A 288,358-nucleotide genomic window follows, 5' to 3' on the forward strand; every position below is an offset into this window, starting at 1 on the left:
GATTAGTAGGCACATGTGGCATATGTGGTCGTTGATATAGCAAGTGTTTTCTATTCTAATCAAAAAAGAGGATCAGAAAGAGCTCATGTCCATGTGGAATGGGTGACAATATACCTTCACAGTTTTGACTCAGGACTATATCAACTCCACTGCCTATTTCATAATGTAGTTAAGAGAAACCTGGAATCACTGAACATCCCATGGAACACCTCATTAATCTACCATATCAACAGTGGGCTGGGCTTAGAATCGGCACGACACATGTACTCCAGCGGGTGGGAGACAAAGATTCCAGAGCCTGAAATGTCAGTAAAATATTCAGAAATCCAGTGACCAGAGGTAGCTGGAATATTTCCTCTAAAGTGAAAAACAAATCATTGCCTCTTGCACCTTCCAGCATAAAAAAGCAAGTTCGAGGCATGGGAGGCCTCTTCACGTCCTGAAGGCAGCATATTTCACACCTGGGAATACTGCTTCCAGCAGTTATAGGGAGTGGACTCCTCTGTGGCCAGAACAAAGAATGGGAGAGTGGTGGATGTTTCTGTAAACCAACTGCAGGAGAAAACAAGATTACCTGAAAATGCACCAATGCCACAGGCCATGCCTTCACATTACACTAAATCAAAAGTAGTGATTCTTTGGATTAGGGTATAGGGCACAGACCCTGGGTGTTTAACCCAGCATTGTGACAATCACTCTGACATGCTCCAGTATTTAGAGGGATAATGAGGCTGACTTTGGAAGGCAGGACTATGCTAGGAAATTCAGGACATCTGGCTGAATCACAGCAGGGCACATCTGTGCTAGAATGTCCTTTGCATTTTAGAAAAGATTTTGCTTTTTCTTTAGCCAAGAGAAGAATAGGATAGTTTGCAGATAAAGTCACAAATTGTTCAAGTTCCTTTGCCCTACATATTTCTACTTGGGAAATTACAAGTTTGGGAAATTAGTAATTGAGTTCTGATTAAATGATCAGCATGTCTCTTGACAATAAATAGTTCTACCTCTTCTACACTGAACAAGGTAAGATAACTAATACTTCTGCCCAGTAAAACTGCTTCTATCTTTGCTTTAATTTAAATGGACAAATACAGGTCAAAGCATCAATCCTTCACTGAACTTTTGGCTTTAACACCAGTAGGAAGGGAAGTATTTAGAAAAGGTTGTGGGAGCCCCAAGAGATTGTGGATAAAAAGGATTGGTTAATCTTTTTTTTTTTTTTTTTTTTAATACTTTTAAGTTCTAGGGTACATGTGCACAACGTGCAGGTTTGTTACATATGTATAGATGTGCCATGTTGGTGTGCTGCACCCATTAACTCATTTTAACTCATTTACATTAGGTATATCTCCTAATGCTATCCCTCTGCCCTGTCCCCTCCCCACAATAGACCCTGGTGTGTGATGTTCCCCTTCCTGTATCCAAGTGATCTCATTGTTCAATTCCCACCTATGAGTGAGAACATGCGGTATTTGGTTTTCTGTTCTTGCGATAGTTTGCTGAGGATGATGGTTTCCAGCTGCATCCATGTCCCTGCAAAGGACACAAACTCATCCTTTTTTATGGCTGCATAGTATTCCATGGTGTATATGTGCCACATTTTCTTAATCCAGTCTGTCACTGATGGACATTTGGGTTGATTCCAAGTCTTTGCTATTGTGAATAGTGCCACAATAAACATACGTGTGCATGTGTCTTTATAGCAGCACGACTTATAATCCTTTGGGTATACCCCCAGTAATGGGATGGCTGGATCAAATGGTATTTCTAGTTCTAGATCCCTGAGGAATCGCCACACTGTTTTCCACAATGGTTGAACTAGTTTACAGTCCCATCAACAGTGTAAAAGTGTTCCTATTTCTCCACATCCTCTCCAGTACCTGTTGTTTCCTGATTTTTTTAATGATCGCCATTCTAACTGGTATGAGATGGTATCTCATTGTGGTTTTGATTTGCATTTCTCTGATGGCGAGTGATGATGAGCATTTGTTCATCTGTCTGTTGGCTGTGTGAATGTCTTCTTTTGAGAAGTCTCTGTTCATATCCTTTGCCCACTTTTTGATGGGGTTGTTTTTTTCTTGTAAATTTGATTGAGTTCTTTATAGGTTCTGGATACTAGCCCTTTGTCAGATGAGTAGATTGCAAAAATTTTCTCCCATTCTGTAGGTTACCATCACTCTGATGGTAGTTTCTTTTGCTGTGCAGAAGCTCTTTAGTTTAATTAGATCCCATTTGTCAATTTTGGCTTTTGTTGCCATTACTTTTGGTGTTTCAGACATGAAGTCCTTGTCCATGCCTATGTCCTGAATGGTATTACCTAGGTTTTCTTCTGGAGTTTTTATGGTTTTAGGTCTAACATTTAAGTCTCTAATCCATCTTGAATTAATTTTCGTATAAGGAGTAAGGAAAGGATCCAGTTTCAGCTTTCTACTTATGGCTAGCCAATTTTCCCAGCACCATTTATTAAATAGGGAATCCTTTCCCCATTTCTTGTTTTTGTTAGGTTTGTCAAAGATCAGATGGCTGTAGATGTGTGGTATTATTTCTGAGGACTCTGTTCTGTTCCATTGGTCTATATCTCTGTTTTGGTACCAGTACCATGCTGTTTTGGTTACTATAGCCTTGTAGTATAGTTTGAAGTCAGGTAGCATGATGCCTCCAGCTTTGTTCTTTTGGCTTAGGATTGTCTTGGTAATGCGGGGTCTTTTTTGGTTCCACATGAACTTTAAAGTAGTTTTTTCCAATTCTGTGAAGAAAGTCATTAGTAGCTTAATGGGGATGGCATTGAATCTATAAATTACCTTGGGCAGTATGGCCATTTTCACAATATTGATTCTTCCTATCCATGAGTATGGTATGTTCTTCCATTTATTTGTGTCTTCTTTTATTTCACTGAGCAGTGGTTTGTAGTTCTTCTTGAAGAGGTCCTTTACATCCCTTGTAAGTTGGATTCCTAGGTATTTTATTCTCTTTGAAGCTATTGTGAATGGGAGTTTATTCATGATTTGGCTCTCTCTTTGTCTGTTACTGGTGTATAAGAGTGTTTGTGATTTTTGCACATTGATTTTGTAGGATTGGTTATTCTTAAATACAGAATATGAATCCCCATTTAGAGACATACTAGACCTGAATTTCAAAGGGCCGTTTAATTTTTATTTTTTAGAGGCAGGGTCTCACTTTGTCACCAAGGCTGGGAGGCAGTGGAGAAATCACAGCTCACTGCAGTCTTGACCTCCTGGGTTCAAGTGATCCTTCTGAGTAGCTGGGACTACAGGTATATGCCCCCATACCTGGCTAATGTTTTTCTTTTTTAAAAAAAGATAGGGTCTCACTATATTGCCCAGTGCCCAGGCACACCTTGACTTCCTGGGCTCAAGCGATCCTCCCAAGTAGCTGAGACTACAGGTACATCCCTCCATACCTGGCCAATCCTTTCTTCCTCCTTCTCTCCCTCCCTTCCCTTTTTCTTTTTCTTTTTAGAGACAGGGTCTCACTATATTGCCCAGGCACACCTTAAACTTCTCAGCTCAAGCGATCCTCCTGCCTTGGCCTGCCAAAGTGCTGGGATTACAGGTATCAGCCACCTTGCTTGACTTCAAAGGGTTATTTAAAATGAGATAAAAACTGTTTATTTTTTAGATAATTCACCCTCTAATCTCGAGGGCTTTCTTGCAGAAATTTCAGGTGTAGAACAATTTTTTTTCCATGCATATTGCTGTTTTGGTAGAAACAGAAGTCTAAAGTTGACGTTTTTCCTGGAACCTCTGGAAAAAAGAAACGTACAGGCAAAATGTCTGACTGCATATTGCATATCTAACTGCTCAGACAAATCTCCTCCAACTTTTGACTCTCACTGTTGAATTCTTGCACAAACCATCCATATGTATGGAATGTCTTGCATGGCCATTTCCCATCTATTCAACACACAACTGCAGGGTAAATGCACATGAGAGCAATAACTTAGTGTACCCTGAGAATGACCCTGTATGGCATATGTACCTGAATGTGTTTTCCAAGCTACAGAATCCAAGAGTGGCCAACCTGGAGACTTGTTCCTTGTCTATGAGGAACATCTGAGCCCCTAACCCTTCCTGTGGAACACCAGCCATACAGGGGATTGAGGCCCCAAGTTTGGGTTGAATGAAGGTTGACAGATGAAGGTCATTATACTAAGTGAGATTGTTATATAAATGCCTTTTGCAAGCCGTTGCAGTTCTTCTGCCCAGCCTGCCACTCTCTCCCCAGTATGTAAGCCCTAGTGAAACCTCTTGTCTTGTTTGCTGGCTCCGAGTCTCTTCTTCGGTCTCTTGAACGTGGTGCCATCTCCATTACAGTCAATAGAGGTATGGCACAACACCAAGATACACGTTCCAGGAAGTTTTCTGGATGGATCAGAACATGATAACTCGTTGCTTTGCCTTTATTCCAATGTGGTTTTTTGTTTTTTAAACATTTTTGGGAGGATGCATGTTTATATACTTATTTTACCTTGTGGAAATGTAGCTATGATTCCAGAGTAATCAAGGCTGAGAAAAAGCAAAAGGCTATCTGGGAGTTTCATAATACAATGTGAAGGGGCAAATATTCTCCCTCCCACTGGATGCTTGCAGGAATGGAGAAGACCCACGACAGCTTTGAAGATGTTAGCTATATTTAGTGATTACTGTATTTATATTTAATGCAGTCAGAAGTGGTTACACCAATCATGTGCTAGAGTCAGCTGGGACCAGCTTGCAAGCGCTGATAGTGCACCTCCCTTGTCATGCTGGTAGCTTAAAACTGGCCCTGGTGATATCGGGTACACCACGGAAATCAGCAAATGATGCAAGTCAAGGTTTTTGTTTGTTTGTTTTTGTTTTTAAACATAGCAAGCTCATTTATCAGCACTCTACCTTGTATATTCTTTTTAATTTTCCTTATCTATCTTTAACAGGTTTATGCTTTCTTCTACATTTTTTAACATATAGAGTATATTTATGATACCTATTTTAGTATGTTTGTCTATTAATTCTATCCTCTAGGTCAGAGGCTGGCTAGCCATGGGCCAAATCCAGCCTACAGCCTGTTTTCATATAGTTAATATTTATAAGCTAAGAATGGCTTTATCCTCTTAACGGGTTGTAGAAAACAAACATCGGTAGCCACCAGGGCTGTAGAAAACAAACATCACTAGCCATCAGGAAAATTCAAATAAAAAACACAATGCAATACCACTTTCCACTTATTAGAATGGCTATAATAATAATAAAAAAAACCAGAGATAATAACACATGGTGAGAATGTAAAGAAAGTGGAGCCCCCATTCACTGTTGGTGGGAATATAAAATGGTGCAGCAGCTTAAAACAGTTTGGCAGTTCCTCAAAAAGTTAAACCACAGAGTTGCCATATGATCCCGCATTAGATACCTAAGTATAGATGCAAGAGAAATAAAATATGTGTTTACCCCAAAACTGGTACACAAATGTTCATAGCAGCATTATTCATAATAATTCATAACTATTTCCAAAAAGGGAATGACCCCAAATTCCACCAAGTGATGAGCAGATCAAATGTGATACATATCCATACAAGGGAATACTCTTCAGCAATACAAAGAAATGATGCATGCTACAACATCGATGAACTTTACAAATACTATGTGAAGTAAAAGATGCCAGTCACAAAGAACTACATAGTATCTGATTCCATTTATATAACATGTCAAGAATAGGCAAATCCACAGAGATGGAAAGGAGATTGGTGGTTGCCAGGGACTTGAAGGAGAGGCAGATGACTGATAATGTGCGTGGGTTTCCTTCTGGAGTGATGAAAATATTTTAAAATTGATTGTGTGATGGTTGTACATCTCTGTGAATATACCAAAACCACTGAATGTAACACTTTAAAGAGGTGAATTCTATGGTATCTAAAAAGTAATTTTTTAAAAAAGCAGTCCCTACACTCTGGGATTTCTAAGACCAGTAATGTAACCCCAAAACAAAGTTCAGGAATCTATTATAGATGCCAACTTTTCTTCTTTGGGGGTTGGAGTGGGGGAGGGGGACCAGTAAATGAGAACATTTAATGATCATTAAGCACCAATATAATTTTATAAGAGAAAGGACATTTTAACTCCTAAGGATTAATCAGGAATAAACAATAATTATTTAGGTGGAATAAATGTAGCTTCACTAAAAAATTATTAAGTAATTGTTGTAAGTAATTACAATAAGTAACATCACATTTAAAAAAATTTCCAATGCTCCTTGAAGCATAAAAGCATTTCTACTATTTTAAAAATCTTTTTAAAAAAGGACTAAAGTATAGAAACTTAGTTGCCATAAAATATGTTCTTTAAATTTTAAATTTAAATTTTATAGTCATGTCATTAGGTTAATTTTTACATGTATTTTAATTTATTGATAATAATGTAAATGAAAAATCTTAGTTGATAAAAACTTTATTCAAAACATATAAAGAACCATATAGTTCAAAACTGCAAAAATAAAAGACAATTTCTTGTAACTTAAAAATAAAGTATATATCTAGAAACCACCACATTAACATCTACTATTTATAATACAATCTCTAATTCAAAGCTAATCTTTGTATTTCTGTATTTTGCAAACTTTGAGCTAGAATCTTCCTCCCTATCCAACTACACTGTAATGTAACCCCATTGTTTTAACATTTAACAATACAACTTGGGTATTCTCTAACAAGCAAGAATATATACTATTGATCACTTCTACCCACCAAAATAAAAATAGTTCAAATGACTAGAAACTAATTTTACAAAAAACAAAAACAAAAACAAACAAACAAAAAAAGCAGGTTAGTGAAACATTTCTTTTGAAAACAATGGGTGAATTAGTATTCTGAATTGAGCTAGAGCACATTTCTGCTTGAAGACTCTCCATATTAGGCACTATGCATTTATATAGTACAGAACATTTGCAAAATGCTTTTCACCATTTATTAGGACTCACAACACCTGGGTGCTGGGGAATAGCCGGATTACCTCAGTTTACACAGGGAGAACCAAGGCACACTGTGAGATCTTGCCAGGGCCAGAGTGAGACCTTATTAGCTTCTGACTTCTTGTAAGAAGAGTAAGATATTTCTTTGTGGAGGACATTAATTTGTTTAATGATAGAAGTAAAAGTATATCGGATTTGTTGTGGGAAAATTAGTTTGGGCTCCATAAATAAAAAGTTCAGAGCATGGATAAGGTAGAGATTTCACTGTGAAAAGGGTTAATGAGAAGTTAAAACCAGATATAAGGCTCTTTTCAGACAGATCACTTTTCAGAAATAAAAACAGCAAAATGAGAATAGGGAAAAAAAAATAGCTATAGAGTTTCTCATTTCTAACCCAAGGGGCTTTGATAAAATCACTTTAAAAGAAGGATCTCTCTCTTAAAACAACCCTTAAACATCTTATTTTTCCCCCCTCATTAACCCCTGTGAGGTAGAGAGCACTTACAAGGATGAAGCTAAGAAGTAAAGAAGTTAAGGGTTTAAAACCACATGGATAGTGAATAGGCTGGAGCAGATGTTATGTCTTAAAGCATTGACTTAGAAATAGAAACAGAGGTAGAGAATAAACAGGAACTTTTATGGATGGACAAGTGGGATAATCCAGGGACCTAGTAGCAACACCAGCTACTTAACATTTCTTTTAAAAAGGACTTGGAATTTCAAGTATGCAATGAGGCCTAAAATGACAAACACTTGTCTGGGTATTGAAATGCTCAGCTGAAGGGAATATATGCAATATGTTCTCATAAGATCTTGTGGGAAAAAGCAGAGGCATAAAAGAGCTACAACCTGGACAAGTGCAAACTAATGCATTTAGGACAAACTGCTGTTACCTCTAGTTAAAATATAATGAGCACTGAGCCATCAATAAAGCTTGAGAGAGGAACTTAATTTAGCCTGATCAACATGCTAGGGTAGGTTTTTTAAAAATACCAGTCATTACTGGAAAGGGTATTTAAAACCAAAACAATGGCGCCCATTCACTTGGAAAATCATGTACAACTCTGGTATTCATAGATCTGCTGTGAGTTATTAGGGGAAATTAACTTCTGGAAGAGACATAAAGATAAGAGATATAAAACATCTCTTCATGGCTGACAGACACATCTGTAGTAGGATAGGCCACAGTTCTAAGCCAGCATAGCAAATCTGATGTTCTGGATCTCCAGAGAGCTTTCCCTCAAGGTCTCTAATCAACTTTCACAGTCAAATTCCATACTAGGATAATAAATACAACCAATTTAGGTCATGGTACCAAGGATCCTGCTGGGTCATAGGGCACCTGATTATAGGAACTTTATAAATTGTATTGCTGGGAAAAACCACAAGAGGACAACTGTTTGGTTTCCCATCTTTCACTGCAGCAAAAGAATGATATAGCTCACCTGGGTTTTGTTTATTAAAGATTGTGTGGGATGGCATTTATAATCTAATCATCTTAAGTCCATGAGTGTATCTCCTTGGGTCCAGCTGATATGCCTCTTCTAGAAATCATGTGCTAGTGGCAGCTGTAAACACAGCTACAGAATGGGACCATTTAGGGGACAGTACCCTGCCCATTTTCAACTCGAAAATGTTGTTTTCCATAAATATATGTGGCAACAATATTCAAAATATCTATTCCTCTGAAATTATGGAAGTTAATCCTAAACCTCACAGCTTTTAAGACAACAGAATGTAACTAGTACTTTTTGATGCAGGGAGGCATGTCATTTGATATATATCATAACTTCAGCCCCCAAACACTGACTAGAATATTCTGGGGGAAGGATTAATGGAATTGATTTATTCATAACTAATGGAATGGAGAATGTTTTTATTTGTCAATGGTAGTTTTCTCTCTCCCTGAGGCCCAGAGGGAACTTATATGTCATTGCCCCAATTGAAAACGTATGACAAAATTTTCGATGTTCTTCTGAATTGTTTACGTTCTCTTTTATTTTTAGTCTACTCTGCTTCAAACTTCTACAGTCAAATTAAACCTTGAGTAGAGAAGAATAACAAACATAGAAGAAAAAAACATAGAAGTAACCTAATGTTTCAAGTATTGAGAGAAGGTTGCAGGGGTGGGATTCTCTTGTACATGTGAACTGCAAAATGTTTTTGTGAGCTGCAAATTTTAAGTAGACATTTCTTGCTGTCTTACACATGCACACACATGTGCGCGCACACACACCCTTAAGAAAGAACAGGCTATCTGTCACTAAGGATAAATGCCAGTTCAACTCTATGCAGCAGTGTAGAGTAGTAAAAGAGCTCCACTCCACCCTAGTGTGAAGGTATAATAACCTGTGAAATCTTTAACAAGTTCTGTTATACTTGATATAATTTTTAAAAATTATTTTGGCATATGTTAATCAGTCATAATACTTACTCTGGGGATGCTTGCTTAACATCTGACATATCCTAATTGGGAATACAACTTCAGGGCTGTTAGCATTTGAAAAAAACTCTAGTCACTTCAGACACTACCACAAAAGCTTTATCTGTAGCTTAACACGACTGTTAATAAGTAAATATGTCCAATGATCAAATTAATGGCATTAAAGATATGTGGATTGGCCCAAATATTGTAGGGCACCCTAGCCCTTCCACGAGCAGTATATAAGAATCTGACAAGCCCAGCAGTTTGGGATTTCTAACTTACTCTTTTAGAAGTGAAACTAAGAATTGACTCGGCTGACTGAATCTGCTAGAATATTGCTGTATTCACTTCTAATAACTCTTCCAGGTAGGATAATGTTGGGTTGCACAGAAGGACAGAATTGGGACTTTTTCAAGCTTACAGGACAGGTTGCATGACTGTTCTAGTGCCTGCTTGCTCATAAAAACACATGACAGCACTTGGTCTAAGACCTGATTTCAGTGTAAAGTATCACTTGGTGAGGTTGGGAGACCTATAGCCCTCACACATTTCTATCTACTGAAGGCTACCAAAACAACCTAATAATTGTGAGTGCCCAAACTGGCAAAGGCCAGGTTATAATTTTCTCTAGCGGAGGAAACTCAATACTTTTATAGATATAACAATATTAATCCAGTCATAGTCTACAGTTGAAATAAGCTTGCAAATAGCAGCTTCTAGTTTAACAGGGATGAAAGTCCCTCGTCCTGCTATAAGGTCTGCAAATGACTTCAGAAAGAAGGAAGGTCCTTGTCAGCCAAACACAGGAAGAAGAGAACCACAGAGCTGAGCCATGGGTGGGGACTGTGACATTTCTATTTGATGTTTTTCTATTCTTCTGCCTTTTTGGCTTCTTTCCAGTTGTCCAGCATAGGAGTGTCGCCACTCCTGGGAGTTCAATAAAGGTGAAACACACAGAGCAATGAGCATATTGAACAACTAAATTGAGGGAGAGATGTTAGAGAGAAGTCTGTGCCCACTAAAACTGAGCCAACTGAGATGGAGTGGTTATAATTATTTGGTTGGTTGTCTTTGTAGCTATGGGTAATCTAATGAATATGAGAGTCTGAGCATTTGGATTACCCATAGTAAAGTAAAAAAAAAAAAAAAATGAGCATATGTACTTGCTTTTGTCAATAAACATTTCTTATGGTTTTATTCCATATACTCTCTTATATCTCTGCTTTAAAAATAATGTAAATGTACTCCCCACTCCCCAAAAGCAGATGTGAAAGAAGTAACAGCCAACTGATGCTCAGCATACCCTATGATTGTACAGTAGGGGAGTATGAGCCTGTCTATCCCCACAGGAGCTCCTGGGAAGAGGGCAAAACAGGAGTCTGGTTCTATTCCTTGAGATGATTCATGTAAGGTACTTGCCCTAGAACCCAATCCATATTACATACTCAATAATGTTACTTGCTATTAGTAGTAATTTTTAAAATAAGAGTAAATACTGGTAATAGTAACATGCATTTTCAATTCTAGCTAAAGCCTAAGCAGCTAAGATTCAGATAAAAAGCTTTTCACATGACAATTATTTGTTATAGTGAAAGGAATCTCTCTAACTTGGACTTGGCTATACGTGAATTCAATCAAACTGAATTTTTCATTTTGCCACTTGGTAATCCCTAAAGAAACTACAGTACTCTCAATACTGGCAAGGACCCTGGACGTTTAGGTTCACTATGCAAAGATAATAGAGTAATAGGCATTTGTCAGTTTTTGAAGGAAAATTACAATTCTCCAATTCCCCATCCATTATCATCTTCTTTAACTCTCACAATTCTGAGAGGTTGCAAATGATACCCCAGACAGGTCGTGACTTGCCTGTTTCAATGGCTAGAAAGGGGTGAAGCTGGGAGTACCTTTTCTTCTGATTCTTGGTAAATGGTCTATCTTCCAAACTCCAGGGAATGAGGCTTAAAGGAAGGCTCTACTGTGAATTTTAGACTACTGTGAAAGAGGTCTTAGGAAATCATTTGCAATAGCAGGACGAAGAAACTATCTTGTCCCTTTTAGTAAACAAGTTCATAGGAAAGTAATGGGGAAACCAGTTCATTGTAGTTTTCAGCACATTTCTTAAGTATCTATTATGCACATGTTACACAGAAGCCCAGCCCAGGTAAGAATTTTCTATTAGATGCCCCAAAGAGCATGGACTTCTTATACCATTGCATGTGGTGTGTAAAGAACATGGTGATCTGCTACTGTAGCAACAATGCACACTCCTGGAGCTTGGGCTGCCTACAAAATAGGCAATAAAGGCTGTGCATTTAAGGCAAGCATGCACACCCCCACCAGAAATGCAAAGTTGCAACCATAAGTAGATAAGTGCTCTGGGGATTTATTTCTGTTTCAGAGTGTTTTACTAAACAATTTATGGGAAGAGTATCTAATATCAGCTGCGGATTATATCCCTAAACCCCAATCACTGACCTTTAATAATCTAACTTCCAAATTTAAATGGCATCGTCAAGTAGTCTAGGCTCCAAATTTAGAGATCAACAGGCTACTTTTGGAAGGCAGTTTTTGGTAGAGAGGGCTGGTTGATCAAACCCTTTTAAAACTGCTTTCTATTTAGCCCAGTTTTTAGAGAGAACAGATGGAAGGCACCAGGATAAGCTATTATAGAGCTTATATGACCTGTGTAAAGGGCCAAGAGTTATACCATCTACCAGTATGTTAAAGAAGTATCATAGCTAACACAAAGGCAAGGAAGATAATTGAACTCACTGGCTGCAGGAGAGGTGAGACTACATCCTGAAATTTCTTTTCCATAACTACACTGAGAATTTTAAAAGGTAGACAGTGGGTTCCTCAAAGTATGGAGGGTGCTGAAGACAGGTCACAGGGCTCCTGAGAACCAGTGTTTCCAAATCCCTTTCTCTGGTGCAAATGAAGGCAGCTACTCCCCTGGGTCTATAGAATGCTTTTGTGAAACTAAGTCAACAATTTACTTCCCAGCAGGACCCTACCCTGGAAACCATCCCCAAGGCATTGACATTTTTGAAGCTTTCTAAAGGAGATGATGTACTACCTTATTGTGTCCATAACATCCAGTGTTTATGAAACACTTCCCTGTCAAGCAGAGCTCTGATCACAGCCATCCTCCTATTGGAAAACAAATGCCAGGATTCCTACACTTTCAGTTATACTAACTTAGCGTCGGCCTTCCAAATAATAAAGTTGAATATTTTCTTTGCTACAAAGGGCAGTACACTCCTACTCTGAGTAGCACAGTAGCAATGGGTGTCCTTGGATTTACCCTTTGATCCTTACAGCTACAGACTTTAAAATTGCTCATTACCTAGCTAAAGCATTGAGTTGAAATTTAAGCATCCTTTCTCCCGGAGTTGCTGGTCACTCGGGTAAATGGGGGAGAATATATTTCTGCTGTAGAACTACCGAGATAATTTGATAAAGCATGACAACTAGAAAAAAGAAACAAACACACAAAAAAGAACTAGAGCCAGCACAACATAAATCATAACGTATCTTTGGCATCTCATTAGAAATCTGTGCTAACATTCTCCTCTACCATTGAAGTTTAGGTTGGAAATATACACTACTTTATGTATTTTATTGCTTATGTCACTCTTTCTTAAACACTCTTTGTAGTGTTTTCTATACCTTTGACACACCTCTAATCTTCCAGAACACAAAGTAAGATGCTTTCCTTAAGATGTGAGAGAGGTGATGGACATTCATGTGAAACTGCATTCCTTCCACCTCTGTCTGTAATGACCTCATTGCAATTATTACTGTCAATCTCAGGGATGGAAAGTTGGCAAAGGGAGATGAGAAAACTCAAGACAGACATTTACAGACACTAAAGAGTTGCAGGATACCCCAGTAGACAAGTCATTATATTATTTACTTTTTAGCATCTCTTGACTCTTGGTGACCAGGTAAAGTAGGGGAGAAGGGATAAAAAACACGTCAGTTTAACATACATGCCACATTGAAGTGCCTCTTCTTTTAAGTTTTCTAAATTTTCACCTGGCTTTTAAAAGCAGAAGTTGGTGACTTTCCAGCAGGCTTTTCTGAGGTAGATAAAACATGGATGATAAGTAGTCTGAAGAATGCAGAAGGGAAGGTAAAGACTATGTGGCTGGGATTCGTTTGAAAGAAATTTCAGAAGTGAAAGCTGAGCCTGTCATGTACAATACTAGAGAAAAGAGGAACAAGGTTAAAGGCTGTACAACATTTAAAGAAGGTTTTTAGAATTTAATAGGTGCAAAATAGGCTAATCTAGCTAATAAAGAACAGTATTGTAGGAACAGTGACAGAGCAAAAGAAGAGCCTTTGTTACATACAGCTAGTCAAAAGTAGGCAGAAAACAGAAAGAGATATGTATCCCTCAGGACCTCAGTGTTCAACAAGGAATATATATCATAATAACACAAGGGTTTAAAAGCAACCAACAGGCTTGAAGGTTTCAACTGCCTTTTGTTGCTGTTTTGATGAAGAACAAATTTTGCCTCTTTCCTCAGGCCTCTGTTTGTACACAGGTATTGTAATTGTATTAAGTATGTCAGGGAAATCCAAATCCCAGCTAAAGAATTAGTGGAATAGATTTTGAACTCATTTTTATGCCCATGTGAATTACAGATGAACAGGCTAGCATGCCTGAGACCCAACGAGGTTAATAGTACCAGCTGGGGCCTTTCTTTCTGGAGAATCACTGCAGTTATCACAGGCAGATGCCGTACTGTTAAATGAAAATGCCATTGTAGGCCAAATGTTAGCAGTTAAACACCATCGTCACAGAAACACACAAAGCTATAGTCAAGTTCACAAACACAGCTGGTGGTTAAGGAACCCTTAATGAAGAAAATAAATTTGCTATTGTCTTTACGTCATTCATTAGGACTTCCAATACCCTTAGAGTGGGACTGTTCTATATGAGAGACAGTAAAACAACTATTGGCCTTAGTTTCTCTCCCCAATCTAAGAATAAACATTTGTTATAACGGCCATTGGAAAAAGAGAAAAATCACACATAATGCTCTCGTGGGTCGATGTAGACTCTCTTAGGGTCGTTATTTTGATGATGTTTGCCAGGGCTCCGGTCTTGGTAGCACATCTGATTGTAAAGGGGGTACATCTGCTGAATGCCATCTTCCCCAACTGGATTCTCATCTTCATAGTCAAAACTCCTGCTATTTAGTCCATTCTAAAAATTCAAACATTGCTTACATTAGCAGAGCAGCTGTTTGCATTTTTTCTAGCACTGGTAAAAACAGGCACGAATAGAATTCATTACAGTTTAGTGTCCCTGATTCACTACCCCAAAAACTACTGAATGGCAAGATAAGTTCAACAACTTATATTTTCCAGTCATTTGTTGCTTACATTACCCTGAATAAGAATAGTAGTAGCTCCTAGATACAAAATTGTGACTAATGGAGACTGGGATCAGTTTCACATTTTGAAATTTGGAGTTGCTATCAGTTAAGGTAAACTGGAGAAGAACAGGGTTATAAACCTCAGGAGTCTCTAAAGCAAGGCTCAAGCTTGAAATGAACATACGAGGTATACAGAGAATTAAACCAACCAAACAAAAGAAACCTCGACTCAGCTCTGGGGAACTGGGGAAAGGACACAGAAAAATGAACTGGCATTTGAACATATGCCTGATAAAACTGAAAATAAACTCTGCCAAAAATATCGTCTTGTCTTGACCTTTCCTTCTGGCTTGACCTTGCCACAGCTAGCACTTATAAAATGAACCCCCCATGATGTTCTGTGGTGTCTCTGGTACAGATTCTTCTGCCCGTTATTGGTTTCATAAAACTTGATTACTTCTAAGAGTAAAATTCAAGGACTACCAGATCTTAGCAGAGACACTCCAATAGGGGAAAGATGAATAAAATGAACTTGTATAGAATTAAATGATATTTTAATAAGCATGTTAGCTACCAGCTCCACCTGGGCTGATAACCACAACATGGTTACTTACAGAGTGCTGAAGATTGCCAACTTCTCTTTCTTTGAACTGAGTCTGCAAAGGCAAGTGTTCAGGCTGGAAGAAAACACAAAAAGACATGCACTGTAAAACACATGGCAAACATATCAACCACTAAGATTCCTATTTTTAAAAGAGCCAATCATGTCTTGTTATAAATGTCTACCAACTAAGCAAAATGTTCCACATGAGAGTAAGAAAAGCAACCATATTTTTTAACAGTTTCACTCACTCTCTCCTGGCTCTTGATTTCTAGAAAGAAGAAAATATAGGATTGGGCACAGTGGCTCTTACCTGTAATCCTAGCACTTTGAGAGGCCGAGACAGGTGGATAACTTGAGGCCAGAAGTTTGAAACCAGCCTGATCAACATGTGAAACCCCGTCTCCACTAAAAATACAAAAATTAGTTGGGCGTGGTGGTGCACACCTGTAATCCCAGCTATTTGGGAGGCTGAGGCAGGAGAATTGTTTGAACTGGGGAAGCAGACGTTACAGTGAGCCAAGATCGTGCCACTGCACTCCAGCCTGGGCTACAGAGCAACTGAGACTTGGTCTTAAAAAAAAAGAAAGAGAAAACATAGACAACATCTGCTGCAGAAGTTCTCATGCAAACTGGTTTACATCTTATATGAGGGAGAGGTCACCACAGAAGGTCTCCTGTCTTTTCTCAGTGGAAGAGTCTGATATTTTGAATCAGGTAAAAGTGGTTTGGGGTGGTTAATGAGACATTATTTTTTTGTCTTTATACATAGATTTAAAGGATATATGATCATCCTTTTCTTGCTTGCTACTCTCCCATTCTTATCCCCACCCTCACCCCACATAGATTATAAAGGGAGTTCATTTTCAAACCTCACCCTAGGTAGAATTTTTTTCAGTTTTCCTCAGCTTACAAACACATGACTCACCCTTCAGACTTCAGTTCAAATATCACCTCTTTCACGAAGCCTTGCACAACAGCCTCGAGCAGAGATAGCCACCCTTTTCTGAGCCTTCATAGCATTTATTATCACAATTATAAGTCTACTTGCTTTCCCCTTTTCCAGATAGAGAGTGCTGGCTGAAGTGTTTCACAAGTATTATCTCACCTAATACTTCAACAAGACTAGTATCTTTATTTTACGGATGACTAAAACTGAGGCTTAGTTAAGCAAGTTGTCTCCAGTCACACAACTGGTAAGTGGTAAAGAGTGATTCAAATGTGGCTTTTTCTAATTCCAAATTCTGTATTTTTACATCCCTGCTTTCATTTTAGTGTCAGGAAAATAGATTTTCAGTCAATATAATAAAATAATGCCTGAATCAGATATGCCATATGCAGGCATATCTATCAACAAGCTCTGCATTTCACTATCTTTGCTCATACTGTCCCTTTTGGTTTGGAAGGACAAATTTCTGGGAGTAGAAATTCTACCTAGCCAACATGGGCTGACTAAAGTGATTTTCTTTTTTCACAAGGCTTGTCCACATTCCATCAAAGTTAATCTCTTTACTCCTAGTTTTCCTATTGTTCTTGTTTTTATCTCTATTACAGCACACATCATGACTCTCTTGTTTTATAGTCCCTAATGTTAACTTTCAACTCCAGTAAGTAGTGAGCCTTTCTTAGCCATTGCTAATGGTCTGAATGTTTGTACACTCCCAAAATTCATATGTTGACACCTAATCGCAATGTGAAAGTACTAAAAGGTAAGGGGCCCTTGGGAGGTGAATAGGGTATAAGGGTGGAGCTGTCGTAAATGGGATTAGTGCCCTTATAAGGGATTGAAGAGATCAGAGTTCTCCCCTTCCTTCTTATGAAGTTATAGTGAGAAGACAGCCATCTATCAGGAATAAGGCCCTCATCAGACACTAAATCTGCTGATACCTTGATCTTGGACTTCCCAGCCTCCAGAAATATAAGAAATAAATTTCTGTTGTTTGTTAGCTACCTAGTTTACAGTGTTTTGTTACAGAAGCCTGAACAGACTAACATAGTCATCCTCCTCCATCCCTCTACCTTAGTGTGGGTTTGTGCAATAATAAGAATAGTTCACTAATGAATGTATTGGAATCTAAACTATCATCAATTCTTGATATTTATGTCAAGGTTATCTATGTTACAAATATGTGACATGTTCACTCCTCCTGTAAAAGTCAGCATAATTCTACAGTGCTTCCCACATGATGGGGTGATATTAACCAGTAAACACTAGTAGAAGTCCGGGGCAGGGCCAGTCATGGATGGATGGCCAATCATACAGGGCCCCTGGGGTTTAATACTTTTAATACTTTGCAGTTGCCATCTAAGATTTCTTAATAATTTCACCATTAATTTCTGTTGTAAGTGGTCTAACAAGACAAAAAAGCATGCTTCAGGGACTTGTAGGCTAGGCTCACAGGCATCCCTGCCTCCTGCTGTGTGGTTCTTGGCCACTGCTTCCCCATCTTGCTGCCCTAGGTCCTACGTGGCCTCCCTCTCAGTGTCCCCTCTCCAGTGACTGCTGCTGTCCTCGGCCCAGGCAGGTGCCTGGGCATTGGTTCAGGAGCACATGCCCACAGTCATGGTGCATACGGCAGGTGCCTGGAGGCCATGTCCCAGTGAAGATGAGCCTCTCATTCATCCCCTATCTAGGCACCTAATAATGCCATCTTGACAGCCTTAATTTTTGAACATGGGGACCAACATTTTCATTTTTCACTGTGCCTCAGGAATTATGTAGCAGTCCTGGTCAAAGGAAATTAGACTTGGGAAAAAATACCTTATATTAAAATCAGCATTTTCATTTGTTTCTTTGCCGTTTATTATTCTCCATCCATTAATACAGATAATTAAGAAATGATTTCACATCACTCACTGCTGCATCTAACTTGACAAGAGGTGGTGTAATCAGAAGCTTCTCTGTAAAGGGGGTGGGTGTGAATTTTCTAAGCCATGAAAGAGTTAATCTATATTTTAAAAAGTGGTATTTGGATATCTTTAAAAAATCAAATTACAATCTCATTTCCTCCCACTTCAAGTTTCCCTTTATTACAATAATAAAACCTAAAGACATTTGTGTTGATTCTTAGGACAAGTCAGCAGAAGCCATCATAACCCACTACCTCTTTTACCAGCATGAAGGAACCTCTGACAGACAGGCCACAGTCTGCTCATACCATTTTCTTCAGCAGTCCCTCATGTCTAATAGTGTGACTTAATTTCTAAGTCTGACACTTGTAGAAGGAAAAGGCAATTTAAGTGATGTTCTAAGCAACCTTGGCTTCCAAGAAATAAACAGTAGCTACCAAATGGAGGGCAGCCAAAGATTTCTGGTGGTTGTTTCTATTCCTTAACAGTAGTACATTCATGTTGAAAAGTTAAAAAAAAAAAAAAAAAAAAAAAAGGAAAAGAAATCTTGAACATAGTCTCTGATAACAATATGGTCCTTGCCTATTCCTCGTGGCAGTGTGGGGGAAAGCAGGGGTACAGTCAACACTGAAAGGGAGCATATTCTAGGAACACAGTGTTTATGGCCTCAATAGTTCAAGGGAAGATTTGGTTGGAAGATGTGCTGTTCTATGCTTATATTTAAAATTCCAAATGGTAAATTTAACATGACCGGAAAATAAATGATCATTCACACTTTGCTGGACACCCTGGGTTAAGACCTGTATTTGGTCATTACCTATCAAATGTGGTAACAACTTTCAAGTCTCTGGAAGTCAGTAATGCAGTGTCATAAGTAACAATATAACAAGTATTAATAGTATTTGGGAACTACATAGATAAATGATCTGTCTATTCTGCTCCAATACAAACAGATTTTAAAGAGCCATAGCTTTATGAGTAATAATAACATTGCTGTCTTTTGCTCATGGTAGAAGATTTTTTTTTAAATAGCCAGAAGTGGTGCATTTGACAATCAGGACAAGAAGAGAAAGTTCTCAGGCTTGAACAGGAAAAATTGGTGCCTGGACACTACAAACAATCTTCACTTGCACTGATTGGACAATAAGTGAATGGGTAAGTTCCTTTTCTCTACCCCATATTCTGAATCTTCATCATTAAATCATCATAACTTTTGTAATCTAATATTTAATAAAATTGTGTATGCAGACAAAGACCCAACCCACCCTAGAAAAGGCCCTGAATTAGGAAGTGGGCTATGGAAAGCGTTATGTATCTGTTTCTGCACTGTGTGGCTATCTAATCTCTGATAAAAATTAGCCAGGCACACATCACCACGCCTGGCTAATTTTTTAAATTTATTTTTCGTAGAGACAGGGTATTGCTATATTGCTCAGGCTCATCTCAAACTCCTGGTCTCAAATGATCCTCCCACAGTGTTGGGATTATAGGCATGAGGTATATGCTTAGTTTTTAAGAAACTGCCAAACTGTCTCCCAAAGCATCTATACCATTTTGTATTCCCACCAGTAATGAATGAGAGTCTCAGCTGCTCCTTGTCCTCAACAGGATTTGGTATTTACAAAAAAAAAAAAATTAACAAAATATCTATGTTTGAAAAGTGTCTTAAATAATACTGTATATATATTTGGTGACTAATATATATGTACTGAATAAAACTCTAATATTTTAACTGATGGATACACAGCATATGTTATTCTATTATTCTTGTATCTTTTCCTAGAAAGTCTGGGGCTACTCTAAATCTGTAATACGTATTTCAACTTCTCTTTCATGTATTATCTTACAGCAATTTCTACTGAGTTATAATCCATATTCACTCTCCTGATTTGCTAAAGTCACAGAGGCTTTCATCCCTGGTTTCAAAAGTGTTAACACTAGTTTTTCAGGCTTGTTTTTGACTTTATTTTAAGTTCAGGGGTACATGTGCAGGTTTGTTACATAGGTTAATTGTGTATCATGGGGATCTAATGTACAGATTATTTCATCACCCAGGTAATAGGCATAGTATCCAATAGGTAGGAGTTGATTTTTTATATAATGTGTAAGGAAGGGGTCCAGTTTTGATTTTCTGTATATGGCTAGCCATTTACCCTAGCACCATTTATTGAATACAGAGTCCTTTCCTCATTGCTTGTTTTTTGTTGACTTTGTCAAAGATCAGATGATGTTAGTTGTACAGCTTTATTTTTGGGCTCTCCATTCTGTCATATTAGTCTGTTACCTGTTTTTGTACCAGTACTATGCGGTTTTGGTTACTGTAGCCTTATAATACAGTTTGAAGTTGGATTACATGATGCCTCTAGCTTTGTTCTTTTTGCTTATGATTGTCTTGGCTATTCAAACTCTTTTTTGGTTCCATATGAATTTTAAAACAGTTTTTCCTAATTCTGTGAGAAATTTTAAAGTTCCATGTAAATTTTGTTTTATTTTTTCATTTTACTTTTTGAGATAGTCTTGCTCTTTCACCCAGGATGGAGTACAGAGGCATGATCTCAGCTGACTGCAACCTCCGCCTCCCAGGTTCAAGTGATTCTCGTGTCTCAGCCTCCTGAGTAGCTGGGATTACAAGGGTGTGCCACCATGGCCTGGCTAATTTTTGTAATTTTAGTAAAGATGGGGTTTCACCATGTTAGCCAGGCTGGTCCTGAACTCCTGACTTCAAGTGATCCACCCACCTTGGCTTCCCAAAGTGCTGGGACTACAAATGTGATCCACTGTGACGAGCTACATGTGAATTTTTAAAGTATTTTTTTTTTCCTAATTCTGTGAGAAATGTCATTGGTAGTTTGCTAGGAATAGCATTGAATCTGTAAATTGCTTTGGGCAGTAGGGCCATTTTCACAACACTGATTCTTGCTATCCATAAGCAAGAAATGTTTTTCCATTTGTTTGTGTCATTTGATTTCTTTGAACAGTGTTTTGTAGTTTTTGTTATACAGATCTTTCACCTCCCTGGTTAGCTATATTCCTAGGTATTTTATTCTTTTTGTGGCTATTGTGAATGGGATTGTGTTCTTCATCTGGCACTCAGGTTGTAGGTTCTCGATATAAAGGAATGCTACTGATTTTTGTGCACTGATTTTGCCACCTGAAATTTTGCTGAAGTTGTTTTTCAGATCTAGGAACCTTTGGGCAGAGGCTATCTAGTTTTTAGGCAAAGAAGCATATCATCTGCAAACAGATGGTTTGACTTCCTCTCTATTTGGATGCCTTTTATTTCTTTATCTTGCCTGATTATTCTGGCCAGGCCTTCCAGTACTATGTTGAATAGGAGTGGTGAGACTGAGTATCCTTGTTTTGTACCAGTTCTCAAGGGGAATGCTTCCAGCCTTTGCCTGTTCAGTATGATGTTGGCTGTGAGTTATAATTGTTATAGATGGCTTTTATTATAATATTTTGAAGGACGTTCCTTCAATGCTTAGTTTGTTGAGGGTTTTTAACATGAAGGGATGTTGATTTTCATCAAAAGTCTTTCTTGCATCCATTGGGGTGATCATATGGTTTTGTTTTTAGTTCTGTTTTATGTGATGAATCACATTTACTGAGTTCCATTATATTGAACCAACCTTGCATCCCAGGAATAAAGCCTAATAGGTTGTGGTGGATTAGTTTTTTGATTTCCTGCTGGATTTTGTTTGCTGGTATTTTGTTGAGGATTTTTGCATCTATGTTCATCAAGGATATTGCCTGCAGTTTTCTTTTTTTGTTGTCCCACGTGTGCCAGTGGGGGAGGCGAGGTCTGCCCATGTGCATGCACTGGCAAGGAAGTAGGGGAGTCACGGGGGCATGGGTGTGTCCCGGCAAAGTGGTGCAGGGAGGCTGTGGGTGGGCCGGTGCATGTCAGTGGAGGGCAGTCTGCTGGAGTTCTCCAACAGCTGGGCACAGTCTGCTGGTGAAGGAGCTATGATGCAGTCCTCCAGGAAGCACCCTGGTTGGGTATTCAAAGTTGTGCGGCAGGCATGCACAGCCAGACTGGGAGAGGCCAGAAGAGAGGGGAGCATTCAGATCAGACTAGCCCCATCCCAAGGGCAAGACTGCCCTGCTCTGTCCAGATCCGACAGTCACCCAAAGGCTAAAGTCTCCTAGAGGAGCATGGCAAGCCTTGGGAGATGGGCACCCTTGGCCATACTCCACTGTAGCTATTCTCACACCAAACCCTCTGGTTTCCACACAGGCTGGAGTGCTGCCCCGCCACCTCTTTAAGCAGCTCAAGTGTCTGTGGAGGTTGTGGGTCTCCTCCTGCTAGGATCCCAGAGGTCCAAGGCTCACTCCTCAACTGTTCAGCTCACCCCTTCACCAGGAGTCACTCGGGGTTAGGAAAAAGTTCTGGTGCTCAGCCACCCTGGCCAGAGTTCCCAACTTCCTCCTGCTTCAGCCCAGTCCCAGCGTCCTCCCTCCATCCACTCTCAATTCCTTCCCTCTGAAGATTTTCTAGAGTGTGCTAGTCTTCCCAATGTCCTTGTCTCTCAGCAGCAGATGTTCCTCCTTGCTGCATATAGTTGGCTATCTGGAATCTGGAATCTTATTTGTTATCTTAGTAAACATTTTACCTTCTCTGATCCAACAAATAAACCAGAGCCTCTCCTCTTTCATATGTATTATATTTCATCCTGTTTCCATATAGATAATACTTAAAATCCTACCAGTAGAGCTTTCAGAGTTGTTAAGGCTTATACTCAGCGGTGACAGAACTAAGATTTCAAGTTGCTATTGTCACAGGACATAAAATAACCCTAAACACTCTCTTGGCTCTGGCAGTAAAAAACCTTCAAACTACAGTTCCATTTGGAACCATTGTCCCTGATGCCGAATTTAAGTCTCTTTAATCTTCTATTTTCTTTCATAATTTCATCCCCCAAAGCTCTGTACTTCCTTCCTTAGAACCATACTTCTCTTTTACCCTAACTCACTGCAATTTGTAAACCTTAAACAATACTACTTTTAAAACTCCTACCTTCTCAAACTTTTCCCTAACCCGTTACCTCTAACTGCTATCACCAACTGATATCTACCTCTTCCAGGATTTTCTGAAACCTAGAGAGAGCAGAACTCCTTCTAGCTACCACCTTATAGTCACAACAGCTTTCCCACCAAGGACTTCGGCATCTAGGTTACTCTCTTCTCCATTCTGTTCGGGCCATCATCTTAAAGGACCTCGATGTTCACAAAAATGACTCATCTTATGCCTCCAATTCACTCTTTTTTGGCTCTTCTCCCCACTTCAGCAAATCATTCCCACACCTTCAAGAACTTCCATATCATTTCCTTGTCTTGCAACTCTCTTACTTTTCTTGTCACTGATTCTTTCCTCCTGGCATACAAGCATGTTCGAGCTTCTCCTATCTTAAAAATGAAATGAAACAATAATATCTTTTAAAACGTCAACTTCCTAAATTTTTAACGGCCCCTAACTTACCTCTGAAAACGTCACCTTGACAAGATACTTCAAACTCACCACCTTCCTGTTGAAGGACCATCCATCTTCCTTCAGTTCCTAAGGCTGTGATAAAGATACACTAAGCACCCTCTGTCACACCTCACGTGTAACTGGTCTATTTTCCACTGCTGCCTTCCCAATTCAAGCAGTTTCCCAGCTTCCCTGTCACATCCTTGGGTAATTTCCCACTGCCACTCACTGCATACTAGACATAATTAAATATTTTAATGTGCATTCACTGTTTTTTATGGAGTACCGAGTATATGAAGAATGCATAATGAATATGTTACTTAATTACTTTGATTCTGCCTGAATTCTTGTGTCGTGCCTTAGAAAAAAGGAACAAATTACTATATACTGCTCTCCTATGCCTGTCAAGAAACTCTGAATCCAAGTAATAATACAATATTTTATAATTACCCTTTCCTGTTTAGTTCACTTCTATTTGTGCTTCTGTTAGTCTCCCAATTCTACTGTCGACCAGGGAATTGTGTCTCTTTTTTTTACCCACCCACCAGAACTTTAGATTAATACCTAGGATTCTTGTTGAAATTATTTTTCATTCAACCCTAAACAAAGAGATTTCTGGAATTACTGGATCATGGAAAACCCAGTGATTTTCTCTGCTGAGTCTTTCTTCCATGACCTTCCTACTTCTTCCTTAGGTTTATTTTCTACAATGTGCTCTGTATCTATCTGATGGCATTTTCCCTCTCTTCTGCTTATAACTCCACAAGGCATTGTGAAAGTTTCATTTGATTGATATATCTTGTCCTAATGCTTCTTCCTCATACTGACAAGTGATACATTTTTACTTCTGCTTCCAGTCATGATGGAGAACTAATACCAGACTAATCTTCCTGTCATAAACTAATAGAAAATTGGACAAAATACACAAAACAACAGTTTTCCCAGACACTGGACAACTGAGTTGTATAGGACTGGGATCCCAGATAATGGAAAAATACATACACACAAAATATCCACACACACACGCACATGTGTTATCTTTTGATAACTTTTTTTTTTTTTTTTTTTTTGGTGGCATAAGAAGAGAAAAAATCAAGAAAAGTACAGGATCTTGCTGAACTGCGGAGACGGAGTTTGGCATTCAGGAAAGTTGAAGTGACTGAAATCTGTGGAACAGGGTCCTGAAGAAGAGAAAGACACACACAGAAAAAGTTCCAGAAATCTGCATGAGAGTTCCCTGGCAGGATACTAGGCTGGGCATCCACAGAGCAAAGAATAACTGTTGGAGAAAAAAAATTTGCTAGGGATCTGTTATCTTAACAATTACAGAACTTAATTAGAGTTGAGTGACACTTATGATCCAACCAGCTGAAGTAGAACATCCTCACTGAACTTGTGAGACATCCAGCAGAGACCCAGGTTCACCCCTTAGAATGCTAAAGCAGCTCTAGAAGATAGGTTATTCTAGAACCATCCTAACAAAACTTAAAAACAAGCTTCCAGAAGATCAGGTTGATCTTGAAGTAAATTAACTGATTTCCAGAAATAACTGAATTCTTATTAAGAAATAAGAGCAAAATTCAAACAAATGAAAACACAACATTCATAGTGTCCAGCATCCAATTGAAATGTACTGACCATGATAAAACAAAAAAGTGAGAAAAAATAAGTATATAGAAACTAAACCAGAAATAACATGTCTTAGTCTGTTTTGTGTTGCTATAACAGAATGCCACAGACTGGGTAATTTATAAACAATAGAAGTTTATTTGGCTCATGAAGGCTGGGAAGTTCAATATCAAGGTGCTAGCATCTGGCAAAGGCCTTCATGTTACATCAATCTACAGTGGAAAGCAGAAGGCCAAGCAAGCACACAATGCAGAGAGAAAAGTGGGGCTGCAGTCTCGAGATAACTAACCCACTTCAAAGATAATGGTATTAATCTATTAATGAAGGTAGAAGGTGATTAGATCAACAGTATTACAATGGCAATTAAATTTCAACATGAGTTTTCAAAGCATAACATGACATATGATGGAATTAGCAGACAAAAACTTTAAAATGGCTATTATAAATATGTTTAAGGCTATAAAGGAAAACATGAACAAAACATGAGAGTTGATAACTATAAAAAATAACCAAAAAGAACTTTAGAGCTGGAAAAAAATACAATGTTTGAAATGGAAAAAGTCACTGGATCGCCTTAGTTGCAGAGTAGACACTGCAGAAGAAAAAAATCACTGTACTTCAGGCAGAAACTATCAACAGAAAAGAACAGAGGGCAAAAAAGGCTGAAAATATTGAATACAGCCTTAGTAATCTGTGAGATAATATAAAAAAATCTACCATTTGTGGAATCACAGAAGGAAGGGAAAACTACAATATTCAAAGAACTACCAAAATTTTTCAAATTTTATGAAATATATAAACCTACAGTTCTATGAAGCTCAATGAACCCCAAAAATGGTAAACATAAAGAAAGCCACTCTAACACCTTTCAAAATCTAATTGCTAAAAACTAACAATAAAGAGAAAATCAAAGATGTAGCTAGAGGGAAAAACAAGACATAGTCCAATTAGAGAAATAAAGCATTATCACTGGCTTCTCACTAGGAAAAAGAAAGAGTACAGAAGACAATAAAACTATGATTTTAAAGTGCTAAATGAAAAAAAATTAAAAAACTAGAATTCTATATCCCACAAAATATTCAAAAATAGGCTGGGCATTGTGGCTCATGTCTGTAATCCTAGCACTTTGGGAGGCTGAGGTGGGCAGATCACCTCAGATCAGGAGTTTGAGACTAGCCTGGCCAACATGGTAAAACTCCGTCTCCAATAAAAATACAAAAAAATTAGCCAGGTGTGGTGGCAGGCGCCTGTAATCCCAGCTACTTGAGAGGCTAAGGTCAGAGAATCACTTGAACCTGGGAGGCAGAGGTTGCAGTGAACTGAGACCACACCATTGCACTCCAGCCTGGGAAACAAGAATGAAACTTCGTTTCCAAAAAAAAAAAAAAAATTGTGAAATAAAGAAAAAATTGTTTTATCAGTAGATCTGTACCATAAGAAATGTTATGGAAAAGTTATTCAGGTTGAAGAAAATGGACTTCGAACATAACTTTATCAGTTTGTAGTTTTAAAAAAAAAAGACACATTATGGTTTAAAACAAAAATAGTAATAATGTATTGTCAGGTTTATAACACAGGGAGAAATAAAATGCATAAGATGATAAGTAAAGAAGGAAAGAAATTGAAATGTATATTAAAATTCATCTAATATATATGAAGTAGTATTATGTAATATTAAGGTAGAGATAAGTTAACAATGTGTATGCTAAACTCTAGATAAATCATGATAACAGTAAAAACAAAGTGGTACAGCTAATAATTCAATAGACTAAATAAGGCTTTAAATTAAAAAATACTAAAAATACTAAATCCCTCAGCTAATTTAAAAGAACGCAGAAAAAGGCCAGGCGCAGTGGCTCATGCCTGTAATCCCAGCACTTTGGGAGGCCGAGGCAGGTGGATCACAAAGTCAGGAGATCGAGACCATCCTGGCTAACACGGTGAAACTCCATCTCTACTAAAAATACAAGAAATTAGCTGGGTGTGCTGGCGGGTGCCTGTAGTCCCAGCTACACGGGAGGCTGAGGCAGGAGAATGGCGTGAACCTGGGGGGCGGAGCTTGCAGTGAGCCCAGATCGTGCCACTGCAGTCCAGCCTGGGAGACAGAGTGAGACTCTGTCTCCAAAAAAAAAGAAGGAAAAGTGAAAAAAAGGACAAAGATCCAATGGGACAAGCAGAAGACAAATAATAAGATGATGGACTTAAGTCCAACCACAGCAATAAATAAGTAATAATGGCAATAAACATAAACATAGTAATTTAAGGTAAGGATTTTCAGATTGGTAACAAGGCTATTTACCCAACTACATGTGACCAATATGAAAATTATTGTAAATATGTAAGACATAGACTGGTTAAAAGCAAAGGGATAGAAAAACACACACTATACACAAATCATAAAAAAAAAAGTTTGACAACCAGAGTAGCTATAGTAATATCAAAGTAAAGTAACTTGAGAACAAAGAAAATGACCAGAAATAAAAAAGGATCTTTCATAAATGATAAAAGGATCAGTTCATCAAGAAGACATAACAATCCTAAATGTGTACATATCCAATAAGAGAACTACAAAAATATATGAATAACCGACAGAACTGAAAGGAGAAATGGATATATTCACAAATGTAGTAGAAAATAACATTCCCATCTTAGTTACTATAGAAATGAAAAAGGAAAATCAGTACATATTTATAAGACCTGAACAACACTATCAACCAACTTAAGTGACATAGACTACCACATCCAACAACAGGATAATATACATTATTTTCAGTACACATAGAACATTCACTAAGACAGACCATACACTGGGTTTTAAAAGAAGTCTCAATATACTTAAAAGGTTGAAGTCAAACAGATATATTTTCTAACCATAAAAGAATTAATGAAAAATCAATAATTTAAACATTTGAAAATTACAAAATGTTTGTAAAATAAATATACTTCATTGAGCCAAGAAATAAAAGAGAAAATAGAAAATATTTTCCTGAATAATAGTATCTTAAAAAACTCAAGTTTGCATAATTTCAAACAAAGAAGTGCTCAAAGGAAACTTTATATTTTAAATGCTTGTATTAGAAAAGAAGAAAGGTCTCAAATTAATGATATAAACTTAAGAAACTGAAAAAAGAAGAACAAATTAAATCCAAAGGAAATAGAAAAAAAGTGAAAAATCAATAAACAAGCAAAACAAACACACAAATGTTGGAAAGAATAAAACCAAAAGCTGTGTCTTTGAAAATATTAATAAAATGGGAAAACCCCAGCAAGAAAAACAGAGAAAACACAAATCAATATCAAAACGAAAAAGGTGACATTACTGCTGATCCCATATAAATTAAAAGGATAAAAAAGTGTATTATGAAAAATTTGATGCTAATTAATTTCGACAACCTAGATGAAACAAATATACTGAAAGGCACAATTAAAATCCTTAAACAAAGAAACTCCAGGCCCAGATGATTTCACTAGTAAATTTTACCAAACATCTTAAAGAAGGAATAACACTGCTCTTAAAAATTATTTCAGCAAATGGAGAAAAAGAGAATACTCTGGAACTCCTTTTATGAAATTAACATCACCTGGATACTAAAACCACACAAATATATTACAAAAAAAGGAAAAAAGTTTTTTTTTTCTTCACAACATCCCAAAACTTTAAACCAAAATGGTCCTCAACAGGTGAATGAATATAAAAAATTATGGTATACTCTTAAAATGGAACACTTCTCAGCAAAAAAGAAAGTTTATTCATGCAATAAGATGGGTGAATCTTAAAAACATTATACTGAGCTAAAGAAACTAGATGCAAAAGAACACACTGGGATTCCATTCATGTGAGGTTCTTTAAAAATGGCATAACTAATATATTGAGATAGAAATCCCATCGGTGGTTGCCAGAGATAGGAGGTGTGTGGGATGACGGTGGTGGTAGTGATGATAATGATGATGGTGGAGGGTATACATGAGAAATTTTTCAGGTGATGGAAAAGTTCTTGCTTGGACAATGGTTACACCCATGTATACATTTGCCAAAGCTTATCAAAATGTACACTTAAAATATGGCATGGTATTATGTAAACTCCAACTCAAAGTTTTTTTTAAAAAAACTCTTAACTTGGCCGGGCGCGGTGGCTCAAGCCTGTAATCCCAGCACTTTGGGAGGCCGAGACGGGCGGATCACGAGGTCAGGAGATCGAGACCATCCTGGCTAACATGGTGAAACCCCGTCTCTACTAAAAAAATACAAAAAACTAGCCGGGCGAGGTGGCGGGCGCCTGTAGTCCCAGCTACTCGGGAGGCTGAGGCAGGAGAATGGCATAAACCCGGGAGGCGGAGCTTGCAGTGAGCTGAGATCCGGCCACTGCACTCCAGCCTGGGCAACAGAGCAAGACTCCGTCTCAAAAAAAACAAAAACAAACAAACAAAAAAACCAAAAAAACCCTCTAACTTGTCATTTTATTATAATTACTTCGTTTTAGAGAAACACGGGTAGGGAGATTTAGTAAACTGAGAAGTCATTGACATAGTCTGGAATCTGCTATGATAAAAGTACATATTAAATTCTTAATAAATACTTTATAACAGACTGTCCCTGATGTAGAAGTTTTTCTGTTAAAAAGTATCCAATTGCTTATTTGGATGACTGAGTTTCTAGAGAGATGATTTCTCCACACTAAAGGAGCAGCACATAAACAACTGGTCACCATATATGATTCACAAAATACGGATTCTTCAAGGCATATAGGATATTACACTCGTATCTATGAAGTACCTCTCTAAAAGAATTAATATAATATTATTAAAACTGTGAACCAAAGGTTGATTTCCCTTTTACTTTTTAAAATAGTTATGAGAGAGGTCGACCATGTTTCAGGATCAGCAACTATAAAGATTGTATCCTAATCAGGCAAAATTTACAACAACATTAATTAGGCAGTTGTTTAATGAGATACATAATTGTTACTGTTCTCCAAGATAATTACACACATGGGTATGCTAGTCACATGAATGTCTTAATAATTTAGCAGACCCTTAGTATTCACAGATTCAACATTGCTGGTTAATGTTAAAGCTGACTCATTCATGAGTAAGCTTAAAAGGTTTATGATAGGTAGTAATTTGTAATTTTGTTGAGACATAAATTAGAATCAAGACCTGGAAGGCTTTCAATATGAGGCTAATCATTTAGCTATATCCACCTCTCAAGGTGTTTTTTATTCTCAAATCTTATATATGAGTTTTATAAAAGATAGGGGTATTTAGTAATGTAGGTTTCTCAAAATTCTATGAAGTATTCTCTGTGAATGTCAACGGGGTTGCTGTAGTATTATTAATCAACTTTTTTCTTTTACATTTGAAATTCTGTCTTTGTTATTTTTTAAGTTGATTCTTTGTTCTCTAGTATCTACAATCAGTTGTGATCAATGCAGACTGCCACCACATATTATATGAGTTAAATGTGTAAAGTCTGCCCGGATCTTACTCCCCAAGACTTGAGATTTATTTGCTTATACTTCCTCTATCCCAATGTCTTCTGTCCATGTATTCCATCCCATAAATCCTCTACTGTTAACCCTCTAAGAGAATGACAGATTTCTCCCAAACCACACATGCTGCTATCAAAGCAGGTGCTCAGAAAACACTTATTGAAAAACTATCAACACACAGAAACTGACTCCCACTTTTAGTCAGAGGTCCCCACAGATATCTTGGGTGCTAGATTATGTAGAGAAACCTGCCTGTGCCAGCTGGACTAGAAATCTTGAGGTCTGAATTACCACTTGCAAAGAACAGGGCAGACATAGGTCTGAGATGGTTCATGGGAAGGGAGTGAATGCTGTGAAAAGAGGTTCTAGATCCTTGGGACTTAGACTGAAGGAGAGGTTCTAGCATTAAAGAAAGAAGGCAAGGGAACATGGAAGTTGGCTCAATAATGGCAACATGATTAAAATAGACAAAATTAGGCTCAGCTTAGGAAAAACTACAATTACAACTTATAAGGACTGACAAAAGATTCTTCCCCTACTACCTGCCTTATCCATTAGCTAATACTCCTCTTTAATTTTTTACTATACAATCTCAGGCTAAAAGCTTCAATTGAAAATGTCTCAGAGATTTAACATATCAATATAATTACATTTTCCTGAAAGTATAATATAAACAAGTTTTATTACAGCCAAGACTTATAGCAAGATAAGTACTGTTTAAGATGCTTTGGTTATACTCATAGTCTTACACTATGCCCTTGAGGCAATATCATTGTCCCCATATCACAGATGGAGCAACTGAGGCTTAGAATGATTGAGCAATGGTTCCAAGTACGTACAGCTAAGATTCAAATTCATCTTTATGTAACTCCAAAGTCTGTGCCTTAAACCATCACATAAAACTTCTCATCTTGAGTACATCCAGTCTCTTAATCTGTTTGCAGAAGGGGGCTAAAAAGCGGGAAGACAATGAACATTTGAGAGGGCAGATGGCAGATAAGTGAGGGGAAAGACTAGTGATGCTCAAGACTGGTGAGCTTTGCCACATGCTCTGGTTTATCTTCATCTGTACGAGTCTAAGTTACTTCACCTCCTGCTTGAGCTCCAGCCTCAATCAGAGGAAAACAAAGGCAAGGCTTTTCTCAAGCAGTAATGAGACTCTGAGAGTTTCCCATTCTGCCCCAGCCCAGGGCTGAACACACAGTGGTCATTTGTTGTAGGATAATGCCTTAAAAATTTATTAGGAGGGTATTTCCCCTCTCTTTTTGAGTGTTTGTTTATATTCACAGTGATATAGTGCAGTACCTCAAAATGCAATGTCTTATCCCCTAATTTATAATATTACAATGAGTCAGTTAAAGAAGAAATGACTATAGAAAGTCCTCATGGCAAAGTTTTCAAATATAGGCTACTATCATGAGGTTTATTTGCAAGATAGAAGAATATTGGATATTTTATCCCACAAGGTAGCACTGAATTTTTCTCAAGTCACCAGAGTTATAGCAGCTTTTTTGCTGAAAATGCTGTCTTCACCAAAAGACAGGCAGTGTTTCTTGTTATCACTGGTAAATACATTTCATTACTTCTACTGAGTATACATTCTAGGTTTTAATTTTTCAAAGCGAAATTTGATATGACACATTTTAATGAAATTTCTTATCTTGGTTTATGGTCTTGTTTAATTCTCATATTAAAATACACAAGAAAATGATACTTTACCTAAATTGTAATATATATGCAAAGCAAAGTATCTAATTAAAGCAGATAGATGGTAAAGGTGATGAATTATTTGCAGGCAAATGATACCCAAATATAATTCCAAGATGTTCTTAATTGTAAATCCTAACCATTTATGGGGTACAAATGCAGTTTTCCATAACTAATAAATGCCTACACATTTTAACACCAGAAAACCAGGCTGTCATTTTCACAAGGGGCATTTCTGCTCTTCAATGAGATGCTCTAATGCAGTACCTAATTACCCACTCATACCATTTTATCTCCAAATTTTCCCATAAGGTAAACCTCAGTTTAATCTACACACCCAAACACCCTCAAAGATGGTAGCTGCCTTTTCTGTATCAAGCACACTATTGCCACAAAGCCAACAAGTACAGAAATATTACCTATCATCTTACTACTACATAGTATCTTAAAAAACACATATCTTAAAAGATGTGTTCTCAGAGAAGCTATGCCAAAAATCATTCCATTACTGCCTAGATGTTGTAATGATCAAAATTTTACATGCCAAAATAACAACCAAAATTGAATTCCTCTCTAGAGATCATTAATATGGGCCTTCCCAAATCTCATATTTAATCTAGTATCTAAGTTCCTTCTTGCTTTCATGTCTTCCTTATCTACATGTATAATAAATATCAATTAGAGAAAAATTAGATATATATTTTAAAATAATGAATAAAAAAGGGTATAGATAAATGTGGGCTTCCTTAAAAATGCCACCTTATTTCATATATTAACTAAGTTCTTTTTAAAAACTTAATTTTTATGTCTTTTTGAAATAAGTAATTTCAAAGCTGACTGCTGACCCTTCACTCACAGAACTGGAAAAAGACACTCTGTTAAGATTTTTCATGTAGTTAATAATTTATGCCATTCTTTGCAAAAATGAAAGTAAAAATCAAAACAGAAAAGGCCTCCCAAAATCTTCAATACTGAATGTATTTTAGATCCTAAAACAATAGGCTATATACTAAGTGAAGAATGCCAGTTCCCTTATATTCCTTCTTATCGAAAGATAAGACAATACAGAAATAACTGCCCTTACCAACAATCTATTTTTCCTATTGAGGGTGTAAAAGAAATGTAGAAAATGAAATACAAAAGGGTCTCTATCCATTTACCTAATGGTTACTTTCTATAAGCCTTCTAAGTTATCTCTTGAACATATTTAGTTAATACATGTATTTTTCTTGGGATCTTAATTAATTGAATATTTTTCAACATATTCCCAGAAGAAAAAAAAAGAAAATAAAGGTAACATATATAGTTTGTCCTTCCGAAGGAAAATAACCTAATAATGGTTAAGAAGGTAAAATACAAAGATTAACTGTCTGCTATGGAAAGTTAATATTAACTTTCAGGAACACCAATTTTATAAATATAAAACCCAAAGAATGCAGTTTTATTTGAATTAGAGAAGTAACTGTAGTCTCAATTTGGCATTTCCCCCCAACAGAAACACTAAAGTTTTAAGTGACCTGCACAGAGGCAGCTTGAGCTAGAATCCAGCTTATGACTTCAGGAGAGCCAGGTGCATCAGTGATTAGGATGAAGGCTCACAGCACCAGTGACTTTAAAAGGAAAGTGAAGCAGATGATACAAAAGCTGGAGAATCCTTCCAGTGAAGGTAGGTTGCATGACTAATAAAATGAGTCAAAGATTTTTCTTATGTCTTCAATTCACCCTACAGCATCACTATTTCATTTTCACATAGTGATACTGACTTAGATGCTACTCCATGAGGCAAGAACAGTGAAAACTATTTTCTCTTCATGTACACATAATTCATATGGCCAAATAGAGTTTGGGTATTTTCTATTGGCCCTCAAAACATGCTAATAACTACAAATAACAGGCCATCTACTTAGTGTGGAATTGGTAAATGTCATTGCAAGATGACATTCCTTGACCTGATAGTGAAAGGAGTCACTCTGTTAAGATAGGAGCATTTTCATTGTAACAAATAACTAAATGTAGACTTTTGGAAAAATAGTAGAGGAAATAAATTTTTTAAAAATACCAATGCAAAAAATACTTAACAGTTAAATACTTATCATTTTACCTACTCCCTGAACAAATTGGAATGGCCCCACCCTCTGGGTGACGCTGGCTGGAATTGGTAATACCTAGGGATACCTCCTTGGGAGCCATCAGAGGGTTTTACTGAAGCAGAAGCAGCTCTTCCCTCAGTCCCAGGAAGTTAGTTAAAAGACAACGAGAAATGTCATCATGTTTCCAGTATCTAGTTTGAAATCTGATGAGAATTGTTCTGTGTCTATGAGAACTGAGCTCTACAGAGGTGAATGGACTGAAAATTAATAATCTGATCTTCTGAAATAATCTCATCATAAGTAGGATCTACTTGTAAAAGAATGTATAGGCCCCTGTCCTCCAGGAATTTATAATCTTGTTTCATGTGGCTTGTCATTCAAATGGTTAAACAACAAAGTGAGGCAATTTGAACACAAGTGGGAAGCCTTTCTATGCTTTTACTTGTCTTTATGTCCCATGGTACTGATACAAACAGAAGAAACTGGGTAGAAGAGGGTGGTTGCTTGGCAAAGGTCCCACTCTCAAGCCTGGAGACCAGCGGCCCTAAATGAGGACAGGCATTCCTGTTTTCATGCCCCAAAAGTTGCATTTTGGCCCACCATGCCCACTATTGTACCCATATAAACCTGAACCCCAGGCTCCAGAAGCAGACCAGCAGTCAAGGAGAGGAAGGGACAAGCAGTCGGATGGTGGAACAATGTGGCAGAGAAATAGAGAAGAGGAGCAACACCTGAACACTGAGAGGAGTTTGGCTGGGGATGGTGGAAGAGGAGTTTGGCCACTGGATGGCCAGGCTCCAGGGGAAGATCATCTTCCCACTCCATCCCTGCTGCCAGCTCCCCATCCATCCCACTGATAGCCACCTCCACCACTCAATGAAATCCTGCATTCATCCTTCAAGTCCACACTGATCCACTGAGTCCGTGTGTGACCCAATTCTACCAGGACACTGGACAAGAGTTCAGGATACAGAAAGTTGTCACACTGGCCTTCTGCCCTTGCAGAAAGGCAGAGGGTCCAGTGAGCTGGTTAACACTCAAGCCGTCTGCAGACAGCAGGGCTAAAAGGACACACTGTAACACATGCCCACTTGGGCTCTTGCACCTGTCCGTCTGCATGCTCACCCCACACCCGCTCCCCGCAAACCTCAGTGATTTGAGCAGCAGTGGTGATGGAACAGGCAAGCCACAACCCTGCTGTATGTCCTTGAAAGGGGATCAAAGAACCCCCTGTTTCAGTACCCAGCACACTGTAGACATGTAACTACCTGTTGACCTAATATGATTAAATGGCTAAATCACTACAAGTCTACAGTCTCTCTTCTGAAACTCTTAGGACCAGATGTGTTTTGGAATTCAGAGTTTTTCTGATTTTACAAAAGTTACAGGTATATAGTCCATGCATTTATAAAGCACCTCCAGGAGGATATAGTACAGAACCCTATGATCAAGCACATAAATATATCTGCAGTGGGAAACTGAATGTTCATATTAAGTGAGAAAAATGATTATAAATAACACTGTGAGAATCAGTAGTTCAGCTCAGATTTGAGTGCAAAATGGGTTAGGAAAAACTTGATTTGCTTAGAGATTTTTGAAATTGTAGATCACACACTGAAGACTTATAATACAGACTACAGAAATGACAGGGGTTCAGAGGCTACCACAATCAACATAAGCTATGAAGAGGTAAAGGTTAACCAGTATTAGTGAGGACTCACACTTTATTGGTTGGATGGGAGAACTCACTTGAACATACTGGGAGTACTGGGTTAGGTATGGTGGAGTCACATCACATAGGGCTAGACTCAGAGTCCCAAGCCTCCAGAGCCACCCAGCTCCTAGGTGAAAGCAACACAGTGAGAGCAGGACTTGAGAAACATTAATCTGGATGATGACGACGATGATAATGATGATGATGATAGCTAGGTTCTCAGAGCCCAGGAGAATCCAGGATTTTACTATTAACAATAGGGAGTCAAGAAGGGGAAACAAAACCATGCAAAAAATACCAATGGACTGTAATCAAGTATGCAGAAGCTGCAGGTGTACAAAAAAAAAAAAAAAGGAGACGATATAAGAAAAAATGTAGGCTGTAAACTTTACTAAAGGCTTGTGAGACAAAAGGATATTATTTGTCTATGAAAGGATAGCAGTGTGGATAATAAAAGAGATTATTACTGTACACTGAGTCTAAGAGTGAGGAGGATCATATTCTACCCAGGAAATCACAACACAGATTTTTCAAAACAACAATAGAAGGAGAAAGGAATACAAGCTCAACTGAAGAAAGGAATGTAGTACAGGGGCTGACTACAGGGAGAAGCCATTGTTCTTCAAGAGAGGACAAAGACTGTAAATTCCCTGGGTGGTGACTGGGCAGCTCATATTACAAACCAAATGTGAGGTTCAGGGAGGTGGAGCAGAAGGTGTAAGACTGCCATGAACTGAAACAGATGCGTAAGAGTTTATAAGCCCTGTAGAGGATCTTGACTGAAAAAATCATGTATGATTACAGGTAAAAGATCCAGAAGAGATGAAAGCTGTTCATGTTTTGATAATAAGTTGTAAGAAAATGGGAAGGGCTAAATGTTATCACCTGCAGGAAAAGACCACTGGTCTTGTAAAGCTGTGGAGCAGATGCAGGTTCAGAAATAGATTTTCCTTGTTCACAGAGATGAAGCATCTTGTATTAAAGGGGAGTGGCATGCTCTTGGAATAGGAGTCAAGTTTTCCTAACAGACCCAGAAAGCATAACACATCAAAGAGAATATGCACCATCTATGCATTAAAAGAAAAAGGCACAATTGTTTACTTTTCATGTAGCCCTGTTTCTAAAAGAATATGGCATTTGTATGAAAGTTGCTTGGAGGAAAAAATGGAAAGATCATACTGGATATAAGTGACTTCAAAAGCTGTAAAAAATCTATCACATTTCTTTCACAGCAGCTTGGAATGATTTGCTGCAATCTCATGTTTAGTTCAAAAGACCTGAGGAAACTGGATAATATACAGTAAAACACAAAAGGTTCTCAGAACAACGTGTGCAGGATTTCACAAATAAGTCTAGGTGCTATAAAATGTTTATAGAAAAATGGGGCCTCCAACCAATGTGCATGGTAAATGGCAGATCAAGGAAACAGGTCAATACGAAAAATATCCACCTGATAACAATTTGTGGGTGGAGAATTCTATAATGAGTATTATGTCACCATTAAGCATGAAAGTTTAATTTGTTAGCACGTTCAATAATTCAACTTTAGGACCCACTTTCTTTTTTTTCCCTTCTATTAATAATATCATTTTTGAACACAATACCATCTTACATTTAGTAAGGTTTGAAGAAATGTAAGCTTTTAAAAAATGAGCACATAAAGAAGCTGAGGTAATCCAAAGTTCTGTAAAACAAAATCCAAGATAACTCTGGACACTTTAAATGTGTCAAAGTAGATGGAAATGGTATTATTTTTATTTCTATCCTTCCTCATCCAAGATCTAAGCATGTTTATGTCACCTCATATGTATCTTAACATAGTATCATTAAGCCTTCTGCATCGAAGTGACAAGTGCCCAGAATAATACATGATGTGTGGGTATGCTTGTGTGCACATGCATGAGTGTATGTGGAGCTGGAAGTAGGGGAGTGACGGTGATGAGAGGCACTAAAATGAGGAAGTTAGAAGGAAGAAAGAGGATCATGAAAGGAAGCAGCTGCTACAAACACAAGGGAAAACGATAAGCACTAAGATTACAGGGCTTAAAAAATCTACTTGTAGAACTCACGGAGAAAAGTCTTAAAATATGGCAAGTGTCCATAAGAAAAAAGAGTTGTGACAGTACTAAGTACCCAATTTCTTTATTTTAACATATCATTTTAGTTGAATCTGCATATCGTTCAAAACAAGAAGATGCAGAATATTTAGGTAACTCTTGTTGGCAAAAATGCCTCAATGTTTCCTTATTTTATAAAATGTTGAAAATAATCTACTTCAAGTACTTGGCCACAAATCTGTGTAACAGACGTTTAGCAGGGCAAGTTGGAAAAAGAAGTGAATTGTTCTAAGAAAATATGTGCACTTTACACTGTAAGTTAACTTTTTTCTTAAGCTTACCAGGAGATGACATGTGTATCCTTCAACTGCTTTCCAGAGTTTTTTTTTTTTTTTTTTTTTTTTTTCTTACGAGGTCCCACCCACATGTGCAGTAGGGTCATATAATATCTCTATAAGTAGGTTTCAAATGTCAATATGCACTGGTATATGGAGCTCTGTCCTACAGAGATGTAAATGCACCTGATGTGTTGGGAAAAGGATGGTATATTAAATTGCGGAAGGTGAGCATCTTCTGGGTACAATCCCAGAGGCTGTGGAATAACCTAACTACTAAAGTCTAAGGTTATCCTCAACAACTGATGAATGAGAAGTAGCACACTTGTTCAACCCCTTTCATTGATAAACCTAAAGTGTTAGTGCAAGTAGTCCCTCAGGACTATGGAGAAACAAACGCCCTCCTTTTACACGAGGAAACAGAATTAAGGTGAAAGGATTTCCCCCAAGGGTTCACTCATGATGTAGCTGGGACACAAATCCAAATCCATGCTCCTTGACTGGTGGGCCAGTGATCTTTTCAGTACTTGAAACCCATTGTAGGCTCTTGAGCTAGACTGCATGGGTTCTAATTCTACCTCAGATAGATGGTGGCACTAATGAAGTGATTAACCTTCTGAGCTTCAGTATGCTCATCTTAAATGTGAGGATAATAATGGCATGTGCTTCACAATATTATGAGAATTTCATGAGGTAATGTGTATAAAGAACTTAGAACAATGCCATACATTTAGAAAATGCTAAATATCAGCTTTAATTAGTATTAACATATGTTCTCTTGGTTGGTAGGCAGCAAGGAATAGAAGAACCCAAACTTAGAAGCTGTATATTAAAGAAGGTCTTGGTAAAATTACTTAATCCGTGACAAAGATTCCTTGCTTGGCCAAGCTTGAGTGAGTCTTCTGAACCTTCTCCAAGGCCCATCTGTCCACTTCCTCATAAACTCTGTGTTTTAGCAATCCCTGCTAAGTTAGTTTAGCAAGAATTTCCCACCCTCAATATATGATCATCCCAGATAGCTCATCAGGTGCTTCATCCTCCACTATCTCCCAGGTAATATCTGATCACACTGCCCTGTCTTCAACAGGAATCCTGTTAGGTTGGTTTAGCCAGATATTCCCCTTACCTCCGATGTTTCCTCTTAGTAATTTTTCATCCACTGACCCCCCACTCTGCTCCTTGGTTATAAATGCCCACTTGTATATGCTGTATTCAGAATTAAGCCCAATCTTTCTCCCCTATCGCAAGACTCCCTATATCTATTTCTATGGTCCTGAATAAAGTCTGCCTTACTATGCTTTAATAAAGTATCACTGAATTTTTTTTTTCCTTAATACCCCTTAAAGCCTCAGTTTCCTCACTGATAGAAGGGAGAAAACAGTAATTCCCACCTGAGGGGTTGACTGTAAGAATTAAATGAGACCGTTCATGTAAAGTGCTTGTAACAATGCCTACCATATAAGCAGCGCTCAATAATAGCTATTATTCACAATAGAGTAATTCAATAAAAGCTTTAACGTTTTATCACCAACCTAATTCCATCCTACCCTCACTTACTGTCTCCCTCTACCTTTCACTTTTCTTCTTCATGCCTAATAAAGAAGAACAGAGTTGGAGATTTATGCTTCAACTTAAATATGGCAAGGAAGAATAAAAGTTTAAAGAGCATTTCACTTAATATATAAACAGCCAAATTTATCCAATACATCAGTGGATAAGAGCTCACACTTTGGATAGAGACAAAGGGGGGCACACAAGAACACTTTCAACTGGACAGTATATCACTTAGTAGCATAGCAATGGTTTTGTTAAATGCCAAGCTAGCTAATAACTAAAGAACATACTTTCCTCTCATATGCTATCAGTGGCAGTGTACGTTGGTACAAAGTATAAATTCATTAGCAATAACCATCAAAATTAAAATCCATGTATCCATGAGTTTTCACTTCTAAGGGATTCATCTGATTGGTATGCTTCCATATGCATTAATATTTATATTTGCAATTTCATTACTGCAGCTGAATATAACACGGTTGCCCTAATTCTTAGTTTGAGATTTTAGGCATCTTTCCAGGAGTTAGGAGATAAATAGAATGTACTTGTCGTTGAGTGTTTTAATGGAGAAAGGACATCTTCACATTAGACCGTGGAAATGAATGGAATAATCATCAACAACTTTAAAATGTGCTCTAGTAACTGTGCTTATAATCTATTAATTTTCTATGACAGTGCATTTTACTTATCCTTGAGCATAATTTAACAGGCAAAAATATTTATTGACAATATCCCAATACATTGTATTATGCTTGATGTCAAATTTTGATTTAAGACATCAAGCATCTTGAATATCCAACTGTATTCTCTTTAAAAAAATATTGTGGGGGATAGCATTAGGAGATATACCTAATGTAAATGACGAGTTAATGGGTGCAGCACACCAACATGGCACATGTATACATATGTAACAAACCTGCACGTTGTGCACATGTACTCTAGAACATAAAGTATAATAATAAAAAAAATGTGAATAGTCTTGATATACTAGTATAAACTACATTTGTCCTAGGATTTCCTTTCTTTTTGAATAAAGAAAAGTATATTTGTTTTCTTTTCCCTAATCATTATTCTAGTAATCCAAAAACTTACAGAGCCCCAGTACAAGGTAATATAGGGAGGACTACAGAATTAAGAGCTAAATGATATAGATATTACTCTAATAACTGCAGATCCAACCATCTATTCATCAAGGTACTGAATGCCTAATGTGTGCCAGACATATGCTAAAAGGCAGCAGTAGAGGATTCAAATAACTAAGGCATGCTCCTATCCTCAATTGTGATTAGCTTTGAAAACCTATATTCTTTTGGTAGTCTCTGAACTTTCCTTTGCCCAGAATCTGCTTCTGCAAATTATCCCTATAGCAGCTTGTAAACTGTCCTCCCAAAGCATAAGATCATGTCACTGCCCTTCTCAAACACTTTTGATTGATTAATCCACTCAATAAACATTTGAGCACCAACCATTTGCCAGACACTTTTGTAGATGCTTAAGACAGGGCAGTGTTGACAAAAAATTCCTGTCCTAATGTATTCTAATAGGATATATAATATTCCTAATGTACATACTTGTATATTATTCCTAATGTATTCTAATAGGATAGAAAAACATTTATATATGTGTGTGTGCGTGTATATGTGTGTGTATATACACGCACACACACACATATACATATATTAGTAATAAGTACTAGGGGAAGATATAAAAGGGAAGGGGGTAGGAAGTCTGTGTATGTATGTGTGTATGAACATATCTAGCTTATTCTTGTCTTCCTGCTTCTGCTCACCTATTTACTCTACCTGGGAATGTCTTCTGCTGCTTCTCTGCCTACTAAAATTCTTCCATTTTAAATACTTACTTCAAATTACTGTCTCTCTTTGCAAAGCCTTCGCAGATTCCTAACTAGAATGAATGACTCTATCTTCTCCTCTGTATTACCACAGCTCTTTGTATTTCTAGCATGTTATTTTTTTTCCCCTTATCTGGCTGTTCATCCAAGGTTATTACAAGTTGAGTATTACGAATCTGAATATGTAAAATGCTCCAAAATTCTAAACTTTTCGAGCACTGATGTGACACTCAAAGAAAATGCTTTTTGGAGCGTTTCAGATTTTCAGATTAGGGATGCTCAACTGGTAAGCACAACACAAATATTCTGAAGTCTGAAATAAAAAACCTGAAATCCAAAACACTTCTAGTCCCAAGTGTCATCTGTATGGAGTGCCTAACACAAAGGCTGGTAACTAACATCCAAAAAACAAAACAAAACAAAACAAAAGTGAGTTGTCTAGGATTATAATGCTGTCCTAATCTTCTTGTTGTGAAAAGGGGGCTTTTTCCCAATGACACAGACACTGATGTCTGTGGCCTCTCTGCTCACCCTGGAGCAGATGTGTATATAAAGTTTATACACAGGGAGACACAAAAATACCATCAGCAAAGGAGACCACTCACCTCCAAATGTTCTAACGCCCATTTACCTACCAATCCCCAGCATAATCTCTCATTATATCCCATAACTCACAGAATTATTTTCACCATCTTCATCAACCTACTCTAAGTTGTATCTACAACACACCAGCTTTTATACTCAATATAAAAAATTGAGCTTTTATTGTTTCTTTTTGTGATTATAACAACAAATATAAAGAATAGGTCAGTTTGTAAGAGGAACTCACTTCATCCTTCTATTTATGGCTAGCATAGGCCCTTTTACTCAGGAACAGCTAGTGTCTCATTACAACTCTCAATATTAGAAGAAATTGCATGTTGTTTTAGATAGTAATTACGTACTTAAAAGAGGAAAGGGGGTTAGATAATGTGCTTTCTGAGGTCTCTTACCGCTGAAAATGCTGATTCTAATGCCTTTCTTAAAATAGTACTAACAAACTAGTCTGCTAGTCTTTATTCTTGAACTATTTCCCAGCTGCAGAAATATCTCCAGATGTAGAGTTATCTCTTTAAATATCTTTTGACTCATTGCAAAAATTCACTTCTAATTGACGTTCAATTTTACAAAGTGAATGTGGCTACAAAATGCAAATATCACTTAGCTCAAATGGGTGAATCACCTACATGTACATCTGATTCAGTCATTTATGGGTTCAAATCTACCTACCTACCTACCTACCTATCTTTATTAAATATTATAAACACAATTTACGACTTATATATTATTCCTACATTACATGTATTCACATATACATAGTATATATAGCTTTAGTGATACAAATTCTAAATAGAAAGATTACTAGGGCTTGAGATATAGCCAAAGAGAATGGACCCAAAGCTTTTGATCATTACTGTCAAGTGAGTATCATTCCCCTCAAGATTACCAAAGCCAATATTTACACACATCTAATAATCCACATTCATGCTGCACCCAGGAGTTCTGTCTCTTAAAGGCAGACCTTAATCTAGATTGATCCCAGATCTCAAATTAGATAAACATCAAGTAGGCACAGAAAACAGAATATAAGAAAGTCATTTATCTTGGGCTGATTTCCTAGTCTTAACTACAACTCAGAGAACAGTTAATGTAGTCCCATCTGAGACTTCTGCAGGTTTTACAAAGGAATTAGGTAGATAATTATGAGTTTAGTTTGGGGATTATTCAATTTCCTTGCTGCTCATTGTTTTCTTTGGTTGTGTATCATGTCACAAGAAAGTGGACAGGGATCAAAAAAGGAGCACGGGGGACATAACATTGTTCACTGGCATGTTGTTCCCCTCTTTCTAGGTACTTGAGAGGATTATATAACCCATCCCCCTTGAAGTTATGTGACTTGCTGGAGCCAACAGAATGGGAGAAAGAAAGATAGCACTTGAAGCTTCAAGTATTTAATTGCTGGGGGTCAATTCTCCAGCCTTCCTTTGCCCATTCCAGTGACTATGGCAGTACGTGTTGACATGAAACTGCAACTCTAAATTGGCAAATGTAGAGAAGCTACCCAGGAGCATCACCAAAACTTGCAGCAGACCTCAGGCACGCAGCAACCAACTTGTTGTTTTAAGACCCTGAAATCTGAGGATTGTTGGTTCCTGCAGCATAACCAAGCCTGTCCTGACTGACACAAGAAGTACCCAATTTTGCCACATTTAGCAGCTCAGGAAAACTTTTTTGGAGAATGAGTTTAGGTTACTGGTTTCTGAATTACTGCTGGAATTTAGCTATCTCTCTTTTACTTATGTTATTCATATTTGGCTACAATTCAGACCAGGCAATTTCCCAAATATTGTTCTTGAAATAGAGTATCTTACTCAATAGTAATTCATTATTCTATAACTATAGCCTTCCATTGTGCAACTAATACAAGCTTATGGAATAGTGATGCTCATGCAAAGTAGCCAAGTTGCTTATCTGTGATGGCTTTTTAAATTTTACAGGCATGGTGAAGCATCCAAGTTTGCCCTCTGGGAAAATCAGAACTAAAAAGACTTCCTTTGTGCTCTGTCAATGGCTCATCTGTCAATTCCATACCATACTCAGGCAGTATGGGGCAGTTTCAGTCTTCTCCTTACATTTCCTTAAAAGATTCTGTCTACTCATACATATTCTGGTTCTTTCAGGAAAGCCATTTTGAAGAAATCCATCTCATTCTCTAAGTAGTAAAGATCTAACATGTCATGTGAACAACTTTTGGCTGAAGAATTTCATCAGTTCAGGTACCATAATGTGGACAGCAAAAAGAATGCTTTTAAAAAAGTATCTGCATTCTGATTAAAGTTAAGCTTAGCTGTATTCAATGGTAAAATTTTGACAATAAAAGATGAAACAGGCATGAAATGTTTTGTCATTTCAACATGCTTTTGGCATTAAGTCTAGTGCCTGACTTACATGGTGGTGTGTGCTGAACTGTGTTTTCAAAAAAGTTACGTCTAAGTTCTAATCCTGGGTACCTGTGAATGTGGCCTTATTTAGAAATGGAATTTTTGCCAATGTCATCGAGTTAAAATGAGGACATGCTGATTCGGGTGGACCCTAGTTCAACGACTGGTGTTCTTGTAAGAAAAAGAAAATGTAGTTATAGAGAGGAAGAACACCATGTAAAGATTATACGCCAGTGAATGTCAAGGATTCCCAGCAACCACCGGAACCAAAAGAGAGGCATGGAAAAGATTTCCCCTCAGGGCCTCAGACACCGTGCCAACACCTTGATTTGGGATTTCTGCCTCCAGAATTGTGAGAGAATAAATTTCAGTTGTTTTAAGTCACCCAGTTTTTGGTACTTTGTTAAGGCAGTGGGGAAATATATAACATATGGTAATATATTTCAGTCACAGTATTTGCTAATGGTAGTAACATGAGGAAAGAAACCCCCTTTGAAGGCTGACTATGCAAAACCAGGGCAGGACATGATGGTATACAGCTGACAGAAATAAAGCTGAGAGACTCCACATGGGAGATAGCTTCAACGCAAAGCATCTACATATTTAACAAATACAACTATATTTGAGGAAATTAAATATTTAAATTTGATGTAAATGATATATCTTGATAACTAGACTTTTAAAAAATGACAAATGTATACAAGGTAAAGATTTACAAAAACTGGGTCTTAAAACTATGGTATTTTGCTAACTTTCAAATCTTAATTCTAGTTAAAAATTTCACAAACATTTGATTGTCAATATATCAATTATGAAATACAAATACTTTGCATATTTGGTACTTTTCTTTTGTACTTAAGTTTTCTTTTGGTTTCACAAATAGTAATTCCTGTTTCTTATTTGACTTTTTTGTTTTTCAGATTTACTTTGATAGTATTCCCAGATCGTACTTGTTTCATCTTTTCACTGTGAAATCTTTTCTTGATTCTGAATTCTCCATTTACTTTATAGATCTGATCTATCCATATATAAAAATTAGAAAATCCTCTTTCTCAATATACTATTTATTCAAGTAACTGCAGTCTTGACAATGCACAAAGAAAAAAATCATTGTGACATAAAAAATTAATGTATAACCACCTATAAAATGAATCTTCCCTCTCATAGCCTTCCCTAATTAATTCTTTCCTATTAGCATTAAAATTTTACTTTCAGTCTTTCATTGGTCAGCAGATGTTATGACCATCCACTGATGTATAACAATACAATGCAAATATAAGGTAAATGAATTATAAAGTGACATTATAAACCTTGCAAAGATTTACTGACCTCTATTGATATTTACCCTTCATTTTAGTTTTATATTTGCATGTTTCAAAACATTCTGGATATATGACAACACAGAGGACACAGACTGTATTTTCCAAAACCTGCTACAGCATTATTTCTAGTCACACAGACTTCCCAGAATACTGCCACTCCCCCATTAAGAACTGGAGTTTACATAAAACCTTGCCTTATGAGTGGGCCTTTGTAGTTGCTTCAACTATTAAAGTATGGTGGAAGTGATCCTATGGTAACACAGCTTTCACTTTCCTTTCTCTCTGTGAACATGCACCTCAGGAATCCTGAGCTGCCATGTAAGAAGTCTAGCTACTAGGAAGCTACCATGCTGGAGAGACCATGTAGAAAGACTATAAAGAGAGACCCTTGGGCAGTGGGAGTATAAACTGTTCAGCCCCCATATGTTTGTGTTTTGTTATCCCAGGAACCAAACAAGTGAGTGAGCATTCAGATGACTACAGCCCCAGCCACCATCTGACTGCAACTATGTGAGAAACCCTAAGCTGCCCAGGGCTTCTCACAAAGCACCCTGTCAACTTCAGAATCATGAGAGAGAGTAATAAAATGGCTGCTGTTCATTTAAGCCACTAAATTGAGGTTGTTACATAGCAAAAGAAAGCCAAAAGATTTTTACACATGGAAGTAGAGTGCTGCTGTAACAAAACCTAAAACACGTGGCAACAGCTTTGAGACCAGGCTATGGGCAGATGTTGGAAGGGTCTTAGAAGAGACAGCTAACAGAAGCAGCTTGGTGGTCTTCAAGGAGGCTGTTGGTAAAAGGTTAAAGAAAGATCAGGAAAATGTTACTGGAAGCTGAAAGGGAATCATTACATGGTAGGAGAAAGTTTAACAACACTGTTGGCTGTGGTGCTGTAAACAAAATTATATATATAATGAATCGGTGAATTTATCTGAGATTTCTAGGCAGTTTGATTGCATTAGTCTGTTCTCACACTGCTATAAAGGAAAGCCTGAGACTGCGTACTTTACAAAGGAAAGAGGTTTAATTGACTCACAGTTCCGCATGGCTGGTGAGGCCTTGAGAAACTTACAATCATGGCAGAAAGGGAAGCAAACACATCCTTCTTCACATTAGCAAAAGGGGGAAAAGCCCCTTATAACACCATCAGGTTTCATGAGAACTTATTACCACAAGAACAGCAGCATGGGAAGCCTGCCTCCATGATTCAATTACCTCCCACCAGGTCCTTCCCATGACGTGGGGATTATGGGAACTACAATTCAAGATGAGATTTAGGTGGGGACACTGCCAAACCATATCAATGATATGAGTGCCAAATATTTCCTTTTAACTATGACTGAGTTTTTTTTCAAAGGCAGTGTTTAATTTTCAAGATCTATTTAACTCAGAGGTTAAATCGCAAAGAGTGACCTGCCCTCCCAAGAAAACCCTGCAAGATATTGCCAAATTAGAGAGAGAAACCTTAAGAATCTACATGGAAAGGGATGCTAAGGGGTTGGAATCAGAATGGAAGGATCATAATGTTGACTTAAAATTTGTTTATACAGATCTGCTAAGTTGTGATTCTGGATTCAATGTATTGGAGTGGCTATTAGTGGTAACAGGTTGGCTGGCTGACTGAAATCCAGGCTCAAAGGTGGACTACACTAAATGAAGGTGAAATTCTAGAACTTCCTTGATATACTGTAGAAGAATTCAAATGCTTAAGGAGATAAAATGCTAAGGTGGATTTCTCTTATGTAAGATCTGTTTAATCACCTGTTAACTTTGTCCTCCAGAACAGCAGTGACCAACCTTTTTGGAACGAGGGATGGGTTTCATGGAAGACATTTTTTCCATGGATCAGGGTACAGGGGATGGTTTCGGGATGAAACTGTTCCACAAGGAGCATGCAACCTAGATCCCTTGCATGCACAGTTCGCAATAGTTTGCGCTCCTATGAGAATCTGATGCCACTGCTGATCTGACAGGAGGTGGAGCTCAGGCGGTAATGCTCACTACCCTGCTGCTGTGTGGCCTGGTTCCTAACAAGCCACAGACCAATACTGGTCTGTGGCATGGGGGTTGGGGACCCCTGCTCCAGAGGTCTTGAGAACATTCCCTTCACCAATTCTGTGTGAAATACATTCATGAGGGGAGATCTGGCATCCTTGAGAATTCACTGGTTGCTCTTCTCTGTAGACCCAAGCATGGCAGTGGGTTAAAAAAAATGGCATTTTGCGGTGACAAAGGCCAAGTGGCAGCATTTAACCACCAGAAACAAGGTGGATATGGTGCCAGACTAACAACGTGAGACAGCAATTTCTGTTTGAAACTTTAATTACCTCATTAGTATAATACGCCTTATGTCTCCAGGTTGTGTTTGAAAAGCTTTGGAAGCTCACACATATCTACCATTTCTCCCTGCTCTACTTTTACTCCATACCATCACACTAATTCTTACTTTCAAGATTACTAGAGATATAAATTCATTCTCTAATTCCGTTCCCAAAACTCATCTTCCCTACTCTCCATTCTTTTTTATTTTTTTTGAGACGTAGTCTCGCTCTGTTGCCCAGGCTGGACTGCAGTGGTGCTATCTCAGTTCACTGCAAGCTCTGCCTCCCAGGTTCACGCCATTCTCCTGCCTCAGCCTCCCGAGTCGCTGGGACTACAGGTGCCCACCACCACGTCCGGCTAAGTTTTTGTATTTTTAGTAGAGTCGGGGTTTCACCGTGTTAGCCAGGATGGTCTCGATCTCCTGACCTCCTGATCCTCCTGCCTTGGCCTCCCAAAGTGCCGGGATTATAGGCATTAGCCACTGTGCCCAGCCCCCTAAACTCCATTCTATTTTATTCTCCCTTTAGCTCCAATTTTCCACTAGAAATAATTTTTAAAATTGGAAAATATATGATCATCACTTTGGTTGCAAAAAGAAAAAAAATCTATACAGTGGAAAAATATATAAAGTAAAAAAAAAATCATGTAAAAAAGAGTTAATGTGAAACATGGGTAAAAATAGCAAGATACTAATAACTGATTTTGATAATCCAACTGGGTTTGGCCATTTCCTTTTACTGTTGTTTTGAGTCTTATCACTTTGGTTTCCCATTTTTCACATCAGTTCAGGGCACTAGAAAAATCAAAATTTATGAATCTTGACTGTAAAAAAAAAAAAAAACTGGCAAAAAAGGAACATTAATCTAAAAGAAAGGTTAAATTTAAGAGACAGAAACACAATTAGGTTAACAAAATGAATATATCTGTATGGAAGATGTCTGAATTGACAGGGATTTTAAGATACTAAGATGGTAGCTAGCTGTGAAATATATATACGTACATGCAGAAATGGAAGCAGATAATTTTAACAGAAGTACAGGGATTAGAAAAGGTTATAAATTCATTTGGCACTTATCACCATGGAGTATTCTATTTTGTTCCAGAAACATATTTCATGATGAATATTACATTTCAATGAAATGAAACAGAGGGACCAGTGAGGGGAGATAAAATACATTATATTAGAAATGGTTAAAAATACTGGGAGTACTCAAGCTAGTTTAAATAAAATAGTGACAGCAAGTCAGAGAACTTTAAATATCTGAAAGGCTATCAAACAATTCCTGAAGGATTGTTGCAAGCATTTAATTTTTGTATAAAAAGTGGGCTAAGAAATTTATGTTCTTAATAAATGTAGCTTAAAATGCTTAAGAGATTTTTTAAAATTACAGAGATCATAATCAGGGCTAATTAAGTTGAAAGGAGGGTAGATTTCTAATTTGCTAGCAATTTGGCCTATCAAAAAAGAAATATAATGTCTCATGAGGTAGTAAAATTGTTAACTGAAGTGTTTTCAGTTGAAAGCTAGATGGCGATCTTTTAGGAGTGATGTTGGAGGAAATTTCGCCTTGAGTAGAAGACTGAGCTTTGAGACCTCAAATGGTGTTTCCAACTCCAGGGCAATGACTCATACTTGCCATGTGCTGCCCTGACAACTCTCTCCCTTGTCAAGTTAGGTAACTCATAATATCACATTCCTCACTTAAAAAGAAAAAAAAAAAAAAAAAGAGTACAGTGGATTACTTAATTAATTCCAGTTAGTTCACTATGGAAAACTACCATCAAGGATAGGATTACTCAGTTGTAGAGGACTTTAAAATAAAAATAAACTTGAGTAACTTTTTATGAGCCAAAAACCATACTCATTATAAATCCCTGTATACAAGAACTATAATGGGAGTGGAAGTGAAGGAATATTCCCCCAGAACAATTTTGGTGTTTGGACTTACAATTACATGCAGTATTTTGGGATGTAAGAATAGAAAACAATAAAATATAAACCTACTAGAGCAAAAATAGAAAATAATAAAATTAAGTATAAATTGTTATATAAACTCAGCACGTATAAAAACAGATTTACAAAAGAAACTGGAAGCTATTAATTATAATATCAACAAACAGTTCAGTCAGTCTTAATGTTAGCAAATCTAATGGATGTGCAGTGGCAATTCATTGTGGTTTAACTTGTATTTATCTGGTGACTAGTAATGTTGAGTATTTTTTCATGTGCTTATTGGCCATTAGTACATTTTCTTTGACAAAAAGTCTAAATAAGTCTGCTCATTTTAAAAAACTGGGTTGTCTTCCTATTGAGTTCTAAGACTTCTTCATATATTCTGGAAGAAAGTCTTTTGTCTGATACAAATTTTGTTTGTGTCTGTGGTTTGCCTTTGCTTTCCTAATGGTGTCTTTCAAAGACCTAAAGTTTTTAATTTTAATGAAGTCCAACTTATCACTTTAAGTTTTATGTTTTTATGATCTGGTACAATTAATGTGTGTGTGTGTGTGTGTGTGTGTGTGTGTAAACATGCCACACATGGTTTAACAATTATACATGCAGTTCATTTCTCAATGGGAAATACCCACAGTAAAATTATTCAACTTTGTAACTACCTTTTCTTAAATATAGTCTGCAATTTCTCAGGTTCTACTTAAAAGTAAAGCTACTATTTTACATTATTTTTCTAAAAAGGTATTTGTGGTTTCCTTGGGAATACATGTATCAATAATAAGGCATTTGAAAAGTTTCAGACAAATACATTTACATGCCATTTCTTTTCATAAACAGGACTGATAGTCTATAGAATTACCGCCCGCCAAACATCTGAAATTGAGATTATTACCTTCTGTAAAGTGCCAATGAATTTAAAATATGAATCTTCATAAAGCTAAGCATTTCCTTTTAAAGGCCTTTAACAAATCTCATTCTTCTAAAGTTACTTATGTACAAAAAATACTCCACCGATAGCAAGTTTTATATCTCATCTATATTCATTGTGGTTAAAGCTACTGTAAAGATATCATTCAAAGTGCATTTTAAGCTTCTAGTATCTATGTGAGCTGTCAAACAGTCCTAAGTGTAAAGCAACCAAAATACAATGTTTAATTCACATTTTTAAGAAGAAAATCTTGTTCTTAAAGCAAAAAAAAATTTGAAGTAATTTTTGTCTACGTTGTTTTTTAAATTCAATGATATTTGGATTGGCAACAGTTCTTAAAATGAAACTCGAAAACATGTACAGAATAGTGTTGGTTACTTCTACTGTGTGTGCTTTTATAATAACCCATTAACTAATCAACTGTATAGTTAAATGTTACACTAAGAATCACATGAAGATATCTATGTAGAACATTGGTCTCAAGTAATACCAATGTTACTTTTGAATCTACCATCTGTATTATTTTCCCAGGGGAAAAAAAAGAGTCAAGATGTAGAACTGGAAGGGGCCTTAAAACGTAACTTTATTCCCAATGCAGGAATGCTTCCTATAACCTACAACAATAGACAAAAGCTGAGTCCAATACACAATGTCAGTATTACTGTGCAAAGTATCAGCCCCACTATCAGACAAATCTAATTATTGGAAACGTCATCTTTATGCTGAGTATTCTATTCTACCTTCTTGTGACCTTCACCTTGCGGTTCAAGTTCTGTTTTTTAAAATTATAAAGAAAAACTACACTCCCCCATCAATGGAACAGTAAGAAATCATCATGGAGTTTGGCTCTGTGGAAGAAACAGACAAATTATGCAGTCATACAAATGTTAAATGAACTCAAGCTGGATCTCTTGAAAAACCAGAAGTAGGCCTAAAAGAATTTAATGTATTTTAAGTTCTAAGTTTTTTGTTTGGTTGTCATGGAAACTCATCAAAAAGAATGATCCTGAATATGAATGTGTAACCTATGTATTTTGCTATTAATCAAAGGTAAGGAAAGTAAGTTGTGACATGTTAGTAAATATGAAAATGATTTTAACAGGCCTAATGCGTTTTGAAACATATTTGTAAAGCAGTATCAATGATTCAAACTAAAGTACCACTCCAGATTGGGCCCCTCCCCTAAAACAGTGGGTCTTACTAACTTTTCAATAATAAAATGCTGTTTAGTCTGAATTTCAAGATTTACATTTTAATTTACATGCCCAAAAATACACATATGTTACTGTGGGGCTTATTTCTCAGAATAAGATTCCCAAGTAGCAAGTGATATATATTTAAAAAGATGGAGTTACCAACTGGCTAACTGCTTGCCCTGAACACATTCCCAATCAAGATATATCAATAAATCAAATAATGGGATGTTATTATACAAAAACCTAAGTGGATGAACATCTGGGTTTGAAAATATGTTCCAAGAAACCAGCAAAATAAATTTGGAATCATACCACAACCAGATTTAGCCAGTGGTGAAAACATGTGTGTGGGGAAAGAGAGGTAACTATGTCTATTATCATGCCTAGAAACAGGAATTTGAACTATGGTAGCTTGGTAGCTATGGAAACTTATCTGACAGTTTGCCAAGGCAAACTGGGTTAAAGATTCCCATTCTCATAAAAGAAAATGGAATAATTTGGTGGCTGCAGATAAGGTCAACTCAACCAAGAATAAACTGTGGTCATGACTACTTTCCCCAAAACAAATCCTTTTGAATGTTTTCCCATTTATTCAGTTATTTTTAAACATTTCTTAATTTTTGGCATTTTAAATCTTTCTAAACCAAAACGTATCTTGAATTTAATCTAGTATTTCTAACTTACTTGAAAACTGTAGCCTTTTAAAGAGTTATGGTCTATTTTTTTTTAACCATTGAACTCTTTATAAACATTTAAATTAATTCATTCTAACATGTCTTCTTCAAACTTAAGATGTTTCTAAATAAAAATTTTACTTTAACAAAAGTTTTAATTCTAATTTCATTTTATTTAAGGTATCTGAATAGATTCAAAAACAAAAGTGTGCTAAGTATTCAATAAATTTGTTCTAAGACATTTCCAGAGTACTAGAGAAGTATCTTAGAGAGCTTTAAGTACCAGTGAAGGCTGGTGATTTGAGATAAAAGTCGAAAAGTCATGTTTTCAGTGGAACACTATCACAGGAGTTAATATAACACCATGATTATTTAGCAGCTCAAAGTCAGGCTACATGGACTTAAATACATACTGGCACTAGGACATAAATACGTGAAATCAGGACAATCCTGGACATTCTAGGATATAAGATTACTGTGCTCATATATAAGGAGGGTATCAATAGCCTGAGATAGTCTCCCCATTGGTATTTTCGTGTAAACAGGTAGTAACGGATATTATTAATCTCTAATCCTGGGAAGTAAGGCAAGCACTGAGGTCTCACTGGCATTGCTAATGTCACAATATGAAGATAGCTAACTTGGACAACTCTCCACTTAGGGCAGCCTTAATTTAGCCTAATTTTTATTCTCTCAGAAGTCCATAAATAGACCAATTTTCTATTTTTAACGTATCAAAAGAACTTCAACAAAACCATCTGTTCAGAATAAAATCAACACTAAATGGCCAAATTCAAAGTAAAATTAGATTAATAGTGGTTATGTAAAATTTAATTCACAAATAATATGTCCATTCTCTGACAACAATTTAGTTTCTTTGTTCTGAACATTTATAAATAGTTCAGCTCTCTGTCCAGACTTCTTCGTATTTACAAAGGAACTGCTCCCAATACATAAACATCATGCTTTTATGAAGAAAGCTACTAGGTGCTCTGAAATTGGGAGGAAATTTCATTGTACTTGGCTTACCACATTAAGCTTCAATGGTTCCTTATTTCTGTTTACTCATGAGTCAATCAAGTTTTGATTAAATAAAACGACAACTAACAAAAAATAGGTCCTCCACAGCCCCATTCCAGAGATAAAAGCATAGCACTACATTGTTATCATATAATCTGAACATCATCAAAATTAACATCTTCTTTTAAAAAGTCACTGTTGACTGGGCGCAGTGGCTCACGCCCGCAATCCCAACACTTTGGGAGGCTGAGGTGGGCGGATCACGAGGTCAAGAGATCAAGATTATCCTGGACAACATGGTGAAACCCCGTCTCTACTAAAATACAGAAATTAGCTGGGCCTGCTGGTGTGCGCCTGTAGTCCCAGCTACTTGGGAGGCTGAGGCAGGAGAATCGCTTGAACCCGGGAGCAGGAAGTTGCAGTGAGCCAAGATTGCACCACTGCACTCCAGTCTGGCAACAGAGCAAGACTTGTTTCAAAAAAAAAGAAAAGAAAAGAAAGTCACTGTTAAAGAGAATGACAAGCAAAAGAATGGGAGAAAATATCTGCTAATTATATAGCTGACAAAGGATTTGTATCTAAAATATATAAAGAACTCTCAAAACTCATCAATAAGAAAGTGATCCAATAAAAATGAAAAATCTGAACAGATATTTCACCAAAGAACATAAACTGATGACAAACCAGCAAATGAAAAAATGTTCTACATATTAGTAACTAGGAAAAATGAAAATTTAAACCTAAATAAAACACAACCACACAACTATTAGAATATCTAAAAATTTTAATGTCTGATCATAGTAAGTGTTGGTAAGGGTATGAAGCAACTCACATGGCTGATAGGAACATAAATGGTAAAACCATTTAGGATGACAGTTTGGCATTTTCTTAGAAAGTTAAACACACACTTACCATATGACCCAGTCATTCCACTCCTAGGTGTTTACCCAAGAGAAATGAAAGCATATATTAACACAAAGACTTGTACATAAATGTTCATAGCAACTCTGTAATAGTCCCAAACTGGAAACAAAAATGTCCATCAACAGATAAATATATAAACAAAAATGCAGTATATTATAGCTACGTAAAAGGAATTAACTACTGATCAACATAACATGAATGAATCTCAAAATTGCTATGTAAAGTGAAAGAAGCAAGACCAAAAGAGAGAACAAATTGTATAAAATTTGTGTAAAATTTGAGAATATGTAAACTAATACATGACAGAAAGCAGATCAGTGGTTAGTTTCCAGAGGATATGAAAGAGAAGCTGGTAAAGGACTAGAGGGGGGAGATTACAAAGGGACACTAGGACTTTTGGAAATGATGGATATGTACAGTATTTTCATTGTGGTGATATCTGCCAGGTATATTTGTGTGTGTGCGCAGTATATGTAAAACATATCAAATTTACATTCCTAATATGTGAAGTTTAGTGTGTGTTAATTAACATTTTAATAAAGCTCTTCTTAAAAAAGGAAGAAAGCTGTCACCATAGATGGTGTCCATTCATCACTAAAACGTAAGCTCCATAGACAATTTTTTTCATCTTTTATTAACTACATATTCTCAGTACTGGCACATATTAAATATTCAAGAAATATTTATTTGATAAATGAATGACAAAGGAAAAAAAAACACTACTATGAATCAAAAAGTGTAGATCCCGTATATTCTAGTTTCATTTCAAGCACTACTAAGGTTATAATAAAGGTATGAATATTTCCAAAAGAAACATATGCTAAGTTTAAATAAATCAAAGTAGCATCAGCTTTGTTTTTCTACTGAAATAATTTCACTGCTTAGCATCTTTAATATTTTTATCAAGAATTATACAGCTTCTTTTAAAATAATAATAGCAAATGCACAGTAATTACTGTGTTGTCAGGCACTATTCTAAGGATGTAGCATATATTAGTTTATTAATCCCTATAAACCCTTATAAAACAAGCTTATCTTTTTCTCATTTATAAGACAGATAGCAAAAGCTTTGATATGATGAAGACATCAATCTTTTACACTTCACATGTTACAGCTATATCTCCTTTAAATTAACTTTATGATTCTTGACAAATATTTTTAGATATTTAGATTTTTAATATTTCTTTTTGCTTTGAAGGGCGCTCCCCAACTAAAATTAGTTAATAAATCATTATTTTAACTGAGCTTTGTTGATCACAAAATTTTTTTTCACCTCAGAGCAGAATAAGGACCCAAAATTCTTGCACTACTTGTCTCAATAACTGCCAGTACTTACTAACTGAAGGCAATATGAAAGATGAAAACATTTTTCTACTCAAGGGGAAAACTATGCTAGAAATAATCCTTATTTGAATAATCCACTCGGTCATATACTTTTATATAATTTGGGAAAAAAATATTAACTCTTCTATCATATTCCTCTCTCCCTTCCCTAATCCCAAAGATCATAACTACTGGTAGTGCCTGGAAACATGTTAAAATATTCAGATCCTGGGAGAAAATAAGACCATCAATGATTACTAACAAAAGCAGCCTACCTAAAAATTACTATTGGAAGATGGCAATGATGTATTGGAAAAATGACTTTTAAAAAGATATAATAAAAATACATGAAACTATAAAGAGGAGAAAAGTGAATGGGTTCAAGAAAGGTTTAAATGAAATATGGCCTGATTATAACTGAATACCTGGAGGGACTTATCTCTTGAACTTAAATTCTTAAAACCACAAATTTTAGTAACATTTGAGTTCCAACCATAATTGTTTTGCTTTTCTAAAACTTCTTATAACATAAACCAATGGAGACACATGATTCATCTTACTAAACTGTTTTTGCCACAGATTTGGATACCATGGAGCAATGCACATGAAACAAAATATTTTCACATCTACTTATAAAACGTTTAGAAAACGTTCATCACAATTTTGTCCAATAAATAAATAGACAAAAGAATAACAATTTGCAGGAAAAAATGGCTTTTTAAACACTTGAAAGGATGCAGAAACTCACTAAAAGATTGCAAAATTACAATTATATGTACGTGCCATTCCTATCAGATTAGCAATAATCAAGAGGAATACATATACATACTATTGGTGAGGTTGTGGAGAAACAGGTATTTTTATATATTATTAGTAGAAGTGCAAAATAGTACAGTTCTTATAGAGGATTATTTGGCAATATATATCAAAACTATAAATACATTTACTGTTTGATGTAGCAAGATCAAATTTAAAAATTTACCCTGCAGATACTTGCATACATACAAAAGAGCATAGATACCAGGCTATTCGTTATAGCATTATTGGTTTATTAAAATCTTTTGACATTGCAAACTACGTAATATACACACATTACAATACTATGTAGACATAAAAAAGGTTGAGAATGCTCTCTGCATCTCAATAATAAAAGATCTGCAGTATATTTTAGGAGAAAATGGCAAGATATGTAACAAGGTGTATGTATACATTACTTTTAAACAGGGGGAAAATAAATTAAAATGCACCTGAGTGTGTGTGCGTGTGTGTGTTTTCTTGTCTATGCTTAAAGAAACAGTACGAAGACATAAATTAATAAAAGTGGTTATCTGTAGATGATGGGGGTAGGGTAAATAGGTATGGGAATGAGACCTTAGAAAACAACTCTTTATATTGTTGTGTATGTATTATCTATACACTTCAAAACATGTAACAACATTCTTTCTCTACTAACACTGTCATGAATATTTACAAACATTTACTAAAGAAAGAAATATACTATAGTAAATTATTGGAAAGAAATTCAGTTTTTTCAGATAGTTAACACTGCTGACACACTGACCAGTATGACTAGCTTAACATTCCAGGTCAGCGACTCAGGTATTCAATAGATCTCTATTTTCCTATGCTAAAAGGCTACTTACAGAGGCGGGTAAAGGCACTGCAGAAAAAACAGAAACTACAGAAAATATTAAAAAAATAATATTCACTGAGAAATCTATTACAAAGATAATTGCTAACATTTAAAAATATTTCTATAGTCTGTTTTTCTCTGTTCTTTTACATATATTATATATTGATATCTCATACTTGATACAGTGATATTATGGACACTGACATTAAATATACTGAAATATAGTATCTGTGATACGGATATTATAAATGATGCAGAAATTTTCACAGATTATAAACTGAAGAGGATATAAAAAAGGGCTTGATTCTTTCACCTACTCATTCAAAAACTGTTTATCAGAATACATAAGGTGATGCATATGTTAATTTGCTTGATTTAGTTATTCCACATACATTAAAGCATCGCGTTGCATGTTGTATATCACAAAAATATACAATTTTGATCTGTCAAATTAAAAAAAAATTATCAGGTACTTATATGTGCCAAGCACTGTATTATGCACTAAGATTATGGTACTAAACCACAGTGACATGACCCCTGCCTTCATACCACTTACAATTTACAACAGCAGTTCTCAAATTTTTGGCCCCAGGACCCCTTTACGAACTTTTACATTTTGAGAACCCCAAGCACTTTCATTTATAGGAATAACAGCTATCTATATTTATCATGTTATTCATTTAAACTAAGAGTTTTTAAAAATTTAATTCATTTAAAAAGAATAGGAAACCTATTATAGGTTAATATAAACAGTATCTCCTAAATTTTATAAATCTTTTAATATCTGGGTCAAAAGAGGAAAGTTTGATTTTCATATCTGCTACAGCATTCAGTCTACCATAATATGTTGTTTAGTTGAAGTATATAAAGAAAAATAAAAGCTTCACACAAATACATTAGTTGGAAAAGGGAGACTATTTCAATAGTCTTCAGATAATTAGAAAAATACTTCTGCAATACTAAACTAAAATGCTACAAGTGGTAGTTTCTTAAGGTTAGTTGCTATGTGGAATCTAAAAACATACCAATAAGCTTTTTATATTCTGTGTCATTCATTAAAGTACTTTATGCATATATTACATTTCATCACATAGAAAGCTTACACACACATATACAAATATACATATTGTGTATACATAAACCAAATATCTGTCATGAAAACTGGTATGTGTATTCTTATACGTGAAATACTGTTCATAAAACTGTTTTAGGATTGTTAAAAATTAAACATTTACCAAAAATCATCTGACAGACAACTACTGTGAAAATAGGTATAAGGAGAGAAAAATCTCATGATAGTTCAAGCGATTGAAAAGCTTTTATTAACATGGTATGTCAGCACAAAAATAACTTCAAAAGCCTCATTCCCCGTAATATTGCTGCTAAACTGAAATTCCTATTATCATTCTCAGTAGAGTCAAATAAATATCCATTTCATGGGATCTCCTGGTCATCATTTCTAGAGTAAATGCTACTTTAGGCTGAAACACAGACTATTCTAAAAGATTCATATTTTCATTAAGATTTTTCCATATCAGAAATCCAACTATATTCAAAATATTAGATATGTTTTCCTGAAAATGTTCCCTACATCATTTTACTTGATTTGGAAAATAGTTTTCACAATGTTTTTAATTCTTTCAAATCAAGGCTAAAAAACAGCATTATTCATAGAATGCAGTGTTTTCAAAAATTTTAATGCAAGGAAATTCTATATTAGTCTTCAATTATTTCATATCAGATTTAAAACTGAATGACATAAGGAAACCCCTCATATGTATTCCCCTGAGAAATCACAATATGCAAAGGATAAAAAGGAGAACTGTCATTTGCAGCAAATAGATTATATTCCTAAAAAAACAAAATGAAAAACCATTAGAATGAATCAAAAATTTGATAAAAGAGGCTGCATATAAGATTCATATTTTTAATCAGGCATTTCTATATGCTAATAGCCAATTTAAAAAGTTCACAGGGGGAGGGTGGAGAGAAATCCCAGTGACTATCAAAATACTTAAAATGCCTAAAGTAAACCTAATAGGAATGTGGAAAGCATGTACCAGAAAGAGATTTTATTCCAGCATACACACACACACACACACACACACACACACACACAGACACACCCCACCAGAAACCAGAATAGAGGCTTATCTGGTTTCTAGATGGGAAGAAATGACGTTATCATAAAGTTGTCAATTCTTATTAAATTAATTCAGGAGTTCAATAGAATGTTTATGGAATCTGGGAAGGTAATTCTGAAGCAGACAGAGAAAAGAAAAGTCAAGAAAAATTTTGAAAGCAAGAACAGAGATAAGGGAATTTACTGAATATCAAATCATATTATAAAACAATTATAATTGAAATACCAGTATCCTGGTTTAGGAAGAGAAAGACATAGCAATGTAACAGAATTAAGAGTTCAGAAACAGACCTAATATGTATGAGAATTTACCTTAGGGTAAAAGTGCTCTTGAACCATGCAGAAGTATAGGTAATTGAAAAGTATTTGGACAACTGGTTATCCCATTGGGAAAAAATGGGTCTCTACCTCTTTATTAAGTTTAATAAAGTTTCAGATTAAAATGAAACATAAACCATAAAACTATTAGTTTTCTTTTTTTTTTTTTTTTGAGACAGAGTCTCACTCTGTCTCCCAGGCTGGAGTGCAGTGGCGCAATCTCGGCTCACTGCAAGCTCCGCCTCCCGGGTTCACGCCATTCTCCTGCCTCAGCCTCCCGAGTAGCTGGGACTACAGTTGCCCGCCACCGCACCTGGCTAATTTTTTTGTATTTTTAGTAGAGACGGGGTTTCACCGCGTTAGCCAGGATGGTCTCGATCTCCTGACCTCGTGATCCGCCCGTCTCGGCCTCCCAGAGTGCTGGGATTACAGAAGTGAGCCAAAACTATTAGTTTTCTAAGACTTTTTTCTACACTCTAGTTCAAGGAGAGAGAAGGAAATGTAAGGAAGTAATTTCAGACAACACACAACTTCCAACAAACACAATGAAAGAAATAGATTTTTACTACATATAAACGTAATATTTTCTATATGACACTATACGGTTAAAAAATAAGAGATAAATATAATACAAAAGATTACTATCCATATCAAAGAGTTCCTAAAAAACTAAGAAGCAAAATTCAAAAAGTAACCAAAAATCTGAAAAATGATGCAAAAAGGTAATTTACATAATTATTAATACCTATAGCCAATCGATTATGAAAAGCAGACCAACTTCATCTAGGAATCTACAAAACATTTTAATGAGCTACTTTTTCAGTTATCTAACTGGCAAAAAAACAAACCCAAACCCAAACCCAAACCAAAACGAAAACAAAACACAACAAAAAAACCCAACAGCTCCAGCTAAGAATTTTATGACATTTCACACTGCTTGTCAATTTCATTTATTTGCCAAGAGATGAGACTACACTCTTTATGTGAGAACGAAAGGTCTGAAAAAATGGCACATCTTCACTATCAGGACACCTAACTGTGTAAGATGACAAAGCTAGCACCCACTGACAGTGGGTCCACGTGCCAGGGAATGCTCCTTCCTGCCCCATTCTTGGTCAGTAGACTGACTACACAGTCAGCTAAGGAAGAGAAGCTGAGAACATCTTGGCAGAAACATTCCTTTAGAATTTTTCCACCAAATTAAATCAATGAATGGATGGGCTAATGATTTGCCTTATTCAGGCTGAAGATACAGGACATATTTTAGGAGGAAAGTATTATAAGATATGCCCCCAGACGTTATAAAACCCCAGTACAGGCTTAGAGATCCAATATGTTGTGTTGGTGATAGAGAAAAAGACAAAACAAACATACAAACACAACCACTAAAGTTGAGAATCAAAGAATTCAAATATTCTGATAGTTTACAACTTTCTCAAATAACAAGTACAGCACATTAATCCAGGTATAGAATACAAGATAAAAGCACTGAATCATACTTTCACATGAATTAATGGGAACTGATTCCAAAACAGAATAAAATACTGTACACTCCAAGGAAAAGAAGCCCTTCATGCTACTCAACAGATATTCATTTTCTACTTTTTATTTTACAATAAACTTGTATGTCAATAAAACTGTGTTAACAGTAAGTCTTCAACAAGTATTCAGTGAAAAGCCTAATATAATGTTGATTTGTCTTATCTATACTGGCCATAACAACTTGTTGACAAAATTTGATCTCTTAAATGTTTCAGAGAAATGACTGAGCAAGTTAAAACTTAGGTACTGCTATGTAATCTTTAATGCATAATGACTGAACAACATTTTGAAAGAAATAATATAAATGGCTTAGTATTTTTTTAATTGTATCTCACATTATCTTAAGTGTACTCATGAACACATACCTGATACAGGTCTTTCTGAGGCAAAGGTGGGGATCGTTCTTCATACATAGGAGGTGGTTTATGTGTGGGTGGAAGGTCAATCCTGCATTACAAAGGTTAAAATATGTGATTGTCACATTTAGGAAAAAAAAAAAGAAAAAGAGCAAAAGAAAATCAAGGTTCTCATAAGTTTTGAGAATATTTTCCTCATACTATATAATATTTACACTAGCCTACATGTTTAATTCAGTTCTTAGATTGCCATTAATCTATCAAAGATCAAAAATAAAAGTAAACACTGGTGTTAAAGGTTCCTGTATGTAGAACCAATCATGTTTAAAGAAGGAATTAAAATAGAAGAACTGAAATTAAGTAATTCAGTATACGACATGACTTTAGTGCATGTTTTAATATTTGACTATGTCTATCAACATTTTAGAGTGTCACTACACTTTCCTCCAAAGTGTCGTAATAAGAAATATTTACACTGTATTTTAGAAATACTTCCAAAACTGATTTTCAAAAGCTTTAGTCACAATTACAATATTGTCAGATAATTTTTTCAATCTACAGACCATTATAAATCTTGCCATCTGAAATAAACAAAATAATCATTACATTTTTAGTGAATGCATTTATTTTTTCCAAAGTTGCATATCAGAAAATCAATATTTTCATATATTTTAAATATTGTTTACTTATAACAAATATAGGTTTTAATATACCTTGTAGCTCTCTGCATTTTACAAGATTTTATATAGTCTCATGCTTTTGAAGATCACAGATAACATTTTCAGTACTTGTGCTTAGAAAATCAAAAAGTTAACTATATTAAAGGATAAAGGGAATGAAAACTATAGATCCTGAAGTAATAAATTCTGTGGTCTAATAATGTCTCCATGAACATAAACTAGTATTTTAAATGATTAAAACTTAAGTGATAAATAAAATGGCTACATTAATTTGTTAGCCTACCAGTACATTATGTTTTTGAAATTATAGAAAAGCCAAGATAATCTGGAAATTAAGATTAAGTAACCACATGCTAGTCACTCTTGAAAGATTGAAGGACTCCAGTCCCACAAGTATTATACTGAAAGAGCATTTTTTCATCCTTTGTTTAAATAATTGTTTCTTCTTATCTAACGAAAATCACAGCAAATTTCTAGCTCCAAGGTGCCATAGGCCATTTAGGTGAGAAACCTGAGGCTCACTGAGATAAAGTAACTTACTTGTTCATGGTCATAGTACTAATTTGATCATGACAGAGCTGTAACTGACACACAAGTGTCTTTGATCCAAAGACTACTGCCATAATTGTGCCAAATTAGAGAAGCAAAGACATATACAAAGCATTTATGAAGACAGAACTATCTTATGTCCTAACATAAAAACATTAATAAACCACTTAAGAAATAATGCCATGTGTAAAGAGCTTCACAGTTTATAAAATATTATCTTATTCTACTATCATCTCAACCATGTGAGGCAAGTAGGAAGAGCATTATTCATATTTCTCAGATGAAGCAACAAAGCTGTTGATGGAATTAATAGAACTGAGACAGTGGTCATCTGATTCTACTGCACGGTGCAATTTCTGCCTTACAATTCTATCTCAATGACTAGGACAAAAATATTGCTTATTCTTTAAATAAGATGTATATTTTACAATTCACTAAAAAAAAAGTGTTTTTAAGAAAAAAGTTATAAAACTCAATCTATTTAATAACTTGATAGTTCAAAGTTATATCTATACATAAGACATGCATATACAACCTGAAGAAGCCATTAAAACTTCAAAGATATTTTTATATGTCTTTTGGTTACCACTTCATGAAAGACCTACATTTCTATTCAGAAGGCAGGACCACATAAAGTATTACTATGTTACCCTCTAGAAAGATGTCTAATACACTCTAGGTGAAAAATGTAAAGCTGTTCTGTACCTCTAGCAGTCCCTTGACAATGTTCATTTACCAAGATATAGTTTGAGATATTCTGATGAAACCAGGGTCATCTAACAAAGGCCTAATATTATCCTTACTTCTATCCCTTAATTTCTTTATGAGGAGCTGTAAAGGTAAACATAAGACACATACTGATATGCATAGTTGAACGAAGGCAGAAACAGTTACCTACACTTTGTCAAGATAGGATGGTCTCTTTTTTCGGGGAGTCAGCAGCACAGTCACAAAGATAGCAATGATGAAAAGGGCAAGAACAGCTCCAATTACCGCTCCAGCTACAGCTATGGAAGAGGTCTGCTTAAATGGAACATCTGTAAAGTAACAAAAATTAGGCTTTTCAAATAATCTTAAAATTAATTCTTGAAATTGCATACCTTTTCTACAATATGCAAACTATTTGACTGAAGTATGTTATTCAAGAGCCAGGTTACAGGACTCCAAATTTGATTCATTAGGTTTAGTGGCATTATGCTAAAACCCTTCCTTCTTTCTTTTATTACTTTAATACCTCAACTTAACTTTTTAAAAATTATGTAAGTATCCCCAAACATCATCAGGAGAATATATTCTCGATATGCAAAGAGTATCTGGAGAAGAAGATAGAGAAAAAGATGAAAGTAATTTTAAGTTTGTACTCTAAAAGGTAATTTTAAAAATCAGTATTCTCTAATATAAACGACCAGTAATACAGACATTTAGCATTTTTATTCTCTTAAAATAAACTATTAACAGAATTGAAAAATTTCAGGTGCGAAACAGAAAATATCCCATATCAAAAAAAATTGACATTTGACATTGTAAAATTTGAAAAGTATTTTAAAATGTAAATATTAAAACAGGACTTGCACAAAATTTCCCTTAATTCATGAACATTTAATACAAAGTGCACTAAAAATAGCTTCTCTACTACAACATTAAATAGAAATTCTTACTATCTCCTGGCCATAGACATATGTCATCTCTGAATACCAACTTCTCTTTCCCACATTGCACCACAATTTTGTAAGAAAGGATTTAAAAAACATATTTGGCTGTTAGCATTTCACACTTTTCCCAGAAAATTGAATAACAATTTTATGAACTCCCAAATAACGGAATGTACTAAAACTATTACAAGTACTACATATTTTCAAATGTTAAGTATTAAGGAATATAACAAAACAATCTTTATGTGTATTACTTTGACAATTTCGGCTATATTAAATCCAGTAACTAAATTTTGTGGAGATTCGTGAATTACAAAGTTCCTTCACACATCTGAGTTTGTCTTTCTTACCAACAAAAAAAAGATACTGAGATAACATTCTATAAATAAAGATATTGCAGCTCTGAAGTTAAATAATCTGCCAAGACCATTCAATCAATGAATAGTAGAGAGCAGAGAGAGAAATAAAGTTAGGTTGGAGGAGGGTAGAAGCCTCCACTGTTACCCCTTGTTGGAAGACAAGAATGTTTTTGTTAACATTAATATAGACTAATGAAGAAGTCTCAGCTTTACTTAAATTGACATAATCTTCACATATACTCTTAAATAACTGCAATAATTGTTGTGAACCAGACACAGCAAAGTTACAGAATTAGCACTGTTGGTTTTGAAATATGTTTCACCTACTTACCATGATAGTATTCCCATATAAATACATAAGTATTTTCTAATTCTGTTTTTATTAAAATGTGGGTAACATGGCACTTTAGATTACCAAAAAGAATGTTTTACTTTCTTTCAAATTATAAAAATGTCTTTAGAATACTAACAATCCTGAGTTTATTAATGGCTTATTTTGTTAGACTCATTTTGAGATAAAGATCTTACACCAGTAAGTGCAAGTCACTCATTTCAATAATGTTTCCAATGTATAGATTCTGAAACATTATAACTCAATCATTCATGGTGACCTAATTTGCTAATACCAGCCTAGTTTATCTATTGTTGCTCAATTTTCTAATCTATCTCTATTTGGATATGTACTAGATAAAAAAAAAAAAAAAATTGAAATCCAGTACATCCAAATATCATTCTGCACTTGTAAATGTGAGATTTGGGATGACCTACGGATAATCTCTATTATCATTTTCCCCACCATATAGATTACAGCTTTAACCACTGAACACAGCCATAAAGTAGATGGTCTTACTTAATCCTTAATAATAGGCCAGTTAAAACTATTAAGATTATGCCATTTGACCAAAGTCATACATCTCTAGTCAGTGGCACAAATAAAAAATACTAATTGTCAAGTACGTTATTTACTCCACATCAATTATTCTAAAGGTTTTCCTCTCTTGGAAATTTTTCTTTTGCTAAAGATGACCTATCATGTTTGCCCAACTGTACAGAATTTAAATTTTTGTTCTTATTTTGATGACAAATTTTTTCAAAATTGGTTTTGAAAAGTTCATGTTACTCTTTGAGGCCAAACTGAGATTCTCAATCTAGAGATCATTACAAATTTTTATCAAACTATACATCTCCTCTAAGAAAGTCTTTCATTTAACTTCAGCAATAATCTAAGGTTTGGTAGTGCTGTGTAATAAAACAACATAATGTAGACTTTTAATCTCTTAGTTTCCAACTTTAAATACTATTTTTTAATATATTCAAGTAACACTTGTCTAAATATGTATTATTTCTTAAACATTTTAATTACAATCTATCCAATTTTGTCACACTAGTCTTATAAAATTTTTAGCTCTAGGATTCTGTGAGAGTTGACTGTATCACAACACTTCCTTCTATCTTAATTTGGGCATCTTCATTTCACCTGGTTCCATTCATTCTTTATCATATGTATCCTCTTTCTCCAATACCTCTTCGTAGTATTAGAATAGGCTGGTAGCTGCTGAAATGAGCAAATGGAGGACAGACTAGATATGAATCTATTTCCCAACTAGATAATCTACTTTATTTAGGTCAATTGATTATGCTAAATATGCATATGGGATATTTTTCATGTTTTCTGATTCTAATTGAGGGGAAAAAAAGAGGTAAGTACTTAAGGTGTTAATAATTTAAGGGTATTAACAGTTGATGAAAACTAGTATGAAAGCAAAGGAGGTGCCTGAATCTTTTGCATTCAAGTATTTTGATGAAAATTGATAATTTAGCCCCAACACTGTTTCCCACATATCCCAGACGAAATAAACAAGTATTTTGGCGAAAACTGAGAATTTAGCCTCAACACTGTTTCCCGCATATCTCAGCCCAAATAAACACATACATACTACATAAATTCTGTATTCCAACCAAACCACTACACAGGAAAAAAATTAAGTGATCAAATGTATAAACACAGCATTTTTAAACACTAAGGTAGTTTACTGAGTGAATAACATGAAACATTACCATCAACCTAAGGAGATGTTCTACTAAGAGCAATATATGCTTACAAGAGGCAGAAAACAAGACAAAAATTATAGAATATTTACCATTAAAATACTGGTGCATGCATTGCTAAAAAGAAGACCAGTTTGCTGTTATCACAATAGTAACGGTAACTCGTATTCACTGGAAACTTACCTCCAAAAACAGAAAAAGAGCATTCCCCAACACAAGATTATACTGCCACATCTAATTAAAAGATAGCATGCACATGTCTTCTGGGGAAGATGTTTAAAAATCAACTAGCTACCAACCATAAAAAAATGAATATGGATATACGAAATGATTTACTTTTTGGAAAATAGTACACAAATATTATAGATAATAAAGTGAAGTTTTTAAATCATTCATAAATAATTTTTTAAAGTAAAGCTATTGAAACGTGTACACCTAATTCACATCTAAAAAAACTGAGACATGCCCTATTTTTTCTCTTCAGGCCCTTTGACAAAACTTTAGTGATGGCATCACAGGTTTATGTGTTGGTCTACAAAGTTATCTTCCCACCTTTGATTTGCTCCCATACTATATATTATTGTATTACCAATTTTCCCCCATAAATAATCCCATTCTCCAATTGTAACAGCCCCTTTAATGTTTATCTTCTCAATATGACTTATTAGCTTTTATATCCATCCAAACATTTATGTCTCACTACTTATTTATTTATTTGGATCAGGTCAGTCTCCTCAGCCTCTCAACCAAAAAATTACCCCAAGCACCTAGTATGTGTCAGGCCTTGTGCTAAGTGCCAGGAATGCAGGGATAAATTTTACGTGGTAATAGAGAGCAAAATCCCCCAAAGTAGAGTCAAAGAATCCACAAAATATATATCATCCAGTAAGTATAGAAATATTACCACTTATCTTTAAAAAAGACATTTCATGAAAATAATTGTTTACTAGTATATAATACATGGATTGGCATTGGTTGCTCCCCTTGTCCAAGTATCAGGTGTTTTCCTGTCACACAGAGCACCCACTATATCTATGGGGAAAGTGAAATGGGATAGTTCCAGAACAAAATTAAGTAGACAGCGCTTCACTTGGTTGTTCCTTCATGTCTTGTGACACGATTCATGAGAGCTCAGCAGAGTGAACTAGTGACTTATCTAGATTTAGCCAGTAATCAAACATGTAAAGGAAGAATTGTATGAGTGTCCCATGTGACAGGTAAAAAGCTAAGACACATGGACTCTGTGGAGGTATCAGTGCTAATCTACATGTTATATATTAGAAAGTATTTATTCCTAGTATCATTCCTGCAAATAATTGGCAAAAAAATCCCCACATAACACTAATAATACCGGTACTAATAACTGGCAATACAGATATCTTACTCTTAATACACAAATTTTATCTGTTAGCTACAGTATGAAGTAAAATTTGCATGGCAATCTAACCAGATGTAACAAGTCAACAACAACAACAACAACAACAAAAAAAAAAAAAAAAAAAAAAGATCAAATGCATCAGCAGACCAGTTAAAATATATTTACATTTACTCATTAACAATAAACCTCACCCTCTTACACTAAGCCTATAATGTGCTGAAAGAGTAGCTAATGTGAAGGAGACGTTATTGATTAGCAAGACATTGAACAATCAAATATCTAGGACATAAAGATACACTCTAAAAATAGTGGTTGGGATGAAAACTGTTAACATCCAAACAATGTACTTCTTCCATTTGAATCTATCTGAGGTGGCATTTTAGTTATCACATCTAAAACCCAAGTATCAACATACACTGACCATGATATGAGACCTTTCAATCACTGAATCAAAAGGTATAAAATTGAAAATAAAAAATGCATAAAGAACATTCAATTATGTAGTTTTACCAAAAATGTTTTAGTAATAAAAAAGTTAACTTTTAAAATAAAATGCAATCATACTGTTTCCCCCAAATCTTAGTTTTAGTGAGAAAAAATTAACATGTTAAATATATCATCAGATATCTAAAATTTCCATTTTTGAATATTTTATAATGCATGTAACAAACTGCTGTAGTAGCTCATGTATAATGGGAGTACATACTAATTTTGAGCTGGTACGTACACTTAAAGGAGTTTTCACTCATCTGGAGAAGAGGAGAAATAAAAACTAGAAGAAGATGTGAGGTTATGATAGACGAAGTTGATAGGAAACACCATGACAATTATTCAGACATCTATGATATGGTAAAAGAACAGGGTTAATAGATCTAGGCATTGAGCACCAAATGACAGCTAATATCACACACAAAAAAGTAGGCATTATATGCTTTCTGATGGAAAAACATAGCACCACTTACGTATGATGTAATCTTGCCTTCAAATTAAACCTCAGTCTAACCAAGGCTCTAGATCTCACTACCAATTTACAGTAAACACAGAGGGATGTGTGTGGAATGCAAATGGGACTTTAAACCAGAAAAATTTAGAACAAATGAAGCAGTTTCTTTAAGAAATAAATTGCAAGGGAAAATGGGGTGGGGGGTAAACAGAGTAAAAGATATTTCTATCAATCACCATGAATGGATCATATTTGGAAAACCTGATTAAAACTGCAAAATACATATGATTAGAAATTTGAATGCTCACAATACAATGTTAGGGAATTATTATTAATTTTTGGTATAATAACGATACTGTGGTTTTTAAAATGGTCCTTATCTTTCAGAGCTATATACTGATTTATTTACAGATGAAATAAAACCAGGAGGGATTATATAGGTAGGGGTCTAAATGGAATAAGACTGACCAGGAATTGATGATAACTGAAGCTAGTACATGGAGGTCCATTTCATTATTCTGTCCTATTTTTGTATAATTTTCCATAACAAGAAGTTTTTGTGTTGTTGTTGTTTAGGTTTTCCTTTTTTAAAGAGAGGCCAAGTCACCTAGATCCTACTTTTGGCTTTTAGATAAAACTGTCACTTTACAATTAGGTTTTCCCTGGGATATTTCTCGTAACTGAGACTGTACAACTTGCATTATTATGTCTATGTAGAAATACTATGCATATAAGGAATTGAGGCTCTAAACTATTCTCAAGTTTTGAAGATTACATTATAAAGTTATTGCTCTAAAAGGTCATTGCTCTAAAAGGTCACTTTCAATCAGCTTCATTAGCAACCAGCCAGAAAAAGCAGCAGCTACTAATTAAAAGGCAAATGAAACAAGATATATCCCAAAAATGAATCATGTTTTATCCTTCTAAATTGAAATAAACATAACTGTCACGAAGGTTCAAGAAAATAAATGATACCTAAGGGAATACAAGGCAAAGCTTTTGTAAACAATTTTGGTTTCAAGCTCTTGATAAAAACCTAACACTACTCAAGTCAAAGTGGTCAAGTCAAAGTATATATGTACTTCACAAAAAAGCAGATGACTGGACTATAACAGAAAAAAATATATATATATAAACAGAAAGCATTTTAAAAAAACAGATAAAAGTTGGTTTACTGTGCAAACCCCTCAAAGACTGTTTCATGCATGAATTTTTTTATTGGAATACCAAGAAGGGAACAAAACAATCCAGTCTAACTGTGTATTATCAAAGAAAAACCCTGGTCAAAAATAGTTTAAAAAATACAGTTTAAAAAGCCAGAAATAGGAAACAAAGTGATGCATCACAAGGTGATTATAAACAATTCAAAGCAATGGCATTTCTAATCAAAGTAGCTCACAAAAATAAGTAAAAAAAAAAAAAATGTCAACTTAAGAAATACCTTATAAAGTGTTAATTCCAAATTGAAAGCAATATATAAAATTTGACTTATGCCAAAGTAATAGCAAAAACATCTAAAATGGGTTTTAAGAGCTACAGCTACAGAGATAAGATAATTTATAACTATGGAGAACGTTAATTCATGACTGGGAATTAAATGGTTAATTAAAAATCAAATATTATAGTTAATGCATGCTGGGCTTAATACCTAAGTGATGGGTTGATTTATGTAGTAAACCACCATGGCACGTTACCTGTGTAACAAACCTGCACATGCACCCCTGAACTTAAAAGTGGAAGAAAAAAACCCAACCACCTAAAAACAAAAAACAAAACAAAAAAGGACAAAATCATACAGTGGCCCACACGCCAACTATCCTCGACCTGATATTACAGTCTTGTTTTAGGAAAACAGGTTTCTGATTCCCACAAATCATTTTAATTACACTTTGATAATTAAAATAAACTAGGTTACACACACACACACTTTAACAAATATAATGATCATTATACAAACACACACATACACACATTTAGTAAATATAATGAGGACAAAGAAGGTAACACAGAGCAATGAACTTATTACAGAAATATGCCTCTAAATAACTTTTTAAACTTTTATTTAAAGATTTCTTGCATGGCTACTGGGGCTAACACCTAATACACAGGTTGGTTAAAAAAGAAACAAACAAAAAAACCAAACAAAATAAAAAAACCACCAAACAAAACCAAACCAAAACTTAGCGCTGGTACAAACTAAAACCCAAACCCAAACACAATATACGAAAAATTTGAGAAAGGAGCTGTTTATGAAGGATGCATTTTCTAATTAACAAGTAAACAGGAAAGACAATTCAATCTACAATCTACTCCCCTATTAGAATTAAAAATTCAAATTGGGTACCATTTATTCCTTTCTTATATTTTACATTGATTACTTTCATACATAAACTTACTTGTTCATATACTGTGTTTTAGCAGTATTTATCAAAAACAAACTCAAATCAGATGTCTTCACATTTAAAATGACTACATTTCTTTTTATTTCTGTACTTATACACTGTACTCCTACAGTTCCTTAATGCAAAATATTTAGCCATGGGTTATCTTATAAAACTTTCCTGTATACGGCTATTAGAAGCAACACTTACTACTGAAAAACCTTAATAGTTTCCTTAATATTAGACTTAGCAAATAGAACCCTACTAGGCACATGGTAAAATACTAAATCTTTCAACTCTAAAGCACTTCTCAAATATCACTTTTAAAAGTTAACCCCTAGCCTACTTTAGTTTCAATGTATTTTAATAAAAATGGCAGAAAAAATAAGAGTTGTATTCATCTTCATTATATTATTGAAATATTTTAACCAGTATGAAAGAAAACTCTCAAGTGAATTTACAAAAATGCAAAAACAGTTCAAACCATATGAAAGAAATAAATATAAATATGGCAAAAAATAGTACAAATATATATTTTTTCAAGATAGCAGAACTTTCATATATACCTGTCAAATAGCTATGAATATCACTGGAATTCAAAAACTAATTTAGCAATATGTTTATTTAATGACTATTCATGTTTTCAAACAAGTTTCTATGTACAGTAAATATACATAAAGTTCTAATAAACAACAGTGCAATGCTTCCCAAAGTGTTAAGCACTAGTATCAAGATTCTTCTAACACAGAAACCTTCTAGTTTGCCAAATGATTGGTTTAAGGATACAGAATATGTCAAATACTCACTTGTGGTTTTCCAGGTCACACTCTCCCGCCAAAAAAACACAAAAGAAACAAACAAACAAAAAAACCCACTCACACACACAACCTCAATGTAAAAGGAAGTTCATAACTCGTATTTATATTTTTGAAATATATTTCTTAAAATACATTGCTAAATTCCTTCAGATGTATACTCCAGTTCAGATTTATATAGAATCCTAAATGTGATTATTCTGTTCAGATCCATACAGTATTTCAAACCATTATTTTTAAAAGATGAAATTTTGATTTAAAAAAAAAGTCATAGTTTTTACATCTTTCATGGGAAGAAATTTTAGACCCATCTTTCTTCTGGCCACCTCATCAATGATATTTAAATTAAAAATAAACTTACGTCAATAACAGTGTTTTATCAAAAAGTTTTCTTCCAAAAACTTGTACCTAAAAAGCTGTAGTATTTGTATATAAGTGATTAACCATATTAAAACCCAGACATTTGTAAGAAGATATAAGTGAACTTTATTTACCTGTATCCTTAACCTGATACTATAGTCTTATACTAAGTATTACTTTTGGGAAGAGAAATAAAATAGGTTTCTAATTTCCACAAAATAGTGCTAGTTATAATGAAGAAAACTAGTTTATAATCCTTCAGAATAAGCCTTCCACTATTTGCAAGATACTATGAACATGTTAGAATTTTACCCCCTAAATGTTTTAGATTTGATGAATATTGAGAAAGGGCTGGTTGGGAGGGTTTAAAAAGTACCTACTACTTTGCCTTTTTATTAACAAAATAATATATTTATGATTCTCCTACTAACTTCCACTTCATTGCACTGGCAATGTAGTCACTTTTTCAAATGACTTATCAATAGAAAAACATATCCTTTCAGCTTCAAAATAGTTGTCATTATTATAATTTTGTAAGACTCCACTGTAGAAGCAATTTAATTACCTTACAAACAAAAAGCACATTTAAAGTTTAGGTAACATTTCTTTCTCAAAAGATAAATGATTCAGAAGGAATATACATAATTATGTAATAAACAAAAACAAAAACCTCATGTTTCCAGTTTTAATTGTAAAAACAAAAATCTTAAAATACATACATAAACTTAGGAGGAAAAAGGAGATGAATGCCAATATCCATTAGCAAATGTCACCAACTGATTCTATACTTTAGATTTTTCTAGTTAAATCCAATGTTTCCAAGTTTACTCTAAAATTTTCTTTGTATACATTTACCCGTTTGAACATCAACATTAAATAACTAAAACAAGATGGTCTAGAAAATTCTTTCTATAGATTGTTGGCTGAAATGTCTCATTTCTAAAACTAGTACCTCAGTATTCTGAAATGCTCTCTCTGCATCTTTTCATTTCTATTAGTATGTTTAGGACATAAAGCATTAAAATAAGGCTACTGCTAATGTGCCAAAATCCATGTTCACATGACAATATAAGAATTGTTTTCCAAAAAGGAAAAAAAAAACTAATAATTATCACGTTTGAAAGGCATGTATTTTATTACTCTTGTAGGTATTTTGGACAAAAATATTGACCAGCTAATTATGCTCTTCCACACATCATGTTCACTGAGTTTACTACCACAGTTTTAGTGCAACAAAATATCTTTGAAAAGCCACTCTACAGTAATTATGGCAAGGCTCATTAATATGCAGAGGTAAAGATTTCATTTGTATAGAAACTTAGAAAATAATGTTTGAAAAGGAAAGCCATTCCATCAGGCTAAATATTTTTTGTATATTAAAAAATATATATAAATATTTCTTGAATTAGTTTTATAGTCAATTTTGATGCAGTGTCATTGAGTGGTGATAAATTTTGAGAGGTATATGTTAAACAAACATACTTGAGATTATTGTCTTAGGTAAACATTTAATACACAATGTCAAGGTAGTTCCCTTTTTTAAAAATTTTTGTACCAAATAAGTCATACATTTAATGTTGACATTTCTTCTTACCTGTGTGCCTCACACCAATAAAGTACTCTGCATTAAAATTTAAATCTTGAGACAGTAGTACAGCATTGAAAAAAAATTGTAAAGCAGCTTAGATACACTGAACTCAGATTTTACATTTTCATTTGTCAGATTAGAATATAAAAAGCTTGAAAATCAACTTGAAAAAGCTTATTCTTCCTCAAGAAAAAGTATGAACAATCTGAAAATGATCAACTAGTATGAATGAACATTGTACATAGTTAAGTCACATTCAGTGGTTGCTAAACATACCACTCCCTCCTGGAAATTACGGAACCATCTACATGTGAAACTAAGTCATCTTCATTTTCATCATAATGTTCATCACTGACGAACTTCATTCCCATTTTTAGATCTTCATAATAATCCATTGGTCTTTCAAACCTATTGAGATTTTCTACATTGTTCCACTGAGTTTTTTCAGGCTCCTCTATATAGTCTTTACGTATTAGATTGTTCACTGGATTTTTGTTTTCTTTTTTTACACTATCTGGGTAAGAATCAAGCTCATCTTGTTGAAGAACATCTATTTGTGATTCTTTTTGCATATCTGATGGTGGAATGTAGTTCTTGGCAAAGTAGTCTCCACGAAACGTCCGTCTTCTCCTATAGCAGAATATTCCAGCCAAAACACTTACAAGTACTATGAAGAGAGCCCCACCCACTACACTAGCAATGATCGTGGCAATTGTGTCATCCTTAATTGTTGCCAAAGTTGACAATGGGAAGGGCAATTTTTTAGGTTCTGTTGCTAGATCCTCGATGTCAGCAGTTGAGGGATGCCACTGAATTGTAGGCTGAAGGGTGGTAGTAGTAGGAGGATCTAATGGAAACAGTAAAGACAGAGAAGACACAGAAAGGCAAAGAATGTCAATGCAGGCTGATTCAGCAGCATGTTGACAAGACAGCACAGTTAATGAATATATATTCATAGTAACAATAGTTTTTCATTCTTAATTTGATTAAGATTAGAATGTAGTGGTACTTATCCATTTAAAAAGAAAACAAAACTGACATTTAGTCAGTCACCAATAAAGAGAAAGGAATAAAACCTATGGTGTAAACCTATGTTGTAATTCTTCCATTCCAAGTTTATGAGTGATACTGTACTCTAGAAAAGAGGAACTTATTTTTTTTAAAGAAGAGTATTACTTAAGCGTCCCATTACATAGCCGGTTTAAAAATTACTATAACAAAAAAGTAAATCAAATAATTCAAATGTACATTTTCTTAGCCAGTAGCTCAAGAAAATAAAAAGAATAAAAAAGTTAAAGTTTTTCTCAATATCCATTTTACCTACCAATAATATGGTTTATTTTTATAAGAGCTGAGCATATCTTTGAAAGAATGAAAAACTATAGACTCTTGTTAAGTGGGCATAGTATAAGCTGTTGGTTTAATAATTCTCTCAAAAATATTTTCTTTAAATAAAAAAGCTCAAAATTTTTGGAAGGAGATATATAGTAAATACTATTATTTAGTAATTAAAAAAATAAAAAAGCATATGCTTAAACTTATGTTAGCCTGATAGGCTATTATCAAATGAGACTAATAGACAAAGTAAAAATATGTTATAAAGTAATTAAAATATCATCGCCATGTCTAACACCCTATGAGCAAGTTATCTAAACATTCAGAAATTTAAAAACTTCAACTATATCTGCAAAATTTTATGTCACTACTTTAGGATGGAGTCTCAAAAAGAATAGCTAATATTTTAGAGAGAACATTCTAATAATATTTAAATATTAGATGCCAATGAACCTGTGTATCGACATTAGATAATAGAGTAAATAGCCAGTAATATTAAAAAGCAACTAAACATAAATAGCAAAAATTAAAGACTGGTTAATTATCAATTAAGTAGTATTTATAGGTCATGTAACACAAAACTGTAGAGTTTGAAGAAAGGATAAGTTTAAAAATATTGTTTCCTTCACAGTGAAAGAAATAAATGACCCAAATGGTAATCTCCTATAATTAATTTTTAATGAGTGATACTGATAAAGCTTTAAAAAATGATTGTTAGAAAAATACTAAATCTACATGGGGTAAGTTATTCTAATATTACAAGCTAAAGAAAAATACTTACTGAACAGGTTTCATCACGGAATGCCATATGTATAGAATGTGGTAAAAATTTAGCAAGTACAGTATAAAATTTAATAAGTACAATATAACTAATTTTCTATGAGTTTAAATTTATAATCGGTAACCCTGTCAAGTACTTTCAGATGAATATGAGTTATCAGAGTATATTTAAGTGAATCAAGGAAGTTTTAATTTATGAAAACATTCACTAATGGAACAAATTAAATCTCAAGAAAACAAGTGTAGAATTGAAGGATCATGTCTAGTATAAAAGTAGTAAAGTCTCACATCATTCAACTTCACAGCATTAGAACATTAAAAATATAGACTAAAAATGAAATCATTTGTAAGACAATTCATGTATTTTCTGAGGAAGCAGGAGTACTGGGAAAGTCAACTTTAATGTATTGAATGTCATCCTTATAATGATTCGCAAAGAAAAAAAATTACAATAAAATGGCATCAGCATATTTAAAGTAAAAATCTAATTATTTATAATTTGCTTTTCTGCCAGTAGAGTTTTAAAGTTTTTCATGGTTCTTTATATGCTAGTTTTTTTCAGAACAGTGACTATACTTGAGCTCTCACCAAATAAGACACATTTTTACCAAGTATCCTAAATAATGAAACCCTAACATTTATTACTTCTACTTGCAAATTTCTTTATATGAACACAAATGGTCATCTATTGTCCATTTCACTCAGATTTAACAAAATACAGCTTTGAGAAAAATCTAACCAAAAGGATTATTTTAAAATCTTATTTTTGTTCATGGTTCTAGAAATGTTTCAACCCACCATCCCACTCCTTAATCAATGTTTAAAAAAAAAAACTGAGCCTCACTAGTAATGTCATTCTATGAAAGAAAGGACATTTAGTACTTCATTATTTTGCCTTTTAAGCAATGGAAATATGACAATGCATACAAAATATTTCTTCCGTTTTCTAATTTACAATGAGAGTCACAATTATTATAAGGCAGGATTATTTTTAATCACCATATCATGATGTTAAATCCTTCCCAAAAGCACTCCTCATTTTTCAGTTAGATATTATTTTTCATACTCTTTGCCGACTGTGTGATAAATGAGTATATAATGGACATAATGACTTTCATAGTTCTTCTCACCCAAATGAAGAACTTTAAGTTTCCTTTTCTAATGAATTCTGCCAAACCATAAAACAAGTCATGTAATGCCCCATAAAAGGCATATTTCAGTCTTCTAAGGTATATTTTCAGTGTCATAAAAATTAATTGGCTTATTTTTCTTTTAGACTATCATATGGGTTATTTAAATATATGAAATAAATGCATTTTAAAGTTTAAGGACTGCTAAGTAAGCAAATTCTTAAGTCTGACACTACACTTGGATCCTAACATCAATATGACCTGAAATTCAAGTTTTGCACAGGAATAAGAGTTTTAGACATAGTGGCACTTATTTGACATATCAAAATTTGCTTTTCTAAATTTAAAGAGAAGTAACAGGTGTTAAGGGAAAAATATACATCAAAAGCAAACCAGAAAAACACAATTTCCAGTAGTCAGTAAGTACTAGTCAAAGAGCTACTATACCCCTTGAGAGTATTACTATTATATAATAGAGTACAATTTAATAACTGAGGTTGGATATTGCAATCCTAAATCAAAAACCTCTTATCCAAAAATCTTACATTTATCAATATGGGAAAATGTGTAACAAAATTAAGAACAATTTCCCTCAGAGTTGCTTATTCTGTTCTGAGCAGAACTTTCATCTCTAGTCCTAAGATGCATTTATTTAACATATATTAAAAATAATTTCTCAAATTTTTAAATATCTATTTTAATACTGAGGTAAAATTTTTTTCCTAGAGGACAATGAGTACATGCAACAATGAAAAGGATTAATTGGTCATTTATTTTGTGAATTGTGGCTTCTTACTCTTGTAAAAGCCCACTAAGTTTTACTAAATAATCATTCTGGAAAGGCAGCATTATACCTAGGGCACCTGACATACTTCAAGCAGTTGTTAGATGAGTTAACTAATCTCAGCATAGTATGCTGTATTACAGACTCTGGATAAAAAAGTAAAGTCTAACTATTGATTACTAAAAAAAAAAAATTCTCGGCTGGGCACGGTGGCTTATGCCTGTAATCCCAGCACTTTGGGAGGCCAAGGCAGGTGGATCATGAGGTCAGGAGATTGAAACCATCCTGGCTAACACGGTGAAACCCCGTCTCTACTAAAAATACAAAAAATTAGCCGGGTGTGGTGGTGGGCGCCTGTGGTCCCAGCTACTCGGGAGGCTGAGGCAGGAGAATGGCGTGAACCTGGGAGGGAGAGCTTGCTGTGAGCCGAGATCGCGACACTGCACTCCAGTCTGGGCGACACATGTGTGAGATTCCGTCTCAAAAAAAATAATAAATAAATAAAATAAAAAATTCTCTGCTGGGCACGGTGGCTCACATCTGTAATCCTAGCACAATGGGAGCCTGAGGCCGGTGGATTACCTGAGCTCAGGAGTTTAAGACCAGCCTGGGCAACACAGTGAAACCCCATCTCTACCAAAATACAAAAAATTAGTCGAGCATGGCAGCATGTGCCTGTAGTTCCAGCTACTTGGGAGGCTGAGGCAGGAGAACCGCTTGAATCCGGGAGGCAGAGGTGGCAGTGAGCCAAGATAGCGCCACGGTACTCCAGCCTGGGCAACAGAGCAAGCCTCCATCTCCAAAAAAAAACCCCCCCAAAATTATGTCATATAATGCCACTTCTTCGAAAGTGCTGAAACTGTGATTTTGTTCATATTTACTCAAAATTTGAGTTCCCTTTTTAAGTTACATGAAAGCAGACTCTGGATTTGTAAATTGATTCCTGATTGTTTTATTCTCAAATTTATTCATTCATGCAACAAAACTTTATTGAACACCTATCATATGCTAAACATCATTGTAGATAATGGAAATATGGCAGTAATTAAAGCAGGCTTTATGTTTAGACTTATGTTCTGAGGGTAAAAACAGAGAAGCATATAAAAAACAATAAAATTTACATGGCAATAAGTGCTAAAAAGAAAAAGAAGGGGACCAATAGTAGTAAAGGGGTGAGAAGGGAGGGTATTTTATTTCAAATATAATCATGAAGAAAGACCTCGCTGAAAAAGGTGAAGGTGAAGGCCTTAAGAAATGAGGTAAAGAACTCAGATGATCCCTGGTAAAAGCATTCCAAGCAGTGAAAACAGTTACTGTAAAAGACTCTGAGGTAGGAATGTGCCTGCTATGTTCGAAGAACAGCAAGGAGTCCAGTAGTGACTCATCCAATGAGCAAAACATGTAAGAAATGAAGTTAGAGAGATCATCTGGAAGGAGGGCTTGTATGGAGTCTTGTAAGTCCAACTGTAAGGATTTGGTTTTCATTGTGGGTAAAATGGGAAGCCCATGGAAGGTTTTGAGGAGAGGAGTGACAAGAGCTGACATGTCCTTTAAAAGAACCACCCTAGCTGTTCATTTGCTGAGAAACTGAAGGGGGACAGAGGCAAAGGAGGGAGATTAAATGGTTATTGTAATAGTGAAGTAAGAGTGGCTTATGGCTTAGACTAGTGTGTAGTAGCAGTAGTAGAAGAGTTGAAGAACTGGTAAGATTCTGCATTTAACATAATGGAAGAGCTGGTATTGATTTGTTAATGAACTAACTAGGGTGTGAGAGAAAAAGCAAAATCAAGAATAACTATCAAGGGTTGTATCCTGAACAAATGTGAGGAAAGAAGTACCAGTAACTGAAAGAAGGAAGATGGGTACAGAAATATGTTTGGTATCAAGGAGCAACAGAAACATCAGGACCTCTGTTTTGAATGTGTTAAGTTGTAAATACCTATTAAACTACTACATAGAGTTAATGATCATTAATAGGCAACTGGACACACAAGTCAAGAGTACTTAACACTGAACTCAGAATGATAAAAGAGTATAAATCTAGGATACCATTAATTAAATCAGTACATACAAAAGCATCCAAAATGAGTCTGGATATTTATTAATTTATTTAAAATTTTTTTTTTTTTTTTGAGACAGTTTCGCTCTGTCATGCATGGTATGATCTGGGCTCAGTGCAACCTCTGCCTCCCAGGTTCAAGCGATTCTCCTGCCTTAGACTCCTGAGTAGCTGGGATCACAGGCGCATACCACCTTGCTGGCTAATTTTTGTATTTTCAGTAGAAACAGGTTTTCACCGTGGTGGCCAGGCTGATCTCAAGCTCCTGACCTCAGGTGATCTGCCTGCCTCAGCCTCCCAAAGTGCTGGAATTATAGGTGTGAGCCAACACGCCCAGCCAAGCCTTGATATTTAAATGATTACATAGACATATTGAGTCTAAGGTTTACAAGTAATAACCCACACCAAATTGTACAACAGACACACAAAATAAACAGTCCTTAAGTATATTTTAACTATGCATTTCCCTGGCTTATTCTCTAATTAAAGAGAGAGAGAGTAATATACTAATATGTAACCTCATTCAGATTTCCAGCTAGGCATAGTAGCTCACGCTTGTAATCCCAGCACTTTAGGAGGTAGAGGTGGGCAGATCACTTGAGCTCAGAAGTTCAAGACCAGCCTGGACAACATAGAGAGACCACCCCCGTCTCTACAAAAAATACAAAAATTAGCTGGGCATAGTGGTGCCCAGCTGAGACCTGTAGTCTCAGCTACTAGAGGCTGAGGTGAAGGACTGCTTGAGCCTGGGAGGCAGAGGTTGCAGTGAGCTGAGATCACACCACTGCACTCACTCCAGTCTGGGCGACAGAGCGAGACCATGTCTCAAAAAAAAAAAAAAATACAGATTTCCACCAAAGCACTGATAATGGCAGAAAGGGCTAGGGATGTATACAGTTCTAAGCTTCTTGCTAGAGTCACGCCAAAAAAAAAAAGTTTGCACCTCTATAATGTGCCAGGCACAATGCTCACTGCTGAGTATACAGTCATGAATAAAGCAAGCACAAACTGCTGAATTGTGAAGATAAATAATAAGCAAGGAAATGAGCTAACAACTAAAAACTGTGGTGAGTGCTGTAAGACAATAACACATTAATACATGGTACTGTTCTTAGACTGATCACACAAGGACGGAGAATATAACACTTAAGGAAGCACAAAATTTCGCCAAAACCTCTAATTTATCTAGTTTTAGATTTGAACAAAGGTAAAACCCTTAACTATTTATTCCATAATTACCACACAAACCTGTGTTTCTTAGGTTCTCTTCCTTTTCCCTCTTAATTTTCCATTTGTTAGACAGGAAGATGGCTACATTCTTGTAATCAGTAAGGAGATGCTCAAAATATTTTATTGAATTTTTATAAATAAGCATTCAATTGATAATTTATTACTTGCAGCCACAACAAGGAAAAGATGTATTTTTAGCTATTTTATGAATGCCAAAATTTATACTCAGCCAAATTAACAAAAATATTCACAGTGACACAAACAGAATGTGAAAAATCTAAGCTATCAGTGGTTGAAGGACAATAAAAAACATCATACATTTTATTTCATTAACACATTTTAAGTAGCATTCCTGTTTCACCTCTTGGTAACACAATATGGTATAGTCCCATATTAAGTGGGAAACAATGTTATTTCACAAGCGAAGTCATCAAATTTAATATTCCATTTTATTAAACAACTGTGTACAAAGTGGCCATCAAAGCAAAAGAAAAAAAAATCACTATTTGTTCTTAAAGATAAAATAATCTAGAAAGTCATACTATGTATTAGAGAAATAGTACTGTTGAACTGAAAAATTAACTATATGTACAGGCATCAAAATGTATATAAACTTGTTGCATAGACACTGACATTTTAATAAGGGATGTCACATTACATACCTATCTCAGGATAGGGTTATTTTATCATATTCCTTTTAGATTATTTGGAAAAATGCCACTCTGAGGAACTGTTATCTTTACAAGTATAAATAATTGCAGCATACTGTTATTATGATTATTCAGAAATATTTTAAATAACCCATTTTGTAAGCAGATAGTAACTTACCTGAAATGTAGATGACTTTTTGGTCACTTCTTTGACCAAGGGAATTGGTCACTTTACAGATATAAACACCAGAATAGTTGAAAGTCAATGGATGGACAAAATGAAGAGTATTGTCTGAAGCCAATAAACCATCAGGCCATTGTCCATCCAACCTAGATTTTAAAATGCATAAAATTATTTTAAATATCTTCAGACTATATTTATTGACAGCTAGTTAAAATGAGACATTATATGTTTGAGATACTAGTCAAAATAAAAAAGCATCTTTTAGACAAAATTCAGTATGAAAGTATAAAAAAAGTAACAAATTTTCATTTTAATAAAGATGAACTAATAAAGGCCATTAAGAACACCCATTCTTCCAAAATAGCAGTCCATGTAAGAGTGGCACTGCCAACATAATAAAACAGCAGAAAAGCAGAGAAAAAATACAATTAAAAAAGTTTTATTCAGAAAACTGGAAGTTAGAAAAACATACTATTAGAAGACATACATACAGTATCAAGTAAATTAAAATTCTCATTGAATCAGAGATCTATTCATGACATATCTACAATTTTCTTCATGCAAAGTCATCCAACTTAAATACATAATGTTTTAGCACCCTCTATAACACATTTATAGAGCATCATTTAATGCTAATGCAAACAGACACTGTGCTCCATCCAAAGATAGTTTCTAAAGCAGCAAAATGGGTCTTCTTATAAAATAATTTCATGTGTAAGGTGGGCATCTGTGACAATAAAAACCAAGACACCATGTGGTATCAATAATAAGTCTTTTAAACAGTATTTACACTAGTTTGGCTAAGAGGTCCTATACCTAGTATACATAGTGCTCTAAATCATGTAGAGTCCCACTATGAGAACTCTAAAGCCATTCACTGTAATGGAACTAAGCACACTGCTAAAAATCACTTTTCTAACCAGAGGATACCAAAAAATAAAAAAATAAAAAAAATAACAAATAAGTGTTTTTAAAGCTTAAGGTGGTTTTTTTTTTGTTGTTGTTTTTGTTTTTTATTAAAGTAAGAGGATAAGGCCGGGCACAGTGGCTCAGACCTGTAATCTCAGCACTTTGGGAGGCTGAGGCAAGCACATCACTTGAGGTCAGGAGTTCGAGACCAGCCTGGCCACCATGGTGAAACCTTGTCTCTAAAAAAATACAAAAATTAGTTCAATATGGTGGTGGGTGCCTGTAATCCCAGCTACTTGGGATGCTGAGGTAGGAGAATCACTTGAACCCAGGAAGGAGAGGTTGCAGTGAGGCAAGATGGCACCACTGCACTCTAGCCTGGGTGACAGAGTGAGACTCTGTCTCAAAAAAAAAAAAAAAAAAGAAGATTAAAAAGTCAAGTAAACCTAGGTCTCAACTACTACAGTTTAGGCTAAGTAGATTTTCAAAAAGTTTATTCACTTATTCCTTCATTCAATTACTAGGAGCCCACTATTTGCCATACTCTGCTTTGCTGGTGGTGCTGAGATATAGAAGTAAATAAAACATAGTCTCTATTTTCAATTATGTAAGTACATAGAAGATTGATAAATTATTACACAGGGAATAAGAACAATAATAAAAATGTGGAAAGAAGCAAATCAACACCAAAGAATAGATAGAATAATTTTGTTTTGCAATCTCGAGTGCAGTGAGTGGTAAAATAATCTGTAAAATCTTTTAGAGTTGATAGTACTTTAATTCAGCACTGAAGGATAAAGATAATATGCTTACATGGCTTAAGAAACAAAAATAAAAGCACCCAACCTTTTCCTTTAGAAGGCTTTGGAAAGAAAATTTTTGCAAGTATTGGCTTTCAAAAGGTAAATTCTTTCTACAAGAATAACAATGAAAATAAATTATATATGTCTTAACAATTACCTTTGTACTTTGGGCTCGAAGTTTTAATCCCTTTAATTCTCTGAGAAATTGTAAAATGACTTAGAGTGAGAAATATCTAAATATCACATTAAACCTACAACAAAAGCATATTCTATGCCCTTGTGTCTAGGTTACATGACTTATATTCATTGTCTGTACCTCACAAAAACTCTACGAAGTAGTTATTGGCAAGGAAATTTAGGGTTAGAGGGGTTAAATGACTTACTCAAAAAAGACATATAGAAGTTAAGACACTGGGATGAGAATCCACAATTCTACAGCTTTTAGAAATATTCTATCAAATAAAAATCTTAACTAATGATTGCTTCCCATTTTTTTAAAATGTAAATGAAAATTTTTCTCTACCTTTAAAATAGTATCTATGCTTAAAGACAACTGATTGACCACATATAGTGCTTCCTAACTCCCATAAAATCCCACCAGAAAGAGAACAGAAATTAAAAAGTTATTAAAAACCTTAGAGGAGAAAACAGGAGGCAGAATTCAACAGACAAGATGTTTCAACAAACTTTCCAAAGACAGAAAATAGATTTAAAAAACAATATATGCCTTAGGTCAGTGTTTCTCAACCCAGGGATGCTTCAAAACATCCTACAATTCACAGGACTGCCCACTACAAAAAATAATTTCGGCCTAAAATATCAATAGTGCCAAAGTTGAAAAGTTGTACTTTAGGGTGAAGGGTTGCCTATGAAAAGCACATGGATGAGAAAGCAGCCAATTTGGTCCAAATAATCAAACAAAAATTTTGGAGTTCAACTCAGTGTACCTCAGAAAACTAGAAGGAGGCCAAGAGCAAGTTAAAAGATACACCACAAAACAACAGATTCCTCCCGACTCTGTACAAATACCAGACATTTATCTCTTGGGCAAAAAAATGGAGGTTAATTCTAGAAATAAACTGAATGGTCACAAAATAAAGACTTCCACTCTTCTATTAGTGATATCTGGAGTCTCCCCAGGAAAATAATCACATCTCTACCTGATCACTCTAAGTGGACTCTAATGAGCAATCCCCACTACAGAGAGAGCATCCACTAAGCATTTTATTTTAATGCTTCACTGTGAAAGACTAAACAACCAACAAGATTAAGAAATATCTACATAATGAAAGACCAAACCAAAAAAAACAAAAGAACTTGGAGGGAAAAGAGACAGTATGTAGAAAGCAGAAAATACTCTCTGGGGAAGAAGTAACACCAGTATCCCTGGGAAGAAACAAGAAAGACACTACACTCATAAAATAAGAAAAGGGTGCTATGAAAACAATGTATTTTTATAGTTGGCGTATTTTCAGTTTATAAGAGCATCTTCTCATTCTCCAAAGAATATTCAATGAGAAGATGCTCCATCTCATGAGAAGATGCTCTTAAAAACTGAAAACAGGCCAAAAATTTTTTTTATATCATTAAGTCAATGGAAAATTTTTTTAAAAATCAAGAAAAACTTCTAGGAAGAATAAGACCATCTGAAAATATAAAAGAAAGGATATTTATTATACAATAAATAGGAGTTCCAAAAAGAACGAACAGGAATAAGAAAGAGGGAAACGACCAAAAAATAAGAAAATTATTCAAGTTGATAGATACATCTGGAGATCAAAATGGGCCCTAAATACTGACAAAATATGAATAAAAACCTTGTTATAACAGTTTGAAATTTCAGAGAAAGAAAATTATGCACATAGTAACTACACAAGTAAAAAGAGGCAAATATTAGCCAATGGGAAAACAAATGGCTATAGACAAGAGAAAACAGAAGTCTGGTATATGTCTTAGCTTTTTGTAACATTTACCTGCCCTAGAGAAGCAAACAGTGATTACTGAGTTTAACTAAAAATCGCTAAAATTTCATTCGGACTATGAAAGGTAGGAATGTGTGTATATGGGTGTGTTTGTAAATGAAGAAGTAGACATAAAATTATAATTATTTATCTAAGAAGTCAACAGACAATATTAAAAACTATTAAGTAGTAGCAGCCTAAGACCTCTGACTGCAACTAACCACAAGAAACTGCTAAAATTGCTTAAGTAGCCTCAAAAGATCAGAACTGAGGGGGTAGGAAGGTGGGGACAGGTAGGGCAGGATAAGACAGAAAATTTAATTAAAATTTTCATTTTCTGCTATTACTATAATTGTGTATTATATAGATAAAAACAACTTTTAATGGGGATTTAAGAAGGTTTCACTTTTAGATAATTTCTCTTTCAAAGTATATAACATTACCTGCTCCACACAGATTTGAAGGGTGGTGGATTTGCATCAGCATTACATTTGAGATTAACACCTTTTCTTCCTACAAACCAATTTCCATCATACCCTGTTACCGAAACTTCAGGAGCATCTATAAAATAAATGCATGACAGGACAGATTATCTTTTGTTAATGATAAATGCAATACATATGATAAAATATTAACACAACAGACAAAGCCTTAAAAGAACAGGAATCATTTTTCCTTAGTCTCAACATGTATAATCAATATGGAAGACACTACTCCATAAATATTGGCTGAACGAATAAAATGAAGAATGAGTACCCCCCAAAATGGCAATTATACCACATACAGTTTGAGTAATTAGAAATGCTAAATGTTAAGGAATATTCATAAACCTATAATCACCAAAAGCAAAATGAAAGAATCCTATTAAGCAAGACGTAGAGATACAGGAACAAAGCAAATATGTTATAGTATTTAATTAAATAAGACATGGCATTTAAGTACCATGTAGTACCAAGTCACCATATAAAACAGTCTTTAAAGAGATATTTAATCTAAAAGGAAATATCTTCTAAGAGATATTAGGTCAATTGCAGAGATTAGATTCCCTATGTTACAATTAATTAATATATTGGGGTCATGTAGAGATGTGACACAGGCTTTCTATGACTACATACTTACAACTGAAGTAAATTAGCTAGGGCCTCAAATGTACTAAAACATAAACTTTTATCCATTTCACGTACCCAAAAGTCTTTTAGCATATGTGCAACATAACTAGTTGAATGAGCAATTATCCATATCTACCAGCAATATAAATATATACTTCCAAACTATTAAGTCCAAACCTATCATTCATTCAACCATCATTCTGTTTGGCTCCTAATGAGTGCCAGGCATGGCACTTAGAAATAATACACTGTTTTGGCCGGGCACGGTGGCTCACGCCTGTAATCCCAGCACTTTGGGAGGCCAAGGCGGGCAAATCATGAGGTCAAGAGATGGAGACCATCCTGGCTAACACAGTGAAACCCTGTCTCTACTGAAAAATACAAAAAAAAAAAAAAACAAATTAGCCGGGCGTGATGGTGGGTGCCTGTAGTCCCAGCTACTCGGGAGGCTGAGGCAGGAGAATGGTGTGAACCTGGGAGGCAGAGCTTGCAGGGAGCCAAGTTCGCACCACTGCACTACACTGTTTTAGGTATTTGGTATACACACAGACTTTATATACATACAATTTATATTCTAATAGTAATAGGGAAGATGACATTTAAAAATACTTAACTAAAACTCCTTATGAGGGTCAGGAAGAAAAAGAATAGGATGCTAAGAGAGAATATAAAAAGAAAGGCCTAATTTAGGTTGGGGATGGGGTTGGAGGTGATAAAAGGCTTCCCCAAGGAAGTGTTAAATTATGTATGATGCAGAGACTCTCTAGCTTTCTGTGAGCTACATAGAAAACTAAGTTAGCAGCATATGATCTGATGAGAAGCTAGAGAGAGACCAGATCAGTATTTACCTCTGCCAGGGAAGACTGTTCTACTGGAAAGCAAAGTTTACAGAAGAGTTGTAAAAAATTGAACTTTTAATAAGGTACAATTATCTTAGAAATTTAAAAAAAGAAACAGCAAAGATTAACAAATATTTTGTAACTTAAAAGTGGTACTAAAAAATGTTGCTGAAAGAACAGTCCAGATATCTGTGAGTTTAAGTTTACAGAAGAGTTGTAAAAAATTGAACTTTTAATAAGGTACAATTATCTTAGAAATTTAAAAAAAGAAACAGCAAAGATTAACAAATATTTTGTAACTTAAAAGTGGTACTAAAAAATGTTGCTGAAAGAACAGTCCAGATATCTGTGAGTTTAGGCATTAAAGTATCCCAAAAGGATACCTCTAAATATTGAGGCATAAATTTGTCATATAAGACAATATTTAAGTTTGTTTACATGTCCTATAGGTCTCCAATTTACAAAAGGAAAAATGTCATGACTATTCTAAGAACATTTTAGGAGTAAGCCAATAAATCAAAACCATATTATACATTAGAAGAAATATTTTATATATCTAAGATTTCATTCAAGCAAACAAAAAACTACAAATTGAAAACATCAGTCATTATTAGACACTGGAAAGGTAAACATATGCATATGCAAAATACATTAACTTCCAATTGGGATGTGAATTTTATGAGACAAGGAAAAAAGTTAAGACTCTGTAAAAGCAAGGTAGGAAAAGGAAAAAGAAAAATTTTAACAGAATTCTCCAGAGAATTAGGAAAAGAAGGTATTAGCATTTAAGAATGCAATGGCAGTAACAGTTTTTGAACGATAGCTTTTCAAGTTAACCCTATAAAGGCTGAAAAAGATCCTGGGAATTAGCTTTAAAAACCATTACACCAAGTGTAATGAATATGTGTAACTTAAAACTCCATGCATGTCATATCAAAAAGCAAATAAGTAGCAACAACAAAAAATAGAATTTCCTCAAAAACACCTAAATTTATAATTTGTACATGGATAGAAGTAAAAGCAGAACCTAAATACTTTTCCTAATGTTGTCTCTAATCTGCCTAATTTTCATTATCTTTGCTATAAACTATCTACAGCCATCACCTTTTCTACTACTTGAAATTTTTAAATTGTATACAAATCACAAAGAATGTATTAAAAACTAAGAAACTTTATTCAAAGGGAAAAGTAGATACAAAAGAATATATAAACACATACACAGGAAAGTATACCTTAACAAAAATACACAAGTAACAAGTGGCTCAGCTTTGAACCTGTATCTACAATGGTTATTATCCAATGATGTATTTAAAATATTGTTTTTTAACCTAAGAAAATTCTTATAACATGATCAATGAGACAAGATTAGAAATAATATTGAAAAATACAGATTTTCAAACTAATTAATATGCATATAGGGAAATCAAAGAAAACAAGGCCAGGTGTGGTGGCTCACGCCTGTAATCCCAGCACTCTGGGAGACCGAGGCGGGAGGATCACAAGGTCAGGAGATGGAGACCACCCTGGCCAACATGGTGAAACCCCATCTGTACTAAAAATACAAAAATTAGCTGGGCATGGTGGTGCACGGTTGTAATCCCAGCTACTTGGGAGGCTGAGGCAGGAGAATCACTTAACCCGGGAGGCAGAAGTTGCAGTGAGCAGAGATCATGCCACTGCACTCCAGCCTGGCGGCAGAGCAAGACTCCATCTCAAAAACAACAACAAGAAAATAGATGGGGGGCATCAGTGAAACTGAGTAACAGCTCAGTTAATTAGAATGCAGAAATTGTTTGTCCTTCAGCATTGTACATTTTGAGGTACAAGTTGCCATAACTCCCTAAGTTGAGCCTAATTTTAAGATCTTAAAAGGAAATGGTTACATTATAATTTTAAGTTGGAGAGCAACTTTAAAGTCATCTGTTCATCTTTACAAAAGTGATTAAAAATGTTTTGGTTAAATGAAATTTCCATGAAAACATAAACAAAATTAAAAGAAAAACAAAAATAAACAAGGACAAGCTATTAAATATTCAAACTAAAAACAGTTTGATAAACATGCTGACAAATATTAAAAAAGCAAATGTTACATTTACTTACACTGTATGTCTAATATGAAAGAGTATCGGATGTCCTTTTCCAAGGCTGGATGTTTTACAACGCAAGTAATTCGCCTTCCTCTAGCGAATCTGGTTGGAAATAGCTTGTACTGGCTGATAATCGTTGCCGTTTCATTTGGAAAAGAAGTTGTAGTGGATTCCATTTCACCAAGATCACCTTCCCAGTCAATATGTGCAACGGGTTTTCCAGTGGCTGCGATACAAATGGCTGCTACTGTTTCATTTCCTCCATCAATTAAAGAATCTGGCCCTTTTATCAGGCTCACAGTGGGTTCAACTGTTTAAATATTTTTTAAAAAATTAGTTACATTCAAACAAGAATATGTTTATATCTTTGCAAGTCACATCTAAACATATTTCACAAGCTTAAGGACAAATGCATATAAAATCTACACACATTTTTTAGGTAATGCCATCGTCAATCACATTCTTGGAAAAACTAAAGATCATAAGCCAGGACAAATGAGACCAAGAATTCATACCACCACTACAAAGATGGCTCTACCTGATAAAGATATATATTCCTTTAGGGAACGATGAATTCTTTCCAACTTAATATATACAAAAAATTTCTGTGAACTAGATCACAATTCCCTTTATGAGATTAAAGGTATTATTTCTCTGCAAGATAAGTTTTATACATATATAAAATATATATAGAGAGAGCTTCATTTTGCAGCAAAAAAATTTTAAAGCAAACACTTTTAAAAATAAGTTATGATTTTGACTTACTGTTAAAATGTTATGAAAAAAAAAAGTTCCTCTGAACATACGCTTTGGAGATGAAATGTTTTTCTTGGCCCAATAAGTGACTCAATAATTTCATTTAAAACACTGCCTTTTGAACTTTCAACCTTTAACTCCTCATATATCCAAAAGAGCCAACTAGGGTTGCTGAATGTGTTCAATTACTTTTATTTACAACATATACTTCAAGGTCATCCTAACATGTACCATCACTAATAGTTAAGTTTATTGGAATGGACATACCACCTATCTTCTTCCAATACAAGAAAGTTCCTCAGCAGGGTAAAGTAACAATGTCAGAACCTCTCAATCTACTCGACCCCCAATATCTCTTATCTTTTCACATTTTCCAGCAATTGTTATGTGCTTCTGTGTAAATTCCTCAGTACTGACTTCATAAATTTTGTGTCCAGTCTTTAGTTTATTGTGTGCATTGAGTTTTTATTTCAATGATTTTTTTTTTCATTTCCAGGATTTCAAGTTGGTTCTTTCAGTACCATCTGTTCTTGATGGTACTGAAAGAACCAAATTTTGTTTCACATTTTACTTTGAAAGCTATTTTTACTTCACATTTTACTCTCATGGATATGATTATTTTCCTTATGTAGTTCCTTTCATAAGATGCATTATTGTAAAATAACAAATGAAAAAGTACATGCAACACATGCAATGAACAATTTTATAGCAAACATCCACATAACCACCACACATCTTAACAAACATTATTACTGGAACCTCATAAGTCCCTCATATTCCTCTACTACACCTTAAAAACCTGCCTGCCTCAATGTGAAACTATTATATTGACTTTGGAGATCAACTGTTTATTTTTCATTATAGTTCTACAACCAACTCATGCAAATCTAAACAACACAGTTTAGCCTGTTTCTGAACTTTTTAAGAATGGAATTGGACCACATGTATTTTTGTACTTTTTCTTTGACTCAACTTTGTGTTCTGGAGATTCATTCATATTGGAACATTTAGCTTTAGCTTATTGTTTTGGAATTCATTTTTTTACTTTTTTATTTTTAGATCATTTGGATTTATACACAATTGTATATATTATTAGTTTTAATTGCTTTATAGTTTATTAATGGACAATGGAGTTCCTGTTTCATCTGAACAATTTTACAAGAAACATTTCCATTCATGTATCTTAGCATATTTGTGCACAAGTATATCCTCAGAATTGCTACTACTTATTTTCAACTTTACCAGATAATTTCAAAAACCTTTCCAAAGTACCAATCTCCTCCCAGTCTTAGCGCTCCTGCTGGTCCACATACTCACCAGTTGATACTGTCATCCAGCTGATATTGTCACAGACTTCTCAATGTTTGCAATCTGATAGGTATGTAATGGTATGCCACTGAGATTTTATGTTTAATATCTCAGATTATGAATGAGGTTGAAGATCTTTTCATATGTTTATGAGTCATTTGGAATCTTTTCTTCTGCAAAATGACTATTATAGTCAGCTGTCTATTTTTTTCTTACTGGTGAATAAAAGTTCTACATAGATCTGAGAAAACAGTCATTTGTGATTATACGTGGTGCAAATACTACATTCCTTAAATTTGGCTCTGCTACTACCTCCATTGAAACTCTAATGTCATCAAAGACCCCTAATCTAAAACTCAACACTTTTATGTCTAGTCTCTTTAACTTTGTCAAATTTGATACTTCAGCACAGCTCTTCCCAATCAGTTGAAAAGAATTAAATCCTAATGTGTTAAAGTATTTGTTGTAAGTAATGAAGTAATTCCTAAGTTATGCATTTAGAATGATACTAGCTACGTGCTGTCCTTAGGAGAAACTAAAAAATAGTCAAAACATTTTCTGTAGGGCTTACTTCTTACTGTGGAAATGGTTGCTAGAGTAACATTTCCTTAAAAACTTTCCTATCTTTTCTTCATATGATATTACTCTGCCTGAGTTCTTCTCATAACTCTCTCTGAGAACTCTTATTTTTTCTAACCTCTTCCTTTAAATAAATAATCAGTCCTGGGCCTGCAATTACTTTTGTATCTCACTTAAAAACTTTTATCTGATAAAGACTACTACCCAGATGATTCTGAACTTTCCTCAATTTTAATACAAGGCTTGACGCCTCAGCTTCTAACTACCTACACCTGGTTATTTCCACCTATAGCTCCTCAAACTCAAACCTAACACCAAAATCATTTTATCCTCCCAATCACCAGCACCTGTTTTTCATTCATATGTGCCCATTTAACTAGCGGTAACATAATTTAATCACAAACTTTCAAAATTTATTACTGTTCAAACTTTCCTTACTTCTTATATCCAATCAGATACAAAATTCTGCTAATTATTCCTCTGAAACAGTTCTTTTCTTCATTCATGTGGCAGAAATTACAAAATTAATTGCAAGTCTTCATGGCCTCATAGCTGAGACATTATGATTTAAGGACCTCTTCATTTCAATTGATCAAAAACACCAGACCCATCTTCCTAATCACAACTGTCATCACATTGCTCTCTAAATCAGGTCAGTTGTGAGTTAGGCATTCCTCTACGTGATGTGATCAAAGCAGTGTTTCTCAAACTTCACTGTGTATATAAGTCACTGGGGAATCTTGCTAAAATGCAGACTATCATTCAATAAGCCTAAGACGGATCTGAAATTCTATATTTTTAACAAGTTCTCAAGTGATGCCAATGCTGCTGGTCCATGAACTACATTTTAAATAGCAACGGTCTGAGAATAGAAGACAAGTGAGAGGCAGCACAACTATTGAATACAAAGTATGAATTTCCAATAATATAGAGCTCAAATTCCCTGTTCTAGCATTCAAGTTACTTTAACGTGGTCCTACTCTATAATTCTAAAATTTAATTCTTATACTTTATGTAAATCCTTTGAACAACGAATAAATTACTTATTCAGTGTTCCACTAACACAGGGCTCTCAACAGGGGGTGATTCCCCACTAACTCCTGCTCCCCTCTTGAAGACACTTGGCAGTGTCTGGAGACATTATGAGTTTAACAACGAGGAATGCTATTGGTATTTACTGGCATAGTGTTTAGAGGCCACAGATGCTGTCTACAACGAATGTACAGCTCACTACAACAAAGAATTCTGGCCCCAAATTTCAACAACACTGGGGTTAAGAAAAATTTCCCTTAATGTATAGTGGTCCCTTAATATTCTGCAGTGGGGTGAGGGTCGGTTCCAGCATCCCTGAGTATAAACAAATCCATGCATACTTAAGTCCTGCAGTTAGCCCTACGGAACCCATGTACAGAAAGTCGGCCCTTCATATATGCAGGTTTCACATCCCACAAATACTCTATTTTCTACTTGCAGTTAGTTGAAAAAACATCCATGTATAAAGGGACCCACACAGCTCTAACCCATGATGTTCAAGGGTGAACTGCATATTGTTTTGTTTTCCCTGCCTTGGTTCACATACTATCACAATCCTAGAATACCATTTTCATATTCTTTCATTTTTGCCTACCCAAAACCTACTCACCACTGACTGACTCAACTACCTCTCCTAAGAAATACTTCTTGACTACCAAGTTCACTAATCCATTCCTATATCCTACTCAAATAACACTGTATGACTGCTATATACTGGAAACTCTTATTGCTTTTAGGGACATAAAATTAAATTTGTAAATGCACAGTTACTCTCCAACACTTGTTTATAGTGCAGAAAACATTTGTAATAGTGTGGTAACTGCTACAATAAAGATATGTTCAACATAACAACGACAGCCAAAAAAGCATCAGATTTGGAGAAAGGGGTCAAGAACGGCTACTAAAAGGATGTGATTTGATGAATAATAGTTACATGGAAGAAAGAAAGGCCAGAAAAAAAGGCAATCCAGGCAGAAAGAGAAACACCCATAAAAACGTAGGTCAAAAGAACTGCAAATAGTTTATGATGATGATAAGACTTGGGTTTTTGAAAAAACAGCAGCAAGGAGTAGAATAAATGAAGCAAGAGAAGTAGGTGTGGGCAAAATAATGACTAATCTTGTAACAAACAGCCTGGATTTTAAGCCAGTAAGTACTGTATTAATTTAGAGGGAACTACTACAATTTAAAGCAAAATGAAAAGTGATTTTATCCCCATGAGCTTGCTCTTTTCACATGCAAGGTCCTTTTTTTTCTTTTTTCTTTTTGAGAGAGTCTCATTCTGTTGCCCAGGCTGGAGTGCAGTGTTGTAATCTTGGCTCACTGCAACTTCTGCCTCCCGGGTACAGGTGATTCTCAAGACCCAGCCATCCGACTAGCTGGGATTACAGGCATGCACTACCATGCCTGGCTAATTTTTGTATTTTTAGTAGAGATGGGGTTTTGCCATGTTGGCCAGGCTGGTCTTGTACTCCTGACCTCAGGTGATTCACCTGCCTCTGCCTCCCAAAGTACTGGGATTACAGGAGTGAGCCATACAGTACTTTATGTTACCTTTTTTACTGACGTCCTGCACGTGAGTTTTCGGATATTCATGCCTTGCCTTCCAATCAGAAAATTTCTCAAAAATATAAATCTCTTAAATGTAAGTTATATGTCCCCACAGCTCTTAGGGCAGTGTCTTAAATATATTAAGCCTCAAATATCTAATTTTATATTAAAATATCTCTCAACATGAAAAAATATATAATAAATTTGGACAAAATTGCTGTCCTGTATTTCGGAGACACTAATATTATGTCCTTAAACATTGGAGCTATTAACTTGTTTGGTTCTCCGGGAAGCAGACACTGTGATGTGAGAAGTATAAAAGGTTTATCAGGGAGTGACAACTGGGAGAAAAGAGAGAAGGAAGATTCAATTGAGTAAATGGAGCTACCAGTACCCTGACAAAGTCTCCATTCAGGCCAATGGGCATATTCCATTAAAGGAGTCCCACTTTGGGTAAAAATCTTCACACTACTATCTTGTTCAATCACTAGCCCCAAGAAGCGCTTACCCTTGGCTACCACTGCCTCACTCAGTCACTGGTCTGAGGTCACTCACAAAAAGAATAGCCCTGAAAACTGAAGTAATCTTAAAGGACCTAACAGCTGGAAGCTGTCAGCTACCCACACTACTAGTAGTTGTCTGAATAAGAATCTAAGCAGCAGATCTTCATGTGAGCAGCTACCAGTTGCTATTGCTCCTCAATTTTCATTTCTATCATTTCAAAAGTACTTATCAGCATTTCCAAATTGGTTTACATTTCACTGCAAGTAGCTTAAGGTTAATGAGCTTTTTCAACATTTTACCATAAACTTTAACAGGTATCATAGGAAATAGTGGAATATCACTATTATGAGTGAAAGCACAATATTCAGATAGTTATGCAAACCTAAAATAGCAGGAATAAAATTTGATATGAAAAATTAAAACATGAGGTTTCAATGGCTCCTAGATGCAAAACTCAATTTTTTAAAAATGAAAAAACTTAAGATGGTAATTTAATTAAAGGCTGAAAATTTGAGGGGAGATAATGAAAATAAAGATGTTACAGAAACTCAGAACTTAGATTATAATTAAAACTCATCACTATCTTTCATAGACACTAGCTAAAACTATGCAGCATTACATAGATAAGTAGGTATATACAGACAAGATTTTATTTAAAGGAAACCTAGAATCATAAATTTTAAGGATCTTGAAAAATCATATTTGAATTATTTTACTTTAAAGTTAAATCAAATTTCAACCATTTTAATTTCTTTAAAATATTTTTATTATAATCTTCACCAGTATCACCAAAATACATAATTCAAGCATACCTACCTAACACAGTTACGGTTGTAGAGGACTGGGCATTTCCAAGCGGGAATGTAACAGCTTTGCAGATGTATTTTCCAGAATCAGAGAATCCTATGTTATGCAGGGTAATTGTTGCATCATTAAGTGAGTAATTTTTAAACAAGACTCTTCCCTGATATTCTCCTTGAACAGAGAATCCATATTGGGGATGGTGAACTGCAACAGTCTGTGAACTTTTGCCATGTATCTTCTCCCATGAAATCTGCGTTATGGTTTCATTTACTTCAATTAAACACTTTAGTGAAACATTCTTTCCCCATACTGCTGTGACATGTGGCTCCACAATAATTGGTCCAGCTAAGGCACCTATGGCGGGAAAAAAAACTATTACAATTCTTAAAATAGAAAAAAGCTGTCAACACTCTCCTCCCTTCCTGACCCCCTCTGTAACTATCTCTAGCTGCACACACACACATGCACTCACATGCACCACACACAAAACTTACAACTAACAAAAAGAAATGAACCAGGTGTTTTCTGGGCTTGATATGAGATTCAAATGTGACTATCAAATAAACTAACAATATGCCAATATGTGTTGCGTGAAAAAAAGCACTAGATGAGGACCAAGTTGACTTCGAAGCATGATCCTTCCCTAGTTAAGCCTTCACATGAGTTCCCAGCGCTGGCTGACACTTTGACTGCAGCCTTGAGAGAGAGACTGAGGTAGAAGATTCAGTTACGTCATGCCTCGATTCCTGGCACACAGAAACTGACAGATAATACATGGATATTGTTTTAAAGCCACTATGTTTTTGGGTAAATTTTTACACGGCAATAGATAACTTATGCATGTAGGATCTCCCAAACCAAATAAAAGACTGAAGTATCTTCTTTGGAGGATCCCTATATCAAGTATCTCTACCGAAAAGTCATTAAAGACAGATCAATTGCCAGAAAATATTAATGAAGAAATGTTTATATAAATGTAAAATAATTTTGTTTTTTCCATTTCAGGGTTAAGAAAAAAAATTTCACAAGCAAAAGTTAAAATGACATCAAACTTCTTCCATATAATACGTATTTCCTTCCCAAAAGCAATAGAGCAAAACTTATAATGTTTTGAGGGAAATAAAACTAACATCCATGACTACTATAGTCAAGCAAGATGCTGCTCATTGACAAGTATATTAGAATATGTATAACAAGTCCTTGGAGGTCTACCACTCACATATGTGCCCTAACAAAATAAAAGAACAAATACACAAACCAAGAAGTAAACCAAAATAAGCACTCAAAAATGGAAATTGTATAAACAATACGTTTAAAAGTTACATCTAATTAATATTTTTAAATGAATACTGAAATGCAGAAGGGTACCACTAGATAATCAAGAAAAATGCATTTAAACATGTTCAAACACATCCAAATGTTTAAAAAAAAAAAACTTCATGCAATATTATTTCCATGAATCTTTTTTAGAGGAAAAAACAAAAAAGTAAATTAGAAGGCAAATTTTATCACCTAAGAGATGACTGAGGATATTACAAAAAGGGACTGACATTGACACTGACTACACTTAACAGCTACAAATTTAAAAGTTTCAGTTTTTTAACCATTGCTTCAAAAAAGTATCAGGCCCTGAAAATTTACTATCATGTTCTATAATGCTAGAGTACAGATAATTACTAAGCTTTTAAAATTAATCCAAGATACATGAAATGTGAAAGTATTCTAATGTATTTTAGCAACCTATCACAAGCTTGGTATTTTACAAACAAATAAAAAAGTAGTCTCACGAATATTAATAAAAAATGTCATTTATTATGAAATAATAGCTCTGTATTTAAGAAAACTACACAGCCGAGTAGGACTATTCTAAGAACAAAAGGACATTTTTAGACTACTCATCACATTAAAAGCTCACACGACTCTCTTATTTGATATTACAAAGGTATTTAATAAAACATTTACTATCTGATTTTAAAAGAAAATCTAACTAAGAAAAGGACTCTGAAGTAGATTCTTTTCAAATCAGTGGCCATTATCAGCACTAAAGAGAAAGAGGCATGGCTATTAAAAAAAGATCAAGACAAGATGGTGCACTATCATTACCATTGTTCAACTGAGACTGGAAATTCAATCCAGTGTAATAAGAAAAAGGAAACGATAAATATTAGGAAGGAACAGAAAGAAATATTATTTGAAAAATCTATTACCTGAAAAATCCAAGAAGATGAAATGAAATGAAAGGCTACTAGAACCAATAATGTGGTTGTTTATAAACATATGCAAAATATATATGAACTATATAATCAGTATGTTATGAAGGGTGACATCTTTACACATTTATTGCAGAAAAGGGTTTAATTTGTAAACATTAATATTTAAAACACTCATGAATAAAACTGTAAAAAACTTATAAACCTGACTTGAAAAAATAGCAGCTATGCCATATTCCTAGGTAGGAAAACTTATTTACATGTCAATTCTCCCCATATTAATACACAAATGCAATACAATTATAGTGAAAACCCTGATAAAAATTTTTTAAAAAACAGGGTAGAAATAACTGCCAAAAATATTTTAAAACACTAACAGACTACTGAAGAGGGAAAATATTAAAGTAAAAATAATAAAAATTTGGTATTAGTAACATAAAATAATTGAAAGTACACAAACAGACCTATATATAATAGGACATGGTATATAACAAAGCTAATATTTTGAGTGGGGAAATATATTAGTCAAGAAATGCCGAAAGAGCATGAGCAAAATACTTGAAAAATACAGACCCCTCTTTTATACTAAACACTGAAAGAAAAAAAAAAAACCCTAGATGGACTGAAGACCTAAAAGTAAAAAATTATTGCCTGTACATATGTATGCAGATAAAACTTTGTGTATTTTGTCAAATAATTACCCTAGAAAGGTAAACTTAACATTACTGAGGACTAAAGAAAGAATTTCTAGTTTTTATCCCCTTCAGATGGAGGTAAAATAACAAGAATTAAAAAATGGAGTAAGAGAAGTTTTGTGGAGTGAATGTTTGTGTCCTCCCTAAAATTCATTCTGAAGCTCTGACCTCAATGGTAGTATTTGGTAGGCCTCTGCCTGATAATCAGGTTTAAATAAAGTCATACAGGTGGGGCTCCCCATGATGGGATTGGTGTCCTTAAAACAAAGAAAGGAGAGCTCACTCTCTCACTTTTTCTAGGCCACATGAGGAAACAGTGAGAAAGTGATTGTCTACAATCCAGGAAGAAGATCCTCATTAAGAACTGGATCTGCTGGCACATGGATCTTGGACTTCCCAACCTCCCCAGCTGTGAGAAATAAATGCTGTTTAAGCTGCCCAGTTTATGGTATTTTGTTACAGCAGCCTGCAATGGTTTGGATGTTTTGTCCCCTCCAAATTTCATGTTGAAATGTGACCTCCCATATTGAAGACGGACCTAATGAGAGGTCACAGGAGTGGAGCCCTCATTAATAGCTTGGTGCTGTCCCTGTGGTAATGAGTTTCCACTCTCTGCGTTCACAGGAGAGGAGATCTGGCTGTTTAAAAGAGGCTGGCACTTCCTGCTTTCTTTTGCTTTATGTAACATGTTCGCTCCCCTTCACCTTCTCCCATGATTCTAAGCTTCCTGAGGCCCTCACCAGAAACAGATGCCAGCACCATGTTTCCTATGCAGCCTGAAGAATGGTGAGCCAAAATAAGCCTGTTTCCTTTAAAATTACCAGTATCAGGTATTCCTTTATAGCAACACAAATGGACTATAATACACACCCCAAGTTGACTAAGACAGGTAGTATGTCTTAGTTATGTTTTAATTAGCCAGAGTTCTGTTGTTGCAAATAAAAGAATCTAATACATTTCCATTCCTGGATGAAATCCAAATGTTAAAAACCACTTCTGAATAAGATTTTCCCCCATGGAATCTTAAAACTGTGGAGAAACAGATTTTCTGTTGTGGTTCTTAAACCAAAGTCCAAATTAGAAAGCCTCACTACTAAGAGACTACCAATCTTTAAGCCTACTAATACTTCCTTCCCTCTACTTTCCCACATGAAACTGAGTTTAACTGGAGAGCAGAAAGGTCCTGGAGAAATGTAAACGTTTATTATTAAAGAGCTAAATTATTTAAAGTAAGTTCATCACTACTGGTAATGTAAGTCTAGAATATAAAGAGGCAAAGGAATAGCAAAGAATTGAATCTTACATATCTAGCAAGACTCCAACCTTGTCATAAGGTGGTCCTGGCTACTGCACACTCCAGACATGAAGGAAAACCATAATAAAATAGGATACTCTGTTTCTACTCTGTCTTCCTGATTTAAAAGTTTAGTTTTGCATCATTAGCTAATTAATTAAATTGAACTTCTTATTTCAGAGAAAGAGACAAACAGCATTTATTCCCCTATCTGTAGCTCCACAAAAACACTACAACCATGAAAACACAACTCTTTGAAGTCTTCATGTGTCTGTGAACAGTCATTCAGTCAGTATTTACAGAGTGCCTGGGAGATACAAAACATTTGTAAATACACACATTCAAGATGTTTGCGACAGAAAAGAAAATGTAATGACGTATATAACTGCTATGGGTTATTAAAAAAATGGGTTATAAAAAAAATGAAGTGAGATCCACATTACAGATCACACTAAAAGTGTTTGAAATGAAAGTACGAATAAAATGGCAACCATTCCCTTTCTTTCTTCCCTGACTCTCAGAAATGAACCAAGAAGTAACAGAAACCGTCACAAACTTTTGAAACTACACTTTTTAAAACTCTGATGCTATCTTTTACCACATTTCACTTCTCAATCTACAGTAATAGCATGCATACTGGACATTTCAATTCCCAGGATCTTTCAAATGTTAAGATCTACATAATGGGTAGGTATATGCAAATATGCTATAAATGAAACATTTATTTTAGTCTGTGTCCAACTACACACCACCTTTGAAAAATCTCTTAAGATATGAATCCTTTCAGAGTCCTCAAAATTTAGAATAATTTAGAGGCAACTAATAAAATATACATTAACAAACTAGCAATGTGATAGCATATAGTTGTCCTCAAAAATTTCAACATCTTCAACAAAACATATTTTGGAAGAATAAAATTTACCACCAGCACATTCAGTAATTAACCTGATTTGTTTTAAACTGATAGGTAAGTCATGTGAACTCTGTAAATAAAACAAAAACGTTTTTCAATAAACTCTCCAAACAATACTCAAACAGAAATAACCATGTAAGAATAAAGCCAAGTGAATTAAATAACATACTTTTTTTTTTTTTTTTTTGGAGACGGAGTCTCGCTCTGTCGCCCAGGCTGGAGTGCAGTGGCCGGATCTCAGCTCACTGCAAGCTCCGCCTCCCGGGTCTACATCATTCTCCTGCCTCAGCCTCCCGAGTAGCTGGGACTATAGGCGCCCGCCACCTCGCCCGGCTACTTTTTTGTATTTTTTAGTAGAGACGGGGTTTCACTGTGTTAGCCAGGATGGTCTCGATCTCCTGACCTCGTGATCCGCCCGTCTCGGCCTCCCAAAGTGCTGGGATTACAGGCTTGAGCCACCGCGCCCGGCCCTAAATAACATACTTAACACTATAAACTGCAAACAAATATTATCAGAGTATGAAAGAATCTCTAACTTCATCTCATGTCATAACTAGAAATAATTCTGGAATTAAAGGTTTCTATGTTCTAAGGAGAAACCTGGGTCACGTGCCAAAAACTGGTTGAGAAAACCAACCATTTCTTCATTCATTCATATGTGTTGGGTGAACACTTTGTGCCAGGCACTGCCCTAAGTGCTGAGCCATTAGAGAGTTTGCATTTTAATGAGGAAACAGACAATTAGCAAGGCAGTAAAAATACAGAGAACAGAGGTGTAAATGTCAAGGATCCATAGTGCATCCTAACATTTAAATTGCATAGCATCAATAAAGCTGTCCAGGGAAGCAGGAAGGGAACCAAGAGGGTATCCTATACATTAAGCGAAGAAAGTACGTAGAGAGTGCTCAATTATTCCAAATGCTGCCAAGAAGTTTAAAAAAAAAAAGCACTAATAAGTAACCACTGAATTTAGCAACTGTTTTGGTGGAGTGGTGAGAATAAAAGCTTGATGTGAAATAGAATAGAGATTGCTCCTTTCAGAAATGAAGGAGTAACAAGATTTATCCTTTTGCCTGAAACAACCATTTCAAGTTAATAGTCAACAGGCAAGAAAGTTCTGATCCCTCAGAGGCAGCAGACAAACTGAAGCACAAGGACAGAGAAACTAAGTAGAGCTAGGCAGTCTTGGAGTGACATCCAAAATCGTACTGAAGATTCTAGCCAGTACAATCAAGCAAGAAAAAGAAATAAATTCCAAATCAAAAAGGAACAAATGAAATGTCTTTATTCACAGAAAACATAATTGTCTTTAGAGAAAATATGATGGAATCTACAATAAAGCCACTATGACAAGGGTGTTCAGCAAGGACAGTAGTAGCCCTTATGCAGGACCTAAGACCAATATATATATATCGATTGTATTTCTATGCATTAGCAGCAGAAAATTAGAAAATAAAAATTGTAAAACATTGCTAGCTAGAATAGCATCAAAAGTAGAAAATAAGGGCTGGGCTGGTGGCAGTGGCTCACACCTGTAATGTGAACACTTTGGGAGGCCGAGGCAGGTAAATCGCTTGAGCTCAGGAATTTGAGACCAGCCTGAGCAACATAGCCAAACCCCATCTCTACAAAAAATACTAAGTTACCAAAGCATGGTGGCTGGGGTACCAGCTATTCAGGAGGCTGAGGTGGGAAGATCGCTTGAGCCTGGGAGGCAGAGGTTGCAATGAGCCAAGATCGTGCAACTGCACTCCAGCCTGGGTGACAGAGCAAGACCCTGCCTCAAAAAAAAAAAAAAAAAAAGAAAAAGAAAAAGAAAAAGAAAAAAAGATGAAATACAGATAAATCTGACCAAAGGTGTGAAAAAACTGTACAGTTAAAACTGTAAAATTTGCTGAGAGAAATTAAAGATTATCTAAAGAAATGGAGAGACATACTGTATTCATGGATCAGAAGATACAACATTATTAACACATTAATTCTCTCTAAATTGATCTACAGATTTAACACAATCAAATTCCCATCTTTATTAGAAAGTGACAAGTTGTTCTAAAATTTATCTAGAAATGCAAGTATCTGTGACCTTAGGTTAGGCACGTATTTCTTACGTATGTCTCTAAAAGCACAATGAGTGGGCTTCATCAAAATAAAAAAAAAATTCTGCTCTTCGACACTTAAACCACTAATTAGGAGAAAATCCTTGCAAAACATGCATCTAGTAATGGACTTATATCTGTTAAGATTCAAAACACATAAAGAACTCCCAAAACTCCACAATAAAGACAAGCCAATAAAACATGAGCTAAAGAGGCCAGGTGCAGTAGCTCATGACTGTAACCCCAGCAACTTTGGGAAGCTATAGCAGGAGGACTGCTTGAGCCCAGGAGTTTGAGACCACCCTGGCCAACATAGTGAGAACCCATCTCTACAAAAAATAAAAAAATGAGCCAAACATGGTGGTGCACGCCTGTAGTCCCAGCTATTCAGGAGTCTGAGATGGAAGAATTGCTTGAGCCTAGAAGGTAAGTCATGCCACTGTAAGCTGCAGTAAGCTGCAGTCATGCCACTGCACTCCAGCCTTGTAGACAGAGCAAGACCCTCTCCCTCAAAAAAAAAAAAAAAAAAAAAAAAAAAAAATCTGAACAGACATCACCGAAGAAGATACATGAACAAGCACATGAAAAGATGATCAACATCATTAAGGAAATGTAAATTAAAACTAAAATAAGGTACTACTACATAGCCATAAGAGTGGACAAAATTAAATGGGCTGACAATAACAAGTTTTGAAGAAAATGTGGATGAATTAGAACGCTCCTACATTGCTGGTTAAACTGCAAAATGGTAAAACCACACTGGAATACACTTAGCAGTCTCTTAAAGTTAAACATACCATATGATCCAGCCATATCATTCCTGTGTCTTTACTCATCAGTAAAAAAAGCATGTGTCCAAAGGTTTGTACACTTGTATACCAATGTTCACAATGGTTTTATTTGTACACCCAAGAAATAGAAACAATCCAAATGTTTATCAAGAGAAGAATGAATATACAAACTGTGGTAAACCCATACAACGAAATATTAGTCAGCAATACAAAGGGACATCCAAAGGGACATCCAACTAGCAATAGCGGCAACTTCCCCAGCTTGATAAAGACCATCTACAAAACAAAACACCCACAGCCAGTATCATACTTAATGTCAAGAAATTAGAATCTTTCCAGTTAAGATTAGAAATAGGCAAGGATTTTCCCCTCACTACTCCTTTTTCAATAGCTTACTAGAAGTTCTTACTAAAGTAGTAAGAAAAGGCAAGTCATAAACGTATACTGATTAGAAAGGAAGAAATAAAACTGTCATTGTTTGTGGGTGATGAAAAAACTCCTGGAGCTAATAATCAATTATAGCGAGGTTACAGAGTGCAAAGTTAATAATAAAAAAAAAAAGTCAATCACTTTGTTATGTACCAGTAACGATCAAGTGGAATTTGAAGTTAAAAACACAGTCCCATTTACATAGCACCCAAAACAATAAAATGCTTAGGTATAAATCTAAGAAAATATGTGTAAGATCTACCTGCAGAAAACTATACAATTCTGAGAAAATAAAATAACTAAATAAATGGAGTGATATTTCATGTTCTTGAATAGGAAGACTCAATATTGTCAAGATGTTAGTTCTTCCCAACTTGATCTACAGATTCAACATTCCAATCAAAATCTCAGCTAGCAACAAACTGATCCTAAAATGTATATGGAGAGACAAAAGACCCGGCATAGTCAACACAATGTTGAAGAACAAAGTCAGAGGACTTACATTATCTGACTTCGAGACTTACCATAAAGTTACTGTGATCAAGACCATGTGGTACTGGCTAAAGAACAGACAGGTCAGTGGAACAGAATAGAGTCCCAAAACAGACTCATATAGTCTTTATATGTTAACTTTGATTTTTAACAAAAGACCAAAGTCAATGTAATAAAGAAAAGATCTTTTCAACAAATGATGCTGGAACAACCAGACATCCACAAACAAATAAATAATTCTAGACACAGATTTTATATCCTTCACAAAAATTAACTTGAAATAGATAATAAACCTAAGTATAAAATGCAAAACTATAAAAACCCTAGAGGACAACAGAGCAAAAAAAACCAGATGACCTTAGATATGACAATAATGTTTTAGATGCAACACCAAAGGCATGATCCATAAAAGAAACTCTTGATAAGCTAGGCTGCTCTGCAAAACACACTATAAAGAGAATAAAAAGACAAGTCATGCTTAAAGTTACTGATCTTGAATTATAGCAGCATCGACCAGCTTTCAGCTGCCTGAGTGGAGGTGTGAAGAAGGCACAGAGCAAGATTTAACCTGGGTTGGACATTTTACCAGGCATGCACAATGTAAAAGAGAAACAGGCAAGGGAGTTGATGGTATAGACAAATAAGTGGTTTTAATGATGGATTATGAACTTTAAGTTGGTCAAGAAGTGGGGGAGGAGGAAGTAGGATGAAAGGGTTATAGAAACCAATATAGCTAACCAATTATTGCAAATGAGGTACTAAGTGGGATGAAGTGGAAAATGGGAGATGATGGGTGGATAGTGGGAAAGTTAATTTCTCTGGGACTCAGTCTTAATGTTTATAAAATGGCTCATCACCTTAAAATTGTACATTCTTGAAAACTGTCAAAAAGCTTTTATATACACCATTTCTACTGATCTCCACATCCAAACCCTTGCCCCTAAAAAATCACCCTGTTAGGCGCAGGTAATTTTTTTTTCCATATGACGGATCAAGAATCAAAAAGGTCAAGCCTTACCCTGGGTCATATAAATAATAAGGGACAGTATCATTTGCCATAGTCCAGAGGATCAAGGGAGACTTTGCTAGATGTGACATTTAAGCTATCCCTTGAAGGCTCATATTTTCATAGGCTGAGAAGACCATTCCATGCTAAGCAAAGATTCAGTATGAGGCCAAAATATGTAAGTACAAATAAGGCTGAAAAGCAAGGCTGAATACAAAATGGGAAAGGACAGTAATCTGAAATGGCACAAAGAACTAGAACTAAAGTCTTGTAATTATTCTCTGGCACATTGCTTAGCATTTTCTAAAACAGTACTGTCTCAGTCACTAGCCACATGTGGCTATTTAAATTTAAATTAAATTAGGTTTTCAGTTATATGCCATATTTCAAGTACTCAATTTCCACAATTAGCTAGTGACAATCATACTGAACAGTATAGCTACATTACATTTGCATCACTGCAGAAAGTTCTAGATAACACAATTCTAGAATAGAAATTCAATAGAAGTCAACTTCCTTTCTAAATAAAGGTTTACAGGTTTCTATGAAGCTAAAAAATTCAGCTTCAAATAATTTTTAAAAGTTTACATTTCTATAATTACTTACACATAACCAATATACTGAATAACAGATACAGAAAATAGCAAATTTCTACAAAAATATTTCATACACATTAATACTAACTATAAAGTTAATCCTACTGTATCATGGTATTTTTAATAATCTTTCAGTAGCAATTTCAAGCTTTTATAAAATGTTCTTTCTAAAATGGGGTTTTCATCATCTATTCTCAAACAATTGCTATGTTTTAATTTCAAATAAGGACAGTATCTTGATTTAACCACGTTAAGTAAGGGTTTTCTTTAGTTGAATTTACTGTATGGGTGAAAGCACAATTTCTTCATATTTTCAGAAGAGAAGCACAAAACTTTATAACAGGAAGAGACCTTAGAAGGTATCTGATATAACCTCATTTTACAGAGATAGTGATCTGCTGTTATTACATGACTAGTTAGTGGCAAAACATAGATAAGCAGCAGCCTCCTGGCTTTCAGCAGTTATCTTCCCAACTCCCTCATGTTAAGCACAATATGAGTAAAACTGAACGTTTTATAGAAAGAAAATCTAGAAGAGCTACTAGTCACGACATTCAAAATCTCAATGATTTTCAAATTACAAAGGTAGAGAGGTATTGCAGTTCTTAAACCAAGCACTATGGCAAGCAAAATGCAGAGGCAGAGTTTTCATAGCAATTATTCAGATTCTACTCTTTTCATTCCCACTTCAACCTGTGAAACTGTTGCAATTTTAAAATACTAATGAATTATTTTCAGAATAATTTTAAAATGTTTTTTAAAAAGTCTTAAAGTTAGTTTAAATTACTATTTAAATATTTAAATGAGTTTTAACCCTAATAAAATATATTCCCAAAAGTATCACAAAAGTTATACTACAGGATGAGTATCCCTTATCTGAAATGCTTAGGACAAGATGTGTTTCAAATTTCGGATTTTTTTTTTTTTAAATTTTGAAATATTTACATATACATGATGAGATATCTTGGGAATAGGACCAAAGCCTAAACACAAAATTCATTTATGGCTGGGTGCGGTGGCTCACTTCTGTAATCCCAACACTTTGGGAGGCTGAGGCGGGTGGATCACGAGGTCAGGAGATCGAGACCATCCTGGCTAACATGGTGAAACTCCATCTCTACTAAAAATACAAAAAAAAATCAGCCGGGCGTGGTGGCAGGCGCCTGTAGTCCTAGCTACTCCGGAGGCTGAGGCAGGAGAATGGTGTGAACCTGGGAGGCGGAGCTTGCTGTGAGCCAGATCGCTCCACTGCACTCCAGCCTGGGCGACTGAGAAAGACTCCGTCTCAGAAAAAACAAACAAACAAACAAAAAATTCATTTATGTTTCATATACACCTTACACATATAGCTTGAAAGTAATTTTACACAGTATTTTTTAAAATTTTGTGCATGAAAGCAAGTTTGTGTGCACTGAACCATCAGAGAACAAAGGTGTCAGCTGTGGAAAGTTTCAAATTTTAGAGCATTTCAAATTTTGTGAACTTGTAAATATATTCTTAGAAGTTGACAATGTAAGGAACTAGCACTTTAAAGACAAAAATCTACCAATTCTCATAAACGATAGCCTTCTATAATGGTCCAGGTAATAATTTGCATACAACATGTCAACCTTCATTAATAATCCAAAAATCTCAAACTTGGTGTTTTAAAGGAAGCACCTCTATACAACTACATATGGCTTATCGTTCAGTAATACACGTACTTCTAAGACCTAAGAATGAGAAAACTGTAGATGAGTAACAGAATGGAATTAAAAAAGCAAGAACTTTGGAGTTGGACTAACCCAGATTCAAGAACAGTGTGACTCTGGGTCCTTGAGCTGTTTTATCACCTATAAAATAGGACTATTATCACCTAATTAACAAGGTCTCAGTAAAATTTAAAAGGAAGCACTCAAACATGGAAATAGGTACTAACTAAACACTAACAGAAGAAGCACTATAATTGTTTGAGTTCCAGTTAAAACTAAAGCCTGATTCAGTAGTGGCACTAATCTACAAGGCTATATGATTTCTGCCCTGCTCCCCTAACCCCAGCAACACTAGCAGCTAAGAGGTAAGCACAGAGAATGTATAGAGCCAGACTAATCCACAGTTAGATTTTGCAAGGCTGGTGTGACTGCAAATTTTTGTTTGAGACACTTAGACACTCCATGACAACTGAAGGTTAAGAAAAAAGAGTGCTAATATAGGTAAAATATAGGATACACAGCACATATTAAGTGTTCAAATATTTATTGAGTTTCACTGACGGAATATAAAGTATTAATACTATGTTCTACAACACAGAAGATGGTATAGCTACAACTTCCAAGAACTGATAATCTAGAAAAGAAAATAAGACATACAAGGCAATGAACAGTATGGCTACAGCGACCACGTAATTTGTTAACCAAGCCAAAATATTGTTTAGAGAAACATTATTAATAATTTTACCACAATAGTTGTAAACCTAGATATTCCAAGGCAAACACGACATATTATCCTTATGAGAGCCTCCTAGATAAGAGTACAAACTTAAAAAGATACTTAGGAAAAGGAATGAGAGAAGTGTGTAGAGTAAGAAAAGCTACATCTAGAAAGTAACATTTTCTTTCAGCTACAACTAAACTAGTGACTCTAATTTTGTCTGGGTAAGCTGTAGGAGATCAGTAGCATTTATGCTGAATGTTAGGTGAGGCGGGATTTTCCAGGCAGGGTAAAGGCACTAAAGGAAAAACAAAAGCAAAGAGACTCGCAGAAACAGAAAAATACAAGGAAAGTTTATGAAAGTCAGAAAAATCCAAGTATCAGTAACAAAATGACCGGAGATAAGGCCAGAAAGGCAAGGTCTTAATTAAGTTTGTTTGCTCAGCCATTTTTTTTTTTTAAACTAACATTTATTTAACAACCTACCTGTATGGGCCAGACATTTATGCTGAGGAAGGACAAAGGAGATGAAGCACGCTCCTCACCTTGGGGAGCTTAAAGTGTAATCAGGAGAAACAGAACATTGGTGGTTGAAAATGCAGGAAGTCAAAAAATTAGCAAGAGTAAATAGGAAAACTGGTCTAACAGTTCTACTGTACTGGAAAAAAAAGAGAGCACAGATGCAGAAAGAGTAATTAGGTGAAATGAACCTGTTATCTTATTTGGAAAAAGGAGTCTCTGAAGATGCAATTAAGTTAAAGATCTCAGGATGAGATGACAGTGGATTATCCAGGTAGATCCCAAATCCAATGACATGTGTCCTTACAGAAAATACACAGAGTGAAGTCAGAGAGATGAGAAGGCCAGGAAAAGACTGGAGTTATGCAGCCACAAGCCAAGGAATGTCTGTAGCCACAGAAGCTGAAAGAAGCATAGAACAAAATCTCCCTTAGAGCCTCTGGAAGGAACACAGCTTGATTTTGAAATAGTATGCATAGCACAAATTACAGACTTCTGCGCTCCAGAACTGTGTGAGAATATATTTAAGTCACTAGTTTATGATAATGTGTTACAGAAGCCCTAGGAAACTAATATGAGAAACTACTGCACTAAATTTGGCATAGTACCCACAACAACAGCAGTGATAACATGAACAAAAACAGGGAAGATGTTCAGACTTGCACTCTGCTCAAAGGTCCTAGAATCAGTGTTAGTTTAGATGTATTTTTTTCTTCTCTGTTCTAAATCCAGATAACTTTACAGATTAAAACCAAAGAAAAGGACAATTATAAACTCAATAGGTTTCACCTTCCTCATCTAGAAAACGAAGAATCTAGACTAGAAAAGTGGTTTTCTAATTGATCTCCATGTTCAATTCTAGTAATGTAACTCAAGGAAGAGGTGGGGGAAAGTACTACACAAGAGAATTTCAAAGCACAAGGCTTACAGCTTCTATCAGAGCAGCTTCACTTTTATACATGTAAAATTTTTATATATGTCTATTAGTCCATTTTCACGCTGCTGATAAAGACATACTCGAGACTGGACAATTTACAAAAGGAAGAGGTTTAATGGAGAACTCACAGTTCCACAGGGCTGGAGAAGCCTCAAAATCAGAGAGGAAGGCAAGGAGTAAAGTCACATCTTACATGGATGGCAGCAGGCATAGAGAGCTTGTGCAAGGAATCTCCCCTTTTTAAAACCATCAGATCTTGTGAGACTTATTCACTACCATGAGAACAGCACAGGAAAGACCTGCCCCCATGATTTAATTACCTCTCACCAGGTCCCTCCCACAACATGTAGGAAATTCAAGATGAGATTTGGGTGAGGACACAGCCAAACCATATCATTCAATGTCTGGCCCCTCCCAAATCTCATGTCCTCCCATTTCGAAACCAATCATGCCTTCCCAACAGTCCCCCAAAGCCTTAACTCATTTCAGAATTAACTCAAGAGTCCACAGTCCAAAGTCTCATTTGAGACAAGGCAAATCCCTTCTGCCTATGAGCCTGTAAAATCAAAAGCAAGTTAGTTACTTCCTAGATACAATGCAGGTACAGCTAATGGATAAATACAGCCATTCCAAATGAAAGATACTGGCCAAAACAAAGGGGCTACAGGCCCCATGCAAGTCCAAAATCCATTGGGGCAGGCAAATCTTTTTAAAGCTCCAAAATGATCTCCTTTGACTATATGTCTCACATTCAGGTCACGATGATACAAGAGATGGGTTCCCATGGTCTTGGGAAGCTCCGCCCCTGTGGCATTGCAGGGTACAGCCTCCCTCGCGGCTTTCACGGGCTGGCATTGAATGTCTGCAGTTTTTCCAAGTGAACAGTGCAAGCTGTCGGTGGATCTACAGTTCTGGGGTCTGAAGGACAGTGGCCCGCTTCTCACAGCTCCACTAGGTGGTATCCCAGTACGGACTCTGTGGGGGAGATCCAACCCCACATTTCCCTTCTGCACTGCCCTAACAGAGATTCTCCGTGAGGGCCCCAACCCAGCAACAAACATTTGCCTGGGCATCCAGGCCTTTCCATACATCTTCTGAAATCTAGGTGGAGGTTCCTAAACCCAAATTCTTGATTTAGGAGGTTCCTAAACCGAAATCTGTGCACCCACAGGCTCAACAACACGTGGAAGCTGCCAAGGCTTGGGGCTTCCACCCTCTGAAGCAACAGCCTGAGCTGTACCTTGGCCACTTTTAGTCATGGCTGGAGCGGCTGGGACACAGGATACTAAGTCCTGGACTGCATATAGCAGAGGGACCCTGGGCCCAGCCCATGAAACCATTTTTCTTCCTAAACCTCCAGGCCTGTGATGGGAGAGAGGGGCTGCTGTAGAGGTCTCTGACATGGCCTGGAGACATTTTCCCCATTATCTTGATGATTAACATTTGGCTCATCATTACTTAAGCAAATGTCTGCAGCCAGCTTGAATTTCTCCTCAGAAAATGGGATTTTCTTGTCTATCATATTGTCAAGCTGCAAATTTTCCAAACTTGCATGGTCTGTTTTCCTTTTAAAACTAAATGCCTTTAATAGCACCCAAGTCACCTCTTGAATGCTTTGCTGCCTAGAAATTTCTTCCACCAGATACTCTAAATCAACTCTCTCAACCTCGAAGTTCCACAAATCTCTAGGGTAGGGGGCAAAATGCTGCCAGAATCTTTGCAGAAACATGACAAGAGTCACCTTTGCTCCAGTTTCCAACAGGTTCCTCATCTCCATCTGAGACCACCTCAGCCTGGATTTTACTGTCCATATCATTATCAGCATTTTGGGCAAAACCATTCAACAAGTCTCTAGGAAGTTTCAAACTTTTCCACATTTTCCTGTCTTCTTCTGAGCCCTCCAAACTGTTTCAACCTCTGCCTGTTACCCAGTTCCAAAGTCACTTCCACATTTTCAGGTATCTTTTCAGTAATGCCCCACTCTACTGACACCAACTTACTGTACTAAGTTTGTTTTCACGGTGCTGATAAAGACATACCCGAGACCGAGCAATTTACAAAGGAAAGAGGCTTAATGGAGAACTCACAGTTCCAGGTGGCCCAGGAAGCCTCACAAATCACAGTGGAAGGCAACAAGGAGCAAATCACATCTTACATGGATGGCTACAGGCATAGAGAGCTTGTGCAGAGAAACTCTCCATTGTAAAACCATCAGATCTCATGAGACTTACTCATTACCACAAGGAGATCACAGGAAAGACCTGACCCCATGATTCAATTACCTCCCATTGGGTCCCTCCCACAACACATGGGAATTCAAGATGAGATTCGGGTCAGTGACTATTGTCTTTTGTGTACTAATGAGTTAACATAGCAAGCATAATGGTTATCCTTGAAAAAAAGCATTCCTGCAAAATTAGCCCTTAACTGGCATTGGTAAACTTAGATTTGGGGAGGGTTTCTACTATTAACTGATGATAGTTCACTCTTCGTTCAAATATGGTTTATGCTGAATAACTACTTTCCTTCTAAGAGTCTGGAATTTGGGTATATGTTAGGCAGGGAGTACCCTCATGATCAGCCCCAAATGAAAACCCTGTTCACTGGGTCACTAGTCTCTAAAGAGTTTCTGTGGTTGGTAACATTTCATAAATGTCACAACTTGTTCCTGAGGGAAGTGAATCCATCTTGTGTGACTCTGGAAAAGGACTGTGGAATCTTGTTCCTGGTTTTTCCACGACTTTGCCTCAGGCCCCACTGCTGACTGTGCTTGGTATCCTTTATATGTCATAAATCATAGCCTTACTTACGACTCTTCTGAGTCCTGTAAGGCCCCAGAGGGTAGTCTTGGTGATCTTTTAACGTATATTTTATGAAAGACAGCATCAAATAACTCCTCATAGCACTGAGGAAAAAGCACAGAAAGGCAAAAAGCAATACAAAAAAGTAAGCCTCCGAATATTAAAAATAGGAGTACCTTAAATATTATCCACTTATATTTCCATTTTCATGTATGCACACAAATTATGATGATTTTTAAAATTATGCCTATGGGTGAAACATTGACAAGTATAAAAGTATAGTAAACATGAAATAAGTCAATACACATAAAATAAAAATTACAAGTGATATAAAATTATTGTTTTGTCTTTTCCTTCCTTTTCTGAAAAGCAACTTTAGGTTCCTTTTTTTTCCATCAACTCCAAGATGAAGATTTCACCCCCAATGTCTCTAAATTAGAAACATAGGTGGTCTGTGTATATGCAAACTTGTTTATTATTCATAGTGGCATGACTGATAGTATGCAACATTTACGACCTATGACTTTTAAGTCAATGAGAACCCTATGTTCCACTAATTTCTTCTGGTATGATGAGGACAGCACCAGAATGAAAACTTACAGAATGGCTATTAGAGCCTTGTAAGAAAAATCTCAGTGACTATTGTCTTTTGTGTACTAATGAGTTAACATAGCAAGCATAATGGCTATCCTTGAAAAAAAGCATTCCTGCAAAATTCCTTGTACGAAATAAAAAGTATAGTAAATATAAAATAAGTCAATATACATAAAATAAAAATTATAAGTGATACAAAAGTATTGTCAGTTTGTTCTGTTGTCTTTTCCTTTCCTTAATAAAATCATAATATCTTTTAATCAATGACAATTTATATCCAATGAAATAAAGTAACTGTCACATTTTGATATCCTAAAGCAGTAGATCAGCATCTACAGAATAAGTGTTTCACATAAGTGACAAGTCAATGCAAGTTATGACACACTAAAAACAGACTAAGAGAGGTTTTAAAACAATTGTTTACATTGTTTTTACATTCCATCCACTATCTAAATATTTAAATGTTTTAGTTACATGAATTAATATGTATAACTCTCAAAGTTTCTAGAAAGGCAATAATATAAACATTTTTTCATTTCATTTGGTTTAAGAGATACATAAGGCCAGGCATGATGGTTCACGCCTGTAATTCCAGCACTTTGGGAGGCAGAGGCAGGCGGATCACCTGAGGTTAGGAGTTCGAGGCCAGCCTGGCTAACATGGTGAAACCCCGTTTCTAATTTAAAAATAATTATCTGGGCGTGGTGGCACGTGCCTGTAATCCCAGTTACTTAGGAGGCTGGGACAAGAGAACCGCTTGAACCTGGAAGGCGAAGGTTGCAGTGAGCCGAGATCACGCCATTGCACTCCAGCTTAGGCAACATTGCGCAACAAGAGCGAAACTCCGTCTCAAAAAAAAAAAAAAAAAATCAAAAAACCACACACATAATACTTAGCTTCTAATCTTGTGCATGAACACCTTTAAAATACGTTCACACTATGGAAATGTGTACATTATCAATGTATTGCCTCTCAGCTCCAAATGCATCCTTCTGTATATGCTAGGTGATAAAATGGAATTCCTTTAAGTATTTCTCCTTTAATGTGAACAGTGTTGCATTGTCTTGGGAGAGGGGACTGAAAAGATATTGCAGGAGGAAGAGTCTGTTAGAACTAATACAACAGTTCATCAGGGGTGAAGGATACAAGATCAATACACAAAATTCAACTGCATTTCTAAAGACTAGGAATAAACAATCCAAAAATGAAATTAAGAAAGCAGTGCCACTGACAATACCAACAAAAGTAAATATGAAAAAAATTCAACAATGTAAAGCTTACACTGAAAATTATGAAACCATGTTAAAATAAATTAAAGAAAGCCTAAATAAATGTAAACTTATCCTATGTTCATGTATCAACAGACTTAATACTGTTAAAATGGCAACAGTCTCCAAATTAATCTACAGATTCAACATACTCTCTTATCCAAATCCTACCTGGCACAATTGCTGAAACTGACAAATTAAACCTGAAATTTATATGGAAACTAAAGAGTCTAGTAATAACCAAACAAACTTGAGAAAACAAAATTGGAGGACGAACACTGCCCAATTTCAGGACTCTCTTCAAAACTACAGTGATTAAAACTGTATGACTGAAACTAATCAAAACTGTGTGACACTAGAATAAGAAGACATATGAATCAACAGAACAGTACTGAGTCCAGAAATAAACCATCACATTTATCATCAATTTATTTTCTAAGAGTACCAAGTCAATTCAATGGGGGAAAGAATAATCTTTTCAACAAATGTTCCTGCAACAACTAGATATCCATATTAAAAAATGATGTTAGACTCTTTCCTTCCACCATACACAAAATTTATTTCAAAATGTATCATAGAGCTGAATATAAGAGGTAAAACTAAAAAACTCACCATCAATCTGACTAGTACTATAATTACTAAAATGTTAAATCTGTAATTAAAAATCCTTCCCTTAAAAATAAAACTACATGCTCAGATGAATCCTGCAAAACAAAGAAAAAAATTATCAATCTTAAACTCTTACACAAGACAAAAAAAAAAAAAAAAAGATGAACACTTCCCAACTTTTTAATGAGTCCAGCATAGCCTTGACACCAAAAGATGGCAAAAAGCATTTAAGAAAGAAAAATTTGAGGCCAATGCAATTCATTAACATAGGTGGAAAAAAAATAAAACAGCAAATAGAATCCAGTGATATAATAAAGGATATATTAATCAAAAACAAACTGAGATTACTCCAGAAACACAATAATGGTTTAATATTTTTATAAATACTAGAGTGTATAAAATATACACCATCAGTAGAGCTGTATAGCAGAAGCATGTTGGGCCCATAGGACGTAATTTACCATATTATTTTAAAAATGGGGAAAAAATCATATCCTCAACTTTAAGATAAAACATTTTATAAAATTAAGGACCCAGTCACGATAAAAATTCTTGGAAAAAATGGGAACAAAAAGAAACTTCCTGCTTTAGTCCATTTTGTGTTGCAATGAAGGAATACCTGAGAATGGGTAATTTATAAAGAAAAAAGGTTTATTTGGCTCACAATTCTGATACCTGAAAAAGTTTAGGACTGGGTATCTGATGAGAGCCTTAGGACACTTTTACTCATGCAGAAGGCAAAGGACAGATGGTGTGTGCAGAGATCACATGGCAAGAGGGGAAGCAACAAAGTTAGAGAGGAGGTGTCAGACTCTTTTTAACAACCAGCTCTTGCAGGAATTAATAAGAGTGAGAACTCACTCATCTCCCTCTACCACCCGAGGGAGGGCATTACTCTATTCATCAGGGGATCTGCCCTGCAACACAAACACCTTCCAACAGACCCTACCTCCAACACTGAGGATCACATTTCAACATGAGGCTTGGCAGAGTCAAACATCCAAAACTATAGTACCTCCCTAACCTGAGAAAAAGGCTTCTTCTGCCAGGCACAGTGGCTCACACCTGTAATCCCAACACTTTGGGAGGCTGAGGCAGGTGGACTGCTTGAGGTCAGGAGTTCAAGACAAGCCTGCCCAACATGGTGAAATGCCGTCTCTACTAAAAACACAAAAATTTGCCGGGCGTGATGGCGGGCGCCTGTAATCCAAGCTACTCAGGAGACTGAGGCAGGAGAATCCCTTGAACCCGGGAGTCGGAAGTTGCAGTGAGCTGGGATAGTGCCATTGCACTCCAGCCTGGGCAACAGAAGATGACTCTGACTCAAAATTAAAAAAAAAAAAAAAATTAAAATTAATTTTAAAAAGGCTGGTTTTTTTTTTTAAATTTTATTTATTATTTTTTTGAGACAGAGTCTGGCTCTGTTGCTCAGGCTAGAGTACAGTGGCACAATCTCCGCTCACTGCAACCTCCACCTCCTGGGCTCAAGTGATTCTCCTGCCTCAGTGTCCCAGGTAGCTGGGATTACAGGTGTGCGCCACCACACTAGGCTAATTTTTGTATTTTTAGTAGAGACGGGATTTCGCCATGTTGGCCAGGCTGGTCTTGAACTCCTGACCTCCAGTGATCCGCGCGACTTGGTCTCCCAAAGTGCTGGGATTACAGGCGTGAGCCACAGCACCCGGCCTGGCGTCTTCTGTTTTTTTAAAACACTACAAAAAAAAAAAAAAAAAAATCATACGTAATTTTGAAATGCTGAACACTTTTACCTCTGAGATTACACATGTTACACATTGTGTAACAATGCTTGTAGTCACCACATTAACATCATACTGGAGGTCCTAGCCACTGCAATAAGGCAAAGGAAAAGAAAAACAATACAATCATTGAAGAGAAACAGGGCTTCATCATCGCAGATGGCATGCTTATATAGACGGAAAATCCAAAAGATTCTACAAAGTATTAGAAATAAGTGAAATTAAGCAAGGTCTCTTTACATAAGGTCACAGTACCAAAATGCACTGCATTTTACATGCCCACAACAGTGAGAAAACATTTTATAAATATTATTTATAATAACATCAAAAAGCCAAATAACTTGAAATAAATCTATAATTAAAATCAGATTAAGTTTAATCTAAAATTTATAGTTATATAAGACTTCTACACACAGAACAAACCAGAAAGTTTCATTTAAGGAAAACTTCAATAAATAGAGAGATAAACTAGGTTCATAGATTGGAAGACTCAGTATTAGAAAGATGCCAAATCTAGCCCCACATTAATCTATATAAATTTAATGAACTCCCACTAAATATCCTGCAGGCTTTTTATGAAAATTAATAAACTGCCACTAAATTTTATGTGGAAAGGAAAAAGGAACAAGACTAAGTACAATAAACCTGAATAGGTGAGCTTACTCCACCCAATATGAGGATCTATTATAAAGCTATAATGAGACATTATGATACTTGTACAAAGATAGAAAAATGGACCACTGGAACAGAGTCCAAAAAAACCCCAGGCATATATGGCTACTTGATTTATTATAAAACCAGCATTGTACAGCAGAGAGTCTTTTCCATAAATGGTGATGGCTGATTACTAAATGGGGGAAAAAATACGAACCCTATCTTATATAATCACAAAAATAAACTTTAGATGTACTACAGTAAAGGTAAATAATAAAGATTCTAGCAGAAAAAAAATTCATGATGGTGTGGTAGAGAAAGATGTCGTAAACAAAAACACAACAAATTGTAAAGAAAAAGACTGGTTTTGACTACACAGATAGATATGAAGGAACTGCTTTTTATTAACAGAAACCATTCTAGAGTAAAATGGCCAGAGTAGAAAACATTTGTAATACATATGATTAATAAAGGGTTCATATTTAGTATATATAAACAATTCCCCCACAAAAAGATGAAAGACAACCTAACTGAATAAAAAGGATAAAGAATGAACAGGCACTTCACAAAAGAGGTTATTCAAATGGCCCATAATCATAAATCTCAATCATCAGGGAATTACAAATTAAAATCATCATCACCATTACATGCTGACCAGAATGATTAAAAGAAAAATACTGATATTACAAAGGACTGGTGAGGATGTGGAGCAACTGAAACTCTCAAACACTATTGGTGGGAGTGTGAATTGTCATAAGCACTATCTGTCTGAAAACTCCAAAATCACCGATTTTCCTCCATTTCTTATATCCGAAAATCATTAAGAAGTATTATTTTACCTTTTAATTATCTCATTTCTAAACCTTTCCCTTCCTTTCTACCATTACAACCCTAATTCAGGCCTCAATAATACCTGTATTTCTTAAATCCTACCTTCCTTATATCAGCCCTCTGTTCTCAAACTTTCAGACATCCTATCACATCATATTCAAAAAGCACTCGGCCTGACTCTATTCTACTTCTTTCCATACATAAACCCAACTGGTTCCCAGAACACATTTTGTTCTTTATCGGCTAGTCTTTCACAGTACCTAGAACAGTCTCTGGTAGACCTAGTGCTCAATTAAGTAATAACAGCCACCAACATAAACTTACTACTGCCTCCACACCATCTTTCAGGTTTCACAAGTTCATATTATGCCAATTCATGCCTTCAATACTGACTCATTTCATTCATTCTTAGTCGATGTCTTATTCCATTTTTCACCACAGGTTCTATCCTAAGTCCCAACATCACTCCACGCTCATTCTAAAAGTTTATCACTTAAATCACTAAAGAACAAAACCTTTTTGTAACTTCCCTCTCACACCTAACTTCCCTCTCACACCTAGAAGTGTCTCAACATCTTCACCTATCATTTTCTCTTCCCTATCTAGTAGAAAGAAGTGTCTTCCATTTCTAATACCAGCCTCTCTCATTTGTGTTTTTAATGTTTCCACTTATCTCTTTTCCTTGACCTTGCCATATCAATGGGCTTCTCCTGCTTCTCTCCCAAAGACACAGAAGTCTCATCATATAATTTTTTTTAAAGAAGTTTTTCAACTTTCTATAGTGGACACTTCTGGACAATATATTTTCTTGGGCTATGGCAACAACAACATCCAGTTTCTATGAGCAGTAATGCCAGTGTCAGAGACAAGGCTATAATATCCACCATCTAGGAGAGAGCAGGTAATGAATGACCTTGACAAACTGACCCTCAATATAGTATCTTAGCTATGGTTCTGGATATAGTTCTAGATAACTACCTTCTTTCAGTTCTTGATTTCCATACCTGAAGCAACCAATATCTTTCAAAAAACTGTCTTTTAACCATGGGATAAGTTTCTGATGTTTGTGAATAAAACCTTGACTGATGTCTTGGCTTGGGCTGCTGTAACAAAATACCATAGACTAGCTGACTTACACTCTTTCTTACAGCTCTGGGGCATAAAAGTCTGAGACAAGGGTGCCAGCATTATCAGGTTCCTGGTGATGGCCCTCTTCCTGGCATGCAGATGCCTGCTTTTCTGCTATATCCTTGTATGATGGAGAGAAACAGCTCTAGTGTCTTCCTCTTCTTATAAGGACACTAATCACATTATGAGGCTCTACCCTTCCGATCTCATCTAAACCTAATTACTTCCCAAAGGCCCTATGCCCCCTAATACCATCATATTGAAGGTTGGGAGCTCAACATACGGATTTGGGGGAGAAGGGGAACACAAACTTTCAGTCCATAACAACTGACACAGTCGTCTTCCCTCACAAATTACTTTTTTCTCTTTCCTTTCTTTCCCAAGAGTTGTCCCTAATCTACTTCTTCACTATCCTGTCATTTCTTAATCCTTTAAGACAGGGGTCTCCAACCCCTGTACGAGTCAGTGGCCTGTCAGGAACTGGACTGCACAGCAGCAAGTGGCTGGTGGGCAAGCAAGTGAAGCTTCATGTGTATTTACCAGCCACTCCCCATCTCTTATCTGTATTTACAACTGCTCCCCATCGCTTGTATTACCGCCTGAGCTCTGCCTCTTCTCAGATCAGCAGCAGCATTAGATTCTCATAGGAACACGAACCCTACTGAGAATTGCACATGTGAGGAATCTAGGTTGTGCACTCCTTACAAGAATCTAACGCCTGATGATCACCTCCAGATGAGACTGTCTAGTTGCAGGAAAACAAGCTCTGGGCTCCCACTGATTCTACATTACAGGGAGCTGTATAATTATTTCATGATATATTACAATGTAATAATAATAAATAAACTACACAATAAATGTAATGCACTTCAATTATCCCAAAACCATCCACTTCCCCTAACCCCAGTCCATGGGAAAATTGCCTTCCACAAAACCAGTCCCTGGTGCCAAAAAAGTTGGGGACTTCTGCTTTGAGATGTGACATTTTTCTCCTAACCACTTTTACTAAAATTACTAAGAGTCACGAATGCCCTCACTTCTACTAAATGTATTCATTTATTTATCAACTAAGATTTTTCCTTGTATAGTATTTTTCTCCTCTCTCCCTCCGATAGCTTATCCAATCAAAATACCTCAATCTAAAAAATATTTCTAGCCCCATCCACTATTCCCTTCCCTCTTTCCACTTTTCTTTCTTCTCCCCTCTCTCTCTTCTGCCTGTGTTCCCTTCTCTCTCTGGAACAGCTTATCCAATGCAAATACCTCAATCCTGCTAATTCCCAGTTTCACAACCTACCTCCTACCCCTCGTGCCTCACCCTCCTATCCCTACCTCTCACAAATTTCCAGCTACAGCTCAAAACTACACCACAAATGCATGTGAAACCTTACTGGATTGACTAATCAATCATCTCATCCTCCTTTCCTAGTTATTCCTAGTTATTCCAAGTTGGTTCATATCTAACTCCTCCTTCCTCACCCACAATGATATCGGAACACCATATCATCTACTTCTCAGACCCAAGCCTCCCTTCAAATCCCTTTGCAAAATTGCCATTTATCTCTGTAATCCTCTCTCTTTCCATGGAACATCACAATGGTTATCACCTTCACTTGTCTGTCATAGCTCCAATATATCTTTTACATTTCTGCCAGAGCTATATAATCTATCAAGTCATGGATGGACTCAACAGTTCCCTGCCTTCAAAAGCTCCTCGTCTTGTCATAGCTCCAATATATCCTTTACATTTCTGCCAGAGCTATACAATCTATCTACCTGCCTTCAAAAGCTCCTCAGTGGTTACTACAGTCTCATCTCCTCAGCAAAGTATTTAAAAATCCATGACTTCCCTCCATAAAGTTCATGCTTGAGTCACGTGGGAACACTAATTCCTTCTAGAGTCCTCATCTCTGTGGTCTTTTTAACTTGGAACACCCTCTTTTTCATTGACCTTCCCTCACAAATGGAAATCTAAGCTATTCCTTCAAGATTCAGCTGGAAAATTAGCTCCTCTAAGTCTTCTTCCATCCCTAAATTGGTCCTCTTTCTATAATCTGACAATACGTTGTTTAAATTTCTAACATAAGACAAGTCATTTTTGTTCACTGTATTGTTTGTTGTATTTACATAGCACTTTATTGCAATTTAATTTCATAGCAATTCTGTGAAGAAAGTATTATTTAGCCAATTTAACAGGGGAGGAAACAGGCAGAGAACTGGGTTTAATACACACACACAAACACACACACACACACACACACACACACACACACACACACACACACACAGAGAAAGACATCTTTCATTCCAATGTCCTGACAATTAAGTTTTACATTTCTTAAGGGCAGAGACTCCAAGGAGCCTAGAAGAGTCCTTTCTATGTAACAGATGCTTTGTAGGGTTGTGGGGTTGTTTTGTTTTTTGTTTTTTTGGTGAGACAGAGTCTTGCCCTACTGTCCAGGATGGAATACAGAGAGGCAAAATCTTAGCTCACTACAGCCTCCACCTTTCGGGCTCAAGCAATCCTCCCACCTTATCCTCCTGAGTAGCTGCTACTACAGGTGGACTCCACCATGCCTGGTTATTTATTTATTTTTTTTGGTAGAGACAAGGTCTCACTATGTTGCCCAGGCTGGTCTCAAAGAATTGGGTTCAAACGATCCTCCTGCCTCAGCCTCTAAGGGATTACAAGTGTGAGCCACCGCACCCAGCCTGCTTTGTGTTTTAAATATGTTTGAAACCACCCTGTTTTTCTGTCTGAACTCTTGAAGACATAGCTCAAAAGTCTCATTTTTAACTCTTCCAGTCCTTACTAATATTTCTGTAAACTATATCATATCACTCGGCATGTTGTTATAAATGTCATTTTATATATAAGCATTTTATATATAAGCCATTAATCGTACTCATGAGTTCATAAGCTTTAGAGGGTCAACATGCCTCATTCCACAGTGGTATCCTTTATACTCCCTAGCACATGGTTGTTGCTCAGTAGTCCCCAATTTATCCCTTGCTCAAATCTCTAAGTCCTTTTTTGTTTGTTTGTTTGTTTTGCATGACAGATATAGATCAACTGTGACTAAACTTTACTTCTACTGTAATAGTAAAAATTACTTAACCCATTCCTGAAATATAAAGCTCATACATAGGTCAGGGAAGTATTACAAGTATCTGATGACAGAAAAATCTAGAGTGACTATTTTAGATGACTGTAGAGGGCAGCAAAGCAACAGTAGTATCCTCAAAGAAAACCATGTATTTTTCTTAGGGAACTGAAATTTGTTTTTATATTTAAAGAGATGCTGTCAGGATTAAAGCTTTTGAAGGAAAAGGGGCTTTTGGGGATGCCAAACACAAATTTCATCAGCTCTACTTATATATTTAAACATTTTTAACTATTAACTATAAATATAATGAAAATATATCAATGCCCAGATCCTTTTACATGAAAAACAAGCTTGATAAACAATGTACACTTTCAAAATAGCCACCATAATTGCTGAGTACTTTAAGAATCTAAAAGTTGAAAATCTTTTCTCATTGAAAACTGCAAACATAATCTATTTCTTAATTTTATTTTCTTAAATACAGAAAAGAACGTCAATAATCTAGATAGTCTTATTTCCTGCTAATTAGTATTACTAATTCTAAACTTGATATGCCTTTTTGTTATTCAAAATCAGTCAACTGTAGGGTCTATATCAGTTTGAAAGAAAAAAATTATAAATCCTTTGGCAGTGTACTAGTATACAACAATGAATAATGCAACACTTTGAAAAAGAACAGACATTCCCTTACTGCTATTTCAATATTTAAGCTCACCCTGCTTTTAATATGAACTAGGCAGAAAAACTGCATCAAGATAATCATATACTTACAACCTCAGAAGTGTTTACAGGAATGGGGAAACTACTACAAAAGCTGACATGAAATACAACTGCATTATTTGCATGTTTCTCAAAGATTGTGTTGGCAGTAATTTTTTACTTCCTTTAAATTTAACAAGCAGAAATGCAGCGTTTTAGAGTGACTGCTGTAGTCATTAACATAAGCAGGCTTATGATTTAGTGAGAAATGCTGCTATCATGTTTTAGCCCTGTGCCCTTAAAGAGAAGTATAGAACTGTTAGCTATATGCCTTCTTCCACTTGACTGTCTTCCAAAAAATTAAAGGAATGGAGAAGCACTTTTTTATTTTGCATTTAAAATAAAGTAGGTAGGGTATCTCTAAGCAGGTTTTAAAAACTAGGCAGTTTATTGTTAGACTCAGTATTAAATTAAATGTATAACCATGAATGATTATCTCTAAATCAAATTAGTAGGGAGTTTGAGTCTATAATGAAAGAACATTTAAACATTTACATATTTTTACTATTAACTACAAATATAATGAAAATATATCAATGCCCAGATCCTTTTACATGAAAAACAAGCTTGATAAACAATGCACAGTTTCGCTGGGCGCGGTGGCTCACGCCTGCAATCCCAGCACTTTGGGAGGCTGAGGCTAGCAGGTCACAAGGTCAGGAGATCGAGACCGTCCTGGCTAACACGGTGAAACCCTATCTCTACTAAAAATACAAAAAATCAGTCGGCTGTGGTGGCAGGCACCTGACACCCAGCTACTCTGGGTGTAGTCCCAGCTACTCTGGAGGCTGACGCGGGAGAATCGCTTGAACCCGGGAGGCAGAGCTTGCAGTGAGCGGAGATCGCGTTACTGCACTCCAGCCTGGGCGACAGAGTAAGACTCTGTCTCAAAAAAAAAAAAAAAAAAAAAAAAAAAAAAAAAAAAAAAGCACAATTTCAAAATAGCCACCATAATTGCTGAGTACTTTAAGAATCTAGCTACAACTAAATTAGAAATCTTATAAATAATCTCCAAAAACTAGGGCCTAAGATTTTCAGTAACAGCAATCATGTCTATCATGAATAATTCACATAATTACTATATTAAATTGATTTTACTACAGTTTACCAATACTAGCATTTCATTAATAATTTTTTCTCCTGAATTGAAGCAACAGAAGAGTCAAGCACACTCCTGACATTCTATATAATGTTCTCAGACACTTAGTTGGAGTCCTAGTCCTGCATAGTTTTATATTACCATACTTCCATTACAAAATAGACTATCTTAAATTCACCCACTTCATTCATGAAACTCAATTCCAGAGTCAGATGTGTCATACATAAAGTACAATACAACTCACAGAAGCTGCTTAAGCTAAACAGGTAAATAATATATAGCTGATTTTGAAATAACAAAGCAGAAGACTACTATTCTCCTAGAAAGTCAATTCTGCAAACATCTCAAATTCAAAATGGGTGAGGCAATGGGAAATAGAACTGAAGAGAGGAAAAATAATTTTTTTAAAAGGACAAATCAGTGGAGAACTATCTCAAATAATATCTTTAAGTCTACCAACTTTTTCTAATTATCAAGAGTACAAATCTCTTTAAGAATATATTCCTATAGTGTGTTCTGCATAACATAACTTCTGTAACATAATATATATTACACCCAAGAATTTGTTAAATGGGATATTTTACTGAAGAATTTCTTAGACCATTAATAAACTAATTCACATGGTAACTTTCCATGACGGGGGGTATATCATTAGCTTTCCCTATTCCCAAATGTATTAAACCAGGGTACTTCTTCCAAAAACCTACCTTCTGAGACAAGGGTTTCACTGTAACACTTTAACAAAGACTGTTCTAAACCTGAAAGCATGAAAAAATGAAAACAGAATTGCATTCTCACTGTATGCAAGAAGTGATGAGGGAGGCCTTCCTGGAGAAAGTCAATCCTAAACCAAGACCTTCAGAATTTGATTAGGTAGGAAGGAAGAGCAACATCATTCTAGGCCTTATGGGTAAAGACCACAAAAGGGCATAATCCACTTTAGAGACAATTAAAGCTTTGGACTTGAACTATCCAAACTGGTAGCCACCAGGAATATCACACTTGACTACGAAGTGCATTATATGTGGCTAGTCCAAACTGAAATGATCTATAAGTATAACATATCTACTGGATTTCAAAAAATTACTATGAAAGAAAATGTAAAATATCTCAATTTTTAATAACAATTGCACGTTGAAATGATATTTTGGTTACACTGTGTCAAATAAAATAAGATTAATTTCATGTATTTCTTCTTTTTTTTAAATGTGGCATCAAGAAAACTTGAAATTACATGGCTTGTATTATATTTCTATTAAAACATGCTGGTTTGGACTACCTTGATTTCGCCATCAAGCTCTTGAAATAAATATGAGTGCCTACTACATGCCAAGCACATGGGAATACAAATAGTGAACAAAACAGTGAAACACATTTCTTTCAGAAGATTGATAATATTTGGTCAAATCATAAATGAAAATGCTATAATAAATAGCACTTGTCGAGAGAAGAATTATCTGATATTGTCTTTCAAAACACAAATGTCCCAACCCTTGGACTCCAAACCTCACCTGTCTTAACAAAAACTGTTGATCTAGTAAGTCCATAGTGGGGCCTGGCCACATTGCTTTGAAAAAGATTCCCTAGTAACTATGATTTTAACTCACACATCCTATCTTTGCAGGCTCTAGCTATTTGAGAATAGCAATTTACAGGCCTACTCCCTTTTTCTGTTATTTTATTTCTTATGATGAAACCTAGGCTGAGAGCCTAAAGGGCCTCTACTCGGTGCAACAGCCAACCTATTTAAAGTAAGAACAAGTTTGATCTTTTTTTTTTTTTATCATTAAAGTTGAAACCAAAGTTTTTTACACATGGCTCACATTCCAGTTTATGAATATCTACTCACAATGCAACAGGTCTTCCCTACTCATCTTATTTAGCAGAAGGAATGGTGGGCAGTCAATAGTCTTGCAAGAAAAACAATCTCCTGGATGCTATACTAAAGAAAACAGGTAAACTTCACAATATAAGTATATAATATCCTTTCTAAAACAACTATAGTACCTGCAATATGGCTGTATCTAGACTCATAGGAAGCAGCCCTCATTAAAATTTGTAATTGGTAAGTTACATTATAGTTAGTAACTCTTTTACGAAAAAACCTTGAAGCTACCCTTAGCAAAGTTTCATAACAGATTTTTTTTTTTTTTGAGATGGAGTCTCGCTCTGTCACCCAGGCTGGAGTACAATAGCACAGTCAGAGTTCACTCCAGCCTCCTCCCCCTGGGGTTCAAGCGATTCACCTGCCTCAGCCTCCCGAGTAGCTGGGATTACAGGGTCCTGCCACCATGCCCAGCTAATTTTTATATTTTTGGTAAAGATGGGGTTTCGCTATGTTGGTCAGGCTGGTCTCAAACTCCTGACCTAAAGTAATCTGTCCTAAAGTAATCAGCCTCCCAAAGTGCTGGGATTACAAGCGTGAGCGACGGCGCCCGACCTCACAACAGATGTTAAATAATTAAACTATATCAGAGTTTATCCTGATAAATAAAAATCATAAATTTTATAAAATTCAGTAAAGAATATAGATTCAACAATTTAAAGACCATTTTAGACAAAAATATATGAAGTAATCAAACATATGACAGATTAATAGTGCTCAGATTTTTGGATGTGTGTGTATGGTACACAAAACTGTCTTTAAAGTTTCATTATTGACTTAAGGGTTACTTGATTTTAACCTACATTTACATATTAATAGTAATTATTAACTGTCTCATCTTTGCAAACCATGTAGTGTTTGTCAATTTTTATGAAGATTTTAATAGATTACAGAATATGTTATAGCAATGTATTATTTACTCACTAATTTTTAATGGTAAAGTTACAGAATGTCAAAATGCTCTCTTTTAACAATGATTGTCATAAAAAGCTTCCCTTCAATAATTTTCAAGTAATTAACAATAACCCATAAGTTTTATCCCTTAACTATACACATACAAAACACACATAAGAATTGCCAAATTACTAAATTGTAAATAGATGTAAGTATAAGTGACACAAACAAGGTAAAATATATATAATACACACAATTGTCCAGCTTTTCCAATTCTTATTTCTGATGTAGATAGCTGCAAGAAAGAAAGATTCCATCTTTTCTGCTTGCTTCTAAATTTGTGTTACTTTCCAAAAATATCTGTTTAGGATGCAGAAAGACTCATACAGGCAATATGTACTACAGAACCCAACTGATACCATCATTAACTTAAAGCAGAAGCAAATTGTGAGTCCCTTCTCCCAACTCCTATCTTCAGTATAATCACTAACATTCTAAGTGACCTTATGGAACTGCCAAATCTTAAAATGCACTGGACATCATTAAGGGAATAGTCAACTAGGTTCCATACAATTATACAATTGAATTAATTTGACTATATTCTAATATTCTGAACACTCATCATCTGTATATTTACATAAATTTAACAAATATTTGAAGATCACTGGGCTAAGACTCAATATAAAGATGTAAAGTACAAATACAGCAAGTCAATTTGAAAACTCAATTATTCAGCACATCGGTGTAGAATTTAAGAATCACTAATACCAGCCCGGTTAGTTTATGCTGTGCAATATAATAAATGCTAACATTTGAGTGTTACTATATTTCATGCACTCTCCTAAGTGTATTATTCTATTCCGTCATTTAATCCTCACAAGATCTCTATCAGCAAGGTAGTAATGTTATCTCTCTTTAAAACAAGAGAAACTTCAAGTTTCCAAGCTTAAATAACTTGTCAATGATTTACAGCTAGAAAGAGAGAGAAAGGGAGGAAGGAAGGGCCTTAAGGACAGGGAGGGAAGGAAGAAGACATCTCAATAAGATCTTTTAAAAGATGATTTTTTTAAAGTGACTGTTTTTTTTTTCATTGTACATTCATAAGTGTTTACCTAATGGGTTAGTTGTCCCGTTTCCGGGCAAATCAAAATACCTCATAAACACCAAACTGTTCTATAATCATGCTTCCTTTAGGTCAATCACAAAGTTATAAGCATCTTGAAGCCAGGACTCTGTCTTATGCGTGTGTTATGTTCCCAAGCCTATCAAGTAGTCAAAGTGCTTTTAAAAGTTCCACATCACATCAGATCTTCTTTTCTGTGCTCTTTTAAACATCCATCTTAACATGAAACTTTGCTGAAAATGGAAAGAGGCGTAGAATCCCAGAGCCAAATGGGACCTTACAAAGGTCAAACAGTCTACCTTGTTATTGATCATGACCATACCCATGCTAATATTCTCTATGTCCCCAAAAAATGTGAGAAGAAAAAGTGAGATAAATCTGATCATCTATGAATTGATTATTGCCATCATAAAGAAATTTAGAATTTCATAATTAAATGACGTTTATCAAGTCAGATGATGATGTAAGCCCAGCACCCTTGACACTTATACCTAGAAATTTCTCAGGCTTAAAAACAAAACAAAACAAAACAAAAAAAACCTGGCAATTTGACAACCTGTAAAATTCTCATTTTAAAAGTTCAGTTCTCCAAATAAGATAATGCACAACCCCAAAACAAAAGGCCAGCAAGTCTGATATAAACATTTTTATAGCTTTCAGAATATCAGATCCACCAATTTTGATGGATATTTTTAACAGTTAAATTAACGCGATAAAGTTAAGGCCACGCTACATATCAAACATATCAAAATATCAAAAATAGCAGCAAAAAAAAAATCTGTATGTGATAAAACAAAGCATTCTCATCAACAGATCATCAGCTATAGTCATCTTTTTCAAGCTTAAAACTCTTTTCAACTCTAAAACTGGCTCCAAGCAAATATTAATTACATGCCAAACCTTGAAAGTAGTACTACGAATGTCATTGTAACTAACAGGAGTTAAATCAACAACTTGTTAAACTTAACAGCTTACTGGAAGAAAATTTTGCTTCCATACCACTAAGCTTCCATAAGTCACAACAACCGTGCCCTATTCAAAGACTGAATTTTAAAATAAAGGTTGATGGAAAAAACTCGTCATAAGGGCTCACAAATTAGGGTGTTATAACACTATTAAGCCAAAAAAGGAAGCTGTTTTAAATGAGTAGCACACAGGAATACAAAACTAGTGTCTACCTCTACAACAAGAAGAGTTGACTCTAAACACTACACCTGCTTTAAAACACAGTCCATTTGCCTACACTGCTTAAGTTTTAACATTAGGCTCTGAATTAAAATATCAAGTCCTTCCAATGCTACATTATTGAGGAGATTTTTAAAAAGTGTTTTCTTCTTCCATGGGAAAACCAATGTGTTCCTTCAAAAGTAATCAACAATTCATTTTCACAACCACTAAGAAATTATCATGTAAATAATTCCTGTATCAGCTATGCATACTACCTGGCTTCAGTCTTCCACAGAGCTTTGCCTAACTAGATCTGCCTCTGTAGAGGTATATTCTCTCAGTCCTTAACACAAACGAAGTCAGGATAGTAAACTCGTAAGGTCCCCTCCAACTATCCTGTCACTCAACTGTAAGCAACATCCCCAATTCTCCTTCATGGAATAGAACAGCACACAAATTCAATCTAGACTCTGGCATCAATTTAAAAAGGTATATAGCATTAAGAACTTTGTCTCGGAATCAAGTATCTGGGGAGTCGGCATACAGAAACAGTGTACAATTAATAACATTCCATTTATCATACTATGTGTAAATTAGATTTCATTACAGTGCTGGAAACGTGGTGGTAAACTGGAAGTGGAAATTCTCAGCCCAGACGGGACACTCAATTCCATCATGCAAACTTTGCTTCCCTCATAAGCAACTACCTTGACTCACCTACCGTGTAATAGGATTCTCCTCCTCCTAAATCACACTATCCAAGAAATTTGCACACATCTCTTTTAACAAATACTAGTAAAACTTCAGTTTACGGTTTCACGAAATACTGAAAACCAATCTTTGAGCAAGCTTAAGCTCTGCCCCTCTACTTTTCTTACCAAGAGCCCTCTAATAATGTCTCGCAGTGTTCTGATACTCCTCTCCCACCAAAGGCTGGTGTCCTTATTTTCCCAAATCACTGCCTTCCATTAATTACCACTTAAGTCCGTTTCTCTTGCATGAAAGGCAGACTTTTTTTTTTTTTTTAGCACGATCCTTAATAAGTAGGCTTCTGGTCTGGCATACCTGGGAACAAAACTCACAGAGACTAACTCCCAAACATGACAGGAAAACAGGAACACAACACGAGGGAAAGGATGGGAAACAGGCGCGTGACTGTTTTGATTAGAACAGCCGGGGCACACAGTCCATGAAATTAGGTATTTAACACGTAAATCTTGTTCCTGGGGGTTGGTAAAATAAGCACGGGCAGTGTGAGAGACGTCCCACAAGCTGGAAGGCAGGGACGAGGCTCAATCTAGAGAGATCCAGAAGCTGCCAGGGCAGAGCCGGGCGCGGGGGCGGGGGGCACAAGACGGAAGAAAACTGGCTGTAGGGGATTCTGCGGCTGGGTGGGCTAAAATGGTGCCTTCTCCAGGGTGGAAGGCCATGAGAAGTGGACCCGGAGGCTTCATTCCGTCGGGCTCTGGTCCCTAGTGTTTCTGGCCTCACAGCTCAAGTTTCACCGGGAAAAAAAGAAAGCGGCAAACGTGCATCCCGGCACCTTAACCCACGAGTCTGCGCTCTCGGCTTCCCACGGAACGAGCGAGGAAGTAACGGTCCCCGGAGCAAACCCGGAGTTCGGAGCGCGAAGCACCATCGCCAACCCTCGGCCATCCGCACGGCGACCCGCGCGGCCGCGGGGGAGGGGAGCGGGCCGCCGGCGCAGCATTCGCTGGCCCGGCCCTTCCAGGGCCTCGCCCCGGGCGCGGCGAAAAGTTTCCAACCAAAGTCCTCGGCACTCGCTCGCACAGCCAACCGCCTCGCTGCCCCGAAGAACGGCTGGCAGAGCCGGCCGCGGCGCCCACACCCTCAGTGGCGGCTCCCTCAGCCCACGCCGGCCGCCGAGGTTCACCTACCACAGAGCCTGGAGAAGAGCAGCAGCGGGAAGAGCAGCAGCAGCAGCGGAGGTGGCGTCGGGGGCTGCAGCAAGAGCCCGGCTCCGAGGAGAGAAGCGGAGGAAAGTTGTGCTTTGCCGCCTCCAGGACACAGCGGGGCCGGCCGCGGAGTCCGCGCCATCCCCCACCCTCCCCCCGGCCCGCTCTCCCGCCCGCCCCCCGGCTCCCCCGGCCCCGGCGCCTCAGGCTCTGGGCGGAGGCTGTGGAAGGTCCGGCGCGCGCGTCCCCAGCTCCCAGCTCTAGCGCCGTCGCTGCCGGCTGACACTCGGCGGAGCGCTGGCGGCTGCCTCGACACCGCCGTCGCCGACGCCACTGCCGAGGCTGAGGCGGGAGCCGCCCGCCGCCGCCGCCACTCCCCTCCCCCCGGCACCCGCCCGCTTCGAACTCCTGGGAACTCGGAACGCACCACCCCGCCCCACGCGAGAGGGGGAAAAGAAGCCGACCCTCAGAGCCGGCACCCGCCTCGCCCGCCCTCCCCGCGCAACTCCAGCTCCCGTCTGATCCCCGGGCGCAAGCCCTGTCTCCTCCCACCCCGCCCTCCTACACATGCTCCTCCCCTTTCAAAAAAAAAAAAAAAACTCTTTTCATCCACTTTGATAACGGGGTTTCTCCCAAAGCAGAGCTTTAAAAGGGACAGGAAAATCTGGAATAGGTTAGTCGGCCCCGCCCCTCGTTCCTGCCTGGTTTCCCCCCTTCCCTGCCTTTCCAATGGTCTCGCCCACTCCACCCCTAGCGGGTCCACCGAGGCCCCGGCGCTGACTGAGGCGAGGGCTGCGGGACAATCACGCTCGGCCCTCGCCTCTCCCGGGTGGCGCTCTCCCTCTGGCGGGGACCTGGGACGAGGAGGGGTGGGGAGGGGAAGGCGGAATGGGGCTGCCCTTCCGTTGCCCATGCTAAAGGTTCCTGTGTAGGAAGCTGGACGCAGCCTGCTGGACTAGTAATCTTCCTCCTCTCTGGGGCGCGGGGGACTGAAGGGAGAGACTTTCTCCTCCTTCCTGTTCCCCGGGACAGCTGTGCTCTCCGAATCCCTCCGTTCTTCCCAGCCCGCTTATCCCCCGCTCGCCAAGGCACGTTTGCACAGGCGTTTTTCCTGCTCTTTTCTGTGGGAGGGCGGCTTGGTAGAACGGCCGGCTGAGCTGGGCGAGGAGAGGGGTCTCAGAAGGTTTGCTTTCTTGCTGTTGCTTCTCACTGGCCGCTGGGCTGTCCACTTTCCGCGCCGGGCGACTGGCAACAGGAGGCCATGGATTTCCCCCAACGAGTGCGTTGGTGTTTTTCCTTGGTTTTGTTTCATTTGCATGTTCGTATGTGTAGTTTTATTTTCTTGCCTGTTTCCCTTTGATCGCAGAGAAGCGACCTCGGGAAGTATTAAACATTTGCCCTTATAAGAAGAGCGTCTGTGGTCCACCATGACCCTCGCTCATCCCAGGTGGCTGCCCGCCCTGCCCTCTCCATCCTCCCGCCTCGCACAGTACCGGCGGCTTGACCTTGGAGCCACTGCCACATCGGTTCCGCGGGGGGGAGTAGGAGGGTGGACAATTTGGACTGTCCGTCGTAGGGCGGCGGATTGTAGGCAGAGGACACCAGTCCGCAGGCCTGACACTATTAATTTTATGTAGGTCCTGTCATCTCCACGAGATAGCCATAAATGTGTTCCAGTAGCAGGAAAGCTGAACAAGGATCAGCCGCCCAGAAATTAGCCTGTCGCAGCTAAACTAATGCATGCTTGCGGCCAAGACCACGCTGTCCTCGGCTTTCAGTCAATAGGGTCTTCCCACCTTCCGCCCGCTGGATTACAAGGCCTTACTCACCTCCAAGGCTACAAGCCATTCTACACCCTGCCCACCTCTTTTTTCTTTCTTAACTTCTGCCTCCCATCCAGTCTCCCAGCGCTCGGTCTAGTGCCTTTTTTCCCTCCAGCCCTTTCCTCTTCCCTCCCTCCCTGTGCCTGTCTGCCTCTGTCGTCCCCTGTAAGCTTGTCTCCTGCAGCCAAGGTTTTCTATCACCTATCCTCAAGATGCATTTATGAATACACCTTGTCCTGCATCGCTCCGGGAGATCCCCTGATGATGATCATAATTGACAAAATGTAGCTATTGTGACATTCCTCAGCTGTGCTGACACCACAGTTTCCCTTGAGAAAATTTCTTTTTCTATATTCTCATTCCCTAAACCTAATTTCACTGCTAAATTTAGACAGCCCACTGCACAGCCACTAGCTAATTATCTGTTTAGATAGCACTTTAACACGTTGTTGAGACTCAGTTAAATGTTAAACAACCAAAATTTTAATATCACTAGCCAATTTCATTCCCCCAGGTTTTCCCTGATGGTTCTGCATCTCCAAGAATTTAGCCAACATTTTAAAAAATACCAAAGGCTCAACTTGGGTGGGGGCCATTGGGCAATTGCTACAGAGACCATAAGGAATTAGCAGGTTTAGTTCTCAAAAAGATGACATGGAGCTTTAACAAATATATTTCCTCCATACTTATGGAAATTGAATAGTGGTCTGCTATGATCTTCTCTGACCTAAAGTGAATAGAGAGCATGGAAGAGCATTATTTATAGATGTTACATAAGCATTAAAAGAGCACCATGCTGGTGTTTTATGTGCATATATGTATTGTGTTCTAATAATAATAATTTGTGTTTATACAGCATCTTCAACTAAAGATGTCAAAGCACAAGCTCACTTCCCACGGAAGGTAGCAATTACTATTATCTCTACTTGACAGCTACAAGAACCTAGGCACAGAGGTTAAGTGCTCTGCAAATACTACCAGCCATATGTGGTGGTTTTCCTGCCAGAACCAAGTTCTTACCTTCCAGTGGACACCATTGACCTCTCAAGATTATTCTTTAAGTTAAAAAGTAATATAAGGTAACTCAAATTTCTATTTTCTATAATAAAAGTGCCCAATCTTAAATTACATTCTCAGATGAATGAATTTTAGACATACCCACCCAGGCTTTCCTGTTGGAAATTTTTACTGGCCACAGAAAAAGATTTTACGTTACATATACAACTCATGTTTTTCAAGGGCAGAAATACTGTGAATTTTTTAAAAACCTTTAACATGAGAGTATTACTGCTTTCTGTGCCATTTTTAGTCCTCTAACTTTATAGATAAGTTCACATTTATTGTTTGAGTAACAAACTGTTTAAGGAATACTTAATTATACTTAACTTATTAATATTTCTGACACCATTGAATAACAAAGTATGCATACATTTTTTTCAGAAAAAAAATTATCTGAACAGAAAGCAACATAATCCTAATGCCAACAATGGTTTCATTGTTTTGGGTTAAGAGTACTGATGGTGTCCATCCTACTTTTGGCTCAAAGATTGTTTGCCAGTTATCAAGGTTCATTAACTCTTAACTAAAAAACAAAGGTTGACATCTTAACAAAGAAGTAATTATGTACAGTGCTGGGCATTTTACATTTACTAACAAAATCCGAGTGAAAGGTTTGAGACTATTATTAGAATTTCATAGCTGACTCTGAAACAAAGGAGGTATTTTTATAGGAGAGGTAAGACATTATATACTTCGGCTAATTCTTCTTAACATCAGCAAATTTTTTATAACCTGCTGTGTGAGGAAGCATAGCTTTTCCTTTAGTAGAAGCGGTGAACAATATTTTGTAGAATATTTGAACTTTGTACTGTATTTGATAATAAGCTTATGTTACCCAGTTAGGATCACAGTTTTTGTAAAGAGAATTATGCAAATAATAAAAAACAAACTGCAGAACCACGGAAAAGTCCATCCACTTGCAAAACGTTCAACAACCTTACTCTTATTAAATTCTAGTCTTTCTTACTGAAGAGATCTTCCCTATATGCTCATGTGATTTTCTCTCTCTTATTTCCTTTGAGTCTTTGATAAAATTTATCATTGAGGCTTTCCAGGACCACATCATATGAAAGAGCTGCCCCCACCCTAATCCCTCTGCCCTTAACTTGCTTTATTTTCTCCATTGCCCTTACCATCTGACATGTCTCTAATTTACTGTCTGTTCCCTTTCACTGGAATGAACATTCCACAAGGGCAAGCAAGTATCTATATTTTCGCTGTTAAAACTCAAGTAGGCCAGGCACGGTGCCTCCTGCCTGAAATCCCACCACTTTGGGAGGCCGAGGCTGGCAGATTGCTTGGGTCCAGGAGTTCAAGACTAGCCTGGGCAACATGGCTGTGTTAGTCTGTCCTCATGCTGCTAATAAAGACATACTCGAGATTGGGTAATTTATAAAGGAAAGAGGTTTAATTGACTCACAGTTCCACATGGCTTGGGAGGCCTTAATCATGGCAGAAGACAAGGAGGAGCAAAGTCACATCTTACATGGTGGCAGGCAAGAGAACATGTCCACGGGGACTCCCCTTTATAAAACCATCAGATCTCATGAGACTTACTCATTATGAGGAGAACAACACAGGAAAGACCTGCCCCCACGATTCAATTACCTTCCACTAGGTCCCTTCTACAACACGTGGGAATTGTGGGAGCTACAATTCAAGATGAGATTTGGGTGGGGACACAGCCAAACCATATCAATAGTAAAACCTCGTCTCTACTAAAAATACAAAAAAAATTAGCTGGGTGTGGTGGCGTGTTCCTATAGTCCCAGCTACTCTGGAGGCTGAGGTGGGAGAATCACTTGAGCCCGGGAGGTCGAGGCTGCAGTAAGCCAAGATCGCATCCCTGTACTGTAGCCTAGGCAGCTGGAGAAAGACCCTGTCCCTGCAAAAAACCAAAACCAAGACAAAACAAAATCAAAACCCCAAGTACCTAGAATAATGTCTGCCATATAGATTCCAAATTGGATGACTAAATGATTATGATGACATACCATACTCAAGTGCATGTCTCATTCAGTAGAGGTTTATACTTCTTGAAGGTTTTGAACATAGGATTGATCGTGTATAGTTTTTTTAAGCTGGAAGGTGGTTACTCTGACCATTGCTTAATACTCTTGATATAATTGTTGTTAGTGCTGTTTATTAAACTATTATCTCTCCACTTCGTATTCATAGTTCTGCCCTGGTTTTGTAAGGCTGGTGCTAGGACTCTGCAAACAATGTATCTCCTTTACCAACTGGCTTCCTGACAGGTTCTATCAATAGAGGTTACTGGAGGAAATGTGGACCCCTGGAGTAGGAGAAAAGGGACTTGCTCCTTTCCATTTGCTTCCTGCTATCAGCATCACCTCAGCAATAATAACCTGTCATCCTGTCTTTAGCTGTTGATTCCAGTCTCCTACTTCTTTTACACTCTTAAGTCCCAGAGTCCTCATGACTCCTCAAAAGTACCAGCCCCAGCTAGGCTGTTTCTACTTCTCAGAGGTCCAAGCCCCAGCTAAGAAGGATGGCTCCTCTAAACTTCTGAGTTCTAATAACACAACCTTTTCCCCTTGTCCTCCTAGAGCTTCCCACAGCTTATATCTGTGGGTCACCACAGTGTTTCCCTTTTTGGTCTGGAGAACCATCCCTCCATCCCTGTGTAACATTTTAATAATATTCCCTTGGTTACATAGTATAGTTTCTGTATTCCTGATTGGACCTCAACTTGTTTTTCAGTGAATATTTCCCCAAAGCTTCCCTTCTAACAGTTACGTTTTGCTAAGATGAACTGCTTAAAATCACAGAGCCAACATCACTCCATCAGTTAATGTAAGTAAAAACAAGGCAAATGAGCAAAATTTATTCTTTCATTGGCAATAATCCAGGTTAGCAGAGATGGGTTGGAAAGAAGTAAATTTGGAGGTAATTATGTTGTCATTTCAGCAATATATACATATGCTTTGTATTTTTGTTGTTGCTCCTCATCCAGGTGATGGTAAAACAAACATAAATTTCTCATTTTAGATGGTTTAGGTGATTTTTAAGTGAACTTTGCACTTGAGAATTATTATGAAATTAAAAACAAAAGGTATATACAATTTGATAGAAGAAATAAGACTTTGTGTTTGATAGGCTACTAGGGTGACTATAGTTTACTATAATCTATCGTGTATTTCAAAATAACTAGAAGAGAATAATTCAAATGTTTCTCGCAGAAAGAAAAAACAAATATTTAAAGTGATGGATATCCCAATTATACTGATTTTATCTTTACAAATTACATGAATGTATTGTCACATGTACCCCCCTCCAAATATGTACATCTATTATGTATCAGTATAAACAAATGAAATTTAAAAAATGAGAAAAGAAAATTTGGACTTTTCTCTTAAACTTATAATAAAAACAAACTTACATTTTACATAACTATCTAAAGCCTAACTCTATTCATAGTATACAACTCCTGTAGAGGTGCTGGTGTTCCAAAAAATATAGTTTGAGAAACTGATATGCAGGCAGAAAGAAGAGCTATACTCTATCGTTATGGTAGGTAGGCTAAATAATAGGTAGCTTTAATAAAGATGATTAAACTACTATGTACTGGAGTCTGTGTTACGTATTGGACATAGAAGACCCCAAGTCCTGACTCCAAATGCTAATGTCAATATTCTTGCACACATTGGAGGGATGTACAGTATGTGAGAGAGCAGAGGAGGACTCTCAGGTCTGCCTAAATGAGACTGGGAATCCTTCACAGCACAGATAACATTTGAACAGTCTTAAAGAATGACTAGAAATTTTACATATGGATGGAGGAAAAGCAGCAGAGTGAATAGGAGAATGATAGATGGAAGATTACAGAGGCATGGCTGAGTGTGATGTGTTCTGTAACCCACAAGCATGCCTGTGCTGCTAGAGAGTACCACACCAAGGGGAATTGGGAGATAAGGTAAAAATGAAGTTAGATGGGTAGGTAGGGATTGTTTGTACCTTGTAAGGGACTTTGGATTTTATCTGGTCGATCATGAGAACAAACGAATTTTGAGTAGGGGAATGACAAGATTCGGTTTGCTAGAAAAGTCAGAGAAAAATGTGAAGACAGATATATTGTCAGGAGATTTGGGAGAATTATAAGCAGGAGTTTAGTAAAAAACTTGTTATAAGGAGCAGAGTGAATGAAGGTCTGAACTTTTATTCATGGATGAAATAAAGTGATAAAGCAGTTGGAAAGGAGAAAATGAATTCAGGGGAATTTTAGTATTTTAAAATAAAATAGTTTATTTCCAGAGTGTGTTCAATATATGGTGTGGCTACCTAGGAGATAATAATCTAGACAACTGAGAGAAGCAAAAAACAAAAGGCATGAGAGCAAAGTGATGAAAAACAACGCTCAAAGAAGGTAATGAAAATATGAGTAGAGGCAGAGAGATACTAGAAGACAGAACATAGAGTAGAAAATAGGGGTGGAAAAAAGAAATGAAAAAGGTTTACAATAATGCAATTATGATTTTATAAATTAATGAGCAAAATTTTGGGCAGATTTTATCATTTACTTCCACTAAATATTGTTCATTGGAGTCTCATGTCTGAGTTAACGAGCTTTATATAATGTCCAGTACAGTTTGTTTTAACATTGTCAATAACCAAAAAATATTTGTTGAAAGGAAGAGAGGAAGAGAGGGAAAAGAAAAGAGTAGATGGTTTTGCTGTTGTATTTAGATTGACCTGAACTAAAGAAGCCTGGTGTCTGTGTAGGTTCAGTACGGTAAAAAGCCACTTCTTCCCGCATGGGTGTTTCAAAAGATCCTGCCCCAATTAATCTCCTAAAGCATTGTTTCTAACTTGTACCCTTTGATATCTAACCCAAAACAGATATTCATGAGACACGCCATGCCCCCCAACCCAGAGAGACACACAGAAGGAGTCTGTATAATGTAATGACAAAATCCCTGGAGCCACATTGCCTGGGTTGCAGTTCAAATCCTCACCTTGTAACCCTGGACAAGTTACTGTCTTACTTTCCTCATGTGAAAATAGGGAAAATGATTGTTTCTTCCTCACCATATTTCAGGATAAAGTTAGTTCATATAATTAGTTTAAAAGGGGCCTAATACATAAAGCCCAAGAAATGTTAGGTGTGGTAGTAGTTTTATTATCAGTAATATTAATATTAGTATTTTATTATACTTCTGAGACAGGGTTTTGCTCTGTCACCCAGGCAGGAGTACAGTGACACCATCACAGCTCACTGTAGCCTCAACTTCCCCAACTCAAGTGATCCTCCCACTTCAGCTTCCCGAGTAGCTAGGACTAGCAGCATGCACCACCATACCTGGCATTTTTTTATTTTTTGCAGAGATGGGGGGGTCTCACTGTGTTACCCAAGCTGTATTAGTATTTTAAACATACATTTAGAAATTGCATATCAATCGTAGCAGCCTGGGAGTGGAATTTTGATTAGGCTTATGTTGCCAACAACCCAATCTCAAAAGCAATTCTGAAAAAGTCTGACTTACATTAACCAGACTGTATTAATTCAGCATCATTCTTTTTTGTTTACAAACCTCTGCAGTTTACCTCGTGAATAACACTCCCCAAGAGGTCTACATTTTAATCCCCCAAACCTGTGAACAATATATGGCAAAAGGAGATTAAGTTTGCAGATAGAATTAAGATTGCTAATCAGCTGACTTTAAAAATAGGGAGATTACCCTAGATTATCCAGTTGGGCACAATGTAATCACAAGGATCCTTAAAAGTCAGAGGAAGGTAAAAGACAAGAGTAAGGGAGATGTGACCACAGAAGAATGGTCAGTAAGAAACAGGTTACTGGCTTTGAAGATAGAGGAAGGGAACAGTGAGGCAAGTAATATGGCAGTATCTAAAAGACTGAAAAGGCAGGCTGGGTGCAGTGCCTCATATCTGTAATCTTAGCATGTTGGGAGGTCAGGGTGGGAGTCCAGGAGCTTGAGACCAGACTGGGCAACATAACAAGACCCTGTCTCTACAAAAAATTTTTAAAAATAGTTGAACATGGTGGTGCACACCTGTGGTCCCAGCTACTCTGGAGGCTGAGGTAGAAAGATCACTTGAGCCTGGGAGGTTGAGGCTGCAGTGAGCTGACATCTCGCCACTGCACCTCAGCTCATCTCGAAAAAAAAAAGAGCAAAGACACATATTCCCCTTAGATCCTTCAGAAAGGAGTACAACCCTGCCCATACCTTGATTTTGGCCGGTGATATCCGTGTTAAGACTCCTAACCAACAGAACTATAAGATAATAAATTTGTGTTGTTGTAAGCCATTGAATCTGTGGTAATATTACAGCAGCAGTAGAAAACTAATCCATCCCCCAATCCCCTTAGCTTAACTTGTTTGACCAACACTCAAGAACCTTAACATAAAACTCAGTTTATTTATTTATTTTATCATTATACTTTAAGTTCTGGGATACATGTACAGAATGTGTATGTTGGTTACGTAGGTATACATGTGCCATGGTGGTTTGCTGCACCCATCAACCTGTCATCTACATTAGGTATTTCTCCTAATGCTATCCTTCCCTGGCCCCCCACAACCTGAGAGGCCCCAGTGTGTTATGGTCCCCTGCCTGTGTCCATATGTTCTCACTGTTCAACTTCCACTCATGAGTGAGAACATGCAGTGTTCAGTTTTCTGTTCCTATGTTAGTTTGCTGAGAATGATGGTTTCCAGCATCATCCATGTCCCTGTAAAGGACATTAACTCATTCTTTTTTATGGCTGCGTAGTATTGTATGGTCTTTATATGCTACATTTTCTTTATCGAGTCTATAATTGATGGGCATTTGGGTTAGTTCCAAGTCTTTGCTATTGTGAATAGTGCTGCAATAAACATACATGTGCATGTGTCTTTGTAGTAGAATGATTTACAATTTTGGGGGTATATAGCCAGTAACAGGATTGCTGGGTCAAATGGTTTTTCTAGTTCTAGATCCTTGAGGAATCGCCACACTGTTTTCCACAACAGTTGTACAAATTTACACTCCCAGCAAGAGAGTAAAGGCATTCCTAGTTCTCCACATCCTCTCCAGCATCTTTTGTTTCCTGACTTTTTAATGATCGCCCTTCTAACAGGCAAGAGATGGCATCCTATTGTGGTTTTGATTTGCATTTCTCTAATGAGCAGTGTTGTTGAGCTTGTTTTCATATGTTTATTGGCTGCATAAATGTCTTCTTTTGAGAAGCATCTGTTCATATCCTTCACCCACTTTTTGATGCTTGTTTGTTTTTTTCTTTTCAATTTGTTTAAGTTCCCAGTAGATTATTGATATTAGCCCTTTGTCAGGTGGATAGATTGCAAAATTTTTCTCCCATTCTGTAGGTTGCCTGTTCAATCTGATGATAGTTTCTATTGCTGTGCAGAACCTCTTTAGTTTGATTAGATCCCATTTGTCAATTTTGGCTTTTGTTGCCATTGCTTTTGGTGTGTTAGTCATGAAGTCTTTGCCCATGCCTATGTCCTGAATGGTATTGCCTAGCTTTTCTTCGAGGGTTTTTATGGTTTTAGGTCTTACGTTTAAATCCTTAACCCATCTTGAGTTAATTTTTGCATATGGTGTAAGGAAGGGGTCCAGTTTTAGTTTTCTGCATATGGCTAGACTGTTTTCCCAACACCATTTATTAAATAGGGAATCCTTTCCCCATTGCTTGTTTTTGTCACATTTGTCAAAGATCAGATGGTTGTAGATGTGTGGTGTTATTTCTGAGGCCTCTGTTACTATTCCATTGGTCTATATTTCTGTTTTGGTACCAGTACCATGCTGTTTTGGTTACTGTAGCCTTGTAATATAGTTTGAAGCCAGGTAGCATGATGACTCCAGTTTTGTTCTTTTTTGCTTAGGATTGTCTTGGCTATATGGGCTCTTTTTGGGTTTAGTATGAAATTTAAAGTAGTTTTTTCTAATTCTGTGAATAAAGTCAATGGTAGCTTGATGGGAATAGCTTTGAATCTATAAATTACTTTGGGCAGTATGGCCATTTTCATAATATTGATTCTTCCTATCCATGAGCATGGAATGTTTTCCCATTTGTTTGTGCCCTCTCTTATATCCTTGAGCAGTGGTTTGTAGTTCTCTTTGAAGAGGTCCTTCATATCCCTTGTAAGTTGTATTCCTAGGTATTTTGTTGTCTTTGTAGCAATTGTGAATGGGAGTTCACTCATGATTTGGCTCTCTATTATTGCTGTATATGAATGCTTGTGATTTTTGCACATTGATTTTGCATCCTGAGACTTTGCTGAAGTTCCTTATTAGCTTAAGGAGTTTTTGGGCTGAGATGATGGGGTTTTCTAAATATACAATCATGTTATCTGCAAACAGAGATAAGTTGACTTCCTCTCTTCCTATATGAATACTCTTTATTTCTTTCTCTTCCCTGATTACCCTGGCCAGAACTTTAAATACTATGTTGAATAGGAGTAGTGAGAGAGGGCATCCTTGTCTTGTGCCAGTTTTCAAAGGGAATGCTTCCAGCTTTTGCCTATTCAGTATGATATTGGCTATGGGTTTGTCGTAAATAGCTCTTATTATTTTGAGGTACAGTCCATCATTAACTAGTTTATTGAGTGTTTTTAGCATGAAGGGTATTGAATTTTATCAAAGGCCTTTTCTGCATCTATTGAGATAATCATGTGTTTTTTGTCATTGGTTCTGTTTATGTGATAGATTATGTTTATTGACTTGCATATGTTGAACCAGCCTTGCATCCCAGGGATGAAGCTGACTTGATCATGGTGGATAAGCTTTAAAATGTCCTGCTGGATTCGGTTTGCCAGTATTTTATTGAGGATTATCGCATCAATGTTCATCAGGGATATTGGCCTGAAATTTTCTTTTTTGGTTGTGTCTCTGCCAGTGTTTGGTATCAGGATGATGCTGGCCTCATAAAATGAGTTAGGGAGGAGTCCCTCTTTTTCTTTTGTCTGGAATAGTTTCAGAAGGAAGTGTATCAGCTCTTCATTTTACCTTTGGTAGAATTCGGCTATGAATCCTTCTGGATTTTTTAGGTTGGGAGGCTATTAAGTACTGCCTCAATTTCAGAACTTGTTATTGGTCTATTTATGGATTCGACTTCTTCCTGATTTAGTCTTGGGAGGGTGTATTTGTCCAGACATTTATCAGTTTCTTCTAGGTTTTCTAGTTTATTAGCATAGAGGTGTTTATAGTATTCTCTGATGGTAGTTTGTATTTCTCTGGGATCCATGGTGATATCCCCTTTATCATTTTTTATTGTATCTATTTGATCGTTCTCTCTTTTCTTCTCTATTATTCTGGGTAGTGTTTTATCTATTTTGTTAATCTTTTAAAAAAAAAAAACTTCTAGATTAATTGATTTTTTTAAAGGGTTTTTCGTGTCTCTATCTCCTTCAGTTCAGCTCTAATCTTAGTTATTTCTTGTCTTCTGCTAGCTTTTGAATTTGTTTGCTCTTGCTTCTCTAGTTCTTATAATTGTGATGTTAGGGTGTCAATTTTAGATCTTTCCTGCCTTCTGATGTGGGCATTTAGTGCTATAAATTTCCCTCTAAACACTGCTTTAGCTGTGTCCCAGAGATTCTGTTACATTGTGTCTTTGTTCTCACTGGTTTCAAAGAACTTATTTATTTCTGCCTTAATTTCATTATTACCCAGTAGTCATTCAGGAGCAGGTCATTCAGTTTCCATGTAATTGTGTGGTTTTGAGTGAGTGTCTTTTTTTTTTTTTTTTCTTTTTTTTTTTGAGACGGAGTCTGGCTCTGTCGCCCAGGCTGGAGTGCAGTGGCCGGATCTCAGCTCACTGCAAGCTCCGCCTCCCGGGTTTACGCCATTCTCCTGCCTCAGCCTCCCGAGTAGCTGAGACTACAAGCGCCCGCCACCTCGCCCGGCTAGTTTTTTGTATTTTTTAGTAGAGACGGGGTTTCACCGTGTTCGCCAGGATGGTCTCGATCTCCTGACCTCGTGATTCGCCCTTCTCGGCCTCCCAAAGTGCTGGGATTACAGGCTTGAGCCACTGCGCCCAGCCTTGAGTGAGTTTCTTAATCCTGAGTTCTAATTTGATTGCACTGTGGTCTGAGAGACTATTATGATTTTCATTATTTTGCATTTGCTGAGGAGTGTTTTACTTCCATTTTTGTGGTTGATTTTAGAACGATTGCTGTGTGATGCTGAGAAAATGTGTATTATGTTGATTTGGGGTGGAGAGTTCTGTAGATGTCTATTAGGTCTGCTTGGTCCAGAGCTGAGTTCAAGTCCTGAAAATCTTTGTTAATTCTCTGTCTCATGAATCTGTCTAATATTGACAGTGGGGTGTTAAATTTCCCACTATTGTCGTATGTGAGTCTAAGTCTCTTTGTAGGTCTCTAAGAACTTGCTTTTTGAATCTATGTTCTCCTATATTGGGTGCATATATATTTAGGATAGTTAGCTCTTTTTGTTGCATTGATCCCTTTACCATTATGTAGTGCCCTTCTTTGTCTTTTTTGATCTATGTTGGTTTAAACTCTGTTTTATCAGAGACTAGGATTGAAACTACTGCTGTTTTTCTTCTTTCCCTTTTCTTGGTAAATATTATTTCATCTCTTTATTTTAACCCTATGTGTGTGTCTCTGCATGTGAGATGGGTCTCCTGAATATAGCACACCAATGGATCTTGACTCTTTATCCAATTTGCCAGTCTGTGCCTTTTATTTAGGCACATATTTAAATGCCTCCAATTTAGCCCATCTGCATTTAAGGTTAATATTGTTATGTGTGAATTTGATCCTGTCATTATGATGCTAGCTGGTTATTTTACTCATTAGTTGATGCAGTTTCTTCATAGTGTGGATGGTCTTTACATTTTGGTTTGTTTATGCATTGGCTGATACCAGTTTTTCCTTTCCATATTTAGTGCTTCCTTTAGGAGCTCTTGTAAGGCAGGCCTGGTGGTGACAAAATCCCTCAGTATTTGCTTGTTTAAAGGATTTTATTTCTCCTTCACTTATGAAGCTTAGTTTGGCTGGATACCAAATTCTGGTTTGAAAATTCTTTTCTTTAAGAATCTTGAATATTGACCCTCACTCTCTTCTGGCTTGTAGTGTTCTGCAGAGAGATCTTCTGTTAGTCTAATAGACTTCCCTTTGTGGGTAACCCGACCTTTCTCTCTGACTGCCTTTTACATTTTTTCCTTCATTTCAACCTTTGTGAATGTGATGATTATGTGTCTTGGGGTTGCTCTTCTTGAGGAGTATCTTTGTGGTGTTCTCTGTATTTCCTGAGTTTAAATGTTGGCCTGTCTTGCTAGGTTGGGGAAGTTCTCCTGGATAATGTCCCGAAGTGTGTTTTCCAAATTGGTTCCATTCTCCCCATCACTTTCAGGTACACCAATCAAACGTAGGTTTGGTCTTTTCACATAATCACATATTTCTTGGAGGCTTTGTTCATTCCTTTTCATTATTTTTTCTCTAATCTTGTCTTCATGGTTTATTTCATTAAGTTGATCATCCATTTCTGATATCCTTTCTTCCACTTGATCGATTCAGCTATTGATACTTGTGTATGCTTCATGAAGTTCTCATGCTGTGTTTTTCAGCTCTATCAGGTCATTTATGTTCTCCTTGAAACTGGTTATTCTAGTTACCAATTTCTCTAACCTTTTATCAAGGTTCTTAGCTTCCTTGCATTGGATTAGAACATGCTCCTTTAGCTCGGAAGAGTTTGTTATTACCCACCTTCTGAAGCCTACTTTTGTCAATTCATCAAACTCATTCTCCATCAAGATTTGTTACCTTGCTGGTGATGATTTGTGATCCTTTGGAAGAGAAGAGGCATTCTGATTTTTGGAATTTCCAGTCTTTTTGCGCTGGTTTTTCCTCATCTTCATGGATTTATTTACCTTTGATCTTTGCTGTTGGTGATCTTCCAATGGAGTTTTTGTGTGGATGCCCTTTTTGTTGATGCTGATGCGATTGCTTTCTGTTAGTTTTCCTTCTAACAGTCAGGCCCCTCTGCTGCAGTTCTGCTGGAGTTTGCTGGGGGTTCACTCCAGACTCTGTTTCCCTGGGTATCACCAGCAGAGGCTACAGAACAGCAAAGATTGATGCCTGCTCCTTCCTCTGGAATCTTCATCTCAGACAGGCACCCACCAGATGCCAGCCAGAGCTCTCCTGCATGAGATGTCTGTCAGCCTCTGTTGGGAGGTGTCCCCCCGTCAGGAGGCACAGGTGTCAGGGACCCACTTAAGGAGTCAGACTGTCCCATAGCAGAGCTCCACTCCTCTCTTCCATGTTGGCAGGCAGGAATATTTAAGTCTACTGAAACTGCACCCACAGCCATCCCTTCCCCCAGGTGCTCTTTCCCAGGGAGATGGGAGTTTTATCTGTAAGTCCCTGACTGGGGCTGCTGCCTTTTTTTCCGAGATGCCCTGCCCAGAGAGGCGGAATCTAGAGAGGCAATCTGGGTACATCGGCTTTGTGGCTCTGTGGTGGGTCCCACCCAGTCTCAACTTCCTGGGGACTTTGTTTCCACTGTAAGAGGAAAACCGCCTACTCAAGTGTCAGTAATGGCAGATGCCGCGCCCCCAACTAAACCTGAGCATCCCAGATCGACTTCAGACTGCTGGGCTGACAGCGAGAATTTCAAGCCAGTGGATCTTAGCTTGCTGGACTCCATGGGAGTGGGAGCTGCTGAGCTAGACTACTTGTTTCCCTGGCTTCAGCCCCCTTTTTAGGGGAGTGAATGATTCTGTCTCACAGGTGTGAGACAGGTGCGCAAGCAGCCATCCAATTTTGGGCTTGAAACCCAGGGCCATTGTGCTGTAGGCACCCGAGGAAATCTCCTGGTCTGTGGATTGCAAAGACTGTGGGGAAAGCGTAGTATCTGGACTGGATAGCACCATCCCTCTTGGCACGCTCTGTTATGGCTACCCTTAGCTAGGGAAGGGAGTTCCCCAACCCTTGCACTTCCCAGATGAGCCAATGCCCCACCCTGCTTCAACTCACCCTCTGTGGGCTGCACCCACTGTCTAACCTGTCCCAGTGAGATGAACCGGGTACCTCAGTTGGATATGCAGAAATCATCCGCCTTCTGTGTTGATCTCACTGGGAGCTGCAGACCAGAGCTTTTCCTATTCGGCCATCTTGCCTGGGAAATCAAAATTCCGTTTATTTCTAACTACCTTATCTAGCTTGCCTCCCTGGGCCCTAGGCCCACTCCATTCCTGAGTAGTCTCTTTGTTTTCCTCATAAGGCCCTTTAGGACCCTGTTCCACGGTAAACAAACATCTCAGTCTACCTTCTCAAACTAAATGAAACATGAATTTTTATCTTAAAATTTACGATCTTCTGCAGCTTTTCTAAAAGAAAGCTTTTGTTTATTCCCCTTTCTTCAACACATGTTGCTTGAAACAGGACTGGGTAATCTACTTCTAGACCATTGTTTGTAGCCCTTCTTCAACAACCCCCCTCCCCCGCCTTTGGACTTCTGTGTCTATTTTTAAAATTCTGCTTCTACTTGAAGTCCTTGACAAAATCATTGTTTTCAATCTCCTGAGAACCTCTGGTCTCAGTAGGAATTTCTCATTTAAGAGTTTTTTCTATCCTAGCCTGCTATTTCCCTACCAATTTATCATCACTGTTAAATTTATTCTTTGTCTTCTAATTTTTGTCTTCTAATACTTATCTCCAAATCCATTACTCGCATTTAGCTTTTCTTCCTTTATATTCAGACTGGACTTCATAGTAAACTTTTCAATAATGTGCTCATCAGCCCTTGTATGCCTTCCTAACCCTCACTAATGGCATTCAGCACTCCTGCCATACCTATCAGAAGTAGCTGCATAAAATCTCAACAAGGTGCCAATTATAATTCCTGATAGTTCATGGTATCAGACTTCTCTTCAGGTTCTCAAAGCTGTGCAAGAATCTATAGTCATCTTTTTGAAGCCTTTGCAGTGACTGCTTCACATTTTTCCCTTTCTCCTCAAGCCTCCTTCCATTTCCTTAGCGCATACACTCTCATTGGATAACACTGCTTCTTATTTCTCTGAGAAAAAAGCATTCCTAGATGAACTACATCAATTGCCTTCTAATGTGTTGGGGTGATCAGACCCAACACCAGGCCGTTGGGGCTACAAAGTCTGACAGAGTCAAAGGAATGAGAAAAGAAAAGTTAAGAGTACATAAGGTGGATCCAGGGGGCCAATGCTGGTATGGAGGCTGCAAAGGCCCTGAGCTCTGGGAGCCCGCATTATTTATTGTTGATCAAAGAAGCAGGTGGTGAGGACCTGTGGATGTGGGGGTAAACAGGTGAGGACGTGAGGACGTGGTGGTAGACAGGTAGTGGTGCATCAAGTGTAGCTGTGATGGTTTAGCATTTTCTTTGATGCTTATGTAATATGCTCTGCTACCTGAGATAATAGAAAACATGTTTATGAGCCTGGGAGAGCAACCAACAAGTCTGTGCATATTCCAGAGGCCACGAGGGGTTTTATGCCCTGAGCCCTGGATTCCATCCAAGCCGGGAGGGATGTTATGCCCTGGGCTTAGATTTGTGATGCGGCAGGGCAGCCTTCCCCGCTTTGGCACAGAGCTTGCTGTTCCAAAGGCCACAGGGGGTTTTAGACCCTGGACTCCAGACATCTTCCAAGATTCTTTTATATTATGACAGACAAGCCAGTCTGTCTTCAGCTTTTCTACCAACACTAATGTAACTTCTCTTGTCACCCTTTCCTCTCTCTCAGCAATAATTTCAAGGTTCGTTGACTGTAACATTATCTCCACCCTCCCCCACAAATCAGAACCTATAAATGATTATAAACAGCTGAAGATGGAAGAGCATAGATACAACTCACCTCTTAAAAATAGATCCAACACTGAATATTAGAATTCCTAAAATCTAATTTCAGAATCAGGAACCCAGCTTCAAAGATAACAGACTGCTGATAGCTCAGCTGCCCTCTTCTACCCTAGAGTCTTTTGTTATGGGAATAAAGAGCCGAAGGAGTTGACCTAATAGATAGAATTAAATTGGAGCACTATCAGCCAGCTTGTCATGGGAATCAGTTCTATTTCTTTCATAATGAAATACTTTAATGCTCAGCTGTTGCCATTCACTATTTGAAAATATCATTATGGCATAAAATGTATGTGAATATTTGGGTAAACAGATTTTGTTGATTTCATATTCCCAGTAGCTGATACCAAGGTATGCCCCCCACCATGTCCAACTAATTTTTTAAATTTTTGTAGAGACAGGGTCTTGCCATGTTGTCCAGGCTGGTGTCTAACTCGTGGACTCCCACCTTAACCTCCCAATGTGCTAAGATTACAGATTTCATTGTTTTTATATTTTGTTGTCTTCAAATCTGTGAAAATCTGTTTTCACAGATTTTGTTGTGTTTCTATAACTAGATGTGCTAGAACCTCAAGATTAGAGGGAATCTTTGCTCTCTAATTTTTTTTTTGGACTCCTTTCCTATCTATTTTCATAACTATCTTCATGGTTACTTAAATTAATGTGAAATACATTAGATTATTGAAAAATATCTAGGCATTCATGCTTCCAATACAATTATATTAGTCAGGGTTTTCCAGAGAGATAGAACCAATAGGATACATAGGTAGGTAAGTAGGTAGGTAAATAGGTAGATATATGATTGCTTTATAGATAAATGGATAGGTACATAATAGATAGATAGATAGATAGATAGATAGATAGATAGATAGATAGGATTTATTAGAAGAATTGGCTCATGTGATTATGGAAGCTGAGAAATCCCACCACAGGCTATCTGCAAGCTGAAGATTTTGGAATGCCAGCATCATGGCTCGGTATAAGTTTAAAAACCTTGGAACCAGGGAAGTGGATGGTGTAATTCTCAGTTTGACGTCAAAGGCCTGAGAACCCAAGGTGGGGTTGCCACTGGTGTAAGTCCTGGAGTCCTTAGGCTGGAGAGCCTGGAGTTCTGATGTTCAAGGACAGAGAAAGGAGAGCATCCAACTTCCAGGAGAGAAACAGGGGAAATCTTTTTCTGTCTTTATTTGTTCTATTGGGCCTCCAGCCAGTTGGATGGTGCCTGCCCACATGGAGGCAGATTTTCTCCACTCTGTCCACTGACTGACAAGCTAGTCTCCTTTGGAAACACCCTCACAAACACACCCAGAAGTATTGCTTTACAAGTTCTGTGGGTATTCCTTAGTCCAGTCAAGTTGACACTTAAAATTAATCATTACAATGAATATGTCACTTTTTGGTAAATTTTTGTATAACATAAGAGAAATCCCTGAGAAACGGACTCTTTTGTCTATGGTAAAATAACCATTCCAAACAGTTTTTGTCGCTGAAGGGATTATTAACAATAAATGAAGGAACTGCCCTTTTGCGTACTCTAATAGAAGATACACTGCATATATTCAGCAAGTATTTATTCCACATCTTCCATGCTCCATCCAGTGGAGTTGTAGCAATGAATAAGGCATATATGTCTTTCATTTCTATGACTTTTCATTTTGGCATGAGTGGTAGATATTAAATGAATATCATCATTTAATTATGTAGTCTCAATTTTATGAATCTTATGAGGAAAGGCACAGGGTACCAGAGGATACATACAGAGGGAACAAAATTAATATGTTGGGGACAAAAATAGCTTTGTTGATGAACTGTTGTTGTTTAGGCTAAGACCCAAAGGATAACCCTATGGAAAGTGTGTGTGTGTGTGTGTGTGTGTGTGTGTGTGTGTGTGTGTGTGTGTGTGTCTTGATAGAGTGGTTTAAAAGCCAAGTTTGGTTAATTTGAAAAATTAGAGTAGGAACATGTGCCTTTTATTTGATCCCCTCTCAATCACAGGAGCTGAAAGCCTTCAAACTACATTTTGTTAAGTCTTTGGTAAACACATTTCATATTAATTTCTGTTACAAGGCAGCAGGAAGGCCGGGCGCGGTGGCTCAAGCCTGTAATCCCAGCACTTTGGGAGGCCGAGACGGGCGGATCACGGGGTCAGGAGATCGAGACCATCCTGGCGAACACGGTGAAACCCCGTCTCTACTAAAAAAAATACAAAAAACTAGCCGGGCGAGGTGGCGGGCACCTGTAGTCCCAGCTACTCGGGAGGCTGAGGCAGGAGAATGGCATAAACCCGGGAGGCGGAGCTTGCAGTGAGCTGAGATCCGGCCACTGCACTCCAGCCTGGGCGACAGAGCGAGACTCCGTCTCCAAAAAAAAAAAAAAAAAAAAAAAAAGGCAGCAGGAATAGGCACAGTGCCTCCAACATGTCAAAGGGAAGTAAAGGCTAGTGGAAGGGGATAACAGCTTCCTGATCTCCAGGTAATATTTCATTCATTGAAATGGTTCTTGGATTGTGTTTTTCCGGCTGTACAGTGACTAATACAGGATAGACTAATGGCATAAGAGCCTAATGAGGTCAAAAGGGACCAGGTAAAGGATATTCTTATGGGTTGGATGAAGTATATTGGATTTCATTGTAACAGCAATGGGAACCCATTGAAAGATTCGCAGTACAGAAGAGAGATCATCAATTTTCCATTTTTAAAAATAGCAATTTGACTGCCATAAAGAGAATGGATTTGGTGAAAATAAGAGTGAATTCAAGAGTGGATATAAGAATTCAAATAAGAAATGATGGTAGTTATATCCAAATGAAAAACTGGAGAAGTTGACAGAGCTGAAAAGAAATGGATAGGACTAGGGGCTTGGTCGGATTTAGGGGGTAAGATGGGAAAAGTGAAGAATGATTCTAAGATTTCTATCATGAGCACTGGGTAGATGATGAGGTAATTCACTGAGATAAGACAATTTTAGGGGCAAATATCATAACTTTGAGTTTGAGTTGCATATGAGATATACAAGCAGATATGCTGAGTATAGTTATATATGCAGATGTAGAACTCCTAACATCAATCTATGCTGGGAAGTAAGTTTAGAAGTCATCAGCAAATTGATTATATTTCCAGCCATGTAAATATATGAGATCTGTTAGGACATGAGCATATTGTGAGAAGAATAAGGTCTAATCCTGAGAAATGGGAATATTTAAATGACATGCTGAAGAAAAGGTAGTGCCAGAAAAAGAAAATGAAAAGTGGCCAGAGGGGAAAAAGGGAAATTAAAATGTGGCGTCATAGAAACAGAGGGACAAGAATATTTCTAGAAAGAGGAAATAAATATGTTGAATACTATGATTGAATGAATACATTGGTAATCTCAGCAGGAGCAAGTAGCAGAAACCAAACAGTTACTAATATAAACAGACACTGAATTTGTTTAAAAGAAGTTAGTTAATTTATTAAATCTCTGAAAGGTGTGGTAAACCACATTAGAGTCCAGCAGTGAGAAACAATGTCCAAAACCATGTTGCAGAAGTAATCAAGAGAAGATACTATTGATGCAGCCAGTGGACACTAGCTGCCACATTTGGCAGCAGGGAGAAGACTTGAACTATTCATTAGACATCACTTTTTACACTGCTGCCATGGTCACTTCTGAAACTCAGTTTCCCTGCAACTTTCACCATCACAAAAGACTTTCTTGAGGGCTGCATTATTCACAAGCCAGTGTACCTGACCTACCTGGTAATGGAAACAGAAGCTAGATTGAAACTAATGGTGGAATAAATGGAAGATGAGAATTTGAGAAGAAAAAGAATACAGTTGACGTTTGAACTATGCAGGAGTTAGGGGTACTGACTCTCTGCACAGTCAAAATTCCACATGTAATTTTTGACTTCCCAAAACTTAACTACTAATAGCCTACTGTTGGGGTACTGATAACATAATTGATTTACACGTATTTTGTATGTTAAATGTATGATATACTTTATTCTTATGAGAAAGTAACCCAGATAAAAGAAAATGTTATTAAGAAAATCAGAAGGAAGAGAAAGTATACTTCCTGTTCATTAAATGGAAGTGGATCATCATAAAGGTCTCCATCCTCATCATTTTCACATTAAGTAGGCTGAGTAGGAGGAGGAAGAGGAAGGGTTGGTCTTGCTGTCTCAAAGTTAGCAGAGGCAGAAGAGAATCCACATATAAGTGAACCCATGGAGTCCAAACCCATGTTGTTCAAGGGTCAATTGTAGATAACTTTTCTAAGACATTTAAAATAAAGGTGAGAGAGCAGTGACTAAAAGTCAGTATGACATCCACAGAGAGTTTTTCAGGATTAGAAAGATCTAGCAAGTAGGGAGAAGCTAATAATATTAGGAAGTCAGAAGGTGTTTTAAGATATGAGATTACCTGAGTAACAAGACAATAATGCTTACTATTACAGTATTGTCTAACGTTATTCTGAGGATACCAAACATAGAAAATGAAAAAAGAATTTTGAGGTTTAAATATGAGAAAGGAAGAGGTTTAGATTATTACGATTTGCAGGTAATATAATTATATTTGTGAAAATCTTAAGACAATTAACTAAATACCTTTTAAGATCAGAATTCAGTAAGGTGACTGACTAAAAAATGTGTATACAGAAATTAGCAGCTCTCATATATTGAAACAACAGCGAGTTGGGAGATCTAATAAAAGACAAAGTCCACTTACAATACCAATAAAAATGATAAAATACCTAGAAATGATTTAACAAGAAATATGTAAAATTTATTTGAAGAAAATTTCAAAATATAAATTACAAAAGTAATAGAAGAAACCATTAGGTTTTTTGTAATCATGGATTACAAAAGGATTTTCCAAGTATGTAACAAAAGCCAGAATCCATCAAAGTAAAACTTTAATAAATCTGATTATAAAAAATTTCCTACATGGCAAAAAAAAAAAAAATACAACACACATTACAAAAGCCATCTTTACATATAAATAATGTCTACAATTCAATTCTCTAAAAATATAACATGAGAAAATAGGAAAAGGATAAGAATAGAGAAAAGGAATCACAAATGGATTTTAAATATTTGAAGAGGCTCAATCTTATAATAGGCCAAATGTTAATTAAAATTATATTATGAAATCAGCAAAACCATTGTGATGGCCTTGTGTTGGATGAGTTTTACTGCTTGTTGGGGCTTAGAAAACAATACCCCAAAATGAAGGCTTCAGGAGTAGCCTCAGAAGCAAAGGTGTTTCTTTGACATTCTCCTATCCTCCTGTCTTTGGCCTTTCATTCTTCCTTGAGGTTAGCCACAGAAACTAGAATCCATCTTTCCCAAGGCAGATCACAGAAACCAGAGCCCCTTTCCCCTAAAACCAGCCATAAAACTTAAAAATATTACTCCAGTTTGCCCCAGTGTCCCCATTTTCTGTGTAAAAATTGGCCATAAAGAAATTATCTGACTTGTCTTGTTTGATTGTAGGTTGTAAGACTTCCATTCCAGAGAGGGTCTTGCCCCATATCTAGAAGGAAGAAATGCATGCTTGAGAGGTCAAGAATCTAGGCAGACAGACCTTACTCGGTTTCCCCATTCAATCTATTAGCATTAGATCATATCCTTTGTGTCCAGTCATATTTCTACATGGCTGTACATACTACATTTAACCTAAGCATAAAAATAGGCAATTTTCCCTGTTTCTTTGAGTATTCATTCTGAAAGCACTCATATACATAAAAGTACAATCAAATAATTTTATGTACCTTTTCTCCTATTAGTCTGCCTCTTAGTGATTTTCAGCAAACCTTCAGAGGGCAAAGGGGAAGGTTTCCCATGGCCCCTACATTCTCATACATTTTTGGTGGGACTGTTATTTGGTTTGATCTCTATGGAGAATAATTTGGCAATATTTATCAAAATTATAATTGTGTTTACCCTTTAGCCAAGTAATCCCACTATTAGGAATTTAACTCGTAAATATATTGTTCAGATATGTGAAATAATGTACAAAAATATTCATTGCAATGTTGCTTATAATAGTAAAAGTTTGGAGACAATGTAAATGTCCATCAGTAGGGTCAGATTAAATAAATTATGCAACATTCATAATTTATATTATGCAATTTAAAAAGAATGAATCAATACTTTGTGAATTAATATTGTGTCTAAGATATATTTTAGGTGAAAAAAGCAAGATATGCCACAGTGTATAAAGTGCGTTGCTTTTTTTTTTAAGCTTGAAAAAAAAAATATTTGTATGGATTTACTTAGGTGTGCATAGAATATCTCTGGTAGGACACTTGCCCCTCAGAGAAGATAGATTACTGGGGCTAGAAATAAAAAAGAAATTTTCTGTCATAATCCCTTTGTAATTTTTGAAATTTTAGACATTTGAATATTTTGCTTACTGAAAACAGTTAAAATTTGAGCAAAAAGCATAAAATTCCTGGAAATATATAAAGGAATAGATGGCAGAGTAGTGGAGACATTGACTTTGCATGTAAGAGGAAACATTTCCTCCATTTTTACAGATCAGAAAGAATATAGGGGAGTTGTAGCATTGATTTGGTGAAGGAAGTTGAAGGGTTAAAGAAATTTTTCACTTGACGCTTTTTTTTTTTTTTTTTTTAGGGAGGATGCAAAGTCATGAAAGTATAAGAGATGAGTAGAAGTTTGAAATAATTATTGTGAATATAGGAGAGTGAGTTGACTATAGGAGTGTAAACTTGCAAGGCAGTATTAAGGCCCAAGTAAAGGTTAGGCATTAGAGATCAAAACTGATTTCTATTTGCTCAGTTGTCTGATATTTCACCATCAACTCTTAGCTGATTGGGGTGAGACAAAAAAGTTAATGAAAATGAGATGTTCACTTTTCTTGCTAAGAGGAAGACTGAAAACAAGATGATCTCTATGAGTAGAATAATACCCTAAAAATGGGTGATTAAGCTGCCAGGAAATGCCACCCTGGTAGGGAAAAGTACCATTTGACTGTTTGCCATCATCTGTCACAAAGAGACAAGAACAAATTTACAAAGATTTGCTTACACAGAAGCAACACAAATCTTATTTGGTTTTCCTAAGTTCTCAGAAGTTTTGTAAGATCCTGACTAGTTTAAGCTCTATCTGTAAAAACTATAAACAAGTTATCAGTTTGCAAACTCCTTTTTACTCATTTGTTACTCATGTTAAATTCAGCATAGTAAGAATCTATTGTGAGAGATTTCTTAAAGGAACTTTAAAAAGAATAATATGCTAAACTGGATTTAAAAAATATTCTACCATTTAAGCCAAACTTAGAAGTAGAACTGTTATATCCTGATTCACACTGATTTATAATTATTACAATGTTTAGTAGAAAGAATGTGTGTATGTGCTGTTCTTGACATATTAACTTAAAAATTGAAGGACATAAAAATAATGAATTATTATTTTTAAGCTTTTCCTCTTGAATATAGCACTCTGTTTCTGTTCACTAGAAATGTCTTTTAAAATACTAATTTTTAAGATTAAAAATAAATGTGATTTCTCAGTAATTTAATCTTCAGATGTATTAAGTGCCTTTTGTTATTTAAAACTCTTAAAATTATATGTGAGAAGATCCAATAGCTTATTTTTATTATGATAACATGGCCTCCTATTGAAATTGAAGGTAATATTCATTTCCCGAAAGTCTGTTTTTGCAAATCCTCTTAGAAAGTTCTTTAAAAAGCTCTTACTTTATTCATATGCTTATGGAGGTAGTTCCCAGTCAGTGCCCAAGCATTGCCACCCACAGTGATATTGAAATAGTAACAATGAAAAGGCTGCTTCTTCAGAGTTCTCATTGAAAAAGGAATTTTCTTTATGCTAGGTGCAGACTGAGAACTTGATTGATAGTCCTTTAGATATTCTTCAGTGATAGGCCAGTAGTTCTGTATGTATTTGTATGGGAGTATAAATTGTACATTCTTACAATACAAAAAATTATGTGGCTTTCCATATAGGTCCAACGGGAAAGTCCCATTGCATTGACTAGGACCCACACTTGTGAAGAATTGTGAAAACATAGAGCATTTTGCAACAAAATATATAATCATGTAAATAGTAAACTAATAATAAACAGTAAACTGATAATAGCAAAATATATTTAAAATTTGTACTGTTACATATCTTCATGGCACACAAAGGTAATGCTATTTTAAAAAATAAAATCAGAAGCTTGAAATGTGTACAGTACTTCTTTTATTGCTTATGAATGCGATTAGGCCAATGTAATTTTTGAATCAGATAATTTTTTGACTTAAATGGGTTCAATCCTCTTCTACTTTATGCACAAGGAAACAGGCTTGTAGAGAAGAAAAGATTTCTTTTCTCACCCATTGCTAGGTTTTCAGCTTAGGGCCCTATTAAAAAAAAGAGGTCAACAAGAGAAAAATCACAAATGTTTATTTACTATAAAGTTAATGCGACATGGGAGACTTCATAAAGAAATGAAGATCTGAAGAACAGGTAAACCTACGTGTATTGTATGCTAGGTTTAATGGAGAAGTGGATAGTCATGAAGAGGTATGATTGGACTAAGTGGATTAGCAAGGCAGGTTTGTACAGATTCTTCTCTGTGTCATTGGGTCTTCACAGACAAGGATGTTTGTTATTTCCAGGAATGGGAATGGTACTTCTAAGATGTGGGTCTTATGACCTTGCTTCAGGGAAGGAGGGTGGGAGAAGGTCAGAGAGTAACTTTCCTGCTTCTGCTATTTTCTCAAATGCCAAGGTGACATATTTTGGGGTAACATGTCCTGAATCCCATCGCTTGCAAGTTTTTGCCTTATTCAGGGACTTCTATCCTCTTTCTTTTGCATTCTTTTTAATGCAATATACTCATGGCAGAAATGCATCTATGAAACTGTGGGTTTCACCTTAGTCAAGTTTGTCTCCACAGGCACGAGTCACAAAGGGCCTCAAAACCATGTTAAAATTTAGGATCTGCTGTTTTGCTTCTGAATGTGAGAGCCTATACTGGATCTCTGAAGAAAACAAAGATGAGATGAGGTTCTGATCCCTTGGACTTCATGAAGTGACGTGACAGAAAGTACGATTGTCTAGCCAACACTTTACTGTGTGAAACCTTCATCTTCTATTCCTGCTGAATCCTGAGGGACAGAGTCAGGGGCCCTCTGACTCACGATTAGGGTCATCAGGGTGATACAACAGCAAGACCATAGGCTTTGGTGTCAGAATACCAAGTTTTGAAGCTCAGTTTCCCCAGTCACTAATTTTCAATGAGCACATACATAATTTGAAATCTGAAAATGGATAATAATGCCTACCTACTTCAAAAATTTGGTTTGAGAATCAAGTGAAATATTAATATATGTGTAAGCATTTTATGAACAAGGAAGCAAGTTATAAATGCATGATCTTGTTAAATTAGTCATCTCACTAGGGATGGTCCAATGTGGGCCTCCTTTGAGGTAGACTGTATTTCATGAATTTATAACAAAATTCTAAAGTTTAACCAAGACAATATCTGGAAAAATTACTTTATCATGTTTTTATGTTTTGTGTCCACTCTGTGGCAATAACAACACAGATGTAAAAGGATTTGAGCCTGTTTATAGTATTAATCAGATTCCCACTCTCATTCATAGTGAGATTTTAAAACCTTTTCTTATACATCTAAAGGAAAATGTGTCTGACCCAGTGTTGTTTTCTTTACCCTGTCACTTTATTTAGTATGCCTCATTAGCATCAAATAATAAGGTATTTTATTTGGGGTCTTCTCTCATGGTATTAGACAATGCAGTTTTGCTAGATGAAATTGGTTTCAATCCTAAAAAGCTTAATATTTCTTTTCTAACAAATAAATGTTTATCCTTTTTTATAACATTCATTTTCCAGATATGTAGACTTGCTCAGAGGTAATATTATATCAGAAGATTTAGGAGAGTAATTTGTCGAGAATATATAGAATCATCCTCAAATATTTTTAAAGTTTTTAATTGTTTTTGCTTTTTTGCCTCCTTTTATTTATACGTAATAATTTACATATTTGTGGGGTACATTTGAGTTTTAAACTCACAGCATGTATAACGATGAAGTCAGGGTATTTGGAGTATTCATCACCTTGAGTGTTTATCATTTTTACATGTTAGTATCATTTAAAGTCCTCTCCTCTAGTTACTTTGAAATATACATAAAATTGTTGCTTAGTCACCCTAGTCTGTTATCAAACATTAGAACTTATTTATCTCATCTAACTGTATATTCGTACCCATAATCAACATCTCTTCATTTCCCCCAGCCTCCCTTCCCAGTTTCTGTTATTGTTCTATTCTAATGTCCACGAGATCAAATATTTTAGCTCCCACCTATGAGTAAGAGCATGCGGTATTTGTCTTTAAGTGCCTGGCTTATTTAACGTAATGACCTTCAGTTCAATACATGTTGCTGCAAATGACATGATCTTATTTTTTTCTATGGCTGAATAATATTTCATTGTATACATATGCCACATTTTCTTTATCCATTTGTCCATTGATGAGCACTTAGGCTGATTCCATATCTTTGCTATTGTGAGTACTGCTATGATAACACACGATGGAGATACCCTTTTGATATACTGATGTCTTTCCCTTTGTGTAGACACCTAGTAGTGGGATTACTGGATAGTATATTAGTTCTATTTTTAGTTTCTTTGAAAACATCTCTGTATTCTTTTCCATCGTGGTTGTACTAATTTACATTTTCACCAACATTGTGTAAGAATTCCCTTTCCTCCACATCCTGTGCCAGTGTCTGATATATTTTGTCTTCTTAATAATCAGCATTCTAAATGGGGTGAGATGATATCTCATTGAGATTTTGATTTGCATTTCCCTGATGATTAGTGATATTGAACATTTTTTCATATACCTGTTGGCCATCCAGATGTTTTCTTTTGAGAAGTGTCTATTCATGTTCTTTGCCCATTTTTAATGGGATTATTATTATTATTTTAACTATTAATATATTTGAGTTCGTTGTATATCCTGGATACCAGTCTCGTGTCAGATAGGTAATTTTCAAATATTTTCTCCCATTTAGGAGGTTAGGGCCAGGCACAATGGCTTATGCCTGTAATCCCAGTGCATTGGGAGTCCATGGTAAGAGGATCACTTGAAGCCTGGAATTTGGGACCAGCCTGGGCAACGTAGCAAGACCCTGTCTCTACAAAAGTAAATAAATAAACTAGTTGGATGTGGTGACACACACCTGTACTCCCAGGTACTTGGGAGGTTGAGACATGAGAATCACTTGAGCCCAGGAATTTGAGGCTGCAGTGATCTATGATTGTGCCACTGCTCTCCAGCCCGGGTGACAGAGGAAGACTCCATCTCTAAACCCAAACAAAAAAAAAGGTGTTTCTTTACTCTGTTCATTATTTCTTTTGCAGTGCAGAAGCGTTTTAGTTTAATGTAGTCCTGTTTGTCATTTTTGTTTTTGTTGCTTGTGCTTTTGAGATCTGAACCATAAAGTCTTTGCCTAAATCAATGTTCTGAAGAGCTTTTCCTGTGTTTTCTCCTAGTAGTTTTATACTTTTGGGTCTTACATTTAAGTCTTCAATCCATCTTGATTGATTTTTACATAAGGAGAGAGACAAAGACCCAGTTTCTTTCTTCCACATATGCTTATCCAGTTATCCCAGCACCATTTATTGAAGAGGGTACCCTTTCCCCAATGTGTATTCTTGGCAGCTTTGTCAAAGATCAGTTGGCTGTAGATATGTGGCTTTCTACCTGGGTTCTGTATTCTGTTCCATTGGTCTATGTGTCTATTTTTATACCAATACCATGCTGTTTTGGTTACTTGTAACATGTTTTGAAGTCAGGAAATGTGATGCTTCCAGCTTTGTTCTTTTGGCTTAGGAATCGTTTTGGCTATTCAGGCTCTTTTTGGGTTCCATACCAATTTTAAAGTTGTTTTTTCCATTACTTTGAAGAATAATGTTGGCATTTGATAGAGATTGCATTGAATATATAGATTGCTTTGAGTAATATGGACATTTTAACCAACAGTCCTCAACCTTTTTGGCACCAGGGACCAGTTTTGTGGAAGACAATTTTTCCACAGACTAGGGTCAGGGGAGGGGGGATGGTTTCAGGATGAAACTGTTCCACCTCAGAACATCAGGCATTAGATTCTCATAAGGAGCACACAACATAGATCCCTTTCATGTGCAGTTCACAATAAGGTTCATGCTCCTGTGACAATCTAAAGCTGCCACTGATCTGACAGAAGATGGAGCTCAGGCGGTAATGCTCGCTCACCTGTGGCTTACCTCCTGCTGTGTGGCCTGGTTCCTAACAGGCCGTGGACCAGTACTAAAAGTTTAGGACCCCTGATTTTAACAATAGTACTTCTTCAAACCATGAGAATGAGATGTCTTTCCATTTGGTCATGTCTTTCTAGTTTCTTTCCTCATTGTTTTGTAGTTTTCCTTGTAGAGATCTTTTAGCTCTGGTTAAATTTATTTCTAGGTATTTCTTTTTCTTTCTTTTTTTTTTTTGTAGCTGTTGTGAATGGGATTATCTTGATTTCTTTTTCAGCTATATTATTATTGGTATGCAGAAATGCTACTGGCTTTTGTATGTTGATTTAGCATCCTGCAACCTTAGTAAACCTGTTTATAAGTTCTGAGAGTTTTTTGAGTCACCTTTTGTTTTTTCTAGCTATATTATGTTGTCTGCAAAGAACAATTTGACTTTTTCTTTTCCAATTTTTGTGCTAGATTTCTATTTCTTTTTCTTCTCTTGTTACTTTAGCTAGGACTTCCAGCACTGTGTTGAATAGGAGTGGTGAAAATGGGCATCCTAGTCTTCTAATTCTAGAGAAAAAGTTTTCAACTTTTTTGATTCGGTATGATGTTAGCTGTGGGGTTGTCACATATGGTCTTTTAAATTTTGAGGTATGGTCCTTTCATGTCCAGTTTATTGAGAGTTTTTTTGTTTTTATCATAAAGGGTGTTGACTATTGTCAAATGACTTGTCTGCATCTATTGAGATGATCATATGGTTTTTGTTCTTCATTCTGTTGTTATGTCACATTTGATTTGCATATGCTGAATCATCCTTGAATCTCTGAAATCACACTGATAATGGTATATTACCTTTTTGATGAGCTGTTGGATTTGGTTGGCTTGCGTTGGTGAAGATTTTGGCATCTGTGTTCATCAGGGATATTAGACTGTAGCTTTCTTCTTTCGTTGTGGTGTCCTTGTTTGATTTTGGTGTCAGCGTAATGCTGGCCTCATAGATGAATTAATGAGAATTCCCTCCTCTTCAGTTTTTTAAAAACACCTTGAGGAGGATTGGTATTAGTTCTTCTTTATACATTTGATATAATTCCTCAGTGAATCAATCCAGTCCTGGGCTTTTATTTGCTGGGAGTTTTTTGTTACTGATTCAATCTTGCTATTCATTATTGGTTGGTTCAGGCTTTCTATTTCATTCTGATTCTATCTTGGTAGGTTGTATGTTTCCAGAAGTTTATCTGTTTCCTCTAGGTTTTCAAGTTTTTTTAATATATAATTGTTCATAATAGTCTGATCTTATGTCTTCTTGTGGCACCAGCTGATTTTGTTTATTTGGGTATTTTCTTGGTAAGTCTAGTTAGTGGTTGATATGGTGTATTAACCTGTTTTCACACTGCTGATAAAGACATACATGAGACTGGGTAATTTATGAAAAAATGTTTCATGGACTCACAGTTCCATGTGGCTGGGGAGCCTTCACAATCATGGTTGAAGGTGAAAGGAACATCTTACATGGCAGCAGGAAAGAGAAAAATGAGAGCCAAGTGAAAGAGGAAACCCCTTGTAAAACTACCAGATCTTGTGAGACTTACTCACTAACACAAGAACAATATGGGGGAAACTGCCCCCATGATTCAATTATCTCCCACCAGGTCCCTCCCACAACACATGGGAATTAAGGGAACTAAAATTCAAGATGAGATTCGGGTGGGGACAGAATCAAACTATATTATTCATCCTCTGACCCCTCCTAAATCTCATGTCCTCACATTTCGAAACCAGTCATGCCTTCCCAACTGTCCCACAAAGTCTTATCTCATTTCAGCATTAGCTCAAAAGTCCACAGTCCAAAGCCGCATCAAGAAAAGGCAAGTCCCTTCCACCTATGAGCCTGTAAAATAAAACACAGGTTAGTTACTTCCTAGATGCAATAGGGGTACAGGCGTTGGATAAATACACTCATTCCAAATGGGGAGAAACTGGCCAAAACAAAGGGACTACAGGCCCCATGCAAGTCCAAAATCCAGCAGGCAATCAAATCTTAAAGCTCCAAAATGATCTTCTTTGACTCCATATCTCACATTCAGGTCATGCTGATGCAAGAGGTGGGCTCCCACAGCCTTGGGCATCTCCACCCCTATGGCTTTGCAGGGTATAACCCCACTCCTAGCTGCTTTCATGAGCTGGTGTTGATTGCCTGTGGCTTTTCCAGGTGCCTGGTGCAGGCTGTCAGTGGATCTTCCACTCTGGAGTCTGAAGGATGGTGGCCATCTTCTCACAGCTCTACTAGGCAGTGCCCCAGTGGGGACTCTGTGTAGAGGCTTGCATCCTACATTTCCTTTCATACTTCACAGCGTTTCTCCATGAGAGCTCCACCTCTGCAGCACACCTCTGCCTGGACATCCAGGTGTTTCCATACATCCTCTGAAATCTAGGTAGAGGTTCCCATGCCTCAATTCTTGACTTCTATGCACCTGGAGACTCAACACCATGTGGAAGCTGCCAAGGCTTGGATCTTGCACCCTTTGGATCCACGGCCCGAGCTGTACCTTGGCCCCTTTTAGCCATAGCTGGAGCAACTGGGATACAGGGCACCAAGTCCCTAGGCTGCACACAGCAGGGGGACCCTGGGCCTGGCCCACAAAACCATTTTTCCTCCTAGGCTCCCAGGCCTGTGATGGGAGGGGCTGCTGGAAAGGTCTCTGACATGCCCTGGAGACATTTTCCCCATTGTCTTGGTGATTAACATTGGGCTCCTTGTTACACAAATTTCTGCAGCAGGCTTGTATTTCTCCCATTCTCTTCTGTTGCATTGTCAGGCTGCAAATTTTCCAAACTTTTATGCTCTGCTTCCTCTTGAACACTTTGCCACTTAGAAATTTCTTCCACCAGATACCCTAAGTTGTCTCCCTCAAGTTCAAAGTTCCACAGATCTCAATTGGGCAAAGGCAAAATACTGCCATTCCTTTTGCTAAAACATAGCAAGAGTCACCTTTACTCCAGTTCCCATCAAATTTCTCATCTCCATCTGAGACCACTTCAGCCTGGGTTTCATTGTCCATATCATTATCAGCATTTTCGTCAAAGCCATTCAACAAATCTTTAGGAAGTTCCAAACTTTCCTACATTTTCCTGTCTTTTTCTGAGCCTTCCAAACTATTTCACCCTTTGCCTGTTACCTATTTCCAAAGTCGTTTCCACATATTTAGGTACTTTTATAGCAGTGCCCCACTCTTTGGTACCAATTTACTGTCCATTTTCATGCTGCTGATAAAGACATACCCAAGACTGGGTAATTTATGAAGAAAAGAAGTAATTTATAAAGAAAAGAGGCTGGGGAGGCTTCACACTCATGGTGGAAGACAAAAGACACCTCTTACATGGTGGCAGGCAAGAGAAAAATGAGAGCCAACTGAAAGGGGAAACCCCTTATAAAACCAGTAGAACTCGTGAGACTTACTAACATGAGAAGAGTATGGGGAAAACCGCCCCCATGATTAAGTTATCTCCCACTAGGTCCTTCCCACAATACATGGGGATTATGGGAACTCCAATTCAAGATGATAGTTGGGTGGGGACACACTCATCCTGAATTGTAGCTCCCATAATCCCCAAGTGTCATGGGAGGGACCCAGTGGGAGGTAATTGAACCATGGGGGTGGTTACCCCTATGCTGATGTTCTCATGATAGTGAGTGGGTTCTCACGAGATCTGATGGTTTTATAAGAGGGTTTTCCCCCTTTTGCTTGACACTTCTTTCTGCCATCATGTGAAAAAGGCTGTGTTTGCTTCCTCTTCTGCCATGATTATAAGTTTCCTTAGACCTCCTCAGCCATGCTGAACTGTGAGTCAATTAAACCTCTTTACTTTATAAATTACCCAGTCTCAGGTATGTCTTTATTAGCAGTGTAAGAACAGACTAATACAGTGGTTTTTCAATTTTGCTTATCTTTTTAAAGAATCGACTTTTCATTTTGTTAATCCTTTATATTATTTTTCAGTATTTCATTTAGTTCTGCTCTGATCTTTTTTCTTTCTTTTCTTTTGTTAATTTTGGGGTTGGTTTGTTCTTAATTTTCTAGTTCCTTGAAGTGTATCATTAGATTATTTGAAATCTGTTTTTTAAACTTAGGGGCTTATTTCTATAAACTTCTTTCTTAGTACTGCTTTTGCTGTGTCCCACATGTTTTGGTATGTTATGTTTCCATTTTCATTTGTTTCAATATTCTTTTTTTGATTTCCGTGTTATTCGTTGACTCAATAGTTGTCAGGAGCAAGTTGTTTAATTTCCATATATTTATATACTTTCCAAAGTTCCTCTTGGTGTTGATTTCTAGTTTTGTTTGATTGTAGTCTGAAAAGATACTTGATAAGATTTTTACATTTGTTGAGACTTATTTTGTAGCCTAACATATGGTGAGTCTTAGAGAATGTTCCATGGGCTGATGTGAAGAATGTGTATTCTGCCATTTTTGGGTCGAACATTCTGTAAATGTCTATTAAACCCATTTGATCTAAAGTCAAGCTTATGTCCAATGTTTCTTTGTTCATTTTCTGTCTAGATGATTCGTCTAAAGCTAAGAGTGGGGTATTGAAGTTTCCCATTATTACTGCATTGCAGTCTGTCTCTCTTTTTAGACTTAATAATATTTGCTTTATGAATCTGTGTGTTCCAGTGTTGGGTGCATATATATTTAGTATTGTTATATCCTCTTGCTGGACTAGTCTCTTTATCATGTAATGACCTTCATTTTCATGGTTTTGTTGTTTGTTTTTGTTTTTTACTGTTTTTGACAGAAAGCCTGTTTTATCTGAAATAAGTGTAGCTACTTCTGCTCACTTTTGGTTTCTGTTTGCATGAAATATCTCTTCATACCTTTACTTTTCATCTCTATGTGTTTTTACAGGTAATGTTCATTTCTTGCAGGCAGCATATAACTGGATGTTTGTTTTTTGAAAATTCATTCATCCAGTCTATGTCTTTTAAGTAGAGAATTTAATAACATTCAGAGTTATTATTGATATGCGAGGATTGTTTTCAGTTATATTTCTGTCATACTATTGTTTTCTGGTTGTTTTTATATTCGTCATTTCTTTTTTTTTCTTTATCAATATTCCTTGTGTTTTGTTGATTTTCTGGGATGGTACCATTTGAGTTTACTGTCTTCGTTGGTTGTTTGTTTCCTTTACCAGTGAGTTTTATAGTTTTGTGTGCTTTCTTGATGGAAACTGTCTTCCTTTTGCTTCAAGGTTTATAACTCCTATGAACATTTCTTGTAAGGTCAGTCTAGTGGTGATGAATTCCCTCAGCATTTGCTTATCTGGAATAGACCACATCTCTCCTTCATTTATGAAGAATGATTTTGCTGGATATAATATACTTGGGTGGCCATTTCTATCTTTCAGCACTTTGAATATATCCTTCCATTCTCTCCTGGCCTATAAGGTATCTGCTGCAAACTCTGTGCTTAATCTGATAGGGGCTTCTTTACATAATGAGACACTTTTCTCTTGGTGCTTTTTGAATGTTCCTTTGTCATTGATTTTAGACAATTTTATTATAATGTGCCATGGAGAAGAACCTTTTTTCATTTTATCTGTTTGTGGATCACTGGGCCTCCTGTATATAGGTATCTAAATATCTTGCTAGACTTGGGAAGTTTTCATCTATTATTTTGTTAAATAGGTTTTCCAACCCTTTCATTCTCTCTTTGCCTGGAGATTCTGATAATTTGTGTATTTGGCTGCTTTGTGGTGGTCTGTATATCATGATGATTGTTATCATTCTTTTTTATTCTTTTTTCTTTTTTTTAGTCTGACTGGGTTATTTTAAAAGACCCATCTTCAAGTTCTGATATGATTTCTTCTGCTTGATCTAGTCTATTGTTGAACTTTTTAAGTATTTTTTTAAATTTTATTGAAGAAGTTCTTCAGTCCCAGAATTTCTGTTTGGTTCTTTTTTATAGTATCTATCTCTTTGGTAAATTTCTCATTTATATTCTTAATTGCTTTTTCTGATTTATTTGCATTGTTTTTCAGAATTCTCTTGTATCTTACTGAACGTTAGTACCATAATTTTGAATTCTTTTTCTAGGATTTCAAGAATTTCTTTTTGATCATGACCTATTACTGGGGAATTATTATATTCTTTTGAAGTTGTCATAGATTCTTAATTTTTCATGTTTCCTCTGTCCTTACTTTGATATCTGCACATCTGCAATAATAGATACTTCTTTCAATTTTTTGGATTGACTCCATAGGGGAGGACTTTTTCCTGAAGGTGTATCAATATTATTGATTGGGTAGGTTCTCTGGCTTTGATTTTGGGTATATGTAGTAGAGTAGTCTCTGTATGGTTTCTTTGTCTATAATCAGTATCAGTGGTATCTGTGATTCCTCAGTGATTTAAGTCGGGGCTATTAATGGAGGCTGTAGTGAAGTTTTGCCAGGGACAGGGGTGCCAGGTGGGCCAGTCTTTAGGCCCCAGTTGTGACAGTGATTGGCTAAGTATGCCTGGCATTAGGCACCATGGTATTGTATGCTGGCCCTGGGGATATTTGGATCAGGCAGGCAGGCAAATTCTTGGACCTCCAGGTGGCTTGCTCACATGCTGGTAGTGGCAGCAGTGGACCAAATGAGTGAGCAGGTTCTTGGATCCCTGAGTAGCTGGCGTGGATTGGGTGATGCCAGTAGAGTGGCACAGTGACCCTCTGGGTCCTGAGCTTTACATGCTGATGTTGGCGGTTGCCATGGTGCAGGATCACCATCCACAGCCTCAGACACACAGCTCTCAAGTTCACTGCTCTTGCAGCAGAAGTGCTGCAGCACCATACAGAGAGGGGAAGTACCCAGTCCTTCTTGTGCAAGCCCAGGCATGAAGGCCACACCATCAGTGGGGGTACAGTCACCACTCATAGCCTCAAACAGACAGTACGCTAATTCACCCACCTCAGCCTTCAGTGGCAGCAGTAGTGGCTGTGCCTATTGTGGTGTACAAAAGAGGAGAAAGGGTTCTGCTCTCTATGGGTGAGCCTGAGCACAGAGGCCACTCCTCTGGTGGGAGGAGCTCTCACTCTCCACTTGCATGGCTGAGCACAGAGTTTGTGCCACAGCTAGGGGTGAGGTCATTTCTCACGGCCACAGAGAGGGAGCTCTCAAGCTCTGAAAAATGTGTATTTTGGTTTCCTTTGTCCCAGGGGCTGCCTTTTTTGTTCAAAATTGTCAGGTACTAGGGACCCTGCAGCACCTTTGGGTCCAGCCAGCACTATGGCACTGTAGCCCTCCAGGTAGATACTGGGAGATGACATTTGGAGCTCCCAGTATGTAGATATATGAGATCTGGGGTTCCCAGGGCAGGATTCAGCCCCATCACTGCTGTGCTCTCACAATGACAGCGTGCTGCAGCTGCTTAGGTCTCTGGGAGGTGAGTGACCCAGTATGAGTTCCCTGTCTGGTGCAGTGATCTCATGTGAAGTCTCCAAATTCTGATAATTTGCCACCCACGCTAGTGGCAGTGTTTGTGTGAATAGAGAAGCTCTCCCATAGTTCAGATCATAGCAGTACGTGGGGGGGATGTGGACAACTAATCTTCTCTCACTTAGTTTTTCTTTGCAATACCAGACCCACCTGGGCTCCCAGCCACTTTGGCCAAGCTGGCCTTTTGCTTCCTTTTACTTCTGTGCTTCAGGTATTTCTCGTGACTTATCTGTTGGACTCCAGTGTTCTCTCCTAGATGCTCTGTTTGTGGTATGATTATCTATTTGTAATTTTGTTTTTGCTTTCTGGAGAGGGAAGATGTTTAAAGTCTCTAGTCAGTTCTTTAAGTAGGATCCTTTTTCAGATATTCATATGTGTCATTACCTCAGAAAATTTTTCCTTGACCTTACGGTCTAAATTAATTACACCTGATTATTTATTCACATAGCAAATGTTTATTTAATTTAATGTGTAACTCACAGGAATATAAGCTTCATTATGACCTTGTCTATTTTGTTGACTACCATATCCATACTCAGCATTTAGCTAATATTATACATTGATGAACTCAACGAATGTTTGTTAAATGAACAAATAATAAAAGCAAATAATTGATAGTGCTCTTAATGAAACATTCCATATTTATTTACATATTTCCCTCTTCCATAAAGTATGGTAGAAAAGAAACATAGAGAAGAAAAGAGAGTAATTTAAAAGGCATTCTTATACTGAGATTTTCCTCTCTTTAAAAGTTCTAAACCTGAAAAGTTGGTCCAGAGGAAGTGGTATCAAGCAGTTCTACAAAATCCAGTTTAATTGTTCAGTGTTTGTAGCAAGATTACGAGTACTTTTTTTTTTTTTTTTTTTTTGCCTATGTATGTAAACAGTAAAGTTTAGAGGGAAAACACAAGGCAAAACAATAAGAGGCATCTGGGACTGGGAAGCAGGTAAAGGAGTGAGTGCTAGGCAATTTTCCCCTGGCCTTCCCTTCCATGAAGAGAAGGCAGACATTGCTGCCATCCTGTCTATTCAGTTCCGTTTGTCTGCTTTGCTCAGGACAAGGGCACATTCTACTTCAAAAAAAAAAAAAAAATGTTTTCCAAAGAAAGGTGATGGTGCTAACTGTGAAACTGATTGATGCTTTCGAAGATTCCTCATACCCTGTCCTTGTAGTGGTAGTTATTATCTTGAAGTAAAAAAAAGTAAATGTATTTGAAGCAATCTTTTCATGATTTTTTTTCTCTTGGAGTACGTGTGTGTGTGTGTAACATTGTGGAGTAAGCGAAGTTAGTAATATTTCAGTAAATTTGATTTCTAATTATATAAACTCTAACTCTGAGTTACTCTCTTAGTTTTATTACATAAACAATCTCAGATATGTGAATCATTAAGGGGATCCTGTTTAAAAAATGATTTCTAGATATTCAAGGAAATTGTACCTCCAATTTCATTTTTTCCCCCAAGACACTGGATTTCCTGTTACATAATACAAACATTTAATACAGTCATGCATCATTTAACCATAGGAATATGTTCTGAGAAACGCATTGTCAGGTGGTTTTGTCATTGTGCAAACAAAGAATATACTTAACGCAAACGTAGCCGGTATAGCCTACTACACACCTAGACTATATGGCATAGCCTGTTGCTCCTACACTACAAACCTGTAAAGCAAGTTACTATACTGTAGGTAATTATAACACAATGGTAAGTATTTGTGTGTCTAAACATATATAAACATAGAAAAGGTACAGTGAAAATGCAGTAAAAAGATAAAAGATGGTACACCTGTATAGGGCTCTTACCATGAATGGAGCTTGTAAGAGTGGACATTGCTCTGGGTGAGTGAGTGACTGGTAAGTGAGTGATAAGTGAATGGTAAAGGCTTAGGACATTGCTGTACACTACTGTAGACTTTAGAAACACTGTACACTTAGCCTACACTACATTTATAAAACATTTTTCTTTATTCAAGAATTAACCTGAGCTTACTGTAACCTTTTAATTTTATATACTTTAAAAATTTTTTCACTTTTGTCTCTTGTAATAATGCTTAGCTTAAAACACAAACATATTACACAACTCTACAAAAGTATTTTCTTCCTTTAATATTTATGAGCTGTTTTCTATTATTATTTTTATTTTTTTACTTTTTAAATTGTTTTGTTAAAAATAACACAAATACACACATTAGCCTAGGCTCACACAGGATCAGGATCATCAATATCACTATCTTCCATCTCCACTTCTTGTCTTACTGGAAGGTCTTCAGGGGTGGTAACATAAATGAAGCTGTTATCTCTTATGATAACAATGCCTTCTGCTGGAATATCTCCTGAAGAACCTGCCTGAGGCTATTTTATGGTTAACATAAAAAAAATAAGTATAAGGAGTACACTCTAAATTAACCATAAAAAGTATAGATAGTAAATTCATAAGCCAGTAGTAGCAATTTATTATCATTATCAAGTATTTTGTGCTGTATATAATTGTATGTGTTATACTTTTATACTACTGGCAGCATAGTAGCTTTGCTTATACCAGCATCCCCATAAAAATGTGAGCAATGTATTTACCTATGACATTATGATGGCTATGATGACTCCAGTGATATGAATTTTTCAACAGTATTATAATCTTACGGGGACATCATCATGTATGTGTTCCTTTATTGACAGAAACTTTGTTTTTCTGCGCATGACTGTACTTGATGTTTGAGATGTACCTTTGTTTCTAAGAATTCCTGCCATATTCTTTGGCTCAGGGAATGACCAGAAAGGTACATGTATCCAAAGGCCTTTTCTCAAGGCAAGACAGCCCACAGTGACTTACTATGCCACTAATCTTCACAATTCAGAGGTACACAGAGAAACTAGAGTCAGAAGCCAGGAACTGCCTGTTGGCCACAGGGCCGCAATTTGGTTCCTGAAGTTTGTTGTTTTTCTCAAAATTGGAAGTACATTGGAAAGGATTCTCCCTTGTAGTATGCAGGATATAAGCTATAGAGTTGAGGTAGGCACAAAATAGAGTAATTTATCAGGCTTCCCACAATTTGTCCCAGACCTGAAAAGCCTGAAAGGAACATGAGATCTTATCGCCCTAATTGAGTGGGTAAGACAGCCATAAAGAAGCTATTTAATTTGTATGAAGAGAATTATCAAAAATTATATTCATGTAAAATAGAAATAGTGGCTCTAACAGCTATTTACTGAATGAGTCCTCTGGAAATAAGCAGAACTTTAAGACTGAGCATTCTTGTCAGTGTGTGTATTTTGCTAATTGAAAACTTTGGGGGAATAGCTGGGTGGAAGGTGAAAAGTTGTAGTCTAGTCTACCTGCAAAACATGAGATCTCATGAGAGCCTTACAATGCCTGCAGTGATATACATGATGACTCTAGGAGTAACTTTTAGCTACAGTCTAATTTCCATAGGTAAGCTGGATCAAATATATTCAATTTCCTTGTTTGCTGTATAGTGAAGAGAAAGAGGACAAAAACAATTGAAGCCAAATACTACCACCTCTTCCCCTACATTTATTTCCTTATACCCACACACAGCTGACTGAAGGAATCTTATAATTTATAAGGGGCTATAGAGATCAGCCCATTTTAATGTGTTTGCTTTTAGTTGATACAGCACGAGTGTATGCAGAACTGAATCAATTGACCTAAGGTAAGATGATGTGAAAAGGAGGATACTGTATAGAACAAGAGAAATGGATTCAAGTCCAAGATCTGTCACTACAGAGCTTGACCAAATTAGCCAATCTCTTTGGGCCTTGGCTTCCTCATCTTAAAATAAAGAATTTGGATTATAGCAATGGCTTTCAAAGAGTTGGGGATGGGTGGAGCTTCCCAGTTGAGACCCATTGAAATTAAATAATTGAATCAATCCTAGAAGTTCTAACACTCCAATATTCTAAACCTGTGGGATAACAAAATCAGGGTGTATATAAGTTTTCATCCACTTCCCTGTGGTTATGCAGCAACTGACTTTAAAAAAACATAATAAAGAAGGAGGAGGAGGAGGAGAAGAAAAAAAGAACTACTTTTGAAGTATCAGTGGAGAGCAAACATGACTGACAAGTCAATCTTCTTGTTTTAATATCATGAAAATGTGATTACATTGTTATGTGAAGGTCATTCAACCCTGGGTTGATTTAATTACTCTGACTGTAATGACCCAAGTGGACTACCATATAATCAGTTTAGCTTTAGAAATAAGTATTTAATTCCTTGGCATTTAAACATTTGGGTTGGTGACAATATGACTAATGTCAGCAGGCTTGTGCATGTATTTTCCAGCCATTCATTATAGAATGAGTGAATATATGTTGTGTATGTTGCAATCTATGTTGTACAAAACCTCTGTAAGGTACAAAGATCAATCTCCTAATAATGCTGATAACCAGCAGGTCACATTTCAGCAGGAGAAAATGCTAAATAATCTGTATCAGTTTCACGATAATTCCCTTTTTAAAATTAAAGGTTTTAAAAAATTTATCACTGATTTCTAAAAATTGATTTTTAAAGCATTCTCACTTTTTTTCCAGAAGCAAAATTTAATATTCACTGTAAATCTGGGTTGGCATTTAGTCTTTTGTGCGTTTTAAAGAAGATGTTTCCAGTGGAGATTCATTGACGGAGCAAACTGGTGATATGATGTTGTAGCCTCACAATAGGTTACTGGTGGATTTTTCCACCAGTATAATTTAACACTAATTAATAGACTTTATTTTTTTGAACAGTTTTATAATTTCAGAAAAACTGAGCAGAAATTTCAGAGTTCCTATTTGTTTTCCCTACCTCCCCAGTTTTTCCCTATTATAAACATCTTGCATGTGTGATACATTTGTTAGAATTAATGAGCCAATACTGATACAGTATCATTATTAACTAAAGTCCATACTTTAAGGTTTACTCTTTGTGTTATTCTACCTATGATTGTAACAAATGTATAATGACTATTCTCTTTTGTTATAACAGATGTAGTAAACTGAATAGATTAAATAGACATTAATTTATAGCAGTAAGAAACTGAGGGATATCTTATGTAATTGACTACTTGCAAAGATTTTCAGCTGCCTACTGGACATTGCCAAATACATGTTTCACTTTACCCATCATGTTTAAAACTCAAATTTATTGTATCTTCCTCTAGGAGAAATTCTCTTTCCAACTCTCTAGTCTGTCAGTGGCACTACTTTGCCTCCAGGCAGAGAAGCACCTGCTTTACATGTTAGGGGCACCATGGCACAATTAGTCCTTATGTGGTTATGAGTGTTAAATTATTTAACTGGTTTTGTCTTTGCCTTCCTATTGCAATCTCAAAACAATAAAATTTAGTGGTAATTAGATTAGATTAAGACCCAGAAAATGTAGATGGTAATCTTAACTTTGATATTAACCAGATGTGAAACGGCAAATACAATCCTTTACAACTTTGAGCTTCAGTTTCCTGTAAAATGGGGGCATGAGATTAAATGATCTCTCAGGCTTTTTCCAGCTCTAATGTAGCAATTTCCCTCTCCTGGTGACTTTTCTTTAACTTTCTCTCCATCTTGCAGCCATCAACCACCTGGTCAGTTTATCCCGTGCCTATGTTAACCTAACCAAATATGTATTAGACTATTTGGAATCAGGCTCTTTCACACTCCAAATTATACATAAACTGGCAGGTTAATTTCCCTGAAACACTATTTTTATCATTGCACACTCATGTTCAAAATATTGAATAGTTTCCTATTACCTGTCATATTAAGCATCAAATATTAATTAGTTTGTTTCTCCTAAGGCAGAAGTTGCAAACTTAAATGCTTACACATGCCAAACAAAGTAAAGTGAAGCCAATTGAGCAGGTCTTGTAGCCAATCAGAGAATATGTCTTCCTGAAAACGAGGTTGCTAAAGCTTGGCTTCCTCAGGTGACTGCCACATGGGAAATTGGACTCAGAAATACCAGCCAGATCTTTCAATAGTTCAAGAGAAAGAAAATTCAGATTTCTTTGAAATATCCCAGTTTTTAAATGTTGACAACTAAATCAATTTTTTCTTTGTGAGTTCATTTTTTGTTGATTATGTCAAAATTGCATCCCAAAGTCAAAATGATATTACCAGTTACATTCACAAAAGTCTTGCTTCCATTTATTTTTACTGTGGTCTGTTTCATCCCTCTTATAAGTAATTTCTTTAATTAGTTTTTGTTTTAACCTCCATCCTATATTTTTGAAAATAAAAACATTGTATATATATACACTCATATTTCCTTCAATTTTTTAAACAATAGCATACTCTAAACACTGTCTGCCCCTTGTTTTTTTCACTTACTACATTCTGGATCCATATTAGGATGGGCAACTATACAGGGTTCCATTATGGGGAGGTACCATTGTTTATACCTATTTTTTATGAACTTCAAGCTAAGAATCAGTTTTATGTTTCTAAATTACTGAAAACAAAATTAAAATAATAATATTTTTAAAAAATGAAAATTAAAAGGCAAATTTCAGTGTTCACAAATAAAGTTATAGTAAAACACAACCATGCTCATTTGTATATTGTCTATTGCTGCTTTTGTGCTACAATGAGAAAGATGAGTAGTTGCAACAGAGACCATATAGACCACAGAACCTAAAATATTTACTATCTGGCCTTTTACTGAGAAATTTTGCCAACTCTGGTTTATTGAGCCCATCTACCATTAATAGATGTTTTGGTTGTTCCAGTTTACTAGAAATAGTAAATAAATAAAGCTTTAAAGTATAGCCTTCAACATAAGTCATTTTGTATTTTTGCTGGTATGTCTTCACAACAGATGCCTAAAATTGGAATTGCTGTGCCAAAGGACAATGCATAGGTAATTACAGTAGAATTTGGCAAATTCCTCTCTGTAGGAATTGTATGACTTTTACTTTCCCACCAGCAGTGTGTGAGAGTACCTGTTTACCCAAGTCTAGCCAATATAACATATTGCCAACTAATTTGTTAATTCAAGTGATTTTAATGCAGTAGAAGATGTCAACAAAATATGTCCAAACACAAGCTACAGTTAGGGATCCACTCATTTGCAGATCTGCAATGTATTATTGGTCAGGTTGTGCTGTGCAAGAGTGTTCAGTTTGGGGGATGCAATGGAGACTGAAAGCCATCCTTCTTTACCTTATTTTGTGTCCAAATACGGGTCTGCTTACATCGCTGGAGGAAAGTGTGCCTTCCTCACAGGTCCAGCCAGAGAGAGTTGCCAATTTTTAGCCTACTCAGTAGGTGTGGCTTTTTGCTGTTTATTGCTACAGGAAGTGGGAGATTGGGGAAGTGAGGCAGCTTCACAATTTCTGACATATATTGTAGGAAGGTCATTCAAATATAGAATTCATTTCACCTACCTATTTATTTTTTCTGCTTTCCCCTAGTATCTATTCTGCAAAGTCACACTATCTTCCACTAACTTAGGTCTAATCTTCCCAGTGGAGTCTTTTTTTTTTTTTTAATTATTTCCATTCCACCTATCCATCTTTTATTTTTGAATTTCTATCATCTTGTCTGTAACTCACAGCCTCTCACTAAACTGATTCATTTTCTTGATTGTTTTATCTCACTACCTTTTTTTTTTGTCTCTTTCTTCTTCCCAAAACCACCTTTCTCACTACCTCCTATACACCTCCCTCTTACATACTAGAGTCTTAGGTATATAGCAGTTGTTTAATACACATAGTGGGTGAGTGAAATGCACCAAATTTTCCAAAAGTGCATCCAGAAAACACTTGGAAATTCCCACTGGATTAAGTTGCTGGAGCAGGGTTTTATGTCTGAATGGGATCCAATGGTCTCTTCGATCTGATTAGCACGAGCTGATGTATTATTAGAAATAAGTGTGAGTTGTGGTTAAGAAGTGAGGTCAGAGCCATCAGGGCAAATGCAGATATCAGGAGATGGATGAGGAATCAGGAGTTGGGGAGTCAGGATGATTTGATGGTGGAATGTGAAGTGCTACAGGAGATCTGTTTCCAGACAGAGAGACAACAATGTGAGCATGCTAGAGTGGTCTCATTGGATTGTGGCAGTGTAGCAAGAAGTCAGGACTGGACTAGTGGGGGTGGGGGTTCAGTAAACTTTTTCTGTTAAGATCTGGATACTAAACGTTTTAGCTTTGCAGGCCATAAGGTCTGTGTTGTAACAATTTAAATGTTGTTGTGTCTCAACAAGCCATAGACAATACGTAAACACGTGAATATGGCTGAGTTATGATGAAACAATTTATGGACACTAAAATTTAAATTTCATAAAATTTTCTCACAAATTTCTTTTTCAGTGATTTAAAAGTGTAGAAACCCGTTTTATCTCAAAAGCTGTATAAAAGCAAGCAGTGGGCCATAGTTTCAATCCCTGGTCGAAAGCACAGTGCTGATCTATTAAGAAGCTGAGTCCTAATTTCTGTCCATGAAACTATATATTAGGATGTTTGAATTGGGTTCTTTTGAAATAATTTTCTTGTATAAAAATTGATATGCTTGGTTATTTTAAAAATAATATTACTATTCCTATTGTTCTAATAACATAATAACAATAGTGGCAATTGTTTGCTGAGTACCTATTATGTGTCTGAAATTACACATACATTAGTTAGTCCTCACAAGAACCCTATGGAATTTGAAGGATTTTGTAATTTATTTGATGCCACACAGCTAGTTAGTAACTAATCCAGGATTCAAACACTGAAACGGAGCATCTGCACAAACTTACGAATGAATATAGAGCTTGAAATTGGGTAAAGGCCTGTCATTTTGATAGCATCACCAGGTGAAACACAAGGCACAAGGCAGATTGTGAATCAAAAATCCAAAAATCTGAAATCTGAAGTGCTTTAAAATCTGAAGCTTTTGAAACACTCAACATGACACTCAAAAGAAATGCTCATTGGAGCATTTTGGATTTTGGATTTTAGATTTTCAGATTTGAGATGCTCAGTTGAATAATGCAAATATTTCAGAATCTGAAAAAAACCTGAAATCCAAATGGTTCTTGTGTGAAGCATTTTGGATAAGGGATACTCAACCTGTTTAGTAAATCACTGTGTTTTCACTGATATTTTACAACTTAAGGCAGATTTAAGTGCTGACTAAAATGCCATTGGTATTTGGTATCCATTGGTATCCATAAAAAGTTTATTAGTTTTGGGGCTGGGTGCGGTGGCTGAAGTCTGTAATCCCAGCACTTTGGGAGACCAAGATGGACAGATCACGAGGTCAGGAGATCGAGACCATCCTGGCTAACATGGTGAAACCCTGTCTCTACTAAAAAAATACAAAAAACTAGCTAGGCATGGTGGCGGGTGCCTGTAGTCCCAGCTACTTGGGAGGCTGAGGCAGGAGAATGGCGTAAACCCGGGAGGCAGAGCTTGCAGTGAGCTGAGATCCGGCCACTGCACTCCAGCCTGGGTGACAGAGTGAGACTCCGTCTCAAAAAAAAAAAAAAAAAGTTTATTAGTTTTGGGTTTTAGATTATGATGTGATTTCAATAATGTGTTACAGCTTCAGTTCTACAAAACTAGTGTTGGGATAGCTCTAAAATATATATTTGAAGTATTTGAAGCTGTGAAATGTCTGTACGGTAGTTATCCATCTGTAAAAGAGGGTACAATGAAGCACACATCAACCTAACACTTTCTATCAATGATACAGGAAAGTATTCCACATATAATAACTTTTTTTACACTTTTATGATTTACATACTGCTAACACATATATTATTTTAACAATAGTGGCAACTGTATATATTATAACAAAAGTGGCAAGTATATATTATATTATATATAAGCCAGCACAATCCATGGTTGGAAGGGAAGATACCATTATCTACCCTTGCTTTAGATTTGGAACTATAGAATTAGAACTATAGAATTGGAACTCCCAGCTTTAGAATTGGAACTATAAGGCTCAGTGAAATGAATTGAGGGACTGAAGATTAAAGAGATGGTCTATAGATCCACATCTTAAAGCAAGGCCAGCTTCACAGGCATATGACCTGTGCAGTTGAGTAGGGCCCTGAACTTAAAAGACCCTTGTGGGCTGGGCACAGTGTCTCAAGCCTGTAATCCCAGCACTTTGGGAGGTGGAGGCAGGTGAATCATGAGGTCAGGAGTTCGAGACCAGCCTGATCAAAATAGTGAAACTCCGTCTCTACTAAAAATACAAAAATTAATTGGGCGTGGTGGTGGGTGCCTGTAATTCCAGCTACTCCGGAGGCTGAGACAGGAGAATCACTTGAACCTAGAAGGCTCAGGGTGCAGTGAGCTAGGATCACACCACTGCACTCCAGCCCGGGTAACAGTGCCAGACTCCATCCATCTCCAAAAATAAAAATAAAAAATAATAATTAAAAAAATAAAGCCCTGTGTTTGGTTTAATACTCTACTGTCAATATTTTGAAATTCCTCATAACTTATTAACAAGGGGCTCCACATCATCATTTTGCATTGGGCTCTGAAGATTATGTAGTCAGTTCTACTTTAAACCAAAATCTTGTTATCATGAGATCTATACCTTTTTTTTTAATTCTCCAAGAGTTATTTTTTTTCTTTCCCTTAAGCTTGTAGTGTATCAAAACATTCTCTAAGAATTCTTACAATGTTTTCATATGGGGGTGCCAAACTAGACCATGGCATGTTTAATCCATTACTTTCTAGTGTATTTATTGTTAGTGATCTATTGTCTTTAAAATTCTCATGGAAAACGATTTTCTACCTAGAATTATATACTTATACAAAGTATGAAGTGTGAAGGTGGAGAGAAGAAAAACATTTTCAGTCAGCAAAGACTCAGAACATTTGCCTCCAGCAATACAGGTAGTAAATCAGGAAATAGGAAGACATGAAATCGAGGAAATTGCTGCTGCAGCCCAGAAGAGTAGTCAAGGGTAGTCCCAGGATACGTACGCAGCAGGTCTGGAGAGCAGCAGGCCCAGATGAAGCAGAAAGTTGAGACAGAAACTTTCCGTGGATAGGGGTGGGGAGAGACGGGACTCATTTTATAAATACTTAATATGATGAGACTACAGGAAAAAAGTAAGAATGACTTTAAGGAATAATATATAGGAATAAAGTGAAATAATTAGGAATTCCAGAAACAAACCGAAAAAGCTGTGTAAGAAATAACTATAGTAAAATTGCTTGGGTGAGGGTCCAACTACTTGACTGCAGTGATATTTATAAAATATAAACACTATCAGGTTACTTAACTAAAAATTATATAACTATATTGGAAGGAATTGGGGAGAGGTTGTGGTTGTGTTGTAAGAGCTAAATCATCACATATTAGAGAAAGACATAAATAGTGTCTAACATTGGTAAATCAAGAATAGCAATATAGGCTGCATGTGATGGCTCACGCCTATAATCCCAGCACTTCGGATGATGTGGTAGGAGGAAGGTTTGAGCCTAGGCTTTGGAGATCAGCCTAGACAACATAGTGGGACTTGGTCTCTGCCAAAAATCAAAAAATTAGCCAGGCTTGGTGGCATGGCTATGTTCTCAGTTACTTGGGAGGCTGAGGTGTGAGAATTGCTTGAGCCTGGGAGGTTGAGGCTATAGGGAGCTGTGATGGTGCCACTGCATTGCAGTCTGAGTAACAGAGCAAGACACTGTCTCACACACACACACACACACACACACACACACACACACACACAATAGCAATATAAACATATTATTTATAAATGCAGAAGCTTGTATTAAAAATAGATTATCTCTAGGGAATAGAATCTGGTGTTGGAGAGATGGAGAAAAAAATGGTTGATATATTCATTATAACTTTTTCAGTACTATTTTATTTTTATAAGCATATATATGCTTTGCTTTTATATAAACATGATTTTAAAAATTCTTTTCAAATGATTCTCAGAGTTCAAAAGTTTTCAGACCTCTTTTCAGTTACCAAAATGAGAATATACAGACTGGCTGTGCTGTAATCTGTTCAGTTTACTTTGATTGATATAGTATAAGCCCCTATTTCTTAAACTAGCCTATGTGGTTTTAGTCTAGGTGTTCGAATTCTTACTTTACTGATGAAGGTGTCTTAAAACTTAATTAGCTAATGCCTATAAAGGAATTTCAGGTACTTGAATAAATGACTTAGTCAATGTTGAAGCTATTTTTTCTAATGAGAAATTTTAAGGTACATTTAGCTATGACTTTTATTTGGCATCAAATGACAAGAAAATATAGAAAACTGAACATTAGAACAACCACTGTGACATTCTATTACAGTCTGTTGCAGTTTTTAAAACTTTAGATATTTTTTAAATCAAAGGAAATTTATTTTATACTTCTTAGAGGTCACCAAAATGAAGGAAGAATAAAATATACAGAGTAAAGTTAAATCAAACTTTAAAAGTAAGAAAAAAGTACCCTCATATCATTACCTGGTATCACATGATGTTAAAGAAAGAGAAAAAGGTTGTGATATAAAAATTTAAATCATATTTGTTGAGCAACTACTATAAGTCAGACCTTGTTGATAGCTTATTTCAAATAGAGCTGACTTTTGAACAATATGGGTTTGAGCTGTGTGGACGTGCTTGTATGTGTTCTTTTTCTCCAACCAAATGCAGACTGAAAATACAGTATTCTCAGATGCAACCCAAGTATATGGAGGACTGACTTTTCATGTACATGGGTTGTAGGGAGTTGACTGTGGGACTTGAGTATGCATGGATTTGGTTATATGGGAATTACTCTGGAACTAACAATCCTCCATATGGATGACTGTACATAATCTCTTCCAATCTATGTCATTTTCATTGTGCAGATAAGGAAATGAACTTCAGAAATTTTAAGTGACTTGTTCAAAATTACGCAGGTAATGCAAATTTATAACGTAGGCCTGTACAATCTAACTCAAAGTTGTACCCAATTCAACATGCTGTGAGGTTTTCTGATAAGGCATGTGAAGCAAAAGTGAAGATAATGAGGGAGATAATATTAACAGGGCACAGTGACAGTTGTTGTGTATTGCTACCAAATTTGAAAGACTTTGAGTTCACAAGTTGGGCCTCAAACTTTCCAACAAACTTGGGTTTAGTTTGGAAAAGTAGAGAATGAGGATAAAAAAAATAATTTAGGGAGATTTAGATGTAGGCTGTTGTTGAGGAACAGGGAAAAGAACTTAAACTTCTAGATTAATGGTTCTCAAAGTGGGGTCCCTGGACTAGTAGCATCAACATTACCTGAAAGCTTATTAGAAATGCAAATTCTTGGACCCCAGTCTAGATCAAGACATGTTTCTCAGACCTTGGTTACATAGGAATTCCATGAGCAGGTAGTTACAAAAATTCCTAGGTCCCACCTTCAGAGATTCTGATTCAGTGGGTGTGAGGTGGGTACTAGAAATCTGTACCTCTAACAAACTTTCAGGTGACGTTGGTGCTGCCATTCTGCAGACCACATTTTTACTTGAATTGTAGATCACCATATCCCATAATAGGTTATCAACTAATCATTGTTCAAAGAGTGAATATATGAATGTGTGAACTTTTCATCAGGACAAGGAATTGGTACAGTGCAGTGGGATAGGTAGAAAGGAGGGTAAGAATGGAAGAACCAGGTAGATAGGCAGAACAGATAGATCAGTCAAAAGGCCTAGTAGTTAGTTTTGTACTTAGAGTGGTTGATGTTTACATCAAGCACTTATGTTAGGAGATGATCTAGAATATTTCTTAGCGGCCCTAGTTTGATTTTATTCATCCTGCATTTATTAGGTCTGAAACATGGCAAGAAAGGGGCTCTTTTTATTAGTGATTGCAGTTACTTTTATCCAAAAGCCCATGAATCATTGGAGGGAAGAAATAGCAAGTAGCAATTAATATTTTAAGTTTTAGCATCCTATTATTATTTTTTCTTCCAAGGCAACTCCTCAAATGGGATGTCTAACTAAGACCCTGTCAACATCCTCTAATCTTTCCCTTTCACATCAGGAGTAAGAAGCAGTGCTTGAGGATATTTAATTTTTTTTAAAAATCAAGTTCCTTAGTGTTAAAAATTCTAAAATAAAGATTTAAAACTTAAGAAAATTAAGTATAAAACATATTTTCATCTAAAAAAACCCACACCTCCTATACCTTTATATCATTTCCAACTTCTTACCCAAATCTGGAAAGAAATGTTGAAGTTACATTTACAGATTCAATTGAACATACTGTGTTTGTTTTCAAGAACAAAGGTTCAGAAATACATTGTGTAGGCTGTTTGTAATTTTAGGGTCATATTTAACAAAAATAAACACCTCCATACAGAATTCAGAAATCCATAGAAAATTATTGTGCTTTGTGGTAATAGGTATAGGGCAACTATTTCATTTCTTGAAGAGAGAGACCAGAACATTCATTGAATTATAGAGTGGGGAGGAAACTTGGGAGACTCAAACCCTGTTCATTCAGACCAGGCGGTAAAATAAAGGGAAAAAATGAAATTTGATTTTGTGTTCTAGATACTAAAAGGTAAACAAAAATACAAACTCTAAGCCTTTGAATTAGAGAGAAGACTGAGGAGGAAAAGACCCACTCTGCTGGAGAAATTTATTTTTCAAGTAGTCAAGGCTATTAGAAATGTCTCTCTCAAATTTTGGCTTATGAATCTATCTTATATTGAGTTTCTCCAGAAACAGACCCTGAGATAAGGATTCAAGTCCAAGTGGTTTACTTGAGAGCTGATCTCAGGAAACACCAGTAGAGAAGTGAGGAAGAGAGATAGAGAAGGGAAGGCAGCCAATAAAGAGTGCATCATCATGCAGGTTACCACTGAGGATAGAAGGAGTTGCATCCTGCTGGAGAGCACTGGAGCCAGTGTAGAACATGTGCCTCAAAAATTCTACCACTAACTCCAACAACCAGTTATTAGTTAAGGGTAGGGTGAGGGGGGTGGGAATTGATTCTCTGGCACTGCTGGTCTGCCATGTGTATCGGCAGAGAGAGTTCCACCCAGGGTCAACTACAGGATTTTTGTGGCTCAGAGCAAAATCAAAATGAGAATGTGAGATCCCTTGTGGAAAAAGGCTTTTGCTATTTTTTCCTCTCTCTCTCTCTCTGTCTGTGTCTCCTCTGTCTCTCACACACACAAAAAACACACACACACACTCACACAGTGTGTGTTTACTCTTCAATGTCGTGCTCCCTCTGGCATGTAGATACATGCAGGGAAAGTGCAGATCCTCATAGTTGGCTGGTCCCTGCCCCATTTTGTCCTGAAATTGGGCACATAGGGCATGCTGAACACATGTGCCTAACCCTGACTCTCATCACAACTTGTGTCCAGTCACCCTCTATGGTAGGAGGGTAGCAGAAGTCACTGGGTCTGGGTAGGGAATAGGCAGGGAAGCAGCAGGAGCAGGGAGTGTGCAGAAGTGGTGGCTCCAAGCCCCTTGTGCAGTTCTGTTGTCCCATTGAACTTCTCTTACAGAATGAAGATTCAAAGATAAACAGTAAGAATTTCAATACAGCAAATGCAGAGAATTAAACCTCAAGCATGTGGTACCCACTTTTGAGTACAGGGCCCTGGGTGGCTGCACTGGTCACACACCATGAAGTTAGCTCTGATTCTGCCAGCTAGATGAGCCCTTTAGCAAAGAGATGAAGATGCTGGTATTTGGAGACTAGAGTGGACCACAATGGTTATAGTCCAAGGGAGTATGGATGGGACGCAAACAGTGTACACTAGAGAGTCAAAGATTTAAACTGTAAAAACCCATTCCTGTAATTAATTTTACTTTTCAAATGAGATCACAGGAAGTTCTTTAACTGATCCTGAATAAAGTTACTCCAACACTTCTGGATGATCTTTCCTTTTGGCTCATTCCCATACATTAGAGACTCTAGTCATATATCTTGCATTAGCAACTGTGGAAACAAGTATGGTTTTCCCAATAAGCTCAATCATGTATTAAATATATTTGTTGAGCTCCTAATATGTACCAGACACTGTGCTATGTACTATAGATACAGTGATGAACAAGACCAAAAAGCTCCCTACTATAATGGTAATTATATTCCAAGTTTCATTGGAGGAATCTGCTACTTGTATCTCGCTGAAATTCTTCCCACATCTAGGAAGTAGTGCTAGTACTTGGAAAGAAAGAGAAGAAATATTGTTATTTCATGTCAATTTCAGACTTTAAGAGTTATTCATGAAAATGCAATAGCTATATTCTTGCCTACCTTGTAAATCCATTTAGAATCCTTGCTAAGCTACAAATTCGTGGAAAGTCCTTCGGGTTAATTTTAGATTTTGTAAAAATAGTTCTTTCTATTCCTTTTCACGGTGACAAGCTCACCGGCATATCATCCAGGATAAACATATAAGCAGAGGTATTTAGAATACTGTGGTTCCTAATTGTCCTAAGGTTGCTCTAAAGAGCAATGCTTTGTAATAAGTCATCTGTACTCCCATCCTAACTCATGGGGTTCCGTTTCTCTTATCGAAGTGAATGAAAGTGGCAACAGTCTTTCCTTTGGTACTTCACCAGTTATGATCTCAAAACTGCTCCTGAATATTTGGATTTTAACTTCTCTTTAGTGCTCCTTTACAACATGAAAGTAGCACTATATTGATGGCTTCCCCCCTTTTCTCTCTTTTTTACTTCATCTTTGGTGTGAAGATTTTAAGAAATAACCACACCAACAAGGCTTTCAGAACTGTGAAAGAAAAATCACATCATGAAACAAAATAATTCTCATTTTGTTCCTTGAAGAAAATGACCATTGTTTCTTATCTCTGAGGTAGTTCTGGGGATGATGGCTGAAATGGCAAGAATAATTGAGAAAAATAGCTGTGTGCATCACAAAGGCCAAAATGCACCTTTTCTATTATACAAATAATCATCAGCTCTTACTGACAGTTGATATGTTCTATTCAGAGAAGAGGCATTTATCATATCTAGGAATCTAGATATGATATGAAAAGCATCTTATCTCTCCTTCACCATATTTGTAGTGATTTAAAATACCATTTGCAGCATGCAGTATGCATACTGTTCACATAGGGATGAAATGTATCTTAGAACATACTTATTTCAAATGATGCTGTTGGTAGACTATACATCTGATTCTAAAAGATCACAAATAGCTTGCAAAAGAAATATTAAAATAAGGGAAATCTCATAGAAGTCAATTTGGTTTTCAGCAGTGTTGAAATATATATTGATGGTGTGTGTATATTTTACTGATAAAACTATTTGGAAAGAAAGCTTTTAGACATTTTAAATGCCATTTTGTGTCACTTTAGAACTTGTATTTTCTATATCATAATACAGAAAAATAATTCCAAAACATTCCACTAGCAAAAAAAAAATGGCAATATTGGAGGCAATTTTCAATTTTTCCTTTATAAAATTTCTAACACCAAAAAAAATATAAGAAATTCTAGATGAGCCACAGCCTATTTCAGTGAAATAAATATTAAATTAACTTTAACATCTGTTTATATGGCTCTTTTACATACTTAGTGCAAAATCTCCAGCTCCAGCCTCCTGCAAACTTGGCCACAGTTATTTCTAAAGGTTCCCCTGGGAAGGTTTTATTACTATTCAAAGTTTTATCAGCTATTATTATATAATGCTTTCCATTTTCTTTATCTACATTTTCTTTATCTCTAATTCTGACCTGTAGCTGAGGGTCTGATGCTGAGGGATTTGTTGTCTACTAGGCTACATGAAGGTGCCCCAAAACAGCTGTCTCTTTTTCCCACAAATGTTCTGCTGGTATCTTGCTCTGATAAGCTGCTATGATAGGAAGGACTCTTATTCTTTCGGGCATTGTTCTCTCCTGCCAATTATTTCCTTCTCCTACTAAGTTCTTAATCAAGTGAGTTGATAGAGTCCTCCAAGAAGTCAAAATTTCTGCTACTAATTAAAAAACTTTTCTCACTCTTGTCATAAGTATATTCTCTGTTAAGCTTTCATACTTTCAGTGCTTAAGTTTGAAATCCTGAGTCATCTTTTATTCCTTCATTTCCTTCACTCCCTACATCTAATCCATAAGTAAGCCCACTTGAATCTACCTTTAAATCTATCCACAATCTGACCAGTTTTCACCCCATCTACCTCTGTCACCTTAATCCAACTCTCCATCACCACTTCTTGCTTGGGTTATTAGAATAGTTTCCTAACTGATGTCTTTGTTTCCAACTTTGCAACTAATACAGCAGCCAGAATGATCATTTAAAAACCTAGTTATAATTCTACTTTAACCACTTTGATGGTTTCTTAGAATGAAATATAAAAGATTTATCTTGTTTTGCACAGCCCTTAGTAATCTGGCTCCTGGTTTCCTAACACCTCTTCTTTACCTCCCCCTCACTCTAATCTTTCCTTCACCATATTTGTAGTGATTTAAAATATCATTTGTAGCATGCACTATGCATACTATACACATAGGGATGAAATGTATCTTAGAATATACTTATTTCAAATGATGCTGTCGGTAGACTACTTTTTTTTTTAAATTTATTTATTATTATTATACTTTAAGTTGTAGGGTACATGTGCATAATGTGCAGGTTTGTTACATATGTATACTTGTGCCATGTTGGTGTGCTGCACCCATCAACTCGTCATTTACATCAGGTATAACTCCCAATGCAATCCCTCCCCCCTCCCTCCTCCCCATGATAGGCCCCGGTGTATGATGTTCCCCTTCCTGAGTCCAAGTGATCTCATTGTTCAGTTCCCACCTATGAGTGAGAACATGCGGTGTTTGGTTTTCTCTTCTTGTGATAGTTTGCTAAGAATGATGGTTTCCAGCTGCATCCATGTCCCTACAAAGGACACAAACTCATCCTTTTTGATGGCTGCATAGTATTCCATGGTGTATATGTGCCACATTTTCTTAATCCAATCTGTCACTGATGGACATTTGGGTTGATTCCAAGTCTTTGCTATTGTGAATAGTGCTGCAATAAACATACATGTGCATGTGTCTTTATAGCAGCATAATTTATAGCCCTTTGGGTATATACCCAGTAATGGGATGGCTGGGTCGTATGGTACATCTAGTTCTAGATCCTTGAGGAATCGCCATACTGTTTTCCATAATGGTTGAACTAGTTTACAATCCCACCAACAGTGTAAAAGTGTTCCTATTTCTCCACATCCTCTCCAGCACCTGTTGTTTCCTGACTTTTCAATGATCGCCATTCTAACTGGTGTGAGATGGTATCTCATTGTGGTTTTGATTTGCATTTCTCTGATGGCCAGTGATGGTGAGCATTTTTTCATGTGTCTGTTGGCTGTATGAATGTCTTCTTTTGAGAAATGTCTGTTCATATCCTTTGCCCACTTTTTGATGGGGTTGTTTGTATTTTTTTTATAAATTTGTTTGAGTTCTTTGTAGGTTCTGGATATTAGCCCTTTGTCAGATGAGTAGATTGCAAAAATTTTCTCCCATTCTGTAGGTTGCCTGTTCCCTCTAATGGTAGTTTCTTTTGCTGTGCAGAAGCTCTTTAGTTTAATGAGATCCCATTTGTCAATTTTGGCTTTTGGTGTTTTAGACATGAAGTCTTTGCCCATGCCTATGTCCTGAATAGTACTACCTAGGTTTTCCTCTAGGATTTTTATGGTATTAGGTCTAACACTTAAGTCTCTAATCCATCTTGAATTAATTTTTGTATAAGGAGTAAGGAAAGGATCCAGTTTCAGCTTTCTACTTATGGCTAGCCAATTTTCCCAGCACCATTTATTAAATAGGGAATCCTTTCCCCATTTCTTGTTTCTCTCAGGTTTGTCAAAGATCAGATGGCTGTAGATGTGTGGTATTATTTCTGAGGACTCTGTTCTGTTCCATTGGTCTATATCTCTGTTTTGGTACCAGTACCATGCTGTTTTGGTACCAGTACCATGCTATTTTTGTTACTGTAGCCTTGTAGTATAGTTTGAAGTCAGGTAGCGTGATGCCTCCAGCTTTGTTCTTTTGACTTAGGATTGTCTTGGAGATGCGGGCTCTTTTTTGGTTCCATATGAACTTTAAAGCAGTTTTTTCCAATTCTGTGAAGAAACTCATTGGTAGCTTGATGGAGATGGCATTGAATCTATAAATTACCTTGGGCAGTATGGCCATTTTCACGATATTGATTCTTCCTATCCATGAGCATGGTATGTTCTTCCATTTGTTTGTGTCCTCTTTTATTTCACTGAGCAGTGGTTTGTAGTTCTCCTTGAAGAGGTCTTTTACATCCCTTGTAAGTTGGATTCCTAGGTATTTTATTCTCTTTGAAGCAATCGTGAATGGAAGTTCATTCCTGATTTGGCTCTGTGTTTGTCTGTTACTGGTGTATAAGAATGCTTGTGATTTTTGCACATTAATTTTGTATCCTGAGACTTTGCTGAAGTTGCTTATCAGCTTAAGGAGATTTTGGGCTGAGACAATGGGGTTTTCTAAATATACAATCATGTCATCTGCAAACAGGGACAATTTGACTTCTTCTTTTCCTAACTGAATACCCTTGATTTCTTTCTCTTGCCTGATTGCCCTAGCCAGAACTTCCAACACTATGTTGAATAGGAGTGGTGAGAGAGGGCATCCCTGTCTTGTGCCAGTTTTCAAAGGGAATTTTTCCAGTTTTTGCCCATTCAGTATGATATTGGCTGTGGGTTTGTCATAAATAGCTCTTATTATTTTGAGGTACGTTCCATCAATACCGAATTTTCTGAGAGTTTTTAGCATGAAGGGCTGTTGAATTTTGTCAAAAGCCTTTTCTGCATCTATTGAGATAATCATGTGGTTCTTGTCTTTGGTTCTGTTTATACGCTGGATTATGTTTATTGATTTGCGAATGTTGAACCGGCCTTGCATCCCAGGGATGAAGCCCACTTGATCATGATGGATAAGCTTTTTGATGTGCTGCTGAATCCGGTTTGCCAGTATTTTATTGAGGATTTTTGCATCGATGTTCATCAGGGATATTGGTCTAAAATTCTCTTTTTTTGTTGTGTCTCTGCCAGGCTTTGGTATCAGGATGATGTTGGCCTCATAAAATGAGTTAGGGAGGATTCCCTCTTTTTCTATTGATTGGAATAGTTTCAGAAGGAATGGTACCAACTCCTCCTTGTACCTCTTGTAGAATTCAGCTGTGAATCCATCTGGTCCTGGACTTTTTTTGGTTGGTAGGCTATTAATTATTGCCTCAATTTTAGAGCCTGCTATTGGTCTATTCAGTGATTCAACTTCTTCCTGGTTTAGTCTTGGAAGAGTGTAAGTGTCCAGGAAATTATCCATTTCTTCTAGATTTTCCAGTTTATTTGCGTAGAGGTGTTTATAGTATTCTCTGATGGTAGTTTGTATTTCTGTGGGGTCGGTGGTGATAACCCCTTTATCATTTTTAATTGCATCGATTTGATTCTTCTCTCTTTTCTTCTTTATTAGTCTTGCTAGTGGTCTGTCAATTTTGTTGATCTTTTCAAAAAACCAACTCCTGGATTCATTGATTTTTTGGAGGGTTTTTTGTGTCTCTATCTCCTTCAGTTCTGCTCTGATCTTAGTTATTTCTTGCCTTCTGCTAGCTTTCGAATGTGTTTGCTCTTGCTTCTCTAGTTCTTTTAATTGCGATGTTAGAGTATCAATTTTAGATCTTTCCTGCTTTCTCTTGTGGGCATTTAGTGCTATAAATTTCCCTCTACACACTGCTTTAAATGTGTCCCAGAGATTCTGGTATGTTGTATCTTTGTTCTCATTGGTTTCAAAGAACATCTTTATTTCTGCCTTCATTTCGTTATGTACCCAGTAGTCATTCAGGAACAGGTTGTTCAGTTTCCATGTAGTTGAGCGGTTTTGATTGAGTTTCTTATTCCTGACTTCTAGTTTGATTGCACTGTGGTCTGAGAGACAGTTTGTTATAATTTCTGTTCTTGTACATTTGCTGAGGAGTGCTTTACTTCCAATTACGTGGTCAATTTTGGAGTAAGTACGATGTGGTGCTGAGAAGAATGTATATTCTGTTGATTTGGGGTGGAGAGTTCTATAGATGTCTATTAGGTCTGCTTGCTGCAGAGATGAGTTCAATTCCTGGATATCCTTGTTAACTTTCTGTCTCGTTGATCTGTCTAATGTTGACAGTGGAGTGTTGAAGTCTCCCATTATTATTGTATGGGAGTCTAAGTCTCTTTGTAAGTCTCTAAGGACTTGCTTTATGAATCTGGGTGCTCCTGTATTGGGTGCATATATATTTAGGATAGTTAGCTCTTCCTGTTGAATTGATCCCTTTACCATTATGTAATGGCCTTCTTTGTCTCTTTTGATCTTTGATGGTTTAAAGTCTGTTTTATCAGAGACTAGTATTGCAACCCCCGCTTTTTTTTGTTCTCCATTTGCTTGGTAAATCTTCCTCCATCCCTTTATTTTGAGCCTATGTATGTCTCTGTGTGTGAGATGGGTCTCCTGAATACAGCAGACTGATGGGTCTTGACTCTTTATCCAGTTTGCCAGTCTGTGTCTTTTAATTGGAGCATTTAGTCCATTTACATTTAAGGTTAAGATTGTTATGTGTGAACTTGATCCTGCCATTATGATATTAACTGGTTATTTTGCTCGTTAGTTGATGCAGTTTCTTCCTAGCCTCGATGGTCTTTACATTTTGGCATGTTTTTGCAATGGCTGGTACCGGTTGTTCCTTTCCATGTTTAGTGCTTCCTTCAGGGTCTCTTGTAAGGCAGGCCTAGTGGTGACAAAATCTCTAAGCATTTGCTTATCTGTAAAGGATTTTATTTCTCCTTCACTTATGAAACTTAGTTTGGCTGGATATGAAATTCTGGGTTTAAAATTCTTTTCTTTAAGAATGTTGAATATTGGCCCCCACTCTCTTCTGGCTTGTAGAGTTTCTGCCGAGAGATCTGCTGTTAGTCTGATGGGCTTCCCTTTGTGGGTAACCCGACCTTTCTCTCTGGCTGCCCTTAAGATTTTTTCCTTCATTTCAACTTTGGTGAATCTGGCAATTATGTGTCTTGGAGTTGCTCTTCTCGAGGAGTATCTTTGTGGCGTTCTCTGTATTTCCTGGATTTGAATGTTGGCCTGCCCTACTAGGTTGGGGAAGTTCTCCTGGATGATATCCTGAAGAGTGTTTTCCAACTTGGTTCCATTTTCCCCCTCACTTTCAGGCACCCCAATCAGACGTAGATTTGGTCTTTTTACATAATCCCATACTTCTTGCAGGCTTTGTTCATTTCTTTTTCTTCTTTTTTCTTTTGGTTTCTCTTCTCGCTTCATTTCATTCATTTGATCCTCAATCGCTGATACTCTTTCTTCCAGTTGATCGAGTCGGTTACTGAAGCTTGTGCATTTGTCACGTATTTCTCGTGTCATGGTTTTCATCTCTTTCATTTCGTTTAGGACCTTCTCTGCATTAATTACACTAGCCATCAATTCTTCCACTTTTTTTTCAAGATTTTTAGTTTCTTCGTGCTGGGTACATAATTCCTCCTTTAGCTCTGAGAAATTTGATGGACTGAAGCCTTCTTCTCTCCTCTCGTCAAAGTCATTCTCCATCCAGCTTTGATCCGTTGCTGGCGATGAGCTGCGCTCCTTTGCCGGGGGAGATGCGCTCTTATTTTTTGAATTTCCAGCTTTTCTGCCCTGCTTTTTCCCCATCTTTGTGGTTTTATCTGCCTCTGGTCTTTGATGATGGTGATGTACTGATGGGGTTTTGGTGTAGGTGTCCTTCCTGTTTGATAGTTTTCCTTCTAACAGTCAGGACCCTCAGCTGTAGGTCTGTTGGAGATTGCTTGAGGTCCACTCCAGACCCTGTTTGCCTGGGTATCAGCAGCAGAGGCTGCAGAAGATAGAATATTTCTGAACAGCGAGTGTACCTGTCTGATTCTTGCTTTGGAAGCTTCCTCTCAGGAGTGTACTCCTGTCTGTGAGGTGTGGGGTGTCAGACTGCCCCTAGTGGGGGATGTCTCCCAGTTAGGCTACTCAGGGGTCAGGGACCCACTTGAGCAGGGAGTCTGTCCCTTCTCAGATCTCAGCCTCCGTGTTGGGAGATCCACTGCTCTCTTCAAAGCTGTCAGACAGAGTCGTTTGCGTCTGCAGAGGTTTCTGCTGCGTTTGTTATTGTTTACTGTGCCCTGTCCCCAGAGGTGGAGTCTACAGAGACAGGCAGGTTTCCTTGAGCTGCTGTGAGCTCCACCCAGTTCGAGCTTTCCAGCAGCTTTGTTTACCTACTTAAGCCTCAGCAATGGCGGGCGCCCCTCCCCCAGCCTGGCTGCTGCCTTGCCGGTAGATCACAGACTGCTGTGCTAGCAATGAGGGAGGCTCCGTGGGCGTGGGACCCTCCCGGCCAGGTGTGGGATATGATCTCCTGGTGTGCCTGTTTGCTTAAAGCGCAGTATTGGGGTAGGAGTTATCTGATTTTCCAGGTGTTGTGTGTCTCAGTTCCCCTGGCTAGGAAAAGGGATTCCCTTCCCCCTTGCGCTTCCCAGGTGAGGCAATGCCTCGCCCTGCTTCAGCTCTCGCTGGTCGGGCTGCAGCAGCTGACCAGCACCGATCATCCGGCACTCCCCAGTGAGATGAACCCAGTACCTTAGTTGAAAATGCAGAAATCACCGGTCTTCTGTGTCCCTCGCGCTGGGAGTTGGAGACTGGAGCTGTTCCTATTCGGCCATCTTGCTCCGCCCCCCGGTAGACTACTTTAAACATCTGATAAAGTAGATGTAACTCACCCTTCACCCCCAACCCCTGTGTTCATAAAGTCCTCTTACTTTATTTTCTGCTCTATGCAAGTATCACCTTCTCAGAGAGGGCTTTCCTAAACTAACCACCTTACATTAAGAAAACTACCTTTCCCTGGCCGGGTGCGGTGATTCCTAGCACTCCATGCCTGTAATCCTAGCACTTTCGGAGGCCGAGGCAGGTGGATTGCCTGAGCACAGGAGTTCAAGACCAGCCTGGGCAACACGGTAAAACCCCGTCTATACTAAAATACAAAAAAAAAAAAAAAAAAAAAATTAGCTGGGCGTGGCAGCATGCATCTGTAGTTACAGCTGCTTAAGAGGCTGAGGCAAGAGAATTGCTTGAACCCAGGAGGTAGAGGTTGCAGTGAGCTGAGATCGTGCCACTACACTCCAGCCTGGGTGACAGAGCGAGATTCCATCTCTAAAAAAAAGAAAACTACTTTTCCGTGTCCACTATATCCCACTTACTTTCTAGCCCCTTAATTGACTTTTCTTTGTCATACTACTTTTTGCCATCTGATACATTAAATGTTTCCTTGATATATTTGTTTATGATCTGTCAGTCCAATTAGAATGCCAATTCTGTGAAAGTAGCAATGTGATTTGTTTTGCTTATTATTGTAACTCTAGAACTTGGCAAATAGTAGGTGCTTATTTATATATTTGTTGACTGAAGGAATGGGTGTTTCACCCTTCCTATGTGAAGGGTGGCTACTTGGACAAAATTTGGTATTTCTGGATCTTTGGTTAAATATTATAATAACATCATTGTATCCTAATGTCTTAGTTCATTCTGTGTTGCTGTAAAGGATTACCAGAGACTGGGTAATTTATTTTTTTAAAAAAAGGTTTATTTAATTCATGAGTCTGATAGCTAAAATGTTAATGACTGGACATCTGTATCTAGTGACGGCCTCAGGCTGCTTCTCATGGCAGAAGGTGAAGGAAGGCTGGCTTGTGCAGAAATCACATGGCAAGAGTGGAGGAAAACGAAAGGGGGGAGGTGCCAAGCTCTTTTGAACAACCAGCACTCATGGGAACTAATGGAGTGAGAATTCACTCTCCATCAGGGGAGCGAGGGCTGGCCGTCATGACCCAAACACCTTCCATTAGACCCCACCTCCAACACTGGGAATCAAATTTCTACATGAGGTTTGGAGGGGACAAACATCCAAACCATAGCACCCACTATTACTGCAAGCTATTATAGCCAACGATGATGTTGATTGAGAAATGTGAATGAGAAATGTGATTGAAACGTATATTTCATATATATATGGTATATATACACTATATATATTTAGCATATGTATATATGGTACTAAATGAATATCTTCAAATATTTGGCTACCTTTTAGGGAAAGTATGGCTATCAGTCTGGGTAGTTATAATAATAATATTTTAGGATATGTGATAACCATATTATATGCATCATACAATTCATACAGAGGACAATTTTTAGCTATTATTTTTGATTCAATAATATCTAAGATTTTTCTTGGAAGTTACATTTTATATATTTTCCTTTCAAAGTTAAAGAAAAATAACTAGCTGGGTGTGGTGGCTCACGCCTGTAATCCCAGCACTTTGGGAGGCCGAGGCAGGCTGATCACGAGTTCAGGAGATCAAGACCATACTGGCCGACATGGTGAAACCCTGTCTTTACTAAAAATACAAAAATTAGCTGGGATGGCAGCATGCATCTGTAGTCCCAGCTACTTGGGAGGCTGAAGCAGGAGAATTGCTTGAACCTGGGTGGCAGAGGCTGTGCTGAGCCGAGATCTCACCACTGCACTCCAGCCTGGGTGACAGAGTGAGACTCCATGTAAAAAAAAAAAGAAAAGAAAAGAAAAGTAACTAAGAATATATACTAAAGAGGAAGAGGTCTTAAAAAAGAAAATTTCTTAGTCTGTTTATAAGCTCAAAAAGGAAAACATTTTGTAAATGAATAGTGAACAGAGAAAATGCACTGAGCTCTCTGCTGTGTTTTTCCTTCTCCCATACTCTATTACAATACTTAATACTTTGCTCTGGTTACCAAATGTGTGGGGGTTTCTCCTACACCAATCAATGCTCTGATACTAACTCTGTGTCTCACAATTCAATTCAATTATAATACTGACCAATTAGCCCAGACCCCACTGGTTAAGGGCTGAGTCCCTTAAGGCTGCCCCACACTTAAGATGCCTTTCACAGATAACTAGGTTCACAGGTTACCCACAACTTTGGTCTGACTTGGCTACAAATGAGAGGTTCCCACAACCCCCTTTTCCAATTCAATCATTTATTCAAATGGCTGACAGAGTCGGGAAAACACTTTACTTGTTTTTACCTGTTTATTATTAAAGGATACAACTCTGGAACAGCCAGATGGAAGAGATGTATAGGGCAAGGTATGGTAAAAGGTGTGGGGATCTCAGTACTTCCAAGTATTCACCAACCTAGACTCCAAACCCGGTCCTTTTGGGTTTTAGGGGCTTTGTTATGTAGTCATGATTGATTGAATCAATAATTATTGCTGATCCATTCAACCTTCAGCTCTTCTCCCCTACCCAGAGGCAGGATGCCATATTCTGTGGTTGAAAGGTTCAACCTTCTAATGATTGGTTCCCCTTGCAACCAGCCTCCCTCTGGAGGCTATTCAGGACTCTACAGCTATCAGTCATCTCATTATTCCAAGACTCCAAGGAGTTTAACAGCTGTGTGCCAGAAAACAGAGACAGACACCAAATATATATATTTCTTGTTATATCAAAATATCACAGACAAGTTTACTTTGTACATAGCTCATATGGATTTAAGTAAGAGGGAATGTGTTTTCCTGTCTTTGTCTTCAAATGTCTTTCTCCTTTCTAATCAAAGTTGTAATTTATTTTCTTTATAAGTTGACAGTGCACTTAAAATCCTGCTTCAGAACAGTGTAATTTAAAATGAGCCTATTTGTAAATGGGTCATTTGTGTGCAAGAAGTTTGATTAGGCCTAAACAATTGTCCAAACACTTATTTTGAAAGTTGTATAAAAGTGTTGTTAATATCCTCAGTAAGTCTAATCAGTTTTCTAATCTATAATTAGCTTTATTAATCTCTGGACAATATTACTAGCCTCTGAGAGCTCTGTAGACCAAAAAGGAAGGTCTGAGAAGCATGGAGAAACATGTAGGAAAAAGAAATAAAGAAATTCAGCTATAAAATAGATAGTAATCGGCCGGGCGCGGTGGCTCAAGCCTGTGATCCCAGCACTTTGGGAGGCCGAGACGGGCGGATCACGAGGTCAGGAGATCGAGACTATCCTGGCTAACATGGGGTGAAACCCCGTCTCTACTACAAAAATACAAAAAAACTAGCCGGGCTAGGTGGCGGGCGCCTGTAGTCCCAGCTACTCGGGAGGCTGAGGCAGGAGAATGGCGTGAACCCGGGAGGCAGAGCTTGCAGTGAGCCGAGATCCGGCCACTGCACTCCAGCCTGGGTGACAGAGCGGGACTCTGTCTCAAGAAAAAAAAAAATAATAAAAAAATAACAAAAAATAAAATAGATAGTAATCAGTTCCATTATGTTAAATAGCATTTGTAACATTTTTGGAGTCCTCAGAGGTTTCATGCCTGGGAAAACTAGGAAGGGGAGAAAAATGAAATATGAGTATAGAATGATCTTTTGAAACAAAATAACAGTATAAAAACCTTTAGGCCAGGGGAAAACTTTCTCTGAAATTTCAATTCAAGTTCTTGAATTAAACAACCTCATTAAACATGCATTCTCTGTCATTGCCACAGTATCATTTCTGTAGTGCTATGATTATGGAGAATGCCATAATTAGAATCTTCAATAGCCAAAGAAAAATTACTGTAATACTATTTGCAATACTTTTCACCTGAAAAATAGAAACTTGCCCTCTTTTATCTGAAATAATGTAATGCTTAAAGGCTGCTGAATTGCAATTATTTTGGTTAATCTTTATTCCAGGCTGAATGATTAATCCATCAAGGTGTAAGAATATGTTTTCAGGTGTTTTGATAAAGAATTCATTTTTATCAGTGGCCTAGATTTTCCCCTTTTTCCAATAAAGGTCATTAGGTTAGAATGGTTTAAAGCTGTGATTCTTAAACTGTAATGCATTTGAGTCATCTGGAAGTCTTGTTAAAATTGCTGGGCCCTGCTTTCATAAGTTTTGATTCAGTAGATTTGTCATGGAGACTAAAAATTTGTATTGCCCATAAGTTTCTAAGTGGTCCTTGTGCTGCTGGTCTGAGAATTGTGTTTTGAGCACAATAAACCACTAGTTTGAATTAGGCAAGTTGTTACCCGACAAATAATTTTTTTTGAATTTATGTTCTATTCCTTTATTGAAAGATATTATTGATCACCTAAGGAAAAAGTTTAGAATACATTGTTCAGACATGGTTTTTAAATGTACTAAGCTCTCTACTGTGTCTTTCCAAATATTACCTGGGGCTAGCCTGCAACACATGTTCTCAAGATTGGAGACCTATGCAAAATGTAAAGTTCTAGCCATAGAAGAACATCTATATATTTAAAGTTATTGGCCCATGACTTCTTTCTCTTAATAACAATCAAACTAATTAAGAGAAGTATAGGTAATGTTAAACTGTAATAAAAATCTTCTAGTTTTGATCATATTCATTGATTGTCAGGTTAACAGTTTAGTGACACTGCACCAATTTCTGGAACTCTTTAATGGTACACTGAATCTTCCTTACTTTGAAAGAGTCCTGGCAGGGCGCAGTGGCTCATGCCTATAATCCCAGCACTTTGGGAGGCCGAGGCAGGTGGATCACCTGAGGTCAGGAGTTCTAGACCAGCCTGGCCAACACGGTAAAACCCCATCTCTACTAAAAATACAAAAATTAGCCACGTGTGGTGGTGGGCTCCTGTAATGCCAGCTACTCGGGGGATTGAGGCAGGAGAATCGCTTGAACCTGGGAGGCAGAGGTTGCAGTGAGCCGAGATGGTGCCATTGCACTCCAGCCTGGGGGATAAGAGCGAGACTTTGTCTCAAAAAAAAAAAAAAAAAAGAAAAGAAAAAAGAAAGAGTCCTTCATCTAGTCTGTACTTTTTCATATCTCCGTTGCCTGAAAAAAAGTTTGTATGATTAGATGTGCAATGCCAAGCTATTAAGATATGATTCACAATAGATAGATTCCTATTTGTAAATAAATTCCTCACACCTCAACTATCTTTTGGTTTAATTAAATATTCAGGTTGAAAGTTACGGAAGCTACAACTGAAATAAAGATGAGAAACAAAAGAGTAAAAAATTCACTTCCAGGTCATGACAATAAAAAAGAAATTATTCTCTCAACAGGTTTTTATTTTGTTTGGCCTAATTGCATTTGTCTCTTTGTACATTGCTATTTTAAGTTTTATGTTAGAAACTGGTTTCTATTGCTCGTTTTTTCACATATTATCTTCACGAATATACCTAATACATTGACTTCTTCTCTCAGACTATCTCTTTCCAGCAAAACACCGGAATTTCTCTTGTCTAGAGGAGACTGGCAGCATCTCCTTGCACATATTGCCAACAAGGTTATGTGCAATCAATAACGTGTCATCTTCCTTTACAGCCCCCGAGTGACTTTTGTTATTTTCACCTTTCCTCATGGCATAGGTATTTTATGTTAAGTAGCGTTCTTGGGCTTCTGAGTTTGCAGAGATGTTTCTGATTTATAAAGCAATGTATACCCTTTTAAGTGTTATCTTTTCTAAATAATATAAATACAAATTTCCATGGATAAAATAGTCTGATGAAAATTCAAATGTAATATTACTAAAAATGTCATATATAAATATTATAAATAAATTTGACACTGAACTTTGGAACATATGGAGTGGACAGCATATTCCCACAACTCCAACCTTTGCACACTATTAGAGCAACATAGCACCCTTTTAAAAGAGACGCTATTCTTTCCTTCCTGCCCCCACCTTCCATATCTTAGAGAACTTGTCCATTTCATGCTCTCAGAGATCACTCTCCATCAATGCCTGTGAAGTGGAAAAAAAAGGGACATGTGAATCTAACACTCCTGTAAAGCTGACTGACATTAGGGAACAATCTGGGATTTAAAATGTGATTTAGAAATTTAATTTTAGTAAAATAAGGATTCATGTTTTAGGGCTTCTCCCACTCTATAATGTTTACAAAGTAAAACTGCTAGTTAAGATATGAAGTTGTAAATTTCTTATTTGGAACTAAAATAAAGTAAGAAAAAAATTTGTGGTGCTAAACTAACAGTCACACCTTCAATAAATACAAATTAAAAGTATGATGAATGGAGCTTATATAAGGTACTGCACTGAAAATTACAAGCAAAAGATATTTTAGGAAATGTCTTACCACATTATTTAAATGAGATATCATTGGGAAAATTCTAAATAGCTTTTTGGATAAATTATCATTCCTTTCTATAAGTGCATTTGAGTAGAAGCATAGACTATTATTGATAATATTTATTTTTACAACATGTAATTGTTTGTGTATTTTGTATTAGAAAAACTTCAAAAAGCTCATATATATCTCATTCAATACAAGCCTAAAGTCTTTGAAGTGAAGGTTGACACATTCACAGAAAAAGCTACAGATCAGTCTTACCACTGTAAAGTAATGAAATGGTTATAGATTTCTGCTCACACGACTTCAGAAATTGTACAGTGAAACACTCTGTAATTTGTGAAAAAAAGAAAGTTTAGGGATTTGGCTATAAAAGATAGTTTTAGAAAATCATGTAGATTCAGAAATGAAGGACACCATCTTTTACGCGCAGAAAAATGAGGAAAATTGTTTACACATAGGAAAAGAGAAGAGGAAAGCAAATAAGCATAGAGGAGCAGAAAGAAGAGAGCATTTGGGATGGAGGGCTCCCTCCAGCTTTCTTTCCAGTTCCTGGCCATTCTTTTTCTTTTCTTTTTTTTTTTTTTTTTAATTATACTTTAAGTTCTGAGATACATGTGCAGAACGTGCAGGTTTGTTACACAGGTATACATGTGCCATGGTGGTTTGCTGCACCCATCAACCCATCATCTACATTAGGTATTTCTCCTAATGCTATCCCTCCCCTTGCCCCTCACCCCCTGACAACCCCAGTGTGTGATGTTCCCCCCCACGGTCCATGTGTTCTCATTGCTCAGCTCCCACTTATGAGTGAGAATATGTATGTTTGGTTTTCTGTTCCTGTGTAGGTTTGCTGAGAATGATGGTTTCCAGCATCATCGATGTCCCTGCCCAGGACATAAACTCATTCTTTTTTATGGCTGCATAGTATTCCATGGTACATATGTGCTACGTTTTCTTTATCCAGTCTATCATTGATGGGCATTTGGGTTGGTTCCAAGTCTTTGCTATTGTTAGTAGTGCTGCAGTAAGCATATGTGTGCAGGTGTCTTTATAGAAAAATAATTTATAATCCAGTAATGGTATTGCTGGGTCAAATGGTATTTTTAGTTCTAGATCCTTGAGGAATCACCACACTGTCTTCCACAGTGGTTGAACTAATTTACACTCTCATCAGGAGTGTAAAAACATTCCTATTTCTCCACATCCTCTCCAGCATCTGTTGTTTCCTGACTTTTTAATGATTGCCATTCTAACAGGGTGAGATAATATCTCATTGTGGTTTTGATTTGCATTTCTTGAATGACCAGTGATATTGAGCTTATTTTCATATGTTTGTTAGCTGCATAAATGTCTTTTTTTAAGAAGTGTCTGTTCATATCCTTTGCTCACTTTTTGATGGAGTTGTTTTTTTCTTGTAAATTTGCTTAAGTTCCTTGTAGGTTCTGGATATTAGCCCTTCGTCAGATGGATAGATTGCAAAAATTTTCTCCCATTCTGTGGGTTGCTGGTTCACTCTCGTGATAGTTTCTTTTGCTGTGCAGAAGCTCTTTAGTTTAATTAGATCCCATTTGTCAATTTTGGCTTTTGTTGCCATTGCTTTTGGTGTTTCAGTCATGAAGTCATTGCCCAAGCCTATGTCCTGAATGGTATTGCCTAGCTTTTCTTTGAGGGTTTTTATGGATTTAGGTCTTATGGTCTTATGTTTAAGTCTTCAATCAATTTTGAGTTAATTTTTGTATAAGGTATAAGGAGGGGGTTCAGTTTCAGTTTTCTGCATATGGCTAGCCAGTTTTCCCAACATCATTTGGGAATCCTTTCCCCATTGCTTGTTTTTGTCACGTATGTCAAACATCAGATGGTTGTAGATGTGTGGTGTTACTTCTGAGGCCTCTGTCCTGTTGCATTGGTCTATGTATCTGTTTTGATACTGGTACCATGCTGTTTTGATTACTGTAGCCTTGTAGTATAGTTTGAAGTCAGGTAAGGTGATACCTTCAGTTTTGTTCTTTTTGCTTAGGATTGTCTTGCCTGTATGTGCTCTTTTTTGGTTCCATATGAAATTTAAAGTAATTTTTAAAATTCTGTGAAGGAAGTCAATGGTAGCCTGATGGGGATAGCATTGAATCTATAAATTACTTTGGGCAGTATGGCCATTTAAACGATATTGATTCTGCCTATCCATGAGCATGGAATGTTTTTCCATTTGTTTGTGTCCTCTCTTATTTCCTTGAGCAGTGGTTTGTATTCCTCCTTGAAGAGGTCCTTCACATCCCTTGTAAGTTGTATTCCTGGGTATTTTATTCTCTTTGTAGAAATTGTTAATGGGAGTTCACTCATGATTTGGTGCTCTATTATTGCTATATAAGAATGCTTGTGATTTTTGCACATTGATTTTGTATCCTGAGACTTTGCTGAAGTTTCTTATTAGCTTAAGGAGTTTTTGGGCTGAGATGATGAGATTCTAAATATACAATCATATCATCTGCAAACAGAGATAAGTTGACGTCCTCTCTTCCTATTTGAATACCCTCTATTTCTTTCCCGTGCCTGAATGCCCTGACCAGAAATTCTAATACTATGTTGGAATAGGAGTGGTGAGAGAAGGCATCCTTGTCTTGTGCCGGTTTTTAAAGGGAATGCTTCCAGCTTTTGCCAAGTCAGTATGATATTGGCTGTAGGTTTGTCATAAACAGCTCTTATTATTTTGAGGTACGTTCCATCATTACCTAGTTTATTAAGTGTTTTTAGAATGAAGGGTGTTGAATTTTATGCAAGGCCTTTTCGGCATGTATTGAGATAATCATGTGTTTTTTTTGTCATTTGTTCTGTTTATGTGATGGATTATGTATATTGATTTGCATATGTTGAACCAGCCTTCCATCCCAGGGATGAAGCTGACTTGATCGTGGTGGATAAGGTTTTTAATGTGCTGCTGGATTCAGATTGCCAGTATTTTATTGAGGATTTTCGCATTGATGTTCATCAGGGATATTGGCATGAAATATTCTTTTTTTTTGCTGTATCTCTGCCATGTTTTGGTATCAGGATGATGCTGGCCTCATAAAATGAGTTAGGGAGGATTCCCTCTTTTTCTATTGATTGGAATAGTTTCAGAAGGAATGGTACCAACTCCTCCTTGTACCTCTTGTAGAATTCAGCTGTGAATCCATCTGGTCCTGGACTTTTTTTGGTTGGTAGGCTATTAATTATTGCCTCAATTTTAGAGCCTGCTATTGGTCTATTCAGTGATTCAACTTCTTCCTGGTTTAGTCTTGGAAGAGTGTAAGTGTCCAGGAAATTATCCATTTCTTCTAGATTTTCCAGTTTATTTGCGTAGAGGTGTTTATAGTATTCTCTGATGGTAGTTTGTATTTCTGTGGGGTCGGTGGTGATAACCCCTTTATCATTTTTAATTGCATCGATTTGATTCTTCTCTCTTTTCTTCTTTATTAGTCTTGCTAGTGGTCTGTCAATTTTGTTGATCTTTTCAAAAAACCAACTCCTGGATTCATTGATTTTTTGGAGGGTTTTTTGTGTCTCTATCTCCTTCAGTTCTGCTCTGATCTTAGTTATTTCTTGCCTTCTGCTAGCTTTCGAATGTGTTTGCTCTTGCTTCTCTAGTTCTTTTAATTGCGATGTTAGAGTATCAATTTTAGATCTTTCCTGCTTTCTCTTGTGGGCATTTAGTGCTATAAATTTCCCTCTACACACTGCTTTAAATGTGTCCCAGAGATTCTGGTATGTTGTATCTTTGTTCTCATTGGTTTCAAAGAACATCTTTATTTCTGCCTTCATTTCGTTATGTACCCAGTAGTCATTCAGGAACAGGTTGTTCAGTTTCCATGTAGTTGAGCGGTTTTGATTGAGTTTCTTATTCCTGACTTCTAGTTTGATTGCACTGTGGTCTGAGAGACAGTTTGTTATAATTTCTGTTCTTGTACATTTGCTGAGGAGTGCTTTACTTCCAATTACGTGGTCAATTTTGGAGTAAGTACGATGTGGTGCTGAGAAGAATGTATATTCTGTTGATTTGGGGTGGAGAGTTCTATAGATGTCTATTAGGTCTGCTTGCTGCAGAGATGAGTTCAATTCCTGGATATCCTTGTTAACTTTCTGTCTCGTTGATCTGTCTAATGTTGACAGTGGAGTGTTGAAGTCTCCCATTATTATTGTATGGGAGTCTAAGTCTCTTTGTAAGTCTCTAAGGACTTGCTTTATGAATCTGGGTGCTCCTGTATTGGGTGCATATATATTTAGGATAGTTAGCTCTTCCTGTTGAATTGATCCCTTTACCATTATGTAATGGCCTTCTTTGTCTCTTTTGATCTTTGATGGTTTAAAGTCTGTTTTATCAGAGACTAGTATTGCAACCCCCGCTTTTTTTTGTTCTCCATTTGCTTGGTAAATCTTCCTCCATCCCTTTATTTTGAGCCTATGTATGTCTCTGTGTGTGAGATGGGTCTCCTGAATACAGCAGACTGATGGGTCTTGACTCTTTATCCAGTTTGCCAGTCTGTGTCTTTTAATTGGAGCATTTAGTCCATTTACATTTAAGGTTAAGATTGTTATGTGTGAACTTGATCCTGCCATTATGATATTAACTGGTTATTTTGCTCGTTAGTTGATGCAGTTTCTTCCTAGCCTCGATGGTCTTTACATTTTGGCATGTTTTTGCAATGGCTGGTACCGGTTGTTCCTTTCCATGTTTAGTGCTTCCTTCAGGGTCTCTTGTAAGGCAGGCCTAGTGGTGACAAAATCTCTAAGCATTTGCTTATCTGTAAAGGATTTTATTTCTCCTTCACTTATGAAACTTAGTTTGGCTGGATATGAAATTCTGGGTTTAAAATTCTTTTCTTTAAGAATGTTGAATATTGGCCCCCACTCTCTTCTGGCTTGTAGAGTTTCTGCCGAGAGATCTGCTGTTAGTCTGATGGGCTTCCCTTTGTGGGTAACCCGACCTTTCTCTCTGGCTGCCCTTAAGATTTTTTCCTTCATTTCAACTTTGGTGAATCTGGCAATTATGTGTCTTGGAGTTGCTCTTCTCGAGGAGTATCTTTGTGGCGTTCTCTGTATTTCCTGGATTTGAATGTTGGCCTGCCCTACTAGGTTGGGGAAGTTCTCCTGGATGATATCCTGAAGAGTGTTTTCCAACTTGGTTCCATTTTCCCCCTCACTTTCAGGCACCCCAATCAGACGTAGATTTGGTCTTTTTACATAATCCCATACTTCTTGCAGGCTTTGTTCATTTCTTTTTCTTCTTTTTTCTTTTGGTTTCTCTTCTCGCTTCATTTCATTCATTTGATCCTCAATCGCTGATACTCTTTCTTCCAGTTGATCGAGTCGGTTACTGAAGCTTGTGCATTTGTCACGTATTTCTCGTGTCATGGTTTTCATCTCTTTCATTTCGTTTAGGACCTTCTCTGCATTAATTACACTAGCCATCAATTCTTCCACTTTTTTTTCAAGATTTTTAGTTTCTTCGTGCTGGGTACATAATTCCTCCTTTAGCTCTGAGAAATTTGATGGACTGAAGCCTTCTTCTCTCCTCTCGTCAAAGTCATTCTCCATCCAGCTTTGATCCGTTGCTGGCGATGAGCTGCGCTCCTTTGCCGGGGGAGATGCGCTCTTATTTTTTGAATTTCCAGCTTTTCTGCCCTGCTTTTTCCCCATCTTTGTGGTTTTATCTGCCTCTGGTCTTTGATGATGGTGATGTACTGATGGGGTTTTGGTGTAGGTGTCCTTCCTGTTTGATAGTTTTCCTTCTAACAGTCAGGACCCTCAGCTGTAGGTCTGTTGGAGATTGCTTGAGGTCCACTCCAGACCCTGTTTGCCTGGGTATCAGCAGCAGAGGCTGCAGAAGATAGAATATTTCTGAACAGCGAGTGTACCTGTCTGATTCTTGCTTTGGAAGCTTCCTCTCAGGAGTGTACTCCTGTCTGTGAGGTGTGGGGTGTCAGACTGCCCCTAGTGGGGGATGTCTCCCAGTTAGGCTACTCAGGGGTCAGGGACCCACTTGAGCAGGGAGTCTGTCCCTTCTCAGATCTCAGCCTCCGTGTTGGGAGATCCACTGCTCTCTTCAAAGCTGTCAGACAGAGTCGTTTGCGTCTGCAGAGGTTTCTGCTGCGTTTGTTATTGTTTACTGTGCCCTGTCCCCAGAGGTGGAGTCTACAGAGACAGGCAGGTTTCCTTGAGCTGCTGTGAGCTCCACCCAGTTCGAGCTTTCCAGCAGCTTTGTTTACCTACTTAAGCCTCAGCAATGGCGGGCGCCCCTCCCCCAGCCTGGCTGCTGCCTTGCCGGTAGATCACAGACTGCTGTGCTAGCAATGAGGGAGGCTCCGTGGGCGTGGGACCCTCCCGGCCAGGTGTGGGATATGATCTCCTGGTGTGCCTGTTTGCTTAAAGCGCAGTATTGGGGTAGGAGTTATCTGATTTTCCAGGTGTTGTGTGTCTCAGTTCCCCTGGCTAGGAAAAGGGATTCCCTTCCCCCTTGCGCTTCCCAGGTGAGGCAATGCCTCGCCCTGCTTCAGCTCTCGCTGGTCGGGCTGCAGCAGCTGACCAGCACCGATCATCCGGCACTCCCCAGTGAGATGAACCCAGTACCTTAGTTGAAAATGCAGAAATCACCGGTCTTCTGTGTCCCTCGCGCTGGGAGTTGGAGACTGGAGCTGTTCCTATTCGGCCATCTTGCTCCGCCCCCCGGTAGACTACTTTAAACATCTGATAAAGTAGATGTAACTCACCCTTCACCCCCAACCCCTGTGTTCATAAAGTCCTCTTACTTTATTTTCTGCTCTATGCAAGTATCACCTTCTCAGAGAGGGCTTTCCTAAACTAACCACCTTACATTAAGAAAACTACCTTTCCCTGGCCGGGTGCGGTGATTCCTAGCACTCCATGCCTGTAATCCTAGCACTTTCGGAGGCCGAGGCAGGTGGATTGCCTGAGCACAGGAGTTCAAGACCAGCCTGGGCAACACGGTAAAACCCCGTCTATACTAAAATACAAAAAAAAAAAAAAAAAAAAAATTAGCTGGGCGTGGCAGCATGCATCTGTAGTTACAGCTGCTTAAGAGGCTGAGGCAAGAGAATTGCTTGAACCCAGGAGGTAGAGGTTGCAGTGAGCTGAGATCGTGCCACTACACTCCAGCCTGGGTGACAGAGCGAGATTCCATCTCTAAAAAAAAGAAAACTACTTTTCCGTGTCCACTATATCCCACTTACTTTCTAGCCCCTTAATTGACTTTTCTTTGTCATACTACTTTTTGCCATCTGATACATTAAATGTTTCCTTGATATATTTGTTTATGATCTGTCAGTCCAATTAGAATGCCAATTCTGTGAAAGTAGCAATGTGATTTGTTTTGCTTATTATTGTAACTCTAGAACTTGGCAAATAGTAGGTGCTTATTTATATATTTGTTGACTGAAGGAATGGGTGTTTCACCCTTCCTATGTGAAGGGTGGCTACTTGGACAAAATTTGGTATTTCTGGATCTTTGGTTAAATATTATAATAACATCATTGTATCCTAATGTCTTAGTTCATTCTGTGTTGCTGTAAAGGATTACCAGAGACTGGGTAATTTATTTTTTTAAAAAAAGGTTTATTTAATTCATGAGTCTGATAGCTAAAATGTTAATGACTGGACATCTGTATCTAGTGACGGCCTCAGGCTGCTTCTCATGGCAGAAGGTGAAGGAAGGCTGGCTTGTGCAGAAATCACATGGCAAGAGTGGAGGAAAACGAAAGGGGGGAGGTGCCAAGCTCTTTTGAACAACCAGCACTCATGGGAACTAATGGAGTGAGAATTCACTCTCCATCAGGGGAGCGAGGGCTGGCCGTCATGACCCAAACACCTTCCATTAGACCCCACCTCCAACACTGGGAATCAAATTTCTACATGAGGTTTGGAGGGGACAAACATCCAAACCATAGCACCCACTATTACTGCAAGCTATTATAGCCAACGATGATGTTGATTGAGAAATGTGAATGAGAAATGTGATTGAAACGTATATTTCATATATATATGGTATATATACACTATATATATTTAGCATATGTATATATGGTACTAAATGAATATCTTCAAATATTTGGCTACCTTTTAGGGAAAGTATGGCTATCAGTCTGGGTAGTTATAATAATAATATTTTAGGATATGTGATAACCATATTATATGCATCATACAATTCATACAGAGGACAATTTTTAGCTATTATTTTTGATTCAATAATATCTAAGATTTTTCTTGGAAGTTACATTTTATATATTTTCCTTTCAAAGTTAAAGAAAAATAACTAGCTGGGTGTGGTGGCTCACGCCTGTAATCCCAGCACTTTGGGAGGCCGAGGCAGGCTGATCACGAGTTCAGGAGATCAAGACCATACTGGCCGACATGGTGAAACCCTGTCTTTACTAAAAATACAAAAATTAGCTGGGATGGCAGCATGCATCTGTAGTCCCAGCTACTTGGGAGGCTGAAGCAGGAGAATTGCTTGAACCTGGGTGGCAGAGGCTGTGCTGAGCCGAGATCTCACCACTGCACTCCAGCCTGGGTGACAGAGTGAGACTCCATGTAAAAAAAAAAAGAAAAGAAAAGAAAAGTAACTAAGAATATATACTAAAGAGGAAGAGGTCTTAAAAAAGAAAATTTCTTAGTCTGTTTATAAGCTCAAAAAGGAAAACATTTTGTAAATGAATAGTGAACAGAGAAAATGCACTGAGCTCTCTGCTGTGTTTTTCCTTCTCCCATACTCTATTACAATACTTAATACTTTGCTCTGGTTACCAAATGTGTGGGGGTTTCTCCTACACCAATCAATGCTCTGATACTAACTCTGTGTCTCACAATTCAATTCAATTATAATACTGACCAATTAGCCCAGACCCCACTGGTTAAGGGCTGAGTCCCTTAAGGCTGCCCCACACTTAAGATGCCTTTCACAGATAACTAGGTTCACAGGTTACCCACAACTTTGGTCTGACTTGGCTACAAATGAGAGGTTCCCACAACCCCCTTTTCCAATTCAATCATTTATTCAAATGGCTGACAGAGTCGGGAAAACACTTTACTTGTTTTTACCTGTTTATTATTAAAGGATACAACTCTGGAACAGCCAGATGGAAGAGATGTATAGGGCAAGGTATGGTAAAAGGTGTGGGGATCTCAGTACTTCCAAGTATTCACCAACCTAGACTCCAAACCCGGTCCTTTTGGGTTTTAGGGGCTTTGTTATGTAGTCATGATTGATTGAATCAATAATTATTGCTGATCCATTCAACCTTCAGCTCTTCTCCCCTACCCAGAGGCAGGATGCCATATTCTGTGGTTGAAAGGTTCAACCTTCTAATGATTGGTTCCCCTTGCAACCAGCCTCCCTCTGGAGGCTATTCAGGACTCTACAGCTATCAGTCATCTCATTATTCCAAGACTCCAAGGAGTTTAACAGCTGTGTGCCAGAAAACAGAGACAGACACCAAATATATATATTTCTTGTTATATCAAAATATCACAGACAAGTTTACTTTGTACATAGCTCATATGGATTTAAGTAAGAGGGAATGTGTTTTCCTGTCTTTGTCTTCAAATGTCTTTCTCCTTTCTAATCAAAGTTGTAATTTATTTTCTTTATAAGTTGACAGTGCACTTAAAATCCTGCTTCAGAACAGTGTAATTTAAAATGAGCCTATTTGTAAATGGGTCATTTGTGTGCAAGAAGTTTGATTAGGCCTAAACAATTGTCCAAACACTTATTTTGAAAGTTGTATAAAAGTGTTGTTAATATCCTCAGTAAGTCTAATCAGTTTTCTAATCTATAATTAGCTTTATTAATCTCTGGACAATATTACTAGCCTCTGAGAGCTCTGTAGACCAAAAAGGAAGGTCTGAGAAGCATGGAGAAACATGTAGGAAAAAGAAATAAAGAAATTCAGCTATAAAATAGATAGTAATCGGCCGGGCGCGGTGGCTCAAGCCTGTGATCCCAGCACTTTGGGAGGCCGAGACGGGCGGATCACGAGGTCAGGAGATCGAGACTATCCTGGCTAACATGGGGTGAAACCCCGTCTCTACTACAAAAATACAAAAAAACTAGCCGGGCTAGGTGGCGGGCGCCTGTAGTCCCAGCTACTCGGGAGGCTGAGGCAGGAGAATGGCGTGAACCCGGGAGGCAGAGCTTGCAGTGAGCCGAGATCCGGCCACTGCACTCCAGCCTGGGTGACAGAGCGGGACTCTGTCTCAAGAAAAAAAAAAATAATAAAAAAATAACAAAAAATAAAATAGATAGTAATCAGTTCCATTATGTTAAATAGCATTTGTAACATTTTTGGAGTCCTCAGAGGTTTCATGCCTGGGAAAACTAGGAAGGGGAGAAAAATGAAATATGAGTATAGAATGATCTTTTGAAACAAAATAACAGTATAAAAACCTTTAGGCCAGGGGAAAACTTTCTCTGAAATTTCAATTCAAGTTCTTGAATTAAACAACCTCATTAAACATGCATTCTCTGTCATTGCCACAGTATCATTTCTGTAGTGCTATGATTATGGAGAATGCCATAATTAGAATCTTCAATAGCCAAAGAAAAATTACTGTAATACTATTTGCAATACTTTTCACCTGAAAAATAGAAACTTGCCCTCTTTTATCTGAAATAATGTAATGCTTAAAGGCTGCTGAATTGCAATTATTTTGGTTAATCTTTATTCCAGGCTGAATGATTAATCCATCAAGGTGTAAGAATATGTTTTCAGGTGTTTTGATAAAGAATTCATTTTTATCAGTGGCCTAGATTTTCCCCTTTTTCCAATAAAGGTCATTAGGTTAGAATGGTTTAAAGCTGTGATTCTTAAACTGTAATGCATTTGAGTCATCTGGAAGTCTTGTTAAAATTGCTGGGCCCTGCTTTCATAAGTTTTGATTCAGTAGATTTGTCATGGAGACTAAAAATTTGTATTGCCCATAAGTTTCTAAGTGGTCCTTGTGCTGCTGGTCTGAGAATTGTGTTTTGAGCACAATAAACCACTAGTTTGAATTAGGCAAGTTGTTACCCGACAAATAATTTTTTTTGAATTTATGTTCTATTCCTTTATTGAAAGATATTATTGATCACCTAAGGAAAAAGTTTAGAATACATTGTTCAGACATGGTTTTTAAATGTACTAAGCTCTCTACTGTGTCTTTCCAAATATTACCTGGGGCTAGCCTGCAACACATGTTCTCAAGATTGGAGACCTATGCAAAATGTAAAGTTCTAGCCATAGAAGAACATCTATATATTTAAAGTTATTGGCCCATGACTTCTTTCTCTTAATAACAATCAAACTAATTAAGAGAAGTATAGGTAATGTTAAACTGTAATAAAAATCTTCTAGTTTTGATCATATTCATTGATTGTCAGGTTAACAGTTTAGTGACACTGCACCAATTTCTGGAACTCTTTAATGGTACACTGAATCTTCCTTACTTTGAAAGAGTCCTGGCAGGGCGCAGTGGCTCATGCCTATAATCCCAGCACTTTGGGAGGCCGAGGCAGGTGGATCACCTGAGGTCAGGAGTTCTAGACCAGCCTGGCCAACACGGTAAAACCCCATCTCTACTAAAAATACAAAAATTAGCCACGTGTGGTGGTGGGCTCCTGTAATGCCAGCTACTCGGGGGATTGAGGCAGGAGAATCGCTTGAACCTGGGAGGCAGAGGTTGCAGTGAGCCGAGATGGTGCCATTGCACTCCAGCCTGGGGGATAAGAGCGAGACTTTGTCTCAAAAAAAAAAAAAAAAAAGAAAAGAAAAAAGAAAGAGTCCTTCATCTAGTCTGTACTTTTTCATATCTCCGTTGCCTGAAAAAAAGTTTGTATGATTAGATGTGCAATGCCAAGCTATTAAGATATGATTCACAATAGATAGATTCCTATTTGTAAATAAATTCCTCACACCTCAACTATCTTTTGGTTTAATTAAATATTCAGGTTGAAAGTTACGGAAGCTACAACTGAAATAAAGATGAGAAACAAAAGAGTAAAAAATTCACTTCCAGGTCATGACAATAAAAAAGAAATTATTCTCTCAACAGGTTTTTATTTTGTTTGGCCTAATTGCATTTGTCTCTTTGTACATTGCTATTTTAAGTTTTATGTTAGAAACTGGTTTCTATTGCTCGTTTTTTCACATATTATCTTCACGAATATACCTAATACATTGACTTCTTCTCTCAGACTATCTCTTTCCAGCAAAACACCGGAATTTCTCTTGTCTAGAGGAGACTGGCAGCATCTCCTTGCACATATTGCCAACAAGGTTATGTGCAATCAATAACGTGTCATCTTCCTTTACAGCCCCCGAGTGACTTTTGTTATTTTCACCTTTCCTCATGGCATAGGTATTTTATGTTAAGTAGCGTTCTTGGGCTTCTGAGTTTGCAGAGATGTTTCTGATTTATAAAGCAATGTATACCCTTTTAAGTGTTATCTTTTCTAAATAATATAAATACAAATTTCCATGGATAAAATAGTCTGATGAAAATTCAAATGTAATATTACTAAAAATGTCATATATAAATATTATAAATAAATTTGACACTGAACTTTGGAACATATGGAGTGGACAGCATATTCCCACAACTCCAACCTTTGCACACTATTAGAGCAACATAGCACCCTTTTAAAAGAGACGCTATTCTTTCCTTCCTGCCCCCACCTTCCATATCTTAGAGAACTTGTCCATTTCATGCTCTCAGAGATCACTCTCCATCAATGCCTGTGAAGTGGAAAAAAAAGGGACATGTGAATCTAACACTCCTGTAAAGCTGACTGACATTAGGGAACAATCTGGGATTTAAAATGTGATTTAGAAATTTAATTTTAGTAAAATAAGGATTCATGTTTTAGGGCTTCTCCCACTCTATAATGTTTACAAAGTAAAACTGCTAGTTAAGATATGAAGTTGTAAATTTCTTATTTGGAACTAAAATAAAGTAAGAAAAAAATTTGTGGTGCTAAACTAACAGTCACACCTTCAATAAATACAAATTAAAAGTATGATGAATGGAGCTTATATAAGGTACTGCACTGAAAATTACAAGCAAAAGATATTTTAGGAAATGTCTTACCACATTATTTAAATGAGATATCATTGGGAAAATTCTAAATAGCTTTTTGGATAAATTATCATTCCTTTCTATAAGTGCATTTGAGTAGAAGCATAGACTATTATTGATAATATTTATTTTTACAACATGTAATTGTTTGTGTATTTTGTATTAGAAAAACTTCAAAAAGCTCATATATATCTCATTCAATACAAGCCTAAAGTCTTTGAAGTGAAGGTTGACACATTCACAGAAAAAGCTACAGATCAGTCTTACCACTGTAAAGTAATGAAATGGTTATAGATTTCTGCTCACACGACTTCAGAAATTGTACAGTGAAACACTCTGTAATTTGTGAAAAAAAGAAAGTTTAGGGATTTGGCTATAAAAGATAGTTTTAGAAAATCATGTAGATTCAGAAATGAAGGACACCATCTTTTACGCGCAGAAAAATGAGGAAAATTGTTTACACATAGGAAAAGAGAAGAGGAAAGCAAATAAGCATAGAGGAGCAGAAAGAAGAGAGCATTTGGGATGGAGGGCTCCCTCCAGCTTTCTTTCCAGTTCCTGGCCATTCTTTTTCTTTTCTTTTTTTTTTTTTTTTTAATTATACTTTAAGTTCTGAGATACATGTGCAGAACGTGCAGGTTTGTTACACAGGTATACATGTGCCATGGTGGTTTGCTGCACCCATCAACCCATCATCTACATTAGGTATTTCTCCTAATGCTATCCCTCCCCTTGCCCCTCACCCCCTGACAACCCCAGTGTGTGATGTTCCCCCCCACGGTCCATGTGTTCTCATTGCTCAGCTCCCACTTATGAGTGAGAATATGTATGTTTGGTTTTCTGTTCCTGTGTAGGTTTGCTGAGAATGATGGTTTCCAGCATCATCGATGTCCCTGCCCAGGACATAAACTCATTCTTTTTTATGGCTGCATAGTATTCCATGGTACATATGTGCTACGTTTTCTTTATCCAGTCTATCATTGATGGGCATTTGGGTTGGTTCCAAGTCTTTGCTATTGTTAGTAGTGCTGCAGTAAGCATATGTGTGCAGGTGTCTTTATAGAAAAATAATTTATAATCCAGTAATGGTATTGCTGGGTCAAATGGTATTTTTAGTTCTAGATCCTTGAGGAATCACCACACTGTCTTCCACAGTGGTTGAACTAATTTACACTCTCATCAGGAGTGTAAAAACATTCCTATTTCTCCACATCCTCTCCAGCATCTGTTGTTTCCTGACTTTTTAATGATTGCCATTCTAACAGGGTGAGATAATATCTCATTGTGGTTTTGATTTGCATTTCTTGAATGACCAGTGATATTGAGCTTATTTTCATATGTTTGTTAGCTGCATAAATGTCTTTTTTTAAGAAGTGTCTGTTCATATCCTTTGCTCACTTTTTGATGGAGTTGTTTTTTTCTTGTAAATTTGCTTAAGTTCCTTGTAGGTTCTGGATATTAGCCCTTCGTCAGATGGATAGATTGCAAAAATTTTCTCCCATTCTGTGGGTTGCTGGTTCACTCTCGTGATAGTTTCTTTTGCTGTGCAGAAGCTCTTTAGTTTAATTAGATCCCATTTGTCAATTTTGGCTTTTGTTGCCATTGCTTTTGGTGTTTCAGTCATGAAGTCATTGCCCAAGCCTATGTCCTGAATGGTATTGCCTAGCTTTTCTTTGAGGGTTTTTATGGATTTAGGTCTTATGGTCTTATGTTTAAGTCTTCAATCAATTTTGAGTTAATTTTTGTATAAGGTATAAGGAGGGGGTTCAGTTTCAGTTTTCTGCATATGGCTAGCCAGTTTTCCCAACATCATTTGGGAATCCTTTCCCCATTGCTTGTTTTTGTCACGTATGTCAAACATCAGATGGTTGTAGATGTGTGGTGTTACTTCTGAGGCCTCTGTCCTGTTGCATTGGTCTATGTATCTGTTTTGATACTGGTACCATGCTGTTTTGATTACTGTAGCCTTGTAGTATAGTTTGAAGTCAGGTAAGGTGATACCTTCAGTTTTGTTCTTTTTGCTTAGGATTGTCTTGCCTGTATGTGCTCTTTTTTGGTTCCATATGAAATTTAAAGTAATTTTTAAAATTCTGTGAAGGAAGTCAATGGTAGCCTGATGGGGATAGCATTGAATCTATAAATTACTTTGGGCAGTATGGCCATTTAAACGATATTGATTCTGCCTATCCATGAGCATGGAATGTTTTTCCATTTGTTTGTGTCCTCTCTTATTTCCTTGAGCAGTGGTTTGTATTCCTCCTTGAAGAGGTCCTTCACATCCCTTGTAAGTTGTATTCCTGGGTATTTTATTCTCTTTGTAGAAATTGTTAATGGGAGTTCACTCATGATTTGGTGCTCTATTATTGCTATATAAGAATGCTTGTGATTTTTGCACATTGATTTTGTATCCTGAGACTTTGCTGAAGTTTCTTATTAGCTTAAGGAGTTTTTGGGCTGAGATGATGAGATTCTAAATATACAATCATATCATCTGCAAACAGAGATAAGTTGACGTCCTCTCTTCCTATTTGAATACCCTCTATTTCTTTCCCGTGCCTGAATGCCCTGACCAGAAATTCTAATACTATGTTGGAATAGGAGTGGTGAGAGAAGGCATCCTTGTCTTGTGCCGGTTTTTAAAGGGAATGCTTCCAGCTTTTGCCAAGTCAGTATGATATTGGCTGTAGGTTTGTCATAAACAGCTCTTATTATTTTGAGGTACGTTCCATCATTACCTAGTTTATTAAGTGTTTTTAGAATGAAGGGTGTTGAATTTTATGCAAGGCCTTTTCGGCATGTATTGAGATAATCATGTGTTTTTTTTGTCATTTGTTCTGTTTATGTGATGGATTATGTATATTGATTTGCATATGTTGAACCAGCCTTCCATCCCAGGGATGAAGCTGACTTGATCGTGGTGGATAAGGTTTTTAATGTGCTGCTGGATTCAGATTGCCAGTATTTTATTGAGGATTTTCGCATTGATGTTCATCAGGGATATTGGCATGAAATATTCTTTTTTTTTGCTGTATCTCTGCCATGTTTTGGTATCAGGATGATGCTGGCCTCATAAAATGAGTTAGAGAGGAGTCCCTCTTTTTCTATTGTTTGGAATAGTTTCAGAAGAAATGGTATCATCTCCTCTTTGTACCTCTGATAGAATTCAGGTGTGAATTCATTTGGTCCTGGGCTTTTTTTTTGGTTGGTAGACTATTAATTACTGCCTCAATTTCAGAACGTTATTGATCTGTTTAGGAATTCAGATTCTTCCTGGTTTAGTCTTGGGAGGTTGTATGTGTCCAGGAATTTATCCATTTCTTCTAGATTTTCCAGTTTATTTGTGTAAAGGTGTTTATAGTATTCTCTGATGGTAGTTTGTATTTCTGTGGGATCTGTGGTGATATTTCCTTCATCATTTTTTATTGTGTCTATTTGATTCTTCTCTCTTTTCTTCTTTATTAGTCTGGCTAGTGGTCAATCTACATTGTTAATCTTTTCAAAAAACCAGCTTCTGGATTCATTGATTTTTTTGAAGGGTTTTTCGTGATTCTATCTCCTTCAGTTCTGCTCTAATCTTAGTTATTTCTTGTCTTCTGCAAGGTTTTGAATTTGTTTGTTCTTACCTCTCTAGTTCTTATAATTTTGATGTTAGTGTGTCGATTTTAGATCTTTCCCGCTTTCTCCTGTGGGTATTTAGTGCCATAAATTTACCTCTAAACACTGCTTTAGCTGTGTCCCAGAGATTCCTGTACATTGTGTCTTTGTTCTCATTGGTTTCAAAGAACTTATTTATTTCTGCTTTAATTTTTTATTTACCCGGTAGTTATTCCAGAGCAGATTTTTCAGCTTCCCTGTAGTTTTGTGGTTTAGAGTGAGTTTCTTAATCCTGAGTTCTAATTTGATTGCACTGTGTTCAGAGAGTCTGTTTGTTATGATTTCTGTTCTTTTGCATTTGCTGAGGAGTGTTTTACTTCCAATTATGTGGTCAATTTTAGAATAAATGCTATGTGGTGCCGAGAAAATGTATATTATATTGATTTGGGGTGGAGAGTTCTGTAGATGTCTAAGATGTCCCTTTGGCCCAGAGCTGAGTTCAAGTTCTGAATATCCTTGTTAATTTTCTGTCTCGTTAATCTGTCTAATAGTGACAGTGGGGTGTTAAAGTCTCCTACTATTATAGAGTGTGAGTCTAAGTCTTTTTCTAAGTCTCTTTATGAATGTGGTTGCTTTATGAATGTGGTTGCTCCTGTATTGGGTGCATATATATTTAGCATAGTTAGCTCTTTTTGTTGCATTGATCCCTTTACCATTACATAATGCCCTATTTGTCTCTTTTGATCTTTGTTCGTTTAATGTCTGTTTTATCGGAGACTAGGATTGCACTCACTGCTTTTTTTTTTTTTTTTTTTTGCTTTCCATTTACTTGGTAAATCTTCCTCCATCCCTTCATTTTGAGCCTATGTGTGTCTTTGCACGTGAGATGGGTCTCCTGAATACAGCACACAGATAGATCTTGACTCTATCCAATTTGCCAATCTATGTCATTTAATTGGGGTGTTTAGCCCATTTACATTTACAGTTAGTATTTTATGTGTGAATTTGAGCCTGTCATATGATGCTTGTTGGTTTTTTTGCCCATTATTTGATGCAGTTTCTTCATAGTGTCAATGGTCATTATATTTTGGTATGTTTTTTCCAGTGGCTAGTACCAGTTTTTCCTTTACATATTTGGTGCTTCCTTCAGGAGCTCTTGTAAGGCAGGTCTGGTGGTGACAAAATGCCTCAGCATTTGCTTGTCTGTAAAGGGTTTTATTTCTCCTTCACTTATGAAGTTTAGTTTGGCTAGTTATGAAAATCTGGGTTGAAAATTCTTTTCTTTAAGCATGTTGACTATTGTCTCCCACTCTCTTCTGACTTGTAGGGTTTCTTCAGAGAGATCTGCTGTTAGTCTGATCCGCTTCCCTTTGTGGGTAACCCAACCTTTCTCTCTGGTTGCCCTTAATATTTTTTCCTTCATTTCAACCTTGGTTAATCTGACGATTATGTGTCTTGGTTTGTTCTTCTCGAGGAGTGTCTTTGTGGTGTTCTCTGTATTTCCTGAATTTGAATGTTGGCCTGTCATGCTAGGTTGCAGAAGTTCTCCTGGACAATATCCTGAAGTGTTTTCTCCTACTTGGTTCCATTCTCACCATCACTCTCAGGTTACCAATCAAACATAGGTTTGGTCTTTTCACATAGGCCCATATTTTTTGTATACTTTGTTTGTTCCTTTTCATTCTTTTTTCTCTAATCTTGTCTTCATGCTTTATTTCATTAAGTTGATCATCAATCTCTGATATCCTTTCTTCCACTTGACTGATTCAGCTATTGATACTTGTGTGTGCCTCACAAAGTTCTCGTGCTGTATTTTTCAGCTCCATCAGGTCATTTATGTTCTTCTTTATACTGGTTATTCTAGTTAGCAATTCCTCTAACCTTCTATCAAGTTTCTTAGCTTCGTTGCTTTGGGTTAGAATATGCTCCTTTAGCTCGGAGGAGTTTGTTATTACCCATGTTCTGAAGACTACTTCTGTTAATTCGTCAAACTCATTCTCTTTCCAGTTTTGTTCTCTTGCTGGTGAGGAGTTGTGATCTGTTGGAGGAGAAGAGTCGTTCTGGTTTTTGGAATTTTCAGCCTTTTTTGCACTGGTTTTTCCTCATCTTCATGGATTTATCTACCTTCAGTCTTTAATTTTGGGGACATTCGATGGGGTTTCGGGGTAGGCATCATTTTTGTTGATCAACAAAAATGTTATTGCTTTCTGTATGTTAGTTTTCCTTCTAACAGTCAGGCCCCTTTTCTGCAGCTCTGCTGGAGTTTGCTGGAGGTCCACTCCAGACCCTGTTTACCTGGGTATCACCAGCAGAGGCTGCAGAATAGCAAAGATTACTGCCTTCTCCTTCCTCTGGAAGCTTCATCCCAGAGGGGAACTTGCCAGATGCCAGCTGGAGCTCTCCTGTATGAGGTGTCTATTGACCACTGCTGGGAGGTATCCCCCAGTCAGGAGGCTCAGGGTTCAGAAACCCATTTGAGGAGGCAGTCTGTCCCCTAGCAGAGCTCAAGTACTGTGCTGGGAGATCCCCTACTCTCTTTAGAGCCTATAGTCAGGAACGTTTAAATTGGCTGAAGCTGCACGCACAGCCGCCCTTTCCCCCAGGTGCTCTGTCCCAGGGAGATGGGAGTTTTATCTATAAGCCCCTGACTGGGACTGCTGCCTTTTTTTCTGAGATGCCCTGCCCAGAGAGGAGCAATCTAGAGAGGCAGTCTGGCTACAGCGGGTTCTGACCGGTTCAAACTATCTGGGGTTTTGTTTACACTGTGAAGGGAAAACTGCTTACTCAAACCTCAGTAATGGCAGACTCCTCTCTCCCCACCAAGCTTGAGTGTCACAGTTCAACTTCAGACTGCTGTGCTCCAGAAAGAATTTCAAGCCAGTGGACCTTAGCTTGTTGGTCTCCATGGGGGTGGGATCAAGATCACTTGGCTCTCTGGCCTCAGCTTCCTTTCCAGGGGAGTGAATGGTTCTGTCTCACTGGTATTCCCGGGGCCACTGTGCAAAAAAACAAAAAAACAAAAAAAAAAGAAAAAAAAGAAAAAAACTGCTGCCGCTAGCTCCGTGTCTGTTTAAATGGCTGCCCAGTTTTGTGCTTAAAACCCCAGGGCCCTGGTGGTGTAGGTGCTCGAGGGAATCTCCTGGTCTCCAAGTTGCGAAGACAGTGGGAGTGGGAAAAGCATAGTATCTGGGCAAGATAGCACCGTCTCTCATGGCACATTCCCTTATGGCTTCCCTTGGCTAGGGGAGGGAGTTCCTCAGCTCCTTGCACTTCCTGGGTGAGGTGATGCCTCATCCTGCTTTTGCTCATCCTCTGTGGGCTGCACCCACTGTATAACCAGTCCCAATGAGATGAGCCAAGTACCTCAGTTGGAAATGTAGAGATCACCTGCCTTCTGCATTGGTCTCACTGGGAGCTGCAGACTGGACCTGTTCCTATTTGGTCATCTTGCCTCACACATTGTTCCTGTCCATTCCATACTTCCTGTCCTCTGCAAGAGCCTTGTTTAAGCTAACTCAAGTGAATTTCTATTTCTTACAACTAAACAATCCTTGACTCAGACAATGCTTATGGCTAAAAGTTCTTTGTTTCCAATTGAAATAACAGAGATAACAGACTCAGAGCCATGATGCTGTCCAGTTCAAATGTTTTCTATTGTATTTTTTCTTTATTAACAATTTATTAATATTTGAGGTGATGAATATGTGTATCATTCCACACTGTGCTAAAAATCATAACATCACTTTGTAACCCACACATATATAGAGCTATGTTTTTAATTTATAATAAAAATAATTTAAATTAGAAAAGTAAAAAGTAATATATGCTCCATGTACAAAAACATCAAATAATATGGAAGAATAGAAAGCAAAGATGCATATTCCAAGCCTTACTCTCTCCTAATGCCATTCCTCAGAAAAAAATTCCTGTTAAGTGTTGTTGCATATCATTTCAGACATATTTATGTATATTTATAAACAGAAAAACCTATATTAATATACATGTATGTGTATGTATGTATCTATCTATCTATCCTATTTCAATTGAAATATGATGTCTCCTGTTTATTCTTCTCCAGCCACAGGAAACATCTGCTCAGCCTCTGTATAAGCCTTCATGAGTCTGAGGTCAACCATTAATTGCTTTTTAATTTTCCTTTCTCCTGGTCAAATAATCTCAACTCCATTAACTTTTCCTTGGTAAATCTATTTAAACACTTTTTTCTCTTTCTCACTATAAAAGAAAAATTGGTTCGTGAATTAAGCGCCCTAATAAAATTTTTAAATATCTCTAAGATTATGTTTTTAATACTGGCTAGCTCTGGATCAAAGTCTCACCATCTGTGTAAAGGGGTCATTGACTATCCAGTCAGTTTTGCAGCCTAATTTTGTTTGACATTCAGCTGATTACTCTCTGGTAATAGATATTACAGTTATGTAGAATGGGATGTCATCTCAGTTAATTCATTGTCATTTTTTAAATTTATACTAAATAGTAACTTGAGTTTGCTGTTTAACAAGATGTGACTACCTTAAAACTGGAGATAGATGATAGATTTTCTTTACAGATATTCCTCATTTTTCCACATTTGCTCCACAATGGTGATCATCTAAATTATCTATTGTCCATCAATGTATTAATACTTACCTAGAGAATACCTGGAGGAAGTTATTTTTAGTAGAGTAGCTAATTAATTTCTAAAATATTTTTGATATTCCTGAGATATCAGAATAGAAAAAAATCTCCCCATGGCTTCCGTTTAATTTATTTCTTAAACCTCTGTGTAAAATTTTTTGAGATATAGGTACATACAGAAAAATATATAAAACCTATCTGTAGGGCTTAAATAATAAAAGAAATACCTGTGTACTCACCACCCAGGGTTAAGAAACAGGATATAACCAGCACTTTGGAGGCACCTTGCCAATTTCATCCCTCAGACTCTCTCCCAGAGATTAAGCTTGGTCTTATACTTTTATTCTCCTTGCTTTCTTTGAAGTTTTGCCATCTAGATATCTATCCTTAAACACTTTTATATTGTTTATTCTACATTTGTTGTCTTATTATATTTAAAAATTTTTAAACTTTATATACATTGAATCCTACTGTATGAATTTTTGTGATTTCAGCAAGAGGATTTTAAGATTAATTCATATTGATGAATATAAGTTGAGTTAATTAATTTCAGTCACAAATGTTTCATTGTATAAATATTTTACAATATTTATTCATTGTATTACTAATGAACTTTTGGGTTGCTTTCAGTTTTGCTATTATTGATAATGCTCATGGACATTCTTAGATATTTGCCCAGCAGAGGGATTGCTTAGTTCCATCAAAAAAATTTACTTTAACATCGTGAAAATCTTTGCACATAGTAGACCCTGAGAAATGCTTGAATGAATTAATTTCAATAATTTGATAGTAGATTAAAGTCTCTTTAATGTTCCCTAGCAAATATGTACTGGGGAACAAATATATAGGACATATTTGGAGATGGAATCCAAGGTAAAGACTTAATAATTGCTTAATTTGATTTACATGTTAGAAGGAACTAAATCCTTGTTGAAGAAAACACAGCACAACTAGAAAGGAATAACTTATTGTCAATAAGTGTGTTCATACTGGACCACCAAGCAAGAACATATTTGCCCAACTAAGCTCTTTTAAAACCTTTAGGGGCAAAGACAGATAGAGACAAGCACAGTAAGTCAAATATTTGCCCAGCTGACTTTTCCTGTCGTGTTGGTCTTTATATAGGTGGCAGTAAATTTTCCCTTCAGGTCTCTTCATGGTCCTTCTATTATGATTCATTACATTCCAATCCCCATCCAAAAGCATTTATTAAGTGCTTAGTTCTTCATCGTAATGCAAATGAAATCATGGCTACAAAGTGGATTAGTATTCTTTGTTGCTGAAAAAGCTGAATAACTTCGTTTAACCTCTATCTTATGTTAGAACTCCAGTTGTACTATCAATTCTTCCCACACAGTTTGAATGATTTATATGATATGCAAAAGCCTGTACATTTGGAACACAAGGGTAACTATAATGACATCCCTTTAGTCACTTGCAGCCCCAGGGAGACTAGTTTAGTCACCATCTCCCTCTGGCAGGAAATATCAAGAAATGAAGTACTTCCTGCCTTGGAATTAAGCTTTTCTGAGTTTTTGTGGCAGGGGTGTTGATTAAGACACAGTTTTCTGGGTTCCACATTTGCTTGCCCTGACATCAGTTACCCATCTGATTTCTTTAGCTTTTCTTACCTGAATTCCTGGCTTCCAAAGCTTAGCTTATTTCTTTAATTTCTTAATAATTCTAATTCTCTATTTCCCAAATGATGATTGTAGATGTAATTGGAGGTGTCCTGACTTATAGCTTGGGTATGAATAACTGCCCCCAGCAGCAAACCACATTTCCAAGTATTATATTTGACTTTACCAATTTATATTAGTAGGAGAACAAGAAATCCAATCTGTCTCCCCAACACTCACCTAACCTCCCTTTTGTATTCCAAGGACTGGGCCTATTTTTGTCTTATTGCTAGCTCTACTGGTTTTATTTTTCATGGAATTAAAATGCCCAAAGCAATTCCTATGGTTTAAGTTCTCCTTTAAATCTAATATGCGGTGACTCCTAGCTCAAGAGTAATGGGACTCCTCTTACAAAGTGAACTCAGCTGCCATGTGCTATCTTTTCTCTTTTTTGTAGTATCTACTTGACAAGGTATTGAAGACACCATGAAGTCTAATTCTAATGTTTTCTATTATAATATTTTCTGTAGTAATATTTTAGGTTAGAAAAATGAGAATATACAATTACCCTGCTGGAGTGTGAATTTGGGTTCATCACCTGATAGAGTTGCTGGAAAACAGATGCCCAGTTAAGCATGAATTTCAGATAAACAACAATTTTTTAGCATAAGCATGTTCTATGCAAAGTTTGAGGCATACTTACACTGTAAAATTATTCATTGTTTATCTAAAAATCCAATTTAACAGAGCATTTTGTATTTTAGTTTGCTAAATCTGGCAATCCTACTTCTTGAGCTGGAGGACTTCGCAAATGCCAGCAGATGTTGGTTACTCTTAAAAACCACTACGTTCTCCAACAGCATCCATCTGTGTAATTCCTTGTAAAACCCAGTTTTAGTAAAGAACCCAACTAAGTCAGTTTAGCAAGAACCACCCCCGCAAACATCTGATCATCCTCAATATCTGATTGGGTTCCTCATCCTCCACTATTCCCCAAGTGATAAATGATCACTTCAGCCTGTCTTCAGCTAGAATCCTGTTAGGTCAGCTTAGCCAGAATCCCTCTAAGCCCTGATGTTTCCTTAGTAATTTTCTGTCAACTGACTCCTACCTTGCTACTTGGCTATAAACTCCCACTTGCCCACGCTGTATTCAGAGTTGAACCCAATTTCTCTCTTTCACTGCAAGACCCAGTTGCAGTGGTCTCTATACCTATTATGATTGTCCTGAATAAAGTCTTCCTTACTGTGCTTTAACAAATATTATTGAATAAATTTTAGCAATGTACCATAAGATAAAGCTTATGACGATGAACAATAAAATCCAGTAACTTTTGTATCAATCATTGCAGATCACTTCCCAGTGATTCTTCAATATTTCTGAGGTAACCTTTCTCCCTAACACCCTCGTCAGTACTCTCTGAGGACAGTGGTGTTCCATAATGAAATTGTCCTGTGGTCCCAATATTCTAGTTCTTTAGATTTATGCACATAGTTACTTTGGAAAGACATAAGGCTGCCCATGGAAAGACTAATTTGGGATGTGCCTGGGCCCCCTCACCTATGCAGAATCACTCTTCTCTCAACAGTCATGTGGCTTGGGCTCAGCTTTTTCTGCCCTCATGGTTACCAAATTTCTGTGGCTTCTTTGCCTTTCATTGTCGCTGAATCTCTTTTAGGGTTATCCTAATCTAACAAGTTTTAATAATCTTGAGTCTTGGGGGGAATGTGGTTTAAGCTCCTACCCTTTTACATATCTCAGGAAGCCACTAATCTTAGGCAAATATGTTTCCTTCAAGCAATCTCAAAAATATGGCTAGTATAGTAGTATCTCTTGACAAATGAAGGAAGGAAAGAAGGAAGGAAAAGGATGGGAAAGGGAAGAGGAAAGGAAGAAAGGGGGAGGGGAGAAGGAGGGAAGGAGAGAGAGCAAGAGAGAAAGAGGAAGAGACAAATAGGGAGAAAGACAGAGGGATGGAACGTTCCACCTCTGGGCATACCGAAAAAGGAAAAAAGGAAGAAAAAAGTATTTGAAGTTGTATTTCAATGGACACAGTTAAATTAGTATTAAACACCATTTAATACCTAATAATTATTAAAATTAGGGGAAAATGAAGCAACAATGATTCCCAAATCTAGCAGTGATCACTATTACTATAATGTCTTTGGTCTTTCAAAGATTTATCTATGCATGTTTGTGTGAGTATATGTGTGTATTTTTCTGTGAGAGTGTCTACATACTCACACAAATGAATTCATACTCTACAGACTATTTTCAAATATATATATATATATATAGTCACTTAATAGTATATGTTTTTCCCATATCATTATACATCTAAAATGTTATTGTAGTAACTATAGAATATTTCACTGATTGTAATGCTTAATGAATTTATGGATTAGATCCTTAACAGAAAAAAAAAAACTACTTTGTACTTTTATTTCCAATTAACAGCTTGTGGCTAAATTTTTGCACATATCTTTATTTCCTTAGTATGAATCATCAGTTGTAAAGTGTCTGAAACTGGGTAAAGGGTATTTTATATATATGTTTATTTTTATTTTGAAATAGTTTTAGATTTAGGGAAGAGTTGCAAAGACAGTGCAGACAGTTTCTCTATACTCTGCATCCAGCTTCCCCTAATGGTTAAAGTCTTACATATAGTACATTTATCAGTACTAGGAAATCAACACTGATATATACTCTTAATTGAGCTACAATTAGTAGTATTAAAATACTAATGTCTTTTCTTTTCTGTTAAGAATCCAATCCATAAAAGCATGTTGCATTTAGTCATCATGTTTTTCAAATCTTTTTCAAATTGTTTTTCATGACCTTGATACTTTTGAAAAGTACGTGTTAGCTAATTTGTAGAATGTCCCTCAATTTGAATTTGTCTGATTTTTTTTCATTATTAGGTTGGAAACGTGTCCATATTGTTTAAAGGTTTTTGACATATACATTAGAAGTGCTCTCACCTAATATGAGTGATTATGAGTGATAGGTTAAATAAGTTGTTTAAAGCAAGAGATCTTTTAAAATGATACATATATATTTATGTATATAAAATTTGCTTTTAATGACTTCACTTGGCAATGTTTTTATGTTGGGCCAAGGTTTTGTTTGCTTTTTGTTACTAGTAAATTCTACTGCTTGGAGTTCTAGATCTTCATAAATCACAAGTAGAATGAATAAATAATTCATGATTCTAGTTTCAATTTGTTTAAAATGGAGAGAGAACTTAAAGCACTTGAAATTCAAGATTTTTACAATTTTATTTTGAATTTGACTCACCTACATCTCACAATTTTCTTTTTCTATTTTCTTTTGAAATGCATATTCATTGAGTGTTTTCAAAGCACTTAGTTTTCATTGAAAAAACAAATCACTTTTTAATCTCATCATACTGTAAAATATTTACTTAAATAAGTGTTATAATAAAGAATGCAACTGAAATGAGTACATTTAGGAAAAACAAAACTGACTCTTGTTAGATAAATCCCTTTGGTCACTAACCATTGAGAAAGCAGCAGTTCTTAGGTGAACCCGAGAGAAGCCTGCTAGCTTCAACTGTTCTGCATGCAGAGTACCTGGTTCTTTGTAGAGGGAATGGTGAGTTCCAGTTAATCTAGAAAGCTGTTTAAGAAGAGACCAGTTAAGAGAGCTGCTGATGTATTTCCAGTTGTCCTCCAGTGGAGTTGTAACCTATTTATGTTCCCAATTACATGATAGGAGAATTGCTGTTCCTCTATCTTTGGTAACAGTGAATAAGAGTATATCAAACTTGCAATATTGCAAAACAGATTATATAGAAATAATTTATCTTAATAGTAGAAAATTATTTCTTAGTGATGACCAAAAAGACTGATTCTCTTTGTTATTTTGCTTATTAATCATCTGTATTTCTCTATTTGTTTCTGATCTTAATGTGGTTTTACACAGATAGCAACCAAATTCTCTGACCTGCTTTTATTTCAGTTTCTAGATGGTGACCTGCTTCAATTACCTGGTAACAATTGTTCTGTTAACTGCTGTATTATGAATCTTGGACAGAATTATGTTTCTTTGAATCACTCTCTCTCTGGTGACTTCCAGCATGAACATTATAAGTATCTTCTGAATTTAAAAAGCCAGATAGAAAAAGAAAGAAATCATTCACCAACAAAGGGGGGATTTAACATGGGGATTAGAAACAACATGTCCAGATAAGCCATGCTACTTGAATTTATTTTATCTGTTACCTCTCTACGTATACTCCTACTATTCTTCTTTCACTGGCCTTCCTACTGTTCTTGGAATGCACTGGGCACATTCCCACCCTGGGTCTTTCTGCTGGCTGTTCCCTTTGCCAGGAACATTCTTTTCCCAGTTATCTGCATGGCTAGCTCCCTTACCTCCTCCAAGTCTTTGCTCAAATGATACATTTGCACAGAAGTCTGCACTGATTATCCTACTTAAAACTTACCACTCCAACCACTTTTGACTACCCTGACTTGTTCTTTATTCTTATAGCACTTACAACTGTTCTTATATTATCCCATTTACTTTTTAATCATATACATTAGTTTTTTTTAAATTATGAGTGCATAGTAGGTATATATATTTATGGAGTACGTATTTTCATAAAGGCATATGATGTATACTAATCACTTCAGGGTAAATGGAGTATCCATCATCTCAAGCATTTATAATTTCTTTGTGTTATAAACATTCCAATTATACTCTTAGTTTTTTAAAAAATATATTTTATTTATTTATTGTTTGTTTGTTTGTTTGTTTGTTTGCGATGGAGTCTCACTCTGTTGCCCAGGCTGGAGTACAGTGGCACGATCTCATCTCACTGCAACCTCCACCTCCTGGGTTCAAGCAACTCTCCTGCCTCAACCTCCTGAGTAGCTGGGACTACAGGTGTGCACCACTACGCCTGGCTAATTTTTGTATTTTTTAAGTAGAAACAGGGTTTTGCCATGTTGGCCAGACTGGTCTCAAACTCCTCGACCTCAGGTGATCCACCCACCTCAGCCTCCCAAAGTGCTGGGATTACAGGCGTGAGCCACCGCGCCTGGCCACTCTTAGTTATTTTTAAACGTACAATAAATTATTTTTGACTGTGGTTAACTCTGTTGTGCTATAAAATACTAGATCTTATTCACGCTATCTATTATTGTACTCATTAAACATTCCCACTCTCCCTCCCCTTACTACTCTTCCTAGCCTCTGGTAACAATCGTTCTACTCTCAGTCTTCATCAGTTCAATTGTTCTAATTTTTAGGTCCCACAAATGAGTGTACCAGTTAGCTAATTTGTAGAATGTCCCTCTACAAATTCTACAATTTGTAGAGTAATTCTAGTTTGTAGAATATGTGAAGTTTGTCTTTCTGTACCTGCCTTATTTAACTTAGTGCAATGAGCATCCATGTGGTTGCAAATGACAGGATGTCATTCTTTTTTATGGCTGAATAGTAGTACTTCATTGTGTTTATGTACCACGTTTTCTTTATCCATTCATCTGTTGATGAACACTTAGGTCACTTACGAATCTTTGCTATCGTGAATAGTACTGTAATAAACATGAGAGTGCAGATATCTCTTTGACATACTGACTTAATTTCCTTTGGATAAAGAACCAGTAGTGGAATTGCTGGGTCATATGATAGCTCTATTTAAATTTTTCTGTGGAAGCTCTATACTGTTCTCTATCTTGGCTGTACTTACTTACATTCCCACCAACGAGAATTCCCTTTTCTCCACATCCTCACCAGCATTTGTTATTGCATGACTTTTGGATAAATACAAGTTTTACTGGGGCGAGATGATACCTCATTGTAGTTTTAATTTGCATTTCTCTAATGATTAGTGAAGTTGAACACCTTTCCGTATGTCTGCCATTTGTGTGTCTTCTTTTGAGAAATGTCTATTCAGCTCTTTTAACCATTGTAAATTGTATTATTAGATCTTTTCCTATTGAGTTGTTTGAGCTTCATGCGTACTTTGCTTATTGATTCCTTGTCAGACGGATAGTTTGCAAATATTTTCTTCTATTTGTGGGTTGTTTCTTCACTTTGCTGATTGTTTCCTTGCTGTAGAGAAGCTTTTTAACTTGATGTGATCCCATTTATCCATTTTTTTTCTTTGGTTACCTGTGCTTTGGGTGTATTAACTAATAAATCTTTGCCCATTCAGATTTCCTAAAGACTTTCTCCAAAGTTTCCTTTCAGTAGTTTCAGAATTTGAGGTCTTGGATTTCAGTATATAATCCATTTTGATTTGATTTTCGTATATTGTGAGAGATAGGGGTCTAGTTTCATTCTGCATATGAATATCCAATTTTCCCTGCACCATTTATTGAAGAGACTGTACTTTTCCCAATGTATGTTCTTGACACCTTTGTTGAAAATGAGTTCACTGTAGATGTATACATTTATTTCTGTGTTCTCTATTGTGTCCATTGGTCTTTATGTCTGTTTTTTCTGTCTGTACCATGCTGTTTTGGTTATTATAGCTATGTAGTACAATATGACATCTGGTAATGTGATTCCTACACTGTTGTTCCTTTTGCTCAGAATGCCTTTGGCTTTCCTGGGTCTTTTGTGGCTCCACATACAGTTTAGGATTTTTTTTTTTTTTTTTTCTGTAGAGAATGTCATTGGTACTTTTATAGGGATTTCATTGAATCTGTAGATTATTTTGGGTAGCATGAACACTTTAACAATATTGATTCTTCCAATCCATAAACATGGAATATCTTTCCATTTTTTTGTGTCCTCTTCAATTTCTTGATCAATGTTTTGTAGTTTTCATTGTAGACACCTTACATTTCTTTGGTTAAATTTTTTTATTCTTAAGTGTCTAATTTTATTTATAGCTATTGTAAATGGGATTACTTTCTTGATTTCTTTTTTAGATTGTTCACTGCATATAGAAATGCTACTGATTTTTGTATGTTGCTTCAGTTTCCTGAAAATTTGCCAAATTTGTTCATCAGTTTTAGTAGTTTTTTTGGTAGAGTCTTTAGGTTTTTTCAAATACGAGATCACATCATCTGCAAAGAAGGATAATTTGACTTCTTCCTTTCCAATTGGATATCCTTTATTTCTTTTCGTGTGTGATTTTTATAGTAGTTGTGGGTCTATGATTTATAGCTTATATTGCTTTGAAGTAAGGTCTTTCTATCCCCGGTTTTTTGAGGGTTTTTGTCATGACGGTATGTTGAATTTTATCAAATGCTTTTTCAGCACTCTGCCTATGTAATGTACCACGTTGGTTGACTGGTTGAAGTGTCCTTACATCCCTGGGATAAATCCCACTTGGTCATGCTGGATGTTATTTTTAATGTGTTGTTGAATTTGGTTTGCTAGCGTTTTGTGGAGAAATTTTATATCAATGTTCACCAAGGATATTGTCTTTTTTTTAATGTGTGTGGTTTTTTTTCTGGTTTTGGTATCATGGTAATATTAGCCTTGTAGAATGAGTTTGGAATAATTACCTCCTCCTCTATTTTTGGAATAGTTTGAGTAGGATTGATATTAGTTCTGTAAATGCTTGATCAAATTCAGCAGTGAAGCCATTGGGTCCTGGGCTTTTCTTTGCTGGGAGACTTTTTATATGATTTCAATCTCATTACTTGTTATTGGTCTATTCAGATTTTGAATTTCTTCTGGGCTCAATCATTGTAGGCTGTATGTGTCTAGGAATTTATCCATTTCTTATAGGTTTTCCAACTTATTGTCATATATTAGTAGTTGCTCATGGCAGCATCTAATGATCCTTTGCATTTTTGCAGTATCAGTTGTAATGTCTCCTTTTTCATCTCTGATTGTGTTTATATGAGTCTTCTCTCTTTTTGTCTTATTTAGTATGGCTAAAGGTTTGTCAATTTTGCTTACCGTTTCATAAAACTAACTTCTTCTTTTGTTGATCTTTGGTATTATTTTTGGTTTCAATTTCATTTATCCTTGCTCTGATGTTTAGTATTTCTTTTCTTCTGCTAATTTTAGGTTTGGTTTGCTCTTGCTTTCCTAGTTCTTTAAGAAGCATTGTTAAGTTGTTTATTTGAATTTTTAAAAGCTTTTTCAGTGTCAGTACTTATTGTTATAAACTTTCTTCTTATTCCTGCTCTTGCTCTATCCCAAATGTTTTGGTATTATGTGTTTCCATCTTCATTTGTTTCAAGAAATTTAAAATTTTTTTTTTAATGTCTTCATTGACTCGCTGTTCAGAAGTCAGGAACATGTTGTTTAATTTCCATGTGTTTGTATAGTTTCCAAAGTTTCTCTTGTTATTGACTTCTCCTTTTATTCCATTGTGGTCAAAGAAGATACTTGACATAACTTCAATTTTTTGAAATTTTAAAGACTTGTTTTGTGGCCTTACATAAGGTCTACCCTTGAGAATGATCCATGTGTTGAGGAGAAAATGTATTCTGAAAACATTGAATCACTATCCCTATTGGATATCTATAAGGTTCATATGGTCTACAGTGCAGCTTAAGCCTGGTGTTTCTTTGTCGACTTTCTGTTTGGATGATCTGCCCAATGCTAAAAGTGGGGTGCTGAAGTCTCCAACTATTATTTTATTGAGGTCTATCTCTCTAATTAGCTCTAATAATATTTGCTTTATATATCTACATGTTCTGGTGTTGGGTGCATGTATATTTACAGTTGTTATATTCTCTCGCTGAATTGATACTTTTTATTACCTTCTTTGACTCCTTTGATGGTTTTTGTCTGGAAATCTATTTTGTCTGATATAAGTATAGCTAATTCTGCTCTTTTCTGGTTTCCATTTACATGAAATATATTTCCCCATTCCTTTATGATACTTTCTGTTTGTATTTATAGGTGATATAGGTTTCTTGTAGACTACAGATCACTGGCTCTTGTTTTTTTTTTATCCGTTAAGCTACTATATCTCTTCTGATTGAAGAGTTTAGTCTATTTACAGTCAGTGTTTTTATTGATAAGTAAGGACTGACTCCTGCCACTTAATGATTTGTTTTCTAGTTGTTTTGTGCCCTTCTCTTCCTTCTTTACCGTCTTCCTTTTACTAAAGGTGATTTTCTCTGGTGGTATGTTTTCATTTATTACTTTTGATTTTTTTATGCATCCATTGTACGTTTTTTGATTTGAGTTACCATGAAGCTTGCAAATAATATCTTATAACCCATTATTTTAAACAGATGACAACCTAACACTGATTGGATAAAGAAACTAACAATGAGACAACTTATAAAAATTCTGCACCATCTCCCACACAACTTTTTAACTTTTTGTTATTTCTGTTTACATCTTATTACATATACTATGTCTTGAAAAGCTGTTTTTCAAGTTACTTTTGATAGTCATCTTTTAATCTTTCTACTGTAGATATGAATAGTTTGCATGCCACAATTACAGTGTTATAATGTTTTCTGTTTTTCTGTGTACTTACTATTACCAGTGAGTTTTCCACCTTCAGATGACTTCTTATTTCTCCTTAACATTCTTTTCTTTCAGATGGAAGAACTTGCTTTAGCATTTCTTATAGGACCAATCTGGTATTGTTAAAGTGCCTCAGCTTTTGTATGGGAAAGTCTGTATTTCTCCTACATGTTTGAAGGATATTTGCACCAGATATATATTTCTAGGGTAAAATATTTTTTTCTTCAACACTGTAAATGTGTTATGCCACTCTCTTCTGGCCTGAAAGTTTCCACTGAGAAGTCTGCTGTCAGAGAAGTGGAGCTCCTTTGTATGTTATTTTTTTTCTCTTGGTGCTTTTAGGATCCTTTCTTTATCCTTGACCTGTGGGAGTCTATTTAATTTATTGAAGTAAGTCTTATTTGGGTTAAATCTACTTGATCTTCTATAACCTTCTTGTACTTGAATATTAATACTAGGTTTAGGAAGTTCTCTGTTATTATCCTTTAAATAAACTTTCTACCCCTTTCTCTCTTTTTCTACCTCCTTTTTAAAGCTAGTAACTCTTAAATTTGCCTCTTTGAGGCTATTTTCTAGATCTTGTAGGCATATATATATTTTTTTCTTTTATCTTGTCTCTTCTGACTATATATTTTCAAATAGCCTGCCATTTGCTTGTGACGGTCACTACTGGACTGAACAAAGGGGAGGTGAATGCAAAAATGAAAACTAAGATAAAATAATCTGTTTTAAAGAAGGGACCAGAGGGCTCCTTGCTTCTAGTGAGCAAGGACCCTGAGCTTCCACAGCCGTTTGTATTTATTGGGTAGAAAGAGCAGGGAGAAAGAGTTAATGGTTGGCCAGCTGCTTGATTTATCATAGGTTCACATGATTGCTAAGAGGCTTCAGATGCACAGGTGCATCTGAAGAAACACTGCACCTGGGGCATGACTGCCCTCAGTATTCCTTCTGGGTGGCAGACACAGTTTGCCAGCTTGCCGACATCCTGCTTTCATGAGAACAGTTTGCTGTTTGCTTATATAGCCTCCATGGTGTACTAAGTTGATCATGACCCTCATTCCATCGGCCTCCAACATTTGCTTACTGATACTTTCTTCTGTTTGATGAATTCTGCTGTTAAGAGACTCTGATGCATTTTTCCATATGTCAATTGCATTTTTTAACTCCAGAAATTCTGCTTGACTCTTTTTAATTATTTCAATCTCTTTGTTAAATGTATCTGGTAGGATTCTGAATTGTAGGTAGGATTTATCTGGTAGGATTTATCTCTTTGTTAAATTTATCTGGTAGAATTCTGAATTTGTTAAATTTATCTGGTAGGATTCCTTGTCTGTGTTATCTTGAGTTGTGTTGAGCTTCCTCAAAACAGCTATTTTGAATTCTCTGTGTGAAAGGTCACATATCTTTCTCTCCAGGATTCGTCCTTCATGCCTTATTTAGTTTATTTGGTGAGGTCATGTTTCCTGAATGGTCTTGATACTTGATGTTTGTCAGTTTCCAGGCATTGAAGAGTTAGGTATTTATTGTAGTCTTCACAGCCTGGATTTGTTTGTACCTGTCCTTCTTGGGAAGACTTTCCAAGGATTCAAAGGGACTTGGGTGTTGTGTTCTAAGTTTTTGGTCACTGTATTAGGGGCACGCTAAGCCCAGTAATACTGTGGTTCTTGGGGACTTCTAGAAGTACTCCCTTGTTGGTCTTGAGTAAGAACTGGCAGAATTCCCTGGATTAGCAGGCTGAGACTTTTGTTCTCTTCCCTTACTTTCCTCCAAAGGGAGTCTCATTCTCTGTGCTGAGCTCCCAGGAGCTGGAGGAGGGCTGACATAAAGACCTCTGTGGCCAACACCACCAGGCCTGTGCTGGGTCAGATCTGAAGCCAACACAGCACTGGGTCTTGTCCGAGGCTGGTGGTGACCACTGTCTGGCTATTGCCTATGTTTACGCAAGGCCCATGGGCTCTACAACCAGCAAGTAGGGAATCTAGGGAAGGCTTGTGTCCTTCCCTTCAGGGTGGAGAGTTCCTCTGGGCCCTGGGAAGTTCCAGAAATACTGTCTGGAACCTAGGGCCTGGAGTTGAGACTCTGAGGACTACCTGTTGCCCTAGTCTACTGTGCCTAAATTGGTATCCAAGTTGCAAAACAAAATCGTCTTTACTCTCCACTCTCCTGTCCTCAAGCAAAAAGAAGGATTCTCCCTTGGAGTTGCAAGCTGAACTGCCCCAGGTTGAGGAAGGGTATCACAAGCACTCCCTTGGCTTCCCTTGCTCGTGTCTCACTAGGTAATGTGCATCCCAATTCCACTGACTCTGAGCCCAGCACAATACCAAGACTTGCCCAGGAATTGCAGTTCTTGTAGCCTAGACTGCTTTCAAGTTTATTTGGGACCCTAGAGCACTTCAGCATGTGGCAGTGGGGGCTTCCCAGAACTCCAGTTCTGACCGGTGGCATGAACAACTTGCCTTTGGCCAGGGCTAGTTTAAATGCCCCTCCATGGGGCATTTAGTGTGAATAGTTGTTCAATATTGTATTATTGTATGGGGAATGACTGCTGGAGGCTTCTGTTCAGCTATCTTGCTCTGCCCCCTCTACATACATTGTTTAATTCTGACTCCCATTACTAGAATGGAAACTCCATATCAGAGATAAGAATCTTGGTTTTGTGTTCTGATATAGTCCAGCATCCCAGGGCAGTGCCTAGAATATGGTAAATACTCAACATTATTTGTTAAATGAATAAATCAATTTAAAAAGAAGGTTTCTACACATGCAAACAAGAGACACAGGAAAGTGACATCCTTAGTAGGATACTCTATCTGGGAAAATGTAAGTATTTTAATCAGAATCTTTTGAAGATGTTGTCCCTGCTTTGTTGGCCATCTTCATAGGAGTGACTTGTAGATCTTCAAGGCACATAGGTCCATCCTACGTATCTCTTCTAATGGTTTGGTTTACCCAAGCAAGGCTATCTTGATGTTACACAAAAGCCACTTCGTAACTAAAACTCTCTAGATTAGAGATTTTCATAGTCCAGTGTCAAACCGTCACAGTTTTTGTTAAGGAATTTTTCTAGACAAAATTCTTGACTGCTCAATATTGAGTGATCAGGACCCTGAGTTATGCAGGCCTGAGTATAAGAAGCTAGAGGAAATACTTCTCATACCCATCTTTTAGAGCTTACCAGCAGGGTGTTTGTCCTAAGGCAATAAGTGTTTTTCTAAGTCCTTTGAGGACACATCCAGAGAAAGTTCTGTAGGCAAAGACACTGTTGTTCCTCATTTTCTTTCAATTCACTGTGACTATTACAGTCTGATTTAAACATTTTATAAGAAAGTTTTAAGAATGTTTTATTTTAGATAATAATGAAAAAGCGGAGGTTCCACTTCTGCTTAAGGATGTAGAAAAATGCAAAAAACATATTGCCCCCATACTAACAAGAAGAAAAGTCCAGATATAATCTAAAAAAAAATCTTTTCTTAAACTCATCATATAACTGAAGTTGCAAAACAGCTGAGGGAATTGAATCCCAATGAGCATCAAGCCCCTCTGTGCAGGGATAGGCCACATGATCTGTTTCATCTTTAGCACAGTAAGGGAGGAAGAGGTGGCTTCCATAAAAGCAGGGAAGAAAGCAGCTAAAATTTCAACACATTTCTAAATGCCAAGTGTGGGCTAGCATATCAATTTAGAATAACTGGGAGCTCCATTCACAGTCATTTACAAAATCTTCTCCATGGGCTTACACTGGATGCTCACAAGAAAGATTGGAGGTCAAGGAAAAAGAACAATAATAACTGTTCTTGGAGCCGCTAGAAACAAGAGGAGGTTTGTTTGCAAGGAGATAGAGGCAGGCATGCTAAGAGGGCCCTGTTTCCAAGGCCCAGGTGCACATATTCTGCCTAACACTAAGGCGAGACCAGAAGAACGGGGCATTACTACAGTTCCCAGCATTAGCTTAGCACCAAATAATAAGCAATAAAAGTCTACTGCTGAGGGAGGGGGCAAGAGTTTGGAGAGACATGCCCTGTGAGGCATGTGTGTTCAGGGTCTGATGAAATCTAGCGGTAGAGCAGGGACACTGAGAAGAGCCCTTCAGCACTTTCATGCCCCACACTGCACGCAAACCCATCACTGGAGAAATATGAAGATTGGTGTGCTGCGAAAATGACAGCAACAACAATATTCAAACAGGGCTTTTAGATTGACTGCAGAAGAGTTAAGAAAACATAAATCTGATGGCATAATTTTTCGATATTTTCCACATTACGTCTGGATCAAGGCTTTTGATCTTAAAAAAAAAATAAGTTTGTGTGTTTGAGATTTTTGGTAACTCCACTGTTGGCAGTGGAGGCCCTCCCATAGGAGGTAACTAGGAAAACAGTAGGTTCAGGGCAGGAGGAATTAAGAAATTATCTTTCTGCACTCATCTCTTTGGTCCTGAGTTATATCAAACTTCGGCATTCTGTGGTTCTAAATCAAATGTTAAGAGAAGAATCTAATGTTTGGAGTCCCATGCCTGCTTTCACCTGTTGCTGCAGTTTTGTGGTTTGATTTGGTATCTACTGCCTGGTCCTCGCACCAATATTCATGATATTGAAACCAGACTAATGGCTATGGCCAGGGTGAATTATAAGATAATTCATTTATCATCATTTCCAGTGGAATGATTTTTTTCAAATATTACATGCTGGAAAACATGTACAGGCAATTTGGCTTTATAAAACTTGTGCTAAGGAAATCAATATAACATAGACAATGTTAAATGTTAAGATTTTTTTTAAAGCAATATATCCCTGGATTTTCCGGCACATTCTCTAGCAATTCTAATATAAATTCTGTAAATATTCATAAGATTCTATAAATACTTGAAGAGATAATTCATTTTTCAAGGTTAAATTTACTTAGAATGCCTTCTTTTTAGAAAGCTCTCCGCTTTACATTCTGCATGTAAACATAATAGCACAGTTAGGAAACACAAACTCAAATATGTTGATTACAATATAATTCCCATCACTACATATATGAATTGCCCAAGATTTCAACTTCAACTTTAAATATAATGTACTTAATATATAAAAGAGAGAGAGGGAGAAAACAGTAACAGCATTTACTCATACTGTTCTTCAGAATTTCAAATGAAAATTTGTTGATTACTAAATCAAAGTTGGAATTCAAGATTACACTGAATGTGTACAGATACAATTTTTCAAAAAAAAGCAACAACCACCAAAAATAACTGTTTTGTATTTAAATAATGAGGTAAAAGCAACTGACAAATTTGGTTTATTTATAAATTATAACATAGGCCTATTATATGAAAAGTAGAAAAATACCTCTATCTTAAATCAATTTCCTTCCTATTCTGAAGAAGCTGGAAAAAAGATAACACAAGCAAATTAACATTTCTTTTGCTTGTAGTAATGATAGTCCTAAAAATAAAGTCAACTCTACCTATATTATAACTTTAGTACAAGAATAGGATGATTTATCAGTGTTACAGAAGGTAGTCAGAAGAATAAAAGAAAACCCATGGCATCCATCCTCCTAGCCTATCTTCAGACATCAGTTTTCACCAAATAAAAATTGGCTGGGAGTATACACTCTGTCTTTCTCATGTCCTTAGGGCAAGGCTGGTCTTTTTTAATGTCTATATACCTACATAAGCAAAAATGTACACATATATAGATAAACAATATTTACATATTTATTTATTTGCTTCCTAAAATAGTCTTGATCTTCTTGTTAAGGTATTTTAACCTGTAGAAAAATGTGGCAGACACTTGATTTGCTGAGGCCCACACAGTGCTTTAGAGCTAGCTCATTACAAAAGCCGTTTACTTCATTAATTGTCACACAACTTCCGAATTAGTAGAACTTCAATTTTATTCCAGCGTAATTTGAGTATCTAGCAGATTGTATAAATCTTATCTTGTTTTTTTCCCATGCTCTCTCTTTTATTTAAGTACAGGAGTAATACATGTTCATTATACATAATCCGAATGTTACAGGAATATATCTCCTATATGCTTTCCCAAAGACATTAATAGTTTAGACCAGAAGACTTTTCATTTTGTAGCTTAAAGCAATGTGATGATAGTCTGTGATATGGAGAGAGATGATATTCATAGACAATTAGGATATTTGTTAGATTTCTAAGATGTTACCACAATGTGTGTGGCTCTACAGTTAAATATCTGTCTTCTGACCCTTCTTAGACCATATTTTGAGTATATGCTTTTCTTATAAATTATGATATGATTATTTTCAATCCAGTGTAAAGAATAGCTTCAGGCTGAGCTCAAAATTTCAATGATGCTATTAGTGGTTTTCCCAAAGGAATCAATTTCGTTTGAATTTAGATCTTGGCTCACTAAAAATATCTTTAGTTTACTTTCCAAATGATGAAAAAATATATAGGCCAAAAAAAAAAAAAAAAAAACCCCACTGGAACTGAAGGAGTTTTGGCTTAGTATCATTCATTTAAAATTTACTAAAGGTTAATTAAATATTTAAATTAATTATATTTAGTAATTTTATTATACTACTTATGTACAGAGTAATACCTTACTTACTTATAACTTTGCCAGTAACCTCACCTCCCCAGAACATAGACCGAAACAAAAAATAAAACCAAAATGTATGACATGAACTAAAGCTCTTGTGGGAAGAACTAAAGTTTTCTTGTGGGAAGGTTTTAAATTAAATTTCCTTAATTTACATACCATTATTCAAATTTTATTTCTTTTTCTTTTTCTTTCTCTTTTTTTTTTTTTTTTTTTAGATAGAGTCTCTCTCTGTCGCCCAGCCTGGAGTGCGGTGGTGTGATCTCAGCTCACTGCAACCTCTGCCTCCCGGGTTCAAGCAATTCTCTGCCTCAGCCTCCCGAGTAGCTGGGATTACAGGTGGCTGCCACCATGCCCAGCTAATTTTTGTATTTTTAGTAGAGATGGGGTTTCACCATCTTGGCCAGGCTACTCTTGAACTCCTGACCTTGTGATCCACCCGCCTCAGCCTCCCAAAGTGCTGGGATTACAGACGTGAGCCACCACCCCCGGTCCTCTTTTTTCTTTCTTTTTTGAGACAGGTTCTCACTCTGCCACCCAGGCTGGAGTGCAGTGGCATGATTACCACTCAATGTGGCCTCAACCCACTGGGTTCAAGGAATCTTCCCACCTCAGCCTCCCGAGCAGCTAGGATTCCCTTTACATACCACCACACCTGGCAAATTTTTGTATTATTTTTAGAGATGGGGTCTCACTATGTTGCCCAGCCTGGTGTCAAACTCCTAGGCTCAAGCAATCCTTTTGCTTCAGTCTCCCAAAGTGTTGGAATTATAGGTATGAGCCACAGCACCTAGCCAGATTTTCTTTTTCCTTTTTTTGTATTAGTTTGGATTATTTGTCTTTCAAGAAATTAGTTCATTTCAATGATGTTATCCAAATTATTGACATAAAGTTATTCATATTTCTTTTTTTTTTGAAACATGGTCTCATTCTCAAACCCAGGCTGGAGAGCAGGGGTGCAATCATAGCTCACTGTAACCTTGAACTCCTGGGTTCAAGCAATCCTCCCACATCAGCCTCCTGAGTAGCTAGTACTACAGGCACCTGCCACCATACCCAGCTAATGTTTTTATTTTTTGTAGCTATGGGGTCTTTCTATGTTGCTCAGGCTGGTCTCAAACTCCTAACTTCAAGGGATTCTGCTGCATCGGCTTCCCAAAGAACTGGGATTACAGGCATGTAATACAGGATTATAGGGATTCCACGCCTTGCCTATAGTATTTCTTTATTATAATTTTATATCTGAGTTACCCCATGAGATCTCCTAATGTACACTTAATATACTTTTATACTTTGATATGGGTAATTAATGTTTTCTCTCTATTTTTTTTCTTAATCAGTCTAACTAGAGATTTATTGGTTTTATTAATCCTGACAAAGAACCAAATTTGTTTTTGTTGAATTCATTCTTAAAAAATTGATTTCTTCTCAGTTTTATTATGCCTTTTCTTCTACTCACATTAAATTCAATTTGTTCTTTAGCTCCTTAAGGTAGAAGCATAAATAATGAATTTTAAAACAGCTATCTTTTCTAATATAAATATTCAAGGCTATTATTTTTTCTCCAAGCCCTGGTTTAATTATATTTCATGCATTTGTGTATATTTTGTTTACATTTTCATTTAATTCAAAATTTAAAAAATTGCTCTTATAATTTCTTCTTTGCCCTAAAGGTTATTTAGAATTATGTTGTATAATTTCTAAGCATATACATCCATTTAAAGCATCTTAATTTTTTTCTTCTAATTTAATTCTACTTTGGCCAGAGAATATGATGTGTATTGTTCCGATTCTTTGAAATTTATTTCTGGAAGGTCAAGCATATTCCTTGTCTTAGTAAATATTCCATCTGTATTTGTAAAGAATTTGTATCCTCCCGTTTTTGAAGGTAGTGTTCTATAAAATCAATTAGTTTAAGTTGGTAGCTACTGTTGTTCAAATCTTCCATACACATTACACTTTCTTTTTTCTAATCTAGTTTTTCTATCAATGCCTTAGGAGAAGTTCTAGAACCTCCCTCTCTAATTTAGCTATTTCTATTTCACTCTTTTGACTTTGGCTTTATTTTGAACCTTTGTTACTAGGTGCATACACATTAACAATCATTATGTCTCTTTGGTAAATTAATTCCTTCTTAATTATCAATTGTCCCTCTATATCTCTACTACTTTTTGTCCCAATGTCTATTTTGTCTGCTATTAACATAGTCACTTAAATGGCAGTTTGTCACATTTTCCTGTTTTTTTTTTCCTTATTCTTTTACTTTTAACCCTCTATGTCAACTTATTTCAGTGACATTTCTTTAAACAGAATGTATTTTTATCGCACTTTTTAAATCCAGTTGACAATCTCTGCTTTTAAATTTGTATGTTCAGTGCTACTACATTTAACATGTTTATTGATATTGATAGATATTGATATTATAACATTTAACTATGCCACTTCTCTTTTTATTTTCTATTTGTCCCATTTGTTCCTTCCCTTTCTTTTTTAGACTAATTTATATTTATAAGTATTTCATTTTATCTCATTTTGTGGCTATGTGGTTTTGATATAACTGTTTGGTTTCTTGTTTGTGTATGGTCTCTGCAAGATTTACTATATCCATCCATAACTTATAACAGTCTACCTGGAGTTAATATGCTATCATAGGATACATAATTTAACACTCTTAGAATATACTTACATTTATCCTCTTCTAGATTATTGTGTCATTGCTGTTATTCATTTTACTTGTACTTTTATATTTCCTACAATTAATTTTAATTATATTTTGTTTTAAAAAGTAAATTTTCTTTTAAAGATATTGAGAAACAGGAAAAAATGTTTCCTATTTACCTTCATATTTACCATTTCTAATGCTCTCATTCCTTGGTATAAGTCTGAGTTTTTATCTAGTCTCATTTCACTTCAGACTAAATAACTTCTTTTAAGATTTCTTGTAGTACAGATTTACTGATTTAAAAAAAGTATCCCTTCCTTTTTATGCCCATAGCCATGGCCACACCTCCAGGGTCATTAGATCCTGCATTACCAGGAATCCTTCAGTTGGTCCCTAACTTGTCCTTTTATCACTAATGTCATTTTCCGGGTATCTACTCTTCACATTTCTGCCAGAATCATCCTTCCAAAATGTGAGTCTGATCCTGTAAGTTTCTCCTTAAAATCTCCAATGGCTTCCAATAGTCTTCATGGTAAATGTCAAACTCCTAATTTGGCATTCAAAATTCTTTATTTTCTAGTCTACGCCTACTTCTCCACTACTATTTCTTGTAATGCTGTGACCTGTACTCCATTAAAGTGCCAAACCAAACTCCTTTCAGTTCCTAGAATTCCAGCTGTAACTTGTTTTTAGTTATATATTTTTAGCAACAATGAAGAAAACCATTTTGTTGTATAGAATAGAAGAAAACAAGAAAACCTTAGGTTATCAGGAAAAATTACAAAGCACTGTCTAAAATATAGAGCAGAAGGGAACAGAGATTTCTTGCAAAGAAATCTGTCAAAATTTCTCTTCACTTAAATTATCTCTTTTAAGACAGGCAGGTTCTGTCATTTTGGGTAAGGATCAACAAGTCTTGTCCCATTGTTAACTCTCACCTCTGTTACAAAAGTTAATAATCGTCTCTACTTGTTATTTGCCATGATTTGGTACCTTTATAGATATCAGTAAACTGAGAAGTGAAGCAATTTGCCTCAGGTAAAACAGAGGTGGTAGATGGTATTTAACCTCAGCCCTGTATGACTATAAACCCTATAACTATCCTACTAAATGCTCTGGAGTACCAGAACCTCTTCTGTTTTCATGCAGTAGACTATTGTTAACCTAGATAGTTGTCAAAACTATCCTACTTTTGTTGATAACCATGGGTCATAAACACAGAACCTAATGTAAGAATTGTTACTACCTGTTTAGTTTTTTTGCTAGTGAGTAACTCCAGCAATATTCCAGTTTTCTTATTTGTAACATTTTATTCATAATCTTTCCTTACAGGAGAGAATAAAAAATATTTGTGAGATATTATATTTCTAACACAAACAAATGCCTTATAAACCCCTTTAAGTTGCTTGAAGAAATGTGTAATATGAAGGCAAGTTTTTAGTGGTTGAAATGTATTTTCCACAAGTACCGCCAGTTGTTTTAAACACAATCTCATGGTAACAGTTTGTTCATCCAAGATTAACATAAGCCAATATAGACATTTGTAGAAAAACGTAACCCAATTACTTTGAGGAACACTGACATATTTTAGATCAAAATGCCAAAAAATGAATTTTCTTAATAATTAGTTTCAAACATGACATTTTTAAGATTAAAAACTGTTCTTAAAAACACCTCTATGCCCTTATGTTACATCTATTTTACCAGATATTGAGTAACATAAGTGGGCAAAAATAACAAGAGCAACTCATCTCAATAGTTATAGCTCATGTTTTTTTCTTGTTGACATATGAGGCAAATTGCCTTAAAGGTCATTAACCATGTGTTCTGCAGATAAATCTCACAACTGTTGCTGTTTATCTCGGCAGCACTGTAAAATATCAGAAATCTTTGATTAAAATTCTAAGTTCCTGTAAAGCCCTAAAACTTTAAAATTTTAAGCTAGGAAAGGATTTATTCAAGTTTTTATATTGTAAAATCAAACAACAGCAACTTCTGTCTCTTTTACCTGCTCAAATACAAGCATCCCTTTCTTGTTCTGGAGAAACATATCTAAAGATATATAATGGATAAGAATTCAACATGCATATGTGATATTTATTAGAACTTTGGGGAAAAGCCTTGAGAAATATACCTATTATATTACTTTATTTTGTTATTCAGAAGATTAAAGCAAAATTAATAGACTGAGGCTAGATGAGTAAATGTTAACAAAATATTTTGGAGATGAACACTAGGCAAGAACTAGCTAAAAAATTATCATAATTTCAGATGTTGACTGCATAAAAAATTATTATAGCAAACGAATTACAGCATTTTAGAAGTTATGAGAGCTGATAGGGAGAAGGAAATTTAGAATAGATCAATTCTAGACTTAAATCATATGTGTAAAATGTGTTAGAATTTGAAGTTCTTATTTCATCAGAACTTGTGTAATCTTTCATACACATAGTTCTTTAGCTCCCTGGGCCTGGAACACAGTCTCAATTCTTTCTGAAATTTTAGAGACTACTGATTCTTCAACATCAAGGTCACATATCGCTCAGTCCTTCATCTGAACAGTCATATTATTTCTCGTCTAGACCATTCATTTGGACTACCTGGGGATACTCCTGAACTATTATCTAAAAGTCTAATTTAATTCTTCAGGTTTTCCTGCAGAAAGCAAATCCTTTACTTATTGCTATACCTCCTATCACCTTAGCATAGTAGAGAAACTTTAAAATTCACTGAAACCTGTCAGGTAAACATGGGTGATTAAACAAATGTGTTTATCTCTGCTCCCTCTCAAATTTCCAGCAAAATTACAAGAAGTTATGGAAAATGTACTGATTCATACATGACAAGGCAATGAAAATTGAAGAGAAGACTTCAACAGGCAAGAAAGAGAAAAGTTAGAGAGGAATATGACAAAGGAATGAAAGAAAAAATAAGGCACAGGAAAATGAATCTTAAAAGCAGGCAGAAGGAGATAACAAGATGCAAACCTATTGATGTGTCAAACCATGGAAATATTGAGATATTAGAGGTACCAGTTATCAAGAAGGAGGGGTATGATGGAGATTAAAAACAAAGGAATTGGTTTGAAATATAGATTTAAGATATGAATTAAAATTAGGCAGACATCCAGGCCTTCACACCCATCTGAGAAGCACGTGCCCATCCTTCTGCCACCTCCAGAGGAGATGAAAGGTTTGATTTCACAGAAATGTCACCATAAGGACTAGACTTGTGGTTAGCAGTCACAAAAGGTAAGTTGTCTAAATCAAATCAGAATAGATTAAGTGAAAGTGTGCAATATATGATGAGAACACATCTTTCCCCCTTTTCCTGCACAGCTCTCAGAAAATCAGCAGTCACCTCCTTCCTGAGGCAGGAACCTGGAGGGTACCTTTCTAAGGATATTGAAGAGCCAAAGTGAAACTAACCACAGATATTGACATGTCATATACCCTAAAAAAGAAGTTAGCTGGCCACCCAATCTGCACAGTGAAGTGAATATTCTGAAAAGACTTTTCTTTGTTTATTCATATTTGAAAGACTTATGGAGTTTCCTATAAGCTTTATCGTGTATCACTTTCAAATATGAATAAATCATCAAGGGTAACCTGACATTTGAGGAACTCCTCCCAACAAGAAAGAAGACAAAACAAAGAAAAGGAAATTGACAAAAATAGAAGCAATACGAGAATCAGAGAAAAGCTAAAAACAAATTATGATTCTTATTCTCAGAAAAAATGAAATGATGTCATTTTCATTAAATAACTAGTTGCTAAAAAGGTAAATTATTGAAAATTAAGAATGAAGTCTTAGAAAATAAAACATGATACCTGAAATAATAAAAAAAAATCAATATACTACTTGGAAGTTAAATCAAGGAAATTTCTCAGAAAATAGAATGAAAAGGTAGAAAGGAGAGAAAAGCTTAGAAAAATCAAAGATCAATCCAGTAGTTTTTACAGTGGATGAGAACACATCCCCCATCTATTATTAAATGTCTAATAGATGATCTAGAAAGAGACAATAAATAAAATAGGAAAAAATTTCAAGAAAATAATACAAGAAAATTTCCGTTAATAAAAGGCATGAATCTCGAGACTGAAAGGGACTTCTGAGGTATTAGGGTAATTAATTTACAAAAACAAAAAGTAGAAGAAAAAAGGTAAAATAGACCCAAACCAAGGTATGCCCTCATGAAATTCATACCAGCAGGATAATGAGAAAATCCTAAAATTCTTGACAGAACAAAACAGATTGCGTACAAAAGATTGGGATTAAAAATGCCATCATATTTTTCAACAGCTATCATCAGAAGGAATGCCTTAAAAACTGTGATAAAAACAATTTTCGCTCCCCAGACTCATTCTACAAACAAATTATAAAGAAATTGTGAGAATACCATAATGTTTAAAAATGTTTACTCTCCTACCCTATTTTTTAGGTAGTTACTCTAAAATGAGGGACTAATTCCAAAACAACCACCACCAAACAAAAACAAGACAAAATCTTGAAATAGTAGATTCAACACTAGGGAGGTGAAAGCACTTTCCATAATGATGGCAAAGAAAAGTGCCAGGATGAGAGCTTTTGTGCTTCAAACTTAGCAACAAGCTAAGAGAAGGTAGAGTGACTTTGGAAAAGCATAGAACTCATGGATATTTAAAAAAATAAATGTGACTATGTGGAAAAGTGAAACAAGAAATTGTTGGAAGCTGCTAGTAAAGTTATAAATGGACCAAAAAACATTAAAGATGTACAAATAAAAAAGGACGAAATTGTTAGCTTTAGGGAAAACTGAAATTAAGAAAGAATATGTAGTAGTAGGTGGTCTTGCAGAAAACAATGTAGACACTAAATACCACCTTTATAAAATATATATTTTTAATTTTGTTAAGTAGAGAAAGAGAAAGCAGAGTAAGACTGCTATTGTCTTCAAATATGATAAAATCAGAAGTCTAACTTGATAAATCAGGATATAACAGAATAGGCATATTATTTTTTAACATGAAGTTAAATGTCAGAAAAAAGATCCACAACCTTGTAAGTGACTGTATAGTAGGATAAGTTAGAGGCAGGGGACTGCTGTTTCCATTACGAGCCTTTAAATTCTGTGCCTATATTACTCTGATAAATATAAGGATTAGCAACTAATTATTAAATATTGGGATTTAACTTATTTACAATAAGAAGGTTCAGTCTATTTTACCTTGTTGCCTATGGTGTCCAGAGGTCTCTGGTTCCCTAAAGGAGGGGCAAGGAAAAGAGAGGCACCTGTTTCTCCTTTCACCCTGAAATATTGCCTAGAGTGTAAACTACAGGCCTCTACACTACCTCCATACCATGATCTCAAAGATCATCCCAGAGAGACGGCCCTTTCTCCTTCCTAATATTCTTTTAAAAGGCCACACTGATGTTCTCAGAGGCAAGGCTCAGGATCCCTGTAAGCAACAATCTTCATTTTCAGCTCTTCTAGTTTCCTGGAGGAAGACTTTTCTTGTAACACTTATAGTATCCTCTACCTCTCACTGGCTCCTCCCTGAGCAAGGACGAAGGACTTGATCATATTAGGGGATAGGAGAGGAGGAACTAGGCATGCCTGTTTCTGTTCCTTCCAGCCATCTTGGAAGTGCGCACTTCTAAGGATGTGCAAACCGAAGTCTGCTCTTCCGTGTTGTACCAGGTAACATCTCTTACCCGAAGGCTCTGAATGGGGAAGTCTAGCCATTTATCTGGTGCTGCCAGTGACTATGTGGGTTAGTCTTCTCAGTTCTGCAGTTCACAATTAGGAAGTCTATTACTGCCCCATATCTCTACTGGAGCTTTCAGTAGTAGTAAAGGTAATGTTTTGGTTCCATTAGCCAACTATCCAATTGTCCTTAGTTATTATTTATGGGGCCAGACCTAATTCAACATTAACTCTGTCAAATATCTGACTGTGGTGTCTTTGTGTTTCTTGGTTCTCCCATGGGATTTTCTGTGGTCAACTTGGTGGCAGTGTATAAATACCATTCTAGTAAATTTTAAATACTACGGTCTTATGTAAAATTTCTTTTCTTTATTGGAGTTGTAAAGTCAACTACTTAATGAAGAAAATGAAGAGATTAAGTTAGATTTTCTTTATTTGCAAGCAACCAACGTTGAAAATGTAAATAAAAGCTATCAGTTGAAAGACAGAATAACACTTTACATTCTCCTCCTGGGAAAACATGAAAGTTAGGAATTTGAGGATTCAGTTAAGGGAAAAGATAATGAAAATGTAATATATTTTCATATGGTATCCCAAGAGAAGATGATCATCTTGAATTAGGTAACTGATTTATATAAAAAACATACTTTGTAACATAGAATTATTGAGCATCTCCTGTGTGCTAGGCACTGTTTTAATGATAATGATACAAAATTTGATGGTGATGATACAATAGTGAACAGACAAAAATCCCTGCCCTTGTAGAGATTACTTTTTGATGGAGATTACTTTCTAAGAGAATAAACCATAAGTAGGTAAAACATATGGTATGTTAGAAGATAATGAATGTTATGGAGAAAAAATAATTTATCTAATTTTGGTCATTACAGAAAAAAAAAATAAGTAGAGGTTCCTCTTCAAAGGGACTTTCCTCCCAGTCTAATTGAGAATAGATAGTAACCTCTCTTAGAAGTAAAATTTCCTCAAAGAATTCTGCTAATATTCTTCAACATCTTCTAGCTGTCATAAAGAAATCAATATACTCTGTGTTCTTAGCTCCCACATTTTAGCCTAGATATTTGCCCTGGCATGCCTGAACCAGTCCAAGGAAGCATTAGGTCATAGCCTATTCCTCTTCCTTATTTGGAAGTGCTTTTGCCTCTCAGCATTCCACAAGTTACTTCCTCTCTTCCTTTGTTCTCCTCTGTCTTTGCCTCTTTTGGGAAGCTCTAAGTTGCTAGCCAATCGGGTGGAGTACAGAATGTAAGGTCCCATTACAGCCAGTGGAAACCAAACCAGATGCAGCAGTAGGGTGGACGTGTCAGGTTATAAATGACCCTGTCTCCTTTGTTCATGTGTGCTTTCCTGGCAAGACTGCTAGTGAGCAGCACCCTTTCTGCAGAAAGTAAACTAGCCTTGCTGAGAGATCCTTTGTCTCAATGTTGATTTTTGCGACACCAAGCACCCGTTCCCAACAATTTGGTGGCCCATATGGGGAATAACATTCCCCTCTGGGACAGTCTTTGCCCATGGGGAGGCACCCTGCCACCCGTTGCAGTGGCCCCGGGAGGAGAGCTGGGACCTACCCTGTGCAAGGAATATACTTGGATTTTTAGCAACAGGGGGAAAGAGAGAGGCTTGCGGGACCGCAGTGACCAGGTGACTCCATGCACAGGCCAAGGTAGGAAAAGTCACAGGAAGGCAGCAAAGTACTTCCTTGGTGGTCAGCTTTCGAGGCTGAGTAATTGTGTGTATGTGTGAATGATTATCTGTGCTACGAGTCCTGCTGTTCGGCAGAATGTGTGAACATAGACAGAAAGAGTGTAAGGGACCTCCAAACGGGAAAGGGAGGAAGGTTAACCTCTTGGGAAAGAGAATCGGGGAGGCATCTCTGGTGTGAGAGATTGAGCCTTTAGCATACTTTTAAAGACTGGACAGGTGAGAAATCTCCAGTCTGAAGGATCTGGGGGATTGGGCCTCCCTGGGAGAAAGATAGGCAAGACATCTCTAGTATGTGAGATTGGACTTATCTAGGATCAAACATGGGAAAAGGCCCTTGGCAAGCCTCCAGAGGAAGGGAGGGTGAGAAGCCTCTAGTAGGAGAGGTTGAGCCCCCTTCCATGCACCCAAGAGTGCTGGAAACCTCCAGCAAGGGGGGTTGAAAGCTCCAGGGAAAAGGCCTATTCTAGTTAGGCACCACCCCAAACCTTCAAGATAGGAAATGTTCTGAGTAAAAGAGGGAAAATAAAGAGCTGTGGCTCCAGCAGTATTAGTTGAAGAAGGTAGAAAATTAACCTTTGGGGGGGAATTAATTGTAAGCATGTCCCACCAAGGTAGAGCTATTTTAAATCAAAAAGCAAGGGGCCGGGTGCGGTGGCTCAAGCCTGTAATCCAAGCACTTTGGGAGGCTGAGACGGGCGGATCACCAGGTCAGGAGATGGAGATCATCCTGGCTAACACGGTGAAACCCTGTCTCTACTAAAAAATACACGCACACACACACACACAAAATAGCCGGGCGAGGTGGTGGGTGCCTGTAGTCCCAGCTATTCGGGAGGCTGAGGCAGGAGAATGGCATAAACTCAGGAGGCAGAGCTTGCAGTGAGCTGAGATCTGGCCACTGCACTCCAGTCTGGGCGACAGAGCAAGACTCCATCTCAAAAAAAAAAAAAAAAAAAAAAAAAAAAAAAAAAAAAAAAGCAGGAAGGTGGCTTACTGACTCTAGAATCTTAAAATATAAGGCTATTTTGCTAGGAAAAGATGATTTAACCTTGACTACTGATAATTCACTCAACCCAGCAGGTTTCTTGTCAGGAGACCCAAATCTAAAAAAAATAAAATAAAAAAATAAAAAATAACACTTGTGTCTAGATTGATTGACTACCAAACAAACGTCAGGCCAGATCTAGGAGAAGCCCCTTTGGAAACAGGGCAACACTTGTTTATAGATGGTTCCTCAAAAATAGTCAAAGGAGAAAAACATAAAAGGTTTTCAATAATTGGCGGAGAAACTCTTGAAGAAGTAGAGTCAGCAAGACTACCCAATAATTAGTCTGTCGGAACCTGTGAACTGTTTGCACTCAAACAAGCTTTGAAACACTTGCAGAGCAAAGAAGGAATTGCTTATACTGATTCTAAGTATGCCTTTGGTGTAGCACATACAGTTAGAAAAATTTGGGCTGAGCAAGGTCTTATTAACAGTAAAGGCTAAGATCTAGTCCACAAAGAACTAATTGTTTGTGTTCTAGACAATCTCCAGTTGCCAGAAGAGAGATACCTATTGTACATGTCCCAAGGCATAAAAAGGATTTTTTTTTTTTTTCTCTACAAGTTGGGGAAATAACCAAATGACCTTGCAGATCAGATAGCCAAACAAACTGCTGTTTCTTCTGAAATGCCTTTCACTTAACTCCTTGCCTTCCTTCCCCTACTGTAGTCCCCATCTTCTCTTCCACTGAAAAAGAAAAGTTAATAAACATAGTAGCTAAAGAGAACACAGAAGGAAAATGGATATTACCAGATCAAAGGGAGATATTATCCAAACCTCTCATGAGGGAGGTCTTAACTACGGTTCTCAGAGTTTATGGGTGTATTGGAATTTATACCCTAGCCGAACAGGTCACAGACAGTTGTCTAACATGCAGGAAAACTAATAAACAAGCCATAAGAAAATCACCCCCTGGGGGACGAGATCCAGAGCTAAGACCATTCAAAGTGTTCAAATTGATTACACCAAAGTGCCTCCAATTGGTCACCTGAAGTATTCATCTGTAATACTAGATCATCTCACTCACTGGATCGAAGCTATCTCCTTTCCAAATGTAACAGCTAATAATGTAATTAAAACATTAATTGAGAATATACTGCCCCTTGTGTTAATAGAGAATATTAACTCAGACAATGGAACCCATTTTATGGCACATATTATTAAGAAGCTGGCCCAAGTGCTAGACATAAAATGGGAATACCATATTCCCGGGCATCCCTCATCCTCCAGATAAGTAGAAAGAATGAATCAAACCCTTAAGAATCATCTGACTAAATTAGTTCTAGAGACTCGTTTACCGTGGACCAAATGTCTTCCCGTTGCCTTATTGAGAATCAGGACAGCTCCTTGAAAAGATATAGGCCTATCTCCATATGAAATGTTATATGGATTGCAGTATTTATATTCCTGAGCTGATGTTCCTATGTTTGAAACTAAGGATCAGTTCCTCAGAAATTATATACTTGGTCTCTTCTCTACCTTTTTTTCTCTTAAGATCAAAGGTCTCTTAGCACAGGTGCCATCACTAGAATTTCCAGCACACAAGCACCAACCTAGGGACCATGTTCTCATCAAAGAGTGGAAAGAAGGGAAACTTGAACCCACCTGGGAAGGCCCCTATCTTGTGCTGTTAACCACTGAGACTGCTGTCTGCACAGCAGAGAAAGGATGAATCCACTGTACTCGAGTCAAGAAATCATTTTCCTCATCAGAATCATGGGTTACTGTACCAGGATCAAGCCCTACCAAGTTAAAGAAAGCTTAATTTTCATATAGCTTGTATATTACTTCCTTTCCTTTCCTTTCCTTATTCTGCTACTAGCTCCTTTGTTATTCATGTAACTAAGTCTGACTCACCTCAGACTTTTGATGCTTGCTGTGTCATACCTTGTGGAGATGTGACGGATCAACAATAGCTAGCCTTTTCACACAAATATTTATGTCCCAGCCCTCTAATTGATACAGTTACTCCTAGTACTCATCATTGTGATCACCTGTAGCTGAGACGCCGACTTTCTGCTCCTACAGCCTGGCAACCTTGTAGTAGATGGGACTACGTCCTTTGTACTACTCAGGAGCAAGGTTGGACTTCTATGGAAGAGGTTTGTGCAGATCTAAAACCCCTCATCTATTTCACTAAAGGGACTACCCCTTCTCAGTGTAACCCTGTCCTTTTCTCTATCACCACCTCCACCTTAACTGACTCTAGACCTGCCCTTAGTTGCTTCTATGGTATGGGGAGTGATGTAAATGGGAAAGACCCCCTAGGCATTTTTAAGATATGCAATATTCCCCCATCTTCCCCTTCTTCAGTAGCTTCAGTTTTAGATCCCACACCGGTTGCTCCTACACATAATAATAAAACTAGGGTGTCTATTGTGAAGGTAAAAGATCTAAGACAGACCTTAGTCATTGAGACAGAATATCAAGATGCAAATGCCTGGCTGGAATGGAATAAATATTCCATTCACACTTTAAATAAGAGTGATTGTTATGCTTGTGCTCATGGTAGGCCACAGGCTCAAATTGTCACCTTTCCACTTGCATGGTCTCCTCATTGACCAGGTACAGACTGTATGGTGGCTGTCTTTCAGAATCCCACTGCTTGGGATAATCCATCATGCTGAGCTCTCTCTGCTGTTTCCTGAAGTTCAACACCCTGTGGGTCAGCCCCCGAGGGCAATCAAGCTTCCACCTCTAAATGCCAAGTTTACTTTGTGCCTCTCACAGCAAGGGGAAAATTTGATGTTCCTTGGAAGCATAAAAGGATGCAAGGAGCTCAAACCTTTCCAGGAGCTTGCCCATCAGTTTGTACTTAGCCATTGCCAAGCAGATGTATGCTGGTATTGTGGTAGACTTTTACTGGACACTCTGCCAAGTAACTGGAGCAGAACTTGTGCTTTAGTCCACTTGGTTATCCCTTTTACCCTGGCATCTCATCAGTCTGGGAAAGTAAAAACAACACATCATAAGCCAAAAGAAACTCCTTGTAAGTCCTTTGATCCTCAAGTTTATAAAGATGCTATTGGGGTTCCACGAGGAGTGCCAGATAAATTCAAAGTGCAAAATTAAATAGCTGCAGGATTTGAGTATATGTTATTCTGGTGGGTAACTATTAATAAAAATGTAGACTGGATAAACTATATCTATTACAATCAGCAATGATTCATAAATTGCACTAGGGATGCCATTAAAGGGACAGCTAAACAATTAGGACCTACCAGTCAGATGGCCTGGGAAAATAGAATAGCCTTAGATATGATATTGGCAGAAAAAGGAGGTGTTTGTGTTATGATCGTGATGTAATGTTGTACCTTTATTCCTAATAATACTGCCCCTGATGGAACTATAAAGAGAACACTACAGGGATTAACAGACTTATCCGATGAACTTGCCAAAAATTCTGGAATAAATGATCCTTTTTCTAAAATAATAGAACATTGGTTCAGCAAATGGAAAGGAATTTTGACTTCAGTTCTCACCTTGTTCACTCTTGTTATTAGTGTACTTAATCTTGTAGGCTGCTGTTATTATTCCCTGTCTTCAAAGTTTTATACAAAATCTTGTCTCTGCTACTCTCACAAAATTATTTCCTAACTCTCCTCCACCCTATTCGGAAAGATTACTTCTCTTAGAAGGACAAACAGAGCAATTGAGTCAAGACATAGTAAACAAGTTTGAAGAGGAATTATAAAATAAAAGAAGGGGGAATTGTAGAAAATGAAATAAGTAGAGGTTCTCTTCAAAGGGACTTTCTTCACAGTCTAATTGAGAATAGATAGTAATCTCTCTTGGAAGCAAAATTTACTCAAAGAATTGTGCTGATATTCTTAAGTATCTGCTAGCTATAATAAAGAAATCAATATACCCTGTGTTCTTGGCTCCCACATTTTAGCCTAGATATTTGCCCTGGCATGCCTGAACCAGTCCAAGGAAGCATTAGGTCATAGCCTATTCCTCTTCCTTATTTGGAAATGCTTTTCCTCTCTCAGTATTCCACAAGTTACTTCCTCTCTTCCTTTGTTCTTCTCTGTCTTTGCCTCTTTTGGGAAATTCTAAGTTGCTAGCCAGTCAGGTTGAGTACAGAATATGAGGTCGTGTTTCAGCCAGTGGAAACTAGACAGAGCAGTAGGGTGGATGCGTCATGTTATAAATGACCCTGTCTCCTTTGTTCATGTGTGCTCTCATGGCAAGACTGCTGGTGAGTGGCACCCTTTCTGCAGAAAGTAAACTAGCCTTGCTGAGAGATCGCTTGTCTCAGTGTTGATTTTTCTGACACCAAGCACTGGTTCCTAACAGTCATTTAATGCTTTTTTGCTTTGTCAAGCGTGTATACTGGTTTCTGATCTTTTAACTGTGAGCAAAAATATTGCTTACCTGTTAAATAAGAACATTGAATATATCTGTTATGAAGTTTCCCAGCTTTGTTTCTTTCTAAACTGTCTTTGTATTTTTATGCATCTTCTAAACTGTCTTTGCAGTTACATTCATCTTCTAATTGTTTTTGTTTCAAAGAAAGATGTGTTCCTTTTCCTTTTCAAAGTTGGTTTACCTTCTATGCCTAGGACCCCATAACCTCTTTTTTTTGGACTTTGTCTAAACAACCACTATCTCTTGCATCTGTTACCATCTCCTTATATATTTACTCTTTCTCCTGAACTTATTCATTTTATGAAATTTCTCCTGTCCTAAAACAAGAAAAAAAAAACAAGGACCACTCACACAAAAATGTCTCCTTCTATAGTTATTATTTTTCTGCTTCCTTTTATTGCCTTACCTCATTTTTTAAAAACTTCATTTTTTTTTTTAATTACAAAAGTAATATACACCTCAGAAAACTTGGAAAACAAAGAGCTCAAAGGAAGAACATCCACAGTTGAAAGATTATTAACATTGTATGGTATATTCTTACATTATTTTTCTAATACTGTACTTTTTTTGTGACAAATATGGTATTATTCAGTTTACATATATCTCATAGTGCACATTACAGATTGTGATATATTGGCAATGTCTTCTCATGTCATTATTTTTGTTTGCTTATTTGTTTGCTTCAATGTTATTTTAATGGCTACATAACATGCTATTGTATAAATATACCAAAATTTACTTAGCAACTTCATACATTTTCATATTGCTACCAGAAATTTTATATTTATTGTTTAGTTTTTAATGGTTTGTCTCTCCCACTAGCATAGAAAGTACATATATGTGCATATTATGATTTGTTTAGTATACATTTTTACAAGGTAAATTTCTAAGTCAAATTATGCAAAATTTAAAGTTTATAATAAATCACCTAATATCCTCTTGAATAATTTTACCAATATACACTCCCATTAGCTGTAAATGAGAGTGTCTATTTTAGCAATTTTTTCCAAAATTGTACCTTAGTATTAAAAAAATTATTTCCAAGTTAGTAGATAGATTTTTTTTAATGCGCATTTCTTTGATTATATGGTAAGTTTGAGAATATATTTGTTTAATTTTTTAATATATGTTAAATTTTGTTTTATGACCCAGAATATGGCCTATCTTGGTGAATGTTTCATGTACTCTTAAAAATTATATGTATTCTGTTATAATTGGGTAGAATGTTGTATAAAATATCAGTGAGGCCAAGTTGATGTTAGGTTTCCATATCTTTTGTCTATTTATTTCTTCAATTACCAAAAAAGGGGAATTGAAATTTTCAACTGCAATTGTGAATTAATCTATTTTTTCTTTCATTTCTATTAGTTTTTACCTTATGTATTTTAAAACTCTGTTGTTAAATGCATAAAAATTTGGATTATTATCTTTTGGATTAGTACGTTTTCTTGAAGAGTTGGCCTGTTTATTCTAACGTTTCTCTTCATCCCTGGCAATATTCCTTGTTCTGAGGTTAGCTTTGACAGATATTAATGTAGGTACTCAATCTTTCTTTTTTTAGTGCTTACACAATAAATCTTTTACTTTAACCCCTCTATGGCTTTATATTTAAGACATCTTACAGACAAAAACAAATTGTGTTGTACTCTTTCATCCAGTATGATAAATTTGCCTTTTAAATTGATATATTTAGACCCTTTACATATAATGTAATTATTGAAATGATTAGTTAAAATCTACCATTTTGCTGGTTGTTTTCTATTTGTTTTTTCTTATTTTTTCTACCTTATTTTAGACTGAGCATTTTTTATGATTCAATTTTTAACTACTATTGCCTTATTATTTGTTCTTTTTCATAAAATATTTTAGTGACTTTCGTAACATTTTAGTATTCATTTTTAAATAGTCAGGGAATATATTATGGCAGTTAACATGTATTATAAGAACTTTATAACAACATATTCTCAATGCTTCACTGTCATTGTACTATTGTCATACATTTTATTTTTACATATGCTATAAGCATAAAATACATTGCCACTATTTTTGCTTTAGGCAGTCAGTTATCTTTTAGAACCAATTAAAAATAAAAAAATAAGTTTATATCAACATTCATTATTCCATTTCTAGTGCTATTCATTTCTTTCTGTATATCCAGGTTTCCGACTGGTATCATATACCTTTGCCCGAAGAACTCTCTTAAAATTTAGTATAATGCATTTCTGCTGGCCATGAATTTATTTATTTATTTATTTATCTATCTGAATTTATTTATTTATCTGAGTTTATTTGTTTCAGGAAGTTTTTATTTCTCCTTTATTTTTAACCGATACTTCACTAGATATAGAATTGAGGATTAACAGTTTTTCTTTTGGTGCCTAAGATGTCATTCAGTGTTTTTCTTTCTTGCATTGTTTCTGATGAGAAATCTGGTGCAATCCTTATATTTGTTCTTCTGTACATAATGTATCTGTTTTCCTCCTCTGGCTGTGTTCAAGATTTTCTCTTTGTTTTTGGTTTTCAACAGTACAAACATGATATACCTAGTTATTTTCTGTTTCATTTTTGTATTTATCCTGCTTGATGTTCTCTGCACATCTTGGATCTATAGTTTGGAGCCTGTCATTAATTCAGAAAATTTTTTTACCCATTGTTTCTTCATTTTTTTGTCCTATTCTATCTCTCTTCTCTTTTTGATATTTTAATTGCACACACTTTAAACTGTTCGATATTGCTTCATTACTCTCAGATGCTCTGCTCACTTTTTTCTTTTCTACCCATAGTTCCCTTTGTGTCTTTTTTTTCTTTTGGTTAATTCTTATTGACTTATCTTACTTATCTTACATTTCATCTATTCTCTTCTCTGCTGTGTCAAGTCTATTGCCGAGTCTATTGAAGGCATTCTTCATCTTTATTATATTTTAATTTTTTGGATTTCCATTTGATTTTTTGTTACAGTTTCAGTTCTGTTACTGAAATTACCTATTTGGCTTTGCATGTTGTCTATTTTTTCCACTAGAGCCTTTTCTATATTAAAACTGAGAAGTCTTATGCCTTTTCTAGAGGAGAAGACACATCTTGTTGAGACTGCTTGTAAGAAGTGGGAAGAGTGATTTCTGATCTCTTTAGAGTAGTGACAACACAAAGAGTTGGATTTTACAATTCTTGTTTTCAAGTGCCCTTGATACATGTTTAAACAAAAAGAAGAAAAAAGATGATAAAATGACAACTGAGCTCCGTATAATGCTAAATGTTGCTGGAAAACCTCTTGGCCATCCCAGTTATCTCATATCACAGGATCCATTTACCTATAATCTTAAAGGATATTTGACAAATTCAACATGGTTAATATGTAGCAATGATACAGACAGGATGCAGGACAATACTGGGTAGAAGAGGGTGGTTCTCTGACAAAGGCTCCACCCTCAAGCCTGGAGACCGATGACCCTAAATGGGGACAGGCATTCCTGTTTTTGTGCCCAAAAAGTTGCCTTTTGGCCTGCCACACCCACTATCCTGTACCTATATAAATCTGAACCCCAGGCTCCAGAAGCAGACAAACAGACGAGGAGACAAGCAGATGTACCATGAAACGACACAGCAGAGAAAGAGAGAAGAGGAAAAATGTCTGAACACTGAGAGAAATTTGACTGGGGGGTGGTCAGAGAAGAGTTTGGCTGCTGGATGGCCAAACTCCAGGGGAAGATCATCTTCCCACTCCATCACCACTTCTGGCTCCCCATCCATCCTTATGAGAACCACTTCCACCACTCGATAAAACTCCCACATTCATCCTTCAAGTTCATGTGTGACCCTTTTCTTCTAGGACACTAGACAAGAGTTCAGGATACAGAAGACTGTCACACTGGTCCTCTGCCTTGCAGAAAGACAGAGGGTCCACTGAGCTGGTTAATTGTTGTCTTGCACAGACAACGAGACTAAAAGAACACTCTGTAACACATACCCATTTGGGCTTCTACACCTGTCTGTCTGCGTATTCCCCCTCCCATCAGGGGTTTCAGCAGTGGCAACGATGGAACAGATGAGCCACACCCCTGTCACATGTCGTGTGAGGGGGGTCTGGGAACTCTCCTGTTTCAACAAGACTGGTGACTTTTTGGCATATACATACATACCAGCTGGATAAACAAGCATGGAGCCCTGTTGATTAAAAGACAGTACAGCTATTATTTATTGTGAAATTTAGCCATCTCATTATAGGTGAACGAAACTCAAATTGTCACAGTATCAAGTATACAAAAAGCTTTATCTGCTTTCCTGTCCTTCCTGTCAAATACACACTACGAACACACATTTCACTTTAGGAAAAGATTTAAAAGTACTCTGAAGTGAAAACTATACAAAGGTCTCCAGTTTCTGCAATAAGAACACATAACAGCAAGGCAATTGCAGATCAGACTGATTTTTAAGGTAAAAGGATACTCTTTAAATCCCTTAAACTATGTCTGTTTTGTATATTGACACTACAGAAGTATCAGAGAAAAGGACGGAGAATCTCATAGTACCTTTGGATCTTAAGTTTTAAAAATCGAATTCATTTTATAATCAGTCATAAAAAATGTAGGTCCTTAAAACCTAATGTTCTGTACAGTTTACTTGATGGAATTGTATTGTTACTGAACACTGCCAGTGATACTCTTTAAATAGTAGTCTTCTTTGTTCTATTTCTCTGCCTTCTGTCACACCAAGGCCCATCCTTTGTGCCTTAAAATTTCTGCACAAACTCTCCATTTTTATTCAGCTTTCAGATACATGGCCCCAGAGCCTGGTCTCTCAGCAACGGTGCAGCCCTCATGTTTGATCCTTTGCATAGCTGAAACTAGCTGTGTGTTTTTTTCTGTGTTTTTATATACTTACATATTTATGTTTATTTTATCTAGCAGTAAATGATATGCTTTTCAAGTACAGAAAACATATCTACTCCCTTCACAGCTTTCTACAACATCTGTTGTGCTGCTCTAGTATCATATTTTTCCTTGGAATTAGAAATAGATATAAAAATCAAGCTACAAAGTACTGACATTTTGGAAAATCTTACTAGCCAATTATAATTGCAAACGGACTGGCTGGGGTATGCAAAAGAAAGATACTAATGTTTATTGAGCACAGGATAATGGACAGGCAATAATTTAACTTAATATTTATTGTTCTTTAAATCCCCCATATGTATATGTGGGGTGGGTGTGTGTACATGTGTTTATGGCAGTCTTTGTTATTCTAATCCTTATAGATGGGACAAATGAGCTCAAAGTTAATAAACTTTTTCAAGATCACTCATGTAATACTTAGAAAGAGAGAATTTAAACAAACAAAGAAATATTCACCTATTAATATATAGTTTGTGCTATAGCCATCTACTGCCTGTCTATATAAACTCACCAGTGATTATCTTGAAGTCAAGATGGGAAGCCTATTCAATGAATTACGTATTGACCACTTCCAAGGGTAAGAGCTTGGCATATTAGTTTACGTAGTAATTAGTAATTTTGTAAAGAGCACTTGACAGGGTACCAATTGTGGAGCAGCCTCTTTCCTGTTGGTCTTATTGGTAATACCTGATGCGTGAAAAAAATACACCTGGGTTTAGAAATTTCTGCTAAAGTTTATACTTAAAGACATTATTATATTGGGCCTTTGGAAATAAAAGTGTAAATCAACACATTTTACTGAATAGTTGTCTTACACACGTGTATAACATTCTATAATTGGGAAGGAAAATTTATGTTTAGAATAAGAGCCAACTACAGAAGTTTTAGTATACGAGGGAAGTTGCAAGATTCTTGTCAGTGAGCTGCTATTGGTTTGGAAATGGAAACGATGACAGATATAGCAGACTCACCCTTCCTGAATTCATGGTTTAAAATAAGGATTTGGAAGCACCTATAAAATTTTAAAAATCCTAATATCTGGGGCTGGAAGCCAGACAGCAGTGGTTTCTAAAGATGTCCAGGTGATACTAATGTGGAACAAGTTTGGAAACCACTGGTCTAGAATTTTGCTACTCAAAGTGTGGTCCTAAGTAATTGTTAGAATTGCAGAATCTTGGGCTCCACTCTAGGTCTACTAAATCATAATCTGCCTTTTAACAAGATCCCCAGGTAGTTCTCACGAACACTAAAGCTCAAGAAGCGCTGGGCTAGAAAAGTTTTTTAGCTTGTACATTAGAATCTCCCGGGGAAGTTTTAAAGTATAATGATATTCTGGCCTTCCTGACTGAGACTGTAATTCATTTGATGTACGGTGGGGCCTGGTCTTTGATATGCCATATGCTCCTCAGATGGTTCCAGTGTGTAGTCATGATTGTGAAATAGAGGGCAAAGCTGAATGCTGATTAACTTTACATAAAAAATCTACAGTTTGCTCAGGTAGCCTGAGAGATTGAGGTTAAGGACACCTAAAAAGGAGAAATTTAAGGATGCATATGGTGGGGGATACAGCAATGTGTTAGGAAGCTTCACTTGGAGAGAAAATGTTTTCCCATGAAAAATTTCCCTGGGGAGAGGGCTTGGTGGAGGGAGGAAGAGGGGTGGGTTGAAAGACTTTAAAAACACAGAAGTATAATAATTGATTTTAGGTTGTTGGTAGTGCTGTTATGAAGCAGGATAAGAGGTGACTATGAGAGCATTCGACTCCAGAAATTCTCAGATTTCTTGTGAAAAGAGTCCAAATTCTCACAAGAGAAAGTAGGATGGAGGCTTGAGTTATTTAAAATATAGCTAAAGGAAGACTGACCCTAGAAGCCAGGAGGACCTAGAGTTGGAGGCATTTTGTCATTAGTCATTTGGGAAACAAACATATTGTGTAAGGAGAGTTCTTCCTTTTACCACCCGCTGCTTCTTCAGAATAATGAGTAGTATCTCTCTGGCCTGACTCTAGGTTAGTGTCTCATTCTTGTCTGTTGTTATCTAGCCTTCTCTTCTTCGGTTACTCATGCTGATGACTTCTTGAGTACCATGTTGCCCTTTTACTTGGAGGAATTTTCAGAGTTTCATGTCTAGTTATTAAGCCATGATAACTTTTCTATAAATTGAAAACACTTAATGCTGATCTTTATGGCTCTTTGCCATTACATTCAGATACTTCCTAAGCAATGATGAAACTTGTCTGGCTGTTAAGTTCAGGATACCTCACTTCTAAAAAAGAAGACAAAATAACGCAAAGAAATGACAAACTCAAAATTCTTTCTCTCTAGAATAAAAGGGGTTATTTATCTCTACTTTCTGATTTCAGAAGGAATTGTAAAAATAAAACCTCATCTTGAGGCACTCAAGTCATTTTCCTTAAGTTTGGGTATACATTTACATTGTGTGGCTATATCCTCTAACAAATACTCTTAAACAAAACAAAATAAAACAAAACAAAACAAGAAAGAAAAAAAAGCTGTAGTAGCAAGAGCTCAAATTATTGAGCAAACAGATTTTCAAGTGCGGAAATGCTTTACCTCATTGCATCTAATTCCTCCTGTCCCCTTCTGAAAGAAGGGAAAATGAACAAGAAATAGGTATCGGAAAAAATTTTGCATTTACGGTTGTGATATGTTTCCCAATTGTATTATATTTGTGTAACACCCATCCTGAACTTCATAACAGATCAGGGCTTCCTTGGAGCTTTTGCGTGAACACAGAAGTAGCCATGTGAAAAATAGGAAAGTGATCAAGGCTGAGTATGGACAGTTGGAACAAAGTTGAATGCAAGGGGAAAATCAGAGATGAGGGAAAGCAAGGTAACACCAAGGCATACCACCCCTGTAGCTATCAGTGTCAAGTACTATATAACTTTCATTATCCAAAATTTAGTAGGAAATACCTTTAAATAACAGCCAGTGCACGAAGATATGTTTTGCTACCTCAAGTAAAACCACAGTTTTCCTTTTTTTGAGTCAATACTACATAAGATAAAAACTAATTTTACCACTGTCAATCTTTACTTAATGTGAAGTTACAACCAGAAAGCAAGCAAGGTGGAGGGGGCTTGTCTAGGAAGCCAGCCTGGGGATTAAGGGAAAAAAACTGATTAAATAACTGGAGCAGCAGACAGTCTAATGTCATTGGTGTTGTGAACTGCCCTCTATACCATTGTACTACCACATAGGGAAGAGATACCAAAATTGTCAACTTGAATAGACTTAGTAGGTGGGAGGAATTCAGTGAATCTGGTCTGAAATCCGTAGCCCTCACTGGCGTTGAGATGTTCAGAACAACATGATATGCTCACGATAAGGATTCTGTGTTGCAGGAAAAGGTTAAATCTTATTCTGTATGCTGATTTGAATAGGAAAGAATATTATACTTGGTGAGTTTTGTTTTGAAATATATTTTAAAATTATAAATTTACAAATTATAGTTGTATATATTTATGAGGTACAAAGTGATATCATAAATTATGAATTATGAAACAGAATAATGAAATCAAGCTAATTAACATATCTATCACCACAAATACTTAACTTTCTATGGTGAGAAGATTTGAAATTTACTCTCTTAGGAATTTTAAAATGTACAATACCTAATTATTTACTATATTCATCATGCTATGAAGTATATCTCAAAAAAAGAAAAGTCTGTCTTCTAATTGAGCCTTTATTGTCTTTGACAATCATCTTTCCACCCCACCCCAGTGGTCTTTCTGGTAACCACCATTATTCTCATTGCTTCTTTGAGTTTGATTATTTTAGATTCCACATTTAAGTGAGAACATGCAGGAGTATCTGTCTTTCTGTGCCTGGCTTATTTCACTTAGCATAATGTTCTTTAGTTCCATTCAGGTTGTCACAAATGACAGAATTTCTTTCTTTTTTTAAGGCTGAATAAGTGTTCCATTGAGTATATATCACATACTTTCTTTATCTATTCATGTGCTTATGGACACTTAAATTGATTTTATAACTTGGCTATTATGAAGAGTGTTGCAGTGACCATAGGAGAGGAGTGCAGACAACTCTTAGACATACTGATTTTAAATCTTATGGATAAATAACTAGAAGTGGAATTGCTGGATCATATAGTAGTTCTGTTTTTAGTATTTTGAGAAACCACCATACTGTTTTCTGTAATAGCTGTGCTAACCTACCATCTCATCAACAGTATACAAGGATTTCCTTTTCTCTGTATCCTTGCTAACACTTGTTTTTTATTTGTTTGTTTGTTTGTTTGTTTGTTTTGATAATGGCCACTCTGACAAGTGTGAGGTGCAATCTCATTGCATTTCCTTAATATTTAGTGATGTTGAGCATTTTTTTTTCATTTAACAGTTGGCCCTTTGTATGTATTCTTTTAAGAAATGCTTACTCAGGTCCCTTACCCATTTTTAATCTGATTGTTTTCTTTCTATAGTGTTGTTTATATTTTTATTTTTCTTTCTCTTGTCTAATTGCTCTGCCAAGGACTTCTAGTACTATGGTGAAGGAAGTGTCAAGAGTGAACATTCTAGTCTTGTTCATGATCTTAAAGGTAAAGCTTTCAACTTTACAGCATACAAGTATGAGCTTCTTGTATATGGCCATTATTGTATCGATGTACCTTCCTTCTATACCTAATTTGTTGAGAATTTTTATCATGAATGTATGTTGTATTTTGTTGAATTCCTTTTCTGGATCTATTGAGATGATCATCTATTTTTTTCCTTTGTTCTGTTAAGGTGGTGTATCACATTTATTCATTTGTTTATGTTGAGCCATCCTTGAATCCTGGGGATATACCCCACTTGAGCATGGTGAATGATCCCTTTAAGGTGACATTGAATTCCATATACTAGTATTTGTTGCAGAATTGTGCATATATGTTCATGAGGAATATTGGGACTGTAACTTTCTTTTCCTGTAATGTTGTTACCTGGCTCATATGATTTGTCTGTGTCCTCACCCAAATCTCATCTTGAATTCCCACATGTTGTGGGAGGAACCCAGTAGGAGCTGTTCTCATGATAGTGAAAAAGTCTCATGAGATCTTAAAAGGGGAGTTTCCCTGCACAAGCTTTCTTCTCTTGTCTGCCACCATGTGAGACATGTCTTTCACCTTCTGCCATGATTGTGAGGCCTCCCTAGCCACGTAGAACTGTAAGTCCATTAAACCTTTTTTTGTGTATAAATTACCCAGTCTCAGGTATGTCTTTATCAGCAGCGTGAAAACAGACTAATATACTGACTGTGGTATCAAGGCAATGCTTGCCTTGTCAAATGAGTTTGGAAGTATTTCCTTGTATTAGTCCATTCTAACATTGCTATAAGTACCTGAGACTAGGCAGTTTATAAAGAAAAGATGTTTAATTGGCTCATGGTTCCACAGGCTATACATGAAGCATAATGCTAGTATCTGCATGTTTTCTGGGGAGGCCTCAGGAAACTTATGATTGTGGTAGAAGGTGAAAAAGGAGCAGGCACATCACATGACTGAAGCAGGAGCAAGGGGGAGCGGGGAGGTGCCACATACTTTTAAACAACCAAATCTCGTGAGAACTCACTCACTGCCATTAGAGCAGGATGAAGGGGATGGTGTTAAACCATTCATGAGAAATTCACCCCAGTGATTGAATTACCTCAAACTAGGTCCCCACCTCCAACACTGGGGATTAGATTTCAATGTGAGATTTGGGTGGAGACACATTCAAACTATATCATTTTGTCCTGACCTCTCCCAAATTTTATGTCCTTCTCACATTTTAAGATACAATCACGCCTTCCTAATAATCCTCAACGTCTTAACTTGTTCCAGCATTGACCAAAAAGTCCAAAGTCTTTTCTGAGACAAAGCTAGTTCCTTTTGCCTATGAGTCTGCAACATCAAAAACAAGTTAGTTACTTCTAAGATACCATGGGGTTATAGGTCTTGGGTAAATATTTCTATTCCAAAAGGGAGAAATTGGCCAAGAGAAAGATGCTGTGGGTCCCATTAAGTCCAAAACCCAACAGGGCAGTCATTAAATCTTAAAGCTCCAAAATAATCTTTGACTCCATGTCTTACATCCATGGCAGCCTGATGCAAGGGGTGGGCTCCCAAGGCCTTGAACAACTCTGCCCCTGTGGTTTTGCAGTATTCAACCCCTGCAGCTACTCTCACAGGGTGTAGCTGAATGCTTCCAACTTTCCCAGGCACAGGGTATAAGCTGCTGATGGATCCACCATTCTGGAGTCTAGAGGGTGGTGGCTGTCTTCTCACAGCTCCACTGGGCAGGGCCCCAGTAGGGACTCTGTGTGAGGACTCCAACCCCACATTCCCCCTCCACACTGGCCTAGTAGAGGTTGTCCATGAGGACTCTGCCCCTGCAGCAGGCCTGGGCACCCATGCTTTTCCATACACCCTCTGAAATCTAGGTGGAGACTTCCAAACCTCAGCTCTTGCACTCTACATGCCTGCAGGCTTAGCAACACATGGAAACTACCAAGGCTTATGGCTTGCCCTCTCTGAAGCAGCAGCTCGAGCTGTACCTGGGCCCATCTGAGCCATGGCTGGAAGTGGAGTTACTGGGAAACAGGGAGCAGTGTCCCAAGACTGCGTAAGATAGTGGGGTCCTGGGCCTGGCCCTTGAAACCATTCAGTCCTTCAGACCTTAGGGCCTATGAGGGGCTGGGCTGCCCTGAAGGTCTCTGAAATGCTTTCTAGGCCTTTTCTTCATTGTCTTCGCTATTAGCATTTGGCTCCCATTTGCTTATACAAATTTCTGCAGGCTGCTTGAATTCCTCCTCTGAAAATGCAACTTTCTTTTCTACCACATGGCCAGGCTGCAAACTTTTCAAACTTTTATGCTGTGCTTCCCCTTTAAATATAAGTTCCAACTTTAGATCACTTCTTTGCCCAAGCACATGAGCATACATTGTTAGAAGCAACCACATCACAGCTTCAACTACTTTGCTGCTTAGTAATTTCTTCTGCCAGATACCCTAAACCAAACCTCTCAAGTTCAAACTTTTATAGTTCTCTAGGGCAGGGGCACAATGTAGCCAAGTTATTTTGCTATGTCATAACAAAAGTGACCTTTGCTCCAGTTCCCAGTAAGTTCCTCATTTCTATCTGAGCCCTCCTCAGCCTGGACTTCATTGTCCATATCACTATTAGTATTATGGTCACAACCATTTAACCAGTCTCTAAGATGTTCCGAACTGTAACTAATCATCCTGTCTTTTGAGCTCTCCAGACTTTTCCAAACTCTTATCTGTTCCCAAATCCAAAACTGCTTCTACATTGATATGGTTTTGCTGTGTCCCCACTCAAATCTCATCTTGAATTTTAGCTCCCATAGTTCCCACATGTTGTGGGAGGAACCCAGTGGGAGATAATTGAATCATGGGGGTGGTTTCCTCCATAATGTTCTTGTGGTAGTGAATAAGTCTCACAAGATCTGGAGGTTTTATAAGGGGAAACCTCTTTTGCTTGACTGTCATTTCTCTCTTGCCTGCTGCCATGTAAGATGTGCCTTTCAACTTCTGCCATAATCGTGAGGCCTCCCCAGCCATGTCTAACTGTGAATCCATTAAACCTCTTTTTTTCATAAGTTATTCAGTCTCAGATATGGCTTTATCAGCAGCATGAAAATGAACTAATAGAATAAATTAGTACTGGGAGTGGAGTGCTGCTCTAAAGATAGCCAAAAATGTGGAAGTGATGGTGGAACTGGGTAACAAGCAGAGGATGGAACAGTTTGGAGGGCTGAGGAAAATGTTGGAAAGTTTGGAACTTCCTAGACACTTGTTGAATGGCTTTGACCAAAATGCTGATAATGATATGGACAATGAAGTCCAGGCTGACGTGGTCTCAGATGGAGATGAGGAACTTGTTGGGAACTTGAGCAAAGGTGACTCTTGCTGTGCTTTAGCAAAGAGACTGGCAGCATTTTTCCCCAGCCGTAGAGATCTTTGGAACTTTGAACTTGAAAGAGATGATTTAGGGTATCTGGCAGAAGAAATTTCTAAGTAGCAAAGCATTGAAGAGGAAGTGGAGCATAAAAGTTTTGAAAATTTGCAGCCTGACAATATGACAGAAAAGAAGAACCCATTTCCTGAGGAGAAATTCAAGCTGGCTGCAGAAGTTTGCATAAGTAACAAGGAGCCAAATGTGAATCACCAAGACAATGGGGAAATTGTCTCCAGGGCATGTCAGAGACTTTTGCGGCAGCCCCTTCCATCACAGGCCTGGAGGCCTGGGAGGAAAAAATGGTTTTGTGGACTAAGCCCAGGGCCCCCCCTGCTGTTACAGCCTAGGAACTTAGAACCCTGTGTCCCAGACACTTCAGCCATGGCTAAAAGGGGCCAAGGTATGGCTCAGGTCATTTCTTCAGAAGGTGCAAGTCCCAAGCCTTGGCAAATTCCATGTGGTATTGAGCCTGTGGGTGCACAGAAGTCAAGAATTGAGGTTTGGGAACTTCTGCCTAGATTTCAGAGGATGTATGGAAATGCCTGAATGCCCAGGCAAAAGTTTGCTACAGGGGCAGGGCCTGCACTTCTGCAAGGGCAGTGTGGAAGGAAAATGTGGGGTTTAAGCTTCCACAGTATCCCCACTGGGGCACTGCCTAGGGGTGCTGTGAGGAGAGAACCACCATCTTCCAGAATGCAGAATGGTAGATCCACTGACAGCTTGCAACATGTACCTGGAAAAGCTGCAGATACTCAGTGCCAGCCCATGAAAGCAGCTAGGAGGGAGGCTGTACCCTGCAAAGCCTCAGCAGTCCAAGACCATGAGAACCCACATCTTGCATCAGTGTGACCTGGATATGAGACATGGAGTCAAAGGAGATCATTTTGGAGCTTTAAGATTTGACTGCCCTGTTGGATTTTGGACTTGCATGGGGCCTTCAGCTGCTCCATTTGGCCAACTTCTCCCATTTGGAATGAGTACATTCATCCAATGCTTGTACCTTTATTGTGTCTAGAAAGTAACTAACTTGCCTTTGATTTTAAGGTCTCATAGGTGGAAGGGGCTTGCCTTATCTCAGATGAGAATTTGGACTTTGAACTTCTGAGTTAATTCTGAAATGAGTTAATACTTTGTGGGGACTGTTGGAAAGGCATGATTGGTTTTGAAATGTGAAGACATGAGATTTGTGAGGGGCCAAGGGTGGAATGATATGGTTTGGCTATGTCCTCACCCAAATCTCATCTTTAATTGTAGCTACCATAATTCCTACATGTTATGGGAGGGACCTGGTGGGAGATAATTGAATCATGGGGGTGGTTTTCCCCATACTATTTTCATGGTAGTGAATAAGTCTCAGGAGATCTGAAGGTTTTATAAGGGGAAACTTCTTTTGACTGACTCTTATTTCTCTTTTACCTGCTGCCATGTAAGATGTCCCTGGCTCTTCCACCATGTTTGTGAGGCCTCCCCAGCCATGTGGAACTGGGAGTCAATTAAACTTCTTTCCTTTATAAATTACCCAGTTTCAGGTATGTCTTTATTAGCAGTGTGAGAACAGACTAATACACACATTTTCAGATATCTTTATAGCAATTTCCCACTCCTCGTACCAATTTTCTGTATTAGTTCCTTCTCTCATTGTTGTAAAGCAATATCTGAGACTAGTTACATTTTAAAGAAAAGTAGTTTAATTGGCTCACATTTCTGCAGGCTGTACAGGCATCATGATGCTGGCATCCTTCAGCTTCTGGGGAGGCCTCAGGAAACTTATGACAGAAAGGAAAGGGGAAGCAGGCACATCACATGGCTGGAACAGGAGCTAGAGCGTGGAGAGGGAGGTGCTACACACTTTTAAACAACTAGATCTTATGAGGACTCATTGCCATGAGAGCAACACCAAGGGAATGGTGCTAAACCATTCATGAGAAATCCATCTCCATGATCCAGTTGCCTCAAACCAGATCCCACCTCCAACACTCGGGACTCTTTCTCTTTCTTTCCTCCTTTCCTTCCCTCCTTCCCTCCTTTCTATCTTGCTTTCTTGCTCACTCTTTCTTTCTTTCTTCTTTCTCTTTCTTTCTTTCTTTCTTTCTTTCTTTCTTTCTTTCTTTCTTTCTTTCTTTCTTTCTTTCTTTCTTTCTTTCTTTCCTTTCTTTCTTTCTTTTCTTTCTTTCTTTCTCTCTCTCTCTCTCTCTCTCTCTCTCTCTCTCTCTCTCCTCCCCCCTCCCCTCCCCTCCCCTCCCCTCCCCTCCCCTTCCCTTCCCTTCCCTTCCCTTCCCTTCCCTTCCCTTCCCTTCCCTTCCCTTCCCTTCCCTTCCCTTCCCTTCCCTCTCTCTTCACTTCTGTTTCCCAGGCTGGAGTGCAATGACACAATCTCTGCTCACTGCAACTCTGCCTCCCAGGTTCAAGTGATTCTTGTATCTCAGCGCCCTGAGTAGCTGGGATTACAGGCAAGTGCCACCACACCTGGCTAATTTTTTTTATATTTAGTAGAGATGGGGTTTCACCATGTTGGTTGGGCTGGTCTCAAACTCCCGACCTCAGGTGATCCACCTGCCTCGGTCTCTCAAAGTGTTGGGATTACAGACATGAGCCACAGCACCCAGCCTGGACTTTTCAATATCAGATTTGGGCAGGTACACACACCAAAATATATCATCCCTCCTCTTCAATTTTTTGGAAGAGTTTGAGAAAGATTGGTATTAGTTCTTTAGATATTTGGTAGAATTTATCAGTGAAGCTATCAAGTCCTGAGCTTTTATTTAGGAATGTGTTGTTTAATTTTCACATATTTGTGAATTTTTAGAAGTATCTTCTATTGATTTTGAGTTTCATATCATTATGGAAGGAAAATACTTTATATAATTTTAATCTTCTTAAATTTGTTAAGGCTTGTTTTATGACCTGAAGCATGATCTATTGAGAATGTTCTGTTTGTGTTTGAGAAGAATGTGTTTTCTGCTGCTGTAAATGTCTGTTAGGTTAATTTTGTCTGAAGTTCAATGTTTCTTTGTTAATTTTTCTGTCTCATTTATTTGTCTAGTGCTGTCAGAGTATTGATGAACCCCACTGTTATTGTACTGCTATATATCTATTTTTTTTAGCTCTAGTAAAATTTGTTTTATGAATCTGGGTGCTCAGATGTTTGGTTCATATATATTTAGGATTGTTATATTCTTTTGGTGAATTGATCTTTTTGTCATTAAATAATGACTTTCTTTAATTTATTTAACTGTTTTCTTTAAATTTTTTTACTTAAAGTCTGTTTTATCTGATCTAAGTATAGATACTCCTGCTTGCTTTTGGTTTGTTTGTATGGAATATCTTTTTCCACCCCTTTACTTTCAGGCTATATGTGTTTTTACTGGTAAGGTGAGTCTCTTGTAAATAGCATATAGTTGCATCGTGTTTTATTTCAATCCATTTCACCAATCTATGTATTGTAAGTGGAGGATTTAGTCCATTTACATTCAGGGTTAATTTTTATATGTGATGTTTTGTTTCTCTCATATTGTTGGTTGTTATCTATTTGTTTTATTAATTTTTTTTTAATTTTTCTGTCTTTGTGGTTTGGTGGAGTTCTGTTTTTGTATTGCCATTTGACTCCTTTCTCTTCCTCCTCTGTGTAATTTTAAAATAATATCTGTGAATTTTATTTTATACGTTTGTTTGTTTTAATGATGGCAAACATGAAACTTTTGTCTTCATGTTTATGGCTTCTTTGAGCACTTGTCAGTCTGGGTGAGTGTTGATTAATTTTCTGTGTTTGCTTTTCCAGGAAAGACTTTATTTCTCCTTCACTTATCAAGTTTATTTTAGCTGGATATAACATTTTTGGCTGGCAGTTTTTTTTCTTCTTTTAGCACTTTGAAAATAACATCCAATTCTCTTCGGGCTTGTAAGGTTTCTGCTGAGAATTCTGCTGTTAGTCTGATTGGGTTTTATTTATAGGTGAGTTCATGCTTTAGACAAACATGAAAGACAAACATGATGATTATATGGTATTGTCGTCTGTTTTGCAATGTATTTTCTCGGTGATTTTTGGGACGACTGTATCTGGATGTCTAAATCTCCTGCTAGACTAGGGAAGTTTTCATCAATTATTTCCTTAAATAGGTTTTCTAAATTTTTTGCTTTTTTTGTTTCCCTCAGGAATACCCATGATTCATAAGTTTGGTTGCTTTATGTAGTCCCATACTTTTCAAAGGCTTTGTTCATTCTTTTTCATTCTTTTTTAAAATTTTTTCCACCTGCATTTATTAAAAAGGCCTGTCTTCAAGTTCTGAGATTCTTTATTCTTTTTCTAGTTTGTTATTGAAACTTTCAAATGTATTTTGTAATTCCTTTAATGAATTTTTTATTTTTAGAAGTTCTTTTTGTTTTTGTGAAAGATATATATCTCCTTACTACGTTTCTTCTTCATATTCTGAATTGATTTTCTGATTTCTTCATACTGGTTTTCAAATTTCTCTGGCATCTCAGTGATCTTTTTAAAATTAATATTTTGGGTTCTTTATCTGGCATTTTTAGGATTTTTTTTTTTTTTTTTTGGTTAGCATCTATTGCTAAAAAATTTCTGTGTTTCTTTGAAGGTGTCATAATATCTTTCTTTCTTATACTTCCAGCGTTATTATGCTGATTTCCTCACAACTGGAGAAACAGTCACTTTTTTTGTCTGTTTTTTGAATTTACTTTTTTTACAATGGTATATATATTTTTTTTCCTGGAAATGTGACTATCGTGTATACTGAATTGGGCTGTTTGACTCTGCTTCTAGATATGTTCAGTGGCAAAGACTCTGTATGATTTTCTTTGTGATAAATAGCCTTAGTGAGATGACTTTTTCAAATGTCAGTTTTAGCAGTAGTGTACCAGACAGATGAGCAGGCTCATAGCCTCTTGAATAGCTGAGGTGATAAGATGTAATGGTTGTAGTAGAAGTTGCAAAAAGCTTATCTTTTTCCCAAGAGGTGTGCACTTGCGTCAGCAGATGTTGTAATGAATGGGCTGTGTGGGTCAAACTCCAGGCCAATAGATGGCATTTGCAGATAGGAAATGGCTGTGGTGGTAGCAGTAGAATTTATATTTGACCTTTGTGATTTTGGAGAAGTGTTTGGGTGTCCCAGGTAATGATTTGGGCCATGGAACACTCTGTGGTCTGGGTCCCACATTCTGTCTCAGTGGAGGGTCAGGGAGGGAGCTGGGTAGAGCTGGACTGGGCAAGTCTGCACTTGGGCCTCCCAATGGCAGGCACAAGCACTGGCCCTGATGGGGATCTGGGAGAAGTCCTCAGCTCCTGTATAGATGCCTGGGCAAGGAGTGAAACAACTATAACTGCACCAAGGTCTCAGCCTGGGAAACTAGGGGTGACCCAGGGTACATAGCATAGGTGAGCAAGAGTGGGACATGCTTCCTTCTCATGCACCAGACCCAGCAGGGCCCATTCCACTGTCTCAACTGTCGGAGACAGTTAAGTCATACACAGTTTGCTTTCAGTTTGCATAGTTGCCTTGAGCTATAAAACTTGCCATGCAGGTCCAAATCATACTTCTTAGGAAAATAGCCTTCTTCTCTGGTTCCTTGAAGGATGGGGCCAAAGTCCAGCACCCGTGAGTGGACACCATACTACACTTGTTTTTTCCATTCTGGCAGTGGGATCCTCTCCCCACCTGCCTGCTGATTTGAGACCCAGATCTCCATTCCCTGGCCTGAGATTCTCTAATGCCAATGGCTACTGCTACTGCTAGTTTTCAGGATCCTGTGCAGCTTGCTCTAAACTGGGGTTGAGAATGGCATCCTCATATCAATGCTTTGGTCTGGGAAAATGTGTGAGATACTGGCTAGTGCCATTCCTTCTTACAGTCTCCCAGCCACTCCTCAAGTTAGATCCAGGGATGGGGAAGGTCAAGGTGCTCTCTTGTTGCATGGATTACATGGTTCCCCTGTAAGAAGTGGATTGTAGAGAGACACTCATTCCCCTTCTTCTGTATTGGGGATTCACTCACAGTTTTCAGCCAGATTGCAACACGTAGTCTGCCTGCCTACCTTCTTTTTTCTGGTATCTGAAGTTTTCTTTTGCTTTGCTGTTGAATTTCTGTGTTCCTTTTTGGATAAAAGGTCACAGTTTCAATCTCTACACACTATTTCACTTCTTCGAAATGAGTGAGGCACAGTGTAAAAGCCTCTAGCCTGACAGCTTGGGGTCTAGGATTTCTATTTTTTAATTGTTCTTAGATCATTGCCAAACTTTTCATTTTGTGTATTGTTTTCCAAATTCTATTTCATTTTTATCCATATACTCTTAGATTAATAGTTCATTAACTTCAAGACGATTATTCTGAATTCTTTGTCATTTCATAGATCTCCATTTCTTTAGGGTTCTTTATTGAAGCTTTGCTAGTTTAGTTTCTTTTGGAGGTGTCGTATTTCCTGAGTCTTTTTAATCCTCGTGCCCTTGTGTTGGTTTCTGTGCATTTGAGGACACAGCCACCTTTTCTGGCTTTTACAGATGTTTTTTGACAGAAATAGATCTTCACTATTTAGTCTAGTTTGTGATTCAGGATGGGCCAACTGGTAATGACCCAGGGCAGGTAGAGTTGCTTTTGGGTTCTCTAGATGACTTCAGTAGTTGTCTCCCTCCCTGGTTGGGGTCCTGCAATAGTGTATAAGGCTAGCTATCTAGGGATTCAAGCCAGGCAGAACTTCTTACCACCCACCACCTATGGGAGCAACTGGCTTGGGTTTTTGGGTGGTCATTGCTGTTAGCTGGTACCTTTGATTGGACACTACTGCTGGCAGGTACACAGAGCTACCACCAAGATCTGCATGCTGTTTGCTATGGGCTTTGCTTCCTTGCTTTATTTCTACCTGATTCCAGGTAGTCTCGCTGTGCTGTTTTCCCCTGCATTCTCCATTAGGTGAGAGCAATTTCCTGGAAAGCATCTGGGAATGCTAGGGAATCTGCATATCTGCCTTTGGTTCTTTTTTTCACTCTGTCAAGACCATGGTCCCTGGGGAATGCCCTCTGTGTGATGTTGCGCTGACTTGCAGATGGGACGAGGAAGACATGGTCAGACTGAGACCATTTCTTTTACCTTTTCTATGTGGTTTTTATTCTGTTCAGTGGATCATCTATGCAGGTTACTCAGGCTTATTTCCCATTTTTGGAGTTTTCACCAAGGTGTTATTGTCTGTGGATAGTTGCTAGTGGAACTTTCTTTGGGGGACAAGAAAGGCTGATACTTCCTAATTTACCATCTTGCTCTTCAGTTAGATTTTCAACAAAATAATTATATTGTTTTGTAATGAGATTTAAGTAGATAATATTTCATTATATTAATTACTCGCTTGTAAGACCCACTCATCATCTTCTAGGGATGCTACCTTGGATAACTAAGGTGTCATGTTACAAACATTTGGTATTGTCTTAGTTACCAAATAGCATGCCTCTTCCTCGTCTACTTTGCTACTTGCATCAGTCCATTTTTTTTTTTTTTTTTTTTTTGAGATGGAGTCTCACTCTGTTGCCCAGTGCAGTGGCACAATCTTGGCTCACTGCAAACTCTGCCTCCCAGATTCAAGCAATTCTCTGACCTCAGCCTCCTGAGTAGCTGGGATTACAGGCACATACCACCACAACCAGCTAATTTTTTTTTGTATTTTTTAGTAGAGATGGGGTTTCACCGTGTTGGCCAGACTGGTCGTAAACTCCTGACCTCAGGTTATCCACCTGCCTCGGCCTCCCACAGTGCTGGAATTACAGGCATGAGCCACCGTGCCAGGCCACATTAGTCCTTTTAACCATATTTTAACATCATGATTACAAGTTAACTTGAAATTGTATTTAATTGGTTGCTTAAGAAAGTATGTTGGTATGGGCTTCTCGTTCTTGCCTTCTTTTTATCATGCACTTAGCCTACCTTCCTCTCCCCACACATTTCTCAAATACTGGCCAAATATAATTGGTTCAGAACATTTCTCCTATCCTCTCTCTAGCCTCTGGTTCTGTTTCCCATCTCCTATATTGAAACTAACACCTAGACAATTTGTTTCTTGGTCATTGTCATTGTTCACCTCCAATTTTAGATCTTCAAATGGTATCACACTTCTCTTTCAACACATATGCTAGTAATTCAGCTGCTCGACATGTTTACTCCTCACATTTATACAAAACACATTTAAACTCTCACTTCTCAATTTCATCTGCATTTCATCCCTTTTAGAAGAAACATCACATAAGAAAAGCATCTGCCAGAGGTCCAGTTCTTGTTTCAATTTTATTGTACTTATCTTTTTTTAATTTTTTGACTCATTTAGTAATGAGAGAAACTATGCCATAGTTTTGTAATACTTGGCCCTTACCGTATCAAATTACTAGTATTTCCTTAATAAATTTATACTTGCGTAAATATATTTGGGAGTAATATTTCTATATGTGTGTATGTGTAAAACATATGATGCACATGTCACATATGTAATATGTTATTTACAACAAGGTTAGAAGATTGGCATCTTAACTGTCAATTTTTATCAGTGAGGAAACAAACCTGCCTCTTCTTTAGCACAAAACCATCACAGAGACAGTTCTATCTTACAGTTGCTTTCAGGCGAGTGACCAGTTGTTTCTTTGCTTCCAGTTCTACTAGTGAAATTTCTACCCTGGACCAGAAATACTCCAAAGCAAGAATTTACTCTTTCAGTACTTCCAGACTATAGCCCAGGTCATAGATTTTATCTTAAGAACTCAGTTTTTCTTTCATTTAATTGTATCCATGTGATAGTTTCTTGTTCTCTACTTCAGCCTCAGAATTCACTCAAGTATATGTAAGTAACTGCTAATGATGCAGCCGGGAATATATGAATAAGAAGACAGGCTATTTTGGTAGCTAAGCAACAGGCCTAGAGTGATACATTATAATCTGTATTACTTTGTGACCCCCAGCCACTTTTTGCCTTATTTCTGGTAAGTAGGGGCTAGTGGGCTGATAGTGGGTATTGATGTGGCTTGTAATAGGCAAAAAGTATTTATTCCTTAAATCACAGAATCCCACTTTCATCTTCAGAAACTTTCTCAGTCTGAATTTTATATTCAAGGCTCCCCCTGTGCTTGAAGAATATCTAAAAATTACTTTGTATGTCATTGTTTTTTTCTCCTTCAGATGTAGGGTTATCCATCGATTCTCTCTGCTGTTGTTAACCTCATTGTATGTGACCCCAGGAAATTCATAAACCTATCTACTTCGTTGGGCTACTATGTCTCCTGCACAATAAAATACACAAATCAGTTTGTTTTCTATGTACTTGCTTCTATTATTTTGTCTTTCAAAGCATCTCAGTTTTCCTTCTCCCAGTTCTGCAATTATTTAGAGTCCTGGGAAACTTACTGGCTTGAAGCTTTAAAAACACTGCTCTCATATGATGTGAAGCAGCTCTCTTGCTTGCTAAGCATACCCTATTAGTAATAATGTTTGTTTGAACTATCTGTTATACTTATACCCTCATCTTGATTTACAAGAAAAGTTTCCTTTTGGAAATACAGACATCTAATGAATAAGAATTTTAAGTGAGGAAACTTTAACTTTTCAAACCAGTGGTGTGAATAGACCTAGGAGCACCACCTTAGCTAGATGACTATAAAAGCCCTCCAATAGTGCACGCTAAACTTTGCTCCTCAGGAAATTCTTGTACTTTAGCTCACAGTGCCTGTCAAACATGGTAATGTGTCTGTAAATTTCACCTGACAGAAAACATGTCAGTTAATCAGCAACCTCAGAAAGTAAACAAAGCTGAGCTACAGACAACAATTGCGAAGCAGCTAGAGTGTTTCATGAAGGTGGTGTTAGGAAAAACATACCAACACTAGAAGAGAAACCAAACATCATTCTCCTTAGTCTGTGTGAGAAACTGCCCTCCAGTCACTTCCAGATGCTGTGACATTAAATACTCGTCTGTCTCCCTTGGCTGGTAATTAGTGGGTAAGACCATGTACCTCGCTATATCACACTTTGTCCTCAAAATCCTTTCCATCTCTCTCTCTCACATTTGATTTTAGAAACTTTAAAACAGCAAGATAAGAACACACGTTGTGAAAATACAGAGAGTAATGTAACAAACACACATGTACTCACCTGGAATTTACAAATGTGGCTGTTACGTTTTGCATTGGACTTAAAGTGCAGATAAAATTGACATCTTTGGTTCATTTTCTCAGTCCCATTCTTCTCCCTACTTCTCTCACAGAGGGAGCCATTTTATGAACTGAATGTAATTTTTCCAGTCAGTTTTAAAAACTTAGTTACAAATGTGTCCCTAAAACAACATATAATTTCTTTTGTTATATATGAAAGTTTACATAAATGATAGTCCCATGTACTTCACCCAACCACTTATTTCCTCACTTTGTAAACTTATACTTTTGTATCCCTGTCTTTCATTTTTTTGTTGTATATTCTTTCTCCTCATTTATACTTATATGTAGCTTACTCCATACACTTCATTTTTTCCCTCCCTCATCTTTGTCCTATTTTCTTCTAAGACAAACACACTTGATCATCTAAACTGTACAGAGGAAAGATCAGCATAGCAGGCTTCACGTATCCTCTTGCTGATAGACCTAGCCAGAGATACCTTGGGTGATGCAACCTCTACTACTACAAAAAAGAGCACTAAGTCTGCACCAAGAAAGGAGGAGAAGTAGATGAGCATGGAGTCTCTAACCTCTTGACTAACTCAAGTGTCTAATAATCCTCTTATGGAAAATGAGCGATCTGTGGGTGATAGGTAAGCCTTGTGAAAATTGACCAGTGAATGATGATGCGGCTGCTTAATCTTTCCTGCGGATGGAAGTAGCTGGAGTTTCTTACAACTTGTACAGGGATATAAGGGATTTGACACTTAAAAAGATCCCAGGACCCACTTTTCCCCAATAGTTTTGTGCTAGGTCTTAGAATTTCCGTAGAGAATAATAAAATTATCCTCTTTACTATGTATCTACATATCTATATATCTATGTATCTATCTGTATTCTGTTGTACTTTTCCAGTCCACTTACTGAACTCCCACTCAGATCAAAGAGCCATATGTATTGACTCACTGCATTCTTGACCAACTCTTGCCCTTTACTAGGTTACCTGATGCTTTTGCCATGTGGCTTCTTCATCACATGCTCCTACCTTCAGTCAAATACTGACATTTACTAGTATTTCCTTGCATACTTTTGACTTACTTCTTCTTGTAAGATTACCAGAGAGCATACTCAGACTCAGACAAATTGTCAACCTCTTCTAAGGAGTTTGAGTTACATGGGGTCCTGTTCTTCATTTTCACAGAACTTCTTTTATAGTTTACAGAGATGCTGAAGAGAGGAGAAAGGGAGGTGAGGTCCCCTTTTCTCTGACTGAATTAATAATCTTTGAACACTTCTTCTCTATGTAGTTAATCCTTGATTGAGTCACATTTTAGTCTTATCTGCCCAAATGGAGTTAACCTCTTTGAGAGGAAGGCTCACAGCTATGTCCATTAAATGTATTTATATGAAGCAGGCCTTATAAGAGGAACTCTCTATGCCCCAGGCATACTGAACGTTTTCTAGTTTCTTGATTAGAGTATGAATATACCATAGGCCCTTAAACATTTGGTTACCTTTGCCTGGAACATCCCCAGTAAACCAATTTCCCCACTCTGTTATAATCTATCCCAAATGTTCATCTAAATAACTCACCTTCATATATTATGTCTCCAAAAAATATTCCTTGATATTCCAAGTCAGAGAAAAATGCTTATGACACTACTTTTATTGCTGGCTTCATTGTATGCCTCCTCAACTAGATTGCAGGCTCTGTGTCTGTCATGTTCAAGTCGTACCTTGAATGACTAGCATAGAATCTATAACCTAGTAAAATGTCTTCCAATGAGCTAGCATTCTTAGATTGAGAGAGATTTTCTTTTACTCTGTCCAATAACTTTGTAGAAGCATTTAACTTTTTCCACCTCCCCCTTTTTCTTTCCCTAGACAGTTTTCTCCGGTATATTTCAGAGGAAGGAAAGTTGGTTTGCTCTTAACCTTTTTGTGAGTTAATGTGGTGCACATTTGCCCAATCCAAGAGATTGAGAGAAACATCTTTACACATTATTAGCCACTTAAGTTTTCCTGTAAAATCTTGAGTTAAATGAGTTGAAACTTACCTTGCTAAAAAACCTTCACCTTAAGGAATATGAAACACATTAAGAAGAATCCATATTTCAATGCAAGAAAATACAAATACTGCTGCTAATACATTCACCAACATCTATGTATATTGTTTAGCATTTTTATTTTAGGATATCACATGGGTTACCAACACTAATTAACTGGTAGAAACAAGGTCCCACGTGCAGAGATAAAGAGATGGCATCAATAGCTCTTTTTGCCACTGTGAATTAAGAAACCTGTAGATTCTTATCCATCAATGAGAAAGTATACATTAAAGTTTTAGTAGTTCAAATCATTTCTTTATGCAGGAACCTTTCTTGTTCTTTGGTAGTTAGCCATTCCCATATAGACTATCCATACCTATATAGGCTACTTGAAAACTTTGAAAACCTTGATCCCTGTACTTATAGCCAAGCCAAAAACCTCTAAGAAGAGCCAAGTGATTATTTTTTTCCATCCTTTCCTGTATGGTCCTTTGTGAAAAGAAGAAAACACCTGATAACTGATGTCAAACAAGTAAAGAAAAATGACCGTGAAATATACCAAATGGCAGTACTGACTCATCACAGTTACACTTACATTCTAGCTTATATTAGTATAAATTCAAGTTGCTAAAAATTACTCCCACAGGCAGCTGTGTAAAGTCACTTTTTTCACTTATTTTCTTGTAATAACTGAAATTTTACAGTAATTTCTTTAAATAGTTATAGAAGAGAAAATGGAGATTATGTGCCAGTTTCCAAACTAGGAAACTTTACCTCAGTGCATTGCCTATTTCCAGAGAGCTGAGGTTCCCCTTGCTTGGGAGAGCCCACTCCTTTCCAACATTAAGTCTTGGCTCCTGCTAGGCTAGTCTCCTTATTATCTGGTATAGGTACCATGGTGTACAGCACAAAAGTAGATTCTGGATTCAGACAATCCTTGCTCAGATATTCTCTCTGCTGCCTTCCAGCTGGGTTACTTTTACAATTTATTTATCACTTATATTTTACCTCCTAGACTTGCGGTGAGGATCAAGTTAGATAATGTAAGTCAGGTGTCCAGTGCGCTGGCTAACATGTAATGTTACTTAATAAACGTTAGTTCTTTCTTCTCTCCTCTGTGCCTTTGCACATTCTTTTTCCCTCTTAGTAGATTCTCTTCTTCCATCTTACCTCAAGGAATAGCACTTATAACACTTACTCTGAGAATTTCCTTATAATTCCAGTCCACACCGAGTGGCCTCCTGCTTTAAAATACTCTTTTTTTTTTTTTAGACAGAGTCTCTCTGTCGTCAAGCTGGAGTGCAGTGGCACCATCTCGGCTCACTGCAATCTCCGCCTCCCAGGTTCAAGCGATTCTCCTGCCTCAGCCTCCCAAGTAGCTGGGACTAAAATACTCTTATTTTTAATTGGGTCATCAGCTTGTTATTATATTTTTCTAGTTATATGTGTAAGTATATCCAGAGTATTCAATAACAATGTCTGTAGACTTGTGGCATTTCATTTTTATGTAACTATCATAGTAACTAACATATATCTAGGTAATGCGGGTTCCATAAACTGTGGAATTGATTATTATTATGTAGGACCCACCTAGATTTATAAAATATCTAAAATGCTAACCTCTAATGTGGGACACACAGTGGCTTACCCACTTTGGGATTTATAGCTTCTAGTTAATTAAATAGTCATCCTTTGATTCTGTGAGATGACCTACTTTTTAAGATAAACTATCATCTGGTTGGGGTTTTTTTAAAACATTTTTTTCCTGCAAAAATTAAAACAAAAGCATAACTTCTCATTCTATTATTGTGTTTGAATTTCAGTGACTTTGGATAGCTAAGCACTTGCTGTGCAGTCACTGATTCTATCCTTAAGTATTTAGATGGTAGATTTAATTTTGGTGGCATGAGAAACAAGTTTCAGGAAAATTAATCAGTAACATTCCTGCCAAATGTGGTAAAATATACTGGGGAAGAAGAACATAGAAACAGTTCTTTGAAAGCTTCTAACATAAATTGAAAATATGAGATTCGGACTTAAATGTAGCCAAGTCTATTTATAAATACATGGAAAAGTTCACAGCAAAAAACATTTGCAGATTATGAGGTAAATTGAAACACTGTAATACAGACAATTTATTTGTTTCAGTTAGCTAGTATTGCTCCAAAGAAATTATTATCTATCACTAAATATATAAATTCTTCCTATGCCTCGGTCTAGAACACCATACATGGCATTGCCCATTCCAGAAGCAACTCAAGTGCAGAATAATACTCCTTAGTCTAGTTTTGTGATTTTTCCCTTTAGGGCTAAAGTGACCATTCATTACAGTTTGTTAAGGATAGTTTGGCTTATATCTGTTGTCCTGACATTACTTGTACTCACTGTCACTATCACAAGTAATTTAGTTTGGACAGTAATTTTTTCTTTATTATTTTTAGAGTTCTAATTGCAATCCTATTTGTTTTCTGTGTTCATAGCATCTTATATCCTGGGGCCCATCTTCCTAGATTGTTATTTAGAGCCTGGCATAAAGTGGCTTCTCCACTCATGTTGGGCACATGGTTCACGTTTATCGAATTGTGTCCATCGAAAAGATACATTGAGATCTCAATCCCTGGAAACTATGAATGTGATGCAAATGTAACCAAATGAAGATAAGATCATACTGGCTGAGGGTGGGCCCTAAATTCAGTGACTAGTGTCCTTATAAGGTGAGAAAGATTGGAAGACACAGAAGAGACATAGGGAATAAGGCCATGTGAAGACCAGGGCAGACATTAGAGTCGTGTTTTCACAAGGCAAGAAACGCAAAAGATTGGCAGCAACCACCTAAAGATAGAAGAAGCAAGTAAAGATAGAAGAAGCAAGAAGCAAGGAAGCAAGCTTCCTCTAAAGCCATTAGAGGAAGCATGGAAACATCCTGATTTCAGACTTCTAGTTTCCAAAACAATAAGAGATCAATTTGTTTTAAGTCACTTGGTTTGTGGTAATTTTTTCTATAGCAGCTGTAAGAAACTACTAACAATTTCCTCTATTCATCTGTTCTGAAAGATGACTGAGGGGTTCTTTGGGGCTCAAAAAGTGAAATTTGTATACTCCATATAACCCACATCTTAATTCACAGCATCCTAAATGTATTCAGTTGACCCTTGAACAACACAGGTTTGAAGTATGTGAGTCCATTTACACATGGAATTTTTTCAATACATATATTAGAAAATTTTTTGGAGATTTTTGACAATTTGAAAAAACTCACAGGCAAACCTCATAGCCTAGAAACGTTGAAAAATGAAGAAAAAATTAGATATGTTGTGAGTGTTTAAAATATATGTAGATACTAACTTATTTTATCATTTACTTCCCTAACATATACATGAATCTACAATAAAAAGTTAAAATTTATCAAAACATATACAAATAAATGAAGACCATATATGGCACTATTCATAGTTGAGAGAAATGTAAACAAATGTAAAGATGCAATATTAAATCATAGATGTATAAAATTAGCTGTAGTATATACCATGCTACTGTAATAATTTCATAGGCACTTCCTATTGCTAGTGCATTGAGCCCAGGTGTTGGGAGTATCCCCTTAAAAACATCATGTGATGATAATTATTTCCACATGCGCAGATTGTCTCTCCAGTAAATTGCATACTGCACTAAAAAGTGATCTATCATGGTTCTTCAGTATTTTGCATCGTGCTTAGTGCAATACTTAGTGAGTAACACTATGGGACCCATATGAAGTGCCACAGTGATGCTAGAAGTGCTCCCAAGAAGCATAGTCATGATATTAGCAGAAAAAGTTGAATTGCTTGATGTGTGCCTTAGATTGAGGTCTGCCATTTCAGATAGATGATTCATCTTGTAAACAAACAATATAATATTATGGTCTTGATAAATACAGTACTACAAATTTATTTTCACTCCCTTATGATTTTAAATAACATTTTCTTTGCTCTAGCTTACTTTATTGTAAGAATACAATATACAATACACGCAACATACAAAATGCATTAATCAACTGTTTATGTTATTGATAAGGCTTCTGGTCAGCAGTAGGTTGTTAGCAGTTAAGTATTTGGGGAGTCAAAAGTTATATCCAGCTTTTTCACTGTGTGAGGGTCAGCATCCCTAACCCCTGTGTTGTTCAGAGGTTACCTGTACTTCAAATGAGGTAATAATCCATCCTCAGTTTTGGCTACCTTAGAAAGCCTCCTTTCTATGCCAGATTGAATCTGGCATTTGACGGAGTCTATGTTTTAAGTCACATCATCCCAAACACACTCTTTAAATTTGGTGAAAATCTTTATAGCTAGCTTGCCTCACATGTTATGGCAACCACAGGTAAACTGACAAATTGTCAGAAACTCTTTAAATATCTTCATATGGATAGATGAACATGGATATATCTATCTGTAATAGTGTCTATTGCCACTATCTATAAGAGTGTCTATTGTCAGTTTTGAAAATTTTGTATCTATATCTGTATAGATGTAGCTGTATTTATGGATATCTATATATACATATGTCTATGTCTCTACATATGGTATTTTTCAAACAGTGTCTGTTCATCTGTCAGTTTGACATAGCTATCTGTCATTCATAAGATCAATTCAAGATATAGATATATAGGTAAAAGGGTCATTTATATACCTAGGAAAATGCTATGAATAAAAATCAACTTTTAGAATACTCCATATTTGGACCTCATTATATTGTATAAAGATATTTCATCTTTTCTAAAGCTGACTCTATTCTATGGGAATAAATGCTCTACTAAGCTGCTGTTAAAATTTAGGGAAGACATTAAGCCTGATGGCACTAATGGCAGAGAGATCAGGAAGGGGTGGATGCTGCTGAAACCCTGCTGGGGAATGAGGAATGAGCCATCTGGACCTCCAGCTGAGACCAATTGGATCCAGACAAGAGCTGCCAGTGGGAATGGTCTGGATTTGGATGAAGTTCATCCCTGCCTAAGGAAGTGGGCTGGCCCTGGAGCAGAGAGCAAAAGATGGTCTTCTCAGAAGAAGGGACTTGGAAGACAAGTTCTCTCGGAGGTCACAGTAGGGACAGACATGTTATAATTATTAACACTGACTGAAGGCCAGCAAGATGATGAGTACTGTTGAGAACATAGAAGCATTCTTGATTTCTGTCCAGAGAATCATTCTGGTAGAGAGGTCAACTCTTGGTGTTTTTTCCCCTTAAATTTTTGCTCAGCAGAGGAGTCATTTTACTGGAATCAAAGAGATAAACCATTTTCTTTTATCAACCCCATCCCAGATGTTATGTTTCCATTGAAAACAGCTTTCCTCTGTGATTGCTGTCATTGTCTCTCTACTCTCATTACTTTGTCATCAACTCTAGAATAAAAGAAACATATCCCGGATAGCCTAAATCTTTTCTAGTAGTATCTTCTGGATACTGTAGTTTAGTAATATTATTACAGCTTCACTTTCATAAATTATGAATTCACTAGGTTTGTATGGGTACCTCATTAATTCTAGAACAGGCAAAAAGGAACTCTGAAAAAACTCTCATTCTTTATTATAGTCCATTCATTGGGTTTGCTATGGTTTGAATGTGCCCCCAAAATGTATGCGTTAGAAATGTAATCCCCAATGAAACAGTGTTGGTAGGTGGTTGGGTTACGAGGGCTCTACCATCAAGAATAGATTAATTCCATTCCTGAGGGCATTAGGGCTTCGAGGCTGCCAGTCTGATTTCTTGCTCTCTTGATGTGTTATGCCTTCTGCCATATTATGACACAGTAAGAAGGCCCTCACTACGTGTGGTCCCTTGATCTTAGACTTCCCAGCCTCCAGAATGGGAAGAAATAAACATCTGTTCTCTATAAATTACCCAGTCTGTGACATTCTGTTCGAGTAACCCCAAATGGACTAAGACCGAGTTCAAAATGTGCTCTTGGTGAAATTTTGTCTAAATATGTGATATTTTTAGGGTTACAATTTTTTTTTCTTCCAGCTTTATTAAAGTCGAATTGACAGATAAAAATTATGTATATTCAAGGGGTACAATGTGATAATTTGATATGTGTATACATTGTGAAATGTTTACCACAATCAAATTAACATATCCACTGTCATACTTAGTTATCATTTATATGTCTATATATCTGTATATATGTGTGTGCATGTGTGTACATGTGTGTGTTGGGGGGGTGAGGACACTTAAGATCTCCTCTCTTAACAAATTTCAAGTAAACAGTGCAGTATTAACTATAGTCACCATGCTGTATGTTAGATTTCCAGAACTTATTTGTCTTTTAACTGAAAGTTTCTACCCTTTGACAATCATCTCTCCATTTTCCTCGTGCCCCAGCCCCTGCTAACCACTGTCTTATGCTTCTGTAAATTATAATTTTTTTAGATTACTCATATAAGTGAGATCATACAGTATTTGTGTTTCTGTGTCTGGCACTTAGCATAATGTCCTCCAGACTCATCTATGTTGTTGCAAATGGTGTGATGTTCTCGTTTTTTATAGATGATT

General features: G+C 36.9%; 1 protein-coding gene across 8 annotated transcripts; it reads right to left on the reverse strand.

The window, feature by feature from the left end:
- Positions 1-6,445: 6,445 nt before the first annotated feature.
- Positions 6,446-135,748, reverse strand: LOC105470416 (nectin cell adhesion molecule 3). 8 transcript variants are annotated; one of them, XM_011722403.3, is made up of 9 exons: positions 133,523-133,640; positions 97,919-98,260; positions 91,386-91,682; positions 87,781-87,898; positions 83,659-83,810; positions 64,886-65,024; positions 62,768-62,849; positions 15,390-15,452; positions 6,446-14,603 (listed from the first exon to the last, which is right to left on the reverse strand). In XM_011722403.3, exons 1-9 carry the CDS (start codon positions 133,623-133,625, stop codon positions 14,424-14,426), a joined length of 1,476 nt encoding a protein of 491 aa, XP_011720705.1. In that variant the 5' UTR covers positions 133,626-133,640; the 3' UTR covers positions 6,446-14,423. The 8 variants fall into 8 exon arrangements, 7 of the variants coding, with proteins under 7 accessions (XP_011720705.1, XP_070948554.1, XP_070948555.1 ...); XM_071092453.1 differs by lacking the exon at positions 133,523-133,640 and adding an exon at positions 133,868-134,235 and having other exon boundaries at positions 6,447-14,603; XM_071092454.1 differs by lacking the exons at positions 6,446-14,603; positions 15,390-15,452; positions 133,523-133,640 and adding exons at positions 24,716-24,877; positions 133,868-134,235.
- Positions 135,749-288,358: the final 152,610 nt, after the last annotated feature.

The sequence above is a fragment of the Macaca nemestrina genome, chromosome 2, assembly GCF_043159975.1.
Source record: "Macaca nemestrina isolate mMacNem1 chromosome 2, mMacNem.hap1, whole genome shotgun sequence".
Taxonomy (NCBI): Eukaryota; Metazoa; Chordata; class Mammalia; order Primates; family Cercopithecidae; genus Macaca; species Macaca nemestrina.

Excerpts from the sequence above, each read along its gene's own strand:
- LOC105470416 (XM_071092452.1), bottom strand. The coding sequence starts at position 134,027 with ATGGCGCGGACTCCGCGGCCGGCCCCGCTGTGTCCTGGAGGCGGCAAA. Across the intron at positions 91,683-97,918 it reads TACAACCGTAACTGTGTTAG|TTGAACCCACTGTGAGCCTG; the intron begins GTAGGTATGCTT and ends ATATTTAAACAG. Across the intron at positions 76,360-83,658 it reads AAAAGTCATCTACATTTCAG|ATCCTCCTACTACTACCACC; the intron begins GTAAGTTACTAT and ends TGTTTCCATTAG.